General features: G+C 40.0%; 1 protein-coding gene across 1 annotated transcript; it reads right to left on the bottom strand.

Annotated features, from left to right (window-relative positions):
• Positions 1-95961: 95961 nt before the first annotated feature.
• Positions 95962-277502, bottom strand: DDX10 (DEAD-box helicase 10). The gene is made up of 18 exons (XM_054385008.1): positions 277317-277502; positions 269340-269400; positions 268998-269128; positions 267205-267363; positions 266649-266769; positions 265380-265569; positions 263197-263323; positions 261253-261415; positions 259598-259682; positions 242677-242778; positions 238499-238586; positions 237803-237891; positions 228477-228933; positions 174241-174354; positions 171961-172122; positions 157985-158041; positions 114208-114341; positions 95962-96230 (listed from the first exon to the last, which is right to left on the bottom strand). Exons 1-18 carry the CDS (start codon positions 277500-277502, stop codon positions 96041-96043), a joined length of 2616 nt encoding a protein of 871 aa, XP_054240983.1. The 3' UTR covers positions 95962-96040.
• Positions 277503-288358: the final 10856 nt, after the last annotated feature.

Genomic DNA, 288358 nt, shown 5'->3' with positions numbered 1-288358 from the left:
GACAGCCAGTGGGATTCTGCTTCCCACTGAAGACAGAGAAGCTGAGCCATAACCCAGGCTAGTGAGGTCTAAGGTACACCTTTTGATAGAGGGTAAAACCAATTTAAATCAACAAACATCTGAGGATGCTTTGACATATGATCCCTAGCAGAGATTTTTGTGGACCAAGGGCATGCCAGGCAGCCAAAATTACTTCCATAATTGCTTTGAAGTTAATTTCCAGCATTTGCAGCTATTTATGGCAATTGTTTGCTGCTGGCTTCACAGGTTTTTTAATTTTTTTTTTATCCTGTTCATTTTTTTCCCCAGAAAAATTCTAATGGCAGAATTTGTCCTCTCCAGGTTCTGCCTTCACTCCCATTTTGTTTGTTATTATTTCACGCTGTCACAAATCCTGTTTTTGCATCCTGCAGGCAATGAGATTGTTATGAGTAGCCAGCTTCTCTGCTCTGCAGACAGAGCTTCATTTGACTGCTCTTTTCTCTTTCTCTTTTGCCATGTGGATGATGCGTCTTTTAAGTTTCTCTTCCTAGTTTTCATGACTGTGAATAAGAAAACTCTTGTTTGAGCTTAGAGTTACCATGGTGACAAGTTTATCATCTACCCATTTGGATGCAGGTTATCCTTCGGGCAATGTTTTGGCATGTATTAGTCATTCTGTGCTGATGTTAATCGCTGTTTTGTTGGGATACATTTGAGAGCATAGAGTCCATGGGGCAATGGGGAAAATAATGTCATGTAGTAGCAAAAAAAGGCAGACTGGGATCGAGCTTTGAAGAAATGGATTACAAGGTGGGCAAATCATGGAAGTGGAAGTTCTGAGTTCTATGGACAAGATTTTTCTCTGCCTACACCTTAAATATTCCATGTCAAATAGAGCTGGTGTTGGCAGGGTTGTGATCCGGGTTGTTATTACTATCATGCAGGAAACACTGCCATTATCATACTTCATATCAACTGATATTTTCTTTGTTGGACCTTCTTTATAGTCCTACAGCAACAGACCAAAAGTTTTTAACACCCTCCTACTCAGTCAGTTGGGTTCATATTACAAGAAGTTCATATTGCAAGAGAATAAGATCCATATTGGGGAGGGACTTTTTAGGATATCGGGTAGTGATAGGACTAGGGGGAATGGAATGAAGCTGGAAGTGGGGAGATTCAGGCTGGATGTGAGGAAGAAGTTCTTCAGCATCAGAGTGGTGAGAGCCTGGAATGGGTTGTCCAGGGAGGTGGTTGAGGCCCCATTCCTGGAGGTGTTTAAGGCCAGGCTGGATGAGGCTCTGGCCAGCCTGATGTAGTGTGAGGTGTCCCTGGCCATGGCAGGGGGGTTGGAACTAGATGATCCTTGTGGTCCCTTCCAACCCTGACTGATTTTATGATTCTATGATTCTATATTGCAAGAGGATTTACACATGAATTGTAAAATGGGTTCATGTTACTAAAAGAGCCCATTCCAAGAGGACGGGCTGACATGCTATGACTGACTTAAACCCAGCTTCACACTAGGGATATGCAGAAGCTCTGAGCCACACAATGTCAAGTCTGAGGCTGCAGATAAGTTTTCCGCTCTTATTTGAAGCTCTCCTGCTGTCTTACCCCTTGTCACATCTTCCATACCACTCCTGTTCCCTGGCAGGTCTCCCCACCCCTGGGGAGTTTCTGAGGTGACTTGATGACCTAGAAGTTATGCTGGCTTGTAAATATACACATGACAAGTCTTGATCACAAAGCAAATACAAAGAACACACAATCTTTGGTCCAAGGTCCTCTGTCACGCACAAGAGGTGTCAGCTGATTGGGATGTTACTATATCAAGTAAAATTCTGAGCATCACCTCTCAGATTTTTATTCATAGAATCATAGAATCAACCAGGTTGGAAGAGACCTCCAGGATCATCCAGTCCAACCTATCACCCAGCCCTAACCAATCAACTAGACCATGGCACTAAGTGCCTCATCCAATCTTCTCTTGAACGTCTTCAGTGATGGCGACTCCACCACCTCCCTGGGCAGCCCATTTCAATGAGCAATCACCCTCTCTGTGAAGAACTTCCTCCTAATATCCAGCCTATACCTCCCCTGGCACAACTTGAGACTGTGTCCTCTTGTTCTGCTGCTGGTTGCCTGAGAGAAGAGCCCCTACCTGGCTACAACCTCCCTTCAGATAGCTGTTGTCAATATTTGTCTTGGTCAGGCCATTAAATCCAGAAGTTTGTGCTCAAATTGGTCTGGAGAGGAAAGCAATGGTTCAGGGAATGAGAGAACTGCATTGTACTCATACCACATCATGGACTATATCACATGATCCCCATGGAGATGACTTATGTTTGCAAGTCCTCACATTGTCTGAAACTGGTCTTAGGCATTTCCCTCTGGCTTGTGCACCTCCTCCTCTATCCACTACTGATAAAGTCAGCAAGTTGTTCCTCCCTATGACATGCCAGCTGCAGTAATGGTCTGCAAGTCTGCACTTACTCCAGAACAAAAAGACACCAGGGAATGTTTTGATTCAGACAAAAATATGCCTTTCCCTGAATGTTATGAATCAGCCTGAAGATATTTATCTTTGCCCATTGCCTTTGTATATTTTAACCTTTGTCTTAGAATGTCAGAAAGCAAAAATCTCTGGGGTGAAAAGAAAATAAATTGAAATAATTTAGAGATTTTTTTTCTAACAAAATCTTAACAAGATCTTGCTTTTGAAATTTTCTAAATAGTCTTTCCATTATTTGGTAATTGTAATTAGAGTATGGGAATTGATTAGTTGTAGAAAAATAATTATACATCAAATTAAAGCAAATTGAAACAGACCTAAAATATTGGCACCCATTCCTGCTGTCCCAAATAGAAAGAATTAATTTGACCAGAATGGTTATATAGGCAAAATATTTGACTTCAGATAAAGGACTATGTTTAATTTTTTGGTATTGCAACAATGAATTTTAATGAAACACTTGGTTGTGGGGCAGTGCTGACTGGAAAAAAAGGCAATGTGGGATTCAATTGCAAAAATCAATAGTTAACTATCAAACAGGCATTACTAAATGCTGGGAAAGATTATTTGGCCCTGATTCCATTTGCATGGCTCAAACAGGATTTACTGTTGCTTAAATCTAGCAGGGAAAACTGGACCTCAGGATGAGGCAGACTTCTCTTCAGATCTCCTGAACAGGAAAGCTTTTTATTAAAAACCAGAGCAGTGGTTTTATGCAAGTGTGGCTCAGGGCTGGCACAAGAGATATTCAATGCATTATAATTTGAACAGGAAAACGGGAGTGTGATGATAGTAAAGTGTGCAGGAATTAAATAAAAGGAGACCAAAGAAATGTCAGTCAGACCACATACTAACCAACCGCAGATGCAGACGTATCCGGACTGGAGTGTAGTGTCTTAGAAGTAGCCCTTCTGACCTTGTGAAGGACCTACTGTCAGTTATGTGCCAGATCAAACACCGGGGAAAGCACAAAGGAAAAATCCTCAACTCCCTTCTGATACTTGCCTTCAGCCATTTTAGCATTGATGAGATTCAATCTCATCAGTTCTCCTTATTACAGGACCTGCTAGCTCTGGGACACAGAGCATCCTGGAGATAGCTTACCCCGCCTGTTGACGTACAACAGCAATGCAGCAATGAGAGTTTTCATAACTACATGAGTTAAGTGACAACTATCCATTTTAGAGCTGGTATCTTTCAAAAGAAATCACTACAGGCTCCATACTGCAGTGCAACCCACCCACTACACTCACAAAAGCAACTTGCAATCTGACTGCTAGGCAGAAACCACTTAAAAGAAAGCAGTTAAGTAATATCCAGTGTCTGCCTGATGCAGTCACTTGCAATGGGGATCACATGAAGAACCTAAATATGTTCTCTCCTGCACAGAAGCGTGGGAACAGCAGAAGTAGCAACAGCATTTTCTCCTTCCAGCTTGCAGTCTAGCACACAAAAGGTAGATGATACCAAGCACCTCTATTTGCACATGATTTTATCTGAATAAAGCAATAAAAAATAAGGCCCCAGCTGCAGCTTTCCTTTCACAACTCTGACCCTCCTCCTGACTGAAAATACACAATTTTGCATCAAGTTCCCCTTTCTGTTAAGCACCTTGGCAGATCTTACCATACAATCACAGGTATATCTCTGTGTCTTACATTCTTCTTTCTTCCATTATCAGCTACAGAATCACATAACAGTTTTGTACCCCTCAGACTTCTTCAGTCTAGTAAATTTTAAATGACTGGGTGAATTGGTCCCAGTGAATTAGCTAAACTACAGATGTATAAATAACAACAGCGACCACTGGTCAAAACACCAACAAAACAGTTGTATAATCACTGCTCTCTGCACTAAAACCAAATGTTGTTTCAGCTAGGGTTTATCATCCATTAAAATAAGTGATTAGAGAAATCAAAGAAGTATGCAAAACTCCAATGTGTTTGGAACCTTTGATCTGTTAATTTTATTAGTTCATCACAAACACAGCAGATACCAACTGCAAACTGCAGCTACTTTGGATTGCTAGACACCAGCACAAAAAAATCTGCACAGGTATATTAACTTATTAAGGTATGCTATTAAATGTCAAGGAGAATATCATAAAAAGCTTTAACTCATTGAATAACTGTATTTGCTGAAGGGCATCAACGTGTTAACATTAGGGTTTTATATAAAATTCATTCTGCAATATAGTAGCTTTACCTCTAAAGCCCATTATAACTCTATCCCCTCAGGCAGAGGCTGGAGAACTGCCATTTAATTGTCAGTGCTATAAATTAGAGTCAGATGTCATCCAGAGCTTGCAGACCCAGCAGAGTGGCTAAGAAATGCTGACAAGAGCCTGGTGAGAACCTTACCAATGGCTCTCCCAGAACTCCAAACCCAATTAATTCTGCTGACATTTTATTTGCATCTGCATTTGCATTGTATTTAAATTAAATACAGCTATGTGCACTGAGCTTGGGGAAGCCTGGATAGATAGGAAACAAGAAGCATGAAGGAACAACAGTGATTCTGTCTTTTTGCCTGTTGTTTAGTACAGGGGGAAATGTAAGTCTAATGGCTTAAAGAGTGCTACAATTCCCCCAAGTGTTAAGAATTATGTTACAACTCAAAGCAGCGAATCATTTCTAGGAAATGCATGAAGACACGATTGCCCAGTACAAGAAAGTCAAAATCCTAATTGGCAGAAGAAGCAGAATAAATCAAATTTCCTACCAACAGCAGAAATCATTCTGGAATGTCAGCATTGTGCCTGCTGTCTGTAAAGCACAGGTGACAGTGGCAACCTAAAGGTATTGAGTAGAGCCCATCAATTCACTCACAGAAGCCAGTACACTCATATTCATCTGTCTGCTCCTATGATTTGAGCTGTTTGCTTGGCATTTTCACCAACATATTCTATCAGAAAGTGAAAAAGGAAAAAAGAAAAAGCACAGTCTAGTCACTACAGCCCAAATTTTCTACTTACAGATTGCAGTCAGAATGGCAGAATTAATAAACACTGCATTCACTCTGCAGATGACAGGTCACCTTTCCCTTCTCACTTAAAAACTTGTCATGAACATCTTCCTCTCTATGTCCTAAAAAAAAAAAAAAAAAAAAAAAAAAAAAAAAAAAAAAGTTATGGTTTTAATCCAACAGGATACTCAGACTGCAAGCCTATGGATGGAAATCAAGGTTTGTTAACGGTGAGTGTTGATTCTTGATTCAGGCATCTGATTTCAAGGCCATTTACCTCATGACTAAGTTACTTTGTATGACAGCAACTGAGTGGACAGCCAACAGTCGTCTAACAGTTCTGCTACTTTGTTAGTTATGTGTTTCCGGTGCTGATGGCCCAGTTCACCAGGGGAGCTGTGTTCCAGCAAGGCTGAAGGTTCTTTCAGAGGGGGTTAATTTATGCTGAGAGCATGTCATCAGCGAGAGTAATTTAAGCAATTTGCCATTTCTTTCCCATTTTTATGATTACAACTTCCAAGAGTCAAACACAAGATTTAAGAGCTGCCCTTCCATTCGAGTTCACCTAGACCACTTGCAGAAAACAGCCATAAATCAACATTTTCAAAATTCTGAATTGTTCTGATGAACAGTGATAAATTACATGAAAACAAGTTAAATTCAATGCAGCTGAGAGGATGTGCCTACACATCCTACTGGGTCTGTGGGAAGTGGATGCAAAATAGAAGCTGAAAATGTACAGATTAACATGGACACAGGCAAAAAAAAAGCTATAATACATTTTAATTAAGCTGCACTTTGAAAGAAAAAAAAGAAAAATAAAAAGAAAATAATAATAAGAAAGAAAAAACAAACCTAATTAATTAACTAAACTGACATAAGTGCTAAGGGCTATATCTGCTTTGGCACTGGACTTCAGACACATTCACCTTTGCCGCACCTAAATACAGTGCGTATGCAGTCAGGAGCAGCAAGCACATCCTCGAGCTCCCCAGCACCAAGGCAGCAAGTAGAGACTCCAAGAGACTCTATGAGCCAGGACCTGACATGCAAGGTGGCTAAATCCACCAAAGGAGAATATTGCAGAGGACCAGGTCAGGTATGTCCCTTCTCCCTAAAGACTCCGTTCTTGCAACCTGACTGAGGTATATGTAGGAGATCAGATATCACAACCTAACTAGATCAAGGGAGTCATAATATTGCCTACAGGAAAACAGCTCAGCAATTGGGGTGGTGGAGACCAGAGACCATGTCCTTTTTTGTCTGAGGGATTCAAGCCCTCAGTTCCTCTCCCAGCTCCAGTTGTGATAGCCTAGATGGAGCACACTGACACGGAAGTTGCATAGAGTGCCCAAGACCTGTTGTTCCATGCCTGTCACATCTCTGGTTGCTCTGGAAAGTACACAGGTTTGCAATAATAAAAATCAAGGAGTTTTTACTCAGCCAAGATTAAATATTAGGACTAGCCTTGCTGATGCCTGCACATTTTGATGGGCAAGGTAGGCTAGTACACGGCCCACTCTAGAATAACTCCTAAAATAAAAGAAGGCTAAAACATCTCCCAGTATTCTCATAGTTTTGTAAAGTTTGCCAAGGGAAGATTTGATTTTCTGTGGCAGAACATCTTAAGTGACCTTCGGTCACTGATGGCAGGGTATGTTTTGCTCTGATTGCTTGTTCAAAGAGTGCAATACTGGTATAACCAGTTCAAAATGTTTCTGAGAAACTTGGGTTCTTTCCAAATGTATCAAACTAAGTAACTCAATAATTAAAAATAAGATGTAAAGAAATTGAATAACAGACAAAAGGTAAAGGCTGTGGTTTAATCCAACAATTCAGAAGCTGAAATTATATTTCTTTCAGCAAGGAAGTTGACCCAGAGAAATTAGGAAAATATGAGGAAACCTTGTCCTCCTCCATGAAAGTGTGGAAAAACTTGCAGTATCTCAAAATATGCAAAGGTGTTGAAAGCCTCATTTTTCCCAATAAAAACTAGAGGATATGAATCGTGGGAAATCAGTGGTGCAGACAGTAAGAAAATTGAAGTTTTTGCACTGTGGCAATGAAAAAGATTCCTACATCTCCTACATAGAAAGGATGATGATTGCTTGTAATAGAAATATTATTAATAATATTAATACCAGAGGAGAAATGCAGCACTGTTAAAAATCAGTATAAAAGAATCCATGCTTTTTGGGTTTATCAATCAAAGGCAAAGTATAAACACTAGAAAACTAGAGAATGCTAAGAAAGGAGAGGTGCCAAAAGGACATGATAGATACTGTATAGACCAGCATCCAGTATTCAGAGTTAGAAATGGGACAAGGAACTTTTAAAAGGTTAGCTGAAATGTCAGTGGTGCTTAGTTGTAGGCAAATGGATTTTGACTAGCAACTGCTAATCTGAGTTTTGCTGACTGCCTTCTTGCAGCAGCTAGCAAGGATTACTCAAGCAAGTGCTGAGCTTATGCATTGCCAAGATATACTGCAGGATTCACCCCTTACAGTTCCCCAGACACCAAAAGCAAGCTTCAGCAGTCAAGTCACCAGCATTTCCCATCACTTCAGGGTGTCAGCTGCTGATGATGAAGGCTGTGGCCCTGCCCTAGGCTTCACATCATGTAGAAGTTTTGCACACATAGGGGAACATTACTCCGAATGTCTGGGAATCACTCCTTAAACGAACATGAACAATTTTTGTGGGCTTTGAAGTAGCCTTGGTACCCCATTTGCCCATGGTAGAAAAAGGGCTAAAATGCAGTAAAGCTTGTCATCTGTTTCTTAGCTTCATCAGCCCCTCAGAGGCCGAGAGGGAGTAGGAGGAAATCTGAAGAGGAGAGAGAAGTCCTGCTCACTGCTACTGTCTCAAAACTAAAGGCATGAATGTATACATCTGTCTGCAAATGGACACACAAGGGGGGGTTGCTTATAGGATAAAAGCTGTTGTGTTTTCCTTCATGGAGAATCATTCTCCTGCACACAAGACTATTATTCTTCATTTGTTATTCACCATTTACCTGTTTAAAAACTTTCAATTCTCTAGACAGAGAATAGAAGCACTGTGGCTTAACAGCTCAGCTACAACATCTGAATAATGAATTGCTCTGGTTTACCAGCCATCAGCATGTTCCTCCAAACTATCTAGCAACCACTTATAAATACCAGCCACATTTGCAGAAATCCCTGCTGATTCAAAACCGTTTTCAAGTAGAAGCTGGCACATTCATCAGATTATGTATTCCCAGTAAGTAATTTAGTCAGTGCCAGCACCTGGCAAACAACAGAAGATAGTACTCTGGAGTCATCAGAAAGAAAAGCACTCTAAAAAACTCCATTTTTTTGAAAAATCACTGGAAAAAATGCGAAGCGACAAAAAATATATTGGCTAGCCAAAAGATATTGTTACTTGTTGAAAAGTATTTCATTAACCAGCAACAATGATTTGCAGTTCTATAGTACTTCTTGTAAAATAACCACCCTGAAGAATTTCAATTAGCTGCTTCTCTGGGCTGACCAGCAAAGAGAAATGATGAGCAGCTCCACGCTCTTGTTTCAATGAAAAGGAAGGGACCCAGCTGGCAGAACTAAATTTAATTTCTGATTATTGGAACCTGTATTCACAGTTTTACTGTTTAGCTAGACAAGGTAACTTAGAGACTGCACAACTAAATAAACTGTAGCCCGTCCTCTACCTTTGCTCCCTTTCTTCCTACTCCGTAAAGTACAAACCTGAAAGAGGAAGTAAAAGTTACTAACTTTTGCAGAAAAGGCATCCCAAATGAATCCCCACCAAGGAAGGGGTTTTCACTGCTGTTCTCGTTAGACAGTGGCCAGCATTTTCAGAAATTTCCAAAGAAAATCAGGCTGGAAGAGGTTTAGAGGTCATCTCATTCATCAGAATGCACAAGGCAGGGTCAGCTCTATCCTTGCCAGCCTGGTATATGCTTGTCTGCTCTTAAAGGTCTTCAGTGATGAAGAAAACCCAGGCTCCCCAGCAAACTACTCCAGAGCTCAGCTAGCCACACTGGTAACAAATGTGGCCTGATGTGTAAGCTAAATCTCCCTGTTGGAATTTAAGCCAATTACTTCATCTTTGTAATGGAAATAGAGAACATTTGACTGACTTTTGTGCAGTTCTGGTGTACATATTTGATTGTTGTGTCTCACTTCAGCAACTTCTCTAATTCCTACTGTCCAGTATTCTTCTTTCAGCCTTCCATCTCAGTTCATGGGTTTAGGTTTCAGGCATTTTCATTCTTCTCCCTTGACTTTTTTTCCTATTGGCCTGCCTTCAACTTGTAGAATGGTACCTGTGATGGCTCTCACACTGTTACAGCACCTGAAAGAGGACACAGTGCTGCAACACACATCTCAATGAAGCTTCATGTCCTCTATGGCATTCTGTTCATATGTCATCATTTGGTATGGGCTACTTTGTTGTATTTTCAGGAGCTACCAAAAAACTGGTCACCAGAAGAACTGGAAGTCTGCTTAAAGAATGGAAGGTTTTAAACTGGAATGCAAGTGACACCACAATACATTAGTGAGTAAAAAATGGAACAAAAATATAATGAAAAAAATGATGGTGGAATCATGTAACTGATGGAACAGCAGGAACACATGATTCATTTCAGTTCAGCTCAGAAATAGCAGAAACTGGAGAGTTCACTAAAATTATTTGAAAATAAGCAGTATCACAGTATCATAGTATAGCAGAGGCTAGAAGGGACCTCAAGAGATCATCAGGTCCAACCCCGCTGCCAGAGCAGGATCACTTAGGGTAGTCTGCACAGGAATGCATCCAGGTGGGTTTTGAAAGTCTCCAGAGAAGGAGACTCCACAAGCCCCCTGGACAGCCTGTTCCAGTGCTCTGTCACCCTCACTGTAAAGAAGTTTCTCCTCATGTTGAAGTAAAATCTATGCTCAAGTTTGAACCCATTGCTCCTTGTCCTATCACTGTGAACCACCAAAAAGAGCTTGGCCCCATCCACTTGACAACCACCCCTCAAATATTTATAGACATTGATCAGATCCCCTCTCAGTCTTCTCTTCTCAAGACTAAACAGCCCCAAGGATCTCAGTCTCTCTTCACAGGGGAGATGCTCAAGTTCCCTAATCATCCTCATGGCTCTCCATTGGATTCTCTCCAGCAGGTCTCTGTCTCTCTTGAACTGGGGAGCCCAAAAGTGGACACAGTATTCCAGATGTGGTCTCACCAGGGCAGAGTAGAGAGGTAGAAGAACTTCCCTCGACCTGCTGGACACACCTTTCTTGATACATCCCAGGATCCCATTGGCTCTCTTGGCCACAAGGGCACATTGTTGTTCCATGGAGAACTTGCTGTCCACCAGCACTCCAAGGTCTTTCTCTGTGGAGCTGCTTTCCAGGAAGCAGCCCCTAACCTGTACTGGTGCCTGTTGTTATTTTTCCCCAGATGCAGGACCCTGCACTTGTCCTTACTAAACTTGATGAAGTTTGCCTGCCCCCAGCTCTCCAGCCTGTCCAGGTCACATTGGATGGCTGCACAGCCTGTCAGGTGTCAGCCAACCCCCCCAGTTTTGTATCATCAGCAAACTTGCTGAGGGTACTCTCAATCCCCTCATCCAGGTCGTTGATAAAGATATTGAACAAAACTGGACCCAGTACCGATCCCTGGGGGACACCACTTGCCACAGGCCTCCAAGTTGACTCTGTGCCACTGATGACCACCCTCTGAACTCTGTTGTGGAGCCAGTTTGCAATCCACCTCACTGACCAACTATCAATGCCACATCTCCTGAGCTTTCCTATGAGGATGTTATGGGAGACAGTATCAAAAGCTTTACTGAAGTCAAGATAGATCTATATTAATCTGTATCTATATTAAGTTAAAAAGTATACATATTCATTTCCCGAAATGTTGCTTTTTCAGACAAAGTAAAACACAAAGTGAATTCACAAAGGATTTTCCAGGGTGGTGAAGTTTTAGCTCAGTCAGTTTAGTATAAAGAAGAATGTGTTTAACAATGCTCCCACACTTCCAGTTCTGTTCTGCAGTAAATGCCTTCCTAGAGAAGTGTGTTAGCAAACTCTCTCACGTAGTCCTAGCAAACAATTCTGATTTGAATTTTTTTGCAGAGGTGCCATTACAATCCTGGAAGTGAGCTGCTGATGCCCTCAAGTGCTGTTTGCTGTGGTAGTGCCAGGGCACTGCAGGAACGATTTGTGTCTCATTGTTCAGAGTGTAGTGAGTGATGCAGAGTAATGAGACATGACACTGAATAAATTGATGGAATGAGATACAACAGAAAGCATGGGACTGAGTCCTCCAAAGGAGACCTTTGTGTTGGTTAATCTGAACCTTTAATTTAATTAGATTTACATGCAATGACAGCAGGGCATGAAGGCATGAGGGCTCTGAGCTGCTTTCTGGGAGACACATTTCTCCCAAGATGAAATAAAATACTGTTAAAAAGTCTTTTATGTAGGGCATGCTGCAACTTCTCATACTAGGCTTTTTATTACCATTATATATACTGTTCCTAATGAGTGCAGGGCTTCACTCTGGGAAGCAGCAAAGCACAAGCCCCAGCCTAAGGAAAAGTAAGAACATTGCCTTGATTTGTCAGAGGCACAGAAATACAGTGTTGCATTTGATCCAATCATTAGAGAATCTAAAACAGACACTAGCATCTGGGTTCAAAAGAGTGGCAAGCAATTGCACTTGTGCATCAGCCAGCATGGCCAGGCCCTGACTCTACCTTGGGACAAGCAAGGACAGTCACTGTCCGTGCTCAAACCACTGGCTGCCAGCAGCTACCAAAGGCAGCCCTGCCTCTGAGTCAGGCTGAAGCATTTGTCTCTGATTTTGGACTTGAAGCCCATAGCAGACACCAAGGGTCGCACAGTACCTGCCACCCCTGGGTAAAGGGTCAGGAACCGAAAAAAAAAACCGTACTCCTCCTCTCCTTCCTTTTTTCTCCCTGACCACCCAAAGGTATGATGGCTAACCACTGCTTCTGAATCGTGTTGTAACTATCTTTTTACTCTATTTAAAGATTAACGTGAATCCAAATACCTTACATTTTTGTGCACAGCAGACAACTCTACTTCATTGGTGGGAACTTGGAACAGCTCTGATATTGTCCCCAGTTGCAGTAGCCTGGTACCTCCTAGAGCTGAACTGCAGCATCTGAAGACCGGGTAGATGTGCTACCACATCTGCAGAGTGTTGGTTGAAAGGAGATGCAGACTAACAATACCAGTTTAACACTATATCTTGACTGCAGCAGTGACAAAAACATTCTACTTCTTTGATTTTGAAAGCAGTCAAAAAACACACAATGCTGATAGGGGGTAGAAAAAGAGCTTGCTTCTGTTTCTCTCCCCTGGTGGTTCTCATTTGTGGTCCATGTCAGGGTGAAACCTAGTACGCTGCAGTATCACACCAGCAATGCATTCTACCAAATTCTCTGAAGAGCAGGTTTGTCTTGCTGGACTGACCTTGGTCAGCTGGAGAGCTGGAAGAGAACTGGACTCATGAAGACAGTGCAGAAAAAAACGAATAAGCCCCAACACTATGCAGCTGGAGAGATCCTGGGACTACAAGGCACTGGGAAAATTCAAGAAGAGACCTTCACCACCACTTGGGAGGTGTTCACATTCATTGTGTAGTTTCTTTCTTTGCAATGAAAATGGGCACAAAGTCTGTACATGAATCCAAACATTGTGGAGCATTTGGATCTGGGGTTATAGTTTAGATCTCTTACTTATTTGCTCCTTACACTGCTCTCAAAAAAACTGAGCTGCTTCTGACAGGCTGGCATGTGGTCTTGCTGGTATTACATTTGATCCTTTCAGCTCATGCTTTTCAAACCTTCAAAGACTAATGCCTGCTCTCCCTATCAAGACACCTCATATGCAAGGCATGTACAAAAGTGCAATTCCTCTGGAGCATTTGACCAGAAGCAGTTAGCAGAAATGTGTCAGCATACAAGATGCACAGCTCTCACATTATCCTGGTAAAGCTCCTTTCTGAACTCTGACACAGATTGCACATACATAAGAATATAACAGCCTCAACCCCAGCTTTTCCCATCACAATTCAGGGCAGGAGGATTGCCCTTTTTAGTATTTCTTTGGCACCCATCTCTACAGTGAGAAAGCAATTTTTCACCTTTTTGTAATTCCCTTCAATTTATAGAGTTTCTGTCCTCGCAGATGCCTGGTCTGTGTATCTCTTAATTTTTGTTTTATTTTGTTATTTTCTGCTCAATTTTTCACCAATCTAGATCCTTTTTTAGTATTTCTTATCTGCCTTTATTCTCTTGTCTCAGTTACACTGACAATTTCATTATAGTGCAGCTCCCTGCCTCTTCAAGATCATTAAGAAAACTAGTTGATGAAGTTGGATCAAATAAAATCCTCTACAAGCTTCTCAATCACTTAATCCATTCTAATTCATTAGGCCACACGTTTTTATTTTCATACTATGCCATATCTTTATAATACAGATAACTGCTTTTTAACTGCAAAAAAATCCAGAAAATACTTCATTAAAGTATTTAAATCCAAATATATTTCTTTTGTTGCTCCTTTATGCACTAATTTTACAACTGCTTAAAAAATAAACAAGTTTGTAAGACTTGTGCATTGCAAATCCAGGTTACCGAGGTCTATTATTGCATAAATGTTTCACGAACGTTAATTGAGTTCCCATTTTCTGCTAGGTCTGGTTTTATCACCAAACAGAGAGATCTAATTAGCATGGAGTAAGATGGATTCAGTAACTTAGGAAGAATGTCATAACAAATCTAGATCATCCAGGTTGCTCTAGCACACTCCTCACTACCGTCTCTGGGTACATCAGTAAAAGTTTAAATAAAAAAATGCAAATCTGTCAGGATACTCCTTGATGTTAATGTGAGCTTGCAGCTCTGTAAAGAAGAATCACAGAATAAGCAATTACAGAAAGTGTCTCTGCACTAGCCAGGAGACTCAAGCACATGTTCAATAGGGTCATAACAAAATAAGTACCTGCTGCAAATCACAAAACAAAAAAGCGGAAAAAAAAACAACTGGAAATCTAACGACCAGCAGACTTAATCAAGAGCCAGTGTAGCATTATGGGACATATGGGAGAATGCTTTGGTTTCAGGCAAAACTGGAAGCATTCAGGCACCTTCATGTACTCTGTAAGTGTACGTCACTTGGAGATGTCCTCTATTGCACTTCAGCAGGGTCAGCTAAAGATCTTCTCAGTTCAACTCATCTCAGCACCAAAGGCACCCCATTTGCTTAGCTGTATGTGGCACCTCTCAGCTGCCCCACCAAGAGAGCAGATTAATTATGCATTCCAGCAGCATCTCCTCAGCTGATAGGGCAGAAGAAGTGGAGGTGACAGCAAGGGCAGCTCATGCTCAGGGACTGAAATTCTGGCCAGGGATAAAGAAGGGAGGGAGTGCATTGGGTTTGGAGAGGGAGTGAATCCTGTAGACCTGCTCTTTAGTAACACAGAAACAAGGTTTTATCTTGTAAATAAGATATTCTGTTAGTAAATGAATATATTGTGTTAATATCCTGGAATAGGTGTGTCATGCACTGATAAGCACATGTGGTATGATGTCATGTATTCTCCTCTTGCCAGGCACATACTACTGTTGCAGGCCAGAGGTTCACTCACGTTCCCAATACATTGAATCAAAAGGACTTTGTGATGGCCTAAAGCACCTGTGGTCTCTTACCTTAGCATTAACTTCAGTAGCCCAGCTGTACAGAAAAGATAGAGATGGCTCCGTATCAGTAGAAGCTCTTACATAGCATTTTCACTACTGCCTGCACTGTTCAGAGACCATGACATCATAAAGCACCACAACCCAGAAAAAAACCCATGAATCACCCACTGGATCACTGCTGTTATAAGGTCCAATATTGCAGAGAACAAAATTAGCTAAACACTATCATCAGTAAATAAACAGTGAAAATACCAGTGCAAGAGCCTCAGCTCACTACACCTATAAATTGCTGCTCCAGAGAAATACCACAGAGTAAGCATAAAAATAACTGAGCAGTGTTCTGCTGAGTTCACTCACTCATATTGCCCCAGCACAGCAGAAAAGAAACAGTCTGTTTGCAAATCCTTCAATGCACTGCACAGAAGCAGGTTTACAGTAAGTGATTTGCTTACAACTAGAACCTAGCACAGAAATTCCAGCTTCCTAGCTGGATTTAGGTAGGAAATATGAGCACAATAAGTGTATAATGCGACTGCAGGAAGAAGGTTAAACCTTTGGTTTTCTTATTTAAAGACCAGGTGCTAGTTTCTGCACTGTCTCAACAAAAAGATGTGAAATGGAGAAAAGGTTTGCCAACTGGCTTTTCAGCATCACCTGAGTCTAGCTGAGACAGAAATAACATGACTGTGTGTTTTCCTTCTCTGTTTTAGCATATCAAATTCTGTTTATGCCTAGATGCAAAACCAAAAACCACTGAAGAAGATACACTGCCATGCATTTTTCTCATCTGTTCCTAGGCCCAGCCTAATTTCACAATTCTAGGGTAGTGGAATCTATTTTGTTTAAAACTACCTGAATCTCTATAACACCTCTAGTTATTTTTGCAGGAAGATTCAGACACCTATTGCTATTTTCCTCTCTTACATGAAAACAAGAGATCTCTTAATGATGGCAAGGTGCCTTTTCAGATCTGGTGTAATCAGATCCTGAAACTCTTTCAGGAAAGGAGACACTTTTCCCTTTTCATCTTTATTGAGTACTAGGTGCTTCTGACTGACTCTCTTTTCACTTCTTTCTCTAAATTCTGGGCAAGTGTCTCTCCATAGCCCAGTGGGCATGTTATGTCAATACAGTGATATTTGCAGTCTCCTCCATGTGCGTGTGATTTACTGAAGAATTTGATGACAGCTGCACAAGTTAGGTCTCTTTGCCTTATAAATGTTTTATTCTCTGTCTCCCACCAAGCGACATATAACCTTTTGACTACAGAATTAACACATACAGTGATATTTTTGTTGCACATTTTGCATTTCATTTCTAGTTGAATAAAGAGAATTGGTGCACAGAAAAAAGCATTAAGGAAAGTGACCTGTTGGAGACATGAGTTCAACTCCTGGTTCTGCCAAACCATTCTGTGGCTTTATCTGCCCTGTCCAACAGCATGCAATGCAAAAGTCCCTGATTTACTGGTTCTGATCAATCTAATTACTAAATCAAACCTTAAAAGCTGACCCAGAACAATGATGGTGATCTACTTGTGCTGTGCATTGTGCTGTGCTGAGCAGCTGGAAATACCAGCTGAAGTGTCCTGTGTGACCTGTCACACTTTCTCTGAGTCAGTACCAGATTCACACAGGTCATAGAATCATAGAATCATAGAATGTTTTGGATTGGAAGGGACCTTAAATATCTAGTTCAAATCCTCCTGCAACGAGCAGGGACACCTACTACTAGATCAGGTTACTCAAGGGCCCATCCAATCTCACTTTGAACATTTCCAGGATTGGAACCTCCATAATTTGCCTGAGCAACCTGTTCCAGTGCTTCATCACCCTCCTGGTAAAGAAATCCTTTCTGACGCATAATCTAAAACTATCTTCTTCCAGTTTTAAGTCATTACCCTTCATCCTATCACTACATAACTCTATAAAAAGTCCTTCTCCAGCTATTCCACAGGCTCAATTCAAATTTTGGAAGGCTGCTCTAAGGTCTACTTTGAGCGTTTTCTTCTCCAAGCTGAACAACCCTAACACTCAGGCTGTCTTCATAGGAGAGATGCTGCAGATCATCGCCTGCCCCTCCTCTGGACCCTCTCCAGCAGTCCCATGTCCTTCCTGTGGTTGTTACAAATAAAGGGTAATAAGACAAGAAATTAATAAAAATATAAATTATTTATTAATTTGGCTCCATCTCCTATGTAACTATATACCAAAGTTATAGAAGTTTGGTACCTGATTGAGAAATTATCTTCACAATAGGAATGGTTACAAACAGTTTGAGAACGTTATTTGGAAGAAGATCAATCCCAAAGCAGTCTGTTACCCCACTAACAAAAGGACAGAAGTTCCCAGAGACCTTAGGAATATATCAAACACTCACAATGATATTTGCCCATTATGGGAATTTCTCTTCTGTCTCTTTTTATCAGAAAATCCTCGTGAACTGCTGCTGTTGCTTATAATCCATGTGTGTGTAGGGCAAAAACCCAAGAAGAAGAGCCTCATGATCTCTGCAGTTCACTTGTTTTAACCCAGCCAGCTAATTTTTGTCACACATTACCAGACAAAGGCTAGAACAAATAACCATCAGTTTTCTGCTTAAACATGCCAAAACATGCCCATGCACTGGGTCTGTGCCTGGCAGGACACATGGCTTGGGGGGAAGGGCCACAGGCCTGGGAGGGAGGGGTGTCTCTTCTGGCTCCCTTCATCCCAGCCTCTCTCTTTTCCCCCATCCTGTTTTGGTTTTGTTTTATTTTACTTTTTGGGGGAGGTTGGGGGAGTGGAGGTGGGGGAAGGGGTTTTGAGTGTACTGCCACAGTGGTGGAGGCTGGAGAGCCCAACACAGCACTCCAGGTGGATCTCATGAGAGCAGAATAGAGGGGAAGAATTGCCTTGCTTGACCTGCTGGCTACACTTTTGTTGAAGTCCAGGATATGTTTGGCTTTCTGGTCTGCAGGTGCACACTGAATGCTGAGCTCATTTTGAGCTTGTCATCAACAAACACTTCCAAGTCCTTCTTTTCAGGACTGACCTCTATATATTCCTTGCCCAGACTGTATTTGTGCTTGGGATCATACCAACCCAGGTGCAGGACTTTGTGTTTGGCTTTGTTGAACTTCATGAGGTTCCATTGGCAAACCTCTCAAACCTGTCAAGGTGCCTTTGGATGGCATCCCTTCCCACAAAAACATGAGCTGCACTACATAGTTTGGTATCATCAGCAAACTTGCTGAAGGTGCACTCCATGCCACTGTCCATGTCACTGATAAAGATGTTAAACAGCACCAATCCCAGTACCAACCTCTGAAGACCACCACTGAGCACTTGTCTCCACTTAGATATCAAGGTATTGATTGTTACTCTTTGAGTGAGATTGTCAAGCCAAATCTTTGTCCACCAAGTGGTCCACCCTTCAAATTTATGACCTTCCAATCTAGAGAACACAATGTTGAGGAGGTCAGTCTCAACCACTTTACACCAGTCCAGGTAGACAACATCAGTTGCTCTTGTTTGTCATCAACACTGTTAGCCCATCATAGATGGGGTAATACCCCACCAAATTAATTGTCAGGCATCATTTCCCCTTGGTGAAGTCATATTAGCTGCCACCAATCATCTCCTCATTTTTCATGTGCCTGAGCAGAGTTTCCAAGGAGAATCTGATCCATGATCTTGCTGTGCACAGTGAGGAAAATAATTCACAAGTAAAGAAACACATTTTTACTGTGAGGGTGATCAAGCAGAAACACAGTCAGCCAGGGAGTCTGGAGAGTCTCCATCCTTGAAGATATTCAAAAGCCATCTGACATTGTGCTAGGCGCCTGACTTGAGGTGGCCCTGAGAAGTAGGGAGCTTGAACCAGATGACTTTTGGAAGTCCCTTCAACCTTAAACAATCTGTATTTCAGTAAGGAGACACAAGGTATGTACTTCAGAGTGAAGATAACCCCTCTTCAAGCTCTATGGACTAGATCTCCATCAACTGTAACAGGATCTTAGGTATCCTGCACACATGCCAACACCTGAATGCATGTGTTTGAATCTGAAGACGAAAGTCACCTCATGTGTCTCACTTGGCTCCATGTCAGTAAGCTAATGATAATACATTGTACTTCTCTGACACAAGTGTTGTTAGAAAAAAATGTTTAGTAGTGGAAGAGTTGTTTAGATACTACTGCTAAAGGAGTTCATGGCATTTACCTTAAAATGTCAAATACCTGATGCAGCCCCACTATTTCCAATTAATTCTAAACTATTTAGGACAACAGCTTGTCAAATATGCATATGGAAAGCCAACATATACATGTATGTGATGTGGAACCAGCTGTAATCCAACCTCCACAAACTCATTTAGGAGGGGTCAAGATAAATTGAATCTTATGTTAAACCAGACAGGGTGTGGACAAGTCACACCTGGGCCCTTAGCAAACACAGAATGAAGTCAATGAGAGGCTTCAAAATGCAGCTCTTTCTTTATGGACTAATTTTTATGATAAAACAACAAGACCAGTGAGCAACCTGGGCAATCCTTGTGCCAGCAGTTTTCTCTCTTTTTATTTTTTCTCATTTGACAAAAGATAACACTTCTGCAAAGTTTAATAATGCTCTGTTCATTAACTAATATATGAGCAGATGTTAACTGCTTCAGAAGTGCCCAACGTTTCTGTTATGATTCACTGTAGTTGGATGTTTCTAGGGGATTTTTTTCAGAGCAACGAGCAGAGTTTGAAAGATTGGGGCACAACTGCCGATGGCTTGAACTGCAGCCGTGTGCTTGAATCTCCATATTAAGCTTCAAAAATTGCTCTCAAGGCAGGGCTGTGTTCTGCCACTGTGTGTATGAGGAAAGGAGAACTCACAGAGTGCTGCCGAGTGTGGACCATAGCTAATCAACTCTGCCTCATCTGGGTGAGAAGAAGGACTGGTTCCTGTCAAATTTTCAAGTGATATAGGGTTATAGAACTGTTTAGGTTGGAAAAGATCCTCAAGATCAAGTCCAACCATTAACCTAGCACTGCCAAGTCCTCCACTAAACTGTGTCCCTAAACACCACACCTACATGTTTATATACCTTTTAAATACCTCCAGGGTTGGTGACTCAACTACTTCCCTGGGCAGACTGTTTCAATGTTTCATAAACCTCTTGGTGAAGAATTTTCCCTAATATCCAACCTTATCCTTCCCTGGCACAGCCTCAGTCCATTTCCTCTTGTCCTATCATCTGTTATGTAGGAAAAGAGACTGACCCTTCCTTGCAACAACCTCCTCTCAGGTAGCTGTAGAGATTGATAAGGACCCCTTCAGTCTCTTCTCCAGACTGAACAACCCCAGATCACTCAGCCCCTCCTCATCAGATTTGTTCTCCAGACCCTTCACCAGCTCTGGACATGCTCCAACACTTCAGTCTCCTTCTTGTAATGAGAGGCCCAAAACTGAACACACTTTGAGGTGCAGTCTCACCAGTGCTGAGTACAGGGGCAGGATCACTTTTCTAGTCCTGCTGGAAACACTGTTCCTCATCCATACAAGGTCATTGACTTTTGCTGAAGACGTAATACACAATGTTTGAAAGGCTGTGTCCAATGTAATCCAAAGCTCCAGAACCAAATTGATAATGCATATTGGAAGACTTACATCACCTAAATTTTGCTACCTCAGTCAAGAGCCAAACTGTCCTGAAATTTCCTATATTGGACAAGGAAAAAGACCTATAATAAAGTATTCTTAAGCAGCCCAACTCCATAAGAGCCCAACTCTGTACTTACTAAAATGAAGCCAAAATTCTGACAATAAGTACATCTGGTTCAACAAGACCAAGTGCAGGGACCTGAATCTGGGTCGAGGCAATCCCAAGCACAAATACAGGCTGGGCAGTGACTGGCTAGAAAGTAGCCCTGAGGAGAGGGACTTGGGGGTGCTGGTGGACAAGAAGCTCAACATGAGCCAGCAGTGTGCACTTGCATCCCAGAAAGCCAACCAGATCCTGGGCTGCATCAAGAGAAGTGTGGCCAGCAGGTCAAGGGAGGTGATTCTCCCCCTCTACTCAGCTCTGGTGAGACCCCACCTGGAGTACTGAGTCCAGTTCTGGAGCCCCTATTCCAAGAGGGATATGAACATGCTGGAACATGTCCAGAGAAGGGCCACCAGGATGATCAGAGGGCTGGAGCACCTCTCCTATGAGGACAGGCTGAGAGAGTTGGGGCTGTTCAGTGTGGAGAAGAGAAGGCCTACAAGAAAGCTGGGGAGGGACTTTTTAGGCTATCAGGTAGTGATAGGACTAGGGGGAATGGAACAAAGCTGGAAGTGGGGAGATTCAGGCTGGACATGAGGAAGAAGTTCTTCCCCATGAGAGTGGTGAGAGCCTGGAATGGGTTGTCCAGGGAGGTGGTTGAGGCCCCATCCCTGGAGGTGTTTGCAGCCAGGCTGGATGAGGCTCTGGCCAGCCTGATGTAGTGTGAGGTGTCCCTGCCCATGGCAGGGGGGTTGGAACTAGATGATCCTTGTGGTCCCTTCAAACCCTGACTGATTCTATTCTATGATTCTATGATTCAAATGGCAGTTATAGAAAAGACAGAAATCTGAAGTTTGCTGAACAGATGAAAGGAAGAAAACTTTGCAAGCATCATAACTAACAAGGCTGCATTTTGTAAATTGCTGTCAGATTGGTCTGAAAGGATTAGGGCTGAGTCCTCACTTCAAGGGATGACTACCACAGAGCTCCATTTTGCTGATCTCTGAAAATTTTTTTTCCCTCTAATCAAGCACTCCTGTAAACAGCAGTCTCTGACCTACTGCTTCTACAGTTTGAATACAAATCTCCACATGCAGATCTGAAGTGCCATGTGACACTTATCTAATTTCTCTTTCCTTTGTAAAATCTTCTGCAGCACAAAAGCATACAAAGGACCAAACAGGCAAGAACCTAGCACAAAGCGACCTATTAGAACACCCTCGCCCCTTTCTATTTGTGATGCTGAGAGAAGAAAGCTTAAACAGAGATTTTGATAGGCAACTGCCTGAAGTGTCTTACAGGGGTTTTAACTCTAGTATAGAGAAGCTTTGAAACCAGTGGCAGCCCTACTGCTCTACTCCCACAGGATGTATTCTTGCTGCATGTGATAAGCTAAGCAGCACTGTGTGTGTTCAGTTTGAGACCTGTAATTAAAACCCAGTTTCTTTAAAAATTACAGCAATATTCACTATAAGATGAGCTGTGTCTGCTTCCAAAAAGAGAGATAGAACCGAGGTTTTAACAAAACTCCTCATGAAAGATGCTGTATCACTCCATGGTTGTTGCAGTGCTCAGACTCCAAAAGGAATATGTGAATTCTGCCTAATAAACTTTTCTCTTTGGAGTTTTGTAAACTGTGCTGTGCGGTTTTGTACAATCCCAGTTCCTACCTCAACAGCTATGTGTCACTGCTGTCTCTGTGTCTTTAAAAACCACTTGGGCATCTCCTGGAAAAGAAAAATGTAATATTACGAGCATATATACATCCAACACATGATTTGTAAACCTGTAATGTCAAGCAGTGCAAGATCCATACAGCCTACAATAAATACATATATGAATGAGGAATATTCCAGGCCCAATAACATATTTGAACACACCTGAATATAAGGTATTTTTATTTACTTAGATGACCTTCTCTTGAATTTTTTTACCAAGAGAGCAAAGACTCTCTGACTAAGGAGGTGAAAAAGAAAAGAAAAAAGAAATAATTTCCCAAGCATTTTCAGGGCACTGTGATCAATAAGTCTATAATCCCTACTACCAAACAAAGAAAATAAAATCAGATCACATTCAACCAGATGTCAGTTCCAGAGAGCTAAAAATCTAAGGCTTCATCTGACTCTCCTGGCTCACAAATCAGCTGCCAAATCAAATCCCAGAGTCTGGCCCAGATACAGAATCACAGAATCAATAAGGTTGGAAAAGACCTCAAGGATCATCAAGTCCAACCTGTCACCCAAGACACAACACAACAAAGAACTAATGAGGGTCCCTCATTCAAGATTTTCCCTAACCTGCCATCAATCCCATAACATCATTGTTATTATCTGAAGTGCAACTATGCTCTGGAACTCATAAAGCTTTGTCCAGAGATTCTCAAGTGCTTTTTATTCTGCTACAACATTGAGCTGCTGCAATACACAGAAGATGAACGACCTTTTTTAGCTCTTCCTAATAACGTTTTCCTTATGACCAATAGCAAGCAAAAGTAAGATCATGCTCAGCATAACTTTGTTTTTCCCAATTTATAAATCTATTTTGGTTCTTAGAAATGTAACCCGAGTACGTGTTTGAAATGCATGGTGCAGCAGTGTTCAGAAAAGCTCAGTATGACCATGTTCAAGATCCCAAGAGCATCTCAGAATTTTTTAGGATGCAAACCTCAATGAGATTTTGAGAGACATCCTGGCTTTCCTAAATCATAGAATATCCCCCAGTCTACCACATGACTAGGGAAGAGAAAGGCATTTGGTAATCATTGTGTTTTGTAACATCTAGATTAATAAAAGTCATGATTTAATCTAAATTTCTGGAATCTATGTTATGGTAGAACCAAAATGTATTAACTACTAATGCACCACACAAGACAAGTCACTTCTTGACCTTAAGCCACAAGTAAAGTTTCCTTTTTAAAGAAACTTTAGAGCTATTACCATGTAACAACTTGCTGCATATGAAGCTACTGGGAATCTGTTGCTGGAGGCAGAGATCATTGCCAGGGACAGGAGGCGTTGAATTGTGTTGGTTGCTTATATATTTCTGAGTAGAATTTAATATTTTAGTCTGTTTTTTGCTAAACACCTGCACATCCAAAAACCACTTTTCTCTCATTTTCTCCTATTCTCTCATCAGCCACAGCTCCCTCAGCCTTGCCCTTCTAAATCTGAATGAAACTGAAAATATTCCCTGACTGGGACAGAAAACCCCAGGTTAACTTTAGCAAAGAATAACATTATCAACAACAAAAATTCCTGATGGATGCTTGAAATAAACTGAAAAGTCTGTCTTGCCTTCTAGTTTACTAATATGCCACGTTGTTCATGAACTTTCAGTCCTAGAGAGGTAAATCCAGTCCTGATCAGACAGCCTAGGTATTACATTCACTGACTCAAGCTCTCTGAAACAGTGATAGCCAGATGTCACAGGCACACAGTCTGCTTCCACCTCACTGACTTTTCAGATGTAGCTCCTTCTGATCACCTGGACTATTCTTCACAGAGTCAGCTGGTTCCTTCTTACTTCAGGGGCTCCCAAGCTCTTCTAGCTAGTCATTGAGCAGCAGTGCTCCATCTTTCTTCATCATACCCCACGCAGTGCAACCAACGTGGTTAACCAGTGGATCATCACAGACCTATCAGCGTTCAGAAATAATCTTCTCCTATCTCTTCTGTCATCATTCAGAGGAAATGCCCAAAACTTACTGTTCTAGCTTTGGGGAATCGTACTGCTGTTACTCAAAGCTATCTCTTTGTGCAAAAGATCTCTCCAGATGGCTCCAGGTGAATAGTTAGAAATACTAGCATTGTCTCGCAACCTCCAGCAAACACTCACCAAGAACTGGCCTATGTAAAACTCTGAGATGGGTCATTGCTATGTTAAAATCTGGGATCCTGTATACACTGAAAGAGGCTTGTACAAAGAAGAACTGAGATAACCCACAGGGAGCACTAAGGATAGCTGAGATCATCCAAACATTGCTGCACAAACTGTTCCAGAAAGACAGCAACCCCTTCTCTCCTTGACCGTTTGAGAGGCATCCAGGTCCTTTGCTAAGCAATACCAAAAATAGTTAATAGGTGCAGCCAAGGAGAAATTTAGACATAGTCATCCTTTTATTTGAGCAATTTGAACGTTCTTACTCACAAGATTAAATCTGCTCTGTGTTGAGAGACAACACACTGCTAACACTGCTTCGAACTCAATCCACTTTCTTGCTCCAGAGTAACTAAATAAGGCTGTGGCAGCATACACAACTTGATTTTGCCAAGTGAGATCAAAGAGCTAGAAGGTGCTTCACAAATTGAATGCCCTTTGATTCCACTCCACTGACTCTTAATTCTCTACAATGCAGTTTGCTCAACAGCCTGCTCTGTTGACTTGCTTGTATTTGCCCCAGAGGACACTGCAGACTTCGGAAACCTTCTGCACTCAGTTTATGTCAGCAATAGGAAAGGAGGTAAGTGGGCACTGCGGCTGCCAGAGAACACAGAAGTCTCACTCTTATGGTAAAAGATACCATTCATGTTGATTATGACAGGACAAAAATGTGAGAAATTAAGAAGTATGTCTTGTCCAAGAAATAAGCTTGATACAGAGCAGAGTCCACTGAAAATTTAAAGACGACTACTTGTCTATTTATAGAACATCATAATTTATTACACCTAATTTTGCTAATTACAGCATGGTATGTAAAGAAAAAGCCTGAAAGAATAGATCAGGATTACCACAGCTACAATGAGCAATGATTTTTTTTTTTTTTTTATGGAATGGGCCCAGTTACTTTCCTTGCTTTCAAAACAATTTGAGCAATGTTATCTAATAAAAAAAACCCAAAATAAGCATAAGCAAACCTTTTTGAGGATAAAAGAGTGGTGATTTCTTCTCTTGCAGTTGGCAATAGAATTCATAGAATCATAGAACGTTAGAGGTTGGAAGGGACCTCCAGAGATCAAGTCCAACTCCCCTGCCAAAGCAGGATTACCTGGGGCAGGTTGCACAGGAATTCATCCAGGTGGGTTTTGAAAGTCTCCAGAGGAGACTCCACAACTTCTCTGGGCAGCAGTGTCTGTTAAACACTTCAGGCCCTGGTTTGGTGTGCTGAAATTACATGCACTTAATCTCCCGTGATGCACAAGCTATTTCATTGACTTTTCACTAAGAAAGTATTCCAAATTAATTTTGGTAGAGATATTAAAAGAGAACAGACCACATCTACATTCTACCCAGACAATCAGCTGTGTTCACCTAATCTCCTACCTCCAGACCATTCTCTAATGCCCTTTTACCCCCAAGGTGTATAATAAAATATTACTTAGAATAAAATGCATTACTGAGAAAAATAGCTTCTAGTTAACTAAGCCTGCTTAACCTGCCTGAGAAGTGTGGGAGGCACCTAAATCCAGTAGCCAGTGCAGTCAATTTACAACCTTTCATTGACTTCAGTCAGGCCTCAGGCATAAGATAATGTTCTTGCCTTGCTCAAAAAAATATGGATTCACTGGGAAGAAGAAATGCTACCAAAAAAGCCTTGAAAAGAGACCTGAAAGAGAACTGTGCAGGACTCTATGACATTTGAGTTTTGGAGTGTTTTCTCTTACATCTAAATATATTTTCAAGTGAATTTATCAGAATGAAAAAGCAGATCTGAAGATTTTTGGCACCTTCAAGTCCACGCTGCTCACAAACAAAAACAAAACAAACAGAAAAAGAAAAAAAAAGGGGGGGGGGTGGGGTGGAAAGAGAGGAAAATAAATAATATGAACAGTCTTCATTGTTCCAACATTACCCTGACAGAAGGAGAAAGTTCCTTTTCACCCACGATCCCATCAGCATAAATAAGGTACCACAGTTAAAACAACACTGGGAGTGCCTTGCTAACTTAATAACCAGAGCAGGAATTCTGAAAAGAGTCTCAAAAAGAAGCTAAATATGGCAGACAGGCCTCCTCTATAGTTTGAGAAAATAAGAAATAATAGGGGATAAAATAATGTTAGAGGTGGTGAAAACAGGAAAGGTCACCTTCATTAGAGCTGACCATCATCCATAGTCCAGCCAAATTTCCTTGCAACAAAGATGTGAAAGAAAATTATCTTTATTTAGGTAACTGGGTCCTTAATCGAAGGGAAACAGGGACAGCTGGAGAGTAATAGTAACCCTCTAAGAGGCAAGAGATAAGGAACATCTGCTAGCAGGGACCTGAGTGAAAAAAAAGACCTGTCTGAGAATGGACATACAATATTAATATTCCCATATCTAAGTTCCTCTGGACAATAGGAGAAACAAAGAGAAAACCTTGAACAAACAATACTTTTGCAGCACATCTCCATTCTGTGAAATTTAAAGCCATAGTTCACAGTATGACATGATTCACAGCATGCCACTTCACTAATGCATTTCCCAAGAGGATTCACGGCACATAACCCTGGAGATTGCAGCAGCACCAGCCCTTGAGCAAAAATGACTATATTTTAATGTACTTGTTTTCTGTTAGTTGTGTGCTGGTTTGCCTTTGTTTCTCTCTATAATTTTAATCTTGCTTGTAATGTGTACCACTCTTCAATCAGTCAATTCTCCAAAAGTTTCCTCTGAAAACGAAGCCCAGCCCTCAGCTCACAAAACAGCTTGCTCAGGTGGCTCCGCTGTCCTGCAGTGCTACCTGTTGAAAGGACCCAGTCAGGACACAGCAAAACCATTCCTGTAGGAGGAATTAATGCAACCTGTGGCTTAATGCTATATATGAAGCCCTTCTTCTTGAAAATGGGAAACACTCATTTAAATCACCCTATTCTCAATCTCTTCTACTAGGTCTTCAGTATTCCAATATTTCTCAAAAACAAAACCAAAAGAGGGGTAGTTAAGTTTTATCATTGAGACACTTAATAGGATGATCAGAGATTCACAGATTGCATCAGGTTGGAAGGGCCCCTTAAAGGGGCCCCCTTCAGTCAGCAGGGACACCTCCAACTAGATCAGACTGCACAGGGCCACATCAAGTCTGACCTTGAATGTCTCCAGGGACAGCCACATCCCTGTGCAATCTGTTCCAGTATTTTACCACTCTCGTAAAGAACTTCTTCCTTATGTCCAACCTAAATTTGCCTTGCTCCAGTTTAAAACCATTGCCCCTCATTCTGTATCTACAAGTCCTTCTAAACAGCCCTTCTCCAGCCTTCTTGTAGCTTCACATATTGAAATGTAGCTATAAGGTCTCCCCAGAGTCTTCTCTTCTCCAGGCTGAAAAGCCCCAATTCTTTCTTCCTGTCTTCATCAGAGAGGTGTTTCAGTCCTCTGATTATCTTTGTGGTCCTCCTCTAGACCCACTCCAGCAGGTCTATGTCTCTCTTGTGCCAGGGGACCCAGAGCTGGACACAGTACTCCAGGTGAGGTCTCACCAAAGCAGAGAACCGTGGTAGAATCACCTCTCTTGATCTGCTGGCCATGCTTCTTTTGATGCAGACCAGGATGCGATTTGTCTTCTGGGCTGCAAGCACCCACTGTCTGCTCATGCCTAGCTTCTCATCCACCAGTACCCCCAGGTCCTTATCTGCAGGGATGCTCTCAGTTTCATCATGAAGATATTCAAGATACTAGATGGATCCAAGAAGAGAGGCTGAGACCCTTCCCCTGCCTCAGTGTGGACATGGGGCCAGATCAGCTTGTAGACTGATTAGGGAACCAGTAGATATTCAGCACACCTCAGGTAGTTTACAAAAACTGCATACATTTCAGTGTGATCATTGCTACACATGACAAAATTATTATTTCTCTATTTTAAATCAGAGCTGTCAGTCACAGAGCCCAGGCAAAGGCAATGAACCATGGTTCAAACATCTCCAGCTTAATGATTGTTCATCCACACTTGTTCTGCCTTCCCTTTGTCATCACAAGACAGAGGGTATTTTGCCCATGACAGTTATTTCATGCAAACTTTTGAGTACTGAAAAGGTCTCTAGTAAGTCAAATATAACTTTAATTCTTCTCCTTGTATTGCTTTATAACTATAATAAGTTTCAGGCAAAGATAGTTGTTTGATTTGGTTTCCCGTCCATTTAAGTGCAAGTTTCAGGCAATGTCTGCATTATCAGAATAGAGACAGAGCAGACCATGACCACATGCAGACCACACAGTGCTGGGGATCGTCTTTGTCTTGCAGTGAGGAGGACAGGGACCACCATCTCACAGCAGGGGACAAAGATGAGGTATAAGAGCCACAGGCTGTACTCCAGGCTGTGTGAACTCTGAAATGTTTGTGAACCAGCCCCTCATGGTCCGTCACCCGTTCAGGAGCAGGATGGCACCACCAAGGGACTTGTTTAGGAGGAGGGCAGTGATGAGAAGCAGCTTGGCTGCAGGGAGCACAGCTCAGGGGCTGTAATATGAGGAACTGTGCAGGCAGCAGGGAGTGGGAAGAATCACTGCCAGCTTGTGCCTCACCCTGGGAGGATGAGGAGGTTGTTGGGTTTTGATGAGGATATGAGATATTGAGCACCAGGAAGGCCACCAAAGCTATCCTGGACTTTTTAAAATAGCAGAAGCTCTGATTCATTTCTCAGTGGTCCTATCCCTTAGGAGGACGTTTCATCATCCTGAATGTCTAAACAGATGTTCTAGAAGGCTTATTACCTAAAATTGATGGCAAATGTATTGACACTGAATATTAGGCTTATGTATCTGCCTGCAGTGAAATCCACATTGCCAATTTTCTTCTGAGTCTCATCCATTCACCCTTAGGTTCGATTTGCACTCAGACCTGCTGACATTTCGTATATCATCTCCCACAACAATTGGGAGCAAAAATGAGCAATTTTGGAGATACTAAATTTGCAGCCACACAGGTGAAGATTTACAGTAATGCATGATAGGTAAGATGGTAGATTTGCAATATAATGCTTCTGACAGTAGAGGAAAAAGGCTATGATAAAGCACCAATGTCTGGGCAGTATGTGGGTCTGCAAATATAACCTGGAGACATCAGCCTGCTGATGTGAGTCACTGCACATCCACAACTACTCCTCAGCATCTACCTACTAGCTGGCCAAAGGTTTTTAACACTATGCACATGTCCCTCCTTTTTGGAGTCTGACAGAGAACTTAGTGCAACTTGCTGCCAGAAGTTTGAACCATCAAAACAATGGGGAAGACTGAAGCTCTGCTGCAGTGTGAGTTGAGCATTAGCTGGGTAAGGAGCACCACCATCCCAACAGCTCCAACAGGATGAATGAGATGAAAAGAAGATAAGGCTCAGTGTCAGACATCCTGCCAAACTCACTGTGCTGCCTGCAAAAATTTTTTTATAATTGCTGCAGAGAACAAATGGAAATATTGTAGATGTGCAAGGCCTTTCCTAGAATATTTTAGAGGAGGTGAAACCACTATTGCCATTCCTGATCTTGGCTGAGGGATGACTCTAAATACATCAAAAGGGCAGGAATAAAGGCCTGGCGTGGCCCAAGCATACTCATCTGAGGGATCTGGCATCAATAGCCAGGCTGGAAAACGTCTGGGACTGAGCCATGCCTTTGTGAGGGTGAGTGAGGAGCACAGCAATCAGCAGGAGCACTGAGCCTATCTCAGCAGCCTTCTGGCAGCTCTGCTGGCACTGCAGCAGTGCCAAGCCAGTCTCAGGTAACAAGTACCCAAAAGTCTGTACAGTAGACAGCACTGACACATTAAGATATTTTCTTGACATAAGTGCACAAGTGACAATACAGGAGTGTCCTGAAGGGTCAAACCCCCAGACATGCCCTAGGCCAGACAATGTGCTAATCTGGACAGTCCCTGGGGCCCACATGCCCAAGGCAAATGTATGTGTGAATAACATTGTAAGCACCTGTGAGTGTGCAAACCTGGACACTTTCTGGGGTCCAGATAAACATGTACCACGTGTAATTAACTTGGTGACACAGCTGGGAACTGTGTGTTCCTGGCCATGTTTGGATATGCCCCATCCTATAGGTCCAGTTATCAGGGTCCTGTGTTACCAAAGGGCATTCATTGTCTTGGGACAGTATTTAAACCAGCCAAGAAGTCAGGCAGCTTGCCATGTCCTCACCCCGACAGCAACAAGAGCCAAATGCTGCTCAGGTAGCAGCTGAAGAACCTGTCCTAACAGGCAACAACTACACCTGGGCCTTGCACCTGGACCAAGGCAGAAAGGGGAAAAGCTCCAAGGGAATTCGATCCCAGAAGAGGCTACAGCCTGCAATGGAGACCACAAGAATGGGCAACAGGATCCCATTTGTGGCAAAGCCACAGCTCACAGCACCTGTATGTCCAATTTGAATTGCTGTATTGGAAATGTTAGATTTGTGCTTGAATCCTTTAACTGTTTTTATATGTGGAATGTAATAGCCACAACCAAATACAGCCTGTAAATACACCTTGTAAATAAGTTATGGCAGTGTTTGAAGGTACCACCACCCAAGATATTAAGTAGTAAAATATATAAAATATACATTTTATTACAAGGAGTCAAACCCATGTGATCAAATCAACCAGAGCAATCACACTCATCAAATTTGTTGCTGCAAACTGTAATCAACACCTCCACTATCCAGAAGCCACAGAATTGTTCTGGTTGGAAAATACCTCTAAGATCATCAAGTCCAACCATCAACCTAACACCACCATGGCCATTAAACTATGTCCTGAAGTGCCATGTCTACATGTTTCTTGGACACCTTCAGGGACAGTGACTCCACCAGCTCCCTGGGCAGCCTGTTCCAATGCCTGACCGCTCTTTCAGCAGAGAAATTTTTTTTGTAATATCCAATACAAACCTCTCCTGGTGCAATTTCAAGCCATTTCCTCTCAATCTATCAGTTGATACTAGGGAGAAGAGACCAACACCCACCTCATTACAACCTCCTTTCAGGTTGTTGTAGAGAGCAATAAGGTCTCCCCCTCAGCCTCCTTTTTTTAGATTAAACAACCTGTTTCCTCAAGCAGCCCTCATTAGATTATTCTCTAAACCCTTCACCAACTTTGTTCTTTTCTGGACACACTCCAGCCACTAAACATCCTTCTTTTAGTGAGTGGCCCAAAACTGAACACAACATTTGAGGTGTGGCCTCACCAGTGCCAAGCACAGGGGCACAATCGCTTCCCTACTCCAGCTGGCCACACTGTTCCTGATTTAGGACAGGATGCTGTTTGCTGCCTTGGCCACCTGAGCACACTGCTGGCTCATGTTCAGCCAGCAACCCCAGGTCCTTTTCTGCTGGGCAGCTTTCCAGCCATTCTGACCCAAGCCTTTACCATGGGGGTTTTTGCGACCTAAATACAGGACCTGGCCCTTGGCCTTGTTAAACCTCATGCAACTGACCTTGTCCCATTGATCTGACCTGTCCACATCTCTTTGCAGAGCATTCCTAGTCTCAAGCAGATCAACACTCACACCCAATTTGGTGTCATCTGCAAACATACTGAGGGTGCACTTGATTCCCTCATCCAGATCATTGCTAAAGATATTAAAGAGAACTGGCTGAAGATATTAAATAGAACTAGGGGACATCACTAGTGACCAGCTGCCAACTGGATTTAATTCCATTCATCACCACTCCTTGAGCCTGGCCATCTAGACAGTTCTTAACCCAGTGAAGCATCCTCTCATCCAAGCCATATGCAGCCAGTTTTTCCAGGAGGATGTTGTGGGAGACAGCATTAAAGGCTTTATTTAAGTCCAGATAAACAACCTTCACAGCCTTTCCCTCATTCACTAGGTCCTCAACGCTGCAGAGTCCCTCAGGCATCTGGTACCAGAGCTATTCATCTACTTATTTATTTTACAGCTCTACAAAATTGCTCTATGCTGTTTCACTTTGCCTTCTATTTTCCCACAGATGTTTCAATACAAATTATAGTAATTATCCATCATGAAGAAATTGTTATTAACAATTGTGTGAAATATAATTGTTATCAATTTCATGGGATTTCTGTCAGCCCACACAGCTTGAACAATCTCCACATTGTGTAGATGTATAGACTGTCCTCAGAGGATAAGTTATCCAGATGCAGTTTTGTCCATTAGACTTAGAACTTTGGGATAGAAGTGACCTTTCTGGAGGAATCTGGAAAAAAGTGGTCCTAGAAAATGGTTTCCAGAGCCCAGCAACAGTACAGAGGAAAAAAACCCTGGAGCTTATCCTCATAACATGCTTCTCACATAGCAGATATTCAACAGAACCTAAAAATGCCATGGCCCATTTCCATCTTTAACAGAAGTGAAAGATAAGAAGAATTTTAGCTGGAATTTTCATCCTAAGGAGTGAAAGAGAAATTTCCAACACTCCATTCTGGGGCAGAAGATAGACTTTCAACAAGGCATTTGAAGAAAGGACCCAAGCATTATCTCCTGTTCTGATCTGTTAAATGGGACTTAGAATAAAGATAAGAAAGGGTCAGTTTAAAGCAAAATTAATCATACTTTTTGGTATTTTCAAAGCAACACCACCAGGCCTCTTGGGGCTCTGTTGAGTCCTGTCTTGACAGCAATTTCCATGACTGGGTTTACTGAAGTCTCTATTATGGCTCCAAATTGCAGCCAATTTAATTACAGATGATGTTCTTCTATGTTTGGATTCCTCATTCTCTGTAAGTCTTAATACAGAATTGCTATGGTTGGAAAAGACCTTTAAGATCATCAAGTCCAACCATTGTCTAACTCTACCAGGGCCACTACTACACCATATCCTTGAGCACCATATCTAGACAGCTTTTAAATCCATCCAAGGATGCTGATTCAACCACTTCCCTGGGCAATCTCTTGCAATCTTTGGTAACTCTTCTGGTATAGAAGTTTTTCCTAATGTCTAACCTTGATGACATTTTCCTCTTGATCATCATCGTGACTTGTGAGAAGAGACCAACACTCACCTCTCTACAACTTGTTTTCTGGTAGTTGTAGAGAGCAGTAAGGTCTCCCCTCAGCCTGCTTTTCTTCAGACTAAACAACCCCAGCTCCCTCAGCCACTCTTCATTCTCGAGACCTTCCACCAGATTTGTTGCCTGTCTCTGGACCCCCTACAGCACCTCGATGTCTCTCTTATGCTTTTTCAGTTGTAGAGATGAACAACTTCTTAGCATTCACTTGTTCCATGAGGAGACAGAAACTGGAGTAACCCAAATGGGACCTATGTAACTGAATATTCCCAACTGAAGTAGCTCCACCTCATGAAAACCTTGTATCATAGCATTTGTTCTGTAACAATTTCCAGTAGCTGGTTTTTAAAAGTTAGATCTTTCTACCTATTTTTTGTTTCATTGGTTTGGTACTTTGGCTGGTTGTGGATTTTTTGTTTGTTTGTTCCTGTCTTCTGGAAAGTTGTTATGATTATTCTGATGGCTAATAACCCCTTTTGGCTTCAACTTTCTAGTTATTTATGGTAAGTATAAACTCAGTTGTTATTATGTGACCATGGCCTTTTGCAATAAATAGTTCCTCTCTCCCTGCAGAGCATATGGGTTTTAGATAGAAGTTTCAGCCCTCCAAGCAGGATTGGCACTCTAGGTCTCTTCTCCCAGTGACATCTCTCTGCACTCTTTACAGCCTCAATCCATCTTCCATGAATCACACAAGCACAGGCCAGTTAAAGTGAGAAAGCCCTTCTGGAGACCATCTACTTGAATCCCCTGCTCAAAACAGAGTCACCTAGAGTAAGATGCTCAAAGCTGTGCCCGGGGTGAGTCTGAAATATCTTCGAGGATGTAGACTTCACAACCTTTCTGGGCAACCTGTTTTGGTGCTTAGCCGCCATTACAGTAAAAAAAAGTTGTCCCCACCATTCCTCTGTTTTGGTTTATGCCCATTGTCTCTTTTCCCATCACTAGACACCACTGAGAAAAGCCTAGGTCCACCTTCCTTATTCCTGTCAGGTATTATATACATTGACGTGACCTCCCCAGCCTTCTCATCTTCAGACTGAACAGTCCCAGCTTACTCAGCCTCTCCTCCTATGTCAGACACTCTAAGCCCTTAACCATCTTTGTATCCCTTCAGTGGCCTCACTCTTGTGTGCCTATGTCTCTCTTGTACTGTGGAGGCAAAACTGGACACAGCACTCCAGATGTGTCTCCACAGAGCTGAGCAGGGGTGAAGGATCACTTCCATTAACATTCTGGCAACACTGCCAAAAGCAGCCTGGGATGCTAGTATTGGGATCTTCTAGCATTCCTCATATAATGACACTGATATTCTTCTACCACCACTATAAGTAGCTAGCCTAGTTGAATAGTCTTTTCCCAAACACATCATTTTCCAAAACTCATCATTTTAATCTACCAGTGCCTCCAGAAGCTTTTCTTCCTGTCATTTACAGCTGATAAGATCCCAGTGCATACTAAAAGTTTTGCTATTCGTTAGTGGGTATCTAACCTTTCATTTGGTACTGTTAAATTTCAGTCCATTTCGATTACTGCAGTCCTCAAGGTCACCCAGTTCTTTCCAAAGATGGTATGAATATTTTACATTTGTCCAATACATAACCTTTCTCTTTGGAAGTTCTCATTATCTTTTTAAAGTCTCTCTAGATGGAAAGCTTCTGAAGTATTACATTCCTTATTCATTTTGCTGCCCTTTTCTCAACTTCTATTATTTCTACTTTGTCCTTCATTTTATCTGCAGTTATGCACCATGGCAAAGCCCTCCATCTTCCTTTGATATCAAGAGGAATATCTTGGCACTACCGATGAATTTTCTATTAGCTGAGCACAAGCTGTATGTATGCTGCAGCAGGAATAACCCAGGTAAGTAGCACAGGCACTTCCAAACTACCAACCTAGATCAAACCAAACTCCTTTCAATCTGGGCTGTTAAACCCACTTAAGAATCAGTCTTGTGCTTGTGCTGTACTTGTGGAGTTCAAAACTAGGGCAAGTATCTGCTCCTTATATCTGAAATGCTAGCTTGGTTATGTCAATGCAAGATGCAGTATTTAAGCCAAGTGTTGCATTCACCAGAGATCTTCACTGAGCTACAAATGATAGAATCATAGTCCTGTCACTACCTGATAGCCTAAAAAGTTCCTTCCCAGCTTTCCTGTAGGCCCCCTTCAGACAATGGAAGGCCACAATAAAGTCACCTCAGAGCCTTCTTTTCTCCAGACTGAACAGCCCCAACTCTTTCAGTCTGTCCTCACAGGAGAGGTGCTCCAGCCCTCTGATCATCCTCGTGGCCCTATGATAACTGAGATTCTTCCTAAGGTCTAAGAAATAAATCAGAGCTTAGAATCTCTATATATAGAATGGAAAATGTCTGCAATTGATATGTTCTTGCTCATGGAATTGCAGCTACTACTCTTTCACTTCCTTTGGGAATCTTTTCAATAGATTTAGACATCAATATGTAGGATACGTAAAGGTTGAGAACAAAAAAAAAAATAGAGCATTCTTAACAAATCTCTGCAGCTAGATTATTTACCAAATTTCAAGCCAATTGAAAACCTTTAAAAACCTTAATTATCTGTCATTGAGATCTTAACCTTGGGCAATAACATGACTAGACTTCAGATAATATGATAAACACTATATTTGCTCTTTGGGAGTGCGGCTGAATACAGGCAGAGTTGTTAATAGGCATTTTTAGAAACTGAGAGGGATATGCTTTTTTTCTCCAATTTTCCTTTGGTGTTTTTTAAGCTTTTTTTGAAAAATTGAAAAGTCTTTAACTCAAAACTCAAAAAACCCCCATCAGAGTATCAACAACCAAAAACCTGTTTGGATTCCAAACTTTTACCAAAACCCAAGATGTAAATCAAGACTTAGGAAATTAAGATAGAAAAACATTAGTCTTGGCAGTCATTTTTAAGAAAATAAAAATATATGAAGAAAACATTTACTTAGTTCTATGAAACCTGAAGACAGACATAGTTTTAGAACAGCTGGGAACCTCATAGTCTGTCCATGCTGAAACAACAGCTCTGTTCCCCTTGCATGAAAACTCTTCATACCTTGCCTTTTAGGAGACATTGCTGATTTTCTGAGTACTACAAGAAAGCTGGGGAGGGACTTTTTAGGATATCAGGTAGAGACAGGACTAGGGGGAATGGAATTAAGCTGGAAGTGGGGATATTCAGACTGGACGTGAGGAAGAAATTCTTCAGCATGAGAGTGGTGAGAGCCTGGAATGGGTTGTCCAGGGAGGTGGTTGAGGCCCCATGCCTGGAGGTGTTTAAGGCCAGGCTGGATGAGGCTCTGGCCAGCCTGATCTAGTGTGAGGTGTCCCTGGCCATGGCAGGGGGGTTGGAACTAGATGATCCTTGTGGTCCTTTCCAACCCTGACTGATTCTATGATTCTATGATTAAACACTATCAGCAGCTACTGGGTTTGTGAGTGGCAGATGTGAAGGGCTGTCTGATGGTTGGCTCTACTCTCACAGAATACACAGAGACTGGCCACCAGAGAGACCCTCCATTAACTTCAGGAGCAATTAAACATGCAAGAGTGGGAAAACAAGGAGCAGCTAAAGTTGCTCTTGTGCCAGCATGTTCAGCACAGCCACGCAGCAGCATGCAGTCTTCTCAGGGCAGGGGAAGCAAAGAAGATGCCCTACCTGCCAACACAGCCCAAGGCAAAGGAAGGGGGATGCCATAGGAAATGAAACTAGAGGTGAAGAGAGCAGAGCAAACCTGCTGCACTGAAGGAAGGAAGGGAGAGAAGGGGCTCAGAGACTCTCCTGAACCATGGGAAGACCTCCTTAGGAAGCCTCTGAAAAGGCCACATTTGGAAAACAGAACAAAGTAAAATAACCTGCAATTATCTGGTCACCTCTATCAACACTCACAACTGCACTGCCCCTGCACTGGAAGCATTATAGATAGTCCCATCCTTACCACTGCAGGCTTATATTGTGTTTATTTATTGGAAGGAGCAGAGAGCAGACACTCAGAAGCCTCATGAAGAGCTAGCTGCGAGCTATCTGCTGGTGCTGGGAGGTAAAAGTGGGAGCACTAGCACAAGGTCACTTCAAGCTGAACTGTGAACAGACATAACATAGCAGACACCTCTCAGAATTTGCCCACGTGGCACATTTTAAAGTATAGCTAAAAGAATTAAGTTACCACACATCATCTGATCTGGAGGAGGTATTTTTATGTCCATTCTTCCTCCTCAGCAAATGGGAGGTATCAGAGGCTCATTGCTATCACTGAAAGAGGAAAAAGGGGTCTGACAATTTACCCTGACATGTCATAACATGAGAATATGCTTATGGACTGCTACCATCCAAAGTCTGACACATATAAATACAGGTTCACAAATTATTTGTGGCAATCCCCTTTTTTAGATTCCTTTTCTTAACATACATGCTACTGCCTAAAAGACTGCTTTGTAGACAAGTGTCTTCCTGGCCATACAGCTTCCCTACAGCAGCTGAACAAACTGCTTACAGGGGAAAGCAACAGCAGGAATAAAATTTCAGATGTCCTCTTTAAATTACAGCTACTTGCCTGAGCCAAAGAGGAGGCAGCTGTTTCCAAACAAGCTGTCTGCTCTCTGCAGAGCAGCATGAGGGATTTCACAACATAGTTTGGGAACCTTTGAATTAACATCTTTAGCCAGCGGGTCAGGGATGTGGAGAGCTGCAAAAAGAAAGAACAGAAGAACCCCCAGCATTCATTTTCAGATTACAAGTTTTCACATATGTAAAATAATACTTTCATGAGTACATTTGCTCTTTCCTCTAGCAAGGACTGGTTTTACAGTAAACATAAATCTGTGCTCTAGAGAAAAAAAAAACTTTTCTGAAGACCAAAATTCTTCAGAAATGTGAAAAGTGTGTTCTATTTGGGAATACTAAATTCTTTGCACAGCTACAAGCAGCAACAGAGGTAAGGGTCCAGTGCTACCCACCTAATACTCATGACAGTAAGTGTCTTCAGGCTACAGCTTATTACTATCACTGAGTTTTTATGGCTGGGCCTCGAAATTTCCCAACATGTATACTAGTACACATCTTCCTTATACTGATACTGAAGAAACACAAACTCCAGGAACTATTCTCATGTGACTAGCCTACTAGTCCAACCTATAGGGCTACTGAACCCCTAAAGGTTTCATGTCTCAAAATGTTGCAGCTTAGAGCAATGATTACAAATGATCGTGTGGTTTCCAAGAGACATGATAGCCTAATGACAGTTTATTTCAAATAAATGCACTTATTACATTAATTATGCCTTCTTATGAGTGTGGTGGTAAGGCCATGACACATGGCCCAGTACAAATCCAGACAGGCCTTAAGATGTCTAGACAGGTCTTTTCTCTCCTCTCCTTCCCACCGCAATAACAGGGCAACGCGGGAAAGGAACTAAGGGGACAGGACCTTGCCTGTCTGGTAAACAAGATGCCTACCTGGGGTCAGAGCACATAAGCTCCCCCAGATACGAGGTCCTAGCCTCTGCCTTTTATGGTCATAGCCTGGCAGAACGCTTTCCATTGGGTGGCTACACGTTAACTTCAGTGCCCCATTGGACCAACTGACCTCTGGCATTTTGTATGTATACAAGTGGCTAGGTAGCTTAGGCGCCTTGCTCGGATCCACCTTACTCAAGCCTTGCTCAAATCTGCTGAAGCCTCGCCTCACTTCAAGCCTTGTCGTCTCAAGTGCCCTGCCTTGCTTTGATTGTCTGGTCCAGAGCCCTGGGATAAAGCCACGAGCCATACGTGGAAGCTGTGAGCCTGCCTGCCTGGGACTTGTCTGCTGTTTCACTTCTCCCTGGAACCGATTGTGTAAAGCCTGAGCCTCGAATTGGATGACAAATCGAGGGTTTCTGGAGCCTGTCAGCAGAGAGAGTGAGCTAGGGACCGTCTCCAAATTAATCCTCTGATTTTCGTGAGTAAACCCTGCCTGCTCATATCTCCCTAAGGGTTATTGGTTAGCCTTTGGTTTATAAGTGGGTGAAGCTGTTTGTGTCATAGTTTCTTCCAGTCTCTGAACTCTCTAAATTGTGTCCAAATTGCCATAAGCATCCTGGAAGGATTCATGACCAAATAGAACCTGTAAATAATTTTATCAGTTTTGTACATAGTTTTGGGGTGTTAATTTAACCCAGGCTAATACAATGAGAGAGGTTTTTTTTCCTGTATCCAGCTATGTATGCAGAGTATCATTTCAGATTATTAGAGGTAGCACACATAACTTTGACTCTGCAGAAGCCAGAAACCTGCAGCCTAAGTTTTCTGCCCTGGAAAAGCTTCCCAGAGAAGTGTTCCTCCATGGCAGAGGCTTACACGCAGCACCCTTACATCTTTGCTAGGCTGCTTGATTGGTGTTTCCGGTCCTGGGAGGCAGGAAGGTCCTTGGAGACCTAGGGGCAGGGACCCAAATGGAACATTAGCTCCAGCACTAGCTACAAGAACAGGATGCCATGTCAGCTACCCTCCTGCTGCCCTGGCGCACTGAGGCTGCTAAGTCAATGCAGCACCAGCTGCCTACAATGACCTGTGCTGTGGTCAAGGGGAGGCTTATTTATTGATTACCCTCACAACTATAATTAGTAAACGATATGGCAAATGGGTATTAATAAAAATAGTAGCCCTTTATTAATGAAATATGCCAAAACTCATTGAAAGGATCGTTGTACAGTCGGAAGATATATTTACAATAGATCGTGCAGTCTCCGGGCAAATACAAACTATTCTATGCAAATTAGGAGGCAACAACTTGGAAAGAGAAGGTCCCCGAGAGCAGGTAGCGCTCAGTTACAGTGGGGATGAGGCTCAATAAGAACCTTTAAACCCAAAGGGCAGTGAATGAGTTACTCACAGCTAGTTTCACCCATATAAGGGATGCTGCTGCTGCTGCTGCATTAGCTTTGGGGCGCTCTCATAGGTGCAGCACGGCAGATTGCCAGCAGGAAAGGTTTACTACATGATCCCAGGCTGGTCTGGCTTCAGTGGACGGTGGGCAGTTAATGATGCTCTTGGTGACGGGCGCTGGCGTGGCTCCTGGGTAAACTGAGGCATGGCATGATTCTGGTGGCAAGGGGAAGCAGGCTAGGCAACTTCAGCTTCTAGGCTTGTGGCTTCTCCGGCTTGCACGTGTATGGCTCGTGGCTTTATCCCAGGCTCTGGACCAGACACTCGAGGCAGGGAAGGGCAACTCGAGACGGCAAGGCTTGAAGCAAGGCTTCAGCAAGACAAGGCTTCAACAAGCTTGAGCAAGGCAAGGCAAAGGTACCTAGCCACTTGTATATACACAAAATGCCAGAGGTCACTTGGTCCAATGAGGCACTGAAGCTAACGTGTAGCTGCCCAATAGAAAAGCTTTCTGCCAGGCTGTAACCATAAAAGGCAGAAGCAAGGACCTTGTATCTGGGGGAGCAGTGGTCAGCTTATGTGCTGTCACCCCAGATAAACAGCTTGTTTACCAGACAGGCAGGAGTCCTGTCCCCTTTGTTCTTTTTCCTGCGTTGCCCTGTTTTTCTGCAGAAAGGAGGGGAGAGAAATGGACCCTGTCTAGACATCTTAAGGCCTGTCTGGATTTGTACTGGGCCATGTCACAGCCCTACCATCACAACCTGCAATACACAGAGGAATTCCTAGCAGTTAAAGAAATTACAGATGTAAAGAAAGTGCAGTGTATCTTTGTAAACCCATACCCTTCATTTTTTGATAGACAGCTTCCCTGTGGGTGGCAATGCAGTATAGTTAGGGATAAGGTAAAAGCTAACTATTTAGGGAACATTATTTTAAGGAGAGTTGAATGCAGCCAATGAATCCTGAGTATTGCACTATCACTTTTCTCCCTGTTTTGAAGCATGAACACGACATAAAAATTAGATTGCTCTCACATATTCGCTAAACCAGGGTAAGTTAACAGTTAAAATTAAGAAGCCTAGCAGAATGAAAGACTTATCAGAGGGCTGGATACCCCTCCTATGAAGAAAGCCTGAGAGAATAGGGGTTGTTCAGCCTGAAGAACAGAAGTCTCCAAGAAGACCTTAGTGCAGTCTTTCAGTGCTTTATGGGGCCTTTAAGAAAGATAAGAACAAACTTTTTTATTAGGACCTGTTTCAATAGGACAAGGGGCAAGGTCTTTAAATTGGAAGATGGTAGGTTTAAGCTAGAAAAAAATAAGAAATTTTTACACTAAGTGTGGTTAAACCCTGGAACAGGTTGCTCAGAGTGGTGGTAAATGTCCCATCCCTGGAAACATTCAAGGTCAGCTTGGATGGAGTTCTGAGTAACCTCATCTATTGAAAGATGTCTCTCTGCTTGCTGCAGAAGAGTTGGACCATATGACATTTAAAGGTCCCTTCCAATCCAAGCCATTCTATGTCAGAGTGGCTGAGCTCTGGAGACCATCTCGTCCAACACCCCCTGTAGGTCAACATTTATTCCTACTGAATTTTTTTTTCACAATTAAGGAAACTAACTGGTCTGAAGATCAGACTACTTACCTCTTAATGGTCAAGAGGGTAAGAATATTTACAGAGCAAGGTCTCTAGTGAAAAACTCACTAGGAAATGTAAGGGAAATGCAGAAAAGCCATGGTTTTCCTCAAAACCTGCCATAGTATAAAGAAACCCTTTTGGATACAGACCAGCGGTACATGATGAGTAGGTAGCCCAGCTATCACTGATAGCAAAAGATGCTATTTCACAAGAGATAACCACTTGGCAAAGAACAGACAGCAAACTCAGAGGAATATAAGCAAAAATATTGAGAAAATATAAGAAAATCCTTGAGAAATGTCAAAGGGTGACATCCAAAATGCAGGGGATGGAACTCTTTTACATTCATCACAACACATCTGATAGAATCTATAAAAAAGACAGCTGGGCAATAGCCACCTGACTGAGAAGCAGGCAGTGCAGGAACACAAAACATTCACAGCAGGTACAGCATGTGCCATGTAAAGTGTCATTGTGACCAGCAGTAGAGGATAAAGTCCTGAAGGACCTGAAAGTCCAGTACATACAGTACATGCAATTAAAGGACATCTCTTAGGAGAGTGAGTCTCCTGGCTACCCTAGAGAAAAGGGAAAAGATGGTCATGAGCTATATGCAACTATGCAGAAATACCCTTGAAAGATCAGAACTGACAGGCTGAACAGAAAGCTCATCATGTTAGCCACTTCCAGCTGTTGGGAAGATGAAGTTAATGGTGAATGCCCTTTGGTGTATTCTCCGCACACAATTTATTCCATGAGGCCATGCTACAAGAAGTCCTGAAATTCTGACAAGCTTGACAAGAGGTAAGGTCACCTGGTGATGTTCTAGCAGCTGGCAGAATCAGAAAGCAGCCATGTAAAACCTGGAAACACACCTCTCAAATTAAGAGACAGAGTGAGCTAGAGGCAGACTACAGCCTCTAGTTAATCACAGTTCAATATGTAGCAAAGCAATTTTTGTCACCTTCTAGGAAATGAAGCAATCAGGCTAGATCCAATTCAAATGAAAATCACAATAGTTTAAAATGCCAACTCCCCAACAGCATTAAAAAAGGACACTACTGGAATAACAGTGTCAAACACAAAAGAGGCAGTCTCCATTATAGCAAATCTACTTTACCACAAAAACAGCATTTCAGTGACCTGCAGTGCTCCTGCACATCATATGCACAGCATATCATACTCAGATCAGAGAGGAATTCTTTTCCTTTCACCTGGAAGCCAGAAGTTTGATTAACACATGCACAACAACACAGTATCGATGTTTGCAATAGGTACAGAATGGGTTGGGCTGGAAGGGACTTTTAAAGGTCATCTAGTCCAATCTCCCTTTATTGAGTAGGGGACATCTTCCACTAGACCAAGTCACACAGAGCTCCATCCAACTTTACCTGGAATGTTCCCAAAGATCAGGTAACTACCACTGCTCTGAGCAACCTGTTCCATTGTTTCACTAAGCTCATTGTAAAAAAAAAAAAAAAAAATCTTATATCTAGTCTAAATCAACCCTCTTTTAGTTTAAAACCATTACCCTTGTCCTATCTCAACAAGTTGTGCTAAATAGACTATCTTCCTCTTCCCTATAGTCCCCCTTTAAGTAAATTGAAAGGCCACAACAAGGTCTCCTCATAGCCTTGGGAGAAGTCTGGCTCCTCTACCAGCAAAACTCCAGTACGCGATCTTATAGTTACAAAACACCGGTAAAAAGGAAATGGGTGGGGGGTAGGGAAGTGTCATGTAACAGATTCTCTTGTGATGTTAAAGAGGAGACTTGAGAACAGGGACACATGGTATTGCAACAGTTCCCTAGTGTCTGCAAGTAAGATAGCCAGCAAAAATTATGAGAGAAAGAGGAAAATATGATACAAGTGAAACTTCTGGGACAATAGGTGTTATTAGGCCAGCCTGCACAAGAGCAACAAGCTCCCTGAAATGTTTATGAGTTTTGAGATGGAAAAACAGTTCCCTCTGGATAATGAGCATGGTTAAAGTCGATTAACTGACTGCAGTTGAGAAAATTTTAATTCCAAAGAAAACAATAGACAGGAAAGATTCATAAAGAGATTTATATGGAAAAAAACCCAACAGCAACAAGCCAAATGAAACAAAAAAAAGCCAAACAAACAAACAAATCAACCCCCAAAACTGAGAAGACATATACTTGTCTGGCTCTACATGAATTCAGAAAACAGAATATGTGTTAGAAATTGTTATGTTGGTTCAAAATGCCAGAGACAGAACTGCAAGGAGTTACTGATAATTTGTGACACTCATCACAGAGTCTGGCAGAAATTGGCAACTGATTTATTTGAACACAGGAAAGCTCTCTGTGATGATAGTTGATTATTACTGTCATTTTTTCCAAGTAATTCAGCTAAGCTTCACATTAGCCAGCACAGAAGTGAATGACATAATGCCATATTTGCCAAACCTATGACAAGCTTGTCTCAAACACAGCACAATGTACAAGACACATCCAAGACTGCAAAGATTATGCTTCATACAGAAATTGTCATCATGGATCTGCCAAAACTTGACGTAAAAAGCCCAGAACAGAGGTTCCAAAAGCACTAACCACAGGCTTCAAAGTCTCCGTAAGTGGTCTGTTGAACTGGCTTTTTGACATGGCTTTTGAACTGTGGTCATCTCAATGGAGCCAGCTGAGCTTGAGGCCATTGTGGCTACAGTCACAGAATCAGAGAATCACAGAATCCATAAGGTTAGAAAGGATCATCAAAGTCCAAGTCCAATGTCACCCAAGACCTCATGACTACTAAACCATGTCACCAAGTGCCACGTCCAATCCCCTCTTGATCACCCCCAGGGATGGTGACTCCACCACCTCCCTGGGCAGCACATTCCAATGTCTAACAACTCTCTCCATGAAGAAATTTCTCCTCACCTCGAGCTTAAACCTCCCCTGACACAGCTTGAGACTGTGTCCTCTTGTTCTGGTGCTGGGTGCCTGGGAGAAAAGACCAAACCCCTCCTGGCTACAACCTCCCTTCAGGTAGCTGTAGACAGCAATGAGGTCACCCCTGAGCCTCCTCTTCTCCAGGCTAAACAGTCCCAGCTCCCTCAGCCTCTCCTCATAGGGCTTGTGTTCCAGGCCTCTCCCCAGCCTCGTTGCCCTTCTTTGGACACGTTCAAGTATCTCAATGTCCTTCTTAAATTGAGGGGCCCAGAACTGGACACAGTACTCGAGGTGTGGCCTAACCAGTGCTGTGTACAGGGGTACAATGACCTCCCTGCTCCTGCTGGCCACACTATTTCTGATGCAGGCCAGGATGCCATTGGCTCTCTTGGCCACCTGGGCACACTGCTGGCTCATGTTCAGCTGTCAACCAGTACCCCCAGGTCCCTTTCTGCCTGGCTGCTCTCCAGCCACTCTGACCCCAGCCTGTAGCTCTGCATGGGGTTGTTGTGGCCAAAGTGCAGCACCCAGCACTTGGACTTGTTAAATGCCATCCAGTTGGACTCTGCCCATCTGTCCAGCCTGTCAAGGTCCCTCTGCAGAGCCCTTCTACCTTCTAACAGATCAACACCTGCTCCTAACTTGGTGTCATCTGCAAATTTACTGATGACTGACTCAATCCCCTTGTCCAGATCATCGATAAAGATATTGAACAGGATGGGGCCCAGCACTGATCCCTGGGGGACACCACTAGTGACAGGCTGCCAGCTGGATGTGGCACCATTCACCACCACTCTCTGGGCTCGGCCCTCCAGCCAGTTCCTAACCCAGCACCAAGGGGGGCTGTTAGCATGGCCAGGAGGACCATGGGCTGTTAGCTTGGCCAGTCCAAGGACTAGGACTGTCCATTCAGAAACAGTTACTAACCACAGCTTCAAATGCCACCTCTACAGATCTACTGGCCAATGTGATCTTGGAGATCACTTGGGTACACTCATGTGCTGAAAAACCTCATGCACCCACACCTCCCCACTGACCAGATATGTGAGTCACAGAAAATACCTTCTGTCATCTCTCACTAAATGAGCAGATGGATGAAAAACACTGCAATGTTAATTGCCCAGGGTGCAAATGATTCTGCAAAGTTAAAGCCACCCTGCAGAATATTTTATTGCTACAGTATATGGTCTCACAGACTCTGAAGTATCTGCAAAGCTAATTGTAGATGAAGTTGATTTGGACTGGAATATCAGGAGTGTTTTCTCTCAAAATCTGGATACATAATGCAAACATGAAGGTATAAGTGTGAGAAGGTATAACAGGCAGTACAGGCGAAAGACTCCACTTATGAGATGAGCATCTGTGTGAGGACTGATCACCTCTTGATCAGGATTTTCCCACAGCTCAGCATATGAGCAACATTAGTGCACAAGTAAGCATTACTAAGAATTTCCTAGCACAAAGGAAGTGCTGGGAATTGCTGGTGGTTTGGGGGTTTGTTTTATTTTCCTTTATATAAGAAGCACCAGAAACTAGTGGTTTTCTACCTTCCTTGCTCTGCACAAAGTGAGGTTTGCAAGCACATGAAGCAGCTGTTTTCTTTTAACAAAGTGTCAGTTCTTTCAGCAACATTAGAAGCCACTTCAGGATCTTTTTTTCCAGAGTAACATACTGCAAAACTGATAGAGAGTTTCAGCTGCGAATGAAAGAGAAGTAATCCTAAGCAGGGTTGGAAACTAGAAGCACTGCTTGCATGGACTTCATTAACAAGAGGCTTCAAACTGCAACACCTAGAAGGAACATCATGATATTGCCAGAGATACAAACCACAACTACAGGTCTCTTATCATTATGTTTAAAAAACATTGGAATATCATAATCTTTTGGAGATGATAACCAACCCAGTGGCACAACAAAAGGCCAGTGTCACACAGCCAGAGGATGGACAGTTACATGGGACACACCCCGGGGAACAAGGGCTGCTGCAGCTGCTGACAGGGACAAAAGTGCCAATCATGATGCTGAAACAGGCATAAGAGTATGCAGTGCCAGCAGAATTTTAAATGGCAGAGCAAGGAGCACTGAAAGCACAGTCATTAGAAAGACAATGATCTATTTCAGGAGCTGGTGCAGAAACAGTAATAGCTTCACCACCCAACCTCCCTTTATTTACAAGGAAGAGGAATTGTATCCATGGGTAAATGTAAAAGATTGGTGGCTTCTCCCTTTAAAGCTGGCACAGAAAGGGACTGATAGTACTGTTATGTATCCCTGTTTCTCTTATATACTTGTCTGGGCTACAAGGAGGAAAGAGTGACTTTCTGAGTCCTCGTTAATTAATTGGACTGGAAGGTTACAGTAGGTCTCTTCCAACCAGACTTATTCTATTCTACTCTATTCCATTCCATCCAAACACCAGCATAGTTTTTACCACTCTGCTCCAGATAAGCCATGATGGTTCCACCATAAATTTAAAATGTTGGTGGAAAACAAATAGAAAATGTAAATTATAATCCCAGCAGGAAAGGGGCATGAAGAGGGATGCATATCCCAGATGGACACCTCCCAGATCGCAGAAGACATGTTGCAAAATTGCTGTTGTGCTACATAAAGAAGAAAACAAGGTAAGGGCAGTCTTCCTCCACCCTGCAATGGAGAAAACCAGCCTTGTGCCCCAGCAGCACCTGAATGAAGGAGTAGCTTGCCTAAAAGGGTCAGAGAACCTCAAAACATGTTTCAAGAGCATTTGTCTTTCCTTCTTATGACATTCCTATAGGAAAGGGGTATTTTTGCTCTGGTAACCAGTCACTGGATTTTTATACAGCCAACCTGCACAAAATGGCTAGTTGAAGCAACTCCCTAATTACCAGGTTAGCCTTATCTGTGCTGTAGTAGGTGTAGGAGATAAGGTGCAGGCACCAAACAGTAACACACAGGGCCCTGGTCACTCCACCAGAGACACAGACAATACAGAGGATGGAGGAGGCAAAGTGCACCAGCAGGCTCAGAACTGATGTTACTGTAAAAGTGTGCTCAAAGAGCAGAAAAGGCAAATAAAAATGAACTATACAAAAAGGCCATCTCTCAAAGCACCCCAAAGGGTTCTCTGTCCCCAAGTACATTTTGACTACAAGCCCCAGCTCATTTGCAGTGAGTTTGTACCCCATGGGCACATCACTATAGAACTATAGAATGGTTTGGGTTAGAAGGGGCCTTTAAATATCATCTGGTCCAACCCCCTGCAATGAGCAGAGACATCTTTAACTAGACCAGGTTGCTCAGAGCCCCATCCAATTTGATCTTGAATGTCACCAAGGATAGAACATCTATCACCTCTCTGGACAACCTACTCCAGTGTTTGACCACCCTCACTGTAAAGAATTTCTTCCTTATATCTAGCCTAAACCTACTGTCTTTTAATTTAAAACCATTACCCCTTGTCCTGTTGCAAATAAAGAGTTTGTCTTTATCTTTCTTAAGGCCCCCTTAAAGTGGAGGCTGCAATAAGATTTCCTTGGAGCCTTTTCTTCTCCAGGCTGAACAACCTCAGCTATCTCAGCCTCACAGGAGAGGTACTCCAGCCCTCTGACCATTTGTGTGGCCATTCTCTGGGCCCACTTCAAGAGGTCCATGTCTTTCCCGTGCTGCAGCACTCCAGGTTGGTTCTCACCAGCGTGGACTGGAGGGGCAGAATCACCTCACTCATCCTGCTGTCACAATTGTTTTGGTGCAGCCCAAGATGTGATTGGCTTTCTGGGCTGTAAGTGCACATTGCCAGAGCATGTCCAGCTTTGTCATATCATTACTGAAGTATGCACTATCAGAGCCAAATCAGCTATCTACGAGGACTATGACCATGTTTATTGAAAGGAAGAAAAAAGAATAAGAAGAAAAAAGAAACAAAATTTTTATAAATATCTGCATGTCACCCCAAAGCAGAGCAAAACTGTCACACAAGCCTTTGAAAGCAGCCTCATGAAGTGTACAGTTTCAAAACATACTCCTACTTTTTAGCCTATAGGCACAACAGCATTAGGAGTAGAGGAAGAAGAATTGCACCAAAAGCAAGAGATATCCAACGGCCCAAACACGCTTAAGCCTTGCTGAGCTGCCAGAAGGGAGACTGTCTCAGAGACAACCTCCTTCCTGAAGAGGAGCTGTTATAAGTACTTGTAGAGTTTATTCTCATTCAAATAACTGAATAGTGGGTGGGCCTGTATTTCATTAAACCAGCAAACGGAGTCGCCTACCATAAAACCAAAAATACAAACATGAATATGAAAGGCCCTGAATTATGCACTCTGCTATCTTTGATCAGCAGGCAGCAAACAGAGCTTGAAAAATGACCTACAGCAATCAGCTCAAGTTATCAGAACACCTCAACATCACAAGCATCAAGTAGGAGCTGATCTCACAGCTGATCAAAAGCTCATTTGTTGCCTGCCTTCACAATAAAGACTTGCATTTGCACCGTGTCAAACTGCCTGTAAGATGCACACAGCTCATGTCCCAGTATTCAAGTACAAAGATCAGCTTTTCCATGCCTGTAGACAAAAACCTCTAAACTCCCAAGTTTTTGGTTTAACAAAACAAAAATGTTTTTGCATTTACTGATAGAGCAATAAAGAGACAGAAAGACTATTACATGCTGGTAATAATCTCAGTGCAGGAATCCCTCTACCATACCTGAACACCCACACAAAGCCATGCAGATTCTTCCTTGAGTCCTCTTCTGCAAAGCAATGAGCCAGGTTCTGGTCTCTTGTGCCAGGCATTGCTCTAGCATTGCTATATCATAGTTTTTGTACATTCAGCTCGGTTAGCACCAGGAGGCTTCTTCATTTTCCAGTGGAAACATGTCCTTCCATAGAGTTAGCTGGTTGTAAATGTGGAGGGAGGAGAAAAGGTCACATACCATATGGCCTCTCACTTTGGATTTGCACCTGAACACACAATTCCCTTTGTTACTCACCTAGGGCATTCCTCACATGCAGCCACATGGTCTCAAGAGGGATGCACTGTGTTGACACTGGTAACACAACCCCTGCCCACCTCCCTCCTTGCTCACCACCATAAACTATGATGAGGGAGGAAGCCTGTCAGCTTCCAAGAACTAAAGCACCCTGCAAAATCTGCTGACTTAAAGGACAGCCACAGGCATTTATTCAATATCTCACTAAACGCTTGAGGTGGGCAGCAGGGTCATACAGCAGTACTGCTGGTGGCCTCCAATGTACTGCCAACCTCCTGCATTCATTCTTTACTTGTACCTGCAGGCTCTTGTGGGGTTGCTCTCAGCTATATACATTGGGGAGCCATTAGTCACTTGAAAAGCAGAGAGGCTCTGATACTAACATAGAGCAGGGCAGTTTTGGTAAGATAACAACACATACCCAGACTATTTAGAGTTGAGAAGGACCTGCTGGTCTCACTGCTGGGCAGCAGCAGCCACTGCCATCTCCTCACCCACCTCATAAAAGAAAGGAGAGACTGCACCTCTACTACACTAACAGACATATGAAGTGATTCAAACTCACAGTTCTTTTTTATGCTGTGTATAATGACCCAAAGTTATCTGATTGACTGGTTGATTGATTGGTTGATATTCAAATATGGGAAATATCTTTTATTTTATGACTGAGTTTTTAGTGCTTTTATTCCCTACATCAAGAATCGATGAGAGCTGAGGACAATCAGAAGCTTGCAAGCAATGTGCTGCCCTGTGCAACACTGCACCCTGTGGGAGGGAAGGGCAGCAGACATCGCTGCCTGGCTGGGACACAGGATGGACAAAGTGGTGGAAGAGGCACAAAGAGTGAAGTGCAGGTGGAACAGGCAGCTAGTGCAATTACATTGCTCCTCTCCATGCTCTCTGCTGCTGCCAGACATCACATCTCTGCAGCTCACCAGCTCCTGCCAGTGATAGAGAAGAAAACAAGTTTCCAAAGGACATTGCCAGGTCTTTTCGCAAGCAATGCTCCACACTCTTTCCCTTCCAGACTCTAGAAATTCTAGAGTAGATGCAGAAAGCCCTGAGCACTGTAGTGGGTTTCAGGTAGCAGGGAAAATGATGTGGGGCTGTGGAAAGTGTCCTTTCAGGGATGTGACTAAAGATGGTAGAAAAGAAGGACTCACAGGTAGTTCTACTCATGATGGGAGGATGGAGTTGGAGGAAGGTGGGTGGGATGAGGGTGTTTATGAGCTCAGTGCTTGCAGAGCTTGGGAGACAGCAGCCTACCAGAAATACAATCCTTGTACATGGAAGCTGTATATCTGGAAGACAGACCATGACAGCTATATCTGATGCTATTTGTTAGAACAGCAGAGAAGAAGAAAAAGGACAAATAGTGTCTTCTTCCATAGTTCCACTGTCTGTGCATAAAACACTCCCATTTGTCACCCCCAGGACTCTGTACACCCCTCTGCAAAGCTCTGCTGGAAGGCAAGAACAAGAACACAATTAACTAAAAAGATAAATAAAATCCTTCTGCCCTCGACTGGCAAAACAGAGCTGTATATACGCTCCTAGGTAACTACTTAGGTATTGCCTTTGTTGTTTATCAGTTCCACAGGAAACTGTAACTCTGTTAACAGCTGAAAAATATTATTACAACTGTTAATTCTTCTATCTCCCTGCCTGTGTTTTCACCTGCACATTGGACTGAAAGGCTCTACATTTGTGGCACAAGCCTGATGACAGAAGACTGTCATTAAATGAGGCAGTCCTCCATAGAATATAAGCTTCCTTAAACAATTATTCCAATCTCACCAAGCAAATTGGTTTCTTAGGGAAGAAAGTGCTTTTGCTGCAAAGCATCCCTGCAAGGATCTATGCCCGAAGCCCTGGAGCTGTTCCAGGGGCATGTGGCCAGATGTTGGCATACTAGGCAGATGGTGTTGCTTACCATACCTCTCCCATTAGCCATGGCATGCACACAGTGTTCTCACTGCAACAGTGCCTTGGTGTACCTGGAATTTCCTCTGAGCTTTTTAAAAAACAATCATGTGATGCTGAGACATCAGTGAAGGAATAAGCTGTTTGTCACTGCAAATTCAACTTCCTTTAATTCAGTTCCATGGAAAAATTCAGCAAGGAATTCAGTAGTCATTGCAGGCTGAAACAGCACATCTCAAGGTTCCTAAATAATGTATTAAAAGCAGTTAGGCAGTTAGCAGTTAGTTTCTATGGCTTTTTTGTCAGCATTTAACATTACTGATCACAGGCTTTCTCTTTTCATCTGTGGGATGGGTATTGTAGGATTCTCACCAAGTCTGACTGTGTCAGACTTGTTCCACGACAGCCTTGGTGGTCTGCAAGATGCTGCAGTGAGACCCTAGAGCAGCAACACTCAGGTCTCTGGTGTGATGCTAGTTATCCCCTCTGGGACATGAGGAGCTGTTGGAATAACTGGACTGTGTCCCACACGTCACCTTTGTGCTCAGGACATGTTCCTGACAAAGACATGGGACTGGCCATTCAAAACAAATCAAGTAGCATTACATGATTTGATGCACCAGTCCTGTACCTAGATGTGGGTTACAAGTAGGAATATCTTTTTTCTCCCTGGCCACAATCATTCTTATAACATCAAAGCAAAGGTCACTTATCTTAATTCTAGTACCAGCCACAGCAGCCTTATCTTTTTCTGGCTTTCCTTCTCATTGCCAGCCTAATATTTTACTTATGAAGTCACCACTGTTCTTCATCAGCATCATAAACAAAGATGTTTCCCCCTGATGATGTCCTCTACAACTTTGACAGTGGAAAAAAAGCCCACCAAGGTCTCTGCATTTTTTGTGATGAATGTAAACTCATAAAATTAAAAAAGCTAAAATTTATTCCTTTGTACGGACAAGCTTCTCTCCACTGAAACCTACACTAACTACAGCAGGTGGTTGTGTTGGTGGTACTGGAGGTATCCCAGTGAGGGTTTGCCTATCTTTCCTTCACAGGAACGTGCCACTTGACAGATGCTGAGTGTGAACCCATGAATGAGAGCATAAGTCTTGGGAAAGGACTTGGGATTATGCTTGTCTGTGCGGTGGTAACACACACCTTGCTTTCTAGTGCCACTGCCTCCCCTCTTATCCTTTGCTCTGTGTCATTAACATGAAGACTTCCCAGAGTAGAGAATCCTTATGTGTCACAGACAATAAAAACAGTGGTAATGAGCAGGACACTCAGTAACCTGCCTATTCAGTCCTCATGCTGTTTCTGCCTGTGCAAGCCGTGTTGCCTTCACTCCTCAGGTCACTCTAATCTTAGCCTCTACTGCTACCCACACATCCTGAGGCTTTTACATCTGCATCTCTCTGTCCCTTCAAGTCCTTTCTAAAGCTGCCTTTTGGATCATTTACAAATCTAATTTGTCCTTTCCAGAATGGTGTGGACTTGAAACCAGAGAGGGACAGAGAGAGAAAGAGTAAGAACAAAAAAAAGAAAAAAACACCATAGTGGTTTTCTGCATCTGAGGTTTTTTTGCCTCTGTTTTCACAACTGATGTTTTCATCTTTGTGCATAAAGTGCTGTGCAGTATTATGGCATCGTGGAAATTATAATGAATAATGCAATCTTTCACCTTCCCACTGGAATAAAATCATCATTTGATTTGTGAATAAATTTCTTAAACTCCCACTAGAAGACTTCTGTCAGAGATGAAACATTTTTAAAAACAAAAATATTAATGGTGCTTCCCATTAAAATAAATCAAACAATAAGTTCAGTTTCTACGTGATCTGGTGTGGTGGTATTCAGAGACAACTGCAGAGCAAATTATTTGATGAGGCTGGTAATCATTAAAAAAAAATCAGATTTTCTTTTTCTGAAGTATAAACATTTCCTGGAGAACACACCAGAAACATCTTAATCAAGAGCTTCACGATCACAATAGAGCTGGGATTTCTTCTCTATTTCTTTTCTGTCTCTCTGTCTGGTGTTTCCTGTATGGACAAGGGTTACATGCCAAAGGATTCCTGTTCAGTCCATGCTATGGAGAATGGGAATTTCCCTTCCATCTCAACCACTATTGAATGAGACACAAGGTCCTCCTATAGGTCACTATGGGACTCTTCCATTCCTTCCCTCTTCTTCCAGGCAAACTGACAGGGCTCTGCTGATGTGATATATGATTTCTTTTATCTTTTTCTTTTCTCAATAAAATAAATTTCCATTGTCAGTCTTAGATGGTAAAATATAGTAAGCCAAGGGCAATTTGGTCAGGTGACTTCCAGCTGAATTGTGTTTCATAAAGCTGGAAACCATAAAGAAATGATGATAGAAAGCTGAAAGTAACCAGAGATGTTTAGCAGAATAGTGTGGCAATATGTTACAGTTCTGATAAATTGAGGAATTAGCCTGAAATTAATAACAGAATTTTAATTAGGACAAATATAAACTTACTTCAGAAAACATTTCCCCAGATGCAGAAAGACTAATACTATTAAGAAATATGAAATTCACTGGCAAGCCCTGCTGGTAATGCTCCCATGAGGATGATGTTGAGATAGCAAGGAACAACTGCATAATCTGATCAGGGCTTCCATAAATTATCCTTACCTTAGTCTTCTCTGAAGAGCAGAGGAAGGGCCATTTGCCTCACTGGTTTTCATTTTCCTTTATCTTGTCCCAGAGTGCTATAATATCCACAGTAATTATATTTAAGTACCTATAATCAAGAATCTTGAAGGAGGATATTTGAGAGAGCATGAGCACTCTGGTGCCACCAACTGAGATAGTTATAGGCAGAAAGAAGCCAGGGAAGGGATTATAAAGCTGCCAACAGGAGAAGAAATAACCATTGCTTCTCCTCTGCACCTTTGCAAAGTGACCCTCAGTGCTCTGGTGGTCTCCAAAGGACTGACACCAAGAGGGTAGCTTGCCAGCATAAAACTTGACTTGGATAGATGGCTTCTGAAAAAGGATGAAACTGCAGTTCCAGAGTGTGGTTCTCCAAAAACTTAATATTATCTCCACAGGATCAGAGAGTCACAGAAAACATCTGGTCAGAAGAAACCTTGAAGATCATCCAGTCCAACCTTCAACCCAGCACTTAAGGGTCAACAATAAATCATGTCCCTAAGCACCATGACCTCATCAGTGCTGAGTACAGAAGGATGATCACCTCCATGTTTTTGCAGGCCACTGTATTTCTAATACAAGTCAGGATGATATTGGCTCTCTTGGTCATCTAGGCACACTGCAGACTCATGTTCAGTTGACTATCAAACAATACTTCCAAATCACTTGGACAACTTCCAAAGAAACACATGTAACAAAACATGTCTACTCTAGACCTAATCCCCATCCCCAGTTCATGCAGACTTTATTGCTGTGTTCCTCTTGCACAGAGCCCATGTTCCACTTGTTGCCCCACAAGATGATGATGGTTGCCCCTGGCCCACATCTCACCTGGTTTGCCCTGGGTCAGGACTCTCCATATCTCTGCAGACCTCCTCAGAGGCCCATGAGCTGCCTCTCTCTCTCCTAAGTTCACCTAGGAGCAACCAAGAGGTTCATGACTTATCACAGATACGGGAAGAGGTAACCAAAGAGATGGGTAGGGTAGCTGCAGAAAATTTGCCCACCTAGCAAACAGGAAAGTCTTATTTGGGAGAAGTTAAACCTTTCCTAAAGTACCCAAGAAACATAAAATATTACTGTCAAATCTTTATTAATCACATGCTCTTCAAATATTTCCCAAAAATATACAAAAGTACTTTTTCTTAGTGGTGACTATTTATCTGCCAAGTCATAACTGAACTTCATCAGCCATTCCAACAGTCTGAAGGATTTATATTTTAGTGTAAATGGTAAAGTCTTTCCCATGCTCATCATTACAATAGCAACAGTACAGGTACGTTCACAGAGTCTCAGCTTGAACAAACAAAGGAACAGCTAATAATGTGTACTCAGGACCAAGTAAAACCAGAATATAATAGCAATCCAGGAGGCAACCTTACTGCATTAATCAAATTTTAGTACTAGTGACCCTCTTTTCCCTGAGGGGCTTGACGCTTCAGATTTGAAAAAGTTGCTGAAAAGACCAGAGGGATAAATTTGGAAATTTATTTAAACTGTGAGAGAACATTAATTTAAATTATGATAATATGACCTATTAAAGAAAGAAATTAAAATCTCCCAACTGATTATGTCAGAAGATATTCAATTCTAAAAAGGGCTGAAACACCAGTTATGGCTCAGTTTTGAAGAGGTGGAGAGAATACAAATGTTTAATATTCTGACTATTTACAGAAGCAATTTAGTGGCCTTCAATTTAGTGGCCTTCAGCCTCATCCAATTTTCAGATCCCTAAAATCTACAGCAGAGGATTCCACTAAACAAAGCACAAGCCTACTAACCAGGTAACTTACTTGGTTACTTTTACTAATCTGTCACAAATACTCTGTGGAAATTAAGAGTCCAAAGGGCAGCAGTCACACCTCGCTGAGGACAGATACTGCTTTCCTGGTTAATTGATAGGAAGGCAGCTTGCTGCCCGTTTTTGGCATGCCCAAGTGTGACTTGCAAGGCACATGCAGGTGCAGGTCCTGGTGAGCCTGGGGGGTGGAATGAAAAACTCATCTATGCTCACCAGCAGATGTCATTAAAAGAAGACTTCACCTGTACAAATTGCTTAATAGCAGGATGAGGACACGTGAACTGCAAGAAGACTTCTGCTGCTTAGAAAAAGGACAAATGCAGTAAAAGGTAATGGTGAGACCTGACTGTGCTACAAGCAGGACTGAACTGTGGGAATATACTGAGACATTTCCTCTATACCCTCATTCATGTATATTTTAAAGAGCAAGTCTTCATAAATCAGCATTTTTTTGGAGAGCGAAGTGCAGCTTCCCTGTACTCCTTGGTCTGCTGCTGACAGCTTGGCCCAATGTCAGCACCTGCTCTTTCCCTGTCTCCTTCTGATGATGGATGGAGCAAGGAGAGCAGAGCCATTAGGCCCAGACAGTCTCTTAATCTCACCTGAGCGATTAGTTCTACTTTATACATGCAGTGAAATATTTCTTTCTCTCCCTGGCACAAGGCAGAAGAGGCAAAGGAGAGGTAAGGACCTGTCACTAGAGAATTTGGGGATTCTTTAATCTACCAAATCCACTCTAAGACACATGGTCAGTTTGGCCCTTCTCCTTCCAAACTTTTGCCTTTCTCCTTTTACACAATATCTAAGTTTTGTTTAGTTGTGGAATTCTACAATCATCACTCTCACAAATCAGAAATTTCATGTCCTGGCCAGAGAAGGTCATCCAAATCTTCTGCTGCAGGGATCAGGACAAGCAAAGTGACTTCATCACCATTGTTCTTATCCCTGATACTCACATTCCCTTTTTAGGATCACAGAATTACAGAATTATTGCGACTGGAAAAGACCTCTATGATCATCAAGTCCAGCCTATGACCTAACACCACCACATCAGCTAAACCATGCCACCAAGTGCTACATCCTTTTTTTTCTAAAGACCTCCAGTGATGGAGACTCCACCACCTCCCTGGGCAGTCCATTCCAGTGCCTAATCAGCCTTTCTCTGAGGAAGTGCTTCCTAATATCTAACCTAAACCTCCCCTGGCACAGCTTCATACCACGCCCTCTTGTCCTGTCACTAGCTGCCTGGGAGAAGAGCCCAGCTCCCACCTGACGACAACTTCCTTTTAGGTAGTTGTAGAGCACTCTCTACAAGGTCCCCTCTAAGTCTCCTCTTCTCCAGGCTAAACACCCCCAGTTCTCTCAGCCTCTCCTCATAAGACTTGCCCTCCAGCCCCCTCACCAGTCTCGTTGCTCTTCTCTGGAACCCCTCCAGTACCTCAATATCCTTTCTGAAGTCAGGGACCCAGAACTGCACACAGTACTGGAGGTGAGGCCTCAGCAGTGCTGAGTGCAGGGGCAGAATTACATCCCTAGTCCTGCTGGCCACACTATTCCTGATACAAGCCAAGATGCCATTGGCCTTCCATGCCACCTGGGCACACTGCTGGCTCACGTTCAGCTGCTGTCAGCCGGAACTCCCAGGTCCCTCCAGCCACTCATCCCCCAGCCTGTAGCTCTGCATGGGGTTATTGTGACCAAAGTGTAGGACCCTGCACTTGGCTTTGTCGAATCTCATACCATTGGCCTCAGCCCATTGACCCAGGCTGTCCAGGTCCCTCTGCAGCATCCTCCTACCCTCCAGGAGATCCACACTCCCTCCCAACTTATGCACCTTATGCATTTACAGCAGCACAGCACGGCTGAGAACAGGGCATGTGGCATCCATCACTGAGGCAGAACACCATGCCAATTATTTTTCTTCTGTCTTTTACAAAATATAGGTAGAAAACAGTAAGAGTTACAATTCTCCTATCTCCTCCTTCACAGCTTCCTGAAGTTATTTATTGTTGTATTTTCTAAGGTTATATGATCCTCTAAGAACTAGAAGGACAGAACTAGAAAAGTTACATAGACATTATATAAACAACAAATAAAGTATCAAGTAATAATTCAAACTAGTGAGAGCTGCCCCAAACTTGACCTTTAATTGGATAAACAAGTGTACAAGGCATGGGCCTGCTGCATTGTTTATTTCCATTGCACTGATCTTGGCTGTGTCCTGTGTCCCCCAAAATGAAAGGAACACATCCACTGGTACATGACAAGAAATTACAAGACTAGGCCTGCGCAACAGAAAGGAAAAAGGTTATGTAAAGAATTAGATCAGTATGACTCATCCAGAATGTTAAGTTTGAAGAATGGTAATAACACCATTGTGGTATCAAGCTGACTGTTACAGTTAAGATTGCACTTGGAATTTCCATTATAAATCCTATTTTCAAGGGTTTATAACTCGGCTGTAGTATAAATTCAATCACAGCTGAAACTTAACATACAGAGTTTCACCATGGGAAGCAAAAGGTTTCCAAAGAAAAATCCTTTTGCTTGTTTGGAGTTGAAGGAATGAAAAGAACAGTGGAATCATTAAGGTAGAATTGACACTTTTCTGCTCTCCTGTAAATTACAAATGACCTGTGTATTTAAACTCAGGATTTCAAAGATCATTAATTCAGAATGGAGAATGCTATCTCTAGGTGTACGGAACAAAACTCATTAAAAACTCTTGATCTGTTGCTCTGAAACAGCAACTTTTCTGAAGTTTCAGTGTAAGTCTTAATATTCAGAGGACAAAATTACATCATAGGAATAAAATGAAGATTTTCCATCAAGTTCTGTTGCGGTCAAGGGGAGGCTTATTTATTAATTGCCCTCACAACAACAATTAATAAACGATATGGCAAACAGGTATTAATAAGAATAGTAACCCTTTATTAATGAAATATGCCAAAACTTGTTAAAGGATCGTTGTACAGTCGGAAGATATATTTACAAAGGATTATGCAGTCTCTGGGCAAATATAAACTATTCTATGCAAATTAGGAGGCAACAACTTGGAAAGAGAAGGTTCCCAAGAGGAGGTAGCGCTCAGTCACAGGGGCAGGAGTCTCGATAAGAACTGTTAAACCCTAAGGGCAGTGAATGAGTTACTCACAGCTAGTTTCACCCATTTAAGGGATGCTGCTGCTGCTGCATTAGCTTTGGGGCACTCTCGTAGGCACAGCACAGCAGATTGCCGTCAGGAAAGGTTTACTCTGTGGTCCCAGGCTGGTCTGGCTTCAGCGGACGGTGGGCAGTTAACGAAGCTCTTGGCAACGGGCGCTGGCGTGGCTCCTGGGTAAACTGAGGCATGGCATGATTCTGGTGGCAAGGGGAAGCAGGCTTGGTGACTCTGGCTTTCCAGGCTCTTGACTTCTCTGGCTTGCATGTGTACAGCTCGTGGCTTTATCCCAGGCTCTGGACCAGACACTCGAGGCGGGCAACTCGAGGCGGCGAGCCTTGAAGCAAGGCTTGGAGCAAGGCTTCAGCAGATTTGAGCAAGGCAAGGCAAGGGTACCTAGCCACTTGTATATATACAAAATGCCAGAGGTCAGTTGGTCCAATGGGGCACTGAAGCTAACGTGTAGCTGCCCAATGGAAAGGGTTCTGCCAGGCTATGATGATAAAAGGCAGAAGCAAGGACCTTGTATCTGGGGGAACAGTGGTCAGCTTATGTGCTGTCACCCCAGATAAACAGCTTGTTTACCAGACAGGCAGGGGTCCTGTCCCCTTTGTTCTTTTCCCTGCTTTGCCCTGTTTTCTTGCAGGAAGGAGGGGAGAGAAATGGACCCTGTCTAGACATCTTAAGGCCTGTCTGGATTTGTACTGGGCCATGTGTCATGGCCCTACCATCACAATTTCTTAGCAACCTATGACACCACATTTCGAGCATGGAGTTATTTTCAAGCACATTCTGCAAAGGCATCTTATTGGCACTGCGACTGGATCTTGCAGGGGCAGCTGAGCAATCCAAGTTTCAAAAAGTCAGCTCAGGTACATTAGTAACACATCCAAATGAGGTATCATGTTCAGTCCACCACTTAGCTGGACTCTTGCCCACAACCCTTTTCCCCCATATTCATAGAGCTGGTTAACAACAAGCATTTAAGCAATTTGTTAATACTGCAGTTTCAGTTCCCTAAGCACACACTTTCTCTAACTTAGTTGATAAAACACCTCCACTTCCACCTCCTTTCTGAAGCTACACCTTTCAGCTAGTCTTCAGGCTGAAGTCTTTGTTTCTATACACCTTATATGCAAGGAAAAGAGCAGGAATACATTAAGTAATAATGATTTTGAGTATTCCAAATATGCAATATGCTGCATGTTTATCAGTTGAAGCACAGAACAACAGTCAGGGAAACCTCTGCCCACAGGATTGATATAAAATCAGAGAAGTTACTTTTGTAATTTTTAAAAGAGGGTTTATAGAAAGGATCAGAGGCCTCCAGTCTTTCTAAAAAGATGGGAGGCTTGGTAAGGATGGTGCTGGTGAGGTAGGAAGGGAAGAGCTGTGCTGCAGGATGAAGCACTGTGCAGAGAATCCCACACTAGCCCTGCTAGAGGCTTCCCCCCAGCCTGCAGCTAGTGGGCCCCAAAAGGAAGAGCTGTCCCATCTTGCAGGTGAGCTTATCCCAGGGTTGTCCTGCTAACAGGACAAAGCACTGCAACATGCCACTGTGTAAATTATCTACATTAGAAAGAAAAGAAAAAATGAAAAGTGCTCACATCAGCATCTGCCAAAAAGATTTGTCTTAGGTAAGTGGCTTTCATTTCAGATTAAGCTCCTTACATTCCTAGTCAGATCTTTAATGTCAATAGCAGTGGTTTGGAAGGCTAATAGCGATTTAATGATAAGTTTGCAACCTAATTGGAAGCTTCTAATAGAGTGTTTCTAAATGGAAGGAATTAATTGCATCTATGAAAATTTGATAGGGTTCTTGTCAGGTGTCCATCTAGATTGGAAGTATTTCCCCAAAGCTGCTGAGTTAATAAGCATATTAATTTCATTGAAGGAGAGTTTGTTTCATTAGCTTTCCTCACCCATGTCTGTCTAGACTTGTCAAGAGAATTTCGCATGAATATCAGACCACATTGATGCATCTCAAACATATAACTGCTACGAGAGCCCATCCCAGGGGCCTTTGGAATAAACTGTACAAAACTCTTAAATAATGGCTTTGATCTGCAAATTCACAAGGTTCTTTCTTCCCTTTTTTTATCCTTTCAAATGAAATATACATTTGGCTAATGAGCAATGCCTGCCAGCATCTACAGGAACCACAGAGTCCAAGTAGTGGAAGCAGTGCTTGGCCTCTCACAGGGATCCCCAGAAGCTGAGACACTCAGCACCCGATAGGCTTCATCACAGCTCTGAATTCATCTTTCTCACTGAACTAAAATCAAACCACTGAAAACATTTGTTAGCTTCCCCCCCTGCATTAAAACAGTATTAAGGAGTGTTCATATGACAGGATGCAGAGTCCCTCTTTCACCTCACCTACTGTTTGGCAAGCAGTAATTCTTCCCATATGTTATGAAGTAATTCCATAAGGCAGAAGGGTCTCAACCTGCGACATCATGAGAATCTGTCTGAGGGGAAGTTAATGATCCTTTTAAAAAACTGATGAGGAGGAAAGTATGTGAGGGGTACTTTATGGGAAAAATTGAGGAGCTTACTACAGAAATTTGTATTGATGGCAATATAGTGAAAGACTACAGCTCTCTCTCCTTGCATATGACATAATAAATACAGACAAGCAGAAAACATTTTTCATCATTGTCTGCACCCATAAAAGATACACTTTTAGGCATTTGCTGTAGCCTCAAAACTCAGGAGCTGTGACAGTTGCAGTTCTTCTTAACTTCAACAGAAACACAGTGCATCAAAGCAAACCTTCTTGTGCAACACCATCAACTTCAGAGAAAGGCAAAGAGGCAAGGCGAAAGCTCTGCTTGCTGTGGACAGCCAAGAGCTTAAGAGCAGCAAGGGCCGGGTTCAGTAAATGTCTTAAAGACCCAAATATGTCAGTTGGACCAAATCTTTATTTTAACATTCAAGAGACAACTCTAAGAGCTGCAGTGGGGCTGGAGATGTGGAAGAGTCTCCAGAATTAAAGGAGAATGGGTGGGAAAAATGGGTTTAGCCTAACATCCAAACACTCTGCAATGGGAAATGTGCAGTGGTTAGGAAAGCAAACCCTATACCCCCACTCCTGGCCAAGAACCATAACCAGCAGTAGAAATAGCACTGTCAGATGGAAAAAGAAAAGCTTCCAATTAGACTCCCATCTCTCTAAAGCCACCTTCCTACAGCCAAAGGAACAGAAGAAAGAAGAGAGCAGGTGTCTTTTTACTCTGAAAGGAAATAAGGGCAATAGTAGCTGGTGAATAGCATGTCAAAGTGAGACACTACAAAGTGACAGCAAAATTAAGCCACCAGTCATTAGTAAACAAAGTAGATTCAGAATCAAAACTGTGGGGTGAAATATTTCTGCTTATTTAGGTTCACAATGCATCATTTCCATAAGGTAAAATTGAGCCTGGGCAAGTGCCTCATACAGAACCTTTTTGCCCATGTAATAGCCCTCAGATAACAGCCCCAGATGTTACAATCAGAGGAGATAACAGTTTGCTGAACAAGCATGTCCCCATGTCACAGAATTTCAAGTGGCAGAGCAGAGAAAGCCTTCACAGTCAAATGCACAGAAGTGTGTTTATGGATGTTTAGGAACAAAACTGCCTCATTTGCTTCAGACTAAAACTGGCATAAGTCTACTGGTGGGAGGCAAGATGAGAGCTCTTCTGGACTTCTTCCGTCTTAAAATAGAAGGGGAAATCTCTAGGAAGCAAACCTACGCACTGAGCCATGAAGAGAGCTGAGTCTTGGGAATCTCCTGGGGATTTTTTCAGACCAGGACAGCTGCAGCTTTGGCAAAAGTTAATCTTCAAAATTATCCCCAAGAGCCAAGAGGTAGCATTACCTGCAGGGCTGCCCAGCTGGCAAAGCTGGGAAATGGTGGCCACATGAAATGGTCAATGCAGGACACACTGGTTTGGAATCTGCTGTACCAGGAACTTCCATGGAGCTGCTGCAATGGTAGATGAGAGATGAGACTTTGCTTAGAAAGAGGGCTGCTTCTACATCAAAACACTAAAAAGGAAGGGCTGGCATATCACCTTCAGAGCATTTGGCATGGTACCAGGATTGGTCAGTTCCTCACTGCTGCTTCTCTGGAGCACATTCCCAATCCTCAGTGAGGTGAAGGAGTGTCATCTTCTGAACTGAACCACACACATGGTCTTCAAATTAATTTTGGTGGCAGATGTATTGAGCAGAGTACAGTGCAAATCAACATAAGCAAGGCTGTCAAAATAAAAGATATGATAGACTTGAGTTCTCAACTTTAAAATAAGTAATGACATTACTTCTCTGAAGACTCAAACACTTTGTGTTTGATGCATTGTAAAATTCATCTTGCCATCAGAAATACTTATTTTTTAAAAAATAACTGAAGAGAAGTTTTCAAAGTATTTAACAGATATTTTGTTATTTTCTCAGGGTACTCAAACAAAAAGAAAAATTGTGTAATTGTCATACCCCAAAGCAGGCAAATTCAGCTATCTATATGGGTGGTTGGAGAACAACATCAATCAAAATTGTACCTTCCATTACAGATAACACAGAAGTGGTGAATCTATCAATGATAGAATTTCAATGAAAAAAAATGTGTTGCACCTGAAAAATTAAATGGCAAAAAATCTATGCCAGCTGCATGCTCAATGGCTGCTGTAGCACATACACTCCGGGCTGTCCCCTAAATACAATCCTTGCTGTCCCACATCAATACATGTGCTTTAACAACACATGAGGCACTTTGCCTGTAATTCTTAATCGCAGAGGGATTTTTTTAAATACAAAACATCACTATTCTTTTTCTGTCTGTGAAACTATTCCAAATAAGGGGAAGTAAAATTTAATTAAACCTAATTCAAATCTGTGCCATATCTCACAGTGGGAAAGCCTTACCTAAAAGGGCCCAGCTTCCAGACTTACTGAAAGGGGCATGTTCAGGGTGGTTTATGTCGAACAGTCCTTGTGTGAACTGTTCATACAGCTGAGACTAGAACCCAGGTCTTTCAAGTGAGAACAGGAATGCCATGGGCATTCACTTGTATGCTCTCTTATCCCATTTTTTTTTCATGTACAGGGCAAAAATCCCTTATTTGATGATGAAGACAAGTGGGCTGAATTTCCTCAAAGACAAGTTTGGCTTTGGTCTTCTGCATGACAAAAAAAGCATTTGTCTAACTACTGGATTATAAAACAAAGGCTTGATCCCTGCTCCTTTCTTTTTTTTTTTTTTTTTTTTGGCAGTACTAGCCTTCAGGTAAAGCTTCTGACTGTAAATCCAGGCTGAAGAAGATGCTTCCCTTGCTTCTGAGAAAAGATCTGAATCCTGGAGAAAGAAATAATTTAAAACATATCCCCACCTGAGATGACCTTTCTTAACTGGCATAGCTACTGCCTGTTCAGCATGCTGCTGCCTTCCATCCATACTTAAATCTTCCCCTATGCCTTGCAGAGAGACAGGCCTCCTGCTTGGGGCTCTGGATTTTGCTGCTAACACATAGCCACTATACCCACTCCACTTCATGGTCCACAAGTCCTTTTTTGGAGAGCCATTCCTTTTCCTCACAGATCAGACACACCACACATCAGAGCACTTGTCCCATGGGCCTCCTGTAGACAAGACCAACACCAAGGAGCTGAGGAACAGGACATGAGTGATCTGTCTACACACAGGTCTGTGAATGGCAGCTTGGCTTCTATGCTTTGCAGTTCCTGCCCTTGGGCTTCAGTTTCTACACAAGGTTGCACACTATGGATGCTGCTGTCCTCTCTGCCTTCCTGCCCAGTTATCTTAATATCTTCCCCCATGTTAGTTGGCATAGCTGCAAATGCCTTCCCTAGTCACATAGCCCAAGGCAAACCAGTAGTTCCTACCATGGTTTTCAACAGCTTCTGTCTCCCATAAGAATTTTTGAAAAATGAAATGTTACATTTGTTATCCACAGGATAATACAGGATTAGTTGGGTCCATGCTGGCTGGACAGAGGCAGACAGGTCTCACCTGCCCAGAAGGTGCCCCCAGGCAAGCTGCAGCCACAGACAGGTCTACTGCATTGAGGCTTTGAGACTGGAAGAACCACCAGACAAAGAAGAAATGCCCAGTATAAGACTTTCTGGCTAACACTGGTAAATCAGAAGGCTGATTCTTCTGCCCAAGTATCTTCTACAAAGGCATCTGCATACCAGTCATGATACAAGAAGTTAAATTGGAAGAATCAAAAGAGGAAAACTCTTAACAATCTCCCCCAGCTAGATGTCTTCTCAAAACTGACTGCACCACTCCATGAACTCAAGCCTATTTAAAAAATGATGTATATAAGAGACTGCTGAGCCATACATCCTTCTCATTTTAAGACTTGCTTTCTTTCAATGCTGCATCACGCTCTCACACTCTCATCCATCTTCACATGTCTAGATTAGAGTATATGCTTTCTAGGACAGGGAATAGATTAATCTATTTTTATTTATCTATGTATTTATTTGCAGTATGAGGGAACCAGCACATTTTTGTTTCTTTATAAATACGTAACAGGCAATGAGCACAACCTCACATATCTCAACTTTGATAACATTCAAGATAACTTTAACAAAGACAGTCTGTAGAGTAAACACTACAGCATCTGGATCAAAATAGGTAGTGAAAATACTGGTTTGCTTAACGATGACACAGTAAGCTGGAATTTAACCTGAACTTGTGGAGGTATTCATACAATTCTATTCATTCCTTTTATTTCATGCAATATAGAAAATATATGGTAACAAATCCCTTTTTTTTTTTTTTTTTTTTTTGGGTAGATTAACACATTTTTCCTTTCCAGATGTGGACACTGCAATAACTAAATGCTTGCAGTGAAAACATGCCAATTTAAAAGGCAGTGCAAAGAGAATTGCTCTCACTGAAAAGCGAGGGTAGTTGCTATAACATACAGTGAAATTGTGACTTTTGGATATATAGAAACAAACTGATGACCAATATTCAATATGAAAACTGTAAATACATTTTTGTACCTCATGGGGATTCCCAAAGGGAAAAATTCCAAAGCAGCAGATAACCTCCTATGGGAGCCTTGTGGTTTAAAGAGAGAACTTCACTGGCCACAGAACTCATTAGACATATTTGGAATTCAGTTCAGGTAACATAGTTTCAACATTTGAGACAACTGAGACAAAAAACAGTCTTACATTGCCTTTGAATCTCCAATTTCTTTATTTTTCTGCCCAGCCACGGAGGACCTCTGTCTCTGAGAGATTTCACACTCTCTTCATTTGCTTACACTCAGGAGTAATCTCTGGTTTTTCCTTCATCCTTCCTGATAGAGTCTGTTCAATTCAGCTGCAGCCAAGTGTCTACAGCTGAGGATACTGCAGGCCACTCTTGAGAGGTGCAGATGTTCTATAGATCTTCTTGAAAGATGCTGTCTGCACTGCTGAAAAATTACAAAAATCAGGACTCAAGCTGGACAAAAGATTTATTCCTGCCCAGGCACAATGACCTCCACCTGTACAATGCTCTGCTGTGGAGAAGCATTGACTCAGCCCTGCCCAAGGAGCACAATAAACTCACACAATAACATAAGCCAGCGCAGTAATATGTTTCAGCCAAGTACAAACAATGTAATGGAGCTGGTTGAAAAATCTGGTTAGGATTTTACAGCATTTTTTACCCACTTTATTCATTCAGCCTGCCAGAAACTATAGGAAGCCTAAAGCAATTAGAACAAGATGTTCAGGATGCAATGTAAGGTAGGAGAACAAAAGCAATTTATTTCATATCTAAAACAGGACAAATAACTCAGTGCAACACAGAGGAATAGAGAGATTTTTTAAGGCACGCTGAGGACCTCCTTTGCAAAGGACAAGCACTTTCAAGCACTTTCTGCATTTACTTTGTTACCATCATGACATCCTTCCTGAGAGGGCAGCCAGGTTTGTATTGCCAGTTGAAGTGGCACTGAATGTGCTCAGCATATTTAACATAGTCACTAAGGGAGCTGGGGATGATCTCCCTTTGTATTCAGTGTACCAGGCACAGGAGGCAGAGAGGACTTTTGAGCAAAGTGTGTGTCCCTGCAGCCAGTGTAGGAAACGAGACCAGAGTCTGTGTAGAGGCAGAGGAACACATGGTTGTGCTCTCTCCTGTGCCCACTGAGGGCTCTGATAGAGGCAAATACAACAGCATATCAGATTTCACTGAAAAGGTAGAGTACAAGAAACCGGAGGAGAGTTTATCTTCTTTGGCACTTCTAGATAAGACCCAGCACTTCACTCTTCTGGATAAGCAGTACTCCTGACTTACTCAGAGGATTTGCCAACCCACAAAACACATTGCACCAGACAGGAAAAGCCCAATGGGAGTTGGAAAGCAGGAAGATGAGGTATAAAAAACAATTGCTCGAGGGACTAGTCTGTCACTCCTAATCCGTTTTAAAGTCTCAGTACAACACTGGAACACACTCAAGACTCCACAGGTTACAACTGCCTTCATCCCCTCTGACAGTATATCATTTAAATGGAGATGTATTGAAGTAAAAGGGTGTATGGCATGGTCTTCAAAGGGCCCCTAATCTCACAGGAGTTATTGAAATGGAAAAGCTATTTTGAGTCATCTCTTCTTATTTAACAGACTAATCAGACAGATATTTTCATTGTCTGATTCGTGCCAACATTGAGACTAGCATTAAGATTCACATCTCATAGCTCCTAATTTTATCGTATTAGGGCTTGAATGAGATACAGCATCCCAGGCTCTTTTCAAATGGGAGCCTGCAGGACTCCTTTGTGAAGTGGGTTAAAAAAGACCTTTGGTACTTTCCTAATAGATAGTCTTCATCATTTACAGATTTTTAAATGACAGAAAAGATCCACTGCAGAGCTAAAGCAAGCTAACAGGCTATATTGAAGTTGTATCTAATAGATAAGGAGACACTGCAGTACAATAGATTTTAAATATTTCTGCAGCTCTCCTTTTCAACTTGTTTTATAATACATGGAGAACTTGCCTCCCTCCTCTCCTGGCGTTTTGATCATAAGGAGGATATCTTCTGGGACAATTCCTTTCCCAGAGACCATGTTCTTCATTTAGACTATGTGAAATGTGATTTGGCTTAGTGTTGAGGTGGTTTAAAATAATTGAGAAGGGAGAAAAAAGGGCATTTTGTGAGAATTTCTATTCTCCTCATAGCTAAAAAGACCAGAACAAAGGGACTTTGCAAGATTATTTTTACTGAAACCTAGAGTATGAAATGTCCAGTCATAATTCAGTGCTCTATTGATAGGATGCAATATGCAATGGACTACAAGAAAGTATTGGACCACAGATTAGAGGACAACATTTTTCCTACTTTTTTTCAACAGGAATAAAATAAGCAAGGAAGACACTGGCTGATTCTGTGCTACAAAGGGTTATCCATTTATCTGGCTACTAGCTACAATTAATGGTGTAATTAAAAAATGTGTTGGTTTATGCTCCCTGGCAGCCCAATGCCATTTTGTCTGAAGCAGAGCATGCAGTGTGGGGGATTTAATTGCTGGTCCTTTTGTGAAATAACTGTCATCTCTTCCACGTGCACAGTCATTTGGATCTGTCATGGGTTTAGCCAGGTGGATCTGCTGATGACCCTGCTGACGTCATGTCAGCTTTAAAACAAAAGTGCTGACTGGAGCAAAGTATCATGGGGCTTGAAATTCAGATTGTAACATGAGAACCTTCTCGTTTCCATTTGCTGCTTCCAGTTTTCTGTTTTGAGATGTTGGTGGCTTCTGCTGGGCTGGCTGCATGCTTGGGGGGTCTGGGGGTGTCACTTTATGGCTTTCTGCTGCTTCTGCTTTCATGGAAAATAGCTACAGTAATTGTACATTGTGTCATTTATATTAAACTCTCCTTATCTCACCTCAGGGGTTTTTGTATTACTTTCCCTCCTGGGGTGGGTGTGGGCCTTGTTTGTTAGAGCAGACTGTGTTAAATCAGTACAGGATGTTGTAAATCCAGTTAAATGAACAGGTAACAGGTTTCCTCTCCATGTAAGCCAGAGAATAAGAGTAACCACTACCTCCTGTTTTGGTGCTTATATAGAAAAATTAGTGTGTGCATGCTGGTAACTGAAAGATATAGAGGGAGCCTTGCTACTGTAGTACCTGGAAACCTCAGCCAAAGTGCGTGCCTCACTGAGTGAGGTCTTTATCAAACACGAGTAAAACCTAACCTCAGTCCTTTAAGCATTCACAGATTAGACACAGCCTGGACAGGGATCAGAAGGCAAACTGAGATCAGAAAGGGAATGGTGCTGCCCAGTGGGATGGTGAAGTAGAAGATTATAGAAAGGTCTGGGTTAGAAGGGACCTCCGAAGGTCATCTACTCCAACCTCCTCTGCAGTAATCAGGGGCATTCTCAACTAGATTGGGTTGCAAGATGATCCTTTCAACTCTGCATTTGGATTATGTTTCCTTCCAACAGTACAAGTGGTCTTGTTACATTGATTTCTTCTTCATTAAATATGGCAGACAACATTTGCAAACGTGTCTGTGATAGTTCAGGCCCAGCTGGCAGCTCAGCTCCATGCAGCCACTCACACAACTGCACCAGTACCATCCTCCAGTGGAATGGGAAAGCAGAATCAGGATAAAAAACCGAAACAAAGCCCTATGGGTTTAGGTAAAGACAGAGTTTAATAGAACAGCACAAAAAGATATAGTGACTCACCTGTCCTTCACTTCCAGTGGAAAAAAAGAGAGAGAAAGAGAGAAGAGGAATTAAAAAAAAAAAAACTTGTCATGTCACAATCACAAGTCCCAGAGCACCCCCTTTGCCTTACACAGCAGCCATGGCATCAGTGTGGTATTGAATGCCCGTTGGCTGGTTCATCTGGCTGCCTCAGCTCTGTCCCATCCCAGCTTCTCATGAAGGAAACCAAAAACTTAACCCTATCCTAGCTTAATCCAAGACAATGTCCCTTGAGCTAAGGCTCCTGAGTTCCATTTACAAAGATGATTTTCAAGATACCTGTGGCAGACAGCTATTTGCCCAAGTCACTGAGACACTTCAGACATTTTTACTCAGATGCTTAATTAACTCAACAAGGGATGCAACACTAGCATTGCAGACATCCTCTATTTCACCCTAGCCCTGGCCCTCAGGCTTTGCTCTGCAGCAGACCACGCTGAAGAGTCCCATGGACATTTGGCAGACCTCCCATGTGTAGAGTTCAGGGAAAGCTGCCTTTGAAACTTATCCAGGCCACTGAGGTAATGGTGAGATGACATCACCCAGGCCCCAAGTCTGTGTCACGAGTCCATGATATTGGTGGAGCCTCAGAAACCATCTGTTGTGTGTGATAGTAAATATAGTCATATGTGTGTAGAAACTTAAACAAAAGAGCAGACAGATAGTAAAGACCAAATCCTGTTTACATTATTTATAGAAACACACATGCCCAGCTACCTACAAAGATTAGAGCACAGCTGATTGGTGAATAATACCTAGTTTTCAAACAAGAGCAGGTCTGAAATTTCCCCTAGGCTCAGGGGCACAAGTACCACCAGAAAAGCCCATGCTGAAGTCCTAGTAACCACAGAGGAGGATATTGAAACCTGGCTTGGGGCCACAAGGGTTGGCAATAACCTGGAGTGCAGAGCTCTGAAGAAAACCCATTAGCGATGCTCAGGCAGCTCAAGTACTTGCTGATCTCTTGGCTCACTGGTGCAGGGCCCAGGCTTCTACTACCTGGGGAGAATACTCTCTGACAATATTTCTCCTGAAATACTCCTTGACACCATTTTCCCTAAATGCCTGCTTATTTCTGTTTAATCACTCCCACAGTAAAGACCTGTATTACGTCCCAGGTGCACTCTTCCCATCAGCTAACGTATTTTTAATGCAATATGCTTATGACCTTGCACCACTCTACTCTTTTAACATCCAAAGAATATCAGGGCAGAGCACCAATACAAACCAAAAAGATCCTAAGAGGGCAAGTAGAAGCTTGCAAGACACGAGCCAAACATCTGTGGAGTCTTTTTCCCTGCTTCTGTATGAGAAACTTTCAGGTAAACTCTAATTCATCAATCCCCTTGGTGCCATTATCCACGCAGCCTGGCACACTAAGTCACATTTCCACCACTGCAATAACTTTCTAAAAACTTGGACATCTGAGGTTAAACTACAACACTGTCACTGTGTCCAAAATATAAGGAAAGAAATCAGTCAGGTCCTTAGGCATAAAGTCAGATATAGGATGAGATGGTTAAGAGAATGACATCTGTCCTTTGTAGGATAACCAAGACAAAGCTCAGCAAGAGCATATATAGGACTCAGTGCCATCTCAGTGTCAGTTAAAACAGTGTCCTCAGTGCATAGATTTAAACTAACCAAAGGTGCTAGTGAACAGTGGAGATCTACTAAGAAGAGGGTTGAGGAGGTGAACGGTGGTGGTTCTGAGCACAGAAGGAAGAGCATTTCCCATAGCTAGAATGGGTGTCTTTTTTCAGCAGCTTTGCTCTAAATATGCAGGGCAGTTAATGTTGCAAGCAGGTGCAGTGGGAATGTACAGACAAAAGTACCTGTAATTTTCAGTTCTCATTGCTCCCCGCATCTCAGTCATCCTCAGAGAGCTGCCCTCCACTGTGCTTTGAAGGATTCAAATAAACCATCTAATTCCTAACTTCTGTGCCACAGTTCGGCTTTTGTGTATGGTGTTATCTGTTTTCCTGTAAAAGGACAGAGATAACATCCTCCTCCAGCTCATTAGCATGTGTGTTCTCAAATAAATTAACTACAGCAGCTGCTTTTGGCTTTCTCAAACAAATTAAGATTTTGTTCTTAAATTAGGCTACAGAGAAAACATGTACAGAAGAGGGACAAAGAGATTATGGGCTTCATTCTCAGATTGCTTATTGCTGCTCTGATCTAATGTCATTTTGGAGGACTTCTTTCAATTTCCAACAACAGGACAGTGAGCAGAATCTTGATGTGCCCCAGTTTCCCCCCAGAGAAGGTCAATGAGTTTCTGTCCTATCCTCTACTATGTAAGAAGGAAGATGATGCTTCACTCCTGTGATGGTAAATTGCTCCTACAGACTCATTCAGGGTTGGATCCTCAGAGTCAGAGCTGGCATTGATTTAATCAGGTACAGAGCATGACCCTCACCCTCAGTCTTGCAAACATGAGACCTCTATTTAACGAGAGATTGTAAGACGATTAAATATTTGAAGTTCACTTGTAAATAAGGCTGCCTAGAGCTTAGAAACTGTCATGCCTGCCTGTTAGTTCAACAGCATATAGAAATGCTCCTGCATTAAAAGGAGTGTTTTGTGTTACTAGGAACAAGACATGCTAAATATTTCTGATGATTGTTGTTCAGTAACTAAGCTGGAGACTTGAGGTCACTGCTCACTGCACTGCTGGTCCTGCCCTCTTGTTTCAAGGTCTTTCCAACTTCCATGTACATATGCTTTTGCCTCCTCTCATTCATGGAACAGGTTGCCGAGTGAGGATGTGAAACCACCATCCTTGGAGATGTTTGAAATTCAACTGGACTGAGCAGTCTGACCTAACAGGAAGTGCTTCAAAACAGAGGTGGGGCTGGATGACCTGCAGAGGCCCCTTCTAGCCAAAATTATTCTGTGATTTGTTCAGGAGCATCTGGAGTAAGAGTTACCAGTTCTTTGACTTGTCATCACCTAGCTAATTGGTCATTTACTGACCACAAAGTCAGGTAGTTCCTTTTCCATGGCTTAATGTCACAGGTTTAAGAGGAGCAAAAGGTGAATAAAAGAGCTCTTTCAGGAAAGAATTACTGCATAGTAGTTGAAGCAAACAACAAATTTTAGTATTATTGGTTTAAAATTACAAAGAGTAAGTCTCTGGGAAGAAAGAAAATTATGAAGGACTGTGAAAATGGAGTCCATCTGCCAAAACCAATAATTTTGCTAGACACATTACCTACCTCAGAAGACATTGTTTCCAGCTTTGCCAGCAGGCAAAACTTCACCTGAGCCAGAACACTGGGTCAGTACTGTAGAAAGTACTATGGGCCAGTCAGTAAATGTCACTCTTCCTCCAGGTGAATGCTGAACTACAAATAATCTAATGCTAAAAGCCCTTGTGTCCTTGGTACTCACTTAGCCTGATTCAGCTCAGCTAACTTCAGATATCTAAATTTAGTTACTTGCTTGTCCAGGCTCTATCTGTCGCAAATGGAGAGCAAATTATCTACAGATTTATCCCTCTTACTATAGTCATATATCTCAGATTGGCTTAAGTTTCCCATTGGGGGTGCTTATCTCTCACGTTTCATCCCTCTTGTCTTTACACTGGGTAAAAAACATCTGCTCACTTTGCCCATTGAGATTGCAGTCCTGTGTACTGGTTTCTTTTGTCCAGTTACTGTCTGGCACACAAAAGAGTACTTGTCCTTGGCTGGGGCATCAAGATAGTGTCACTAGACAAAGCAGGCAGAGAGCACAGGCATGGGAAGGAGCAACAAACCCACATCATTATCAGTCAACAACTCATACCCACAAGAGAGGCACCAAAAAGACACAGTGTGGGGAGGAGACACACATCCAGCATCCCACAGCCTTATGCAATAAAAGTGGAAAGCTAGCCAAAGTTTTGCTGGTAAAAGGACTGCTCTAATTCTATTTTATGTTCAATTACTTTGCTTAAAAAAAAAAAAAAAAAAAAGAAAAAGACAAAAAAAGAGTAGAAGACATTTTGGTGTTCAACATGGAATGGTGCTTTATCATAAATTCCCTGCACAGCACCAGAAATGTACAATCTGCACTTTGAATAAATATTTAACACCTGAAATGGAGACTCCAACTTTGATCAGGGAGCACACTTGGGAATAAATTGTCATTGGTTTTTAAATTGCTGCAGTTAAGCTATAGCAGGTTATATACAGCGGTTATATAAAGCTATATACAAAGAACAGTTTCAATGCCACCATACCAGGAGCAGAGCATGAGTTATGCAACACTTAGACTGAGACACTCTGTCCAAGGGAACCATATTCCTCACTCTGAGATTTCATATTGGACATTTATACCCTGGACAAGAAAATGGATTTTCATAGGAGTACATATTTATTGCTCTTATTCAAACACAGCATTAAAAATGTGCAAAGTATTTTAAAATCCAAATTAGAATTGAATTGCCTTAACTGTTCTTTGCCAGGCCTTCTCATTGTCTGAACAAAACCAAATCCAAGATATTATGGGGTTTTTAATGTTCTAATTAATCCACCCCTGTTCATTGAGAATATGACAAAGTAGCCATAGTGTCTGCTGTTTCAAGAGCACTAAAAGCTGGTAGTCAGTATAGTAGACATCATGGTCACAGACTCTGGGTCCTTTCACAACAGTAAACCCCCTGAAAAAGTTGCTTTTGAACTTTGTTACATATATGTGAAAATAATCAACAGGAGAAAGAAAACAAAACAACTCTGATGATTCCAAGACTGTTTTATACAGCATTACAGAGACATGCAACAATTTCCAAACACCCAGAAAAACCTTGTCAGGAGCATCAGTTCTTTCATCTTTTAGACAAAATAATAATGTCTTTCCCTGTCCAGAACCTTGAGTCATCCCAAGGTGATGTAAAATAAACATGACCAAAAAAAAAATCTATCTTGTCTGTGGCAGAATTATTTTCAGTTTGCACTGGACACCCAGCACAGACAGCTGCTGTGTCCCCAGAACAGTGGGGAGACTCTCCATGAGTGGAATAATGTTTCAATGACACATACTAAATCAGTGAGTTAAGGTTCTTCAGCAAGCAGATGCTCAGCAGCTGAAACACTTCCGTTCACCCTGGCTAAGGAGATAGGCCAAGATTCAGAAAGGCTTCTGGCTCCTACCTCTCACCAAAAGCAACAATCTGTAGGTACCTGCATGGTCCCAGGACTTTAGCAAGGCTCATGCTCTCAAAAACAGTGTAGATGTGGCACTTCAGAACGATTTCATGGCCATGGTGGTGTTAGGTTGACAGTTGGATCTGACGATCTTAGAGGTCTTTTTCCATCCAAACCAGTTCTATGATTCAATAATTCTATGCCATGGCCCTTTCACCATTAAACTGTAGCCCAGGTGAGATAGAGACTGGCACTTCAATGGTCCATCAGTACAGATTAAGTTCTGTCAAGCACAGTTAGTGTATAATGTATTTTACCTGTTACGAGGTCAAGGCCTTAAGTCTGGCTCTTCTTTGAGGTTTCTAACAGCCATTTCTGTTCAGTGATATCCCATTATGTAATCCCAAAGCTGCTCCCTGGCCAGCAATTTCTGCAGGCTTTCAGTTGCACCAGCAAACCTGCAAGCATCAAAAGCTTGCCTACGCCATCATGTGTTTTAAATAAACTTTCTCAAATGCATTTTCTCTGCAGCAGTCTCCATGTGTGTAGCTCATCTGTAGCCATGGGCAGCCAATCCATTAAGCTTTAGATTCAGTGATCAGATTTTCAGACTCGAGAGCAAGGTGGTGTTTGATGCCAAGGACTCTGGAGTGACAGAAATCCCTCAAGCCACACGCAGCAAGGGAGATACAGGCATGACTCAGTCATGCCTGTTTCTCCAGAGACAGTCACACAACAAGTGCAGTCACCTTGCTAGTCCTGGCTAGGGGACTCTGTTCACCTCCAGGTTCTCCTCCAGAAAAGTCTTCCTGCAAGTACAATCAGCCAAGCAGGGTGGAGGCCTTTGGGGAAACCACTGGTAATGTACGTCAGCTCAGGAACTACTGGTCTTAAAGGAACCCCAGGTCTCAGAGAACTTTTGAAAAAGATCCTGGGAGCTGTCATTCCTGTGCTGAGGCCAAGATGCCAGCTGAGGAGAAAGCCTGTAAATTACTCAAACCAAGAACGAGTTAACAATGGAGGTCAGCTGCAGCAAGACTGTGCTCATGATAAAATGGGAAGCCACTAGGAAAGGCATGACAATGTTGGCTTCATGAAAGTCAACCAAAAGAGAGAACTGTCTCATAAATTCCATTCTTAGACTAACAGAAACAAAATCTTTTCTTGATGATTTTTTTGTGGTTGAGCAGAAACAGAAAACCTTTCTGTAAATGTTGAGGAGATCCTCTTTCCTCTTTCAGCTGCCCCAAGCCTCAAGGGAGATGAGATTACATCTGAGAGCGAGGGGAGGCCAAGTATTAGCATAAAGTAAGAAGCACTGATTTGGGAGGATGCTGCAGTTACCTGCCAGAGCAGGAGACCAATGCCAGCGGTCAGTGGTGCCCTCTGCAGGACCACACTACTCTTTCAGACTCCCTCTCTGACATGGGTTCCTGGAGGTACAGCTCCATTTTGACAAAATCATGAGGGCTACAGCAGAAGCAACACAGAAATTAAGCAAAGTTCTGCTCATAGGAAGGTAATCAAGCTTGCAGAAAATAGTTAGCACTTTCTTTGGTGCCTGCTTTGGTGCCTGCTGTGTTTAAAGGTCATTTGGATGTGGTGCTTGGAGATACAGTTTAGGGGTGAACCTTGTAGAGCAGGTGATCCCAAGGATCTATTCCAACCTGAACACTTCTGTCATTCTGCCCAGCTCCTTAACCTGGATGAGTGACCTTACAATAGCAGTAAGAGATGCAGAAAGCCCTTCTGGGGATTTGGAGTTACCTGCTGCAGGCAAACAGATTGGAAACCCATGCTGTGTCAGAGACACTCACAAACATTTTAGCCACTGTTTGTACACTCCTGAAGACAAAGGACCGCAGGAGCAGGGCACAGTGCTACAGAAACAAATGAAAGAATCCCACCAAGCAGCAGTGCAGCTCACAGCACCAGTAGGTCCCACAGGAGGAGAGGCAGCTCAGGCAGTGTCCAGGATGCCGCAGGCAGGCACTGGCAGTTGGGCAGAGCTGCAAAGGCAGAGCTCCAATGGCTGCAGACGTTGACAAAGCTCTGCAGAGAGCAAAGCTGGTTTGAAGGCAGGAGGAGAGGAATGAGAACAGGAATCAATTACAGAAAAACAGATAGAGCTCGTACCTGCCACAAATGAAAGAAAATTGAAAAACAGTCACAGCCTTCAGCAGTAATAAAAAGAAAATTTTTTGGTCTGTGGATGAGAGGCTGAGAGCAGACCCTGCAGAAGCACACAAGGAGAAGGCAGAGCTGCTTGACTTTGCTCTTTGCAGGAGAAGGGACGTGCTGTGGGTAAAGATCACCTGCAATTTTCAATGAAACCTTTTAACCTTGTCATCATGAACGCTTTCCCTCTTGAGAAATAAAACAAAAAAATCAAACACAGTAAACTGAAACCACAGAGATTTCTTTACCAGAGTCATCCAAAGCACTGGGGGAAATTTCATGGCAAATCAGGAGGCAGATACATCAATGATCAGACAACATGATGAGTGGTGAGATCCATCTGATGAGATGCAGATGGCTACATCTGAGCTAACTTTCTTAGGCACCCTGTGTACTTAACCAGAGGGGTTTTATGGGGATAGGGTCCCCATGTCATTCCCTCTTTTGCTTGCCTTGTAAGCAGTGGGATGAATATGCATGGGATACAGGATACACAAGTTATAGGGAAAAATGGTTATATTTTATAATGTGAAAAACATCATCAGAGAAACCGCACTGTAAGATAGCATGGGTAGAAGAATGGAGGTTTTTTTATTCACCCATACTTATCTGTGTGACCTTAACAACCTCTTCTACGAAGAGTTTCTAAGACAAGGTGCACCTGGCACACGCACACACACGTCTGTGCTGCTTAGAGGGTGACTGACAGCAGATAATTAAAGTGCTGCAACCGTTCTCCAGATAGTTCACTGACTGATAGAGAGACGGAGGTGTGTGTGTGCGTGTGTGACAGAGCACAAAGGAATGATACACATCTAGGTCTCCACTCTTCCTAGTCTCAGCTGCTTGGCAGTTTCCTCAAGTTGTCCACGTCTGTAGCCAGGTTTTAATCACTGTTAAATCACACCACCAAAGTGCTTTGGAGCACTTTGTCAGCATCAAAAATAAGTCTTATTCCCATAAGGAATCCAGCTGGCCTCTAATTAGCTTTCAGAATACATCAATTAAGGTGTTAATGTACTGTCTGATGATGAAAGCCACCACCGCATCACCTTCCAGAAGATCAATACAGCTGTATGATAGGAAATACACACCAATTTATTTTCCTGGCAGATGAATCAATATGGCAATTTTAATGGGACCAGTCATTAAATAAATGTTGTCAGTCCTGAAGAAAACCCCAAACCAAACAAAACCAGTTGTATACATTCAAGCACGTTTTTCAACTGTTGCAAACTTCTTTCTAGTACTTCATATTGCAGAGAAATTACACTTGTGTAACAGCAGCAGTACTACTAACCTAGCTAATCACTGTCCTGAGCTTCAAGCTATGCATTACATGGCAAAGGCATCTTTATTTTCCTGAGAAGCTATCTCCTAGTGTTATCCTAGTGCCAAGAAAACCTGCATGCAGTACCAGGTGAAAAAAAAAATGAAAATAACAAAAATTTGCATTTGCCCCATCCCCTCTGCTCTATCATACTTCTGATAAGTGTCTATTAATGTTCACTTCTTCCGAAGTTCCATGTATTTCACAGTGTCACAGTATATCAGAGGCTTGAGGGGACCTCAAGAGATCATCAAGTCCAACCCCCTTGCCATAGCAGGATCACTTAGGATAGTCCACACAGGAATGCATCCAGGTGGGTTTTGAAAGTCTCCAGAGAAGGAGACTCCACAACCTCCCTGGGCAGCCTGTTCCAGTGGCTCCATCACCCTCACTGTAAAGAAGTTTCTTCTCATGTTGAGGTGAAATCTTTTATGTTCAAGTTTGAACCCATTGTTCCTTGTCTTACTAAGGCGAAAAGAGCTTGGCCCCATCCACTTGACACCCATCCCTCAGATATTTATACACATTGATGAGATCTCCTTTCAGTCTTCTCTTCATGGACATCTCAGGAGCATCTGAAATTCCTTCAAGCCAGGCTTGCTGCATTTATGCCTCATTTTGAGACTCACCCGGGTCTATTCCATAACCAGGAACACCTCATTTTGCCACATAGTGCTTAGGGACACCTGTGCTTCAGGAAGCAGGACTGAGATCCAGAAGAGCAGACCCTTGCTCTCAGGACAACACCACCCAGGACACACAATTAGGGATCAAACAAAAGGTTGTTGCCCCATGAAAATGTCTCACAGAAATGCTTCTACATACTCAAGGAAAATCCTGGCAAAATCTCTCATCAGCCCTAAAAATGGATCATAACTGAGGTACAAAATGCTACAAGAGTGCCTCAGCTGTGTTAGGGCCTGTTGTCACCTGCTGTAAAGCACTTGTCAAACCAGAGGAAAAGCTGAGACAATAGCAGATTTCTTATATCACTGGGGAGAACACATTCGCATTACTGGTCACAATAAATGATCATTAGTATGAAGGGTTTGAATATATGCTGAGAAGCAGCAGCAAGCTCACAGGCAGGGCAATAACACCGCAGATCAGCATGAACCAGTGGGCTTCAAAGTACTCAAAGACCAGCATCCACTACAGAGCAGCCCTTTCCCCACCCCTCCCTGCTCTCAGGCATTGCCTATCTGTTTTTATTTCCAGTCCCTTCATCCCTTGCACTGAAGACACAGGGGTTTCCTCATATTTCATACTAATGTACTGAGCAGACAAACCCATAGCTGGTCTAAAGTGACACAGCTCCATTGAGGTGATGCTGGTAGCCACCAGATACCTTTCTGGACAGAGAAGGGACAAGACAGAAACAGGTTAGCAGGTTTTGTCCACTCATAGATCTTTCCAGATGGAACTTCCTCACAGACTATACCTCAGAGGCTGGAAATCTCTGCCTGGGGAAACAGTCATTGCTGCCACCTGCCCTGCATATTTCTTCTGGGTGAAGGATGGGCCCAAAAACAGCTTGCCTCGATCCATGTCTTCTGTTTGGCAGAGCCTCTCCTATGTTTAATAAATAATAATTAAGACCAGCACCAGAGCAGGAATTAGGATGGGGTTTTCACATCTGATCTCAGGTTTTGCAGATGCAAAATCAATCCTTTGTCTCATTCCAGGATTTTTTTCATCCTTGCCAGCCATCAACTTCAATGACAAACCCATTTTTTGCTTCAGGAGAGAAAGCAAAATGAACCTGGAGTGGGCTCAGAAGTTACATTAGATGCTAATGCATGCTGCTATCGCCTATAGTAGCTCCAGAACAAGGTCTTGCCTTGAATCTTTTCAGACCATGATTAAATCTGCTTCATAGACAAAGGAACTTTCTGGTTTCACTCCTGAATATAGGGCATCTTTGAACAGCTTCTCATTTTTAATGTTACAGTGAATTATAACCCCTTCACAGCTCTATGTAATTACTTCTACAGCTGAATTGCCTGTGTGTCAGGCCCAAATTCCTGAAATAATAAGATACAGAAACTGCTCCTAAAACAAAAGGTACAGGCAGGTAAAATTAACCAGTCACCTCTGCAGTCTCATTTCTCCATGTACAGTTGTGGTCAAAGTGTGCCAGAAAACAGCCAAGTACTCTTCCCTCCTTTAAAAATAATTTCTCCCACAAATTTGGAAAATGCCTTTGCAAGGCCACCAATCAAGCAACAAGAAAGCAACTATGGTGCCCCTGCTAATTCACAGATTTATATTTGTCAGGGGCTGACAATTGCTGAATTCTCTCAAAGCTGTAGGAAACTTCCAAGTGCCTCAGCACACAGCCTGGCCTGAGCACACTTACCTCCTCATGCAGCAATTTGCACAGCACACGGCTTTCTTTCCAACAGCTCTTGTACAGCACATCACCACCTGCCTGTGGCTGCTGCTCAGGTCAACATAATCAACAAAGAGCTGTTCTTGAAGCAGAATTTGGGTATGAAACAGACTGTTATTTGTAAGTCATAGAGGAAAAATTTCACAGTGATCTAACGTGGATGAAAATGCTTTTCCCCATACACCAATCACATTTTCTGGGACAGCACAAGCACCCTCCCAGAGGACAGTAAAGGGCTGCAGTCCAATCTTGCCCAGCACCTCATTCATGCACACTTTTTCTCACTGAAGTAGTCATGGGTCCCCTTCAGACTGGGCTCCACTATGCTGAAAGCAGCCTGGCAAACCCCACCCCTACACAGGTGGTGCTCCTGAAGGTCGAAAAGGCACAGGATTTGTTGTACAAGCAAATTGTCCCAAAGTGTACCATCTGGCCACATAATCATCAACCCTGCTTCCACATCCAGTGTTTTGGAGATTATCTATCTATCTATCTATCTATCTATCTATCTATCTATCTATCTATCTACCTACCTACCTATCTATCTATCCATCTATCCATCTATCCATCTCATGGCTCCTCAGCTCTGAGGTTACTGCCCATAGATGAGCAAGCTGTACTGGAAGGGGACAGATGAGCACTATGGCTATAACAGCCTTAAAGGCCCATGATCCTGCCATGCTTAAGTGCTGGTGTTTTTGCAGTCATGTTCTCCAACAAGATCAGCTGCCTGAAGGAATGAAGGGACCAATGAGACAACTCCACAACTCTTTATCCAAGTACAAGGGGGACTTGGTGGCATAATTATGCTTCATCACTGTTATTGCTGCAAAACTCTGGCAGCTTCCTCCTTTCAAGATGGGAAAGGGCTCAGCAGAAAGGGGAAATGAGAATCCTTTGGCAAACCAGGAAATTTGAGAGAAATCAGGATTTTGAAGCACCAAGGCCAACGTGCATTACTGCACTAGACTGGAGTATACCTCATCCATCACCTCAGCTTACCATGAAAGCAGGACATGCTCAGGACTCTTCCTTCACCAGGCCACCAATGGAATGTGTGTCTCTTCTCTCCCTCCCTCTCTGTTGTGAATATTTTTACAATATTCATGGAGGAATATGTGATTTGTGTCAAGTAAAGAGTTAAGTTCAGTGAATTTCATTTGGAAGATCATTTTCAAGGGGCTCAATTTGACCTCTTATTAGACAAATCATAGATAAAGGTGGCCCTGTCTGGCTCTGCCTTGGAATGTGTGTGTCAGATGTGGGAGTTCTGCGGCATTCTGTGAGAAAGATGCTTTTACTCTCTGATGCTTTTTTTTCTCTCCTGAGCACTTCAGAACATTCTGGGTGCTCATTATCATGTCCTGCCTTCTACTTAATATAAGTCTGTTTATGTAAATGAGATAGCTATATAAGAAGGAGAGAAAAACTATTGCTTTGCTGTATTTTCGTCCCTTTTTCTCAGCCCAGCGCACTGTTTTCTTTGCTTGTCCTTATTCTTAATAAAACTTTAAAAGACACTTTTGGTTAGTTCATTTACTACACTCCCAGACCAGGGAATCCAGCCCTTCCCACTCCCCTTTCTAGCCCCATACACAACCTCTGCTGGGTCACAGCCAGATCCTTTTTCTTGCCTGAGTTAACTCTCCCGATCATATCTTTGTAAGAAACCCAAAACACGAAAAAGGCTCTCCCAAATTCTTGTTACCAACCCACCTTCCCTTATGCCTCCATGCAGGGATTACCAGTGTGGAAACCTGCACCAATACTTAAGCTGACATCAGTAGCTGAACTCCTGCTCTTCCCTCCATCCAGTCCCTCCTCGTTGCTGATACAACTGAACCACTGCCCAGAAAACAAAATCAGTTCCCCAAAGCTGCCTTTGAGAACTCAGTGGCTGTTTTTTCACAGCACTTTGGCTAAATATAGGTCCTTGGTTATAGTTCCAACCAGTAAGTGCTGCTTTTTGTGACCCAGGTGACAGTTCATAAGCTGGAGGATCGTTTCCCTGGAGCAGGGGTCAAAAGTGAGGGTTTTTTTTAGAAACATCAGCCCTGGTGCCATCTCTGCTCTTTACAAATCAGCAGAACTGTTATTGCTGACCCTGAGGCACAGAAAGTGCCAAACATTTCAAAGAGCCAACCCAGTGACTTTCAGATGCTTCACTACTGTAAATAGGTTGACAGGTGCCTTGTTCATCCTGCTGTTTTCAAACTAGGGGGTAGGCTGATGGCAGCAGTTTTTCAGAATTGCACAAGAAGGGACCAGCAGCAGACTGCCCCAAGGCACACAACAAACTCGTTGTCTTCTTTTGGAACAAAAGCCAGAAGCACTTGCAGGTTTTATACCTAAAAGACCATTGCACCAAGACCTGGGTTTTCTTCCCAGCTCTGGCGCTGGCTCAGTAGTCACCTGGGGTCAACAACCCTGCTCATAAAAGGAGAGTAACATGCTGCAAAACAGGATTCTTAAAACCCTCAGCAGAGACTGTGCACTTTCATTAGCCACAGCTGAATCCCAGGCTGGCAAATGGCAGCTGAAACACACATTTTTAATTGAAATGAGCCATGCTAGACAGATTTTCATTAGTGCTTATACATAATACTAAAGTTGCTCTTCATAAGTTAATCATCCATTAGTCTGATCATGAACATGGTTTTCTTAATGATGTGGCAACTCAATGCACCACTTTCAGGAAAGTGAAAAATTTCTCCTCTTTCTCCAAGCTGATCATTCATTTCTGTTCACTGTGATCTTTCTACACTCTGGATGCCCAGGGAGATTGTGGATGCCTGAGCCCTGGGGGTGTTCAAGGCCAGGTTGGATGAGACCTTGAGCAGATGAGTCTAGTTGAGAGACATCCCTGCCCATGGCAGGGAGGTTGGAGTAGATAAGTCCTGTCCAACCTAAGCCATTCTATGATTCATTTTCTCAGTATTTAACCAGAAGGCTCAGTGTCTGGGTAAAGCATCACTTGTCCACACCTGTTGCACTGGGAGTGCACTCTGAAGTTGCAAAATAAAATCAGGATTTCCTCTTGAAAGTGCTCACAGCAGATCAGAGACCACCTGAGGACAGTGGTGCTGCTCAAGGGGATACTGAGGGTTATGGAGTACATCTCCTTCACACATTAGCCCTTGCTTCGCTGAACCTTATGCACTTTTCAGATGACATTTAATGGGCAACAGTGAAAGCTGGCAGTGCAGAGATGACACATTCCTCACTTCAAGCACAGATGAACCATGATAAATCTGTGAAGTTTTATGTAGTTGTAAAACAAACACACAGATAAGCAAAGACACTCTCCACAGACAGCTAATTAACACTTTGCAGATCATCCACCAGAGCTACCTGGACTGACTTTGAAGTTTGCAAGGACTAATGTGGGGGAAGCTTTGCCCCTGGTTAAAAGAAAGTACACAACCCTGACCTGGGAGTCAGCAACCCCACATTTCAGATAAGTTTATCCTCAAGTGGGCACATATATATGGGAGCACTGCCAGAGGTTTGCAGCATCATCATCACAGGGACTTTTCAGCCCACCTTCAAGGCCTGTGTGTGGCAAGGAACACGACAGTGGCTCAGAGAAAACCAGATGGCCAAGAGGAGCCAGGGCAGTGGTGAAAGATGCTGGAGACAGTGGGTAATCTGCCCATTGGACATGACTGCCCAGCTAGTCTGTGGAGCTTTTGTTGCAGGATATGAGACGTCGTGCAGGAATGAAACAGGCATTACAGAGACCACTACAACATGCAGACAGAGCCACCACAGCCAGGGTGGACAGCCCAACACAAAGGCCCTGCCAGCCCTCAGACCATTGCTGGCCCCTCACCAGGGAGGACCAAGGTTGCTTCAGAGCAGATATTGCCTGTAAAATGGGTAATACACAATAACACAAAGCAGAGTAGGAAAACAAGGAGGTAGGGGATAGAGAGCAAGTGGGGGAAGGGGGTGTGGGAAGGTATTTTAGGTGGTTTACCACAGAGGATCAAACACTGAGCTCTGTCTTCCCCTAATAAAACACTCAGCACATGATTTCCTGGTGTTAATTGTTCCTGCAGAAGCTGCAGCTGCTGCAACCACATGCATTAACCAAACACGGAGTGGGTGCTAACATCACTGCAGAGCTCAGAGACAAGCTCATATTTTCACTTAGCTGAGAAAAACTGCCCCTCTTAATGCTTTATGGGTTGACTGACAGGAAGAAAATTTCACTGTCTGTGCAGGCAGTCAGGAGTAGATGGCAAAAATGATGAATATTTACAGTACAGAGGAGAATATTTAGGTGAGATATTGAATATTACCCACTAGAAATGTGAATTGATGCTAAATTTCTAAGACCTTGTATTATCACAGAGAGAGGCATATTTTGAACATTCAAAGTAATTCTGAGTGGCTAATGCAATAAAAGAGCTTATATTAAGTACACAGTATTGGAAAATGCTGGATGGCCTACCACACTTGTCAAATAGAGAGGATTCAAGCAAATTTCAGATGTGACCAAAATGAATTCACTGGCAGTGGTTGCTATGGCAGTCCTGGGGGACAGCTGTCCTCCGTGTCTGTACCCACAGCACAGGAACAAAGTAGGTAACTACTGATGGCCAGGAGAGGTCGTCTCCCCAATGATGGCCAAACCTACCTGAGCCATCTCTGAGTGGCCCAGCCAGACTCTTGCCCAGCAGGCAAGAGAAGACACTGGCTACCTCCCACCCCAATGTCTCAAGCCTTCTGGTTTCACTCTCCTTGACTTGTCCTGCCAAGGGTGTCCCAGTGCTTGTTTGTTGATTTTTTCTGTGCTGTTTGCATCCATGCAGACCTCATACTCCTGCAGATACCACTGTTAGGGGCTTAGGCATCTTCCCAGTGTCCTCCCTTAGCAGAGAAATGCTACTATCCATGTCCCACCAAGGTGGGGTTGCAGCAGCTGCTGAAACTCAGGCAAGAGGGGGTTTGCGGCAGGGTGAAGATGGCTAAGTCATGCACTCCCCACCCTTGCTTCCACCACATGAAACAGAGGATAGAAATGAGAACTCCAGCAAGATAAATTCAGCAGGCATTGAACAAACAAAAAATAATTTAAAAAAAAAAGAAAAAAAAAAAAGAAAAGCTTAATGCAGAATTTTTCCCTCCCCTGATTTTATTTAGCAAATTTCTGGAGGAGAGATGCTCTTTTAGACAGGCAATTCTGCATCACTAACAGCTTGGCATTGTTTCTGTTGAAATTAGGTGCTGAAGAAGCAAATCAGTTTGCAAAAAAATGTATCTGCATCTACAAGAAGAGGCAGAAAGAATAAATGAGCTTGATTAGTCACTAGACAAGGAACTCGATTAGTGCATTTTGACACGTATTTACGAAATGCAAACTCTTCATCCTACCCAGTGCACTTGATTCCTTACCCTAAAGAACACATCTTTATAAAGATGACTCTTTGAACAGCTGTGTGGGTCAAGGACCATCTATCCCAGCAGCCACAGAGCAGATGCTGGACAAGAGCACAACCTGAGGAAAGGCAGCAGTGAAAACTTTCCCCTGTACACTGAGCTTCCCCTGTGTGCTTGTTTCATGCAAGCCTCTCTACTGGCTTTCTGCTAGATGTAAGTTTAGGAAAAGAAATGTATGGGGTTTAATGAAAAAACAAAAGGAGCTGTCAGTGAGGATGTAGGCCTGAAAGAAAGCTCCTGGCCCAGTCCCTGACAGCTGACACCACCTCACGTCATCTCATCACTGCCTACAGTATCTAGATACATTTGACATCAGCCAGAGCCCTGCGCTTCTGCTAGAGACTGTTTCACCCCTGTGATAGCGGAGGGGTTTGGCAAGAGGGTGCCAAAGACAAGCTTGATAGCTCCCTACAAGACTATCAGAGGTTCTTATTTTCTTGATGAAGGACAGAGAGATTTACAGAGGAAAACACTAAAAATAGTCAGATAAACACAAATGCAATTCTTTATCTCTTGGATGAAGAGTAGTCATGCACTGCTCCATGCATCTCAGACAGTTCTAGAGTGAAACAGGGTGTTTGCTGCTCACCATAACCTTGCTGGTTATTCACCATGTCCCAGGTCTCCATCACACAACAATCCCCACCGGCTGGGACCACCAAGAGCAGCATCTCTGTAGGAACTGTACCATTTACCATGACCTGGGAATTATGAGCAGGACATCTAGGAGGATCCATATGGAAGCTGACTTGCAGCCATTTGAGTGTGTGGGATGTTGTGAAATAATTTACTGGATTCCCAGCATTTCTCCCCATTCATTAATGATCATTTCAGCCCAAACCAATCAGGTTAGGGTTGCAGAGACCTCCGTATTTGTTAAAAGGAAAAAACCCTTATATTATTGCAAAGTTGGCACAGGGTAACACTCACAAAGGGAATCAGATTTCCCATCTGGATGATCGTCTCCATTCTGGTAGCAACAAGAGTCTCTTTTGCTACAGTCCCTGTGGCAGCATCTTCAGATGGATTAGGAGAGACTCCTCAAAGCACTGTTTTGCTTAGTTCATGACATCCGATTGGTCTTGGTCCTGTGACCATCCTTCCACATGCATAATTCTCTGTTACTGATATATCTCAACTACGTACAAAACACTCAACATCTTAACTTTGTACTACAAAAGACCGTCCTGTTCAACCATTTTTTTCAGGAACAGTTTCTATTGACTATTTACAAATGTCTTAACCACACACAGCAGCCTAGGCATCATTTACCAGGACCTGAGCAAAGCCTTAGACACTGTCCCCATGACATCCTGGTCTCCAAGCTGGTAAAGTCTGGGTTTGATGGATGGACCATTCAGTGGATGAAGAACTGGCTTGACAGCCGCACCCAAAGAGTGGCTGTCAACGGGCCCATGTCTCAGTGGAGGCCAGTGACAAGTGGAGTCCCCCAGGGATCAGTCCTGGGACCACTCTTGTTCAACATCTTCACTGGCAATGTGGACAGTGGCATTGAGTGGATCCTCAGCAAGTTTGCTGATGATGCCAAGCTGTGTGGTGCAGCAGACAGGCTGGAGGGAAGGGATGCCATCCAGAGGGACTTTGACAGGCTGGAGAGGTGGGCACAAGCCAACCTCATGAGGTTCAACAAGACCAAGTGCAAGGTCCTGCATCTGGGTCGCAGCAATTCCAGGCACTGATATAGGCTGGGCACTGACTGGCTTGAGAGCAGCCCTGAAGAAAAGGACTTGGGGGTACTGCTGGATGAGAAGCTCAACATGAGCCACCAGTGTGCACTTGCAGCCCGGAAAGCCAATCACATCCTGGGCTGCATCAAAGAGAAGTGTGGCCAGCAAGTCGAGGGAGGTGATTTTCCTCCTCTATCCCACTCTGATGATACCCCCTCCTTGAGTACTGAATCCAGTTCTGAAACCCCTATTACAAGAAAGATATGGATGTACTGAGTGTGTCCAGAGAAGGGCCACGAGGATGATCAGAGGGCTGGAGCATCTCTCCTGTGAGGACAGACTGAGAGTTGGGATTACTCAGTCTGGAGAGGAGAAGGCTCTGAGGAGCCTTCCAGTGGCCTTCCAGTATCTTAAGGGGGCATACAAGAAAGCTGGTGAGGGACGTTTTAGGATGCTGGGTAGTAATAGGACTAGGGAGAATGGAGCAGAACTGGAAATAGGTAGATTCAGATTGGATGTTAGGAAGAAGTTCTTCACCATGAGGGTGGTGAGACACCAAAAGAGGTTGCCCAGGGAGGTGGTAGAAGCCCCATCCCTGGAAGTTTTTAAGGCCAGGCTGGATGGGGCTCTGGGCAACCAGATCTAGTGTGAGGCATCCCAGCCCATGGCAGGGGGGGTTGGAACTGGATGATCTCTGAGGTCCCTTCCAGCCCTGACAGTTCTGTGATTCATATCAGCATGTTTTGGGGTACTATCAAGAGTGTACTGGAATAGATTCACCTCATTGCTAGGGGAAATGATTCACATTAGTATCTGCTTTAAGAAGGGAACACAGAGTTCTCTGAATACCAAACCCAAATCCCAGCATTTTCCACAAAGGTTTGCTAACATCTCCAAATAAATAAAAACTGCACACAGGGTAGTGGCATAAAAAAACCCTGCAACCTGCTGAGATGCAATTTGTAAGACATTTGTGGTGACTAGGTTGCTTAAATTAGTTCCTAAGCCAGATTCATTATCTTTTACTGATCTCATGGAATAAAAACAAATTGCATTTCAGTATTATCAAATGCAGTTGATGGGAAGGATTGTGTGAGCATGGATCATATTAAACACACTAGAGGAATCATTTTACTTCCTTATGAAGTACAACACAATGCATACATGATGGGCTTGCAAGAAAAATGAGCCAAATTCCATTTCACCTGAAGTGTGATAAGCTCGAGCACATCAACACCAGTAACAGCAAGTTCAATTCACAGCCTGTACTTACACATGGCTTTTTCATAACAGCTTAGGTTTAACTTCAGAGGGAGAAGCTGTGCCTGACTGAGAGGACTTCTGCAGCCCCAGAGAGGCCATAGCCAGGAACATTATCTTCTTCCAGGATCCCTTATGTGATTAGAAGAACAATGTTCATTAGTTTCCTCTTAATTCAGCTGAAATCTCAGCACAGCTACTCCTCAACTCAAAAGGATTTCACAATCAGTTTGACAGAACTAATTTAGTTTAATTAAACTTATCTATATTTTATAGCCAAAACACATCTCTGATGTTGTGCAAAATTTATAGATAGCATCTACCCCAGAGATTCCACTCCTGGGTAAATTCACTAGCTGATAGCCCAGTGTAATTTAAGTAATCATTTTTACATGACTGAATCTGATGAATAGTTTTCTTTGTGAGAAATGGTTTCTTGCCAGACATGGACAAAGCCAGGCAATGCACAGGGCATTCTTGGAACAGATCTATGTCTACTGATTTAACTGTAGCAATACCTCCTTCACAGGCCTGAAAAGAATTTTCCTCTGCATTAGGTTTTCTAATTTGTGGATCTTCTTGACTGACCTTTGAATGGTATAGATGAAAGCCTTGATAGCAATTTTTAAGACTTATATTTAAGGTCCCTTACAATTCAAAGCATTTTATGATTCTAAGATTCACAAAGATGACAGCAATGCAGTTTTCTGGCATCTAGTTCTACCATTTAAAGATAAAGCTTGCAGATTCCTCTGAGAATGAAACATTAATCTGGAAGGATGGGACTAAATCCAGAGGAGCTGCAAACACCAGAGAAAAGAGCAATCAAAGAATCTAACAAAACGTGGCCCAAAAGTGAAGGCAATAGTCTTTTCTGCTATTGATTGAAAACTGTAATTCTCTTGGAGTGAAGACGTGTTCTGGATCTTCTAGCATGAAGCACACTGGATGCCAAGGTATGGCTTTGCTCTGCTCAAGGCCCCTATCAAATTAACAGCAAAAGCAGCTGCTGTGCAAGAGTTAGTGCCCCTCAGCTGCCCGATTAGCAAAATGGACAGTGTAAGGATTCATCTGTTTCAGGACAGAAACAACCAGCTTCATTTAAAACTCAGGTTACTAGTCAGGGGAAGGTTAGAGCTTGGGCAGTGATCTCCACCACAGAAGCACTAACATCCTGAACCACAGTGGTCATTTGTGCAACAACAGCAGCCTACCACAGCTTAGCATCCCCGCTGCAAGGCATATGCAGTCTCTCACAAGAAATAAGCATCAACCAGGTCAGACTAGAGAGCAGCATGATAAAAAACCCCACACCTATCTGCAACCCTTACTAAGAGACATTTTCTGCTTGTTTGGTATCAGTTTTATCTTATGTACCCAGGATTACAGGAACTCATAGGGTCATTTCAGTATTTTCAGATCTTGTACTATTTTCTTATTGCCTGAGTGTTCCCTACCACAGATCTCTGATTTTAAATGTTTTGCCTCAGGCATTTTTCATTCTTTATGAATCTGGCCAGAGAGCAGGATACACCAGTCGGTGCTCTAGCTAGACTCAGTCAGTTGCAAGAGGAATAGAAAAATGTTTTATATTTCTTTTCATATAATATTTAAAAACAAATACCCATTTAAAATGTTAAATATTAATTTGTAGCCACTTACATTAGAGGCTGAATTTCTTACAATTTATACAATTTACTGTGCTGCATCAATAAAATCTTTACAGACTCACCACCTACAGAATTTCTGTGATGCTGAGGCAGAACAGTCTCTTTGCAATGACATATTTTATGTATCTCATAAAAATATTGCTAGCTGGACAGTTTCAGTAGCTAGCACATTTCATGTCAGTCTACTTAACTAATCTCAACCCCCCAAATTCTGCATGACTTTTACCTGACTTCCAGTTTTCATCCAAAGAGGCTTCAAACAAATTGTAATAAATTACCCAGTTATAAAAATGTTTCTGTAAATTTGTATGCAACAAAGAGAAAATTTGACTCTGAATAGAAGCCCGCTAAGCTATACCATTATGTAAATGCCTAATATATACCTTCAGAATTAGCTAAATGTACTAGATCCTAATGCTATAGCCAGCTATAAATCAACACACTGGAACCATTCTAGCAGCAGAAGGAAATCAATCACTATTAATATAAAGTACAAATACAGACGAATATGAAAATTCATTATTTAAAACAAGAGTTCTTGCTTGACAGTTTCAGGATGTCTCCTGCCCAATGGACTTGGAAAATATTCACCACTATACTCAGATCTTGCTCCTAAAGGAGTCCCCACAGGGGACTTTCCCTCCCCTCATTATGCAAGGCTGCAGCCTGCAGGGGTGAGAAGCCTGAAAATTCATTCCCCAGGGTGCCCACAGTACCAGGTATCATGACACTTCCACACAGAAGACAGTTCAGATACCAAGTTGGGTGGCTGCTCTTACTAAATCAAAAATTATTTGGGAGTTGTAAATTCAACTACATGAAGTTTTTGATTACAGACAAGCCAGATGACTTCCACACTTCCATTTCTCCTCTGTAAAACTGGGATTTATAATGCATGGGAAGCACAAACTTACAAATCTTAAGATTTACTTTGATCTACAGCAGCACAGGGACAAGGAGAAAGGGAGACAATGGGTGACATCTCCAGATGGTTCCCACTCCACCTGCCCCTTAGCCTGGACACACAGCCAGTTCTTTTGGTTGAGAGGTCTGCAAGTGTTAAATGCAAACAAGATCCCTCAAAACACCCCTCAGTCAAGTCAGTCCTTGCATTTCTGAGTATTTATTTTGTGTGCATTGTACTTTTTCCTTCTCCAGAAGCACAGCTAAAAGCAGGGATGGTAAGAAGCCTCTTAAATCAGATGTATAGCTGATGGGCATGATAATTCAGAACCACAGCCATTGATTCAAAATGCTGAATGTTGACTTTTTTTTTTTCCTCGTTCCTTCTAGCACACACAGCAGTTCCAAGCTGACAAATACGCTCATCACACGGCACATCTGCGTTAAGCCCCTTCCCTCTACTTTTTCACAAGGCTCCATTCTTGTGGGAGTCACACTCCAGATGCAAGCTATCCCCTCCAGGATAGTCACATTTGACAGGCAAACTTTGTAAGGATTTGAGAAACAATGGCTCTGTATCAAATGGCACAAATACTTTAGAAATTTCATTATCCCAAAACACAAAAGAGCACTTGAAAAATTATTTTTCATGGGCAATGAAAACATCACAAGAATAGAAGACACCCTCTTTCCAATCGACCTAATTTCTACTCTTACTGCTTACTGGATAAGGCTATTTCTCACACTATAGCATACAAATGAGAATACTCTAGCAAGAAATGGTAAATCTTTTTGTTTTTTACTTACGTGCCCCAACAAACTATGCTCAGCCTTCTCAGAGAAAACATTTGAGTTGAGACATGAGGTGATAGAATCATAGAATCAGTCAGGGTTGGAATGGACCACAAGGATCATCTAGTTCCAACCCCCCTGCCATGGGCAGGGACACCTCACACTAGATCAGGCTGGCCAGAGCCTCATCCAGCCTGGCCTTAAACACCTCCAGGGATGGTGATCTACAAGACAACTAAATGATCACCACAAACTATGCTATGAATACCTCTGCATAAGCTATATACATCACCATATGTATTATCATCTACATCTAGCTCATCTTTTAATAGCTTTCTGCTGTTGGTGATTCTTGCACTAGTTGACCACTTTCCTCCACCCTTGAAGATTCTTGTTATCACAATGCAGCGCATTTGCTGATACCACTCATCGCATTCATTGCAGCTGCTCACATGATGGAGCCTAAGCACAGTCACAACAGCATCACAGCAGATCCTTCTTCACTGACAGATTCATCAGTGATTCTACTCCCAGATCACAGTGTTTTCCAGGTCCACTGTGGCTCTGTAGAATAAACACTGCACATGAGCTGCGAAGCAGGTGCCATCTTTCTTGTTTAGCTGCTTGTGAAACTTGGTCGTTTCTTCTCGTTCCACATTGTCAGGAAAGAGCAGATGGCAGATGTGCTCTGTCTATAATATTGGTTTTATGATACTCTGCCTGCTGGCAGAACAGCAGAAGCAACATTTGGAGACAAGAATTTGCAGTGTATTTTCAGTTTGGGGTAACAGAACTAAGAGGCAGCGTGGTGTACAGAGTGAGGAAGAAGGGCTTGTACTGAACTGCTGCTGACAGGCTTCTGTAACAACACAAATGAAAAAAGTTATATTGAAAGGATAAAAATAAAAAGAGAAATATATACTTTAGTATGTTTTTCGTGACCAAACAGAATCACAGAATGTATTTGGTTAGAAGAGATCTCAAAGATCATCCATTCTAACCTTTGACCCAGTACTGAAGGGTGTAATGGCTTAAATCAGAACACAATAGGTCGTAACAAACCAGTGGGTTAACCTGTCTATTTCTATTTTCCCAACACAGAGTGAGGGAAAAGTAACACACAAAAACTTGGGACTGAGACACACACACACACACAAAAAAAAAGAGAAGACTAGTTTACTGAACAAAATCAGAAAAATGTGATACAAAATATGCCTAATTACCTTAGTCTGTCTGCAGAAAAAGCATGGCACAAAGCAGCAGCAAGCACAAGCAAGCGAGCCAAAAGCCGAAGCCAGAAAACTACACCCTCTTCCCTCATTGTCCTGCCACCATCCCAGAGGAAAAGAACAACACCCAAAAACCTGGAACCCAGAAGCAGCAACCGGAACAGGAAGCCTCCCATTTTGCAATCTGAACTTCAAACCCTGTATTTTGCTCCAGTTAGCACTTTCATTTTTTAAGCTGGCATGACTGCAGCATGGTATGAATAACAGCAGCAGGTTCAACCAAATCCATGACAAAAGGGTCAACACCCAACCATGTCCCTAAGCACCAGGTCCACACACCGGCTGAACACCCCCAGGGATGGTGACTCCACCACTACGCTGGGTAGACTATTCCAATGTTTGATAATCCTTTCAGTGAAGAAGTATTTCCTAATATCCATCTTGTAACCTTTTCCTCAAAAAACAATACACCTTTTTGAGATGTACTTCCAGACTTTACAGGCCTGTTTGCTGGCAAGAACATTCTGTCAACTAACAAAACACTGGATTTCCCTGCTCTACTTCATTTTGTCACACAGCAGCTTCCCTTTGCCTAGGTCACTTTGGAGACATACAAAACTCACAGCGCTTTTCATCACTCTCCACGTTGCCTGCAAGTGATTGCCATGCTTTTTTCTGGATGATGTGCCAATATTCTTGAGATCATCATCAAGAATGCTAGCAAGACAACAGCAAATTTGGCACACAGCTTTAAATTTGAAAATACGCTCAACAATAAATTATTTTTCTTCACTGTAGTTGTTCACAACAGAGAAAGTAGCACACAAGTTGTAATACTGCCACAAGATTTACCTTGTAGCAAATTTTCTAAGGTAGTGTTAGGCTCTGCCCTTTTGTGGCGTCACCATTCATATGGGATTCAAAAGCAAGATTCAGTTTTATCCTCTGAAGGCGGTTTCCTGAATTGCCTAACACCAGTGACAAAATCATAACAGAAATGCTAACTGGAGGAAAAATAAATACTTTCAGAGCAAAGCTAAAAGAGACACCAGAAGTTTACACCAACACTTCATATATTTTTTATTAAAATGTTCTTAAAATATATGCATGATACACAGAAGAAAAAAATCCATTTTAAGTAGTCATATCTGAGCTGCCAACAGTATTTCTTTAATAATTTTAGTACATACGTATTTTCTAAAATAACAAACTGACACAATCAAGAAAGGAGCATCCTGTTTCTATTCAAAGCAATTAAAAAAAACTGATGATTGATTCAGAACATGGAGATTTTAAATTACGAACATTTACTGCAAAATGACATCTGGGGATTCGGCTTGGAAAGTTTGTTTAGAAAGCCTTATAAATCAAACTAAATACTGTCTATAATCTGTGAGCCAATTTAAGGCAATCCCATTGCCCATGGAACTCATCTATCTACGTTCACTGGTACGCAGCTGCCCAGATGCCAAATTCATTTTGTGTAAACTATTGACAAAATTGTGGAGATGTCCCAGAAAAGAGAATGGGCAGAAAAATAATCAGCTGCGACTGCTGAGCAGATGTAGTACGAGTTCTTCATCCTCTGCTAGAGAAAGCCCAGTATCTAATGGCAAATAAGGGTCCTCCTCTTGGATGAATTTCGCCTTCTTTCTTTTTGGTGGTATTTCTTCCACTTCAGCACTGTTTCTATAGCTTCTTTTCTTTCTTCCACTCTTCTCCTCAAGTTCACTGCAGAAACAAATCAATTAGTCTTTTTAATGACTGTGGAAATCAATATCATCATGTAATCAAACAATTCATTTTAAACGAGGCAAATCTATGTCAAGATAAGAGCAAACAAAATTACAATTCAGAAGAGTGAAGCAATAGAAGCTGATGAACTCGGAATGTCTAGATTAGAACTGCTTTCAGGCTGAGGTGGTGCTGCATGTTCTGCTCTCTTAATTGATTACAGTATGTCAAGATATTGCTATCAGATTTCTCTACGATTTTCTGCCTTATAGAGTGACAGACAACATGACAAAGCTGATTTAGTGATAGGTCAGCAGACTGACATGAATTCAAGATCTTGTCTGAAATAAATACACAAGAAGAATGAAAACACGAGAACTGCAATTTCGCTAGTAAATGCTATACTTTTTTTAGCTTTTAGTTGTTTGGGGGGGGTTTGTTGTTTGGTTGGGTTTTTTTTTTTTAGGTTTTTTTTTTTGTTTTTTTTTTTTTTTTTTTTTTTAGTTTTTACACTTTTTTTTAGTTTTGATTTGGGTCCATCTCATCCAAGTGACTCTTTCCACTTCTCTCAGAAGCTTTCCTTGGGAGATACTAACCACCTCTTTGCCATGCAAGGAAGAGGAAAAAGTTAAACCTAGTTATTTTCCCTGGTGAATACCCCCTTTTTCTGCTGCTTTTAAGACTTATATGAATTGCCTTTTACAGCCTTCAATCTAGCTGGTTTAATACTTGGACTGCTGCCTCCTGGCCACATGACAGCAACAGGAGGAAAGCCCAAGCTTTTATATATCTTCACATAGTTTTTGTTCATAACATGGAAAATTTGCTGTAAATCATCTTATTAAGATTAAAATCATCAACCAAAATGCATTGCAAGATGTAATATCTGTGCATGAGGTTACAGAAAGCTGATTGTCCTATGCTGTAGGGTAGAATTAATGAGGAAAAAAAGGCAGAATGCAACCCCTCACACCCTAAATTATTCTCTCCATACAAGTTAACTAAACCAAAACGGCATTCTCATCTTTTTCATGCTTGTATTTTAACGAAAACAAAAATGGAACTTCAAAGACTGAGTTTAGGCTTTTCTAATATGTATGGTTACACTCAGGTTTTTAAAATTTCGCAAATTTCTACACAGAAAATTCAATTAACTAAAACGCAAATGTTTCAACAAGAATTTTTGTAATTGCCTTAATGTTTATAATGAAGTACAAATGTAATGTTTGTGAAAAATGTTTTCCTCAGAAATATTGTTTGGAGAAAAAAACAATTAGAAACAGCAGCCATGATAAATAGCTCCAACTGGGGAATACTGTCCATAAATGAACACAGGAACCCAAGGCCCAATTCGAACTACCTTCAGCTGTTTTTCTACTAGCTACCGGTTTGTGAAATGCTGGTTTCACCACTGACTGGAAACCAGCCTAACTCAAACATTAACCCCAAAACATGACAGTTTTCAGGAAGTTCCCCAATGCACTCTGAGAGGGATCAGCACCACACCACCTCCCTCCTGCTTCCTGGCTGCCTTTCCATCAAGACAAAGGAGCAACATGACATCTGACAGCCTTGCACTGGATTGTCACCTGCCTCCCTCACCTGTCCATCCCACCTTTCATAGGAGAACAGTGCCAGCTCTTGACTAGTCATTACAGCAGTGAAAGAGCAAGGAAATCACATGAGAAACAAAACTGCATCCCACAACTGAAACAAACCAACTGTCCTACGTTTATACTGTCCTTCCCTGCCTATCCAACAGAAATAGCGTTAACAGTGTTAAGTAGCCTGATCTGTTTAGAGATGTCCCTGCCCATGCCAGGAGAGTTGGACGAGATGACCTTAAAGGTCCCCCTTATGACACAAACTATTCTATGAATAGCTGATGACTGTGCACCAAATACTTCTCCCCAAATCACTACTTTTAAAAGGATATAGCAACTTTGTTGGCTTTGAGCAGTTGTTCACATGGGAGTGGCTTTTTAGGGCTTGTTACCAATGTTTATCCTGTTCCTTTAAGGGCAAGTAGACTGTTTCTCTCTGTAGGGCTTAAGATGTTCCATAAATGCTAAAGCTATACTGAAAGTATATGAAAATACTCTAAAGAAGAAAGATTCTTCCAAGCGGCCAGTGTATATTTGGGCTGGAGATTCATAGTGTTCACTTTGATCAGGACAGAGTACAGGGGTTCACTTAAAAAGTGTTAAGGATGAAACCTCATTTAGTAAAAGCATTTTAGCTTGTTTGCAAAAGAACAAATTATTTATTCACATTTGAATGGACTCTGAAGCCCAGTTTGCATTCATAATTGCCTAATGCTTCATCTAAGACATTAGTTCAAAACATCTTGGCAAATAAAACAATGTGGAAAATCTCACAAGTTATGAAACAGCACACTTGAAACACAAAAAACAATATTAATTTTGGTAGTTTCAGAGGTTCATAGGCCTAGATATTTTTAGGGTTTAAACAGAAATTAAATTAAATATAAAACACATTCAGAAGGAATGATGAGATTTCTAATTTTTTCCACAAACAAGAAGCACATCAACACAATTATGATTAATTTTCAGCAAAAGCTTTCTGGCAACATTATGCTGAGTCAAGCTGCTTTTTTTTATTACTGAGGGATCATGGGGCTCCATCAGTAGCGCATGCTAAAGATGTATGCACACATTAGCAGATGCATTTTCACACTAATCTGACCCCTACTGGGCTGTAAGATGGAGAGGTAAAAAGAGGAACACGTAACACAGGAAGCAGCAGCAGCAAAGCCACCAAGTGATGAAGGGAGCTAAAGGCTTGTGTTTTCATGGCACGCAAAAAGTAGAGGCAAAACAGTATTTGGTAAAGACAACTTAGGAAGGAAAGCAGACAGTCATGTGGAATGTGCAAATAAGAAGTTCATAGTATTGAGACAAATAAGACAAACATTGCCTGTCCATAGAATGGTTTGGGTTGGAATAAGCCTTTAAAGATCACCCAGTCCAGCCCCCAACCCTGTTCCTTCAGGCTTCTACCAGGCTTGGGTGGAGCGGAGAGGGGCTGTATAATTCTGGAGCAGTCAGAGACACAGCTTTTACAAGGAGTCAAGGTGGCAGTTTCAAAAGGAAGGTGAAAAATCATCAGGAGATATGTTTGGCATCATGATCCCAAGGGATATCTTGTACTCCACCTGGATGGATCTCTTTAGTTGTTTGGGCAGGAAGCTCTTTGGAGCAGAAGTAGTAGTTGTAATTCCCACTTGTGCATGTAAAAGGGCTCAGCGTGTGAGGGCTGCTATACAGGGATGACTTCTGCACTTACTGCCAAATTCATTCTTCTTTGCTCTCTGCTGACTGAAGGACGGTCAGCCCACTCTGCAGACATAATCTTTTTATTGTTGGTCACTTCCCAGGGACAAAAGTGGCCCCTTATTCCTCACAAATGCACAAACTGATGTACTACCAGCTGTATCCATGAACACCCAAAACAAAATGAAATTATTCTAAGGTGAATTACTTTCTAATAGAGCAACACATTCAGAAAGCAACCCCCAATCCAGTTCCAAACTAAAGCCAGTGGAACTTTTTATCTTCTAACACTTTGAAAGTGGCATGTGCAGCTGGATCACAATTCCTTCCTTTTACCATCTCGTGCAATTTAGCTTTTCAGCTACCTGAACGACCTGCAAGGTCTGAGGCTGCCTGATGGGAGGATTTACTGGGATGGGCTGTGTTTACTGGGATGGGCTGTATTTACAGAGGCAAGGAGGTACTAGCAGCTGACTTCTCAACAGGCACAATAATTTCTGTGGTGCCAACTGCAGCAAGAAAGGAAGATCTATCATTTGATAGGTAATGTTTATTACTCAAACATTAAAGCACCATTTATGAATCCTGCCCCTTAAATAAATGCCAGCATACATGAATGGCATCTGGGAAACATGGGATCTAACTGTAACCCTAAGAGCTATACAATGAAACCCCCCTTTAATTACTGAAAAATAATCTCACAAGTGTGTTCTGAGGTGATACTAGAAAAAATAGAAAGTTTTTAATTGTTAGTATTTAATTTGCTTCTGGGTTTCAAGGTACGTCTTGACAGGCTGTCTAAACAAGCTGTCAAGATTCTAAATGCTTGAGAGTCAGACATTTGAAATGCGTGGCCTCACAGTTAAGTTGCCATTATTTAAACAGCCTGGTACTGTGAAATCTCTAACCCTTCAGTTAACATAAATCAGAGCTTGTTTTGGAGCCTGGGTTCACCAGCACTGCTCTGGAAACAACCCACCCTTGCCACTCAATTGCAGGCCACACATGAGCTCTTTCCCAGAGAAATATACAGGAATAATGAATACATCTGCTAATAAAATACAGTTCAGAAAAGTTAGGAATAATTCATCCCATAAATGATGGCATTTTGTTAATCAAACATGCTGTGCCACAAACCTTTTTTCCATATAATAAATTTTAATTCGCAAGGCCATGGCAGCAATCCTAATGAAGATTAATTACTGCAGTGCCTTCCATAAAGCCCACTGCAACTTCTTTCTTACTTGCTGTCAGAATGGTACAGTACATAGAAATGGTAATGAAAATATATCATGTTGTGTTCCTTCTTAGATCAGGACAGGCTGGGTCAGCGGGCCAAGGCCAACAGTATGAGGTCCAACATGGTCAAGTACTGGGTCCTGAACTTGGGTCACAACTATCCCATGCAGTACTACAGGCATGGGAAAACATGGCTGGAAAGCTGCCCAGCCTAAAAGGACCTGGGGGTGTTGGTCAACAGCTGCTTGAATATGAGCTAGCAGTGTGCTCAGGTTGTCAAGAACACCAAGCATTCTGACTTGTTATCAGAAAAAGGTGGCCAGCAGGACTAGGGAAGTGATTATTCCTCTGTGCTCAGCACTAGCGAGGCTGAACCTTGAATACTGTGTTTAGTTTTAGGCTCCTCACTACAAGACACTGAGTTTCTGGAGCACGCCCAGAGAAGGGCAATGAAGGGTCTAGAGAAGAAGTCTTATAAGGATTGGCTGTGGGAACTAAATTTGTTCAGCTTTGAGAAGGCTGAGGGGAGATCTTATCACTCTCTACAACTTTCTGAAGTGAGGTGGGTGTTGGTCTCTTCCAGGTAACAAGAGGACAGCCTCAAGTTGTACTACAGGAGGTTTAGTTTGGATATTAGAAAAAAATTCTTCATTGAAAGGGTTATCAAGCATTGAAACAGACTGCCCAGAGAAGCGGTTGAGTCAACATCCCTGGAGATATTTAAACAATGTGTTTATGTGGCACTTAGGGACATGGTTTAGTGGTGGACTAGGTTAATGGTTAGACTCTGTAAACTTAAAGGTCTTTTACAACCTAAATGAGTCTATGATTCCCTTACTTGTCATTCCAGTGATACAAATTAAACCCACTCTAAAACCAGATTTATAAAAGAACAGTTGCAGGGAAAGCAATGAATAGAGCCACGAGGATGATTAGGGGACTTGAGCATCTCCCCTATGAAGAGAGACTGAGAGCCCTGGGGCTGTTTAGTCTGGAGAAGAGAAGCGTGAGAGGGGATCTGATCAATGTCTATAAATATCTGAGGGGTGGGTGTCAAGTAGAGGGGGGCAGGCTCTTTTTGGTGGTTCACAGTGATAAGACAAGGAACAATGGGTTTAAACTAGAACCTGAGGAGAAACTTCTTTACAGTAAGGGTGACAGAGCACTGGAACAGGCTCCCCAGGGGGGCTGTGGAGTCTCCTTCCCTGGAGACTTTCAAAACCCACCTGAATGCTTTCCTGTGCGGACTATCCTAAGTGATCCTGCTCCGGCAGGGGGTTGGGCCTGATGATCTCTTGAGATCCCTTCCAACCTCTGATATACTGTGATACTGTGAATAATTTACTTGTAATGAAATAACAGTATAATAGTGCTAAAAGCAAAAGACAAGTTTGTCTTGGAGCTGAAGTATCATAATATTTAAATGGAAACCAAACCAGTAAGAGCATGCACATAATACTTCTCACTATTGCATGGAAGACTTGATGAGAAAAAGCACTCAGACCAGCCGTCAGCATCTTACTTCTGTTCTGAGATCTCCTTTACTTTCTAAAGTTACTAGTGGAGAAGTGGCAGTGGATTCAAATCACAGGTCTGAAGCTGTAATAGTACTTTTCTTCCTTGATTACCATTGCTGGCATTGCTGACCATAAGGCAGCAGTACCTGGCCCAGCCTGGTGCCACTGGTGTAATTGGGCTAAGCAGTTTTAGCTTGTCTTTATATACCAGTCCAAAAACTGACATCAGTCAGGGGTTGATCCTTATAAGGATCACATATCCAGCTTCAGTGAAACCATTTTGATTTGGTCTGTGTCCCTCTGTCAGAGGCTTAACCTTTGTCCGAAATGTGCTGCTGCCTTTGGAGATGCTGCTAACCACCTACCTAACCCTTGTACTCATTCACTCCTGCTCAGCTTCATCTGACACTAACATTCTTCAGATTTGTTCCTATTCTTTTCTTATGTGTGACCACAAACAACCTCCAATTGTTAATAATTTCTGAACTGCAGAGCTTCAATAAATACTCAAATACTAATCCCATTTCTCCTTCATTGATGCAGACACTTGCTAATGACATACTACATCTATTTTATGCCTTTTTTTTAAAAAAGGTCGTTTCTGTAGCTGACAAGCTTACAGGAATCACAGTAAAGATCTAGTCTGACCTGCAAGACATAAGTGACCAAATTTCACTAGGAAATTCGACCATAAGTCCCATTTCGCATGGTGCGCTGGAGGGTAACATTTTATAGCAGTATATTGAGTCTGAAGTAATATGAAGACTTTCATGGCGCAAGACTATCATATCCAAATTTGCAATTAAACAGCATGACCAAGCTTTTAGACAGAGATCTTTTACCATGACTGTTTTACGGTGCTTTTTTGCTTTTTTTCGGCCATCACAACATTAAGTTCTGGCCTTCATAAAGTCATTGATATCACCATGATTTGCAGATGAATAATCTCCAAAGACAACATAACACTAACCACATCAAGACTCACATAAAACTTAGTGGATCAACATATATATATATATATATATATAAAGAAGAAAGTGTAAGAAATTGCAATTTGCATATATTTATGACGTTTGCAGTTTTCATAAAGGAAGGTACACAACCAAGCAGCACTGACTGCTGACTTGCACACCTGTCAGATGGTGACCAGCCGTAAAAACACACATAAAACAGTAACAGAACTAAGACATTTCTGCTTTTCTCTCATGTCTAAGACCTTTTCCATGCTGATCTAACAGTAAATGAGATCAGTCACACCTACTAAAAGATTTAAAGAAGGTAACAACGAGGTTAATCGCAACTTTGTTCTTCCTCAACATTTTTATTTGAAGAGGTTGAAGAATTAGAAATATCAGAATCTTGATTTGACTGCAAAATGATTATTTATGAAATCCATCTGCTTTTCTTCCACTTTTTCTATCCACATGCAATACACTTAATTTTTTTACCTCATTAACAATTTACATTGATAGCCTTAAAACAAATATGGTGAAAGTTGCTAGATATACAAAAAATTAATCTCACATTACATGCTTGGAGTCATTAATTACTCTGCTTGTAGAGGTATGGCTAGAAGGAAATTTTATTTGAAAGCAAATTTAACTCATGATTTGTACAGCTCTCTCAATTTAAACAAAAATGTTGGGAGAAAAGATTAACAATGTTTTGACTTTTTAAATCATGGATAGATAGTCTATTTTTAAAAATTGTTGAAGGAAGTTACTTGAGGCCTCACTACTTGCCTTTGAGATATTCCTTTTAGAAGCAATTTTTTCCCCTTAAAACCAGTAGCGGCTAGTGTAGCCCAAGACTTTGTGTCCAACACTTTGTACTCTGTGTACTCCAACACTTTGAGTAAAATGCCTGAATTCTGAAAATACAAAACAGAATAGAATAGTGTTTTCTAATCTCAAAGCCTAATTTCACTCTTGGCTGACTTATTTTTGGAAAAAATTCCCCAGCCGAAGAGTAACCTATCATACAATTCAGTGACAGCTCTAAGAGAGGTGCATGAGGCATGAATGTTGATTTCATAGAAACTTCTGTTTCCCACTGGCAGCAAGATTTCTTGCTTGTTCTCATGTTTTTTCTTCTTGATCCACCAAATCCCCATCATCCTCCCTTCTCCTTTTGTACATACATCCCCCCCCCCACCTCTTCCTCCCTCATGAAAAATCAGTTCCACTTCTCCATGGCCTCATGCCCACCACCTGCCTCCTCAGCTACCACTATCTTTAACCCAAAAGCTAATCTGTCATTCAAATTCTCTTGCTTTTCTCAATTTCCTCTTTTCCAGCCTTTAATTACTTTTCTTTCATTGCATCTTACTCTTTTCAGTTGCGCCTCTGCTTTCATGAAAGCCTCCTAAGCAATGCTTAGAGCATCTCACAAGTTTTCAGACATAGTTACACTGAGCTTCAAAAGCCGACCTCAGAGCTAGAGAACAGATCACTATGTTTTTCACCCACACACCCATAAAAGAAATGTCTCTTCATTAACACCGCCTACTGGGAACAGTCCTTGGCCTGTCTTACCACACCAAAATGAGTTGGGATATTGCCCAGCAGAGCTCTCTAGTTGGCACTAGCCAAAGTCACAGCAGTGGTGGACAACACAGTCAACCGTGTGCCAGTACTTACACCCGCACGCTGGCCAAATCCATTTAGCCTGTAAAGACATGACTGATGTTTCCTACACAGGCCAAGCCAGCATGGGATTAACTACCACATGCTTGTGCTGCACACTGGAGCCATCTGTGGCTCTTAATTCTGACACTCTCCCTTTCAGGCCTTAACAGAAATGTAGTTTTGTCCTGGATCCTGTCGTCTTCCAAATGTATTATCAGTATGTTGTCACTCGCTGCTTTTGCCCTTCTGTCCCACTGTTTTTCACTCTCCTCTCCCTCTTGCATACCTGCCCTGGCTGTTCTTGCCTGTCACTCCTAGTTAATTACTACCATTAGCAATGACTGACAAGTCCACTCGCAGTGCTTGTATTATAAACTCAGAATTGTGGTCTTTGATATCTCATGTTTACTTGTAGTACTTTTCATTCATATCTGATGCAGTGCCTAAACTGATGTGACCTCTTCTAAAATCTCTGAATGTCAGGCCTGGCTAAGGTGTCTGAAGTTGCTCTTTGTTAACTTTTTTGTTAACTCCCGCTCAGCTTAAATGCTGCAGAAGCAATTTGACTCGCTTTTCAAATTTCAGTCTTCTTGCCTTCTTAACTATGGCTCTAAACATCGACTATTGCCCTAGGTTTCCAGCAAACACAGACAAGACCGAAAACCAGGAAAGTATTTGTTCCAATTGTGTAAAGATGGAAAAATGAACAAAACCTTTTAAAAAGTCCTTGAAGGAAGGTAAGGGACTTTCCTATTATTAAAATTCAGGAACAACAGAGACCAATACTGTCCCCTGAGCTTGACAGAGGTTGCTTATTAAGCTTCAAGCTATGGCAGTTCTTGAGACATGTTTGTTAAGAAAGTCTTTCTCCTAGCCAGGCAAATCTTAAACCCCAGATTGATACCAAAAAAAATGGCCCAATCATATTATAACTCCTGGAGCGCTAAAGGGACATAACACATTTACACAAACATTTTACTTAACAGAGTAAAACCAAATTGCAACCTTGTAGTCATAAAATGAATGTAAAAAAAAATTTAAATGTGTAAGTCAGCAGGGTCTGCATGGCAACAATGTGCCAACGTTGCATGTGAAAATCATAACAAAAGTTGTAAGGGTTTGTTTGCAAAATCCCTTTTAAAGAACTGAATGTTGAGATTTTAAATGGCCATAAACTATATTATCAAATATATAGCAGATTTAAATGTATATATCATCTTACAGAAATTAGATTATAAAATGTATTTTATTTGATGGACTTTGGTATCTCCTACTGAAAATCTGAAATACGCTTCTTAGATAAATTAGCTTCCACACATGACTGAGTTCAAAAGACCAATTAAATTCCAACCTTCCCAATAAATGATACTTTGTCAGGCTTATGGTAAAATTTGTAATTAAAAAAAAATTAATTTGTTAAAACCCTTCTAGATTTTAAGTTGTATTTCAAATACATGAATATAATGTAGATAGCAGTGTACCACGGAAGAAGTCCTACCTGTGTTTACATTTTTTTAAAGTCACCTCCAAACGTAGTCCAAAACCCATTCTTCAAGTACATGTAGTAAACTAAAGCCTCAAAAGCCTTAATATATGGCAAAAAAATTCTCTATCTCAACTATAGCTGAAGCACACACACATATATATATATACACACAAGATATAGATATATACACTATACATACACATAATATACTATATACGTGCAGTATTTTTTGTGCTTGTCCTGAAGGGTCAAACCCCCAGACAATGGGCTAAGCACCTGCAAATATGCTTACTCAGACAGTTCTTGGGGTCCAGGTGGTCCAGGCAAACGTATAGCATGTGGGATTAACCTTGTAAGCACCTGTGAATGTGCAAACCTGGACACTTCCTGGGGGCCAGATAAACATGTACCACGGGTAATTAACTTTGTGACACAGCTGGGAACTGTGTGTTCCTGGCCATGTTTGGGTAAGCCCCATCCTATAGGTCCAGTTATCAGGGTCCTGTGTTACCAAAGGGCATTCGTTGTCTTGGGACAGTATTTAAACCAGCCAAGAAGTCAGGCAACTTGCCATGTCCTCACCCAGACAGCAACAAGAGCCAAATGCTGCTCGAGTAGCAGCTGAGGAACCTGTCCTAACAGGCAACAACTACACCTGGGCCTTGCACCTGGACCAAGGCAGAAAAGGCAAAAGCTCCAAGGGAATTGAATCCCAGATGAGGCTACAGCCTAGCAATGGAGAACACAAGAGAGTGGGCCACAGGATCCCATTTGTGGCAAAGCCACAGCTCACAGCACCTATATGTCCAATTTGAATTGCTGTATTGGAAATGTGGGAACTGTGTGTGCCCCTGGTCATGTTTGAATAAGCCCCATCCCATAGGTCCAGTTATCAGGATTCTGTGTTTCCAAAGGGTGTTGTCTTGGGACAGTATTTAAACCAGCCAAGTGGTTGTGCAGCTTGCCTTGTTCTCACCCAGACAGCAACAAGAGTCAAATGCTGCCTGAGTAGCAGCTGAAGAATCTGCTCTAGCAGACCAACAACTTCAGCCAGGCCTTGCATCTGGAACAAGGCATAAAGGTAAAAGCTCCATGGGAACTGAATCCCAGAAGAGGCTGCAGCCCACTGAGGGAGCACACAAGAGAGAGGTCCCCTAGTGCTCTCTGAGCCAAGGGCAAGCTCCAGACCATGAACTGGGCACGACAAGAGAGAGGCCCCTTGGCCCTCTTCGAGCCAAAGACTGCTCGAATTGTAAGCCACAGCATCTGGGAAGATACCAGACAGAGGAGCTGTGAGTTGTGAGTACCTGACTAATCTGCTATGGAATCCCGTTTGTGGGAAAACCACAGATCACAGCACCTGCATTTCCAATTTGAATTCTTGCATTGGAAATGTTAGATCTGTGCTTAAATCATTTAACTCTCTTTATACGTGGAGTGTAAATAACTGAATAACTGAGTAACTGTGAATTGGATAACTGAACCTGTGAATACATTTTGTAAATAAGTTACGGCAGTGTTTAAAGATACCACTGACAGGAAATATTAATTATAAAATATATAAAAATATACATTTTTATTACAGTGCTCAAAGTTACTCTCTTCAGCCCAAATGACATTCAAGACTGATTTCCTTGGGATAACTGAAATACTGTAGACATCAAAGTTCCAATACTCCCTGAAAAAGTTAACTCAAGTAAGGACAAGTCCAAGAAAAAGGAAAACCAAGAAGCACTCAACTGTGCCTATGTGGTATTAAATTTACTTCACACAATGAAATCAGGAAAAATTATTAAAAAAAAAACAAACAGAGTTACCAACTGTGATTAGTTGCAGTTTCAAAGGGGATGCTATCTGTCTAGGGGATGGAGCACTCAGTGAGCCCTCTGGGGTCCCTGACCCATGTCACTGCCATGATTCTAGTACAAGTTACTACGTGACTCAAAATTTCTGCCTACAAAACTCATACTGACCTACTTTGTAAAGAGCTTTGAGATTTCCTGAGGAAAATACTCTGCCAGAAATAATTACTACATTCCCATTTTCCTTTTTATGTAGGTTCTTTCTTTTTCCAACCTACTTTGCAGGAACAGGAAATAATCAAGGCCCTAGACCTTCTTTTAGTCTTTAACTCTCCTTGAGCACGAACACTGAACTCCAGGGGACAAGGCTAACTACTGATTCCAAAAAAAGTGCACTGATTATCACTGCCAAAAATAAGCCTGTCAATTTTTATTCTTAAATCTTAGCTAATCCTGAGTCTAGCTGACATCTCTGGGGAATGGATCAATACAAAAGTGATGTATGAATACTCAAAAAAAAAAAAAAAAGATAGACAGGTTCTCCCCTGAATAAATGGTTACTTAGTGATACTGAAAGCAAACTAGACAAAATTCCTAGCTTTAAATGGACTGATCCAACCTATTCAAAACACATATTAAGCAGTTACACAGCAAAATGTTGTATTGTCAAGATAGCTAAGCCTCGCTAAGGCTACAAGTTGAAATAATGCAAAAATCTTGTCTAAGAAATGTGGCACTAAAACACTACTACCCTTTTCCTTCAGGAAGTATGCAATAATTTAGCAGTAATTAGGAAATACCTGAGGCAATTAAATATTTAACAGGTAGTGTTGTGACACATTTATGGAACAGGTCATTTTGAGTGCAATCACACAGAACCTACAGGATGGTCAAGGGATTAGGCCCAGCCAGCATGAACTCAGGAGGGGCAGGTGCTGCCTGACCAACCTGATCTGTTTTCATGATCAGGTTACCGCCTGGTGAACGCAGGGCAGGCTGAGGATGTAGTCTACCTGGACTTCAGCAAAGCCTTTGACACTGTCTGCCACAAGAAGCTCCTGGCAAAGCTGGCAGCTTGTGGTTTGGATTCACTCAGATTCACTCTGAAATGGGCCAAGAACTGGCTGGAGGGCCGGGCCCAGAGAGTGGTGGTGAATGGTGCCACATCCAGTTGGCAGCCAATCACTAGTGGTGTCCCCCAGGGATCAGTGCTGGGTCCCATCCTATTCCATATCTTTATTGATGATCTGGATGAGGGAATTGAGTCCATCATCAGTAGTTTGCAGATGACACCAAGTTAGGAGCAGGTGTTGATCTGTTGGAAGGTAGGAGGGCTCTGCAGAGGGACCTGGACAGGCTGGATGGGTGGGCAGAGGCCAATGGGATGAGATTTAACAAGGCTAAGTGCAGGGTTCTACACTTTGGCCACAACAACCTCAAGCAGCACTACAGGCTGGGGACAGGACCTGGGGGTGCTGGTCGATAGTAGGCTGAACATGAGCCAGCAATGTGCCCAGACGGCCAGGAGAGCCAATGGCATCCTGGCCTGTATCAGGAATAGTGTAGCCAGCAGGACAAGGGAGGTTATTCTTCTCCTGTACTCAGCACTGGTCACGCCACACCTTGAGTATTGTGTCCAGTTCTGGGCTCCTCAATTCAAGAGAGATGTTGAGGTACTGGAACGTGTCCAGAGAAGGGCAACGAAGCTGGTGAGGGGCCTGGAACACAAACCCTCTGAGGAGAGGCTGAGGGAGCTGGGGTTCTTTAGCCTGATGAAGAGGAGGCTCAGGGGTGACCTCATTGCTGTCTACAGCTACCTGAAGGGAGGTTGTAGCCAGGTGGGGGTTGGTCTCTTCTCCCAGGCAACCAACAGCAGAACAAGAGGACATAGTCTCAAGTTGTGCCAGGGGAGGTATAGGCTGGATATTAGGAGGAAGTTCTTCACAGAGAGAGTGATTGCCCATTGGAATGGGCTGCCCAGGGAGGTGGTGGAGTCACCATCACTGGAGACGTTCAAGAGGAGACTGGATGAGCACTTAGTGCCATGGTCTAGTTGATTGCTTAGAGCTAGGTGATCAGTTGGACTGGATGATCTTGGAGGTATCTTCCAGGATGGTTGATTCTATGATTTTCCTATATTTGGTTGCTGGTAACTGATTCCTGCTAGCTCAGTTGTCCATCAGCTTAATGGATTCCAGGAATCTGTCTTTCAGCAGCAACACACACACCAATAAACATGGCAAGTTTTGCTAAGTGTTCAACTACCTATCAAAGCTTCAGACTTTCTCAAACTCTTGGGTTTACTCCTTCAAAGAAACAAACATAACTATCAATATTTTCTCTCTACTTTGTTACCTGCAACAATGCAGAAGTCAGCTCAGTATTTACTCTCAGAGGCAAAATGACAGAACCAGCAGTGCTATGGTCCTAGATGGAGAAGTGTTAGCATCTTGAAGTGCTGTTGTGGGTTAAGGGAAGTTCACAGGTTAACTGGGACAACCATAGAGTAGATCTCCCGAGGGGATGGGAAAGTCTGTCCCAAGAGGGAGGCACAGGATGTTGTAATATTGTTACTCCATGCCCTTTCCTGCATCTCCCTGTACAAGGAGCAGGCTTTCCAGTCAGCCCTCTCTCTCTCCGGGCGTGTGCCTTTTGCTTTTCCTTGCAGCGTGGGGCAGGTTTGGCTGGCTGGAGGCTATTTCTGCTGCATAACTGAGGCCTAGTTTGGGGCCTGGTCAGGGGATTAGGTCAGGGCCGATTCAGATTGTATATATATCTCCTTTTACCTTGGTGCCTTTTGTACATTGTTTACTTTTTGTAAATATTGTTTCTCTTTAACTTCCAATTGCATGTGATTGTTTTTATTTTACTCCTTTGGGGTAGAATACATTCTGTCTGGAGCTGTTCAAGCTCAAACCAAGACAAATGCCTTTTCTGGTATTTCCACTAACATTCTACATAAATGCAGAACTGCCAAATACCCTTGTCTTCTGGTCTTTTTCTCATAATTAATATTATACCAAACAAAGATGGTTTCCTCCAACAAAATGAGGTTTTACAGCACCCTCTAGTTCTGATCACTGTCTTATATCCAGGTTCTACTCATCAGAATCTCATCTATTAAGAAGACAGTATTAACTACATTACTGATTTTACCTGGGGAAAGCAGAGAAAAAAGTTTCATCATATTAACCTGGTTCTACTACAAGCAATATACAAATACCACTAGAGGATGCATTTATCAAATATGGACAGATATATTTCACTTCTAGTAACATGTGAGAAGCAACCCACAAATCTTCTTAAGACAGCCCTCCCCAATAGATATCAACTCATAAACTTCATTAAAATGAGATATTGTTTAACAACCTATGCTGCTTCCCCCACCAAAAGCTGATGGGCAGAGAGCCAAGCAGTCATAAATATAGAAGGAACTGGAAGAACCATGTTTAAGAATGATGGGTCTCATTTTCAGGTGATTTTTTTGGGTTTTTTTGGTTGGTTTTTGGTTTGGGGGTGGGGTGTTTTTTTATTATTTTATTTTTGGGGGTTTGGGGTTGTTTGGTTGGGTTTTTTTACAGGAAGCTGGTGGGTTTTTATAGAAAACTGGTGTTTCACAGAATGTTGAAATTCATTTTACATGGAGTGGAGATACTGAACCGCATTAGGGAAGTGAAAACCAGAAGGAACTATAACTGACTTACAGTTACCTTCTTTCTTCCCTTTGCACAGAGAAGAAGCAATTTGCTGCTGCTGCTCAGAAAAAGCAACACATTTTCCTCATCCTTGTTAGTTCTAACCACCAACACACAGGTAAAAAGGCTACAGGAGACATTACCACCAGCCTGTTAACTTAGGGCTATCCAGTCTAGGGATATTGTCCAGACTAGGGACAATCTAGCTGCCAGGATTTAGCTGATTCAGACATGAAAAGCAAAAGATTTATGGAACTAGACATTTAGAGAGAGCAAACTAGAACACAGGAGGTGTAACTGAAACACACCTGAGCATGACAGAGCCTGGAACAGACTGCCCAGAGAGGTTGTGGAGTCTCCTTCTCAAAAGGCTCTCAAAACCTGCCCAGACATGTTCCTGTGCAACCTGATTTAAGTGTACTTGCTTTAGCAAGGGGGTTGGACTAGATGATGCCCAGGAGTCCCTTCCAAGCCCTATCATTGTGTGATTCTGTTTAAGTGTCAATAGGCTGTTTGTCAGAAGCACAGACAGACTTCTTGTTGCAGAGTCACCAATGACAAAAACTACATAGGATTTCATGCAGCATCCCTCCATATTCCTGCAGCATGTGCTGAAGACCTGCACTATGTTGCCACCACCTATAGATCCTCGTCCACACCCTGTGCTTTTCTGTAAAACTACAAGAAACAAGATCTTCTGGTTTATATAATTTAAAACAGTTTTACATTGAAAAAAGTTTAATATTGTTAATTTTATTATATATTTACTTCTAAACTCAGATTCCATTTCATTTGTAGTGTTGAAGTGTCTGAGCAATGCTGAAATATAAAGCTTATCAAGTTTCACCCTGCACAAATTTATTTAATACAGGACAGACACAGAGAGCTCATCTAAATCCTCAAATGACTTCAGTGTTTTTCCTTTCAAACAGAACCTGCAATATGACAGTAGAGAAATGTACTTCTGAAACAGTATTGGGTTTGTGTGGCAACTTTTTGGTATTGGGAGGGGCTACAGGGGTGGCTTCTGTAAGAAGCTGCTAGAAGCTTCCTCTGTGTCTTACAGAGCCAATGCTGTCTGGCTCCAAGACAGATCCGCTGCTGGCCCAGGCATCAGTGACAGCGGTGGCACATCTGGGATAACAACACACTTAAGGAGAAAAAGCTGCTACACAACAGCAATTGCAGCTGAACAGAGGAGTGATAGAAACAACTCTGCAGACACCAAGGTTGATGCAAAAGAGAGGGAAGAGGTGCTCCAGTGTTAGATTTCCCTAGGCCTTGAGGTGAAGACCACAATGAGTTAAGCTGTTCCTCTGAAGCCCATGGAATTTAACAGTAGAGCAGATAGCCACCTGCAGACTGTTGAGGACCCCATGTCAGAGCAGGTGGATACCAGAAAGAAGCTAGGCCCCCACAGGAAGCCCACAATGGAGCAGCTTCCTGACAGGACCTGTAGACCCATTGCAGAGAGAAGCCTATGCTAGGGTGGGTTTGCTGGTGGGACTTGTGACCCCAGAGGGGACCCACATTGGAGTGGTCCGTTCCTGAAGAACTACACCCCATCAAAGGGATCTATGCTGGAGCAGTTACTGAAGAACTAAAACCAATGGGAAGGACCCATACTGAAGAAGTTTGTAGAGGACTGTCAACCATGGAAAAGACTCCACAATGGAGCTGGGGACAGGTGTGTAGAGTCCTCCCTGCAAAGAGAAAGGAGCAGCAGAGGCAATGTATGATGAACTGACTGCAACTTCCCCTTCCTCATCCCACTATGTGGCTTCAGGGAGTAGGTAGAGAAACTGGGAGTGAAGTTTTTATTTTGTCATTACATTGCTCTGTATTGATTAGTTTCATGTTGAATAAATTAATCTTTCCCCGAGTCGAGTTTGTTTTGCTTGTTGCTGAATAATCTCCCTGCCTTCACCTTGGCATACAAGCCTTTCATTGTATTTTCTCTTCCCTGTCCAGCTGAGGAGGGGAGTGATAGAGCAGCTTAGATAGGTACCTGGTGTCTAGACAGAGTCAGCCTGCCACAAACATATGAAACCTCCAAGGAGTTAGTCAAGATTTTTGCACATGGAACAGTGTCACCAAGAGATCCCTTCAACACCTACTCAAAAATCTTTCCCTTAGAGCTTCACGAAGTAAATAGCCCTTAGCACATATTTCTATTCAGCACCTATCCCACAAAGAAACTTAAATAGTAATCCCTGGAGCAAAAGGATGACTGTAAAATGAGTTCCTAACAACTAAACAAACCAGTTTCTAAAAATGTAAACATTTCAAAGTGAATGGAGAAGATGCATACATACCTAGAGCTGTCTTCACTTTCTGAATCCTGCTCTTCATCAGAATCTTTGTGTTTATCAGGATCTGGAAGAGTACTTGGATCAAACTCTTCTTCACTTCCACTGTGAGCAAGAAAGGCCACTGTTTCTTCTTCATCCTGTCAGATGAAAAATGGAGGATTAGACTACAAGTTATGATACTTGCCACAAACCCATTGATAGGGATGCTCTAGCAAAAAACAGGAAAACAAAGTAATTTCAGTCACCAGTGCTGTCCTCCAAGCCTGTTTATTAAAGGTTGAAGAAATATTATTGAAAAAAAAGAAGCACAAGAATTTATGTTTAAATTCTAGCTTGCTAACCATGTCATCTTAAATCTATCAAATCTAAAAGATTATTGCTGCCCAAATCTCAACAGTCATCTGTGATCAAGTGTTTGAGTAACAGGAAGATTTACTGTCTCTCTGAAACACTACCGTACGTTGTATTTCATTAAAGATTCTGATTTAAAACTCATTCAGTTGCCCTTGCAATTAAAAACCAAAACATTGCTTAAGCTGAACTAACTGCTCTATCTGACTTTCAGCCATTTGCAACAAGCGCTGCATGTTCTTCAGCCTTCCTCCCAGACTCCCTCACTCCTCCTCTCCAGGGCACAACTTCCCTCCATCCTTGCAGCATGTCCTGGGCCAGGCTGCTGGCATTGCCAAGTTTCCCCAGGGTGCAGAAATGCCTCACTAATTCCTTAAAAATGAAGAAACAGAAGATGCTGTTCCATAAAAGTCTTGAATAATAAAATTCAGGATAATAAACTTCAGCTGACTGCTTTTGCAGATATAGGTTCTGCTCCATACAGTCCTGAACTGATAGCATCTCTTTTGAAAATTTTGGCTAGCAGACAGGAAGAAAGCAGACAGACTGGAGGGCAAATGCTATTGTATATGCACATAAAAATGCAAACAAATAACAAGCTTTCAGGCATTTCTAAGAAACCTGAACCCTAGACTCATGCATATTTATGCCGAAAAGCAAAACTGAATGCCAAGAAAATGTAATTAAAGACATTGGTACCTTTTGTTTACATACCTAATCAACATGCACACAGCTGAGTTTCCAAAAGAGTTCTCATTTAAATAATCCTTCATTCTACAAATAATTTCATATCACTAAATATTTAAAGTAAATGTTCTGATTTTTTTTTCTGGCCTCGCCTGTATCAGAAACAGTTTGTCCAGCACGATTAGACAAGTGATCGTGCCCCCTGTCCTTGGCCCTGTTGAGGCTATAGCTTGAGTACTCAGTTGGACACCACAGTATAAGAAAGACACTGAGGTCCTGGAGCAAGTCTAGAGAAGAGCAACCAGGCTGGTGAGGGGTATGGAGGGCATGTTGTCTGAGGAACAGCTGAAGGAAATAGGCTTGTTTAATCTGGAGAAGAGAAGGCTAAGGGGAGATCTAAATGCTATCTACAACTACCTGAAACAACGTTGTAGTGAGGCCAGTGTTGTTCACTTCTCCCATGTAAGTAGCAATAGGATGAGAGGAAATGGGCTTAAGTTGTGGCAGAGGAAGATTAGATTGGATATTAGGAAAAAATTTGTTACTGAAAGAGTGGTGAGGCATTGAAACAGGCTGCCCAGGGAGGCTGTGGAGTTGCCATTCCTGGAGCTGTTCAAGAATCACGCAGATGTGGTACTTCAAGATATAGTTTAGTGGTCATGGTAGCTGGGTTGCAGTCGGACTCTACGATCTTAAAGGTCTTTTCCAACCTTAATGATGCTATGATTCTATGATTCCATCACTGGATTTTGAAAGAACACTGTCCTCACTGTACACACATCTCACTATGATATGAAAAAAATTTAAAAAATTAAAATCCCAAACCAAACAAAAAACATATCTTAGGTCCCTTTTATATTTGCATATAGAGTGAATGAAAGAAAAGGGTAAGCCATCACTGCAAGAGCCCCTCATTGTTTGTCCAGTGGCACATTTCCAATGCACTGAAAACAAGAAGAAAGGGATAAAAGCCAGATTTGCAATCATAATACAGAAGAAAACCACACTAAACACATATTTTGTTCTTGACTATTTTGAGGTACCAGTAAAGGTAATTGTACAGCTGGGCATATAAAATCACTAGAAGCATGGCCAGATTCAGCAGCACTGCAAACTGCCTACAGGAACATACCCACTGACTTAAAAGCATGTTGATTACCAAGAACTTCAGGTGGTACTTCGTAACAAAGTTAGTTTTGGTTTTGCAAGGTTTTTTTAAGGTGTTTCTTTGCTTTAAAAAATTTTAAAAAAATATTTTTTTTGCTTAAAAAAATTATTCTCTAGCTCAGTTTTAGCACAATATTAGAGTACTACTAACAACATAAAACTAATTTAATGGCCACCTTTTTGTTAACTAATTTCCACATTCGAAGGGTAGGTTTAGACTAGACATTAGGAAAAGTTTTTTCATGTAAAGAGTGGTCAGGCGTTGGAATGGACTGCCCAGGGAGGTGGTTGAGTCACCAACCCTGGATGTGGTGCTTGGGGATATGGTTTAGGGGTGAACCTTGTAGAGCAGGGTTATCAGTTGGACTTGATGATCCCAAGGGTCTTTTCCAACCTGAATATTTCTGTGATTCTGTCAGGAAAATGTTGAGATTGCCTTATCTCCTACATTTTGCCATTTATATATGCAAATATACGACAATTACACATACACAGATCAAACCTTTGCTTTCATTACACATCCGTATTCATTTTTTCCAGCAGAAAATTTGCCGAGATGTGTTCAAGGTAATGCTTACTATAACAAAAGACATAATTGGCAAAGATGCTTCTTTAATTCATCAGGGAGCATGAGGTCGTATTTTTTCGTAAGTATCACCAGTTATGTAGTCATTAAAATATTTGTAAGACACTGAAATTATTAGGAACATGAAAAGTTATCATCCACTGTTGAACAATTTTCCCCCTCTTGCTTCAAATTTGTATCAGCCAGTCAGGAAGAAGAATCTTGCAACTTAATTTCACATTACTTCCCCACATAAGCTGAAAACAAAAGCAAAATCATAGTCCAGGATAACACTTGTTAAAACTCTTTAGATACAAATAGGATGCAATTTACAGACTCAGGATTAGATCCTTCCTAAGGCAATCACTATCAAAGAGGAGATTAACTGAAGGGCAGATTTTGACCTCCTGTACTTTATGTCTAAGGCTAGCATAAAATGTGCTTTGGAGCATGAATTGACCACAAAGTGCAGCTGTGGAAGGAAACCCACTCAGACATCAAATCAAGGTAGCCAGGAGAACAGGATTCAGTGGCAATCACTTTGCTATTTCCATTCTGCTCAGGGTGACAAGCTTGCTCTTTTTTTACACCAGACCAACCAAGCTAATTTGCAACCTAGCTCCACAGAAACTTTGCACAAAGTCTTCCATTTTGAACATGGCATTGAAATGAAAGCATTTCTGCACTTGAATGGTCTCTCTCTGAGGTATAAGGAAATTCTTTTTATGCAAACTCAACATTTTAGAAAAAATCAGCAAAATTTTTGTTCTGCTTTGGAAATCTCGTTGTTTTCAACCTTCCACACTGTACCAAGTCAGTAAAGATATTACTGTAGTCATTTCGGAAACACACACCAGATGAGGCAAACAGGACAAGTTCTCAACAGAATACCTCCAATTCAACTTTCAGTTGCCTTTGTTACAAGATGTAATGACAACTTCGTCTCTTCCCAAAGAAGGTTGAATGGCTGGTGGAGCTCAGGTAAATGTGTTAGGCAGGTTAAGAGAAACTTAAAATGAAGAAATGCATGTACCTTTTTAAGAAAACTGACCCTCAAGGGTCTGTTAAATTCCTTTAAGGAACATATCAGTTCCTAGCAACCAGGTTGAAGGGGAAAGAAATAATAATTTTAGCACTGTCAGTCCTGCCCAAAGTACTTCATAAAGCACAGTAGAAGAACACTGCTGATCAGCTGAAACCAGTAGCTTTAATGTTTGTTTAGAACTTGATCAGACTTGACTTGACTCTATCAACAGTCACACTCATGTAATATTCAGTTCCTGTTGAGCTATGCCCCTCCCAGTTAGTGGTGGCTGTGATTTTAATGCTAAGAAAAAGTAAGCTTTAAATACTGCTAGGAGGTTACCCTACGTAAGTACACAACTTAAAAATATTTAGCATATTATGGCTCACATAAAAGCATATTTAAAAATATAATCCCTGTCATGATCTGACAGCATTCCAAATTTTATTAATTTTCTTCTTTTTGGCAATAATTTTTCAGATAAAAACGAGACTTGTTTCTGTATCATGTTTATGATGAAACACAGTCATGAACAGAGAGGTTTGTAGCATTTCCTTTAAAACACCTTACAGTGGATTCACCTGTTCGCCTTGTCTTTTGGGATTTTTTCCACAGCCTGTATCCCCAACACGCAATACTGCCCCCTCAGCTGATGCTTGGTTGCTGTGATATATCATCATCTACATTGCCCCAAAGGCATACAGATATTCTGGCAATTCACAAATAGAAATACAGCCTTTGATGCAGCTGGAGTGTTTGCTCCAGTTGCTTTCATGACCAAAGTCTTAGACAATAGTGAAAACTGACTGGTAGCCAGTGGATCAAACCAAGTGCTGAACTACCATACAAAGAGCTGCCTAAACCAGACCAAAATTGGACAACTACAATCCATATCATCCAACGCTCATCAATAGCCTTCAGATCCAAACACAGAAAGCAGCCCTCTCCACTGAGGGAATGATCTTGCAAGTTAAGCTAAGAGGGGAAAGGCCACCTTTCAACCACATTTCTAAGATGTGTGTAGTGGTGTTTAAAGACAACCTTCATGAACTGTGACCAAGCCATGCAAGCTTTCTTCCTGCTACCTACGCTTTGTCATCTGCTTCAACACCAAACATGAGTTCTAAGAGTTGACTGTTGTATTGGTTTTAGCTGGCTGGCCACACTAGAAGGGACAAGGGTGAAAGGGGGCTACTCCCCCTCCCTGCAGTAGTGCAGTGGAAGCCAGGAGAGCAGATGGTTATTCAATACCATGCTGACATCATGCACACTGCAAAAGAAAAAGGCTGGCTGGAGCTGAAAGGGGTTATGGGATTTGGAGTGTAATCTATAGCTTATAAAGTTTCCTGCTCCAGGTTTGTTTGGCTTTTTCCCTGTTTCTGGGCTGGGGTGCAGCCCTTTGGTGCACTGATTCATAGGTGCAGTCTGCCCACATTTTGCCTGTTCCCCCACTGCTACATATGCTGTATTTTTTGTGTGTGGGTTATCTGATATCCCTACAGTAGTAAATCTCCCTTATTTCTACTTCTCCAGTCCTTTTCTTCCTTGCTAATCTGGAGGAGAGGGGTGGAGGGAACGCATCTATTGTGAGCAGACTGACAGGGCTCAGCTGCTGTCTGAGTTAAAACCAGGACAACAAATATGTCCATTCCACAGCTGGGTTTGCCACTCCTAGTCTTGTTTCCTTTTATGTATTAGTAGGAAGCGATATACAAAAGAGTGGGAAGAGCAGAGACCAGGATGTTGGAGGATTTTCTGTTCTCTTTGTCTGAAGTAGAGAGATGCACTCAAGGCACACCACAGATGAGGACACAAATGGGGTCAACTGTTTCAGAAGGACTGGCCCAGTACCATGGGTCTGGCCAGAAAGGCTGGTAACCAAAAATTGGAGAAAGCGAAGTTGTAGGTTATTCAGACAGACACAGCTTTTGCACTAAGGTAATCTAACTGATCTTCAGGCTCTGGAAGGAGTTAGCCACAGCTTCTTGTTTTCACACCTCTTTAGAGAGCATCGTTCTTGGGTTTCAGCAGAAGGGACAGAATAACTCTCAGCTTCATCTTCAGATCATTCATCTTCCCAATCACTAGCAGTGACACAAAGGTTCCATTTCATCCAGTCATTCTTTATTTCTTTATAAGCATTCTGATATCTTAAATAAAACAATTAGCCTAGTTTAGCCAGCAGAATCTTGCTTTTAGCAGTGGTAATGTACATGAAAATATTTTATTTTATTTCTTGGCATTCCTAAAAGCCCCACATTTTATGGTCAGTGGATGGGTAAGTCTGCCTTCCAAACTAGCACACACTGACACATATACACTGACATTCAAATCTTTGCTGCATGACTACAGCAAATCAGTTTCTGCTGGAAATGGCTCCTGCCACAAGCACAGTTCAGGACCACTGAAACCACAAAAAATAGAGAAATTTCCACACATTCACTTCTAGCTTTTTTGTATTAGTAAAGCTTCTGTCATTCTCGTTATAATATGCATATGTTTCACCTGTAGACTTCATCTCTACAAAGTACTTACAAGAAAAGTCCACACCAGAACTAACAGCAACACAGAATGTATGTAGAGAAAGAGAACATAATTTGGTACATTTACAATTACAAACTCATCTACCTGAAAATGAAATGCTGAGAACTTCTTAATATATATAAAAAATGTACTTGCTCTCATCAGCATTTGAATTGTAATGAGTACATCTCACAATCGACCTTATGCTTTTAATTTTTTTAATTTGCTCTTATAAGAACCCTGTGGGATGTTTATTGAAGACAAGATTCTTAAAGTTGTTGATAACCGTAATTATCAATGTGATTTTAACAAAAGAGCAGACTAATGTAATTCTGACAAGAAAGGTCAGAATAAAACAACTATACTGTTAACTGAAAATAGAACGTAAAAGAAACTCAGTAACTAGGTGGGTGGCATCAGAAGCAAAATACATACTGGAATATATGAAATTTAGACATGGAAAAGAGTTTAACCTATTGCATATACTCTTGACCTTAGAGATTTCACAGGATTGCAAGCTAGTTCTGGTGCAATGAAATATGTCCACAGCACAGAGCTGGTTTATTTGCCAAATTTAGGATCCCTAGTACCATTAAGAGAGCAGTAATTTCATCTCTGACATAGTATAAAGGCTCCCACGCCTGTCATGCTAGCAGCTAGATAGAGATTAAATCTCCATCTGAAACAAAACTGATTTAAAGCATTTAATAATGCAAAGGCTTCAAACTAGAGAAGTCTATACAGTTTTTATTTTGAAATCTTTCTAATGCTAGATTGTCAGGTATCATTTTGCTTGTAAGCGAGTAAGTGGTACAGGAAAAAATAATTTTTGTTTCATTCACTGTGCCTTATAAAAAGAAATGAGTAAAAAAGTGTGGGAAAATTAAACAATGGCAACAGATATATCTCAATTACAGAAAGTAATTCTCCAAGTAGTCTCTGCATTCAAACATTTCAACACATCAGCCTTCTCCAGGGAACCTCAGCGTATGTCCACAGAGACAGTGCCTACACAAGAGAATTTTCTCTGTATTGCTTTCTGGCACTTTTGAACAAGCCTGAAAGAACTGCATCCTCTGCTGGGATACAGCAGAGGTGTCCCACCACCACCACTGCTCAAAGTGGAGACTCTGGGAGCAGAGACCACTCTTTGCTTAGTGGCCTCTATTCTTCAAGAATGAAGAGATCAACAGCAACACTGATGTGAAATAATCAGAAGGGAAAACTTCTAAGTCACACAATTCTGTAAGCTGGTTACTTCTGCTCTTTTTCTTCAAACAGGTGATTTGTATTCAGCACACAAGAAACAGCAGCACTGGCACTAAACATTTGTCCTACAACAAGACTTTCATGTTTTCACTGCTCTGCCTAACTCGCATGCTCTAAATGCTTGTACAAAATATGTATGTAAAATTGTACATTTACAGGAAGAAATATGATCAAATTAATTCCTCACAGTGAAAATTTATTTTAACTGCTATTGGTGCTTCTACAGACAGAAGTAGCAATGCCAGTCACAGCACGGACTCAGCCGCTTGCTGTGAAAACAAGACATTGCCTGCCTTTGCTCAGGGTCTATTAGCAGCAGCAATAGATACACATTAGTTCAAATATGCAAACAAGTAACCAGCAAATCAAAAAGCACCTGGCTGTTGCTGCATGCTTGCAGGATCATTTATTATTATTATTGTTGCTGTTGAATCCATCTTTGTAAGCCATGAATTCTTTTCTACAAAATTTAGCAGAAAGTCAACTCCTGGCCCAAAGAGCATAAGCATTAAGTAAAAGACACAAGAGGACAAATGAATAAAGCCTGATGAAGGACAAGGAAGCAAGCAATACCTGCTCATATCAACAACAGCAAACAGAACTAGAGAATGAGTGACTAAACATCCAAAGGCACCTCTTCACATGACAAGTAGTAAAGCCATGAATGTTCTTCCAAAGAATACAGAAGGTGTTAGAAGTTTATGTGGGCTCAAAAAGTAGGTAGGTAATTAATAAAACTTTATCAAGAAATAGTAAATACAGCAGTGCTGTACTTTTGCCCCTGAAAGTCTCTAAGCTGCAGATCTCTTCAGCCAGGGAGCATAAGATGATCACAGTTTGAAAACTACTCTGCAGGCACAACAGCAGATTTTCCTGTAAACAAACTAGAAAGCACTGCCAGATACAACAGTGAGAAGGGGAGAAGTTTGTCCTCATTTCAATACATAGGTATTTATGAATTCAATTATTTTCCACCACTGCTATACTGCTTTCTATTAGTCTTTAGTGCTTCTCATACAAGTATCAGAGTTTGTTAACTCGGTCTAGTAAAGAAGACTATCATCTCATTCTCAGCCCAAGAACAAAATGTTTGAAACAATATACGGAGGGGGAAATTGAGACAACCTTCCATGAAAAGCCTAAGCCTGTGCCTAATAATATCTATGAAATGTATCAATGGCTCACACTGTACTAGTTCAGTACCGCTGCTAAAATGTTTTATTTATCCTATTTCCAGTGACCTGAGTTACAACTTTTGGGTTCAGTAATCAAAATAAAAGTGTGTGGTGGGTTGGAAATTCCACCCCCACCTCCCCCCAACATTAACTTTACCAGACTAGCTCAGTTTGCAAGCAAATGGAGCTATATTTACAAGCAAAACTACAGTCTACAATGGAATGCAATGAATATATACAAATATACAGTATTTACAATATTTACAGGTGTTTACAATTAACAAAACAGCACAAACCACCCCCGGCCAAAAGACCAGGGAAAGCTGGTCCCCTGCCTCCCCCTCTCTGCATCCTCCTGAGCCCCCTGGCAAATGGAAAGAGAGAGAGAGAAACAGAGAAGGTTAATACCAGACCAAGCAGTCAAGGTCAGCAGAGGCGTGTAGAAATCCTCCCAGCGAAAGAAGCAAGAAGAGAGCAGACACTCTGCACCACACTGCCAAAAAGAACTGAACATTGTTTTGAGACCTAAATCTTAAGGGAGCTATCCCTCCAATTTAATTGTTTAGAATAATCATTATTTTCCTTTTTTACACTCAATAGTGATTTATTTACATTTTTACTACTTTCTGCTCAAGATCTGTGAAGATTTTTAAAGGCATAGCCTAAAACCAGCACAAAGTGGTATATGAACAGTAAGAGTAGAAGATCTGGCACTCACCTGTAGATGTAATTAGCATATTATAGATTTCTAAAAGACTTCTCACTACTCCTTGAAAGTCCATACTTAGAGCAAATCAATCTCAAATGCTTTGTAATCACTGAAAGCATCATTACAAATTTTAACCTAGGAAATTGCAATTTTCAGTTATGGACATTTTACACCTTATAGTTGTTAATTTGCTTGCCTGTTCATTTCAACATCATCTGAAAAATCTTTATAGTGCATAAATAATGTATTATATCCATAACAACAGGATACAGTACACTGTATGATTCATTACCTTGGCATTTAGCTCTTGTGGGAATAGATTTTGTGAAACACAGCTCTATCGGACTCCCTGAAAATTACATTTTGGTAACACTACCTGAACAAACAGACTTAGGTATGGCTCGACACAGACTAACATTGCAAAGGCAGGTACAAACTTGAATTTTTCTTTCTGTACCAAAACAATGCTATTTTACATTTGTTTCTCAAGGAATCAGAGATATAAAAGTCAAGATGGGTTAATTTAAATCAGTGATTTGAATCACTAATTATAATCCTGATTAGAATCAGCAAACTTAATTCACACAGTGCTTTACACTGGTTTTATTTCAGTAATCTGAGGCACAGTTGTTTTATACTGAACTCTGCACAAAATTTGGTACTATTTTATGACAACTATTTAAAGCCCAAATTTTTCCTTTTCCTTTTTTTTTTTCATAACAGTGTTAGCAAATTATAAAAGAATCATCACTTCTTTGCCAAGCAATTGCTACTTATTCTTCAATCATGGTTAGCATCAAGTTAATTCCTATTCCATCTGAAACTGAAACAGACTTTGACTGGAATTTTAATTATTTCCTAAAATATATGTCTTATGTATATTATTTGACAGTCACTATTTAACAGATTGAGTAGAACCCTCTTAAGTACAGCAGATCCATGGAAGAAAAGTTAAGTTCATCCTAGTATGTTTTTCAACTTTTAACTGCATATTGAAATATTATTTCAGAACCAGGAAATGATGCAATTTCTTATGAAAACCCAGTTAACTTTGTCAGTTAATGACTGTTCTCTAAATCACACCACTATCTGAAACTTTATCAGCAACTTTTTGTTTTAATTATTTTAGATAATAATAAATTTTTTCACAGATCATTCCTTAATACCTTCATTTTACCTACCACTTTTAAATTATTATTGAAAAATAATATAACTAACCAATTAAAATATGTATTAAAATCACTGTTTTGGTCTTTTTATAGAGATGTTCAATTTTCATCTATCATGTTTTTAATAATTACAAGGCTATTTCCTTCCCATCTTCCCTCAAATACTTGCAACATACATACAAAATGTCAAGGAAAGGGTGAATGAGAAGGATAAATGTTGATCTCAAAGATTAAAAAGTACATAATAGTATGCTTAGAAAGCTGTCAGGAAAAGCAATTTTAGCCTAACCTTAACATTCATTATGAACTCCAATGCAAGCATCTCATTTGCTCCACTGACTTTTTGGCTTGACACAATCTACTTGCAATTATGATTTGCCATACATTAGTAAATACTGGAAACTGAAACAGCAACCTGAAAACAGTGTCTACTGGCTTGAGTGTAGACATATTGCTAATTCCTATTAATTCATTGGTCACAACCGATATAAAGGCATAAACTGTTATTACCCTATATAGACCTCCACTAGCAGCAGAATTTAATACAGCTCCTTGACATGCTTTCTGTATAGGTCACATTGATGAAAAACACTATCTTGACTGGAAATAAAATTATGGCAAATAAAACACAATCATGACACTAAGTAATTTTCATGAGTGTTACTCCACAAAGTTTAGGCTCTAGCTCTGAAATATATCAATATTTTCTAGACCTTTGCTTGATATAAATTAATAAAAAGAATTCATTCCAGACCTCTTATTTGCTGTAAAAAGCTCAAAGACATGAACTAGGTGAACTGCTGTAACAGTAACTTCTTGAGACTGGCAGCAACTGGATGACTGGTCAATCTCACTACCCTGATAATGTCAATACCCACAGACAAACACCCTGTTACAAAACCATTATTTGTTGTGCCAGTCCAAGAACAGATTGCTCATTTACTTTTTAAGTATTTGGCCTATTTCCTCAACTTCTCGAGATCATGCCAATTATCACACAGCTCACAAGCCTGGATACAGGTTTGAAGAATGCTTTCTTGGCCTGATGAAATCTGAGATGCAGAGGTACTGCTTGCTCTGATTAATACAAAAGATTATCTAAGTCTGTTTTCTGAATGGATCACCAGTTAAAAAAAACCAAAACACATGTGCCAGCTGATCTGGCATCCAACCAGCAAACAGACTAACAAGAAACACTCGTGTTCTCATGTATGAGGAGAACTGTAGTAACTGGAGAAGGAGACACAGCCGATGTGCATGAGAAGAGGGTAGGAGAGAAGAACTTCCACCAAGCACTTCCACCAAGGAAGTGGTTCACATCAGCCACTCATTTCAGCTGGGGTCCCCTGCTTGCGGCAACGCTGTCCACCTCCTCCAGTCTTTGTGAAGCACTGAAAAGTTTGATATAGCATAAAATACATAAACATCAAATATATAATGCAGGAAGCTCCACATTATGTGATTTCATAGTGAATAGATTCAAATCTTACCATTATATCTTTAACAAAACCTTCACAGCAGGTTTGGGGGTTTGTGCCACATGCTTGAATCTGGAAACAGCAAGCAGATCTAGGATGCAGGCTACCCTGAGTTCCAGTGGTCCTGGCTATATCCCACCCCTGGAACACCAAACTCAGAGGCACATGCCTGCATGTGCTCAAGTATGAACCTCTGGCAAACTACCAAAGTGCACACACAATTCACTGCGTTTCTGAGGCCCCTGTGGGATGCATCAGACCACAGGATGACACTTCAACTTGTAACTTTTGGGTTTGGAGGCAAATTTCTACTTCTTAAGACAAAAATAAACAAATCCAACTGAACTCAAACTGTGGCCATATTAGTACCTGCTAGAGATCCATCCATAAGATTTGATTGAATCTGAGAACCTACACAGCCACATAAAAGATAAATTAGCAGTCAGTGTGGTTACTATTTCAATCTTGACAGAAATTCAAAGGCAGTAACCATAGCATACCTGATACAGAAAAAAATATGTTCAATTGCAGTTTTCTCCACTATCTATCATACAATGATTAGGATTTACAAAGCCCTTCAATTATTGACCAATCTAAAACATAAAATGGTAACTAGAAAACGACTATTTTTTTCCCTTATAAATTACGTTAAACAAAGAAACAGAAGACCTTTGAAACAACGTAAACATTACTGTAATTTTAGAGATAACACTATTTCTCCATCTGAGAAATGGTGAGCCCTGTTATCCTGGTCCTCTCTACATAGCTCACCTAACTTTGCAAGAGGAACACTAAAGTTATTTCTGCATCAGTAGAGTCATCTGATTATAAAACCCAGTTGTGACTTGATTACATCCTATCTCCTCACACATGTAGCTTTCTTGGGTTGCACTTCCTTTTTAAATTCTTGCAGTTTCACAAAATTTTGAGCATAACATTTAATGACCTATTGAAAATAAGTAAATCATTTGTTATATCACATTCTACTTGGCATACAATATTAGCAGAGAGAACATTTGCTAGAGGTACTGTTCAGTGAAAATCCTTGTTACATTATGCATGACTTCCCAAAGCACTGTGTACATAATATCCATCATGAAATTCAGAATGTATAACTAAATTTGGAAGGAAATGCATTCAGGCCTGTGATCAGCATTCTGACGTCTCCAGTTATGAGTTTTAATTAAACTTGCTTTTTGTATTAAGTCTATTTTTATTATGTAGGCACAGAACCATGTTTTACACATTATGAATAACTAAAAAGAGATTTTAAAAAATTATTTGCAAATGCCTTTTCTTAAAGGGACTTCATAATTCAAGTCTCTGTTCCGTAACTCTCTTCACAGCTGTGATGAAGAGGCACCACTGCTGAACATGATCAACCTCTTTAAGGGCTTCAGCCACCTTGCTGGCAATCAGTTTCAGCACCCAAAATATTTTCTGTGACAACAGACTGATAAATGAGGTCGTTGGGTGCTACAGAGCATAGATTACTTTTGTCAGGAAATAAATTATCAAAAAATACAACCACAAAGGTTCTTGAATATTTCAGACGCATCATAGTGCACAGTTCCTGTCTGCTGAGGATCTCTCACCACTAAGCAGATGAGGTCTCACTCTGCATTTTTCCATGTGATACATCATTGCATTTAATGAACTTTCTTAACTCCCTTCTATCACAAAGATGAAATCTAGCTAAAGCTCAGAAGGCTTAAGTCCTAACTGCATTACATACCTTCTTTCTTTCAGAAGCTCTCTTCCCCAGAAGAGAGGCAGCAAACCTACCTGGCAGCAGCCCTGTAAGCTATCCCTTTACCGTCCTGCGTATGAAAGCCATGCGACCTTGATTCTGGATTGTATCATGAGGTGAGGTGTAATTCACAGCTGGCTGGGGTTAATCTCAGCCATCTCCACTCATAGGCAGAAGCTGCCACGAGAAAGGTGCTTCCTACCCATGTCCCCAAGTCTTTCCAACTGCATTTTCTCTGACAAGCAATTCATCTTGAAGATACCGAGTCCTACCAGTTAATCCATGAGCACCACATGCATAAATACCATGTGGTTCTGACCAAACATTACATACTGTGTTGGCTTGCACATAGTCACAAGTTAAAAGTTCTTGCATTTTTGATGAACAAGAGAAGCTGGCAATGCCTGTTAAATTCAGAACCTCAGCCTTGTGAGTCCTTTTTAAACATTCCATTTGCACAATGAACAGTTTCAAATGAGTCTCAAGCGAAAAATTAAACTAGGGTAACTAACACACCAAATTACCAATACCAAATAGTACTTCTCAAACAAATCCTCAAACTGATTCTTTTAAAGGAATCGGTATTTTGAGCTTTAGGAAACCTATGAGAATGATATGCTGACACTGACTGCAAAGAGAGGTGGTTTTGTGGTTGGTTTGGGTGTGGGGTTTTTTACCATTAAAATGCTTTTCTTCAAAGGACTCTTTTTCTACATTTGCCAATAAATAATTTTTGTTGGTAGTCCAGTACTACAGCATTCACCTTTTGACCTAGATAAATATCTTTTCAGAACAGTCCAAATCCAAATTCCTTGGAATCAGCACATTTCTGTTTACAAATTCTAAATCACCTCTGCTTGGATAGCAATCAAATGCACAAACAGATTTACTGGCTAACCAGTATTAAGTAGAAGCTGAAAGTAACTTTCTCTTGGAAAATGGCTTTATTGAAAGACCAGAAAGCTATTTTTCCAACTGGAGGGAATCCTAATTAATATCCCAGAGAAGAAACGAACAATTTCTGATTTATCTGAATGACTTCTTATTGACTGAGCAACATCAGTCCATTTCCTAAAGAGATAGACTATAGCACCTGTGCGATTTTCAGCACTAATTCAGCACAACTTCTGTTTAAAACTGCCTTTTTAAAATCTTGGTAGTATTCTGCACTGCCAGAAAATTCTGATTTTACAGGTGCATTTCTTCTTGCTTTTCAGACCTGTGGGTACCCAAAGGCTATGTACTGGTACAAATAATTTCCAACACTTTTAGTGTGTATTGAGTTGTACAAACAAGCATCCTAGAGAGATGACAGTCATGGACAAACAAAACATGCAGAACATACTAAAATTTCTGAGAAGTCAAGATTTTGTGCAGAAAACAACTTTTAAAACATCCCTCCTACAACAAATGGATTGTGTGTACATGCTGATGAAATGCTGAATATGCATGAATAGCAGAAATAATAGGAGGTAAAATGCTGTAAAGATGTACTGATAAACTGAGAACTACCATCAAATAATTACCATAAGAAGACACTCAAATATTGGAAAGCTCTTTGGGTTCTAGCTTTGCTGTTTGTGCTTCATTGCTAAAATGTTAAATTAATTTTATCACAGAAATGCAGTGTACTGCATTTTCAAGATCAATTAATTTCATTTTGAAAACATTAAATACTTAGAATTTTAATCCAGAATTTTTCTGGAGAGAACTCTGGACAAGCAGTTTGTCATCTTGGTTCATATTTTCTTATTCTTCCTCACCTTTCCAATCTATTGTTCAATCTACAACTCTCTACAACTACCTGAAAGGAGGCTGTAACCAGGTGGGTGCTGTTTTTTTCTTCCTAGTAACAAGTGATAGAATGAGAGGAAATGGTTTCCAACTTGCACCAGAGGAGGCTTAGATTGGATATTAGAAGGAAGTTTACACTGAAAGGGGTTATCCAACACTGGAATAGGCTCCCCAAGAAGGTGGTTGAATCTCCATCCCTGGAGGCATTTAAAAGACAGATGTGGTGCTGAGGGACACAGTAGAGTTAGCCAATGATTGGACTTGACAATCTTAAAGTTCTTTTCCAGCCAAAGTGATTCTATGATTCTGTTTAGTGCTTTTGATATGGTTTGCATCATGCATGCTGTAGTCACTTTCATTTTGTTAAAGCACACTTACTTGGAAATGAATATGCACCAAATTATATTCCATAGTATTTGGAAAGAATGAGAAGTGAACAAAAATAAACCTCCTGCATGCTAAATAGAACCACTGACTGCAAGACATACAAGGACTACTGCACCAAAACATTCTTGCTGCTGCTTCACTGACATCTCTGAATTTGAACAAATGTGGTTCATTAAGCTGAGGCAGAATAAAGACAAAATTGAAATGGAGATTTTCCAAACTGCTCCACTTGCAGATACCTTATTTATGGATTTTATTTCCTTTCCAATATAGGTAGAATGGCATGACCAAAGTACTGCATACGCTGTAATAAATCAGCTCATCAGTCTTAAATGCCTGGTTTCTTCAAAGAGTTTAAAAGAATTAAGTGAATGGCCTAAATAGAATAATTCTACAGATGGAAAAACCCAGAATTTTAGATTAAAAAAAAATAAGAGTTGTCATGGCACATTGGTACAAAACGTAGTTGACACCAGTTAATTCTAGAACCTTTCCAACACAGAGGATGCTCTTGTTGGCTTTTTTAAACTGGAGATTTGAGTGCAGCAAGTGTTGTAGTACTATGCTGTGCGAATGTTTAATTCCCTGCAACATACTGATATTGTGATTTAAATATAAATGCATGTATTAAACAGGAATTGTTCAATGCAAGTATGCACACAGGCTGGGATTGCTAAGAATAACATCAAATACTGGAGAGAGAGAGAGTTAAGTGAAGTTCACACTGTTTCAAACCACCAATGAACAGCATACCAGTCTGTCACAAACATCACACAGAAACCTGAAGGTTCCTCCTCCTCTGCGTACTGACCAGAAGAATTTTACAGATGTTAAAGAAAAATAATATGCTAACAAGAAGTGATCTGCACATATATTGAGACCTTCCATGCTTTTGTAGTTTAACAAACATTTTGCTAACCTCTCTAAAGCCATCATTACTAATTTGTTTGTCCATTTAACAAAAAAAATGCATGCTGCCATATGACATTTTCATTTATTTCTTTACTGCTTTAAATTACCTATTCTATTGTTCTTTTCACTGCAACTAATTTCTATTCATCTGTTAATAAGAGCAGTGATTTACCCTGTCAGGTATTTAGAGAACACTTGCATAGCTACACCAATTAGATGATTTCCTATAGACAAGAATTTCATAGAATCATAGCATTTGTAATATTTAATGCAAGTATACAAAAGAAAAAACAGTAGGTTATGCTGGAAGGGCTGACAGTGTCAATGAATTCACACATAAGAAACAAGTTTAAGTTTATCATCCACTCTAATTTAAATCAGGCATGCTTATTTCTCCAGAACTACTTCCAACCTGAGGTAAACATAATTTTCATCAAACAAATCATCTTTTCATTGATTGCTTTGCCCTATTTGAAGCTGCCCAGAACCACAATAAGCTGGGATTCCCTTTGCTCCAATGCAAAAGAATATTAAACAACTTACATTTACCTTCAGTCCATAGCTGAACTTTCCTCACACTACTGCACAAACTAGCATTCCCATGGAGGTGATCAGCAGTAATTTTATGTAAAAAGATTAGTTCAAGATCTACCAACTCGTTCTTAATTAAATGAACTGACACCTCTCCACTAGCAATCAACATTCTGAAGATCAGGTATGAGCAGAAAGCAGCATATTTTCAGTTAAGATTGGGTCAAGGGAAACAGCCATGCTTCTTGTAGTCTGCTCTAAGCGAAAGCCCAAAATGCATTCGTGTCCCAAAATAAGACAGTCATGTGCCCAGATACTCCTAAAGGAAGCTAATCCTGTTTGCATACATCCAAACACTATTAGCTTGCTACAATAGTAGGTTTTTGCAGCATTTTAGGACCTCAAAGATATTTTTGAAGTGCTAAAATGGGCATATGGATAATCAGATATTACACAAAGCTGATCTAATTTCCAGTCTAGAATCATAGAATGGTCTGGGTTGGAAAGGACCTCCAAAGGTCATCTAGTTCAACTCCCTCTGCACTCAGCAGGGGCACCCTCAACTAGATCAGGTTGTTTCAGAGCCCATTTCTAAAATCGAGCCAATTCAAAGCATTTTTGTTTTAACATCTATCACAATTACCAGGTTACATCTCACAGAAAAGCCTAGAATTTAACTCTGCTCTGTGCCAATTGATGTAGTGTTGTTTTACATGTAAAGTTTTTAAAACCTTTATCTATAGTGCTCTACCTTTAATCCTATTTCAGATGATGCTCAAAAAAAGGCTAGGCACAATTGTTCTTAGCTACTTACCTGAATAAGTATAGGCTCTTAAAATAAATCCTAATTATAAACATTAATTACTAGAGGATGGAGTTATTCATGGTTATATAAAAATACTAGCAGATATTTTTAGGATCAAAGAAATTTCTCACAGCTTTGTCATAAGCTGTTTAAGTTTAGCACATTTTTCTAAACACATAGGCCAGTTCCATAGAACAAAGGTGCCACTTTCATGCCAACGTACTTACACTGACTTAAAGAAAACTATTAGCCATATTCCTAGAAGTCAATGTAAACTCCAACAAATTATGGGCTACTTGAAAATGCATTGAAATCACAAACAAAAAAATCACAAACAAAAAAATCACAATGTCAATTTCTTCATTTACGTTTCCTTACTGAGAGAAGAAAACTGTAATTTTGAATTATTAAACTCATCTCAAATTCTGAGATTTGTTTCAATGTTTGTGGTTGCACTCTAAGTCATCTCTATTAAAAAGCATGTGGTACAAAGCTCAGGAAATAAAAACTTGAAATAGAAAGGTATTTCACTTCATCTTAAGAAATCTTAATTCTAGTGATCACGTGACCTAGTCAGTTCAGTGCTGAGATCCTGTTAGGTACAAGTTTCCCTGCTAGAAAGTCCACTGTGTCTCATGAAAAGATAGCTACAAGAATCAGTTCATACATTACTGAATTTAAAATGTTGCAATACTCTATGAAATATACTATAAAGCGGGGCTTTTATGAACTCTCCATTTAAGAAAAATAAATTTAAAACTGTCGTCAGAATGTAGTTCTCTTACTGCACTCAAGATTAATGTAGCTGCCATAAGGACATATGCAATAATTCAAATTTATTAAAAAAAATATTCAGGACAACATTTAGAAGACTGGAGGCTACAGCAGCACTTCCAACTAAATACATCACCATCAAGTCACTTGCCTTACAATTATGTTTTGTCTTTATTTTCACAAAGTGCTACTCTGTAGACCTGATGGTTTTACATTCTTCTCAACTGGAGCTGAATTTAAAACAGGCAAAGTCGTAACAATTGAGGAAACAAATCTTTTTCCAGTGCTCAGGTTTTCAATAATAAGAAAAAATCATCTCAATATGCAAAAATAATCCACCTAGAGACTAACAATTTCAACTTTCTTCACATCTGACAGAGATGAGATTTAAAACACTTGCTCTAAGTATGGTTTCAAGTAACTGAGATTACAGAGTACAGAAAATCTGAGGCAACTGGCTCTAATTTAAACTCTGTTACAACCCAAACAGCAAGCATTATATCCAGAGCAAGAACATTTATGGGCAGTGCTATGCCAAAAGTGCCACTACTTTTTTTTTTTAATTATTACTTACCTTTTATTATTTAGAAAAAAATCAATTGTTTGAAAATAAAACCTAATACAGAACCAAGAATTCAAGTAACAGAGGAATGGAAGGGACAGGCAACTACACCAAAACAACCTTGCTGGCATATACTATAACACTTCCCTGAAGTTTACAAGAGATCCAGTCAGTATGAGCAACAAAATCCACAACTCTGAAATGCCTTGGGAAGAAAACCTTTTCTGAGTTCCTATAAAACCTATACATTTGTAGAGGGGCGTTTACAGAGGATGTTGTACCTCTAATTACAGAGCAAAACAAAAAGAAACCTTCAACTCTAATGATCCAGAGGGAAAAAAAAAACAATTAAATAAAAAAATCCAGTGACCAGTTAGAATTCTGAACCCAAGAGTAAAATGCACCAATGAGGTGCAGACTCTACACCAGTCTCAGTGATACATTCTAGAGAAAGCAGAAAGAAGTCACTTAACAAAATTGACATTAAAATGTATTAATGCTATATTGAAATACATTAGTGTACCACATATACAAAGAACTTGCTTTTAATTTTAGCCCTAACTTAATGACTTGATCACAGAAGCCAAGTCAATGTATCTCACCCTGATTCCTTTAAGTGCAGTTTATTGATACAGTTGTTGATAGCCTCTCTAATCCCTTGACCATGAAAACAGATGTCAATGGCGTAAATTATTTTAATGACTTTTAAAAAAAAAGTTGAATTAATAAAACAACTTTTTTGTTCAGTGACAGCTGTATTATTAGTTTTAAGCGATCCTAAAACCAGAGCAATGTGTAATACTAGAAGACTTTTTATTTGGGAAAAATCCAGTCCAAATTAATACTTATTATTGATTTCAGCAAAATTAAAGTCTATCTTCAGATATATAAAAAAAGGAAAACTATATTCAGGTCTTTTTTAAAATGCACTTAAGGAGCTTCCATTAAGTTAGAGCTTTTGCTCCAATGGCAGGTTAGGACAGGAATTTGCATTTAAATAACTTTAAAAGCTACAAGAAGGCATGTAACAAACAGACAAATAAACTTAAAAAAACTCAATATATGGTAGCCAAAATAAATTTTAAAAAATAATAATAAATCCAGTTGTTCCTCAAACTACTGGATATTGTGTGACCCTGATGAAGGATATTCCTATGTAATCTGTCCTACTGCCTTTTAAAAAGCATTCCTAGAGAAGATGACTTATGAGGATGCTTCACAATGAGAAAGTTATTCAAATGGAATAACTTCTCTGAAGAACTTCAAAGAATTGCCTTCCAAAGGAAGGGATTGGAACATTTCAGGCAAAACAGTCAAGGACAAGTTATAGTCCACCATCCTGTATTTTCTCCTTCATACATACCGTGGAAGCTGCCCCTCTGTATCCAGAACCCTCAGACTATTTACCTCAAGCCTGGGAGCACATTTTCCACATCTTTGCAGTTTCACTCTCAAATGAGACTCTTGTTATGCAAGCCAAGTATGATGCATTTTCTTTTTATTTTTCTGGTCTGACACCATGATGTTCAAATTTTACTGCTGTAACTGAGGGAACAGTGCCATAAAAGTGTTTGCAATCAATTCATCAAAAGTTAAGAAGGCTATACAGTATTACACCCAGAAAGGATCTAATAATTATACAAAAACATTTGCTGTTTTCAGAAGCTACCAAATTCATATCTGCATTTTTAATTGTAATCTACACATATCTGAAAGTAAGGTTTGTTGCCAAATAAATGACAAAGCTGTTGAAATTCTGATACTCATGCAACAACATCACCCAAAAGACAGCTGTTGAAATGCCTCTCAGAAGGAAAGTGATGTTATCAACAACTGACCCAAAAGTAGTGGAAACTTGTCCTCACTTACAGTTATTCATCAGCTGGAAGAAATGCTTGTTGCATCATCACATCATGTATGCACTATAATGTTTCCAATTCCATCTTTACATTTTCTTTCTTTTGAAAAGCCTCTCAGATAAGAGAGAGGAAGGATTATCAAGCAAGCGAACAACTAGCCTGACGTTTGAGAAAATCATCTCAATTCTCTGTTCCAGCCCAACGTCAGAAACACAATCTAAGGGATTCAGTCAGTATCTCCCACTACTCTTTGCTTGTACATGTGAAGAGAAATAAATCCTGATTGTAGAGACTGCTGCGAGGAAAGACACAAGGCACTCAAGGTCTGCAAAATTTAGATAGGCTAAATACTGTATAACAATTTATTATTCTAGTTAGGTAGCATGCAGAGGAACAGCAGTTCAGAATTCAGAGCTAAATAACAGTTTAAAAATTGTCTGTGAAGAATTACATTCATGCTTATATTCATCAGCAATGAGTGTTCTAGAAATACCTGAAATTAGACTAAAGGCAGACTCACTTCGTTTAGCAGCTTCTTACAGTGGGAAAGCTGTGCTAAACATGACTGGAATTACAGAGGACATCTCCTTATCCTTCAGTAAGTTGGATGGTTGTTGGTATTGCAGTACAAGACCGTAGTTTATCAACAGCCTTTGTCACATTATTTCAGTAAGGCAATTCACTATCTTTGCTTACAAGTATCATACTTAAAATGCATGTATTATAACAGAAAAATTGTAGCTGTAATGGTTGATGGGAAAGAGATTTTTGTGCTGACAGCTTCAGCATTATACAGCTGTCTAGAACCAGTGAGATGAAAAAACTGACTGAAAATATTTCCATTAAATGGTGAGGGTTACAGATGAATAACTCAAGTAGCTATAGATCTGTTTGATGTTTCAAGCTGCCAATAATTAAAAGGTAGAGAGTAACGTATTCTGAAAAGATGCTGTATGATTATGTTTGATAATGAAACACAAATCAGGGAAGTAGTGATTTTTTAATAGCATTTATAACATTATTTCACTCTAGTATAGACCTTGCAATTGAAATATCTGAAAAGCACTTGAGCTAAAGGTGCCTTTCTAAAGATGGTACTATATAAAGACAACTTCAAAGGTGCTAGGAGTCTTACTACCAAAAGTAATTATAGAGATCAGTATGCAGAGGGACGAGCTAGATGTCCTACTGAAAATCACCACAAAGACAGCAGATCAAACAAACAAACAAACAAAAAAATCAAAGCCAAACTTGAAAATTTCAATTTCTTGCTGTGTGCTTGAAATCATTCTCTTGTGCATATTCAGGATATATTATCAAACAGCTTCCACGCTGAAAGGATCTGCAGACGGCTTTGAGGTCTAGCTGATAAACATCAAAAAGGAATTGATAAAACTGCAGGGTAGTTCAATTTACAACATAAAACTTTCACCAAATCATGTTTCTTCAACACGCATAATTACAAAATACTCTCCCTCCTTTGGAATGCTGCCACACTTCAGCAAGTAGGAAAATCCTTGCTGCCACTACCTGTTTAGGGCACAGCATCTTCTTCCTCCCTGCTCAGATTGTAGCCAGAAGACACAGAATAGATGAAGTCAAAAGACTAGAACAGCATTGCTCACATGCAATACAATGTTTATGAGAATTGGGCATTTATTATGATTAAAATTTGTAACTTCAGGCTTAAAATGGGATAGCAAACAATAGTGTGACCTGCAGGAGCCACTGTACAGGATTAGAGAAGGAACCTCTCTAGAAGTTACTGCAAGAATAGCAAGGAGGACTAAGCAAACCACTGTTCCAGTCTCTACCTGATAATTAAAAGTACTCCCACAGGCCCTCGGACAACTCCATTTCAGACCAATGCGGTTTCTGTTCTATACAAGCCAGGAGTTCTCCCTGCTTCCCTGCAAAGTCACTTTGTTCTACCTCATTTCTACAGAGAGGGTACAGACATGCTCCAAAACCAGCATACCATTCCAATTTGGAAAAAAACTTCACTGGGCATTATCCATAAGTGAATACCAGGCTATTGAGTCAGCCATTACCTTTATTCTATCAGTAAACAGATCTCAATGAATTTTTTTTCAATTCTTATTGCTGACATCAAAAGTTAGAAATAAGAAGCAGAAACCACACCCTTTAACAGAGAAATCCGTCCTTACACTCACAGATTTTAGCATAAGGAAAGCCTCTCTAGAACAGTATAGTCTCAGTCAAAAACTGATCCTTGCATTAAGTCAATATCTGCATTATTAAGACAGATCAGAGCCTTGGATTATGCAGTAAGTTACACATAAACAGTATTTTCTAAACCATCTTCTAAGAGGTGCAGTGATATTTCGATACAGATCTTCTAGGCAGTCATACTAAGAAATCACCTTCAAGATTGAAATATTTTGATGTCACTGTGAATGCTCTCAGTGATGTAGGGGAAAAAAAACAACCAAACCCAAACACTTTTACATATGCAGGCTGTATTAATCTTTCTAATACTCTTTTATGTTCCTACCGAGAATCCTTCTAGGAGTTTAATTCATTCAGTGTCTGACAGTCACATGCAATTAGCACAATCTGTAGAAATATTAATCTGTAAAACTCTGAAAACAATTTAAGCCAAAGACTGGTTTTGAAAGGCCTTGTCTAATTAATTATACAGGCCATTGTCTTTCAAATGCCTATCAGAAAAAAACATGCAGCAGATTTTCTTTAGCACCTGGAAACATATTCTCATGGATTTCTAATAAGGAATTGTTAGTATGACAATTCTTTTTCAAGCTCTGCTAATTAACAGATTTGGTGCTTTTTTTGGTGGATCAAAAGTCACTAATGTTATCTGCACAGATCTCGGAGTCCTTGTCTACATTTAGGTGTTTTCTGAATGTTTTCAGTATCACTGGCATTACCAATTAGGAAGATGGCAACATTAGAACAATTCCTCACTGACCACCCGTAAAGTGCTTTCATCATCCACTTGCAGAAGAGCAATGGGTTCCTGGCCTTTTTAAGAACAAAGACATCTGCATGGGGAAGACAGCATGCTGTGAAATATGACTCCAAGCTTACTCCTGACCCCTGTCCCATATGGCAACTGTGTAAAAGACAAATTAATCACAGGGACCCATTTTTTTCTGCCGTGGTACAGATAAACTCTGCATTCACCAGTAACAGCATGCAATGGATGGAATTCCCCAATAAAAAGATTCACTAGAAAATTCCTTTTTGTGATGCAACACTGTGACACCAAAAGTCCTTCCACCAAAAATTCAGCGCATCATACAGTTGCACATTTCTGCTAAGCTTCTAAGTAAGTTATCTTCGCAGCTCATAAATAATGTCCTGAGGCTCAAACAGTGGACCTGCCTTCTGCCAAAGGCCAATCCAAACACCCTGGCCATATCAACCATTTTAAATATATGTTGACTTTTGATACAGTCCAATAAAATTTGAGACGTATGTTTTTCAGCATGCCATCTTTTTCTTTTTTCTGTCTGAGCTACAGTCTGACCTAATAAACAAAGCTAACCTAACTGGCAGAATTCAGCATAAATTTGTTGCTAATAAGATCGTTCAGACAGTTTTCCAACGTCTCTTTTTGCCTCTTCTAATTTTAGCTGTTTCTTTGCTTTACATCTGTCAACTGGGACCTTTATGTAAGTTTTGTGTAATTTCACTGGGAAAAATGCAACTATTTAAAGAAAGAAAATATATGTAGCAGTGCAGTGCTAAGACATGAGTTCTGAAGGAACAAGCAGGTGGCACAGTAATTTTTTTTCAGTGCCAGATTTAGCTGCTGCCTTCTATCTGCTCACCTCCTACTGACTGAAAATTCCAGGGTATAACTCTAGAAGTAAAATGATTGGAGGAACAAACCAAAATTCAATATGCTATTTAGGGAAGAGATGGAAAAGTAGGTGAAAAGAGATACTTGGAGATCCCTAGGCCTATTTCCCAAAGTGGCACCCTCACCAACACTCAATCAAGTCAGCTGAGGATTTGTCCATCTAAGTCTCAAAACCCTCCAAGCAGGGAGGTTCAAGTTCTCTGGGTAATCTATTTCATAACGCTACTGCCCTCCCTGTAAACAAGTTTTACCCCGGTGTTCACTCCTTCACTTTGAAACTTTTCAGTCACAGGTTTTGCCAAATTTACATCATTTGCCCGCAGCAAAAAAACCTTGGCTCCACCATCTCTGCAACTGCCATTCAAATGTGCTATTAAGATTGTCTCTTTGCCTCTTCTTAACCATGTTAACAAGTCCAGCTCCTTTATCCTTTCTTTATAGATCATGTGCTCTACACTCCACATTGCATTGGTAGACTTCACTGGACCCTAACCACTTTCTCCACATCCTTCCTGAAATGGAGAATCCAGAACTGGACACCGTATTCTGGATATAACCCCAGAGGCTGAGAAGTGAGATACTAACTTCCCTCATTCTGCTAACCTTGCGTCCTCCTGTGTAAGCCCTTTTGCCGTATTCACACTTCACTCATACTCAGTATTCACTGCAACCCTTGGCACCTTTTTCAGTGTGACTGCCAGGCATGAGCACTTCTGACAGACTTATGAACTTCAACAAACAGACTGTTCTTTCAGTCCATACCTCCACAGCTTCCAAATGAGAAATCTGCAAGAGGCAAGGCCAAAAGCCTTATTAAAGCCAAGGTAAATGGCATGCACTACTATCCACACAGACCACTTTGCAGTCACTTCATTACAGAAGGCAACAACAGATTCCCAAGCATGTCTTGCCTCCTGGAAATTCATACCGACTACTCTTCATTACCTTCTTGCCCTTTACGTGTTTGGAAATGAACAAGATTCATGATTTTCCAAGGGACTGGATGAATACTGTCAGCCAATAGATGCCCAAATGCTTTGCTTGCCTTTCTTAGGGAAGAGTAGAACATTAGCCTTTTTCCAATCATCAGTGACCCCTCATAAATATGTTACTCTTCTCTGAGTATTCTCCATCCTGTTGTTCTCACATCACTGACTCTCTTGTTCTTCCTCCCAAATCATACCTGCACACAGGGAGACCTGGACACTTTGTTTCAGCACAGAAAAAGGAGTTTTGTACTCCACCTTTTCCACGTTGCCTGTCCATCACTAGGGCAGTCTGCCATATTCTCCTTGAACTTCCTTTTGCTACTAGCATACCTGCAGCCTTTTATGTCCCACTCTAGTTTTAGCTGCAGATGGCCTCCTTCACTCCTACATCTCCAAGAACTGAAGCAATATCCATGCCCCCTTCTACTTCCCATATATACTTCCTTGTTAGTTTTAGACACTGAGATGCTCCTTGCTTGTTATGATGTTTGTGTTTGTCATGATGTTTGTGAGCACTGTGCCATCAAGAAGCTTCTAAGCATAGAGTGGTACTCATCATCTTCCTCCTGACTACCCTCCATGAACCCAGGAGTCATGCTCACTGTTTGCCCCGGGCTCCATGACTCCACTCACACCACAAGCCTGTGGCTGCTAAGATCTGCAGTTTTTCTCATTCCCTAAACTGTGAGCTAATATTAATGTACAGAGTGCAGTTTCTCCAACAGGCTGCAGTAGAGCACTTGTTCCTGTGGGATTAAATGTCTGCACTCCAAGATAAACATGGAATCTTTTATGTAAATCATTTATTACATTTACACATCACCTTCTGCATCTGTCCTATTCATTCCATATCCACAGAGGAGCTGCCCAGAAATGCAGTGTAGCAGACACCATCTTCTGTTTTGCTCTGTATCTCTTTTCTTATCACTCATTTATTGACCTCAGCTGAGCACTGAGTTGACAGTCTTTAAGAAAATGCCTAACTGCTTAAATTCCAGAATCTGGGGTGTAGTATAACTTCAGGTCACAACCTGGTTAAAGAGAGTAGCTCTTTTTCCTTCACAATTAAGACACGGAAGCAACATTTCAAAGTATATCAAGCAATTTTGTTTAAAACTGAGAAGTCAGAAGAGACAAAAAGCACAACTTTCATCCACTTCCTGGCAAATTACTAGAGAATCATTCATATTTGAATAATCAACCAACAGGAGAAAACCGAAAGAGGATTCCGTAACACAATGTGTCTCCATACAGAGACCAAGAAGTGTGAAACAGAAATTAAATAGAAGTATTTTATTTTAGCTCTACAAGAAACATTTCAAACACAAAAGAAGAAACAAGAGGTATGTGAAATCATACAATCTGCTGACGTATGCTGTTGATGTACCATCGGTCCAAAACTTCTTGAAAGCACAGTTTCATTGTTCCTCAGCAAGACACAAAATGTCTGTCCCCTTACAGTAAATTCCCTTCCTGCAGTAGCCTTCCCATCTCAGAAATATGAGCAAGTACATTTAAAAATTAGCAATGAAGAGGGAGCATGGGTATTCCTTTTCTTCCTGTTCCAGCTACTGGGAGGGGGGGGTGGCGAGGGGGGGGGGGGAAATCAACCTCCACATGCTGTTTCTCTTCTTTCTGAAAGAAAAGTTTCTTTCTTCTGCTCCTGTGTATCATTCTCAAAAGGCAGAATTGGATAGTGATGCTCCACAGAAGTCAACAAAAAGTATACCAGGTAAACTTTCAACATACATCTCAACTTGTTCTACTCACACTCAAGAGAGGTAGTCTCAAACTGTAACATTTTAATTTTTCCATGTGAAGCCTCTGAATTTCAGTTAAACTTGCTCATACTTCTGCTCTTGTGCTTTTCTAATTCCTTTATAGATAGTTCCACTGAGATAAGCATAACATTTATTTAGAGTCTCTCCAAGGTCTACAACACTGGTAATGGCTTAAAGGGAGAGAGACGGAAAAGGAAGACAAAATGACTTTATGCTGGTGCCTTGCAATATGTCTATAATATATTACTTTAGTTATACATACAACTTTATTAGTTATACATGCAACTTTAATATTGGTTGACTTCTATGATTCTTCTTATGACATCAAGCTTCTCTTATGAACACATGACTGCTCAAATGTTCAACAGGAAGGAATACTGCAAATAGGTGCTAAAGCAAAATATCTGCATAATTCTGACTTGCAAGCTCCTAGTGGAGCTCCCAGTTTTTGAGGGTTCAGGATATGGCTACAAGCCTCACAAAGTTTATATTTGCCAACCATTCAGTTACATGGTCAGAAGTAACAATAAAAGTATTTAATGCTACTGCAAACCTAGTATGTATATAGGAGCGTTCCTTAAAACAAAATTATACAAAATAGCTTTTTTCAGGTAGCATGCTGAGAAACATTTTCAGATACTGCAAATCAATAGGTATAAGGCTCATATTTTATTATAAATAAAGAGGAAGAGTAGATTTGAGCTGAGAACCTATTATTGTGTATTTGTCCAAAACAGACATGCTGAATACACAATTGACAGCCTAACTGCAACTCCAATACAAAGTGATTTAATAAAATGCTCATACTTCAGAAGGGACAGAATTAATTTGAAAATCATCCAAATTGTCGATATTTATACCTAAAAGGAAATTATCTTTAGTCCAAAAAGAATAGAGCTAAATCAGTCATTTAGGTAGCACTAAGCACCTACACCAATATTTCTTTGAAAGCAGTGAAAACCATTAATCTGTGGTGACAGGGACATGGACTCCGCAACACAGTTCCAAGTGAAGACCTTTATTATGCTACATAGTTAACTTATATGTTTCTAATGCAGTGTTATCACACCCTAATTACATACCTTTCTACTGACATGTGCTCAAGCAAGGCATGCAATTGGTTAATGCTAACAAACTAGGCATCCAAACATTTCTCAACATGCCCAGCCAAATCCTGTCTGGTCTCTCTCAGTTCCAATCACAAAATACAGCCACCTCAAAGCTATTCAAAAACAAACCTTCCCCTACATTAATCCTTAGAGTACCCTCACTTTTAAACACACTATCTTTGTTGTAGCTGTAACTGAGCACAAGAAAAGCTATTCCAAGCAACTGAGCAGTTTTCTAGTGCTGTACAGAAGCAGATAATGGCCTTCAAGGTACCATTGGGACTAGCAAGAGCCTAGAGATCTGTGCTATTCATTAAATCATTCAATCCATCTATTAGTTTTCCTTGCTCTTGCACAGAAACTAGAAGCTAAGCTCTAGAGTATCATCTGACAGATAACACTGAAGGAAAGATGCATTCACCTACAGCCTTTGCTTTGAGAAAAACTCACTTCCCAGCACCCACATCTACCATATGCTCAGACCATAATATTAGCCTGCCTCCTATCTCACTGGCCAGATCAGCTCAGGGGTAATTATTCCATTTGCACTTCTCATTGAGGTAAACTAGGCCTCATTCCAGCTAAACCTTCTAGAGGTAACATCGTCACAGTTGGCATGTTTTAACCAGGTGTGAGGAAAATAATACTAGTGAACCTGAGAGTTCTAAATATGATCATAATAGCACATTAATTTATTTTCACTGTTAAATCAGAATAACATAACATCAACCAAAGAAGTGGGTCACCTTCTGTATTATTCATAGAACTTTGCCACACAAGTACCTGGGAGGGATGAATTTCATAAACTCTATGCCTTTTCTAAGTTAGTGTAAATACCTTGAACAGTGATAATTACCCTAAGCACTACTTTTGTAGGTATGTGATCTCCTAGAATATTATGTAATGGAAATATTAAACAAACAAAAAAGCTAGTAACTTTTGACATTTTTAACAGCAAATGAATTATCAAAGAAAATGGACTGTTTGAGGCTGTCATTTAAAATGAAGTCTAATGATCTTTATGAGCTTTTGGCTCAAATAGCCACTCACATAAATGTAAGTTGACTGTGACAGTAATTAACCAATCAACTAATCCTGTCCACCCACAATTTCTCTTGCGGAAAATTTCAAAGCTCTGGCAGACTGTCCAATAAGAATGAACAGAGGAAAGCAATATATTTGTACAAACCAAGTCTAATCCTATTACATGCTGCTGACCAAATTTTTAAACCAATTAATCCATTTGAAAAACAGGGTGTTTTTAATATAATATGCTGAAATACTGAACCACAGAAATAGTAGCCTAAAGATCATACATTAATAGAGTACTTCATAAAACTGCTAGGTTGCTATCCATATAACTACACATAGAAAAATCAAGTAACGAGTATGAAAAGAAATGCTCTTCCAGTTTTTCAGAGGTTTTTCTCGTTAGTGACAAATACTTAATCTACCTTTCTATCAGTAGTAACTGTCTGCTTTGCATAACTGCTTACAAGGCATTTCTATGTATTTCTAAGTATTTCCCACAGAGCAAGAGGAAGATCAGTATCGGTGTGCCATGAAAGTGTAGTAACTCATTTTTGAAAACACGGGACTGTTTTTATTCCCATGTCACAAACAGAAGGGCACTTGGTCACCTCTCATTAGTCTCAAGTGTCAGTTGACTATATTTGATAAATGCCATCACATGGGCAATGGCTGGAAAGTTCCACACAAGAGAAGCCTAGAACAAGTACATAACCATGTAACTAAAAGATTCCCTTCTCAGCTGTTGCTTTAAATGTAAAACAACGTAAGAACAAAAATCTCTTGGATTATTATAAATACAGTTCAGTTCTGTAGAACTAATTTTGAAAACCTCATGTGGGAAGACACTAATTTCTCCATTCCTCACTAAAATGGAAGCCTAATGACCATGGAAAAGTCAAGTACCAAACAAAAAGGAAGAAACTGCACAAGCACAAAAGAGGAAATGAGACTATAGACAAATACTGTGCAAACAGCAAGGCAAGCTGTGATTATCTATGAAACAAATTTCCACTAACATCTGGGCATCTAAGGAAAACTATTTCCAGATCTCAGGGGATTTCAGGCACTATGAAAAAGAATCCTATTTGTAGAGATTGGCATGTTCACAGTCACCCCAACTAGATGTCAACTCGTCCACAAGTTGTAGTTCTCATCTGTTACAATACAGCAAACTGCACTTTCTAATGATAACAAGAACAGAAATGATAGTAAGGAAATTAAAGTATCAAGTTAAGAAGCCCGATCTCTAATGTTTGGCAAGTAAAGCATTTACAAACCAACCCTTCATGGCCTTCAATTAGCAGCTCTTCAATGTAAGCATAAGCTTTGAGAACAGAATCTTTCTGCTCCACGTTCTGCATGTCCAGCTTCCTGCACACATTTTGCACAGGGTCCAGATGGGGAGGGAGAGGAAAATGAATTCCTTTCATTGGGCCAAATCCACACTGTGTCATGCAGTGCAGCATAAGCCTGATTTCAGAAGGAATTGTATTTAGGGACTCTTCCCAGTGAAGAACAAAGAGGTGTACTTTATTACTTCAGTTAGTTAGGAAATGTCTTGGTATCTCCCCTCATCTTCTTTCTCTGTTAACATCAGGATTTTTTTAATTTTTCTCATGTTTTCTGGACCCTTTCTAATACATTGTTTCTAAGCTAAGTGGGAGCAGAACAGCACATAGTTCCACAACTACACTGACGCTCCCTGGATTTACACTTCCCAGACAAAAACATAAAAAAGAAACCAAAAAATTCCCAACAAACAAACAAGGCATCATGTGAGTCCATGTTAGTGCTAGCACAGTTTAAATGACCACTGTATATAAAAAATTCTAATCCAGAAAACGTTTCCTGGATCCATCTTCTCTTTGCAAAATAAATACTAGCAAAGAATGTAACATGAGTATTCTGAGAAATACAGTTAAAGAAACACAAAAGTTTTTTGGGAAAAAATATTTTACAAATCAGTAAATGCTAGAAATAAGGATGTTAGCAACAATACAGCTCAAAGTTTGTCTGTGTTTGTTGTTTGTCAAAGGATTTTTGATCCATTTGTCTAACAGATGACATTTAGACCATAGGCAAACAAAAACACTGAATAGCTGGAAAATGTTACACTTTCTTGCACTCCCTACTACACATCAAGCAAACTGAGGATCTGGCTCAAGGGGAAGTGCAGGCAAGTAGACAGGAAGAAATAGATTAATCTCTCCTGATCTGCATCACTAATTTTATACAGCAAAGGACAAGCACTGACAACTTCAATTCTGGCTTCTCCTAGCTTATGAGTAATTAGGTTTGAAACTTTACTGATGCTCTTTTACTAGAAGATTTCTTATGTGTAAAGAGCAATAGAAACTCAATCACTTCCAGTTCTCCTACAGTAAAGGGATGGACTGGAAAAAAAATCATCATTTATCCAGCAGCACTGGAACTACCCAGCCCAGCAAAATATAACCAGCATGCATTTATTTGAAGGAATGTCAGGAAAATATGAGGCATTACAGAAAGAAGAAAACCAACCAAACAAAAACACACACAAAACATACTAAGCACATTTCCTACAGCTTTGCTCCCAAGTGATGCTGTTACCTATCTTCCCCGCTGCTCCCCAGTGCTTCTGAGTCTCCACAAGGCAGAAAGTAACCAAATAGAAACAGTAGCAACTTGAATTATCTCCTTCAGAGATAACAGAAACAGAGACAAGTAAACACCAGGAAATAAGAAACCTGAAAATCCACCCCCCCCAAAAAAAAATGACAGACCAGAGGAAAACCAAACCAATCAAAGAAATAAACCCCAATCAAGAAAGCATATAAACCAACCAGACAACAGTAACAACAAAGCCAACATGAAAACCACAAAGCAAAAAACCAAAAGGGAAAGGAAACATTAAATGGGGCTGGAGGGAGAATATTGTGCATTGCCTTAAGGAAAAGAAACCTTGAGGGAGACCTGGAGTCAACAAAGGAAGATGCAGGTCCTAAGGGACACCTCCAAATAGATGGTAGAGCTCCATTTTGGGGAAGTAAGGGGCTTGGCAGACTTCCCATACAGTCTGCTAAATAATCATACATGTCAGTACCAGTTTGCCATTTCCTAAACTGGCTTATAAATGCAGATGACAGTGCTAAAGAACAGAAAACTAACACTGCATGCTCTGGTAAAACATGGGGTGATGCAATATTCCTGACTATCTGGCAAAGAAGGATTCTGACAAAATCTTCTAAAACTCTTTGTAAAAAAAAAAATAGAAACACACATTGAGATGAGTCATTAAAAGCATTTTCATTTTCTTTTAATGCTCACATGGAATACATCATAAAGCAGCTGGAATCCTGGTGACTACGTGACCCCAGAGTATTCTGAAAAAACAGCCATCAGAAGAATTTTTAAATGTTGGCAAGAGCAGCATTATCAATCGGAATGCAGATAATGGTTTTCTGATTGCACAAATCAATTTTCATCACCAGTAGCAATTACAGCTGCTGACAGTAGCTACAGCAGACTACATACCATACTGCAAGCAATGCGTTCCAAGAATATAAACAGGGAGGATACAGAGAAAACAGAGCTGCTTAATTTAAAACTAATGATGATTCCTTACTGCTTGTGGATGCCAATATCATCAAAACACATCTGAAAGATTACCCCTGCTCATCAGTCAATTAACTCATTCCTAAGAAGTTCATACGTGAGATATGCAGCCAAGTAGAGTTGCTGAGTCTGAAGGCTATCATCTAAGAAAGTTTCAAACACATGTGGAAAGCAGGAAAGTGGGTCAGAGTAATACCAGAACAAATCAAGATGAAAATAAACAAGTTTGAATAGTCTGATACAGGTTACTTGTGAAATGCAATCACCTGTATAGTATTTTTCACAGTATCACAGTATGTCAGAGGTTGGAAGGGACCTCAAGAGATCAGTCAGGTCCAACCCCCCTACCAGAGAAGGATCACTTAGGGTAGTCCACACAGGAATGCATTCAGGTCTCCAGAGAAGGAGACTCCACAACCGCCCTGGGCAGCCTGTTCCAGTGCTCTGTCACCCTCACTGTAAAGAAGTTTCTCCTCATGTTGAGGTGAAATCTATGTTCTAGTTTGAACCTATTGTTCCTTGTCTTATTACTGTGAACCACCAAAAAGAGCCTGGCCCTCTCCACTTGACACCAACCCTGCAGATATTGATAGACATTGATCAGATCCCCTCTCAGTCTTCTCAATGCTAAACAGCCCCAGGGATCTCAGTCTCTCATCATAGGGGAGACGCTCAAGTCTCCTAATCATCCTTGTGGCTCTCCATTGGATTCTCTCCAGCAGGTCTCTGTCTCTCTTGAACTGGGAAGCCCAAAACTGGACACAGTATTCCAGGTGTGGTCTCACCAGGGCAGATTAGAGAGGTAGAAGAACTTCCCTATTGTACAAACAAAAATGCTTTTCACAACATAACAGAAAAAGACCTAGCAATCCAAAAAGAACTTCCATTTCCTAAAGAAAAGGTTTGTGTGAAAGCTGCTGCACACCTCAGATCATTACTTCTAGATTGTTTGCAGTTTCCCACACCTTCAAGACTGAGAGTTAAGATCTCCAAAAGTTCAGTTCCAGGCAAATCTGCTGTACTGTGATGGTTAAGACATCAAAGGACTGTGGTGAGGCAAAGAGAACAAGAACATCACACTAATAAACAGTAACTTGCTACTCAAAACATATATGGAATATAGCAAACGAGCTTCACAAAACAGCTTTAAATTTCGTGCTTTAGAGGGAGAGATTTCAAAAACTGGTTATTAGACACTATAGTACTGTCTAATAATAGATCAATAAATGAAGCATCATTATAATTAACTTCCTGTTTACAAAGTGGTCTGTTTACAAAGGTGAAAATGTGTAAACGATGGTTAATAACGTTAAAACAGCTCCCCCTGCTCCGCCCCACCAGAATTTTGTGGTTCCTTTGTTTTGTTTTTTTGGGGAGGTTTTGAGTTGTTTTGTTTGTTTGTTTTCTCTTCTTTTCGTGCTAGTGGATGTGCTTCTCCAGCACTGTCCACTCCATTTATTCCTTAGCCAGGAGCAAAGTGACCACTTCTTCTCTGCTCAAACTAGGACTGCTGAAAAGGGCATCAAATCAGTGAAGAAACTCAAAAAGACATTTTGCAAGCCAAGAAGAAAAGGTGTTTCTAATTTAAAAATTGCCACTCTGAAACAATTAATTATGCTTAAGTTGTACAATTGCCACCTTTAGAAGAAAGCACACTCAAAAGAGAAATGCTTACATTCTGATGGACAGGGATCACAAAACAGAATTCCAATGTTCTATTCTACTCTTACTTACATTTGCAGAACATGCTGCTACACAGCTAGCATGAAAACATTCAGGCAATGCTGAAATGGAAGTCTGAAGCTCAGGTAGGAAGGTCTTTGCCCTTGAATATATGTTTGCACTTTGCAACGCACAAAGCTTTCTTGTCTGATTTCTTGCATACCTACTGTTTTTCTGGATACATGTATTGAACTGGAATATGTTGCTGAATTGATGAAGTGTGTATTAAGATGGAAAAATGTATATAACCTTAGCTACTAGCCTACTAGCCTCAGAAAGGCATCTGTGAGAGAACAACAAAGAGCCCTAATATTGTTTTCCCTGTGCTATACCACACTGCTACATGCAGGGAGGTACCTGATGGTGGAACCCTGCTCCTAATATCCACAGAGACAGGCAAAAAGGAAAAATTAAGTAGAATAATATAAACCTCCCTTGTTCAAAGGGAAGACAGAACTCAAGGAGTGATTCAAGTGCCACTCAGTTATTTCCTGATCCTGATCCTCATTCAAGAGTCTGGGTGGAATGCTGCCAAATTACTTCTTAATTTTACAACTACCAAGAGTTATTTGTAACTATACAATTCAAATATATAGCAACAAAATCCACATAATTCAAGAGGAAAAGATAAATTCATATATGGAGGCACATACTTCAATTCATAATCTTGCAATTTTGATAGGCTAAACTTTTAATAATAGTAAAAAAATAATCTGAGTTTTCTTTCCCTCAATGCCAAAATATTATTGATTCTGAAAAAAAAAATATTATTATAGTCTGTAACACCTTGAAGGCTCTGAAGCTCAGCAGCATAAGTCTAAGTTGGCTTCAAAACTCCTATTTCAATGCTATTAAAGCTACACAGAGACTCTAGAAGAAACAAAAAGATTCCTAAAGAACAATGAATTAAGCAGTAATCTTCTTGGAGTTTAACCTAGCTACTGGAGAAATTTCTTCAGTATTGCTCTAGAAATTTAAGAAAATCATTTGCAATCAAGAAAGACAATAACCTTTGTGCTCCCTAACACACTACAAATCCTGTTCCTCTGCTCTTACAAATCTATGCTACATCTTCATGAAAAACTCCCCTAAATCTGCCACCCCAAAAAACTAAGAAAAATAAGAAAAGTTTAAAGAAAAGAGAAGTTTCCCCTTGTTACCATAAATTTGAAAGCAAAACCAAAATAAAGCACAGGATATAGGGACCGTAATGAAGATGCATTCAGTGTGCACCCACCTGACTTTAAGGAGGTAAGAGGGCATGTACCAGGTCCACAGTTCCCTTAAATCCTTGCTTCTGCCAGGACTACGAAGAAATCACCTCAGCAAATAGTAAATCATTGGCTTACTACATGTAGAGTAGCAGGCTGGATCATACACTACATCTGATTAAAAGTAACAGTTATGAGTATTATACTGATAAAAGTCAACTGTTACGGCAGTTTAAATGGTCAGTCTGATAAATCTATTAAATTTCTCAGTGTGCTGCTGGCAGCAATGAAAAGGTTCAATGGAAGCATGCAGACCTGGCAAATCAACCCATCAGAATCCTTCCCTGTTACTTGTTCAGGGTTACAACACAGGAATTCTTAAATGCAGAAAAGGCAGTATTTACTACAGCTTTACTTAAAGCAGTTGAAGTGTTACATTAACTGGAATCATCAATGTGATTTTTCAAAGAGCAAAATACAGGTAACATTTCCATTCAGGCATGTAGCACTCATTTTAACTTATCAACAATATTTATATTGTAGAATATATTAATTTAAAAATATTTCAGAATGTAAGTTGTTTAGAGTCAGCAAATTCTTTGTTTTCAATGTAACAACTTGAACCTGAAATCATGATTCTGCCTTAAGAAGCCTGTTTGAAACTACTGTATTGGTAGGTTAAAGTGTTGATATTCCAAATTACTGTTTATCCACAAAGCTTCTCAAGGAAATTCAAAACAATACAAACAACAAACTTGTAATGAATAAATAAAGACACTTAAAAGCTTTTTGAGTCTGTGTACAGAAGACAAAAGCTAACAGACCAGAACTACTTTTAACCCAAGGTTAATTAAATTGTTTTAAGTAAGAAATTTGACTTTATTAATAAAGGAGATTGAATTCACATGTAGTTTCAGTTGTAAACTCCACACACAAGAGAGAGCAGAAGACTTTGTAGCTGAACAGAAGCATCATTGCTTCGTTTTTTACTGTTCTTCATGGTTTGCACAATCAAGAATAAATATTGATGAAGAAAACTTCAAGTCTTTTGCAACTATCAAACAGCAGTGACAAGATGTAGCCTGTCCTGAGTCTGTCATCAGGACAATGTAATGCTCTCATGAGGTCATCCATGAACAAAATAAACTCTGTGATCTCCACATCTAGACAACCAAAGGGATCTAGCCCTGCAACCCTGTTCCACTCCAGAAATGACAGGGACATAAAGCAATGGCTCATCAACACCATTCACAATAGGATCGTAAGAGGTGATCCAGAACCCAAGTACCTCTGTGGTTAACCATCAATATACAGTGAATCCCATGAGATTTTCCTAAGAACATTTAGTGATAAACTGATCAAAGCAATCTGGCAACCTGTCTTCACTCTTGTAAACCATTTTCCACACTGAAATTACTGTCCACATGCATACAGCATCTAGAGCCTCCAGCCTAAACACCAGGTCATGGGTTAGATCTCAAGGAAATTCAAGGCAGAAGCAGAGCTGTCAGGTGGTAACAGCAGTCAGTTCCAGCAGTCACAGTAATAATACACAGCAGATATAGAATTTTCATCATATCTTAAAGATGGTATTTCTCCCAGAGGATTGGATTATTAGCAATAGCTACCCAAGAGACCTGACTCTGTCCCTTTCTTCTTTGAATTTTGTCACAAGATGCAAAGATTTTTTGAGCTCTATTCAGCAAGCACATCTCAAATCCCATGGAGGGCACTGGAGATTGAAAGACCACGGCGTTTTAAAATATTTTTTGTGGTTAAAATCTCAGCAGAACATAGCCTATGTTTTCTGCACTTTGCACTATGTTGAGGATTATCCCTTGCAGTGATGCAATACAGGCAGCTATCAATGCTTATCTTAAGTCCATGCATCCTGCTTACCCCAGTGTATTTTTGTAGATATGCTCACATAAATCCCTTCAGAACAGAGTAGAAAGATTCCTAACTTCATTGTAACTCTGAAAACCTTATAAAGTATATCAAGTATACGTTTTGTAAAAGATGTAAAATTTCATACATAAGTACTAATTCCTTTGAGAATAAATATATGTTGGAGAGAGCAGAGAAAAATTAAAGTATACTTGCTCTCCTCCTGTTGGTGTTGATCTTTAATGCTCTACAATTATTCAACAAGAAATCATTGCTAGGAAAAAGTGCTCCTGACAATTGACTGCTTGGATATCTCTCAGGTCAGTTTTCCAGCCTGATAATAATCACTATCCTCAACTTTATTCCAATGATTTGCCCATGTCATTTTTTTCTAAACCAGAAAAATCCTCTCAAGGGTTGAAGCTGGCTTGTCCTGACTCCAGCTCCGCTCCCTGACCTTGATCCAGAGACCTTTTCAGCTGCTCCTGGAAAATGCTTTTCCTGTAATTTTTTTTTTTTTTTGTAAAGAAACCAAAACCTTCCTCACCTCATAATGCTTACTACATTGATATTGCTGTAAGGTATCAAGACAGCAAAACAATGAATTATTAATCAAGAAATATGGTCCCGTTTAGCTTCACTGATGCTAACAGTTGCATGCAGAGCACAGACCTTTAAGTGATGGTTGAAATCTAATATAAAAGCCCTTTATGTTTACTAAGAAATTAGTATGTAATAGACTACTAGAAGCAAAAGAGCAAAGTCAAGAGCAGAGCACTGCACACCGTAGGGATGTCCTGCTTGAGACCAGGGCCTGGATTCACCAAGTAACACCCAACTACTCTCTGAGCCCATATTGCTGCTGCTTCTGCTCAATGCTTTATTTCTTGGTCAAAAGACAGTGCAGTTGTCTGACTTCCTCTAGACTATCTTCAATGAAAGAGTATCAAAACTTGTTTGAGAGGATGACTGCAATTTTATCAGTACTGAGGATAAAGTATTTGCTTTTTTCATCTTAAAACACTGCATTTGTAAATATCTCAAATTCTCCTAAAGTGGGAGACAAATATCTGATGAGGAATAAAATCCCCCCAAAACTAAATATCCAGCTTTTTCTTCAAAAGGAATATAAGAGAGAACCTCCTTCATGTGATTTTACAGCCTTTTGTACTTAAATTTAATTAATGGTCATAAATGGCCAGAAATACTTTCTCCAAAGCATCCCTTAGGAGCCCTCACTTCTTACTCAGTTTATTTACTGGATGGGGATTTATCCAAGGTGGAGTCAAAAACACTGCAGCTACCTACTCATCTAATCCCCTGCTCAAGCACATCCAGTAGAGCATGCCAGAATTCTGTTGTTCAATTCCAGGTGTAGGGAGGCTGCCCTATCTCAGTGCAGCGAAGGCTGCGTAAAATCTTTCCTGCAGTTGCTCCAGACTGCAGTGACACCAGAAGAAAAAGCAAGGGAATCACTTCTCCTGTGATCTTTCCGTTTTGTTGACTTATACAAACAACTCCACTAATTCAAGGCATCTAAACTTTTAAATGGAAGATAAAACCAAAACAGACAAACCCCCCCAACCAACTTAAAATACTGATACACCTCCTGAAAACCATACAGAAATGTAAAACAGATGGAAAGCTGTTACTAAAAAGGGAAGGGCATGAGTTAAAAAATGATAGGTAGAATAAATAGAAAAAAAAATATAGATATCAAGAAGTCAAGATTCCTGGCATAGGAAATGGATGAACATGTACAGGACAGATAAATCCTAAAACTAAGAATATCACCAACCAAGAATCTAAAATCAAATTAAGACTAAGGTTAAATCCCACAAATGTATGGTTTAAAGGGTGAAAGTAAGTAAACTACAAGATTAATTCCAAATAAATTCCCCTTTCATTTTGAAAAAAACAGCATACATTAAGAATAACAAGGCAGGCCCTGTCCAGTCAAGCAACCAGGCATAACCAAAAAAGGAAAAGAATTATATTAAAGTAGAGATGCATAAATTGTAACTGATGGAAAGCAGCTCTGTGGAAAAAAACATCTGAGTCCTAGTGGACAACAGGACGACCACAAGCCAGCAAAGAGTGCTTGTGGCCAATAAGTGCTTCCTGGGATGCATCAAGAAGAGTGTGGTCAGCAGGTTGAGGAAGGTTCTCCTCCCCCTCTATTCCGCCTTGGTGAGGCCTCATCTGGAGTAGTGTGTCCAGTTTTGGGCTCCCCAGTTAAAGAAGGACTGGGAAGTGCTTAAGAGTGTACAGCAAAGAGCTACAAAGATGGTTAGGGGACTAGAACATCCCTCTTATGAAGAAAGGCTGAAGGACTTGGGGCTATTTAGCCTAGCAAAGTCTTAGGGGGGATCTTATCAATGCTTATAAATGCTTTAACAGTGAGCGTCAGGAGGATGCGGCCAGTTCTTTTTCATTGTTGCCCAGTGACAGGACAATGGGTAACAGGCACAAACTTGCAAACAGGAAGTTCCATCTAAACACGAGGAGAAACTCTTTTCCATTGAGGGTGATGGATCACTGGAACTGGCTGCCCAGAGTGGTAGTGGAGTCTCCAACTCTGAAGTCATTCCGTAGCCTCCTGGATGCCATTCTGTGCAACCCGCTCTAGGTGAACCTGCTCTGGAGGGGGCGCTGAACTAGATGATCTCTAGAGGTGCCTTCCAACCCCTATCATTCTGTGATTCTGCAATGAATTATTACTCAGTACTTAGAATGGGAAAGTAAATTTCCGTTTTGGCATACTAGTGAAAAATAAGAAACACTGCGTAACCCAAGGAGTTTAGAATGTAAGAGAGATGCAGTTAATAAAACAAATAAGGCGATTAATGCAAATAGACATGGAACAACAAATTATGACCACAGCTGCTTTGAAGTCACTGACTGCTTATAATTGTTGATCTGGTCCTTTTTTTCCAGCTGTGAAACTATATTAATAGAGTTAAAAACAACTTTTCTACTTTTTTGGTTCTCCTTATTACTTTCTCTTTTAAGAAAATGCTATTAATTGCAAACTGAGTTTTGTATGGCAGAGTAAATGGGTCACAAGCCATATTCTGAAAGCACGAGTGAAAATGTAAAGATTTTTGAACTCCTGATATAGGCAATGTGTATTTTCTAGATTAGTTTCTGTTTCAATAGCTTCTGTGTTTGCTGTTTTCATCTTTTTTTGTTTCTTTTTTTTTTTTTTTTTTACCCTGAGTATCTCCTAGGAGCTGCTTGAGTCATATCCCACATGGCCTATGGAGAACTTCGGCTGTTGTGGCGTCATCTCTACAATTCTGTGAGGCAGGGAATGTTCTAATTCTTCTGACTCCCAGCAGACAGAAACTGCCACCTTTGTCTACCTTCTGCTGCTCCCCTTCCACTTCCAGGCATGAATGGCCTGGCTCCAAGCTGGCAGCTTCTCTTAGCAGAAGCATTTTTCCTTAAATGAACCCCACTGAAAATGACAGGACTCAGCTGCACACAGTACTGGCAAAACCAGCCTCTAAACAAGAGAAAAAGCCCAACATTTTTCACTAAGGATATATGTCAGCTTCTGAGACTTGCACCTTCTTGCAGAGAGCGAGCTAAGCACTTCAGGAATAAAATTAATAAAATAGCAGGTTTGCACAGCTGGTACCCTCACAGAAATCATATGCCAATCTCACACTAGACCAGGGCTAGCAAGCCAGCTTTCCAAGTACAAGTGTTGCACAGGAGAGAGGCAGAGGTGCATCAAATTGTGGGTTATCTTAGTTTTGAGGGTGAGGCTCAGCATTTAAACGATACTGCCCCCACGGATACAAAGAACCCTCACACAAATCATTTTCAGTAGAGATCAACTTCACTAATTTTCCAACAGATTCATTTGTTTGACAAAGAACAGCATAGGAGAAGTACACCAGCAAGCAGATCCTTTTGAAAGAAATGGGTTTACTTCTCCAGCTTCTGAATAACATGACTTTGGGATGAGGTTTTTTTATTCCATAAAAAAAGGCAAAATTAACAAGCAGCATTTAGGAAATGTGATATAGCTTGATTTGATCAATGTTTTCTCCCTTTATTAAGATGCCCATTAATCATTCATTCCATAATTATTTTTCTAAAATGCTTGCTCAATACATGAAAAACTATGCATTCAATTACATTCACAAAATTTCTGTTGCTTGATGGGGAGTCACGATGCCAACAGCTCTCATGGCTTGCCATCTCTGAAGACAGAATCATACCTAATACTTAGTATAACTAAGATTTTCATCTTAAAACTGTAATTATTTTCTACTTCAGAACTAGAGAACGAAGCATCTTCCTATACTTAAGCCTCTCAGCACATGGCCAGCTTGCAAAAATCAGACAAGGAACAAAAATCAGACAAATCAGTTTTCTCAAGGGAGAAAGATATTTGCTAATTGCCAAGAACAAGCCATAACTATTCATGTGAACCATAAGGAGATACAGCGTTAGAAATGACACACATTACCCTGTCCATATCCTGGAAAAATGTTTCTGCTGAATGAAATCTCAGTTTACTACAAACCAAGCAATATGAAAAACTAGACAGCCTCTAGGGAACTGGCAATGTGCTTATAAAGAAAAGGGTATCAAAGGTTTTATTTGTGAAACCTAACAAGAGGAAGGAATAAACTTCAATGCAAATACTTGCTGTTCAAAAAAATGTTCATAAGGAACAAGTTTAAATGAGACTTGAACAGAAAAACCTGGTCAACTGCCTGCGAGTTATAAACATGACCATGTATTCAGAGAAAAAAAAAATGGCATCAGCACTGCAGCTGAAATTGCAACCCACTTGATATACAGAATAAATAGGCTGCAATTCCAAAAGGCTTCCAAAAATTTTATATATTCATAGACACACATACAGGCACACACATACTCATGCTTTCTCAGTATCCTTCCACAGTAAGTCATTATAAACACATCAGAGAAAAGAACTAGCAAAAGGCAAGCAAACAGAAAATTCCTTTAGCGAGTCATTAGTCACATTACTGCTTATAAGAAATTAAATAACTTTAAAGAACAGTTTCAAACCCACAACCATCAGCTTGAGTAAGACCTACAACCATCAGCTTGAGTAAGACCACAAAAATCCTTACCTGTGCATTCTTATTCCTGGCTTCTCTCCTTGCTGCTTTTTCTTTTAGTCTTTTCTCCTAAAACAAAAAAGAGGCACATTTTTAAAGCAAACTCCTGGGTTGTTGTTTTTGGTTTGTTCATTTTAATATTTTAAGTTGAGCTAGAGTTGATCCACCTAGATATTTTTAATGAACATGTTATATGTTACTGATGAAAGAGGATAAATAAAGTATCTGAGATGTTACTCATTCTTCTCACTCTTGAAGGAAATAAATGTCATTGTAACAGTGATTCAAATTCACATTTTATCTTCACCAAGACTTTTTATTCTTAAAGGAACGATGCAGGGGTTTTGACAACATTGGTACTTGTTTCTAAAACAACATAGTTAAAATTATGCCAGGAGATCCAATTTTATTATTTCTCAGTGGCTTAATATGAAATCAAATTCTTTTAACAAACTAAGAAGGTAATTTTCCTAACTAAATTGCTGCTACACCAACTGGGGAGTGAAAGCTAAAACATGTTTTCCCTAGCCTTCACATCTCTGTTATTAAGAAACACTCTCCACCAACATTTGCTTAGTAATTGCACCAATGCCGAAATCTTGAAGTTTCCTCTTTGTATTTTGCCTTATTGATACTGATGACATTGTTGTTCCCACAGTACAACTCTCTCAGCTTCTTTGAGCAATGTAAGTCGTAACTCCTGTCAGAATATTTAGAATCAAGACCACTTAAAAGGGGATATTAATATCAGTCTGAGCACACAGAAGACTGAAAACCAGTCATATTTCAGCTCACTCATGGGAATAACAAGAAACGTATAGCTCCCAGAGTCCTGGTGGCATATCATGATAATGAAGTCATCAAATTATATTGGTAGGTACCACACAAAGCTGTTTGGGAAAGCAGCATATTTGAGTGCAGACCTGGGAGAAGGAGAGCACAACCACCAAGAATTTCAGAATTGGTGTCTAAATTCAGTTTCTTTTGAGCCATTTGTCTAGTATGTACCGTTTTCTGTGCTCCCAACTATCTAACCCCCAGAAGTGTTAGCTTACTTTAAGACTCTGAGTTAAGTCAACCTCTTCTCTCCAAATCAAAACTAAATAGAGTTCATTCTCCCACCAAAAAGACAGGGACAAAACTGCGTGAGGTTTCTGTCTCTCTGCTTTATACAGTTCTCTAACACTGTGTGCAAAGCTGGCTGGTACAAGCTCAATATATTCAGAGCTATATGTAAGGGCCTTCACTGCATGACATGAAACAAAACACCACCACCACTGTAGACAGAAACAACACAGCCGTCTTATTATTTCAGGTTCCTTAATGTAACAAAAAGCAATAAACATTAATAATTATGCTGAATCTCTTGTTCTAACTTATGGCCATCATCTTTCCCTTTTGCTCTGCAGTGCTGTGAAGATGCTGATTCCATCTCTGTCTCCTCTGTGATGTCTCTGGAGGCACTGGGGGCTGCTGTCAAGTCCCCTCAAAGCTGCCTCTGCTCCAGACTGGACAAGTCCATCTTCTCCATTCTCTCCTCAAAGGAGAGTCACCTCAGCTTAAGACACTTTAGTTTGTCAATACCGTCCCTTATTGGGAGCTGTGGTCGTGTGTAGGATCTTGCTGTTACCAAGATGAGAAATTACTTCCCTCAAAGTGATTGAGTTCAAAGCACCAGATGAGAGCTGATACAGTGTAACCCCACACCACCCCATAGCATGCAACCTGGTTCTCAGCACCAACTACTTCATTCTGCAATCTTGCTCTCACTGATCTATTTTGCTTCCAAATGCAGGAACAACCATCAAGCTCTAACTTAGGCTTTCAATCCAGAAAACAATCCTATTACAGCACAGTTTACACTTATACACAGATTCAAGCACATGTGTAAAGCACCTACAGTGTGCTGAGCAAATGCCTAAATACTTTTCCTTAGTCAGGACCTTATTAGATCAATTGTATGTTCTGCTGTGCCAAGGTAATATTTCCACATAATAAAGATACCCTTTCGTATGACTATGTAAAACCCAGAAATTAACTACCTTGCCTTAGCTTACAAAGAAATGGTACAGCCAGAAACAGATCTCCAAAGATTCAGATGAGTATTTTCATTATGTCATTCATTCCCACACTCTTTCTTCTAGGAACAAGTATGGGCACATGGATGATATATTATAAGACAGCTGTAAAATGTATTCCAGTGAGGCAAAGTTGAACCAGTCAAACAGCTCAGTATTGATTAATTTCATGCAAATAGATTCTGTCTATGGATAAGTCTGCAACTAGGTATAAAAAATTAAGCTGTCCAATATTAGTTTTCACACATGGGAAAAAATAACAGAAAAGTCTGAGTTTTTTGGAATATCTAAAGTGTAATACAATAAGAATGCCAGATTTTCAAGCTATAAATCATTACTTGTCAGAGGAACACGTAAATCAGAGATTAAATGTAATTTTTCATTTCTTTCAATTTACTAGAGCAGAAAAACACAAAAATCATGTTTCAAAGTATGACTATTTAATTATATGTGTTAGTGGCTGACATTTATAGCATATAACTTGATAACATGGCACCATGAGGCTATCAGGTACCTGATCACAATCTGATTAAATACTCTTCTATCTACAACAGTGAAGTCAAGCACTCATTTTCTTTTGCATTTATACTGAATAACTCTCCTTCATACCCACATAGCACCTTCTTCACAGCTGGTAGTTCTAGTCATGTCCTTTCCAGGCTATCAAAGTTTAACCAAAAATCAATGCAATACTTTGAAAGCACTTTCTTGGGAGTTAAAGTGCAACAGCCCCTATAGACCAAAGCCCAACAACCTCCTTAGAGGCAGTAGACAGAACATTCATATGCAACAAGGTGTATGGAGGTTTTGAACAGTGGATAAATGCAGATTATCTAGATGTCATTTAAGGAGCAGTTTGGATAGATTGAGAACTACAGGGCTCATGGATTTAGGAAACGGGAAAGGTGACAGGATCAATGTGCCTGACTAATATGACACAGGCTGTAGAAGTTAATCCCTGATTCTACTGTAGTGGTCATATCCTGGTTTAGAAGGCTGTTTAATCTAGATTTTAAAATATCTCACTGAAAGACAGTACACCACTATCTTTCAAAACTATCTTGTGTTAGTAGTTACTGCTGTTATTAGTCTAAGACTACTAACCTTTTGATTTTTACACCATGTTTAAACAGTCTCACTTTAAATTCAAACCGTTTGAAGGAACCTCTGTTAAAATTTAGGTCCTTATGTAGTTTCATGCTTATCATGCTCCCTCTTAACCTTCTCTTTTGTAAGGTGAAGAAAATACACTCCACATGTTTCTCACTATATAGGTTTTTTTAATATTTCAGGAACAGACTTCTCTGAGATCTCTCACCATTTCCCCAACTTTATCTGCCACGTCTGTTTGTATATTCAATAATTTTATCAACCCTTTTGATCCTGTCAGAAAAATCCACCGCAATAGTTCATGTTGTCTCCACTGACCACCACATCAAACAGGTCTTCATCAAGGTCTATATCTCTATGGGAAGAGGTCTCATTCTATTCTAATATTCTTCTTCCTAGAAATTTGTATTACTGCCTATCTTAAAACAGCTTTCTTTGTCTGAGGCCAACAGAGCAAGGAAGCTTACTTCCATGTCACTATAATAACATGACGCACTTCTCAAGGAATAAATCCCATGGGCCCACTAGAAACATAAACTTAATCAGAAGCTACTGGCTTGGAATGTTCCAGTTACTGAGGTTTAGGTCCATTTAATTTGTGCCATGTTTATTAATTGAAGAACCTAAAAGCAGACTTTTTAGTGTATTCCATAGACATATTTACAAATCAGATTCTGCTCTGATAAAAATACATGCAAGCACAGAGTTCACTACACCTACTCCTGCTCTGGCAGGGGGTTGGACCTGATAATCTCTTGAGGTCCTTTCCAACCTCTGATAACTGTGATACTTTCCACCAAACCACACTGGTTAGCATTCTATTCCTTTCATTTAGTTCTCTATTAATGGTATTACACAGCTCACTGACCTTCTTGATCTGCTTTTAGAAATTTCTTCCAAATGATCTTTACTTTTTTCTCCCCAGTTACACACCTAGTTAACAAGGATGGTTAATAAACCTCAGTAATCACAGGGATGAAATCTTTTATCCATCACCATGTAATGTGGCTGAATCATTTGGCTTTCAACTAAACACAGAAGCGTTACAGTTATTGAAACTTTCTACCTTTCCTGCACTAGAAAAAGGCAACGGAAGCAGCTCAGCCTAACAAGGGGCCACAGCCATGGACAAAGCAGCTTCTAACATACAGAAAAGCTACTCACTGTTCTTAACTCTGGTTAAGAAGTCAGACACTAGCCTCTTTTTACACCCATATTTCCTCTTTCTTTTAACTGTTGGGTTTTAAATCATAAACTCGTACCCCTTTCATTTCTCACCAAGACTCCAATGCACTTACGCAAAAAGAAATATTCTAACATTTACATCCCATGTTTTCAAGTCCAGGAAAAACAGTAATAAAATAGTAGTATGGCTCTCTAGTTGCTGAGGTTAGAAACACGTGAATGATTCATATCTAGAGATTTTAGGAGCCAAGGTTTTAGTTACCATAAAAAAATAAAAACTAATAAATTTTTTTTAAAAAAGGGAAGAAGAAAAGAAAGTAAAATTCAGTAATTCTGAAAACTAAACTTTCCTGCCCCCACCTTCACCCCAGGAAATCCCCTTTTCCTTTGACTCTCTTGCTACAGATAAGAGTTCTTTTTACTTCGTCCAGAGGCTTTGCTGAAATACTAAAAATATATATACATGGTTTGTTGTCATGTTTCATATATTAATTTTGCTTTCAGCTTTTCCTTTTTTAAAAAGTGTGTAAGATAAAAGTCTCCTTCCTTTCTATTAAATAATTTGTACAGATGTCATAACTGCTCACTTACATTAAATATATTTATTTAGTTGGTAATACACTGAAGTTTTACCAGCCTAAAATTTCACTGACCTCTTCTATTTGCTTACCTAAAGGCAAGAAATAGTTTCACTCAACACAGCTAAGGCAAATCTTTTTCCTGTGAAAATGTCCCGTTCATCTAAGTCACCTGAAGTCTTTATTATTTAAAGGCTGAAGAACTCTCACAGGTTTTGTTCAAAGATTTTAACACTGCACTGTTAATAATTGATCCTTTACGTACTGATGTTGCAACTTGGAGCTACCAAGCTGTTCTATTTAAATGCTGAGGCAATGGTCTGTCACACAACAGATCTTAAGGGTGGCCAACATTTGGCACAAATCACTCTGTGGCCTGGAAAAATCTGGCTGTCATTTGTTAATACATCTTAGCTGATAACAGAACTTGATATCATTTCTTGGTATTTTACTGTGTCTTGTTATTTTAGTGGAACATAGTCAAACACAGTGAGCTGTGCTGTAGAAACTACACAAAGAGCTGTTCAAAATTTCACATCATTTCTTGCATGTTGGCATCGTCTCATTCAAGTGCTGGTTTCCACCCACATTTTAGAACAAAAATTGCATTCTTAAATATGGCTTAATAAAGGGCACCGTTGCATCCCACATTTGTCTTTTTTCAGATTTCACACCAAGTTTGTGCTGCTTGCATGCAAAATATGTTTTTATTATTGTTATTTTTAACTGCTCAGCTTGCAAGCAAGTTGGTATCTGAGAGTCCACCTCTAATAAAAATGGCACCAGCCTACAGAGCAAGATTACAAACTTATAACTACACAATCAGCACATACACATGAGAGGAATATACAATCAAACTGTGCCTGCTTCCATGGCATTTCTGCTATGCTCAGGTGGGTAGAAGAAAACCTCCAACCACCAACACAGACCAGCATTCCCAACTGAAAGATAAAACTGAATCAATTCTTTAACACTTATTTCAATATCTATTTTTTTAAACCTGAAAATTACATAGAAAAATGGTTACTATAAAACCAACAAATCTTAGTATCTTTAGAGCAAAAAGAGAAAGCTTTTAGATTATTCTGTGTATCATTTGTTTTGTTTGTTTGATGGGGCTTTTTTTACTCTCTTAACATTTGGTTTTAGAAATTTCTACAAGCAACAAACTATATAAACACAACAATATAAATCTTATCAGTAAAACTGATGTTTTCGTTACAGGTAGGGAAACTGAAACATATAGGTTTAATATTACTTATTTAAGACAACACAGGAAAAGTGCGAACAGCATCTGAGGCAGATTCTGAACCTACAGGCATCAGATTTTTTCAAATGAATTCACAGACCCTTCCATTCCAACCCTTCATACACACACACAAATACAGGGAGAGGTAAAGGTAATCCTAATTTAACTCAAATGCAGTTTCAACAAAACTACAACACAAATTAAGTTAGTTAACACTGCTTAAAAGTAACATTTAAAGCTGTGAACTAAAATCTTAATGTCTATGTCAATGGGAGTTGCATTGCAAAATCCACTAGTGTTGTCTAGAGAAAAGTAGAGGGAAAAGGATGATGAATATACTCTTCATCTAATTCTGTGGCTGCTTTTGGTTTTGAAGAGATGATACCACTTAAGAATGAGAATTCATAATCTAGACAAATTATGGACTCTTGAGATGTCTTAATGCAGCCACTCTTAAGGAAATACTTATGTCTCATACACCAGATCTGAGAGAAGGCAGAAAAATCCCACAACTATCTGTGCCTGATCATGTAGACACAGGTACCCACCAGTACCTGAGTCTTCAGCAAGCAAAGGGTACAGCTCCCATCAAATGCTGCTAGATTGTCTCAAAGAGCCATGACAGGTAGAGGTCAGGATTTGGGGAAGTTGTATTATTAAACCCTCCAGTAGGATAAGCAGCCTGGCATGGAAGCTCCCTTTACAGCACTAATGCTGCAGCTCTGCCCTAACTGAAGTTAAACGTGCACTTCAGCCTCAACCCACAGCTCCATTTTCTGATTAGGATGTACACAACCAATCTACTCACAGTTATTTCACTTTCTTATTCTTCACATCAAGAAGTTGAGGCCTAGAACTCTGACTTTGCTGGAAAATTTTTAGAATACATTCAAGGGCATCTGAAGCTTTAAGTGTAGCCCATCCAGCTGTTGAAGTGCAAGAAAAATAAACAGCAAGCAAGCCCTTGCCTCTGCCAGCAGCACAGCAAGGCTGGACAGATGCTGCTGCTAAGACTTAAAAGGGATGCCTGTCAATCCCCTATCAGTGTCCATTCCCCTTATCTTAATAGTTCTGCACTTGGCACATAACAGCAGCATTGCATGCACACAGCAGCTTGAAAGGGCCCAGGCTTCCTAACAAAGTAATACTCTCTTGATTTATTTTACAGCTCTCTCCATCTCTAGTATTTCCTTCTTTGCCATTCATCTGAACACTCCTCTCAGCAGCAACCTCTTCCCTTTTTATTTTGTTCCTATGCTAGAACACTCTTTACATGAGAGAATTTTATCATCCTCACCCAGCACTGCATTAAACCAACTGTACAATTACACTGAAATCTGACAAATTTCACCTCAAAGTGAAGAACTATTCAAGTTCTTTACTTAATAAAGAGCATAATACTTCATCAGGATTTTTTTCCCCTTCAGATTATCTCCTTTGAAATATACAAACTCTCTTCAGAGTTAACGTATTGATTGATTTCAAACTACAAATATTATTTTTCATGGGTGCCTTTGTCTTCCAGCACACCGAATGGTTTGTGCGATTGTTGTGGTTTAACCCAGCAGGCAACTAAATGCTCATCAGGTAGCTAAACACCCAACAGCTGCTCATTCACTCCTCCTCAGTGTGATGGGGAAAGAATTGGGATTGAAAAAAAGGTAGAACTCATGGGCTGAGGTAAGAACAGCTTAATAAGACATAAAAGGAAGGGGAAATAATTATAGTGATAAAAGACCAGAAAGCAATTGCTCACCACCAATCAATGCCCAGTTAGTCCCTTAGCAGTGGGCTGCCACCTGCAAGCCAACTCCCCCCAGTTTTATCGTTTAGCATGACATCATATGGCATGGAGTATCTCTTCATCTTGTTTTGGTCAGCTGTCCTGCTCATGTCTGCTCCCAGCTTCTTCTGCACCCCCAGCCTCTGCTGACTGGATAGCAGAAGCTGAAAACAGCTTGACTTAGTGTAAGCACTGCTCAGCAACAACTAGAATGTCAGCATGTTAGTAACGTTATTGTCATTCTAAAGCCACAACACAGCACTATACAAGCCAAAACCAGAACAGCTGTATAGCATCTGTTTTTATTAACAGCACATAATTTTTTTTTTAATCGTGAGTAAAAACTTGATAACATAAAATCTCTAGGACATCTTTTCTGTTTCTTGAATGTTTATACACAGTATTCAGTGATCTACTACCCCTATACTACAAGTGCTTTTAGCATTGTTTTATAAAACTATAAACCAAACCTGTTTAAATAGTAGCTACTCTGTCATCAACAGAAATTATTTGCAAAAGCATAACTGGGAGCCTAGAGCCCCATTGGAGGGGAGCTGCCAGAAGGAAGCGGCAATGTACAGGGCATTCTCCCTCAAAGAGCTTTCCCATCTGACCCAGGACTGATACCTTAACTGATTCAGTCACACCATTATTCTCTCACTAGTTAAAATTACCTGCATTACTGCTTTTAAAAATAAACCCTGAGTTTGATTCTAACCTTCAGATAACTGCAGGTTATAAAGGAAATTAACTCTTCCTTCCTACGTGACCCTACACCTTTTTTTCCAAGTTCCTGTCACGGTAGGGCCATAACATGGCCCAGTACAAACCCAGACAGGCCTTAAGATGTCTAGACAGGTCCCTTTCTCTCCCCTCCTTCCTGCAGGAAAACAGGGCAACATGGGAAAAAGAACAAAGGGGACAGGACCCCTGCCTGTCTGGTAAACAAGCTGTTTATCTGGAGTGAGAGCACATAAGCTGACCACTGTTCCACTAGAAACAAGGTCTTTGCTTCTGCCTTGTATGGTTATAGCCTGGCAGAAAGCTTTACCATTAGGCAGCTAGCATAAGCTTCAGTGCCCCATTGGACCAATCAATCTCTGGCAAGATGTATATATACAAGTGACTTGGTAGTCACCTTTGTCTTGCCTTGCCTTGCTCAAACCTTGCTTTAAGCCTTGCTTCAAGCCTTGCTTCAAGCCTTGCTTCAAGCCTACTTGGACCTGTCTCGTAGAAGCTGCCTCGAGTGCCTGGTCCAGAGCCTGGGGTAAAGCCACGAGCCATACACAGCAAGCTGGAGAAGCCACGAGCCTAGAAGCCAGATCCGCCTATCCTGCTTCCCCTTACCACTAGAATCATGCCGTGCCTCAGTTTACCCAGGAACCAAGCAACCGCCCATCACATCGTTAACTGCCTGCTGTCCACTGAAGCCAGGCCAGCCTGGGACCACACAGTAAACTCTCACACAGCAGCAGCAGCAGCCCCTTGTGGGTAAAACTAGCTGTGAGTAATTAATTCATTGCCCTTTGGGTTTAAAGGTTCTTATTGAGCCTCCCCCCGACTGTAATCGAGCGCTATCTGCTCTCGGGAACTTTCTCTTTCCAAGTTGTTGCCTCCCAATTCACATACAATTGTTTATACTTGGTCTAAGACTGCATATTCCCATTGTAAATATATATTCCAACCGTACAATGATCCTATTCAACAAGTTTTGGCATATTTCATTAATAAAGGGTTACTCTTTTTGTTAATGCCAGTTTGCCATATCATTTATTATTGTTGTGAGGCTAATCAATTAATAATTCCCCCCTCAACCACAACAGTTTCTACATCAGGTGTATCTTTCATCAAATAAATTACATTCATACAGATTTTAAGTTGTGAAAACGTGACCATACTTCTCCAAGTACTCCCTCCAACAATGCTAGATGTTATATATAGCTGTTTAGTACCTTTTCTTCCCCTAAATGCCCTACGTTTTTAAAGCAACAGCTCTAAACTCTGTAGAGATGCTGTTATATCATCCCCTGTATTATAACTCCATTTTTCTCCCTCAGAGGATGCATCCTTTCCAAATTCAAAGAACTGTATGTCTCTCCCCTATATACTCATGCAAAAATTAGAAAATAATCCTTTTGAATTCCATGTTTAAATCTATGTGGTCACTCTAGCGATACACTGAATATAATAATGTGGTTTGTAAGGATATCCTGTTCACAGTGAGATAAAGACAAAAGGGAGAAAGTGATAAACTGAACAACAAAAACACTAAATCAAATGAGCAGTAAGGCAGACAGCAACAAGAGACCTGAACTCCTAAGTCACAGATAGACGAACACTAAAGGAACCACACCAGTACAACCTTGACAAAGTTTACACTGAACTTCATAACTGATAAGAGCAAAAGAAACAAGGTTATCTATGCTTATCAGTCTCATGGGAAAGAGCAAACTTATTACAGAATGTTTGAAAGGCACTGTGAGACTGAGTGCAAAGACTACCATCTGGAAAAAAACAAGGTAAAGGCCGGTGACTGTGTAAGGCCCTATGGTGTGAATCTGAATACTGGACATATCTAGGATCCATGCTCTTATTTAAGGGACAGGTGAATGTGAATGCACTTGTGAATTAAAGGAGTAAGGATGTTCATAGCTCTGCTAGCAAACATCAAACCCGATCAGCCAACAAGAAGGAATAAGCTTGCTCTGCCTCTGCTGTTCACATTTCTGGGAGTGCTCCCTCTCATTCCTGTGCCTCCCACGTGTCCTACGCATGTGCATCTGTAGCCTTGCTAGGACTGGGTCTGTAACCTGGAACAGCAGAAGCCTCCATCTAACAGACATGCAGAGAAACTTACTGAGTTGAAATTTAAGGAATTTGGTTTCCATTACCAGTTCACAACCTTCTATTTTCAAGAATGAATCTTAATCATAAAGTTATTGAATAAGTGCACCAGGATAAGTATACTCTTCCTGAAACTACAAGCTATTTATTTCATTACTTTCCATAAAGTCTGTAATGAAGAATTTCCTCTTTTAGCCTTGGAAATAGTTAATTAAGTAATAACAATTGGAAGAGCAAATATACAAAGGGTGAAATATCACAACATATCCTCCTCATTAAAACTATCTGCTCTCCAATTAACAAAGGTATTTAGGGAACAGGAAACAAACCAAACAGAAGTATCCTGTTTCAATACACTTTCAGAAACAGTTCTGTATATTTTACTGGAATAAGAACAGCATGAGCAAAACTAAGAGACCACAGAACTCTGAACCTCAGGTGATACAACTCGGTACCATTTCAGCATCCCAAGGGATGCAAAATATCTCCAGTTTCCTCCTGGTAACAGCAGTATTACTAGAAGATTCTGCAAGGAGTCTCAAAAACACAGGAGATATATTACATTTAAAACACAGACTTGTGGTACAATGCTTACACTGCAGCATCTTCTGAAGGATTCCCCCCTGTGACCTGAAGCCTAGCTGGTACAATACTTACAGTGCAGCAACTTCTGAATAATGTCTCCTGCGACATGAAATCTAACTGCTGTCATACTTCTACAACCAAAGTTGTTTAATGTCTTCCAGGGAGGTATGGAATTACTGCATCTTGCAGTATCAGGCCCCTGAAGACAGCCTCAGCTTGTTTGTTACTAACACCACCCAAATACAACTAAAAAAAAAAATCCTTCCAGCCATCTTCTCACTTTGATCATCCCAAGTTCACAGCGTATCTTACTGGAAAGAGTTAAGAAATAAGGCTTCTCTTCATTTCTCCTTCATCACCAATGGGCATTTTCTGAGCTTGGGTTATTATACAGAAAGAGAGGTTATTAAGAAGCAAGATGAATCCCTTTCTGCCACTATTTTGCTCCTAACAAAAGTGTATTTTCAGTTGAAAACTTGAAAAATGGAGTGTGAAACATGTTCTGAATACTTTATTCACTTCTTCCCTGATTGTTTTTAATAACATTTTACACATTTCAAAAGAGCTCAAATATATAGCTCTTGCTGAGTTGTCATTAAATATCCATTATTACAGAATTCTTTTCACATCATCTATTGCTGCCCTTTCCCTGTGCTCAACTGGTAAAATTTATTTTGCTTCCAACACTTCAATAACCATTAATTACATTACAATTATACCTCAGATTTTTATTTATTTTAATCCATCTGATTTTCAGTTTTTCTCCACTTGCAGAAGAAGGAGAGGATAACAAAATGTGAGACTCATGAAGGAAACCTAATTCTAGCATAGATTCCTTGCAAGTTCCCACAAGCCTTAAAGGCACTGCAAGACACATCTCATCTAATCCAAGCATCTCATGAATGCATAAAAACATTTTTCTGATCACACTGAAAACTGTGCTCATTTAAATGGCATTCACAAATGGATTTAAAAAGCAGTGGCCTGTGGATACTTTCTGAATAGTTTTGCTCTTCACCAGAAACAGTTTTGCAATGAAAGTTCATAATAAGGTTAGAGGTTATACTAACCTAAAAAAAAAAACAAAACCCCACAAACAAAACTCCCCACTATTTCATGAAAGTTTTGATTTTAGAAGGTTCCTTTTTTATTCCCATATATATATATGGGAATAAATATATCTTGAAGAATAAACTGAAGCAATTATAAGACAGGGATTCATAAATGATGATCCATAAATTTACAATCCTTATAAAAACACTGCTTTTTCAATAGTCACTCACAATCCAAATCAAATTCTGAACCCATGTGCAAAATATAAAAATCTGGATGAAACAACATATGCTCTGCTCTCATAGCCTTCCATAAATTATTTTGTTATTCTAAGTAGCCATTTTCAAACCAAAGTAGAGACTTCAAGTCTCTACTTCAGATGACTTTTCCATTACTGATCGACCTAACCATGTAGCAGACTTCTACATTTGGTTTACACAGAATGGAAACACATTTGTGTCTAGTAGTCTTCTAATCTGCTCACATAATGAATTCAATAGATCTAGCATGATTCAAAAATTTAGGGAAAAAAATAAGAACTGCAAAACATACAAAAGAGGAAACAACACTAAGCATCAGCTGCAGTAGGAAGAAAAAATTAAGATGAGGGAAAAGGAATCAAGATACAATTGAAAACTACTGAAAGTGAAGCAACAAAGAAAGTTATATTGATGAAAAGGTTAAGCATAGACTTTCAGCAAATCTGAAGCAAAAGCAGAGAGGAGACATTCAACTACAGCTTTCTCAAAAACCTAGGAAGGAGAGGATTGTAGGAGAGTTCAGTAACCAAGGCAAAAAAAAAATCTGGTATCAGAGATTTGTCACATATGCTGTCAAATGGACAAAGATCTACAGCAGTCTGTTTGCAGGAAGGAAATCAAAACAGAAATTAAATAATTAGCGTTATTGCAGAAAGGAAAGAAAAACACTAAGTAGTATCTGCCCCACATAGTAACAGTTTATCTTCTTCATGGGTCACTGGAAGAGTGGATCTTCTGATTACAGACCAGCTTAACATGACCCAAGAGAAAGGAGATAGTGCTTGCCTCTGCTTGGATGAGCCCAAAGAGCAGGACTTAATTTATTTTCCTAACTGTTACTATTACAGCTCACACTTTTGCCTACCTCAAAATGCAACATTGAATGTTGAGAAAGTGGTAATCTGAATACATCTTCTACTTCCCCTTTCCCCCAAACATCTTCAGCATTTGTTAGAGAATGTATACCAAACAACACTTTCTTTTTGTGAAACAAACCCTTTCATTGAACTCTGCTTTCAAAAATGATACCACCACTAAAATCCTAGCAGATTTTAAAGTTGTAAATAAAAATTCACCCTTATCAGCAACTGGTACTGCATCAGGCTTTGGTTTATCTAGCTACTTAACATCACAAGTCTTCCTGTATGCAATGTAGTTCTGAAAAGGGAGATGAATTTCATTAACTTTTTTCACAATATATTTAAGCATTTTTCCTCACTGAGCAATCCACATCAGAGTATCTATAGAAAGAAATCAACTTACCCTATGTTTTTCCTTTACTTTCTTTCTGTATTCTTCTTTGTCAAATTTGTCTTCTTCCTGCAGTATCTCTCTTGCTTTATCTAAGTTGATACCAGTGCCATCATCTTCTTCATCTGCTTTCACCAAACTGGATTTCTGCACAGGTGGCCACTGCTGCACTAACTGAATTACACGCAAGGGAGAAAAATAATGGTTAGAATAATTCTTCCCACACCAATGTTTTGATGCCCCAAATATTCCAGTACACTATTTTTCTAGAATAAATTTCCAAAGGAAACAAACTTTTGCACAATACAAACTCTGATACCTTATTTAACATCACTTTCAGTCAAAAGTAAGTATTTGGAAATAATGTCTCCATATGACACCATTTTACTGTGTAATGGATTCACATGAACTTCTTGCCCTGTTTTTCTCTTTGCCTGATGGAAACAATTATTTATAATCCTGCTAGTCACTTTGGGAGAAAAATCATATTTGCTTTCAATAAATGACTATCCAAAATATATGCAACTGAACAAAACTCCAGTAAATCTAAAGGCCGTGTTTTTATGTAAACAATCAATATTTCAATATATTAAGTGAGAGAAAAATGAGATAAGCCTTCAACACACCACGCCTCAAAAATTGTGACTGTAAGCTCATTTTTTGGAGACATAAGGAGAACAGACATGGAGGGATTTATGGGCTATGGCACAAAAACCACTTCAGAAACATCTGTTGCCTCAAGTTTGGCTTGAGGGTGAGGTGCTAAACACATCCATATAACCTGAGGCATCTGAAACTCTAAAATGAAGCCAAGGACTACATACACACACAAAAAAATATATTCCCATCCTTTTTATGATCTAATAATTTCCCTCATGGTATGAGCAGACATCATCACCTGAAGGTAGTCTCTGCAAAATCATTCTTGCTTAATTCTTAAAAAGAAACTATATGGCAGAAAATACAGAAGGTCTTTCAGATACAAATGGAGAACCAAACATGCTCAGGACTCATTAAGGCACACAGGGTATTAATCACCTGGATACTAATAAACCCAGCCTACTGTTTCCACTTCATTTTGTAAAAGGGAGTTTGTGTACTTATTAGTTTCTAGAAAGAAAAAATTCTTTAAAAAGCTTTAATTTATCAAAGAGAAGTATGTGCATCAGAATGATAAAACTTTAAAGCACAGTTTTACAGAGCTCAGAATTAAATAACTCCTTTATTGTGCTACCTTTCCAACTACAATCTTTGTGCGATTCTTTTTCTTCATCCTCGATCCTTTTGAATAGATAAAGCATTTGCATATGTATTTGAAGATGAGACAACAGCTTTTAAATATCTAAAAATATCTGAAGACATAATTTCCAGTCAATTGGGCAACCTCTAAAACCTTTTAAATTTTCTCTAATGTCAGTAATTACATGGTGCTACTCCATTTGCAATGTAAAATGCTTTATTTGGTCACAAAAGCAAATTATACATTTGTAAAGGTGAACTCTCTTTCAGTTTATGCCTTATTGAAATTAATCTAGAGTTAAAAAAACCCTACTTTTTTCTTAATGCTGGAAATGGCAAAACAACATGCACAGCATCTGAAGGTGTGGAATCAAGTGCTGGAAAAGTTCATGGAGCATGGAGACTTGCTAGTGAGGTTATTGCTACAATGAAACGCTAGAGTGACTAGCGTCCACAACAGTTGCTTTAGCTATATAAAATCATTACCTTTTTTCAGGGGCTATTAAAAAATTCAATTATGTTAGTGGCAAATTTTACTATACTGCTACATCAGCACCAGCAGGTGAAAATTTGGTACTTCCTTGGCTTTCCTAACGAAGCTCTTAATCTAGAAATGGCAAATGCTGGAAAGAAAACCAGAGACTTTTTTTCATTTCAGTACATGAACTCAAGATGTGAGGGAGCTTTGGCAAATACCTACAGGAAAACTGTTTTACATTTCAGTACAGGAAAAAACAGGCCCTTGGTTTCACCTGAAATTGAAGGTAATAGGCAGAAAAGAGGTATAGTGCTGCACATCTACCAACAGCTCTCCTGGAAGTATCTTACACATACAAAGGTGAAAAAGAGGCCAGTGCTCAGCATTTCTCTTTTACCCAGTGGAACTGACCTCTAAATGCAAAACTTAAACCAATTACAAAACTTAAACCAATTACAAAAACCATGCACTTTTTTTAACCTCTATCAACTTATACAGATAAAAAGAATTTTTGTTTTTACAGAAACCACAAATTTAGTTCTCATAAAAATACTGTTATTTTGAAAGGATCTTACCTCTCCATCTTCAGTAAAGACTATTTTTGTGTTGACTTTAAACTTCTTCTTCAAGATTTTTTTGGCTTCTTGGGTTTTAGTAGGTTTTTTCTTCGTCTTTGATTTTGATGCATTCTGTATAAAATAAAGTGAAATTTCTTACAGTTTTTTCCCCTAGTTGGAGTATATGCTTCAAAGTTTCTTAAAAGCAATTAATGTAATTCCTATAACATATAAGCAAGAGTAATTTCCAATAAAAGGACATTTTGCACTAAAGAGTTTAAGGCAGCTCATATCATGAGGAACTCTTCTGATAACAATTCAGCATAACTTCAATATTGTCAGCAGAGGGACACCTGTTTCATTCAAATCTCACTAACCTTTTTGGGACAAGGCTACTAGATTCGCCAGCTTACACTGTTAGCAAGCCTCATCTGACAAGAAATCCAGAGTAACTGACTGAAACTATTAGCTACGACTGATCAGATACCACTTTCATCTCACTTGTCATCACATTGTCCTGAAGCACTGCACAATACTAGTTTGAGTTGTGTCAGTAAAGGACACACATGGCCATGCAAGAGCTTTCCTATTTCATAAATCTCATCCCTTGCAGCCCCATCATAGTGCAGAACATCAGTGCTGGGAGATGTTTAGAAATTTTACTCTTAAATAACATGTAGAATCACAAAAGTTAGAAGCATCATAGAAGAAAAGCTGCAGTGAAACAAAGTCAGGAAGGCACCAGGGAAACCAGTGTATGAGTCAGCAGAGATGGTGAAATCCAGACATTAACAGTTTCCAACAGGTTGAGATTGCACTTTCCTCGCTACTTCTGAGAAACCAGCACTGATTAGAAAAAGCAAATGTTATCAGAAAAGTAATATGCCTGTATAAAACACACTAATATTGAAATTACATTTCTTTTTCTGGTTGCACTCTAGCTGTTAGAAAGAAGAGGTGAACATGTCACTTCTATTTTTGATAGAGATTGAGGAATTATCTAGAGTATTTTCACATTTTGGAGATAGCATGCAACTATAAGAGGACCGTTTTAATTACTTCCATAAAACACAGTGGAAAGCAAAATGTCACATTCACAGATGGCCTGCATAGATTTCACACAGCCACCCATCTGGTGGCAACATCATAGAAGCAAAGAACATGAAGATTCCCAACCTCAAGTGCTTCTGAGAGCTCTCCTTCCAGGAATGAAGGCTCTATGTGTCCAGACACAATACACAGAGGACATTTTAAGCAATAATTGCCATTGCAGAAAGTATTTGATAGCAAAAGATACCCCAAGAGGAATACACGGACACTCAATAGAAGACGACCCACAACTCCTGCATCATATTGTAAAGACTGCAAAGCTCTATTACTCAGGAAAATAGTACCTGGAAAACAGTCACTAAACTGTTTAAGCTTCCAATAAATAATAGAAAGTGGTCAAAGCAACTGGAGGCAAAAAGGGAGAGCTGAATTTCTTTTTCTCATTTTTCTATTTCGGTCATTTTAATCATTTTCATGTTCTATACCAAATCCACTATAAAAGGAAGCAAAAAAACAATTAACTCAGAAAGTCACTGTCATTATGGTTAGCACATTAATGCCTTGAAAAATGAACTATCAAAGTGAAAAACTACAGTCTTCCTAACAGGAAAAACAGTTTGTGACAGCTACTGCACTCTGTTACCAAGTAATGACCATATTTATTATAGAAAAATGTGACTGTAACAGCACTTATATTCTCAGTATTGTCACACCATTGTTGTTGCATTGTGCAGGAACTACTGCTTAGGTACACCTTTAACATCTCAGAAGGCTGCGCTTTACCTTCACTCCTGCTGCTCATCCTACAAACAGAAATTGTTTGAAATTCTGTATAAAACTCTTACCCTGAAATATGGACTACTTAGTAAAACAACCCCAACCACTAGTGTGGAACAGACTAACTATCAAGCATTTCCCCTAAGCCCCCAGAACTTCCCAAATTCAGATTACAAGGCTTTGATTACCCACAGTGGAGGTAAGGTTAAAGAAAAAATTTGTTCACTCCTCCTGACAAGTATCTAACTACAGAGGCATCAGTGAGATGCAAACTTTACACCTCACACATAATTATAAAACATAAGAAAGAAAACATCAAAAGAAGCAAAATAACCAGACTTTGAAGTCCAGTTTGTATTAATTCAAGCACCTAAAACACTCTGAACGTCAGAAAGCTTCCTTGACTCAACAAGCCATCTGTTTCCACTGAGTATAAAGGAGCAGAGAAGCAGAACCACATGGACATGTGTGGATGCTCCTTTCATGTGTGATCTGTGGTAGGTAGGTGATCTCTAATTTCCAGCCCACTTCTCTGCAATGACAGCTTTTTCAGCCCTTCCTGACTTCTTCTGTCATGGACACTAGAATAAGCCAAAGCCACTGAGATGCAGCAGAACAAAGTTCTTCAAAGCATCTCTCCACTTCCACAACACAACTCCTCCAACCCTTTCTAGGAAACCCTTTCTAGGGTGTTTTTTTTTATGTAAATCAAGTGAGCCAAATTATGCTTTGGTGAAATACTCTTAAGTTTTTTCTTTACTTAAATGTTAAAAATCAGGAAGCTTAAATTCACAGATATTTTCCAACCAACTTGAATAGCATCTATATATGCTACTGCTTTTACCATGACAGTTGTGAAGATACTGATACAGGCAGGCTGGTACTCAAAAGATAAAACAAGCACTCTTTACAATTGTTCACAGAACCACAGAATGATTGAGGCTGGAAAAGACCTCTGAGTTCATCAAGTCCAGTCTATGACCTAACAACACAACATCAGCTAAACCATGGCACCACGTACCACATCCAATCTTTTCTTAAAGACCTCCAGTGATGGCGACTCCACCACCTCCCTGGGCAATCCATTCTAGTGCCTAATCACCCTTTCTGTTTGCTTCTCTATGAACTTTTTGAAGTACATCAGTGAAGTACCAAAATCAACATGATCTTGAATGTTTCAAGTGATGGCTTAAATTATGAAAGGGTAGACTGATGAAGTTCTTGGTGTTTTGAAGTGTTTCTTCTTCCGTATGTGGGTGTTTCTGTTATTTTGTGGGGGCTTTTTAACTATCACCATGAAAGACTTCCAAGCAAAATACTGGAAAAAAATCCCCACAAAGTCAAAATTATTGGTTGGTAATTCACTACACAATATTACAGTTTGAACAGGGAAATTTTGGACAGCTAAATTACTTGCTATATCTACGCATTATTCACTTCCTAAACTTATTTAAAGCATGTTGATGTTGAAAGAGACCATTTTCCAGAATAGAACAACCTACACAGAGAACTGAAAATGGCTTTTGCAGTAACAGTTGTGAAGATAAGAATACATCTAGGTTGGTATTATAAAGAAAAACAGTACTCTTAGCAGACAGAATAGTACAGGGACAAATGCTTTCAAAATCACAGCAACAAGGAAAAAAAAAAGGGAGGGAATAAGAAAAGCTTCTAACAACTAGTATTCATTGCTGTTAACCACATTATGCACAAACACCACAAGACCAGTAGTTCCCCACACTACCCTTCCCGTTTAAATTGCCCTTCAGATCAAAGAAACAGCAAGTGATAAAAGAAACCATTACAAAGGCAGAACTGCATCACAGCAACCACATGCTTAAGCGATGTTAACCCTTGGTTTTAATTACTGTTTGGACGGAAGTTTACATCTGAATTTCATTACAGCTTTGTGTTTGGGTACAACAGTTAGGTTAGGATGTCTTAGTAAACCACAAACTATTATCTTCTATAAAACAAATTAAGCCATGAAAATTGAAAAGAACTAAACTTAAAATTTAAAATCTCAGTATTTAGCACAAAATAGAAGAGCAAGAATTAAAAAATTTGCAAACCTACAACTTGCTAAAACAAGTGGAATTTTCTGCAATAGAATTTATATGATGAGCTCGATTCTACGCTTGCACAAGTACTTGCTACAATTCCTTGTACTTTATGTCAAGACATTTATTTAGCATATCGTTTTTACACAGACTAGACAGTAAACAGCTCCATGCCCAGTAATCCTCTCCAGCCACAAACCAGAACAAGGCTTTAGAACAGAAACCTTCATTAAATGGCTCTTTGATTATAACTCTTACTCTCATTTCTAACTGACCCAACATACTATCTCTGTAGAGTACTCCTAAGCCACTGAAAACAACTGAAATAACTTTCTACTGGATTATTACACTTTTTGTATGAATGAATGCATATTCCACATAATACCTGACTGCTCATTTCAGCAGCTGCTGTCAAGACTTAAAATAGGGAGTTTTGGCAAAGGTTAAGCAGAGATAGAGGTTGATAATCCTAGCTAGTAGAGTTAAAAAAAGAAAAAAAGGCAAAGATAAGGAAAAATATGTTGATATAGAAAAATGTACATTAAATTATTGCATTTATTCTGTGAATTTAAACTTACAGATCATAACTATCTAAACAGTGGCAAAGTCACCAGCAACTTCAAAACAAAGTATCTTTGCAGAACACTGGTAGTTTCCACCAGTAGCTCTGCACTCAAACTATGAATTTAGGTAAGAGGACATACCCTTACCACCCGTTTAGCTTAAGAGGTTTACTTCTGCTTTAACTATTTCTTCTGGTTTCTTTACAGGCAATTTAGAAATGTCTGGGTACAATTCCTACTCCTGAAATATCTTCTGAAATACAATTCCTATATGCTTACACCAGCATTTATTTACAAATCCAGTCCTGAATGTTAAAAAAAAAAAGGTGCACCCTTAGCCAATCATCCCTGAGAACATTTTCCTTGCTTTAATTTTCTATATTGAAGGAGGAAAGGGGAAAGGAAGAGTTAGTATTTTACCCTGATTTTATCCCTCAATACCAGAGGGAACCATGAATGAACAGCTTCACACAAACATTTTTTCATGCTTTTTTCCTCCCTTTCTCTCTCCCTCTGTTTTTTTTTTTTTTATTCTTATGTATGTCTTACTCTGCCACAAACCAGGAAGATTTTAAATAATGTTTTAGTGAAGAGCCAATCTCCCTCAGCCCACAAAACAAACATTTGTTTTGAGTACCATAAATTCTGTAACTGTACACACAGCTCCAGTATCTGAATACACCAACAAACAGGTTTTCTCATGCATCTGCAGAATCATTGCATCTGAATCTTTAAGTATAAGAATATTATATACTAAATAAGGCAAAATCTAATAACTAAGCAATAACTATAATTGTAAGATCTAACATGGACAAAACTACTATTTAAGATATTTGTATGCTACAGTAATTAGATTATATCTTGCTATGAAAGATTCATCTATTTAATGCACTGGACCACAGAACATTTCAGTACAGCAACTGCGTTAGCCTGAAAATCTCCATGACTTGCAAGCAAAAGCAGCAATGACCTCCTTTTCTAAAGCATTAGACCTTTGGCAACACAAGGTCGTGATTTCTCATGCAGTTTATTTAAAAGCAAAGTGTAACAGAGAATAGTGAACTATTTCACATATTTTACACAAAAAGTAACTTAAGTTGTAATTTAGTATGCCTGACTAAAGGAAGATAAAGACATTTCAGAAGATTGTAATTCAAAACCAAACATATTAACCCAGCTTTCATTTATTCTTGGGATTATTAAGGATGGCAGAAAAAAATATTTTAAAGAAACACATACAAGCTAAGATATCATAATAACAACTCACAGACTGCCTCAATCTGAAAAAATAGGTGTATACAATAATGGTTAATACCACTGGTAACTGCAGTGCCCGAACAAGACATAAAATGTTTTGACTGCAAGGTGATGCATCAAACAGCACAATCTTCCTCTGGCAAAATCCAGCACTTCCAGTGTCAAGAGAACCAAATGAAGTGTTACAGTTATCCTAAAACAAGGCTTACATCTTAGCAAAAGAACAAGTATTCCTCATACAATATCAACCAACAAACAAAACCCATGGTTTTGTCGACTGCCCTTTATTTTCTTTGTTCCAGAGCTTACGTTTTTGTATGCAAGGAAAGGCCATGGTGAAAACACTATTTCCAGCAAACAAGAGCATGAACATGTCTTTGATATTGAACTGAATTACAGAATATGTCAAGCTTAGCCATCTTTTGTCTGCCCCTTTCTAAAAACTAAAACAAGCAAAACAAACCAAAACAATCAACCAATCCAAGGAACCCAAACCCCATAACACATTTATCTAGCGCTGAGCACACCTGTTTCACACCTTTTGTTCTACTGCAGATCAGCAACAACGACAATGTGGAGACCTTTTCTCACTTTCCAGGGCTAATCCCCCACTAATATTTGACATGAAATGAAGCCCACACTCAAAAAGGAGGTGAAGGGAGACAAGCAGGAAGAGAAGGGGAGAGTTGCCTTGCTTCAGAAGAAAAGAATCCTTAAGCCCTTCAGATGTGCTACATTTTGGAATGTGTAATTTTTCAGTCTCCAGAAGTATTAGAATTGCTCTTTCTCTCCCAGGCTGCACTTAATTAAATGAAATACTCATAGAAATGTAATCACTAAATGATACAGCAAGAAGGCAATGCTGAGCTGACATGTAATGAATTGAAAATTTGGAGCTTTTCTAGTTAACAAAGACTTTGGGTTTTTTTTTAAATGTGACTATTTTCTAGACACGGTTATTAAAATGTTTCTGCACAATCATTAAGGCAGACAAGGCTTAAATAAATGTCATAGCATCATTAAAATTATAGCTTAAGAATAGTCTTCAGAGGACTGTTAGGTCAAAAGGTGAGATGAGAAGACCACATTCTCGTGGGGTTTTTTGTCAAGGTTGAATACATTTTACCATTGGTGAGCACTGTGACATTCCTTTCTCCCTCAAAAGTCACCACCCACAACCCCAGGAACAACAGCAGCCAAGGCTGAAGCTTCTTGGAACATTTTGTTTGCTACATTCTCCTGATCTGCCATCAGAAAATAACAAAAAAGTTACTTTGCAAAGACAAATAGATATATTTATCTTGGCACTCTTTCTTCCTTGTTTTGTACATGCAAAAACCACAAACTGTTCCCATTTAATTACCCCACCACAATGATATCCTTCACAGGTTATGACCACAAGTAGCAAAGACTGCATCAATTTTTGAATACTCAAAATTTATTTTTGTTCACTTGAGCAGTCTAACTTTCTCAGCAGTAGATTAGTGTGATAACCATCATTATTTTTAATGATTTTTATTTCATCATTAGATTGACATAAATGACATACTCCTTCCTCTTTAGAGGCCTCTAAACACATTTCTCTCAAAGCAGAAGAGCCCACACAAGTTAAGAGAACTTAATCTGGCCTCTACCTGCATGGCTGAACATGGTGATTTAGAGGGCAGGGGACAACGGTGACAAGCTCCTGCCCAACATGGCAGATGTGTCTCTCCAGTAACACCCCCACCTTACCAGATGCCATTGCAAAACAGGTATGGGGTCCTACAGGAGGCACCAACTAATAATCAGCAAGATGATTCACCCAGGCCAAAAGTGCCACCAAGGCTAAGTGATCCTAGACTATGCATCAAAACTGATTCCATAAAGAAAAACAGACAGGTCATTGGCATGGGTGATTCCCTCCTGAAGGATGTGGAGGGCCCAGTATGCAGACCAGACCAAATTCATAGGCAAGTCAGCTACCTCCCTGGAGCCCAGTTAAAGGACATGACAAGAAAACTTCCCACCCTCGTGAGCCCTTTGGATTGTTACCTGGTTTTGGTTTCTCAAGCAGGGAGTGATGATGTGGCCACAAGAAGTCCAAGAAACAATTAAAGGAGAATTCAGGGCCTTGGGGCAACTGGTTAAGGGATCAGGAGCACAATTCCTGTTCTCCATCTTTCCTGCTGCAGGGATTCATGAGCAAATTAACAGAAGGAGTCAGCAGATCAGTTCCTGGCTCTAAGCCTGGTGTGACCATCAGGGCTTCGGGTTTTTCAGTCACAATTTGGTATACACAACACCAGGCCTGCTGGCAACAAATGGGATGCCCCAAGATCCTCTTAGCCCTCTCAGACAGGTATATGAATTAGCAGGGCTAATGACTCAGAACCTGGGAGAAGTCAAACAAGGCCACTATCATGGTAGGAGTCTGTTATAGACCACCCATCAGGACAGAGTGGCAGATGAAACGTTCTATAAGCAGATGGAAGTCCCGCAATTGCTTGCCTGTGTTCTTGAGGGGGACTTCAACTTCCCAGATGTCTGCTGGAAATACAACTCAGCAGAGAGAAAACAGTCCCAGAGGTTCCTAGCGCATTGAAGATAACCTCCTTATGCAGCTGTGTGTGTTGTCTGTCTGGACTTTAGTAAAGCCTTTGACACTGTTTCCCACAGCATTCTCCTGGAGAAACTGGCAGCTCATGGCCCTGATGGGCATACACTTCATTTGGTAAAAGCCTGGCTGGATGATTGGGCTGAAAGACTTGGAGTTAAATCCAGTCAGCAGCTGCTCACGAGTGGTGTTGCCCAGGGCTCAGTACTGGGGCCAGCCCTGTTTAACATCTTCGTCAATGATTTGGATAAACCCATGTCCCAGGTTACACCCAGCCCCCAGGTGGACAAAAGAAAGCTGATCCAAGTGGGCAGAGAGAGAGATTTGGTTTTTTCCCCTCCCAGGAGAAGAGGTCCCCCTGGGTCAAAGGTATATTCCACTCCCCCTTCCTGTCCAGCAAGCCTGTTTATGGAGAGACACCTCTTAGCTCTCTTTTCCCTGCCTCACCTGCTCAAGAGAGATCATCTGCTGCACTCACCACGTGGCAGGCCTACCTCCATACTGCAACCCACTTTTTAAAAAACTGAATCCATTTGCATCAAGGGAATCCAGTGCCAGCTGGGCCTGGTTTTGTATATTTTTCTATTTACCTCTCTAACCCTCCCTGTTACTGCTATATATTTTGTTAAAAAAAAAAAAATTACCTTTTTTGCTTCCAAACCAATTCAAGACCGTTTTCTTTCATGATTTTCCCCTCTCCTTTCTCCTGCTTAATTTCCCTTACTGGGAAAAAGCGAGAGGGGGAAGAAATCTGAATCTGTTCTTTGGGGACTTCTGGACTCTGGGTAAAGCACAGGCAATCAAGTGCACCCTCAGTGAGTTTCCAGACAACAGCAAGCTGGGTGAAAGTACTGATCTACTTGAGGGTAAGGAGGCGCTGCAGAGGAATCTAGACAGACTAGATCAATGGTCCAAGACCAGTTGTATGAGTTTCAATAAGCCACATGCTGAGTTCTGCACTTTGGCCACAAGAACGCCCAGCAACACCACAGGCTTGGGAGGGAGCAGCTAGAAAACAGTCCAGCAGAGAGGGACCTGGAGGTGCTGGCTGACATCTGGCTGAACATGAGCCAGCCATGTGTCCAGATGGCCAAGAGGGCAAATGACATTCTGGCTTGTAACAGGCTTGTATTAGGCAAAGAAGGACTAGTAAAGTAAGTTTACCCCTGTACTCAGCACTGGTAAGGTGACACCTCAAGTAGTGTTCACTTTTGTGCCCCTCGCTACAAGAAGGGCATTGAGTTAGTAGTATGTGTCCAAAAAAGGGCAACAAAGCTGGTGAAGGGACTAGAGAAAAATTCTTATCAGGAGTGCCTGAGAGAACTGGGGTTGTTTGGTCTGGAGAAGAGAAGGCTCAGGGTAGGCCTTATTTGTTCTCTACAGCTATCTGAAAGGAGGTTGCAGAGAGGTTCAGGTCAGTTTGTTCAACCAAGTAAGGAGTTGTGCCTCAAGTTGTGCCAAGGGAAGTTCAGACTGGGTATTAGGAAGAATGTCTTTATTGAAAGGGTTATCACGCATTGGAACAGCTTGCCCAGGGAAGTGGTGGAGGCTCCATCCCTGGAAGTATTGAAGCATCATGTGGAGGTAGTGCTTAGGAATATGGTTTAGTCAAGGACTTCTCAGTGTTAGGCTAATGACTGGACTCGATCTTGAGGGTCCTTTCCAACCTAGCCAATTCTGTGAGTCTGTCTGCACATGGCGTTACTGAGACCACTTAAAAGAGAAAGAAGAGGTAATACCAGCTGGCATTTTGTGAGGGTTCATCTTCAATATGAGGATTACTTGAATTTAGCTTCCAAATAGATAGTGAAACAGCCTATCTCAGAACTGCATCAGGGCCTCCTCCACCATCCCATGCACCAAAGAAACAGCACAGCATGGGAGACCCGGACGGGGTGACAGTGGCAGCACAGCAAGCAGGAGAAAAACATGCCACAGGAAAAAAAAAAAAAGGGGGGGGGGAGGGGGGGGAGAGAGGAGGCATGGAGAGTTGCTCAAATGACCAAATGTCAATCAAGGCTAATATGTAAAGGCAAATTCTTTCTTGTTAATTCTTCACAGTTAAAGACTGACAGAGAAGCCACAACAATAACACTCATCAAAAAATACATCATGCCTATTATTTTAGTTCTTAAAAAAAAAGGTTGAGTCCATGAATTCAATGCAAACTAAACTAAATTCTGCAAGAAGTGGTTTTGTAGTTCCTGTGTGTCACTTCTTCAAAAACTCTCATTGCTGCCCTTCACTACTGTGCTGATTTGAGGCCAGATAGATCCTCTCTTGCCCCGAGAGGGACAAAAGAATGACACTCACACAAACGGATTGAAGAGTGATGGAAAGTTTAAATGGAAAAGCAATTGGTGAAACTACAAAAAACTACAAGCATAGTGGCAAAGATATCCCAAAGCATACAGAGTCCCTTACATAACACCCAAAGGACCTCCCAACACCTCCCTTCTCCCCACCTGAGGGTATACCCAAATCCCCAGGGCTCGCTCTTTCCCCCTCCCTCCCACTGCTAGGCTAGTCTCAGGCTGGCCAGGTCTGAGACTGCCCCCCCACTTCTTCTCCTCCTGGCATTACGCCTAGCCAGGCCTAAGAGGCCTTGAGATACTCCCCCCCACCGTTACCTGATCGGGAAGCATCTCCCACAGGAGCAGAGAGGGAGGAAAGAGGAAGAGAATGACTTTGCAGATGGATTTATAGGGTGCAGGACTGATGGGTAGAAATACGCTGTTTCCTGTGTCCTCCTTATTGGGTTGGACACTCAGGACACCAGAGGTGTAATTTATGTGGCAGGAACAGGAGGCACCCAGCCTAAACTGCCACAACTACCATAGGTCTTTCTCCAAGCCTGAGAAACACTGCCTCAAGGATTTAATATTGGCTGCAAATTGGATTCTGCTACTTTTCACTCCCCAGGTCACACAAGCACTCCGGCAGCCTCAAGGAAGGGAGCAGAGCTGGCAAAGCAGAGACACGCAGCCTTTTCAGTAACAGCCTGCTATCATCTCAGTACACAAAGCACATAAAGCAATTGCATTCTTCGAATCCAGCAAATCATGATAAGAAAAATACTGAAGGGTCCAACATCCATTTGAACCAGCACAGGCAATGGGACTGAATCTGTCTGTTAGGGTGCTGCTTTTTTTTCCTCTAAAGAAATGCCCTTGGCAAAATGGCAAAACTGCTCCCAAAAAGGATGCATACTAGAATTTTGATAATTGTAAGCAAAGCCACCTACCTTAATAGGTACTAAACCTCAGGGCGTTAGTAACTACTTATCTTAGGGCTCCAAAAGTGTCTGCAGTTTAAATCTGCCTTCCCAAATACTTTGAAACCTTTGAGTTGAAAGCCTTCACATCTCATGTCTTTGCAGAAGCCAACTTCTAGCAAGTGGTCAAATTTATAGGAAAGTAACAAGAATTTTCAGTCTGCTTTTTAAAATCATACACATCTCTGTCTCCAGTAGAAGCAATTAAAAGTTTTCAATTGTTTTAGCAGCATATATTCAGATAGTCCAAACTCTGCTTAATTCCTAGTGCTTAATTGTGAGAGTTAAGAAGCTGGTAAGAACAAACTGGAAGTCTTGGAGCAAATTTACAAATACACTGTATGGCCAAAGTCAGCCAGTCCCAAATACCTCTCCTCAGAGCTTATGCTTTCAACAGTTTTCATACAACTCAGTCTAGAATGCCCCACACATAAAGGGATGCACTCATGAAGGTGATGACATTTAAAAAATACATGTTACTATTGTTTCATTCCCTCTCACTCCTCTAGAACTCTGTGGTGGTTTGTCAGAAGTTTTCAGTTTAGTGATTTTTCAACTGATGAAAACGATAGACTGATGAAAAAAAGCAAAACACTTACTTAAAAATACTTTCAGTTGCCAGGATACAATGATTGAAGTGTAGTAGGCTGATATGCTGAGGTACACTAAGATTTTCTCTGTTGCTTCTGAAGCAGCAGCGAAGGTGGACAAATCATTATCATGTCACACGATTAGGAAAATGTGTAGGTTTCAAGAAGCTTCCTCAATTTATTGTTCTTTCCCACTAAAAACATGGCAATTACATGTAAAAATTCCATTAATTCAGCACAGAGGTCCTCATGGTAAAACATTAAGGCAGGAATTAGACCTATATATAAGGAGAAGAGGATTAGAATCACAGAATATATCTAGTTGGAAGAAGTCTTCAAGATCATCCAGTCCAGTCTTTGACCCAGCACTGAAGGGTCAACACTAAACCATCTCCCTAAGCACCAGGACCACATTAATGTATTTCCATTCAATTCTTCTTGATGAATATTGTTTCAGGCTACAGTTTCCCACATAAAACATGTGCACAACATTCAAACTTAGAGAACCACAGAAAACGTCTGATTGGAAGAGATCTCAAAGATCATCCAGTCCAACTGTCAACCCAGCACTGAAGGCTTAACATTAAACCAGCTCCCTAAGCACCAGATCCACATGCTACTCAAAGACCTCCATGGATGGTGACTCCATCACTGCCCTTGGAAGACCATTCCAGCATTTGAGAACCCTCTCTATGAAGAAATATTTCCTAATATCCAGCCTAAACCGCCCCTGGTGCAGCTTGTAACCATTTCCTCTGGTCCTGTCACTTGCCATCAAGGAGAAGAGGCTGGTTCCCTCCTCGCTCCAACCTCTCTTCAGGTAGTTGTAAAGAGCAATGAGTTCTGCCTCAGCCTCGTCTTCTCCAGACTGAACAACCCCAGCTCCCTCAGACAAGCCTCGTAGGCCATGTGCTCCAGGCCCTTCAAAAGCCTCCTTGCTCTTCTCTGGACACACTCCAGCACCTCAATGTCCTCCATATAGTGAGGGGCCCTGAACTGAACACAATTCTTGAGGTGTGGCCTCATCAGTGCTGAGTACTCAGAGTACTGAGTGCTGAGATTTAGACCTTTAGACCACCTCCCTGTTCCTGCTGGCCACAGTGAAATTCTGATGTAGGTCATAATAATCACCTCAATATGGAGAGCAGGAGTAGAGAAAAGAAGGAACTCCTATCACCAGCTTCAAAATCACATATTGTCAAGAAGGATGCAGTAAAGAATCCCTCAGCAACAAATGACAGTTTTATATAAGCCACATTAAGAACATAAGTGGAGAAAGTGTTACAAGTATCTGAGCTTTCACTTTGAACACAATAAAAACTAAATGAAATGCAGAAATTAAAAACTGGCAAAGTATATTCCACAAATTTTATGTATACCACTTTGAAGTCTGAATTCTCAGAGATTGCCTTCATAAAAGACATCTGCTATCACGAATTCTGTGCCTGGCCAAACTACCCAGAAAGAAGGGCAAAAGCAAATCTGATGGATAATATCATTAAAAAAAAAACAGAATTCTGAAAAGGGCTATTTCATCTCTGTGCTGTCAGGCATCATATGTAGAACCAATGCATCTATAGAATTTATAAACCTTAGGACCAAACATGTCTAATTCAAAGATCAATGAATTCAGAAATTAATTACTTAACCAAACTACTGCTTTCAGAAACATTAAGGCTTAATATTTCTGAAAAGCAATGAAAAGAACAATCCAAATTAGATGCAACATTGGTTTACAGTACAGAACAAAAAAGGACCACTTCCCTCCCCTCTTTAAAACACTTCCACTTTTATATTAAAAATTATTCTCTGTCCTCCATGTCACAAAGATCTCACAAAAGCAAGATGATGACTTCTACTGACCTTTAAAACACAGACCATTTCTTTTCCTTAAGTCTATATTAATGTTTGTTCCACATATTTTAGCAAATTGTTCCAGTGACCAAGCTATGAAATTATGCACACACATAAGATCTTGCAGCAAGCAAGTTCTGAATCAACTATCTTTTGATTCAACTATCAACTTCTTGTACTTTACTACGCCACAAAGTAGAGGTAATATTTTCCCACCTTATCTCTATGCAATTTGAGGTGGGAAACAAAACCACAGATTATAATCTGGCTCCATGTCTTCAGGTAGTTTATGTTCCAAAAACATACAAAATGACACCAAAATGTTAAAAAACCTAATATAAATTCCACCTATTACAATGACCTTCCATAAAGGAGTTTAGTTTGATGAAAACTCAAGTACAGCATGCAACACACCTCTCATACTACTAAACACTTTTTACATATTTATTTAAAATATCAGCAACTACAAATGTAGAAACTTTTATCACAGCAGATTTAGTTTTTTATAAACGGATTTATGCCTCATTATGTTTAATACTAAGAGTATATCTAGGACAACAGCTTTCTTCCAAGATCATATGAACTTCTATATTAATTTATGTCAATTGTTTTGAAAGGGGAATAAGCATCTGTCATTCACAATACCGACTATCTTAAAATTTATAGCAGGTGATTAATTGCATTCTATCACTCACAATCTCCCCTCCTGAGTTACATTTAGGGCTCTGCTACTTATGCTTTGGTTATCCTGTCTAAGCCATAGTACTTATATTTTAACAATCCTTGGAAGAAAGTCAAGCTGAAATCAAGCTAGTAATTATTTCTAAACAAATGCACTGGACTCTACAGACATTAAGGAATGAACATAATCTACTTGTTAGAGTTATTTCTTTTTATATAAATTATACACTTTACCCTTTGAATTTAATTGAACTACTTTTGAACAAATGTGTATTTTGCATTCTGCTTAGACAAAAAACAACTCTACCGAGACAGCATCTGAGTGAACATGTTAGCTCCTCACCAAAATACACAGTTCAGACCAAAATACACAGTTCAGAACAGGCAAGTTCTTGTGCCTACCAAAAATCCTTAAAACTTAACAATGAATTTTCACAAACCAGAGCTGAGGGAAACGCATCACTGATTTAGCAAAGAATGCTCTGAACCCACCAAAGGGAAAACTTACAGCACTGATCAATCACCCCCATCTCTTCCCTACTGTCATGCCAATACTGCAATCAGATCACACAAAGGCACAAGAAATGCCATAGGAACAGCATTACCATCTGGACTCTTAAGTGCCAGACTACTTTCAAGAACAGGTTCGGCATCTGGTGATGAAAGATTTTTCTTCCATCCAAAGACATCTCTCCAGTCTTCGTATTGGGAGTGCAGTGAATTGTTGGGAAGTCTGTTTCAGGACACATCAGATACATTGGTCCACAGCTAGACTATACCAGTTTAAGCAACACAACTAAAATTCCCATTCCTGAAGCATTTTTATGAGTACTGCCAAAAAAGCTGGAGGTTGTCAGGCTTAATTCCCTTTCTTGTAATTCACAGAATGTAGTCTTCTGAGAAAGTTCCCTAAATTAATAACTCCTCTCTCGACAGATATCTCTTGGCTGGACTTTACTGCACTTCTCTACCACCAAAGAATTGTCCCATTTGAGCCTTAGCTAAGCTCCTGGGCACACAAACTTAAATGAAGAAGTAAACTGGAGCCACTGGGCATGCAAAAAAAAAAAAAAAAACCCAAACCCCAGCCTGGAGCTGATAACAGTGGGGACACAGCAGCTTATGTCAGCACAGCTGGGCCACTGCAATCTAATCATGCCCTCCAGCTTTGCCCCATGTCTATTCTCACGCTAGTGAGATGGAAAAGCCCACCTAACTCAGCTGGAGCAACTTTACATGCTCTATTTCAAGCAAACTGGTGTAGAGAAAAGTCTGGAGCTTGGAAAAGTAACTTGAAACAGATGAGTGAAACGTGTAAAAAAGAAAAAGTATGTTAAGTAGGTTTAGAGCTAGGAACCTACCACTTTTTCGTAAAAGAAAAAACACAAACAAGCCACCACCACCACCCAAAAAAAATAAAAAACAAAACCAAACACACAAACAAAAAACCACCACCAACAAAAACACATCCAAAAAAAGGAGTTACTGGAAGTTCTGTGGGCTAACCTGTTGATTCCATTGCCACTTCACTAGAGGTTCCCACCACAAAAAGTCTGGGTAGGTAGTACAAGAGAAGAGGGGAAATACTCATCTTTTAGAGGGAGAAGAAAAAAAAAATAGTTTCTGAAACACTTTCAAGAGAATGCATGGGAGATGATTTGTTCAGTTAAGAATAATCTGTATGAAAGTCAAGGTTTCTCAGAAGGTGAGAAATGTTTCCCATTTTGGTTGCAAGTGTTTTCACCTTGTGCCAGGAGCCACTCATTGATCATGGCTGGAAAAATCCCAAATACCATTTACCCAGAAAGTTCAGGATTCCAGAATATAAAGGCAGCTGGGGAGTCTTAACTGCAGAGAAAAAGTTAGGGAATGTAAGGAAATCAATAGAAATGGGAGATAACTGCCAATGTGGAAAATAGATTCTAAACATATGCATCCACCTTGACATAACTTACTCTAGATTAAACACAAACATCCTCTTAGAACTTTTCACAGAAAAAATCCTTTCTAAAAGATCCTACATAAGAAACACTGCTGAGCAGAAAAACATCCACGTTCTTTGCACTGCAAGTAACCTCTTAGTATTCAAAACACTAATCCTAGATGGAACCTCTTGAAACAAAGAGTAATTTAAATCCCTCTTCTCCAAAATAAGTATCTTCTCGAGTTCTGTAATGTGATAATGCAGTCAGATATGGCTCTTGCAAAGAGGCAGTTTCTAAGAACAGCCTATTTGACCCTTCTGCCCAAGCCACTCAAGTTAAAACCACAGATACATCACTTCGAGATAACGTTCACAGCATTTCATATATACATTTTTTTCCAAGATCATCAAAGATCATATATAAAGGAAGAAAACTCAAGGAAGTAATTTTTTCTACTCCAGCTATAGGAACTGAGATTATCCCTCTATTGCTGCATAGAGACTGTTTTGATTCGTCTCAAAAAAAGAGAAGATACCATGCTTACCCCTACTCTTGTGGGGAAAAAAAAAATCTGAAATGCTTTTACAAGCACTTTTTACAGCATTCCCATGCAGGTTTTTATGGTGCAGTAACTTTTTATCACACATTCAATAAATTTTATTCCTGTAGCCATTTACAGAAATGTGGGTAAAATTCTTTTTAGCTATTATTTTCAGCTACTCTAAGGAGAAACATAAAAAAACATATCCAAGTTTAGGTTAACACAGACAAGCAGAGCCTGAGAGATCGTCATGGATAAAAGATAATGTTTCATTTCAATCCAGTGTGCAACTAGTATGCTTTGTCTAATATGAAACTTGCCTTATAAAGTCAGGAAATTTGATTGATTTTTTTTTTAAATGGAAAAAGCAGCTCAGGGTATTCAGTGGTCAATAATCAGGACATGACAAGAAGCACGATAAAAAGTTCACACTATGTTGCACAAGGCAGCTTCTTTCAAGGACACAACCATCATACATTTTCTGTCTGTTTAGCAGTAGCCAGAAGATAACTGCCATAATTTATTATCTTATTTATCTACTTGCTGTTGAGAACATCAGTAGCTTGCAGTATTTAGGAGAGCTATGGGAAAAATGAGTCAGCTACAGGTCATCAGTGCAAAGACATCAATATCTTCGATAGAATAAAACTGGAATGTTCAGTAATCAAAGCTACATATTGCTCAGTACCAGTCCACCACTAAATGTATCTCAATATATTTTACATCAATCATTAATACAAGTTTATGTAAAACAGCTTGTGAACTTTAGAATCTATTTGCTAACTTACACTGTTTTAATAAAATCTTTTGACAAGTCTCATTCACACTGCTTAAAATAAAATGTATGTGAAAAAAACTTCATACTTTAAAAAATAATCACCCTGTAAAGTGAAAACAAACACAACAACAACAAAAAACCAACAGGGAGGGAATATTTGCTCAATCAGCTTTTACTTCTTCATAGTTTTATGGATTGCTCATTTGCAAGGACTGTGGTTCAGGTAGACTCGATTTCTTTTTTTGAGATTTGGGGCTAAATCACTTACAAAATTTTAACACCTAGATTTTCAAATGAATCTCCCATGAGTTTCTTTTCTAGTAGGGTTTTTTCAAAATCATAAGGATTTGAGAATGCTGGACACTTAGCATGCTTCACAGCTGTTTGGGTGGTTTAAGAAATTAAATTAATTTTAAAGGGATTCAGGCTTGAGACTCCTTTCAAACTTCCTGAAAAATCTTATCTGGAAAATTACTAGACTTCTGGAAAAATTAAAAAAAAAAAAAAAAAAAAGGAGATAAGATGAATTTAAAAATGATAGTTTGAAAGGTGAAGTGGAAGGAAAAAAATCAAAATTTTAAGTACCCAGCACAAAACTATTTTCATCATTACTACTTTATTCAGAGCACAGCGCACCTCTAGCTGTTAAGTGGTTCTTATTGATATAAGCCCAATACAAAACCATAACGGGGAGCAGTTTACTGACCAGCAGGTACCTACACGATACTTACGAGTTCTGCCACCTGGTTTATTACAAGTACATTTTATTCCACAGTATTACCATGAGATTTCAGATAAGTTCCTCACAAAAAAAATGCAATTACGTCATTTCCACATCTAAAGGGACAATAATTCACCAACCATTTTGGCTAAACATTTTCTGTAGCAGACTTAACTATGCAGCAAACTGCTTCCTTAGTGCCTTAGCCCATTCAGCCTAAATAACCCAGCAGACAGCCACTGTTTGATATGCTTCTTTTCAGCTGTAAAGGAACCATTTTTACTCAGAAGATACAGGCATGATTCATTATGTAGTACAAATATCAACAGTGTACAGGGTAAATATATAGAATTCTTTTCCTTACAAATATTCTGTGGAGCAGGCATTGTGCAGAGAACAGGACTGTATTTTACTAACTTAGTGCTTTTTTACCCACCCTGCATCCCCACCACAAAAAGTTATATTTCAAAGTATATTTCAGTTATATTTGAAATGGCACAACTTACCAGAATCAGTCTTTACACACAAATATCTTGATTCCTTACTATTTCTGCTTTTTCTAGAGCTCTTTCAGACTCTCCCCACACTGTATTAAGCTTGCCCCAATAAGCCGTAATACCTCATTAATGTATTTCCATTCAGTTCTTGATAAACCTTGTTTTAGGCTCAAGTTCCCCACATAAAACATTTATACAAGACTCTGACTTACAGAATCACAGAAAACATTCAGTTGGAAGAGACCTCCAAGATCATCCAGTCCAACCGAGCCAGCACTGAATGGTCAACATTAAACCATCTTCCTAAAGTGCCACATTCACATGCTGCCTAAACACCTCCAGGGATGGTGACTCCACCACTGCCCTGGTAAGACCATTCCAATGTTTGGTAACACTCTCTGTGAAAGAGTATTTCCTAATATCATAGAATCGTAGAATTGTTAGGGTTGGAAGGGACCTCAAGGATCATCTAGTTCCAACCCCCCTGCCATGGGCAGGGACACTTCACACTAGATCAGGTTGCCCAGAGCCACATCCAGCCTGGCCTTAAAAACCTCCAGGGATGGGGCTTCTACCACCTCCCTGGACAACCTGTTCCAGTGTCTCACCACCCTCATGGTGTAAAACTTCTTCCTAACATCCAATCTGAATCTACCCATTTATCTTTTTCTTCCATTCCCCCTAGTCCTATCATTACCTGATACCTTAAAAAGTCCCTCACCAACTTTCTTGTAGGCCCAGCCTAAACCTCCCCTGGTGCAGCTTGTAATCATTTCCTCTAGTCCTGCCACTTGCCATCAAGGAGAAGAGGCTGGCCCCTTCCCAGCTTCAACCTCCCTTCAAGAAGTTGTAGAGAGCAACAAGATCTCTCCTCAGCCTCCTCTTCATCAGACTAAACAACCCCAGCTCCTTCTCAGATGCTCCTCATAGGCCATGTGCTGCAGGCCCTTCACGAGCCTGACTGCCTTTCTCTGGACACACTCCAGCACCTCAATGTCGTTCCTACAGCGAAGGGCTCCAGTTCAGGCAAAACTGGACAGCACCACATATAAGACAGAAGCACTTTCACTTCCATCCCTAGTGCTTCTGCACTGTATTAAAGATGATTACTCTCAGCTGGGCTATTAGGGTAAAAATCTCTAAAACCTCTGTCAAATGTAGGCAAAACAATAATGTAGCAATAGAGCAGAATACTTCATTGTAAGACTAGAAAACATAATATTGAATTATTAATAAAGATCAACAGTCACTGGTATCCTCTTATCCAAGAAGCAGGTGCCAGGCACCCACAAATCTGGGTGCTGAACGCAGCTGAAAGCTAAAGAACTCTCTGCCACCATAATAAAAACTGTCAACCAACACTGCTCAGGCATATAATTATATACACGCAGGCACTGATACATCCTTGAGGCAGAATAAGTAGTGCACTGTATTAAAAAAAAATATTATAAAACTTCTTTCTATATCTGGGCAGATGTTACTTTGCAACTACAGTGTATTACAACACTCATAACTGTCTCCATTACCTTGTGTTTCCCCATCTGTCTTTTGTGTCCACCTGTTTTCATGCCTTAAACTGGAAGCCACCACAGTATATATGCAATATGTTAAGTGCCTAGTGCAATGAAGCCCCATTGTACTATGCCAAACAAATCACAATCAAATCACAAACAAATCTATGCCAAACAAAACACAAACTGCATCTAGTCAGGATTGTGCATAGATTATTTAAAATGTAAATTACTGAAATACACAAATCCCATGGGGTTAGAGTTTTTTTGGTTAGTAAAGGTAATAGATGTTTAGTGCTCTCTTGCCTTCAAATGCAAGATGTTTACATTACTTTAACCTACAGAATTGATGTAGTCTCTCCTTTTCATAATCTTGCCTCTCTGCTTCCTCCAACAGTACTTAGTGTTCAGCTTGCCTCATTCTATAAACCTCAAGGATTAGTGTTGGTCCACAAACCACTGAAGAATGAGCAACTCAGATGCATTTTGGAGTTGAAATGCTTCACTAGATTCTACTGGACTCAGCCCAAAGTATCTACAGACAAAATATTCCTGTTGCTTATAAGACATAAAAACCTCCATTGCTACAGTAATGGAAGGCACAGTGAAATACATGGTGTTTATTTTTATCCTCCTGCTTCTCCGTTGTCAGTGCTTTGATTACAGAAAGTGTTCTTCGTCCACAGTTTCTCCAGTATTATTTGTCAGTAGTTGTATTCTGCAAATGAAAATCTTGTTTACTCTGTCACTGGGTGAATGCCACGTCTCCTCTGTGTCCCAATGTTCTCCTTCACAAGCCCTCATTAGTTGTGTCCTGGATGCTGTTACTATTTGGGAAAACACAACATCAAATGCAGAACCTTTATGCCCAGATTAGATGCCATCTTATCGCTGAGCAATTACTAAATCACTCTGCTAAATATTACTTCTACATAAGTGAAATGCATGTCTACAATAAGATGAAAGCAAACAATAAATCTGATAGTATTTGATCAATTGTTTTAATAAGCAATTTAAAAGGAAACTGCATGTGTTAAGCCTTTATATCAGTCTTTTTTTCAAGTGCAAACCGTTAACCTCCAACTGAAGCAAGCTCAAACACTGTAGGATATTGTTTCTTCTGGAGCCTCCAGAGATGTATTTCCTAAATAAACAGAAATTTCAATGAAGCTTTATATCAACCCAAAATGTTTCTGAAAAGTAATGTATTCACGAAGGCAGAAACGCAAATTTCAGAAAACTGAGGTTACATAATGCAGTAAATAAAAAGCACAGAAGACAAATAGTAATCTCTAAAAATAAAATCCATCTAAAAATCCCAAACAAACACAAGTATTAATCATGCATTTGCTTCTTTACTACCCTTACATATACTACTTAAACTGCTGTTGTTTCTTTTCATGCATGACCTTTTTTCAGAGGGGGTTGGGGGTGAGATGAACAACAAAAAAGAAAATAAAAAAGATTTCAACAATAAGGTCCAATCAGAAATGGAACAGAAGATGCAGTACCACAGAGTAGTAGAGCTGTGTTCTGCATCACAACACTAGCTCATTAGAGATTAAATCATCTTCCATAGGCAGCAAACATGGCAAGAAGAAAAAAGGGAAAAACCCAAACCTTTTAAAAAAGCAACACAGTAGTGCAAAGCTAAACTATAAAGCAATTCTTCCTGAAAGCCTTTCTGCTTTTTATATGGGAAAGTTCTAAAAGAAATTCTAGGCTAAAGATAAACTAATGACCTTTTCAGAGACACACAAAGGTTAGAGGCACATTAGTTGGGATAGGAATATACCAAGTAGAAGGTGACACACCAGTGGAGATCAATGGAAAGTTTGAAATGTCTGTATTAATTGGTAACACAAAGATACACACTCTGTTAAGAAACAGATCTGCATATTTGTCTCTGTGCACAGCCAATGAAAAAAATGCTTGCTTGTTCATAGCATCACTTTCCTGTAGGAAAAAAATTTCACCATGAGGATGGTGAGACACTGGAACAAGTTGCCCATAGAGGTGATAGAATCCCCATCCCTGGAGGTTTTTGAGGCCAGGCTGGATGTGGCTCTGGGCAACCTGATCTAGTGTGAAGTGTCCCTGCCCATGGCATAGGGGTTGGAACAGGATGATTGTTGAGGTCCCTTCCAACTCTAACAATTCTATGATTCTATTTATTTTTCTTTGGACAGTCTGAGAAAACCTTCCAATCTTAAACCATTTTGATATAACTATTGCAGCCACTCAGAATAAAAGAGCAAAAGAAGGAACAGTAAGGGGGGAAATAAAGGGAATTATTTAGCATATTTTTAAATAAAATAGCTTGCCATTATTAAACTACCAAAAAGTCAGGTCAGTAAAGTAAAATTTAAGGACAGAAATCACAGATATGACATTGAATAAACTTTTCAATAAATATGTAATAAACAAAAACATGCCATGAGTCCTACACATGTTGAGATGATGATATTTGGTGGCTATGTGAAATGATGATTTATTTATTTATTGTGAGAACTAATGGATTCTAACTGTCCTACTGGATGCACTTTTCTCAGGTTTTGGGTGTTTTATTGCCATTCTTGCCCATTAATGGTCAATAATGTACGACATGAAATGGAAATCTCATTTCCTTTCCCCAAGGCACTACAGAAAACTCACAGGAAAAGCAGGGCATATTCATGCTAAAGAAATCCATGCTCAAGTAACAACAGAATTAAATCAGTTTGCACACTTTAGGAAAGCAGTTTATTTAGAACTGCAAACACACTCTAAGGGTAAAATTTGGCCTGAGTTCCCTAAAGATGGCATCTCATTCTCCCCAAGGAATTGGTCCCTCTGGACCTGTGCTTCCCAGATACAGAGAGTATCAGTGTCATGAGCTCCAGCACACATTGCCTTGGATAATCCGAGCATGAAAAATTGAAGCCCCAAAAGGACAGGCTGAGAAGGTAAACAACTGCAGACTAGGTGGAGGTCTGATCAGCTTCCTCAGGAAAGAGGGTTTGCCAAAAAAGTGTGACATTCTCAAGAATATGTATCTTAACAAAACCAAACCTGCAGGATCACAGAGGTTCCTGAATAAATAGCCATTACAAGATAACTTATTAGGAATGCCACAAGGAACCAAAATAAGGATCAATGTAAGAAAAAGAAATTATAGACATCAGCTAATAGGACTGAAGTCAAACAGATTCCTAGGACTGCAGATAAAGACAGAGGAAGAAAAATACTAGTGGAGTTGTTATGAAGGAAGAACAAAGGATTACAGATTGTCTGAACATACTTTCAGAATGAAACAGCATAGTAACAAATAAAGCCTACGGAAAACAGAGCAACTATCACTAGGTGATGCAGTGGGATGAAAGGATCTGGAACAACATTTGGTGGAAACAGTAACAGAAGACATAAAAATATAAAACAGGTCAAGATTCAGCAGGAGTTGGCAAAAGATGCCAGGCTAAACCAGTATTTTTCAGTTATCAAAGAAATTGTTTTAAGAATAGAAATGCAGAAAAACCTGTTCTTCAATAAAGCTTTTGATACAGTGCCCCGTGGAAAATTACTATTTAAGTCAAAAAAGAGACACTGGTGTAATTTAACTACGAGCATCTAGCTACACTAAAGATAGCACAAAGGTGTTACTGCAAGTTTTAGAGCAGGACTGCAGAGGAGGTTCCAAGTGCCTTAAGCACAACCTAAAAGGCCTGTAGGTGCCACAAGCAACTGATAACATAAGTAGCCTACGAATGAACCTCCCAAAATAACACCAGCAGATGCCACCGTGTGACTTTCAAAACCCACCTGGACCCACATTCCTGTGTGACCTGCCCTAAGTGGTCCTGCTTTGCAGGTGGGTTGGACTCAATGATCTCTGGAGGACCCTTCTAACGCTTAGCATTCTGTGATTCTGTGTTGTTGAGAAGGATTACAGAATCACACAGAATCACAGAGTGCATTGGATTGGAAGGCACCCTCAAAGGGTACCTTGTCCAGTCCCACTGCAGTGAACGGGAATATCTCCAATTAGATCAGGTTGCTCACGGCCCCATCGAGTTTGACCTTGAATGCCTCCAGGGATGGGGCCTCAACCACATCTCTGGGCAACCTGTTCCAGCATTTCACTAACCCCATTGTGAAGAACTTCCTCCTTATGTCTAAGCTAAATCTACTCTCCTCCAGTTCAAAACCATTGCCCCATGTCCTATCACTGCAAGTCCTTCTAAACAGCTCTTCCCCAGGCATTCCAGATTCACAGTGATACTGAGCAAATTGATAATAAATTGCTGTACTGAATTACAGAAAACAACATTAAACAGAAAAATGCCTATATAGTATGATCCACATATTTATGAGTTCTGCATAAGCTGTATCACCCACTTTAAAGGTCTCAAAAACACTGTGCTTAATTTTTCTAACATGAGCTAACCACTTAAGCACAATCAGAAAGGCAAATAAATCAAGAACAAAACAGAAATCTAAACACTCTGTATTCGTGATACAATCTGAATTCTAATAGCTACATCTGCTCTGATCATCTCGCAACAGTAAGACAGGTAATTAGATACTGAGCAGCTTCAGTACAGAGCAGCCATGAGCAAATCCTACATGCTAAAAAGACCATGGGGATGAGGGTGTGCAATGAACTCTCTAGAAAAACTCTCCTTCGCACAAAACAGAATCAAACAATATGGTGCTAAAATACTGAGAGTAAATATTAAGTTATTTAGATTTTTTTTTTTAAATTCCAAGGTGATAAAACTCTTTGAGATTTCAACAGTTCACAAAGAAAATGCTGTGAATCTATGAACTTTAACCACATACAAGAAAGGAGTTAAAAGAAAAATTGAGATGAAAAAGAAAATTTTGAAAGACTAGTGACAAATATCCTAGTGGCATACAAGATTCTGTATGACCTTGCAGGGTAGAAATAATAGCTACATTCAGGAAGAGAGGCAAGGATACAAAGCCTTGACAAACCAAATATTGTTTCAACATAGATCTGACACTACAATTTTTTTGCTATCCAGCTGTATTCTAGAAATATACTTTTTTGTACAGTAAATTTCATCTGTAGAACTATTAAACTCAATCTATGCTATTTCATAAAGCGCATCAGGTAGCTAACAACATTTTAAAAGTTGTGTTGCTGTTCAGAACCACAGATTTAATTTCTTCCTTTCCTCCAGTGACCTACTTGAGAGAACTGAGATTGTTCAAGTCTGGATAAAAAGAGGCTGAGGGGAGACCTGCTCGCTCTCTAAAGCTACCTGAAAGGAAGTTATAGAGAGGTGGGTATTGGTCTGTTATCCCTAGTATCATGTGACAGGATGAGATGGAACAGCTTCAAGTTGCAGCAGAAGAGGTTTATGTTGGACACCGGGAAAAACTCATTCACTGAAAGGGCTGTCAAGCACTGAAGTGGGTTACCCAGGGAAGTGGTAGAGTCATCATCCCTGGAGGTATTTATAAGAGGTGTGTATGTGGTGCTTAGGGACATGGTTTATTAGTGGACTTGGTCCTGTTAGGTTAATAGTTGGACTCAATTATTTTAAATGGTCTTTTCCAGCCTAAAGAATTCTATGATTCTATGACACAGATAATTCTGTATTTCCACTCTATTGAGAACAGAAGCCAACAGATTTAACATACACCCCACTTCTTTCTTCACAGTGCCAGCTTGGTATACAGTCTTTTACAGAACACAGCCTACCCATGTGCTGTCACATATGGGAGAAAGTGTTAACATGATCTGTATTTTAGTGAAAACAATCATTTAAGGGCTAGAGACCACTGACAGCAACAGTGTTTGCTAGCTAAATTCATATGCACACCAAAAAAAAAGCCTTGAAACCTGCTGACAAAGATACTTCTTCCAACTGCAGTATTAATTCCCATGAAATTAATCCAAAAATCACTTGGCTTGTCACAAAATTCACCCTGGCCTGCTGAACTCACTAATAGTGGACACTAAAATAAATACAATCAGAGGATTTTGCAGGAACAAAACAATACTCTAGGGATTGAATTTATTCATATATGAATGAGACATCTGTGTTACCAGCATGCCCTGGCAGAAAGATTGATAACGATATATTTACAATTAAGCCAACTATGTTAGGACACGACCTTATTAGCTGTCAATTACACAGATTCCTGACATGGCAAATAATATCCAAGAAAATAAAGCACTCCTTGAACAGGTAAAGAACAAGCATAAATGCTCAAAAATGTTATAGGGGTTGGATGCTTAAAGGTGTAATTTTTCCTAACACAAAGAGAGAAGAACATTTCAGGTTATTAGAACTCCTGATGGGATTTCTATGGGCACAGTGTGCCTGTGAGATGCCTAGTCTTCCATTTATAATTTCTCTCTCTATAAACTTCCCTACAGTCAGTCAGAAAAAATAACTCAAATCAAATATTTTAATGCCTAATCTGATTACACATTAGAATTCTGGCTATGGGGAACAGCCAGTAGATCTAGAATCTACTTGTACAATCAGTGACTCACTATCCTATACATCAAACATATTTCTGTAGAAGTTTATGAAACGCATGACAGAATTTTATAACCTTGCAAAGATCGAAATACGTGTCCTTATCACTGAAAATGCCTCACAGTAAAACAGAAAGCATTAACTAGTTCAGACTTCTCAGCAGACTTCTCTTGCCAGTAAATGAGGCCAACAAAATATGCAACAACTGATGCTCCTTGCACAACAAATAGAATCACGTTCAGAATCATTATGGTGATCATTAAATCCAACCACTAACTCCGCCAGGGCTATTACTACACCATATCATTGAGCACTGTATCTAGACAGCTTTCAAATACAGCCAGGAATGGTGATTCAACCACTTCCCTGAGCAGCCTGTTCCAGTCTTTGATAAGCCTTCTAGTACAGAAGTTTTTCCTAATGTCTAACTTAAACCTCCCCTCCACCTCCCCTGGTGTAACTTGGTGACATTTCCTCTTGTTCTAGCAGTTGTGACTTGTGAGATGAGACCAAAACACACCTCTCCACAAACCCCTTCCAGGCAGTTTTTGAGAGAGATAATCATAGAATCAACCAGGTTGGAAGAGACCTCCAAGATCATCTAGTCCAACCGATCACCCAGCCCTAAGCAATCAACTAGACCATGGCACTAAGTGCCTCATCCAGTCTTCTCTTGAACATTTCCAGTGATGGCGACTCCACCACCTCCCTGGGCAGCCCATTCCAATGGGCAATCACCCTCTCTGTGAAGAACTTCCTCCTAATATCCAGCCTATACCTCCCCTGGCACAACTTGAGATAAGGTGTCCCCTCAGCCTCCTCCACTTCAGGTTGAACAACCTCAGTTCACTCAGTCACTCCTGGTAAGACTTGTTCTCAAGACCCTTCACCAGCTCAGTTGCCCTTCTCTGAACTCACTTCAGCACCTCCGTATCTCTCTTACACTGTAGACACGAGGCCTCATTATGTATTTAAATATATTTCAAATTTTATTTCATATACATACAAATATATTTACCTTAATCTTATATATAATCTTAACATTTCTATATTGGATATAAATGTTAATATTTATGGCTATATGATAGTTACGTATTTTATATCTATTAAATAGTCAGCACTTGATGAGGGCTAAGATGGCTTTCCACCATATCCCACTGCGCTGTGCCATCACACCACACTCTCTCTTTCCCACATTCCCTACCCTCCCAAGGGACTTGGCTCACACGTAGCAATGGAGTGACCTACAAAGTGCACAGCACATCACTGCAGAAGGCATGCAAAGTTCAGTTGCAGAGAAATACAAAGTGAAAAATTGGCCAGGTAAGTCTCATTCCACATACAAGATGTGGGCAATTGTGACACTTCAACACTGAAGTCAATGCTCACACACCTTTTTAAGTTGAGAGAGTGAGTGCTGAATGACCAGTGTAAGGACTTAGAAAAAGAATGTTTTTTTCTGCCCTTGTTTCTAAGAAAGCAAAACACAAAGTATGCAGCTGATCTGCAGAACAATTAAAACACTTGAGCTATGCATTAGGTCTTGACCAAGAAGAAGATCCTTTAGCTTTTAGAAAGTATATGTCTATAGCAATACAATCTCCTCTTGACAAAAAAAAAGGACAAAAAACAAAAACAAAGAAAAAAAACACCCAGCAAACAACAGAATCTATTTTTCTTCTAAAGACATTCGAAGCTCCAGGCTGAATCACAGAATGGTTTGGGTTGGAAGGGACCTCCAAAGGTCACCTAGTCCAATTGCCCTGCAGTGAGTTAAGAATTTATACTAGAAGGTCCAGTTTTTCTTCAAGTATAAAAATCTTCTTACATATCAGTAACTCCCAATCAAACCCATTTTCATTAAATTATCACATTTTCATCAAAATTACAAAGCATTATAATCAGTTTTTGGTTCAGTTTTGTACAGTTAAGTGTTCAACCATTTCATTTAATATCAGTTAAAATATTAATATTTATGGATGGAAAAGGCCTCAAATTAAATATGTATTATACTACTCAGGCAGCAGCTGGCTTACAATGACACTGGCACAGGGGATACAAACTACTGTTTGCTTTAATTTACACAAAAGGTTATTCCATCTCTTCTTAAATTTATACAGCTAAAAGCAATTTAAATAAGCTGTCTCATCCATATCTCAAGGTTCATTACTGGGAAGGGGAGAAGGTTTAAAAACCAGAACAGCATTTTAACACAGCAGTTTTTCATTTATAGTGAACTTGTGGGTTGGAGGATTTCTCTTAGGACCCACTCTGGCTCATAGCATTTAAATGCTATGAAAATGAAGGCATTATTTAAAGGACTAGACATTGCACTATGTACTCTGAAAACAAACCTGTGATTCTCTGTAGTAGCTTTAAGCATCCCTCAAAAACACTGAAGCACCACTTAAAAAACCCTCAGAACAAGTACAGCAGCACTTGTAAAGCAAGATTTGCCTTTGAAGTTAAGTACAGCTCTTGACTTGGTTCTTAGGTTTGCTGACTCAGTACTGGGTCATGCAAGTAAATGGCAAGTTGAAGACTGATAAATTAGCACACCATTGACCTGGAAATCAGCACTGATCTGCACAAGTACTTTGTTCCAGTTCTCATACAGAAAAAGGAAAGTGAGGCAGAGGAAATTATGCTGTTGAAGACCAAAAAAGGGAAGATTCATCAGGAGCAGAATGAAAAATATCTTCAGTCCTATATTTTAATGATGACCTATTCCTTTGAGTCAATGATGAAAACCCATTCTCCTTTATAAATTCATTTGTCCCCATATAATTCAAAGCATTACATTCAAGAAGAATGATGTACTTACAGGGATGAAAACTCTTTTTTAAAGTGGTAACAGTTACCTTAAATATCCTTTTATTTAAACAGCTTGAAAACAATTTTGAAACTTAACTATTCCTATCACTCCTTAACATCTTTGAAAGAACAGAAATAAGTTCTGCTGATATTTTCATTATGAAAAGCACTAAAAGAATACATTTTCTACTGTTTTAGCAGCAGTTCAGTAATTCCTAATTTTTCTGCAAGTGGTATTTTACAACACAAAACAAAAAACCCAGCTTTTTTTTCCCCAACAAATCTCCTGAAGGCAGCACAGTATCAAGCCACGTGGGGAAAATGACAACCTGAAGAAGGAAAATACTGGTCCCTAACTTTAAATCTAGTCTTACAGCTCCAGTATAGGCACCTGCTTCTAAACCACTCTGAACAGCTCTCTGCACCAATTTCAATGTCTGCCTGAAGATGGGCACAAAGTCAAGAAAAAGCATACAAGGCTGTGATGGCAGGGCCATGACACATGGACCAGTACAAGTCCAGACAGGCCTTAACATGTCTAGACAGGTCCCTTTCTCTCCTGTCCTTCCTGCAGGAAAACAGGGCAGCGTGGGAAAAGGAACAAAGGAGACAGGACCCCTGCCTGTCTGGTAAACAAGCTGTTTATCCGGAGTAAGAGCAGGTAGGCTGACCACTGCTCCCCCAGGTACAAGGTTGCTTCTTGCTTTTATGGTTATGCTTCTGCCTTTTACAGTCATAGCCTGGCAGAATACTTTCTATTGGGCAGCTACACGTTAGCTTCAGTGCCCATTGGACCAACTGACCTCTGGCATTTTATATATATACAAGTAGCTACGTAGTCAGCCTTGCCTTGCTCAAGCTTGCTGAAGCATTGCCTTGCTTCAAGCCTCACCGCCTCCAGTTGCTCTGCCCTGCCTTGAGTGTCTGGTCCAGAGCCTGGGACAAAGCCACGAGCCATCCACGTGCAAGCCGGAAAAGTCATGAGCCTAGAAAGCCAGAGTCACCGAGCCTGCTTCCCCTTGCCACCAGAATCATGCCATGCCTCAGTTTACCCAGGAGCCACGCCAGCGCCCGTCGCCAAGAGCGTCGTTAACTGCCCGCCGTCCGCTGAAGCCAGACCAGCCTGGGACCATGCGGTAAACCTTTCCTGCTGGCAATCTGCCGTGCTGCACCTATGAGAGCGCCCCAAAGCTAATGCAGCAGCAGCATCCCTTAAATGGGTGAAACTAGCTGTGAGTAACGCATTCACTGCCCTTAGGGTTTAACGGTTCTTATCGAGACTCCTGCCCCTGTGACTGAGCGCTACCTGCTCTTGGGGACCTTCTCTTTAGAATCATACAATCAGTCAGGGTTGGAAGGGACCACAAGGATCATCCAGTTCCAACCCCCTGCCATGGGCAGGGACACCTCACACTACATCAGGATGCCCAGAGCCTCATTCAGCCTGGCCTTAAACACCTCCAGGGATGGGGCCACAACCCATTCCAGGCTCTCACCACTCTCATGCTGAAGAACTTCTTCCTCACGTCCAGCCTGAATCTCCCCCTTCCAGCTTTATTCCATTCCCCCTAGTCCTATTACTACCTGATATCCTAAAAAGTCCCTCCCCAGCTTTCTTGTAGGCCCCCTTCGGATACTGGAAGGCCACAATAAGGTCACCTCGGAGCCTTCTCTTCTCCAGACTGAACAGCCCCAACTCTTTCAGTCTGTCCTCATAGGAGAGGTGCTCCAGCCCTCAAGTTGTTTCCAAGTTGTTGCCTCCTAATTTGCATAGAATAGTTTGTATTTGCCCTGAGACTGCATAATCCTTTGTAAATACATCTTCTAATTGTACAATGATCCTTTTAACAAGTTTTGGCATATTTCATTAATAAAGGGTTACTGTTTTTATTAATACCTGTTTGCAACAAACACAGTAACCCTAAAATCATCCCAGAACTCTTCTGAAATCAGCCTTTTGCCTGCCTCGCTGCTATAGAGGAAATGAAGCATTAAGTAATAGTAGAGGAGGTCTGAGTGTCAGGCTTGCTCATGTCTTCTTATCAGATCCCTAATGACTGGGGACAGTGGTGGCTCAACTTAGAACAATTGAAGGTTGACTGTGCTGCCTGTCATGTTCATGCCAACATTAAGGTATAAAAGCTGTTCAGCCATAAGGGTTTTGGCTTATCAAAGCTTACTACTTCACCCTGAAGTGCCATACCAGAAAAGCTATGTTCAGGAGCTGATTGCAAATTGAGTCAGGTATCCAGCAATGCTGGTTGTGCTGCAAGTTAAGGTCATTGCACTGATGCTTGGGAGCCTTCAATGTACTTTGACACACTCCTGATACTCCTCAGTTTGGACACCTGTACACCAGGTATATTACTGATCTGTCACATAATCACATTAAAGGATCACAGAATCACAGAAAGACCTCAAGAGACCATCTAGCCAAACCCTTCATGAGCCTAAGGGAGCCTAAAGGAGATTATCTAGCACTCTGTCCAGTCACAATTTGAAATCTTCCAGTGGTGGGACTCTACTACATGCCTGGGGAGGTTGTTTCAGTGATTGATTATTCTCAAAATACTTAACATGTTAAAACATTTTATCTTGATACTGTGCAGCTCAGAGAATTCCAGTACAGATCAAGCAAGTGCTTAAAAGAACGACAGCCTGTATCCTAAAGGTTCTGCCACTAAAGACACAGAACAATAGGCAAACCTTAGCAATGCAGGCAAACCAGCAGTCTGAAGCTCCTCCAGTTGCAAATATTCCTGCATTGGAGCCAACGCAGCCTCACCTGACAAACTACAATCCTGTTGACCTTATTGCAAGAGTTAATCAAAGCTGCCTATTTTACCAGCACAGAACTGAAAACTGCTGCAACAATAATCTGACATGTTAATTCTGGGCACAAAGGCACCATGCTTTCAAATCAGAAAGCATTCAACAAACAGAAATTGTATTTGTTAAAACACTTCTGTGACATCTATGCAAGTATTTCACAATGTGTGAAGAGACCAGAGATAATTATAGTTTGAACCATCATCCCAAAGTCAATACCTACTACTAACTATTCTCTAGCATCTTTTGAAAAGCCTTTTATTAATTTAAGTTTAAACAAATGGCCAAATGTCTAAGCAGTTATGCACACCTGCAGGCTGAATAAGCACACAAAATCTATCACAGAATTTATCAATAAAAGTATTCCCAAATGCTGACTCCTAAGTTTCCATTTGTCATTTCATTACACAGTATTAATAAAATTGTAATTTCAAACACAAACCAATATTGACTTTGAATTACACTTTAGGTATTCTGCAAATTAAAATCTGCTTTTTAAACTATGACAAATATTTTTTTAGAATAATGAAGCAGTTTAAACCACTTTTAAATCTCCTTTTGCTTCCAGAGCTAAGTCTTTTACACCAATCACCATTTTCAAAACCTACTAGTACCAAAAACCCTTTTATATACTTGTGTTAAAAGATAACAAAAATCAAACATTTGCTTCTGAGACAAACATTAAAGCTCTATTTTGAGCGTGTACTGGCATCTCAGCAATTCAGGCTAGACTAATTTCTCATCTCTGAATAAAAAGGGAGGATTTTGTATACTTACTCCATAACTGTGCTTATCAACAAGTAATACCATTGTGTCACCTTCTTGAATAGTAAGGAAACACAATGGGAAGCCTTCCACAGGGGACACCTAAATGAGACACTAGAAATAATAACATAAAGACTTAATGGAAAGTTTACTTTGCCTTCTCATAGATTTTTACCAAGTCAGGTTAGCCTGTGTCTAAAGAGACAGCATACAGAAGCTCTCTATTTAAGAAATGTGATGTATTGAGCTTTTTCAGTTTTCTACTCCAAGAAACATACAAAGCACAGAAGTTTTATTCTCCACACAAATTTGACTGGTTCAAACAAATGTCTGCTATGAAACAGATTTAAACAAGCCAGTCAGTGCAAATAAATTGTGTCCAATTTAATAGTGATTAATTTTGGCTTATTTTATGCAGAAAAACAAACACCTGTACATTATTAGGTTAAAACAGATATCCACACGTTACTTATACTGTGCTCTCAAATCTCTTTGCACCTGTACTTAAATCTTTGAATCACCTTACTCTTCAAACAACAGTACTGCTATAGCTTGTTTTCTGTTCACTCCAGACTATTTACGAGGACACTCAATGCTCACAGGAGGATTAGCACTTTCTCCATTTCCCTGACACTATTGTGTAACATCTACAAGCCAATCTACCTTATCCTTTCTCTGGAACCCCTTTCAGTATCTAATTTGTAAATGGATCAGCTGTCAGCACTGGAAACAGCATTGAAAATTATTGATATTCCCCTTGAGAACATCACTTAATAGGCTTATGCAAATTATGCACCTTTTATTTACTGCCCTAACCAAATCTAAAGGGAACATGTTGTCAGTAACAGCTCCTTTCCCCAGTCATAGGCTCAGCCCACTCATTAGGGCGGCTGAGCGCAGCACTTAAATTGTCATTCAAGAAATAATAAAAGCATCTCTTGGGACATATCGCTGAGACAAGTACACTCAGGGACACTTAGTAAACTATAAAACAACTAATTCAACTATTTGATAAAAACCTGCACAAGCAAAGTGCTTTTAAAACTTTTGGGTTATTTGAAGCACATCTTCACACTCTAAGGAAATGCACCAATAGCTACTGCAAGCTGTCTGCTGCCATAGTCATTGAGAAGCATTTCTGACATAAGAATTATCACACACTTGGTTACAAAAATGCATTTTATACATGGCCTTTAACTTTCTTGTTTCAGATATAAGTTCCAAATCTATTTTAAAAGCATGGGACCATGGATCAAATGAGCTGAACAAGGTTAAGACACAAGTTCATACAACACAAACAAATGCTTTCTGAGAAAGTCTAGAGACCTGAGTGGGATTCTGACACCTTTTGGAGAGGAGCCTTCAAGTTTTCAACAACCTACACATAAGCTTACCTTGCTTGAGTATTAGAAATCCTAGCAAAAGTGAGTGCTTGTGCAGCAGACTGTCAGCCTCAGCATTTAAATATACACATATACATACAATCAGATTCGTCTCCTAACTTATTAATATTCCAGGGGCCAAAGCCAATGTCTTACCTTCATTTGCCAAACAAATTGCAGTAATACAGCCTGTGTCGTGAAGCTGATTTATGTTTAGCAAGAAAAGCCAACATTTTCATAAAATTTTCAATTAAAAAGCTATTCCTGTGAAGTCAGCAGATTTCCCTTTTATGTAAGGAAAGGAAGGATTCCAAAGATTTGCATACATATAGCTCTGTCAAAGTAAATCATCCACTTATATTTTAAACTCCAGCTCCTCACTTTGTGTATCAGGTAACTTTTCTCACAGCTGCAGAAGTTATTCAGGGTTTCACATCGAAAATCATATTCAGTAATGATTTTGCCAGGAAAGGTTACAAGCAGTAATGTTCCATGTCATTTTACCATGCACTGCAACTCCTTTAAGAACAAGTTTGAATATTCATCCATTAACTACTGAATTACACAGGCTTTTTGGCACTGAATTTGTTTGCTTTGAGAAAGGGTGACAGAAACACAAAAAGACTGTTTTACAGCAGCATCTCAAGAGGATACCTTAATGGTATTCAGTAGAATTGCACACAGCAAGACTAAACTCTAGTAACTCCATTTTCCAGTTCCCCACTTGCTCCCTCACAGCGCAAAGACACTGAAGCTCCAGCTATGTCTCCGTTCTTTATCATTTTAATCTACAGCTGCAAAATGAGACTTCTATGAAAGAGGTAAAGCAGGAGATCAGCTTCCCTTCCACATTCCTGATATCTCTAGGAGGCAGATGTCTTTTGATTTTCGTTCAGTTGGCTCATTTTTTAAAAAATACTGCTTCCACTCAGTATAACAAAAATGTGTTTGAGTGTCATACCTACTCTATCTCGTCTGCCAAGTTATTACGCAAAATTAACCTCCCACAGGAATACAACTGAACAAGAATGCAATGCATAAGCAGATAGCACATAATAACAACAAGGAATTGCAGGCTAACAAAAGATGCTGATTACAAGTTCAGACAATTGCCATAGGAGACAATTTTTCTTCCCCCAAAAGGAGAAAGCTGCTGAAAATAAAGTAGGGAATAAATGCTGAAGATTCAAGGTTGGAGGAAAGTGATAGCTCTATCTAGCACATAACTACAGAGCAAGTAGGAAAGATGCTTCTGTTCTCCATCAAAAACAAACAAAAATAACTTCTTTGTTTTCTTTTACTTGGGAACGACTGCTATTAAAAAAAAAATGTAGTGTAAATATATTGTCATTTGAACTGCCACTGAAGCAATGGAACTTTAATATTTGTACTTTTACCCTAATAAAAATTCAGTCTTGCTTTTGGCTTTTTAATTCAAGTAAATCACATTCAAACTCTGCTACTTTTCCCCTTAAATTAAGATGTGAAGTTAAAAATCATACTTTAAGGTTATTTTAGGAAAGCTAAACAATTACTAAAAAATGAATTGTTAACTGAAATTAATAATCTTACAAGAAAGGCTTGTGTGTGTCTTTTTTTTCCCCCAAGGGCAAATTCAGCTTTCAGGAAATAACACACAAGTTTCTTCACTAAAACGGTCCAGATTTTAAGCATTGACCTTTTCTCCCAGGGATATTCTGTAAATTTTGATGTCTTGATTTGTTTTGTCTCTATTTAGAAACAATTACAATAAGTTCACAGATGAAACTAAAAGGATGAAGAACATTTATACTGATTTTGATATATAAAGAAAAACATTAGAATATTTACCCATAGAACAAAAAAGGATTAAAAAATCTAAGAATGCATAAATGCAAAGATGCAGAGGACATTATATGAAATTTAGATATCACAACTGAACGTGAAGGCAGGAAATTCTTTTTTATATAATACATAATTATTAAGATTGCAAAACATGCATAGGCAGTAATGGATATCAAGAATTTGGTTTGATTAAAAATGCATTACACTTTACAGAATTAAAGAGTATTTGGATATAATATCTCCTAACAGAAAAAAAAAAAACCTGAAAATAGAATTTATCTTTTTTGATACTTATTTCTAACTAATACAGATGAAAATGAATGCCCTGGAATTGTAGAACCAAGCAGGTAATTTTTTAAGCAAAACATTTCAATCAAAATTTGTGAGACTTCCTTCATATTACAGAAGTGTGGAGGAAAGATGTTTCCAATTTCAGAATATGATCAGGTGCTGGGTTTTGGTGTGGGGTTTTTTGGTTCAACGGAATAAAATATACGTATGCTGAAATCTTCCTCACAACTACAAGTATTAGTTTCTACTCTGTCCATTGAAGACATCCAGCTCTGAAGCATGTGGGAGTTGCCAGCACTGGTGACAAAATGCAATGCAGCCAGCACAGAGGTCCTACCTGGTAAAACTCAGGATGTTTATGCCGTAACTTATGAGGCTTCCATCATGGCAATCATCTGAGCACTCCAAAGCCAGCTATAATTTGTCCTCTAAAAAATATACTGTCTTTTCACAGGCGAGTAAAAATAATTAATTTAGACAGTATACCTGTAAATCTCTGAATGCACTTACAGGAATAACCATTTCAGCTCAAAAACTTTGCAAAAGATCCAGAAAGACTGAGTGACCTGCCCCAGGCCATTCAGAAATGTTTGTAACGCTTCCTAAAGCAAACTTTCTCTCCTGAAATACGCAGTTACCTCTTCTCAACCTTTTGAGTCTACCCAGAAATTTTTATCCATCTTAACCCATGCATGTCAGTGCCTTTACAACAGTGAAAAATACTGTGTTTCACAGTTTCAAGAACAGAATAGTTCATCTGCCAAAACCCCACATTTCCTGCTGCAGCTCTCTGCTGCACTCAGTTTGGCAATGCCTGCATGGAGAGTAAGGGATGCTGCTGCCTCACTGGTTGCTCATTCTGTGCTAAGCAACCATTAATTAAAAAAAAAAAAATCTATTTCATATGCTCTTTTCCTCCTCGCCCCCAAAGAGCACAAAAAATTATCTCCCCTATTGTCTGTCACTTGTCACTCAGCCTACAGTAGTCAGCTGTCAAATCTAGGTCTAGGACAGCTGGCACATCACTCTGACTTTGTAGCTGGGATTAGCAACACTTCTCAATTTGAATCTCAAGAGGGAATTCTTGGACCGTTTCATTGATTAGGGATTCTCTTTTTGTTGTTTGTTTGAGGATTCTTCCAACCAAAGTTTTAAGTGCTTTCATCAACAACCCATATATTAGAATAGCCTGATTAGTCTAGGCTCAGTATTTAGAAGCATTGCCTCAGCCAGCCACCAAAGCTTTCCAATAGACACCCAACCTGTTCAGAATTTAGAATTCATTTATTCATTAAAAATTTGGGGGGTTGCCAACCCAATATTAAAAGTGACACACATTCACAAAACAATGTCTGAGAACTGCAGAAGCTTTCTGATAAACCAAAGTAGGTTTCACTTTGCCTAAATGGCCAATGCAACATAAATAATACAATAAAAACATGAAGTATTAGCAATTCATGTATGTCAAATTAAGTCATGTCCCAGAAGAACTAAAAAAAATCTAAATGTCACTGGTAAACTCCTGTTTCTGTTTGGATATCAATGGGTTTCTGCAGTCTCTCTTAAAATCTACTATTCCTCATATACCTTCACTGATATTATTATTGTATATGCCTTTTGGTTGAGCATTACCTTCTCTGAAATTTGCCTAGAGCAAAAGAAAAAACAGAAACAAACAAAAACACAAAACAAAATATCAGACTAAAAATCCCTTCCCTCCCTGTAAGTAATTAGAGGTAATGCTATGCAACAGTTTGGTAACTTCTGCTGCTCCTGGGACATAGGAGGCATCTGCCAAAGTTGAAGGAAACCATATAGCTTGAATAACCTAAAAAAAGGGATGACTTAAGTTTCCTCAAGTCTAGCTACTCATTACCATATACAGTCATAACACAAACGCTATCCTCCAACATCTCAATCTACCCACATCTGAAGGCAAACAGGATTGCTTACATTAAAATTATTCCTGAAAAGTGGATCAGGAACTCCTATTACTCTTCCCTGGGATGAATAGGACATCTTCACATACAGCCTTGATTACATACAAAACCAAGCTCAAGATGCTATCAATTCATTCTCTTTCCTGAAAATCTGATGAACAGCGTTTCAGACTACATACAAGGCTGAGGAAGTCAGCAGATTTATCTTTCTGCACAAAGAAAACTGATTGGTGAGGAATTATCTCTCCTGAGTCAGCTTTGTGATAGAGTCAGCAGTAATGAAAGAAAAATAACATAGAGGAAATAAGAGAGAAGGGAACACGAAGCGAGGCACAGAAATAAGTTTATCTCATAACCATTGTATGAAATATTTTCAATACCAAAATAGCCTGAGAGAGGTGTATAACCTGATTCTCTGCATGCTTAGCTAATTACCTGCTCATACACACAGATACGTAGTTCATCTATGTGAACATAATATTTTATATGATAAATCCTTATACATTATATATAGACTCGTAGAACGGTTGGGGTTGGAAGAGACTATTATAAAGTCATCTACTTCAACCCACCTGCCATGGGCAGGAACACCTCCTTCTAGACCAGGTTGCTCAAGGCCCCACACAACCAGGCTTTGAACAGTTTCCAGGCTTGGTGCCTCCAGAACTTCTTTAAGTAACATCTTCCAGTGCCTCACCACCCTCATGGTGAAGAATTTCCTCCTAATGTCTAATCTAGCTTCTTCAAGTTTGAAGCCACCATCCCTTGTTCTATTGCTACCTCCCCAACTATCCCACAGGCCACCTTCAAGTACTTTGTATACATGAAACATATAGGGGTCGAATATTTTATGTAAGTTATATATCTTTTTTAAAAAAGTTTAAGACAACCCCAACTTGTCACACAACTTAGTCATGCACTGACTCCTGAGCAGCTAGTAGTCTAGTAAGTCAGTAAATTAACTCAAGTGAAAAGAAAACAGGGTTAATACTAATTCATGTCTGATCTACTTGCTGACCTTATCCTTATGACAACTATAAATTTAAACTATATTATCCTTGCAATCCTATTAAAGTAGGAGATGAATGCAATTTCATCAGATAGAGTCTGACATTCAGATGCCCCAGGTCTCACAGCACGAGCACTGAATTCCTATTTTGTACCAAGTCCTTTTAGGCTGTGAAAACGGCAAGCATAGTAGCTATACACTCCAGTCGTGTATAGCATAATGTCAGGAAGGACAGTTTGAAAAGGCAGATGACAGATAGCCCTAAACAACTCTCATAGATAGATTTCAGTCCCTCAGCTGAAGGTAAGAGAATGGTGAAAGTCTCAAGACAGTGAAACTCAGTTAAAATTTATCAATCTAGGAAGGATAGGAAGTCCCACTTTCAGAGCAGGATAAAATCCAGAGCTTTTCCTTGTTAGGACACACAAAAGGAACAAATGAAAAAGGAAAGAACACATTTTAAAAGCCTGAATGCACTGTTCATACTTACGTTATAGGTTATCACAAGACAATAAACTTTGACCTTCAACAGATTTCCATCATTTTGCAAATGCCAAGTAACAAAAGCTACAGACACTCAGCTGATAAACACTGGACATTAATGTACACAGAACAGAACTGCCCAATCATTTTTAAGCAACCTATGTGTTACAAAAAGAGAAAGAGTATTTTTACATAACATGGAAATTGAGCTTACAGCATTTGCTCAGAGTAAGCAAACCAGACATAGGAAAACAAAGCAGTTATAGATTCACAGTTAAAAATAATAACCTGGGTTTCTCTTACCACCTTAAATTTTCTTAATTGATATATAGCCTCTAATGATTGAAGAATCTGGGTCATCCTACATTAATGCCATGATGCTCAAACACACAGCCCTACTTGTGAAACACCTTTGTGTCACAATAGGTTTGTTATTATGCCGAGCCACCTCATTAAACATTCCCAAGGTAAACCCTCATTACTGGTGTCTGTAAAGATACTTTGGAGCTTTGAGTCCTTCTGCATGACTTTGCAAATACATTCATGGCTTTCAGCAACACATGCCCCATTTTTGCAAATCTCAAATGCCTACCACATTCCAAGGAGAATGAAATTCTAAGGGAGATGATCAAAAGTGATAGAAATAAGAACATGAAAGTTTGGGTTTACTCTTGAAACGAATTTAGTAGACATGGCATTTGGTTGATTTTGTAGGTCAGAATTTTCCTTCCCCCTTACCACCCCAAACTGGAACATTACTCTCCTCCCCATTCTTCAGGCACACATACACTCCATTTCTTGAAAGCCAACCTGACGCATACTTTTTTTCATGCACACTGTTTACCATGGTCCTTCTGTCCAGGTACTAAGCTCTAGGTTACATCCCAATGCAACCTAAGTCCTCTGAAGCCCTAGACAAGTATCACTGAAGACTATTACAAATACATACAAGGGAAACAACACTTCGATCACTAATCCACATTTAAAGTTCGAATATTTAATATAGACATTGACCTGTAGAATAGGTTCCTCTATAGAACTTTTCTCTGAATTTGTATTTGATATATTTTTAATAAAAATACTTTAATGTAGATTTGAGCCTCCCTGCTGCAAAAAAACGAGAATTAAATTAGTTAGGAATATGTCTTTTAAAAGCACTGAATTTCTCAGATGAATAACTGAGAAAAAGAGATAATAATTCTTGAGCTTTAAAAGCTTTATTTAGACACAGTTATACATGGATAAAAATTGCTTTTTCTAATTTCTGTGGATTTGACCAAGCTTCCTTGGCTTCAGAGCAAGAAGGAACAATGTATCTACCTATTCCTCCCCCTTAAATGCTAAACTCCCTGCCATTAATTCCCTTTTATCTAACTGGGTGAGTATCTTCAGTTACCACATAACTTACCAAGTACCATGCACCAAATTCAGTACTTCAAGACAGGGCAAATGCTGCAGCAATCTGTTCCTCAAAAACTAAAGCAGCTAAGGTAAGACACAAGGAAGCGCAGATGTCTATTGTCAAAGTAGCTCAACCCCTTCACTGGCAGAGGCCAAGTGCCAGTTTCAGAACTTCCACCTTGAGCCCTGTGGGAGCAGCTGTGACCTGCTGGAGGAAGCCCAAGCCCTGCCCACAGAAGCCTCTCACAGCACCAGCAGCCTGTAGCTGTAATAGCACAGTTCCCTACAGCCCATCCCACTTCTGTCCTTCCATAGGAACACAGTCACTGGAAAAAAATCATTGCCAGTTTGTCTCCTACATCACACCAGCAAAACTCAAGCATCTTGAAAAAGCCTCTTCTCTAAGCCCCTTCTTCACCATAAAAGTATCTTCTTGGAGATTATTCTTATCTAACTGAAATATCAATTGCTCTATCAACTTTGTAGCCAAGATCTTGCATCAGCAGAGAACATGCCCTTTTCTAGATAGGCACAAAATCAATAATGTCAAATAAAATCTGCTCCAACTTAATTACATTTTTTTTCATTAAAATATCTGAGGAATTGCCTGGCTCTATAGATCTTATGGTGAAGAAGTTCTAATAAAAAAAAAATGCTGCTAGGTGAAGGCAATCAGGCATGCTTGTACAGCCATGCAGGCAAGAAAATAATCTAGACTCATAGAAAAAGGACAAGTGAGATTGGTTTTCAACTACATCAGTTACCACCTAACTTCAAACTAGCACAGCGTGGATGCCAGACCAGCTCTAGAACACTCGCGCTACATTAAGGTGAGTACACAACAGCAGCATCATTTGAAATTCCTTTTAACTATTACTCCAGTAACTAAGGAAAAAAAAATGAAAACAACATGCCAACACATGTGTTCCAATGAGATGCTCACTCTTGATAGAAAGGCTCAACCTAAAACTGCATTTCAATTCTCCAGTGTTTTTCCACTAGAGGAATTTAACATCTCTCATATCGCTTGTTAGTCTCTTCTCGATTTACCCAGTAAAAATTCCATTATAAAGCTATTGTCTTAGCTTTAATCATTAGCAACTGTTCTACATAACACCATGAAATGTTTTGTAAGATTATTATTGTTTTAAAAGTATCCAATTGTAAAATAAAATATGAAGATGCTATTTTTCCAGGCATACAAGATTAGCAGTAACAGAGTAATGTCAAGATTGATTAGCTTCAATGACCCACTGAAAAATTCAGCTGTACTAAAAAGAATAAAATGGTTCCTGAAAATGGAGAGAAGTCAAAGTAATTTATGCTTCAAATTTTCCACATTAAAAAAGGATTGTGAAAGTAGAGCCTCAAGAACAAAACTAATAAAACCATAACATTTCCTTGGCTTAAAGTAAACACTGATCTTGAAATCAAAGAGAGAAAAATTACCTGCAGATGTGGAACATAAAGCTTTTCTATTTAAGGCTCACCTTGCTAAGCTAATTATAATACTTGAATGAGCAAGGAGCAGAAATTTGACTCAAGTTCAGTCAGTTAAAATATTCAATCTTCAACTCCCGCACCATCTTTTCCATACCTAAGGAATATAGGATGCTTCCCAAATTACTTGCAACATTTGATAACATTCAATAATAAAGTGTCCCTAAGATAAATGTTGCTTAAATTTGCATTTGCACATTGCAGTTTCGGTTTATATCATATCATTCACCTCCTCCATAACAGCACCACATTTTCTTCTCACATTCTTCTGTGTGCTAAAATAAAGGCTCTTTTTCAGGCCAAATGATTGTTTGCTGGAATATCTTTAATCTCAGCTGCTGTTCTCTTATTGTGTCCTCTGCTGTCTTTGTTCTTCAATCCAATAGCCATCTTTTGAATGCAACAGGATAAAATTAGTTAAACCACTGGAAAATGTTACTAGTAATGATGGATTTCAAATTTCTTCATGTTTCCATATGCAGACAGGATGCATTTTGAAATACACATTTCAGCAGAATTCAATTTTTGCATTCAATACAGGAGTGACAGAGTAAAATAGCAAGGTTATAATATCCAGAGATATCAGACCAGATGACGACTTCCCTCTGCATCTATAAAGTGCAACTACTGTAAGATTAGAGCTAAAGGGGAAACAAATAAATCACATACTAGTTGAGAAGCTGATATTCAAAACTACGGTAATGAGCAACACACTAGCACATACTCAAAAGTCAGTACAAACAGAGGTGGGACATGTTTTCATGAAACATCAATGACAGGAATCTGCTGTGAGTATCCTACACACTCCCCAGGAATCACGTTGGAAAGATGCCTACTGTATTTATCATCCCCATATCAAACTATTGCATTTCAGCTCTGATCTGTCACCTTATCTTCCCTTCTCCCTTCAATCCCTTCTTTAGCTTTTAAGTAGTTGCCACTCTATTTTCTTTACAGTGCACCTCCTTCTTCCAACATGTTTCTAAACTGGTCTAAGAGGTGTACATACTAAAAACTCCCATTCAAAATTTGTATTCTAACACTGGAAATCAGGTGAGTATTTCTTTTCTGTCCACTAATTAAAATACACTTTGCATCAACACTCGCTGACCCACCACAGTCTCTCACTGACAGCATCTCAGTAATTTTCTTGTTACCACATCATTCTCACATATAATGTGTATTTAAATATATTCCAAACAGTACACTTGTGTTTAAAAACTTTCAGCTTTTTATAGCCATAAAAATGAAGAGATAAACAAGAACTTTTTTTTTTTTTTCCAGGCTACACTGTAGGTGAAGCTACTGTCACAAATCACTATATGGATAAAGTAACAAATCGTTATAACCCACAGCTGTTAAATAAATTACAAACCACATACACAGTATTTTATCTGAGAGACAAACACTGCTCTGCAAATGCCAATGAATAGAGGAACATACAGACAGCTCAGGCAAAGGAGAGGAACAACCCTGCACTGAAATAAGGAGAGAATTACTACCGGAACAGCATGGTATAGGTAATGAAGGATGGGAAGATCTCTAAGACTTCTTCACCAGGCTGGCCCAAAGAGGTTTGTACTTCAGTTACCTTTGCCTGAAATAAAGCTAGTGGTTGTCGCCTTAATTGTTTTTATTTTCTTTCCTTCAAAGCAAAGCTCTCCTAAGAGATTTTTATTCCCAGAGGCAGCAACTGTTTCGTTATCCAAGACAGAGAGCAGAGAGCCCAGCCTGCAGAAGGTAAGACACTCCTCCTCAACTGCTCCTGCCAACACTACTACTCTTCACAGCTGGGACAAATCAAAGTCTCACTAAAACAAGCAGCATCAGCAACACATGACCAAGCAGATTTTCTGCGACCACAGACCTAGTTCCTGGTAACTTAGCAGGTCACTATTTGGAAACAGGGTGCTACACGCAATTTTCCTTTTCAAAATAGTCATTACATTACAATCTGCATGATAGTGATACTGTAATAAACTACCCAAGGACTCATTTTTGGCTAACACCTGGTGAATCATCACCAAACCACACATTATTTTTACATAATTATTGAATTATTCTAGCTAAAAATTATACAGCCCAGACAGCAATTCAGAAAGCTGCCCAAAATGTTGTTTAAAATGTGCATGGGTAGTGTGTTAAGCAATGCTTACAGTAGCAGATGTCTGTATCAGAAAAGACATTAACATATAGAGCAAAGAGTAATTCTCATAATTCTAACTACACATTATGCTGACAATGGTTGGGAGACTGGATATGTATTAATTAGTTGGTCTGCTTTATTACTATTTCAGGAAGCATTATTTCCTTTAAAAAATAGTGCTGTATAATTTCTAGTAGCATTTCACAATTCTAGCACTCAAGTTCTAAAAAAATCACTTATTCAAACACTATGTCATAAATACTTCCAGTACCATCATTCAGCACTAATGATTTTAAAGGAAATTGGCATTTTAGAATTTACAAATCCTATGGTTTCAGAGAATATTGATTACAACTAGGCAGTTTTAATGCACAGTAGCTGTCTCACTCACCACCATCTATGAAACTGCTGCAATATATCAAATAAAAGATATTAATTTTTTTTAATCTAAATAATTTAATTTCAATATTTAAATCAGTTATCAAGGACAACTAAAACTAATAGTACCCTACTGCAGGCTTCAGTAGCCTACTGCAAGTACTTAATAAATGATATTTTAATGAATCATTTAATATCATACATTAATAGTTCTTGAGGCATCAGACCACGCCACTCTCCATCTTGGTCTATATCAGGAATAGTGTGGCCAACAGGAGCAGGGAAGTCATTCTGACACCTGTACTCAGCACTGGTTAGGCCACACCTTGAGTACTGTGTCCAGTTCTGGGCCCCTCAATTCAAGAAAGATGTTGAGTTGCTTGAACGTGTCCAGAGAAAGGCAACAAAACTGGTGAGGGGTCTGGAGCACAAGCCCTATGCTGAGGGAGCTGGGGTTGGTTAGCCTGGAGAAGAGGAGGCTCAGGGGAGACCTCATTGCTATCTACAACTACCTGAAGGGAGGCTGTAGCCAGGTGGGGGTTGGTCTATTTCCCAGGCAACCAGCAACACAACAAGAGAACACAGTCTTAAGCTGTGCAAGTGGAAGTTTAGGCTTGACCTTATAAAGAAGTTCTTCACAGAAAGAATGATTGCCCATTGGAATGGGCTGCCTCGGGGAGGTAGTGGGGTCAATGTCCCTGGAGGTGTTTAAGAAAAGACTGGATGAGGCACTTAGTGCCATGGTCTAGTTGATTAGTTAGGGTTGGGTGATCAGTTGGACTTGATGATCTTGGAGGTCTCTTCCAACCTGGTTGATTCTGTGATTCTATGATTCATAGGGGAGTTCAGTCTTAGGAGCAGACTGAAGCATGGAATGTGGGCATTAAAAATACCACATTTCCCAGGAGTATAAAAACACCTTGAAATATAAAATCTTCCACAGAAGCAAAGCCCAGCACATCAGAATTACATACTCCATATCTTATGATACAGAAAGCTAAGATCTGTGGTAAGGACAGATATTCAAATAAAATTTAAAAATAATACCTTCTCTTCAGATTTTAAACAAGATTTAAAATATTTAGAATGAAAATTTTATGCTGCACATATACTTTAAGAGGCAGGTAGAAGCCAGTCATTCAAAGTTTATAGCTTACCAGTAAACTCAGAAAGATTTCTAATCCTATTTTTTAATTTGTCATAAACATCACAGGGCTTGGGACAAACATCTGGAATGCTGCCTTAAAGGCATAAGAAACCTACATATTTACAGTGAATTTCTCATAAACTATGGAAGTTCTTATTAAGTTGCTAAAAAATTAATCTAAATAGAAATCATTAGACAGAATTCTGAAGTCAGAAGGGTGCTACAGCAGCTAACCTGAAAGAGCAATGACGAAAGATTAAAACAGTAAGCAATCTACAGAACTGGAGTTTAATGTGGATTGTGCATTTTTTAAACGGACTGTCTGAAAATCTCTGTTATATAGTTTATTCTAGCAAGCAAGTCATGAATGTTCTACTTACAAATAATAAAGTCAGGGGAACGGATATCCTTGAAAATCTGAAGAATAGAAGTTGTCCAAGAACACAAATAAATGTTTTTCTCTGTCATTTGTGTAGCTTAAAAACCACTCCTGAATGACAGGTCTTTTTAAAATTACATAGAATAAATAATTGGATATCATAGGCATTCTTATAAAACAAGTTTTGATTGTAATTAACTTAGTGAAATTACATGGAAAGAAAACGTGATTCCTTTAAAATTTTCTGTCCACTTTGTGGAATGCATTGTCTTGTGTCAGCTGCCCTGCATCAGAAAGTTTCAAGGTACCACCAACAGGTTTCACTTCCGTTCACAGCCAATGAAGGGTACTTTTTCCACAACACTGGATTCTTGAAGCACTTTGGGTAATATTCAAATGTAGGCCTACTCCACTTGCATGCAAATATTTTGTACTTTGTATAAATCATTACTTGCTGTAATTCAACTAGAAATGCATAAGCACACTGTTACTAAGCTGAGAACCTAGGGCACTTCCATAGTGTAAAAAGGAAAATTCATGATAGATAACGCATCCTTGTACTGACTTTTATTTAACTTAAAAATAAATAACTCCTATATATTCATGGCCAGAATGCAAGCTTTGTAAAATGACCCTGTGGAATAATGCTCTTTTTATAGCTAGCAGGCTGCCCAGTGCACCTTTCTTCTCTTGGACACAACACACTGCTATAGCAGAAGCAAAGCAAGCTATCTCTAAGGGAAACAATGCTGCTACCAGAGTCAGGCAGCTTGCTCCCTTGCTTGTTCTCTCCTTTGAGTATTTTCTATCTTGCTATCCTTTGAAAAGCATCAAGGAGACAAAGGCATCTGTTTACAATGAATGGATATGAAAGAATAAGAGCTACAAAGAGCTGGTAAGAAGAATGAAAAGATGCTTTACAGAAAAAGCTGACTATAAACATAAGATTGGTGAAAATCTCTCCCATAATATGGAATAGAAGGAGAGGAATCCCATTCAGAAGGAAAAGCCAATATAAGAGAAGCATTCAAGAAGAATCACATCTCTGAAAATTATTTTTTGTTTTTGTGGAGGATAAAAGGATTTCTTCCTAACATCACAGAAGAAAATTACAGAGAACTATATCCTCACTTTGGTGTATATTAAACGTTTCCTTCATGCGTTTTCTCTCCAAAGACCACATTACAACTAGCTGTCACTCTCTGCTTCTTTTCAACCCTAGTTAGGGAGATTTACCCTTGACTGTTCCTTCCTACTTTTATAAATGTGCATATATTAAGGTCATAACATGTCAGTTGCAGTGTTTATGTGTCTGAGAAGTAAGAAAACTTCACAGTATCACAGTATATCAGAGGCTGGAAGGGACCTCAAGAGATCATCGGGTCAAACCCCCTTGCCAAAGCAGGATAACTTAGGGTAGACTGCATAGGAATGCATCCAGGTGGCTTTTGAAAGCCTCCAGAGAAGGAGACTCCACAACCTCTCTGGGCAGCCTGTTCCGGTGCTCTATCACCCTCACTCTAAAGAAGTTTCTCCTCGTGTTGAGGTGAAATCTTCTACGTTCTAGTTTGAACCCTTTGTTCCTTGTCTTATCACTGTGAACCTCCAAAAAGAGCCTGGCCCCCTCCACTTGACACCCACCCCTCAGATATTTATACACATTGATGAGATCCCTCTCAGTCTTCTCAAGACTAAACAGCCCCAGGGACCTCAGTCTCTCTTCACAGGGAGATGCTCAAGCCCCCTAAATTCATTGTATGCAGTACTGGATTACAAGGCAAGCTAGCTAATCAAGACAGAATCATGACATCCTCTATCACCACAATACTCAAACAGCAGGCACTTCCAGACTAACTCCAAGGAATCTGCAAGCACTATTTAAGGCAGCCCTCTGTATGTTTATGTTTACTACACTGTTTCAGTTATCCAGTAAATATCCCACTTGAAATGTATTAAGTGCATAAAGCAAGAGATGGGGGAACATGGAGAGAGTCACTACAATCTTAAGAGCTCAGTAGTTTTGTATTCTCTTCCCTAAACCAGAAAATTGGATAGCAGAAGTCTGACAGTATGCAGTATGTCTGACAAGATGACTAAATTTAAAAGCATAAACAAAACCAAGAAAAAAATTACTGAACTCTTAATCTTAGTTCTCAAAATAAATAATGCTTTAAATTTAAGAAGTATAGCCTTTGCATTTCCAAATGCAATAACCAATTGCATAAAATTAACATTAAAAACATAGTTTGTAACCAGGGAGCATTTAAAGTCTTTGCAGCATCAGTACTGCTAACACTGTTAAATGCACTTTAAACAAATAATTTCCATAATGTTAACACAACAGCTAAATATTGCATATCAGTTAATGTCTCTAAGCATATAGCTGACCTTCTTTTTATGCATAATAACACTGTGCTTCTAAATAAGTCCCATGAGTCCCGCCACTAGCTAAAAATCCTGACAGATTTTTAAGTAAAATTCAAATAGGGCGGCTAGCGAGCACATCTTAAAAAACGACCTCAGAAGCTCATAACAAAATTGTAGTATCAGCCAAGGTCTTTCACCCTATCCAGGGTTTGTTCTTTAAAACAGTAATGCAGAGAACAGGTATTTCTTTTTATCTGTTGCCACAAAACAACATAGACAGCATACACACCTGTCCAGGGGAAAGTGGAACTGAGTCACAAGTCATTCTATTAGGTGAACTAACACCACAGATGTCTTATCTAACACCACGACCTACCTTTCGCTGTTAAGTTGGGTAGGATGGACGTTCTTCTAAGAAAAACCACACAAATCCTCTTCATCAGTTTAAATAACCCCTACTCTTTTTGCCTGGCTCCCTTCCCTTGTTACAAAGATGGACCCACCTGCAATCAACGATCAAGGCACTACACTACCACATGAAATACTCAGAGCCAGCCTATCATGTCCTCTTCCTCCTCCTTCCACTGGAGATTCCATTGAAGACACAAGAATGAGGAACCAATGGTATCTCTAACAACAGCTATTCAAAAATTGAAACTCAATGTTATGTTTCCATTTACAGAAACATTCTAAAGCTCCACTAATCACTAAATCCACTAAAGTCCCACTAATCACAGTGGGACCGCTTTGCTGTCAACAAGAAGCACAATGTAAGAGAAACTGCAAAATCTATCAGTCACACAAGTTAAGAGCATAAACGCAAACTGAATTCAACCTTTGTGGGCATACTCACAATCTCCCAATTAGATGATCGCACACTTGCTCCAAGGACACAGAGCTGCTGGCTGAAACACCTCTGCTGTAAGGATAGGCTGAGGGAGCTAGGGTTGTTCAGTCTAGAGAAGATAAGACTCTGGGGGGGACCTTATAGCTGCCTTGCAACACCTGAAGTGATCCTACAGGAAGGCTGCAGGGGGACTTCTCATAAGGGTGTCCAGTGATAGGACAAAGGGGAATGGTTTGAAGCTGAGGGAGAGTAGGTTTAGACTGGATCTTAGGAAGAAGCTCTTCAGTACAAAGATGGTGGGACTCTGGAATAGGCTGCCCAGGGAGTCTGACGCTTCTTTCCTGGGGGGGTTGAAGGCCAAGTTGGATGAGGCGTTGAGAAGCCAAGTCTAGTTGAGAGGCATCCCTGCCCATGCTGGGGAAGTTGGAGTAGATCCCTTACATTCCTTCCAACCTAAGCCATTTTATGATTCTATGTTTCCACAGGACTCCTATCTTAAGAATTAAGCACACAGAATATTAAAAAAAAACAAAAAACAAAAAACACAAAAACTCCTAACTGATCTAGCCAAGTATACATTCTATGTCCAAAGTCCTAGACTCTCTGTAGCATTTGATACTATCCATGCACTGTCTCATTGTAGAAATGCAGCAATGATGCAGCACACTGTAGTAAAACCGGTACCTGAGTCCTCCCTAGGACACTCCAACACACAGGAACAGGAAAACTGCCCTCACAATGCTTAGTGCTTCTCACAATTCAGAGGAATTGGTTCTAATTCTTTAGATATGAACTGATCTACCTTAATGCAACAATAATCTCTTTAAAACTGTTATCTAGAAAATAAACAAATGAAGAAAAAAAATAAAGGGCTGCAAGTTACAAATGTTAATTTTAACATCCATAAAATGCGGTGCTGAGGTATACATACAAGGTAAAAGATGCACAATGCCTGAATCTTTCCGTCATTCCTATTATGTGCATTTGTATACCAAAACATTAGAAGACAGTATGTGATTAGTACGAAAACCTTCACTCTCTTATTCCTACTAAAAACAGAAACCTTACATTTAAAACATTCCACAATTTAGCAACAATTTTCACAGTACCGTAAGGTAATAAACACCACATTACCACATGAATCAATCAACACTAGTTCCCCCAGTGAGACATAGAATGCCTTGCACTTCTACTTTCTAAGTTACATATTGCACTACCACAAGCATTTCTTTGGAGAGTATTTAAACTAATTTCAAGTTATTAATGATACAGATCTTGCAACTTTTGATTTTTTGTGCATATTTGCTTAGAAAAATAACTATTTCATTATTATGCCCCCACACACAAGAGGTTTCATATGATAAACATCTTCCACCTTCGAACACTAAGTACAAATCACTAACCTTTACTGAAGTTTATCAACACTGGCTCAGAGAAAATAATGCCTGACTTGCCTGAGCATAAACTTTAATACTGAAAATATTGTTTAATACTGTTTAATACTGAAAAACTGCTTAAAAGTAGCCAGTGAGTTTCTGAATTACTTTTAAATTACTGGTACTTTTCATAACATTTCTTTTCTTCACTCTTCTACATCAAAGTTTCTCCTTTCACCACCTCCTGAACAAAATTTGCCAAATCATTCTGCAACACATAAAAGCAATATGAAATTCTGTGTATTTCAGCATGGAAAATTGTGGGAGCAATAGAAAAGCTGTGAGAAAACCATTCTTCAACCAAGGCATAAATTCTTTACTTCACTTTGTTATTAAAACAGCAATTTCTTTTCTACATGAAAATAAAACTTAACAATAAATGCTACTGCCTGGCAGTGGCTCTGCTGAGGCAGGACAGCTCAGGCTTAGAACAACAGGAACAGAAAGGTAATTTCAGAAGCATCCTCTTCCCATTGTTCTTGGACAAGATGGCAATCTGTGGCAACCTCCTCACAGCAGAGAAGAATGTGCAGATAGTGATTAGGTTACTGTGCAACTGCTCATCTTTGACAAGGCTGATAAAACTAGATTATACACTTCACTAAATACTAAAGAAAAGATGCCGCTTATAAATGCAGCTAGTGGGTTGACTAGAATAAGTTCATGACGAGTGGCCGGTGCTATTAAAAAACAGCACATAAAAGATTTAAATTACCCATTGGAAAAATAAATACTTCACTCACAACAGGAGGCTCCCCTTGCATGTATACCAGTTCAGAAAACCATCTTGCTAAACCAGATGACTCCTTCACTGGGATCTCTTTACTAAAGAGGTACAGTTTCTAGATGGTTAAGGATATACAAATGTTATGGCTTGAAGGTGGAACTTTGGCCTAGTTCCTAACAAGAAAAACAAGAATAGGAACTTTCTGAACATTTTTGAGTAAAAGGGCAAATAAATTATCATTGGACACAGAACAATAACACAGATAAGTATATATCATTCTATTTGCTTGCTAATGTGGATAAAAAGCAGTTGCATAAACTATTCTGTCTCTCTTTGCTGCTTCTCTCTGCTTATGCATTGCTCCCTTATCTCTTTCCTGACCTTGAATACGAGCTGAACTGCTGTCTGTTTAGACTGCATAAGGTACGGGGCAGGGGGTGTGGAGGAGAAGGGGAATGGCAGAGGGGAGGTTGTGAGCAGACCCTGGCTTTGTCCAGAGGGCTTGTTTATAAATTGTAAATATATGTCAATATATATATAGTACATATTCATTGCATTTCACATTTCTAGATTTCAGTTGCTTGTAAACATAGCTTTATTTGCTTCCAAAACATTCTGAGCTAGTCTGGTGATTTATTTTGGGGGTAATTCTCCAAATTCATGTTGGGGTGTAATTCCTAAAACCCACCACAACAAAAAAATCCACAATATGCTTTATAATTTCCAAAATACCCAAAACTACACTTACCGTAACACTGTATTTAAAGTAACATTTCTCAGAACACCAAGCCCAGAGAAATCCTGAACTATAAAGCTACCTGACAAGGAAATGAAAGATCTACATGAATACTTTTAATAAGCCTTTATAAGCACGCTTTACTATAAATGTGTGCACTCTCTCTCACTTTCTCTGATACTGGCTTAATTCCTAATAGCAAAGGTCCTGTTAAAGTAAAAATAATGGTTTGAAGGTTACACTATTGCAAAGATCATTTGTTACGGGAAATGGCTCATCATGTGTTTCAATTTGGTTCCCAGTGCTATGGCACTGCAGTACAGCATCAAAATTATGACTGGAAGTGGCAGCTATTTAGAGAGGTATGAGAATCAGTAAATCATAAGAATTAAAACTGTCAGGATTTCCTAGGTGTTCAAATCAGGTTATTCATAAATTGAAGTAACTACAAGGATATTCACTTTGCAAATAAAACTTTATGCTAATAACATAAAGTGATAAAAGCATAAAATCACACTTCTTTAGGAGCAATTCTGACCTCTGTTACCTATGAACAACACATCTGACTTCAGGCAAGTATTCTTCTAAGGGTAGAATCTTCTGCTTTCTCTTCCTCCTTACTTGGAGTATATCCAATATAAAATCATTAAGATTCATGAACCTTACTGCAAGAAGTACACTTACCAGTGCTGGGTTATCTTCCACACCAAAAACATTCCGTCGTTTCACTGTCAGCAAATCAAGATCTTTAGCATCATCATCGTCATCATCATCTTCAAAGAACTGCGTGGTGTCTGGGTTTAGTCCCCTACTTGGTACAGGAACTTCTTTGTCCTCCTCCTCAGATAACTCTTTAGATTCATCCTCAGACTCACCACTCTCCTCAGCTTCACTGGAAGCAGAACATTCCTCAGTTCCTTTCCTTCTCTCCTTTTCCATTGTTTTGTTAACAACAGTCACTTTTCCACTCAAATTAGTCCTGTGCTTCTCCACTCCTCCCTCGTTTATTGAGGAGAGGGTATCTGTATTTTGCTCCTTCTCCTTCAGGTCATCTGTCCCATCAGCTGCCTCATTCACAGATAGCTGTTTTTGAACTTTTTGAAGAAATCTCACACGAGGTGCCATTGCAAGGCCAAGTGATCTAAAGCATGGAATTAAACAAATCAGTTAATATGAAAGATAGATACACAAAATTTTACTAAATTAGAAGCTTTCACTGATGGCTCAAGTGATTCATAGTGATACATTTACCAACTTATTTACAAAACAGTATTTGGCCTACAACAGGTTAGTCTACCTTAAAAAAATGCAGCGTTGGGAGAGGAAGGAAGATGAAATAACTGAGAATTCTCAAGAAAGATTTTCAACTACAAATCCTCCCAGAAAAAAAAAGCAAACAAAGAACCTGAAAAACCATAGACAAGAGCAAATTATCTATGATTCACAGTAAAATATGGTAGAATAAACACCAATATAAATTTGGTATTGAAGAAATGTCAAGGAGTGGAACAGCACCAATCTCTGTCAGCGTCCTTCACTGCTACATGGGCACTCAAAATCTGATCCTCACCATCTCGCAGTGATGGAGAGATTAGATGAACAAACACAGTATGGATAAAGGACTAATTGCAGAAAAAGCTAAAGGAGAAATATTTCTCCTCTAAAGGAAATATCACCTGTCTGCATCCCTTTATAGCAAGGCTTTTCCTTCACAGAATATGTAACTAACAGTGCCAACAATACCACTATTTTACCCAGTTATTCACAACAATTCAGAGTTCTACTACTACTCTATGCAGGAAGGGACAATAATCAGCCACAAAGCAAAAATACTGTACAGCAAGAATAACAGAGAGCATTGCATGGGAACACAGATCTTTTGCCTTCAGTAAACTTTGTAATTGCCCACTACTACTACACCTGAGTCCATCAAACCCAAATTCAAAAAAAAGCAATATTTAAGTCTCTTTCATAATGACTCTTCTCATTAGGCAAATAAAAGATGTGGGGAGACACTGGTACTGTGCAAGGACACACAGAGAACACAGCTACATTTAAAATCACAATACAGAACTGATAGTACTTGTAATACTCACAGTTTACCCAGACACTTAGCAAGAGAGTATTTAAACAAATAAAATGCTTACACATATACATGTGCACACAGACATAGAAAAGACCATGCTTTTTCAATTCAGATTCTGCACAGTTATAGACCACCTCTCTTCTCAATGCTGCTCATTTCAGGTAGACAGCTTTATGCCTTCTCTCCACCAGTCAGCTCTGAATAATGAAGCCTTGGTTATGTCACAGGAGAAAAATCAAATCTATATTCTCTAGCAGAAATGTAATTACCAACAGTCTATGAAGCATCCAAATGACACTGCAGAGCAGCAAGTGTAAACTCCAGGCCCTGGAGATCCTTGAAGTGTTAAAGGCAGTCAATGAGACAGGGTACTCAGCAGAAAAGGCACCTGGCTTAAATAACAAATAAAAACCCAAACCCAGATGCAACCGCATCTGTGGTTAAACAGGGAAGTTTTGGCACTGGCCAGAGGCCGAAACGCAGAAAAGCAGACACGGACGCAAAAAGCAGCCCACACTGCTAGGACGAGAAATAGGTTTTTCAATATACGAAGTCTTCATTTTAATGCAAAGTTAATTTTGTTTAAGTATTTCTGATAACCCACTGCTGTTATTCTACAAATGATTACAGCAATAATAAAACAAATAGAGGTTTATGAACAAAAATATAAAAGGAAGTTTTTATCCAGTGTATTTTGCACTTTTACTGACAGTGCACTGCTGTGAAGGGAACACAACACACTTGGGAACTGAAATTGGAGCAACTAGCAATCTGAAACTTGTTTCTGTGTTTGACAGCTAACAGTAATTACCTCTGCAATGAAACCATGTGTTAAAGTTTGGCCTATTGACTGAAACAAAAATAATCAAAGAAAGCAGATGTAATGCTTCACTGCAGCAGCTGGAGGAGATTCAAACCTGGAATTGGGCCTTAACACCAAGCACAGTAAAACACGAATAAAGAGACTCCTGAGATGTCAGTGAATGTGCAAACTCTTCGACAGGGGGATCAAAGTAGCAAAACAAATCCTTTGCAGAAGAAACACTTTTTTGCTTTTCCAGATTTCACAACATTATTCCACACCAAGTATTTCTGTCAGACATTGACAAATTACTGCAAGTAGGTTGTCGTGCAGACACACCATGCAGGGTTGCAAACTCCAGTTTGAGCACAGCTTCCCTTCTATGTCTCGAGTGTTACTATCAAAGATCAGGATCATGGCTGCAGACTGAAGTCTGACAAGATGAAGAAACTACTCTCTCCACAATAAAAGTTAAAAAACAGTCAAAAAGAGTAGCCCATGATGTGGAAGAGACTTCAGCACAGGTTTTGTCATTCCACAACCTGCCAGATTGTTCCACACTGATGTCTCACTTTAACAACTGCATAAAATTAATTATCAGCTAGTGTAGGTCAATTTTTCTACAGTGCTTAGCAGCCCTACCAAAAAAGATCCATGCTATCACAATTCAAACTACATCTGAACCACAGGCCTCAGATCTAGGGGAGAGGGAAGGTGTTATTGTCAAATTTGGTAAGAAAGTAATAGCAGAGAAGCTTAAATGAAGTTACGTACAAACAATTACCAACCTTGTTCAGTGACATTCTCAATCAATGCCAGTGGTTTGAGTCCTTATGGCCTCTTTTCCATACTATATTTCAAATGAAGAATAATTCTTTTCCACACTATATTCCAAATGGAGAACAATTTGAGACAAATGGATTCTAGTATTGCTAAAAGCTTCTTCATATTGCAACATTCGTCTTCCTTTAGAATGTGTGTCTTAATCATTTGCTAAGCCTAGAGTCTAGTCATATTAAAAAAGCCTGAATACATGAAACACCTTTTCTTTCTAGCAATTGGAAAGGGCAATATCAGTTTTCTTTAATTCATTAGATGCTGCTTAGACCACAATCCTACGCCAACTGAAGCTATAGCTCTTCTTTGATTTTAGAGTTAGCATTTCACACACTATTCTAGAATAAGAAATGTGTAAAGTTTTTTTATGACGACAGACAAAAAACACTAAAAATATGCTAACATGGCAGTGTAGTCCTCCAACTAAGGTAGCCTTTAAATGACAGCATAAATTAAGCTGAATAACCAAATTTCGTATTTTGGTGTGAAATGCAACAACTTCTTGGGAGCAAGCTCTTCTAGAGACACATCTTAAATCAGCTTCTAAAAGCAACATTGAAAAGAGATTATTTTGCTAACATAAATTGAGGGACAGCTGACAGTTCTATTCATCAACAGACAACAAGGTGTCCATGCATCATCATTCTCTAACATTGATCAGGGAATAAAAAGAAGTAACTGAAGAAGACACCTACAATGCTCAGGTACCTCTTTCAATTCAAAGCAAGTTGACGAAAATTCTCAAGAGGTAAGTTAGAAGTGTGAAACTCTAAAGAACATTAGATGGCTTTAGGAATACCACTTTTGTTTGCTATTGAATAATGAAAATCAAACATTAGCAAACATTTCTTAAAATTAATTCAAATGAATGGTGTATCAGACTTAAAATACTTCTGCCATTTGTTAATTAATGCTTGTACAAAGATCTTGAGTAGGTTTACATTAACACTGTAACTTTACAGATTCATAGATTGCACTGGGTTGGAAGGGACCCTCAAAGGTCATCTTGTCCAACTCCTCTGCAGTCAGAAGGGACACCTCCAACTAGATCAGGCTGCACAGAGCCACACCAAGTCCAATCTTGAACGTCTCACGGGATGGGGCCTCAACCACATCTCTGGGCAACATGTTTCAGTATTTTACCACTCTTACTGTAAAGAGCTTCCTCTTTATGTTCAACCTACATCTACCCTGCTCCAGTTTAAAACCACAGCCTCTCATCCTATAGCTACAAGCCCTTCTACACAGTCCTTTCCCAGCCTTCATCATGCCAGTACTTGGATTGAGTCAAAAACTGGGCATCTATCTTAACTCTTTAAAAAGATGGATTATTAGACACTCACAGCAAGATCTGCCTTTGCACAAAAATTAAACAGGAAATTTAAGACCAGTGAAATCTTACAATTTCTAAGTTTCACAGGAGCTGCAAATCTGAACCTAGAAGACTTCCAGCCCTTTATGAAATATGAGCCAATGGTAAACAATCTGAGGTCAGTTCTGCAGAACTGCTGCATAACAATTTTCCACAAGTCAGTGCTTCATGCTAGTATCATTATTACATTCTTACTAAATGTAAGATATATTCCATGAGTTAACCTCTTCAAAATGATTTGAACACAGAAAAATACAGCACAGGGATTTCTTTCACTGCAGAAGAGGTTCAGACAGATTAAAAAGAGCCTGAAAAAGGTTAAATATTCCCAGAAGCTATTTCAATGAAAGAAACATGTTTTACTTGCTTTGCACTATGTGCTGCATCTACATTTAACATTTAAAATATTTTCAGAAGACAGGATGAACCACCATTTGAAAACAGGAGAAGTCAAATCAACTGAAATGACACAAATGTGCAATAATCGACTTTCCAGATAGTCCAAATAATAACCAAAATAAACACTTTTGCTGTGTTATTTATTTTACTAGCCAGCTTTAGCCCTCTGCATTAAGGAGCTCAAATGCATGGCACTCTACTAATTATGAGAATCAAGCTAACCAAGAGTTTATGAGTCAGGATCAAAGAGAAGACCAACAAAGAGGGTGTCATGGCTGGAACCCAATCCCTTAGAAGAGTGATAAAATCACAGAATATATTTGGTTGGAAGAGACCTTCAAGATCATCCAGTCCAACCTTCAACCCAGCACTGAAGGGTCAACACTAAACAACATCCCTAAGCACCAGGTCCACACGCTGCTTAAACACCTCCAGGGACAGTGCCTCCACCACTGCCCTGGGAAGACCATTCCACTGTTTGATAACCCTTTAATAATATCCAGCCTAAACCTACAGCTTGTAATCATTTCCTCTGGTCCTGTCATTTGCCATCAAGGAGAAGAGGCTGGTACCCTCCTCACTCCAACCTCCTTTTGAGGTAGTTTTAGAGAGATGACATCTCCCCTCAGCTTCCTCTTCTCCATACTGAACAACCCCAGCTCCCTCAGATGCTCCTTGTAGGATCTGTGCTCTATGTCCTTAATAAGCGTGTATTGCCCTTCCCTGGATGTGCTCCAGCACCTCAATCCCTTCTTACAGTGAACTGAACACAATACTCAAGGTGTGGCCTCACCAGTGCTGAGTACAGGGGGAGGATCACCTCCCTCTTTCTACTGGCCACAGTGTTTCTAATACAAGCCAGGATACCATTTGCCTTCTTGGCCACCTGGGTACACCACTGACTTATATTCAGTCAACTATCAAACAATCCCCCCCAGCTCCCTCTCCAGGTTGCAGTTTTCCAACCACACATCCCAAAGTCTGTAGCTTACCATGGGGTTGTTATAACCCAAGCGCAGAACCTGGCGGTTGGCCTTATCATCTGTCTAACCTGTGTAGGTCCCATAGCCTTCTTTACAAAAACAAAAGGAACATCCACATTGTGTTTGCAGACCCTGGCACTCTTGGTACATGACACTCTCTTAAAGGGCAACACAGCAGAGCACAAACCACAGAGATTTCTAGAGTGCATTAAAGACCATTTCTCCCAAGTTAGCTGGATTAGCCAACTCTGAGAGGCACTCTGCTGGAATTGCTACTCATGCATATGAAAGTACATTTACTTCCAAGGCAAGTGAAGGTCAGCAGCATGCTTGGTTGCAAAATGAGAAAAGGTAGTTCAAGATCCTATAAGAAGCAAGGACGATGAGTACAAGACTAATGACCCTGGACTTTGAAAGAGGAGACTGCAGCTTTTTCAGAGATCTGTACTGCAGGATCAGAAAAGCTCAGAAGCTTACAGAAGTAGTTACAAAAAGCTCAGAAAGCTGGATCTGCAAGTGATTAAGGGGAAGTTGTGTGCAAAATGCTCAAGCTCGACAGATTGTTGGAAGGAATACTGAGGTCTGTGTATGAGTAATACTGCATAAGGCTGAGATTAACTATGTAACAGCATGAAAAATACTAAGTCTGGTTACAGGTGTATGAAGACTAGAAACAACTAAGAAAAAGTAAATAGGAGCAAGCTTTTTAGCTGTAAGGAGACTGGAGTGTAGGAAAGTAAGTACAAGGGCAATGAAAAGGAGAGCCAAGAACCAAGAGAAGGATGATGAGATGTGCAAAGCCTCTGATGAGCACTGCCTGGGGGCCACAATGGGCAGGCCTGCATTTGCTCCTGGCAGCTGGAGTAAGACAATGAATGAAACCTTCTGCCCAAGCCTACGTTCGCAGTGAGGGGAACTGGACTGAGAGTGCAATGGGTGCTTTCCCTGGTCACTAAGAGAACAGATGTGGACAGATGGATCAGGTATCCTGATATTATCCATTTCAGACTCGACAGCATCTGCAGCTACCTACTGTTTTGTAACGCTGATCTGTAAACAACACTTGCAAAATTAACTGGTGTTGCATGTATCAAACATTTCCCAAATAACTTGGCTTCAACCTGCTTTATTTATTCTGTACCACCAATACAGGGATAAACAAGAAAAATATGCTGCTTTCTTCCTAGGAGATATGAGGAAATTCATAAAGGAATTTACCTTCCTTGGCAACGTCTTAAAAGTTGTGACTCACCTGTCTATCCAGCACACTCAACTGTTATGATCTGCCCATGGAGACTGATGTATGTATGTTCACATTTAACAAAATTAAGTGCCCAAATCCCTGTCTCCCATCCAGGAAGCCAGATTAACTAATTATTCCTTTCCGCTCTGTTGTTTACATTTGCTTGTTTTCAAAGCTGTCCTTTCCAATGAAAAGAAAAATTCCTCTTTTATGCAAGCATCAAGGTTATCCTTTAACCTTAAAGGCTGCCTCTGTTAACAAGGCCTGGGCAGGTCTTGCTCCAGCATATTATTATTCTTGATTGCAATTTGTAATGAGAAGATATTGGAGAGAATACTAAAGTACCACAGCTTAGAAGTGATCAGTCTCTAGAATATGTGTATGTATAGACATGCACATACACACTTTTTTAATATAAATATATTTATTGTGTTCTAGGTATACAACAGTTTTACATAATATGTAAAAAAGACTGCTGCCTTTTTGCAAACTCAGAGGTTAAGAGAAACTCAGTATCCACACATGCCAGGCAAGTGGGCAACAGATAAAGTGGGCAACAGCCTGACCGATTGAAATGAAAACGTGACAAAGGCATTAAACAGCCTATTTCCTTTGTAAGATTTTTAGTGGAGTAACATCTATCAAGCTAGCACTGAATCTTCACAGAAAGACTGAGAATACACATTTTCAGAGAATACACACTGAAAGTAAAAGGAAGAAAGGATTCTCATCCCAGGTTTTGCCATGAGTTTGTATGCAGAACATAAGGCAAGGTTGCTCCTGTATGCAGAATTCAAGTACACCAGACTTTGAGGGCCTTCCAGATAAATTAAGTCGACTGATCCACTGTATCAGTGGAAATGCAATGAATTGAAAGCCAGCAGACTGTGGGGTGTGCTTAGGTAGATTAGGAGTCTGGAAAGCAGGGAAGAGTAGTGCCAAGAGACTGTTCATTTAGAGCAAAATCCCCAAATTATCTCCCAGACATATTATCTGATTATGCTTCCACATATTTCACAGTTGTCACTAAACCTCTCCTACTTTCTCCAAACAACTGTCTGGTTTCTTCTATGACTTGACAGTAACCTTGCAAAGCTGGGATTAGAATTAACTTTGATGAAGGCCCAAATCCTGGAACAGAGGCCAGAAAAGACAAGACCTCTCTGTCCGTACAGAGGGACTGGAATTCCAAAACTTCAGCATTACCACCATGTGCCAACTGCCTTCTTAACACACTGGTTACATTTGTGTGGTCATTCCACTTAGGCCTAATCTTCTGCCACTACCTCTTACATTTAGCGTAGAAAAACAAATAATAAAGTTTTGAAGATGCTGACAGATCACAGGTGAAGGGGTAGTGAAATTTTTCAAGTTTCTCCTAGTTCTCCTTTGTAAAATTTTCTCAATCAGTAAGGTTAGAAAGCATCTTTTACAATAGGCTTATGTACCTTAAAAAACATTATCATGTTAATTGCAGCACAGCACGACCAGGTGTTCTACTGTCTAGTAATTTGTCACATTTTAGTTCATTATGCCACATGCTGACATGTTTGAATACTTAAGCGTTCTGTGTATGAAATTCCAGAGATTTACCATGCATCTGAGCATCTTCCTGTCCCTTTCTGACTACCCTATATCCCAAGAGATTATTGGAAAACTTTGTGTCTTAAAACAACCTCAGATGTCTATCATCTGTAAAGTCAATCTGTCAAAATTAATTCCCCTCCCATACAAAATGTGGAATGGTTCATATAGGGACAAAAACAGACCTAGCAAAGTAGATACTGTTCAGCCCAGTGCAGGTGTTTTGCCTTTATCAAGTGCAGTGAATTATGTTCAAGGGGCATTGTCCCAATCACACTCAGAATGAGACTGCAAGATATCATTAGAGACTCTCATCTATTTTTAAATTATTAACTTTAAAGGCTGGCATTTAGCTACAAGGCTGAAGTGTGAGTCTTAAAAAGCAAAAACAAAACAACCACCAAAACTTATTGTTTTCTATCCTTTTACTTCAAGAGTTTTGTCTTCAATTGTCTATAGTGGATGTTCTGCTGTAAGTTATTTCTCCCTCTAGAGATACATTGTTTTTACACATTAATTTCTATTTAGAATGTCTTCAAAAATAGGCCAAATCACAACATAAATATGAAACTGTAAAACCATTATAAGACTGACTGATTCTCTGCGTTAACATATTAGCTTTAAATAGCTATTTTGACATGCTATCTCCAGGCTGCAAAACTTCTCATTATACAGTTTTCACTTTCTGAGTTGATCATACTTACAGGGCATATTCTGCTAGAGGTAATTTGAAAACATCAAATACTTCCTTATTCTTCATTAAGTAAACTGACCGCAGGTAGGATACAAAACACTGAAACAAGAAACAAAAGAATTTAACAAAAAAGAGGATGGTTTGCCTTCTTTATTGCAAAGGCTCAATGTTGCCTCATGTTCAGCCTGTTGTCCACTAGGACAACCTGCTGCCCAGGTTCTTTTCTGCAGAGTTGCTTTCTAGACATTTGGTCCTAGCCTGTACTAGTACATGGATTTTTTTTTTCCTCCCCAGGTTCGGATCAAAAAGATCTGGGAAAGACTCAAACAGAACAGTAAAAACTTTCGAACGGCTGATAAGAATTAGTAAATAAAAAATTACTTTCCTACTCAAGACTCTAAAATAAATATGTCCTTACCCATGTCTTAACTTTGGCAGAATAGCAGTAAGTCAGGTGACATTACCATCACAAGCCCATTTGTGAGCCCAGGTCAGCTGACACTGGCTACAACACAGACATAATTACCACAAACTGCTAATACATTATTATTGTTTCTACTCATACCATGGTTTAGAGCTTAAACATTAGAACAATTTAGCAGTTCCAAACACTGCTGCTAGGGCATTTATTAGCAGGTCAATTTTTTCATCAGCAGTTCTAATCAACCAGCATGCCTCAGGAAATATATCGAGGCAGGTAACTTACCCTTTGAGCTTTCTCTTTTAACTCCTGATCTTGAGCCAAGAAAGCTTGCATCCTCTTTTGGATGTCTGCAAGTTTTTCCGGATTAATTCTAATTTAAAAAAAAAAATTAAAAAAAGACAGTTACCTTTAACTCTTAGAATATGCAAAAGTAAGCAGCTATTAAGTAAAAATACTCAGGAGTATCTTCACATCTTTTGCATTGTTTTAATAAGCATAAAACTATCACCACTCTGAAACAGCTTAGAATGGAACCATATTAAGGATGAAGCATACACTCCTCAAACAAGTAACACAGAAACAAAACAAAGACAAGACAAATGGGAGTTCAGACGTATTATCCAGACATGGCTTTCAGTGAAGGTGGTAAAACTTCCTCCAAAGCAAAGCCAAAACAGCAGCGAAGAACTTACTGAATTTATAATATGTTGACAAGAAATACAGAATAAGCATAATAAATTACAGTAATACTTTATACTGAGAGAGCAGACAGTATTTCTGAGAGCTTAAATAAGATCCATTGCCCTGGGTATCTGAAATTTAAGTACTTTTCTCTTACGGCCAGATGAGCAAAAATAAAAGACATTGGGATTAAACAGATTTAAAAGCTCCTCAAGCTCCTCACCGATCAGGTGAATACAGAACAGTGACTATTCTAGAAAATGCCTTGAAATCTAGTAATGTTATGTAGTTATGTAAGTCTTCTCCCAGACTCCAAGTTTCACACTTACTCCAGTGATCCCTATAATATTCTAGGTTTATTTGCCCAGATTTTGTCTTATCTACTTCTGGTTTTGATCAAATAGTGCCAGCCAAGTGTATCAGACAACCTATCACACATGGTAGGAGGCTACCCCTCAGAGGTCAAAATAGATGCACAACTACCAGATTTCTTATTCTGGTTCTTGCTGCTGTGTGCCATGTTTAGTGGATAGATTAATACCAAATCATATTAGAAAGTAGTAAGTTCAGTGGAAAGACAGGAGGAAGGATAAAAAGGCTGGCTAGAAGAAATCAATATATTTACAATGACCTAAAACTTCAGAAGAAATCTTAAAGTAGAATTGAAGACAAGTATAAAACCAAAACAAATACACTGGGATAAAATAAGAATGACAAGTACAAAATAAGGTACCAAAAGTAAAGAAAGGATAGCATGAATAACAAAACAAACAAAAAGTTCACACCCCTACTTGAACAACAGTCCAAAGAAGTGTAGGATTGATGTTTATTATGGAAAAGATGGCCTCAAGGCATTTAAATTAGCCAGTGTGCTTTTCCCTTGTCTTCATTCAATGGCAGCTGCAATCAGACAGCTAACAACAGCTACAGCACAGCTCAAGCTCACACCAGAACCACAACTCCCAGGATAACAGGCACTTACAGCTGTGTCAAGAGAAATTTGCTCCATAGCAACTAGAGGGAAAGTCCAAGCACGGTGTTGAGTCATAGTTTTATTTGTTCTATGAGGCAACACAGGTAAACATACTGCTCATCTTCAAAGAAAGGGGGGGGGGGAAGAGAGATAAGTTACTAATTTAATTTTCTATTAATACCAAAAAATACCAATTTGTATGCACCTAAAGAAAATAAGCAAACATACAATGGCTTAGTCAGAACCAAAACATGACTAATCACTTTGATTATCCTCCATAGCTGCTTTAGCAGGCTTTAAGAACAGCACAGAAACAGCAGATGTTGTATTTGATGTCAGCAAAGTATCTGGCAGTTGTACATTCTCATAAGCTAGGGAAAAATAGTTTGCATTAAATCTTCAAGTAAATGCAGAACTGGCCTTAGAGCTGGGAGTGTCAACTACTCACCGTTGTCACTGTTAAACTCAAAATTCATACTGAGTTACCCATTATTTTCTATGACTCGATTATTGAAGGAATACAATTCATTCTTTATAGGAGATGATACATGACTAGGGCATAATGGACAATAATCTTAGACAAGATGCAATGATGTTTTGTTGTCTGCACATAAATTTTAGTTTGAGTAATTTGTTTGAAACTTGCAAGAAAAGGATTTGAAAAAGACAGAAAACATAAGATACTTTATGGCTAAAAGCATGGCAAGATAAAATGGAGTTATATCTAAGCAATGTCAGCCAAGAATATGGTACTGAGGTACATTTTGAGGTTATGCATTTGTTAACAAGTAGGTAAATTTTCAACACTGAATATTAAAAGAGTCATAATACAGGATTCTGTACTCTCCAGTGCTGTATCATGACAGACACCCACTGTGGTCTGTCTCATGCTGGTATTTAAAAAAAAAAAAAAAAAAAAAGAAAGCTGGTCATTATTTAACTGGATTTTGTTTTTAAGGAGTTTGAATGTTATTTCGTTCTGAACAAATAAAACTCTTTGCAGTATTTATATACATGTGACTACTTGGAAAGATAAACCTAAAAGCTTTAATGAATTACTTAAATTCACAAGGTTGCCTAAACAGCTAAGAACTAGTAGGCTACAACCAAACATGCAAAGACTAGAAGGGCATTTTGTGACACTGTCTGTCAGGTTAACAAGAACAGCAAAACAAACAGTGAAATTTGAGATAAAAGAAGCTTCAGGAATAAATTTCTGAAGTTTGGAAAATTAAACTCCATTTGCAGCAAGCAATGCTCATTACCTTCTAACTCACAAGTTAGAAAGTGAAGACTCAATTCCTGAGATTCTGTAATTAAGGTAATATGTATAAACACCACCAGAAGACTGCAACAGACAACCAGGAACATGATCCATGGGTTGATGCAACTTCTTCAACAATTTATGAATTGACAAAACACATCAGGGTTGTATTTATGGGGAAACTGGGTAGAAGTAAACAACCTAAGAAAATCTGTAGTTAAAAAGGATGAAATTGGTTTGCAATTCACAAGTAATTACAAGAAAATGTTTTTAAGGGCTTCAGTTAGCCTCTTACAAGTACAATGCTAAACAATTTAAGTCTTAACCACACTAGGTAGATAAAACTAAGTGAAAGCATTTCCTTTATTATATTGTTACAAATACTAATGTGGCATGTTTTGCAGATTGAAAAGCTGGATCTTGAGGCAAGCTGTTAAAATATATAATCAATCAAAAGCTCTGATTTTGCTTACAGTGATTCCAGTCAGCATGTTCCTTAGATGTATTCATTATACACATGCCTAGTGGCTTGGTAAAAGAATGAATATTTGGAGGGGTATTTAACAGGGAGAAAGAAAAAAAAAAAAAGAGATGCATTCATGGATGTCCCTCAGAGACACATTTAAGTTGGATTATAAACAGAAGATGCATTTATTAGGGGGGGATGAGATACTGTCCTTATTAAAACTGAATTACTATCCAATCTGGATTTACATGGATAGAGTTAGGATTTTTGCCTTTCCTATGTGTCCATTACTCTGCACTTAAAATAAACTGAAATGTAAGTGCTTTTTTATTTTGACATACTATCATTACATGCTTCTGCAATCCTTTCAAAGTCTTTCTCCTCTGTACAGATGGCAGAGATCTCTAAAGGTAAAATCATTCAAGTATGTAAAGTGACCGTTTAGCCACACCTTTTGTTCCTTGTTCTTCAGCTAACTGATTTGGTAAGATCGGGACAAACTGAGAAACAATCTAGAAATAAAGCAAAGACAAGTAAGAGAAACAAGAATGGTACAGACACTAAAAAAACATACACGGAGAGATTAAAGAAATTGTAATTGTTTAATCTGCAAAAAAAACCAAGAAAGAGATAGCATGATAATGTTCAATTACATAAAAAATAGTTGTAAAGAGTATGAGAATGCATCATTTCTCATATATTCTTGGCATAGGACAAAGGAAATTCCACTTAAATTACTTACATGCTTATCAGACACTTGAATCAAAAAACATTAATAGTACGGACTGTTGAGTATAAACAAGCTCACTTTGGGAAATTGTGATGATATTATTTGGCAAGTTAGACAAGCATATGATAAGAATGATTTGTGCAGCTGATCCTGCCTTTGGGAAAGGGGATGGAATAACCTCTCAAGGTCTTTTTCTTCTACAACACTATCAAGACAAAATGATCCCGCTTGTTTGTCCAGCTCCAGGCAATTCAAGCACTTGGCAGTTCAATCAGGATTGGCATAGAGGCATCACACATTCCTGCAGACAGGAGGCTGAGTAACAGACAGGCCTTTAATCACTTACTTGATTTCAGTGACAGGTACTTTCCTCTGTGCCAGCTGTTCCACCATGCCTTTTTCTTCTGAGGGAAGCAATACTAACAAAGCTTCACCACCTTCTTTGTATCTGATCAGAGCAATGGAGAGAAAAAAAAAAAAAAGGGGGGGGGGGGAATAAAAATGTATGAATGTATGAGACCCCTCAAGCAAAAATGAAAAAATACCATTTTTTCCAATGGGAATTTCTATTTGCTTTCTTAAGAGAAGCTCAAAAAGCAGACAAAAATCCTCACTTTACAAAGGGAAAAGAAGAGGCAAACCCATTACATGACTTGTTAGCATCTCCATTTGAGCTGATTTCAAAACTCCACTCAGAGCCCTAAATACCTGGGGTTAAGACATGCATTCAGATCTGCAGGTATTTTCTTCCCTGGATAAGAAATGTTAATGGTAATCAAACAGCACTTGATCAAAGCTTATAATACTAAAAGATCTAGCTACTTGCATGCATCCTTTAACAATAAGCAAGTTTTAACACTCGGTACCAGCTCATTCTCTTTTGCATATCCTGCAAATGAAAGGAGGTAAAGGCTAAGAAATGCTAAGCACCTTGATCCCAAACAACAACTCCTACTTCAATGTTCAATGAAGACTACTCTTCTAAAAGGTTATAGCAGCAGGCATAACTGAAAGAAACGCATCAAAGTAGGAGTTCTTTCATTTGTAGAAGCCATTTTTAGGTGCAAAAGAAAAGATTCAATCAGACTGATCCTGTAAGAACATATCTGGTATTCACTCTTCAGTGCACTTAACAGCTGTATCAAATGTAGCTGTGTGGATAGATGCTCAAGATACAGGGTTGACAAAGGCACACACCAAAAAACAAAACAAAAAAAATCTGTCAAGCTCTTAATGCATCTTCTTGTTCACTTTCTATTTGTAAAAGAAAATGACAGTTCCTGCTTTTTGGCTCATTTTGTGACTTGAGGTTTTTCATAAAAATAAAAAAATACCCAACAGCATTAACAAAAAAGCAGAAAACGGGTTTATGTCCTCCTAAAGAAGCATTAATAATGAGTTAGCTTGCATGCATTAGAATCATAGAATGGTCCAGGCTGGAAAAGACCTCCAAAGTTCATCCAGTCTGACCTCCCCTCAGTCAGCAGGGACATCCCCAACTAGAGCAGACTGCCCAGGACCTCGTCAAGACTCACTTTGAATATTTCCAGGGAAGGGACCTCAACCACCCCCCTAGGCAACCTGTTCCAGTGTTCCACTACCCTCATAGTAAAGAACTTGTTCAAAACATCCAATCTAAATCTGCTCTTCTCCAGCTTAAAGCCATTGCCTCTCGTCCTGTCACTGCAGGCCTTTGTAAACAGACTCTCCCCATCCTTCTTGTAGGCCCCCTTCAGGTACTGGAAGGCTGCTATCAGGTCTCCCCAGAGCCGCCTCTTCTCCAGACTGAACAACCCCAGTTCTCTCAGCCTGTCATCGTAGCAGAGGTGCTCCAACCCCTTGATCATTCTCATGGTCCTCCTCTCAACCAGCTCCATCAGGTCCATGTCCTTCCTCTATTGAGGGCTCCAGACCTGCACACAGTACTCCAGGTGAGGTCTCACAAGAGCAGAGTAAAGTGGCAGAATCTCCTCTCTGCATCTGCTGGCAACACATCTTTTGATGCAGCCCAGGATGTAATTCGCCTTATCTAAGTCTGAATCTATTACAATACATACATGGTTTCTTCATTTACATTTACAAATAGTTCTAGAGTACAGATTGAGAGGAAAATATTATATTAAAAAAAAAATCAATTCAACTAAATTCCAGAAATATGCCAAAATTGGACAAAATCACAACCAACTGATGAAAGCAATGTGTGGAACAAAGCAAAATAAGAATGTTAACTTACTGAGCAGAGCAGCTCTAAACTGAAAAGAGCTACTCAAAGGGAAGTCCTAAGGCAGCGACAGATTGTAATCCTATATATAAACCACCATGACTGTAACTATTCTATTTCTTTGAAGCAGAAAATTCCCATTGTATTATTTTCAAGTGTCATTTTATATCAAATTATTTACTACCTTAATAGGCCTTTGGTTTGGTTTCTATTCCAGTCATATTTTTCTTTTTTTTTTTCATATGCTGGAAAACTTTTCATCCATCTTAAGCATATCTGGTTTGTCCTTTCTGTTTTCTATAGTAAAAGTTGACTGATTCCTCCCTTTTTATTCCACTCAGTCTGTTGTCATTTCATACATCTTCACCTTCTGTTACTCCATCACACACTCTCATGTTGGGTTTTTACTCCAGTTTCATTCACACTTCTCCATCAAGGGAACCATCAAGGAAAGATTACACAAAAGGTATAAACTGTCAGCAGAAGTCTGGGAGATGTCATGAGTTTTTCTTTGGGTCACAGAACACAGAGAACAAGGTTATGCCAGGGCAGGTCACATTTCTTTCCAATAAAAGCTCAGCAATGACAGAAAAAAACACTGCGCCTGTCCACTGAAAAGTGGACATAAGTGCTATTTAGGGCAGTATTAGAGTCAAGATTCCTTGTCTTAAGAGAGCTTTTAAATTGGAGACCAGGGAGTGCCTGCAGGCACACGAAACAAGAATCACAGCATTTCAGATGGAATATAGGGAGCCCACTTTTCTCCAAGTATAAACAGTTATCACTGGGCAAAAACAGCACCACACAACTGTTTGAAAACTATAAACACTATCTGTCATCACAGCACCACAAGCAATGCAAGCAGCAATGAAATCTGCAGTTAGAACAGGCTGACAGCTTTTGTCATAGCTCTCTGATTTCATATGATGAATTTGAAAAATCACAACAAAAATGCTCTCAGATGCCTTCCCCCCAGCCCTTCCCTCCATACATGCTGCATTTGGGATCTGACTTGTAAAGATCACAGAATCACAGACTTTTAGGGGCTGGAAGGGACCCTGAAAGATCATAGAATCATAGACTCAATCAGGGTTGGAAGGGACCACAACGATCATCTAGTGCCAACCCCTCTGCCATGGGCAGGGACACCTCACACTAGATCATCTAGTCCCACCCCCTGTCAGAGCACAGGAACACATCCAGGTGGATTTTGAATATCACCAGAGAGGGAGATAATTTTAAAACATTTAATAAATGTTTTCATCATGAGATTTTAAGCTGATGTTTAATATTTTGAAATTTTGTATGAGAATCAAATTGATAAAAGAGCAGAATCTCTGCCATAATGTTATGCATGTTTACTGCTTATATGTGGTTTCGTAAGAATGCCAAAAGAAATGGTAGAACATTAGTCCCAAAAAATATTTCTTTAGGGTTGTGGGTAAGGGAGAGATACTGTACAAAAGACTACAGTCACTTGATTTTAATACATTTAACTAGTGGATCTAAGACATGCAGAAATAACAGCCTGTATAAATCTTTAAAAAAAAAAAAAGAATTCATATGCTTGGTTTAAGGCCATTTTTTATCTTTACCAAGGCAATTCACTGTTGGCCAAACACCCAATGAATGCCTGTGCCCTTAATATAATAATAAAAGTTGGGAATGACTTGTACACATAGAACAAGTGCAGCTTCTAAGCAAACTCTATATACTGGAACCCAGCCAAATTCCAGATGATGTTTCCACAAAGTGGGTATGTGTCAGACATCATCGCTGCTTGAACAAGCAATGAAATCCTGGAAAGCCACTGAACCTTCGAGAACTTAGCATTTTATAGCAAAAATTGATGATCATAGTTCCAAGGCAGCTAATTATTCATCAAAAGAACCTGAACTCTCAGAGCACTGTTGGAAAGAAGTATGAAAATATTCTCTTTTATCTGCCCAAGACTTGTATCAGACAGGAACACAGAGATAATACTTCTGCCAACACCAGTCTCACCAATTTAAAGTACAGAATAGCACACAGCTCTGCTTGTCTCCTCAAAACAGATGATGCCAAAGAAAAGGATTCTGAGTAGATCTATGTGAATGACCAGAAAGTACGTCTGTGTAGTCTCTTTACAAGAATCTTCCCCATTTGTCAAGAGAAGAGGACGAAAAAGACCTTGCTCACACTATATAAACACCTACAGAGGATTATTTTTGTGAACTCCTTGAATTTAATCAAAAGCATGGAGTGATTAACGCAGTTTTGTTGTTTCTGGAATGCCTTATATTGAAGTGCCTAACCTGGCATTCTTAAATTTTTGGTTTATTTATATTTATTTTATTCAGTGTGCAACACAAGATGAACGGCCAGTGCCATACAAATCATGGAAGGAATATCCATTACAGGTCAGAGACAGAAGATACCCTCTCTGCAAGCCACAAACCCAAACTCTGGAATGGTACAGTACAGGAAACACTACTCTACATTGGCATTTTTTAACAGGCTTTCCACAAGACCCACAAGGTGCCCATCAAAACAGGACACAGGATGAGATGAACCTGCAATCAGAAATGTATTCCTGTGTTAGTGCTTAACACACTATATGCTGAATCAGTTATCTTTTCAGAAAATACAAATTCAGGAGATACAACTCTAAAGGCACATTCCGCAGAAAATTGACACAAAAAAAACCCCAAGAATTAAAATGTCATACCTAAGGGCAACACCTAATTCAGTATTTACATTAAGTCTTGCAAAGCCTTTATACAGAGAAAATAGTATTATAACTAAGTAAAGACAAAATCACACAAAAACAAAGAAGAGAGAGTTTTCCAAACACCTGTACTTTTTCATCTTTTGGCTATTACTAAGAAAAAATTAAAAATCAACCATATTTCTGAGCAAAATATTTCTTAAAGCTGATGCCTGCAGCAGTACAAAGACACTGAAAGACACCTGGCAACAATGCAACGGAATTTTTCTTCCTTACCTTCTTTGGAAACATTCACTCTTTGAAATGCCAATATTTTAAATGTACTTGAAGTTAAGGAGGAACTGTATTTGTCCATTTTTATATTCTGAGCGTGATTTAATTAATTAAAGTAAATAGTTTAATAAGGATGATGTTCTTCAAAGCTAAACAGGAAAATCAATTCATTGCAGAACTGACAAAGCTGAAAACAGAAGTCTTAAATATCATCTAGGAAGGTTTGTATCTCTTCAGTGTCCTCAATGGGTGTTTAGTTAAAGCAAAATGCAAGCCTAAAAAAGGATTTTTACTTGGGTAGACTATTAACTCATTTCTCAGAAAATAATAATAGTAATGTGCTAATAAGAAAATTATGATCTTAAAGATAACCTCAAAAAGTCAAGTTGCAATAGAAAATTTAAGTTTTCAAAAGTTTTCTCTGTGTCTTTCATACTAAAAGCTTCTAGACTGGCAAACTTAAGAAAGCACAAGCTACTGGCACAAATAATAAAGAACACTTAGATCTTCTGCTAAAACACAGGAGAAAAGAACAGGGAATAAAGTTCTCCACTGCATCAAACAAACTGGCATTTCTGCAATTATTTTTAATGGACAGAACCTTTAAACATTTATAGATGACAAAGCAGCAAAAGAGTTAACTTTACCCACCAAATTTCTTCAACAGGAGGACTACTTCTGCAGATGAGAAGACATTAGAAGTTCCCTCTATTCTTGCTGACTGTTGTCAGCAAGTTGTCCATCATCGCCAAAACCAAACATCTGTACTAAAAGGCTAATTTGCTCTGGTGATTTATTATTCACCAAGCATGCATTTCAACTGTGCTGAAGAAAAATAAATTAAAAACCTCAAAGTAATCAAACTTTCCTGGACTGTGTAGTAATGGATATTATTATATATCTTGTCATCTCCTCAAGGTGATCAAAAAGACAGAGCAGGGAGTCATCTTTGCATTGCAACTTTAACAGTCTCTTTTCCAATTCGTTTCAATTCTATGCAAAATTGCATCTTACTTGAACAAAGTCTCAGAGGATCAAAAAAAAAAATACTTCTAGTTCATATCTTCCTTATTTTCTAGCATCTACAGGCTTCAATGTTTATCAAAAGGCAGACTATTACTTCTCAGAAAAGAACACCTTAATACTGTGTTAAGGTCTTGAAGATAAGCTCAATTCAAAACAACTTCAATTCAATCTTGGCTCCCAAATAAGGAAGCTATGGCAAATCATCATTAGTGATACAAAGCAAAGGGTAATAATGATGTATTTACACTGACTGCAAATGAGAAAAAGGATGTCTACAATAAAGGGCAAGCAACAAAGGATGGACAAGAAGGAAGTGGGATACATTAGGACAATGTGGTACTGGCTAATTATAAGTAGAGAAAAATGTTGTAAAGGTCAAGAACATCAGTTTCCTAGCAAGAAAGACTGTTGCCAAGTAGTTTTGTTTCATACAGAAAAAAAAAAAAAAAAAAAAAAAAAAAAAAAAAAAAAAAAAAAAAAAAAAACAAACCCACAGTAAAATCAAGAGGATAGTTTATTCACCAACACAGAATTAATCACAGAATCACAGGATGTTAGGGGTTGGAAGGGACCTCCAGAGACTGAGTCCAACACCCCTGTCAGAGCAGGATGACAGAATCTAGCACAGGTCACACAGGAATCCATGCAGATGGGTCTTGAAAGTCTCCAGAGAAGGAGATTCCACAGCCTCTGTGAGGAGCCTGTTCCACTGCTCTGTAACCCTCACAGAGAACAACTTCTCCCTCATGTTGAGGTGGAACCTCCTGTAGTTTATATCCACTACCCCTAGTCCTACCACAGGGTGCAACTGAGAAAAGCCTGTCACCTTCTTCTTGACACCCAGCCCTTAGAATATTTATAAACATTTATCAAATCCCCCTTCAGTCTTCTCTTCTCCAGACTAACCAGCCCCAAGGTCTCTCAGCCCCTCCTCATAGGGCACGTGCTCCAATCCCTTATTCATCCTGGTAGCTCTCCGTTGGACTTCCTCCAGCAGATCCCTGTCCCTCTTGAACTCGGGAGCTCAAAACTGGATGCCATATTCCAGGTGAGGTCTCACCAGGGCAGAGTAGAGGGGGAACAGAACCTCCCTCAACCTGCTGGACACACTGCTCTTAATGCACCCCAGGATCCCATTGGCCTTCTTGGCCACAAGAGCACGGTGCTGGCTCATGGAGAACTTGTTATCCACCACGACTCCCAGGTCCTTCTCCACAGGCTTGCTCCACAGCAGACCACCTCCTAACCTGTACTGCTGCAGTTTATTATTCCTTCCCAGATGCAAGACTCTGCACTTGTCCTCATTGAACCTCATTAGGTTCCTCTCTGCCCAGCTCTCCAGTCTGTCCAGGTCTCGCTGAATGGCCACACAGTCTTCAGGCATATCAGCCAAGCCTCCCAGTTTGGTGTTATCAGCAAACTCACTGAGCAGACACCCTGTCCCCTCATCAATGTCATTGATGAAGATGTTGAACAGGACCAGACCCAGCACTGGTGTGTCCAGCTGGCCAAGAAGGCCAATGGCATCCTGGCCTGCATCAAGAATAGTGTGGCCAGCAGGAGCAGGGAAGTCATTCTGCCCCTGTACTCAGCACTGGCTAGGTCACACCTCGAGTACTGTGTCCAGTTCTGGGCCCCTCAATTTAAGAAGGACATTGAGATACTTGAACGTGTCCAGAGAAGGGTAACGAGGCTGGGGAGAGGCCTGGAACACAAACCCTACAAGGAGAGGCTGAAGGAGCTGGGATTGTTTAGCCTGGAGAAGAGGAGGCTCAGGGGAGACCTCATTGCTGTCTACAATTGCCTGAAGGGAGGCTGTAGCCAGGAGGAGGTTGGTCTCTTCTCCCAAGCAACTAGCACCAGAACAAGAGGACACAGTCTCAAGCTGCAGCAGGGGAGGTTTAGGCTCGAGGTGAGGAGAAAGTTCTTCATGGAGAGAGTTGTTAGACGTTGGAATGTGCTGCCCAGGGAGGTGGTGGAATCACCATCCCTGGAGGTGTTCAAGAGGGGATTGGACGTGGCACTTGGTGACATGGTTTAGTGGTCATGAGGTCTTGGGTGACAGGTTGGACTTTGATGATTCTTGAGGTCTTTTCCAACCTTCTTGATTCTGTGATCCCTGGGGGACTCCACTAGTTACAACTGCACTTGGCACCATTGACCACCACTAAAGCTTTGGACTCTATTGTGTAACCACTTCCTAATCCTTCTCACTGTCTATTCTTGTGTCCCACACTTCCTGAGCTTACTCACAAGGATGTTGTGTGAGACAGTGTGAAAAGCCTTACTAAGGTCATGGTAAACTAGAACCACTGGTCTCCCTGCATCTACCCATTCAGTTATGACATCATAGAAGGCTATCAGATTAGTCAAGCATGATTTCCCCTTGGTAAATCCATGCTGACTGCTCCTGATGATAAATTTATGCTAAAAAGCCTCTGCTGACAGCTGGTATCAAGCATGAAGGGACTAATATCATGAAGACAACTCAGTGAGGACAGGATGAGAAAAAATGGGGTTTTGTGCAGACCTAGTAGACAACTCAATTTTTGCTAATTTTAACCTATCTTAACCTACTCTTTTGATTGCATCCAGAGGTTGCATATACCCATTGCCAATGCTATTAAAGCAAACAATACTACCATTAGCACAAAAGCAATAGATGAAATGTACTGTTGTTGTTAATTAATTCCACCTTGTCATGCATCTAGAGTTGAGCTTGTTCTAACCATACTAATTTTCCATCTTTGCCATAACCATCACAACATATAGTTCAGTCAAATGTACCGTATTTTAACTGCCAGTGACACACGAGTCACAGTGATACCAGAATAAAATAGGAATGGGAATCAGTGCTCTCCTTCAGGGTAGACATCTCCAGGAGGCAGAGGAAAGAGGAGGCGGGGAAGAAGGGGGAAAAAAAAAAAAAACAAAAAAAAAACCACCAACCTCACCACCAAGCAATGGAAAGAGAACTGTAAGAGCACCCTGCATAGATATGTAGACCTCACAAGAAATCTTCTACAGGTTGTCTTGAACAGATGTATTGCAACATGTTTCCCTAACATTTGTATTTCAGAAGATATAAGTTGATGCCAAATTTCAAGAGAGTGAAAGGTGGTATTTCTGCTTTGTTTGGCAATGGGAAAAAAGTGCCTATTTTAGAAACTGGCATAATTACAAAATTTAGGGAAGGAGGGATGTGGATATAAAGATACTTGCATTACAGTTCCCCGAACTGGAACATTTCCAATTACAGAAAACTCAATATAAATGAGGTGATAATGTTTTTGAAGATATTTACCACACACAAACATACAAGGAATGATAAGTACATAATTGTTATGCTTTGGAGGTCACACATCTCCCATCATAATAAAAAAGTAATTAAAAAAAAAAAACGTGGTTTGTGTGTTTTTTCATCTGTAATTTAAATGGGGCTTTACCAAGATTTCATTAGAGACCTAATTTTAGCCTAACTGGGTCAGGATGGAAGCATCAACATACGCTGTCATCTCATCTGTCAGAAGATACAGAAGGAAGTAAGATTATCACTGAAAAACTTGTGGGCTTAAATCAAAGCCCATTCCTAAAAAAGTTCTGCATTCCAAGCCAATGAGCCACCTTCAGATACATTAGGAATGCAGAAACTCAGCACAGTAGATCCCTCAGAGAAAGACATCAAGGAAACCAAATCAACTTCTCAGCTGTCTCTTTCTCACCCAGATCAAATTTGCTAGAGACTTATCACAAGTTAGCTAAAGGCTGCTTTCCTTAAAACATTAAGGTCAGTAAGTTTAGCATTTGGAACAGCATCAAAACCAAGCCCACGAAATTTGCCTGGGTTTGCATGCACATTATGATACACTCTACATATCCTCACTCTTCTGCTGGACCCTCTGCTCATCATATAGGGTTGTCAAACTATTAATACCAGCTAAAAGGAAACTTAATCATGCTTAATGTAATATGGACTAGAAAAAAGTTACAGTGAGTCAAATTCTATTATTTCTAGCATGGAATCCATATTTTATTATTATTTTCAATTTCTTGATAAAATAGTAACAGTAGTGAAGACAGACGTTTGTCTATATTGCACTCTTTATATATAAAGGAACAATACAAGACATCTATAAAAAAATATCCAAAACATATCAAAATGGACAGTTTTATTCTGAGAAGACCTATTTTAATCGGATATGTATACGAATAAATTTGTTCACCTACACATTATCCCTCAACAAAGAGAAACTAATACCTACACCTACCCCCAGGGCCTTCCACAGAAATAGAAGCACTCGTAGTTTTGTTTTAGAATTCAACTATTACATCTGATCACGTAAGCTACCATTTTTACACACAGCTCTTAAAGAGCTTTAGGTCCCTCATAGTAGCATCAGTTCAGGCAAAACTTTGATTCCAACTATATTATCTTCCAAGCCTTCTGACATAATGAGGACTGGTGAAATCTAAGCTTCAAACCAAGAAAACATTATTTCTGGAAACCCAGGAGCATGAAGAGTTTTATCTACTGTTTATCATACATTCTACGCTGCTGGGTTTCTTCCCTAACATGGTAATTCTGTATTCTATTTTACTGACAAATAAGCACAAAAACCAAATGTATGGCTACTGGAATTTCTATCCCATCTATGTGATCAATGTTCTCTTTCTGTAATAAATATTTTTCTTCAACAAATCTTTAACAATAGATCTGTGTGCACTACTAATGGAAACTGCTGTATCATCAACAGCAAGACCTACTGAAGCAACCCAGCAGAAATGATGATAGACCCAAAAGTGTGCTTGCCATTCACAGCTGAGCAAATGCTGCAGACAGCTCTTGTTTGCTGTTGGTTCCTCTATTCAGCCACAGAGAAGATCTCTTTCCCATAGGCTGTAAACAGGCCAACATCCCATGAAGCATTTAAATAAACAGCAAAAGTGAACTGGCTTATTTTTTTTATCCCTATCTCACTTCTAATGCTTTGATCACTCCTGTTTCTTCATTGCACATACCTTTAGTTCAGTATATTAAAAAAATTATCAGTAGATCTTGCTATGAAGTCAAGAGATTGCTTCAGAGGTTTGTTTATTTTGAGGCTGTTCTGTGGTTCTTTTTTTCCCTCTGGTCACTTCATAACCTTTTCCTTCTCTGGACGGTAGCATGTTTACATCTATTGCCAAGTTCTCAGAACAATGCAACTGGGTTTTATTCATACCACCACCCATAACCTCCTTCATTCTGTCATACTAGATGTCCTTGTTGGCCAGACAGACTTAGTCACAGGAAATAACGAACAAGAATAGACAGTGGCTTGACAACCTTATCATGCTAGTCTCAGAACAAATTGAATTCCAAAGGCCTTGGGAGGTTGTTGGGTCCTCTAGCCCAGACTGTAAGCAATCCATTTTCCACAGCAGCTGTGTCCACTCTACTGAATTAAAAATGCATGTGCCTATTTATTTTGTATTACAGTTTACAGGATAGCTTCATGTCAGCAGGTAATAACCTTTGCCACTTAATATTTCAGTGTATTGGAACATTCATACCATGCCATTATGAAGAGAACTCTAATGGATAAGACAGGGCCAGTCAGTACTACGAAAACATCACAGGCCACTGTCAGGAATGTAGCTAGGGTACAATGTTTAATTTTAGAGAATTTAATAGTGTGAATTTCAAGTTAAATATGCGGCGTCAACAACTTCTTGTGACCTCCAATAGCAGCTACTTTTACTTAAGTTGAGTCAGGATGATGACTTGGCTGCAACATAACATGAGATGGTCTGTATACTGCATTATTTTTAAAGAAACATCAGTAAATGTACTTCGATGGGTCTTAAATATTTAAAAAAAAAAAATCAAACAAGAATCTTCCATCTTGACTGTACTGTTTAATCAGGACCCATGACATACAGGATGTATTTTGCAATTTAATAAATAAATTCATTAAAATTAAAAAAAAAATATCAAGCTTCCCCCATTGGAAAAAGGTTCCATAAGTTACTTGCATTTTTAAATGCTTTACTGCCACTTGAAAGGATTACTCTAAAGGCTTAAAGGCTCATTAGTCTCATTTTCACACATATAATGTCCAATTACTTGAGAGCCTCAATGAGCATGCTTCAAAGCATTTTACTTCATGACAGAATAAGATCATTGCATGACCTACCTCTTTCACCTTTCTAAAATTTGACATGTGTATATTCTTCAGTATTCACAATGCATTAAAAATCCCTTCAGCTATAGGTCTTTTTAAGTCTTTATTCATACTTCTTGACTCTAATCATCATACCAGCAGGTACAAAGATGGTAGGCAATAGCATATCCTGCTTTGGGAGCACAAGCTTTTATCATTCCATTTGTTTTCAGAATATAATTTACCAAAAGGAAAAAAGCATACATACGTCTGTATGTACACTACATTTAATGATGACAACAACAAAATTACAGTGACTTTCCTACATCAGTTTAAGCACCTGAGAAACCCAACCAACTAGCCTTGATTAAATACTGTCAGAAGTCTGAGCTCCAGTCAGATCTCAAGCTTATATAAAATTCCAGACATACCACAAATAAAAACTGTAGAGCAAAAAGATTTATTATGTTTAACATTCCACTGTCAATGTCTTTTAAAAACACTGACTCCTGAAAGAAAATAACTAAACTTCACTAAACTGCAGTTGTTTAATAGTCTCCTCTGAAGTAGAGGGAAGAAAAGAAAAGGAAAAAAAAAAAAAAGAAAAAGAAAAAAGTGTAGAGCAGAGGGAGGAATGTCATAATAGGAAAGAAATTAATTGCTGAGATGTGCCAAAATATAGGCACATCCAAAATGCAAGATATTTAAGTATGAATAGAAAGATAAAATAGACTTTTCAGTGGCTTTTCTACTCGTCAATGAAGTTATGACTGAAAGAAAAACAACCCAATACTTTTTTTCATGCCATACAACTTAAAAGTTATGTTTGGAAGAACAGCTGGAAAAAGAAGTAGCAGCGTGCTTCACAAATTATAATCTTCTGCTGTCCCCTAGTGGCACCGTAACTTGTTTCAGAAAATTGATCAAAGAATATTTTGAACGGCAGGCTGCATAGGCTACAGAACAGAAAGCGTTAATATAAATTAAAAGCCAGAATAAATCAGTTCTGCAGACAACTGCTACAAGTAGCTCTTATTTACATAGATTTTTCGAAACTAAAGCCCAAAGGAAAACACTTGTGATCTAGTATTTTAAATTACAGACTTTTCTAAGAGACTGTGACAAAAAGACAGCAAAAAAAACCCTCAAGATGTGCCAATTCTGCACTATAAACTAAAAGCGTTACTGGACAACACCCAGATTTTCTTCATATTACTTATCAAAAATGCAGGAGTTGCAATTTATGTTCTTCAGCAGGATAAAATGCAAATAAAATGCTACTTAGGGAACATGGTGGCCTTAACCACTTAAAATAAAAGATAATTAAAAAAAAATAATTCTATTTCATCTTAGATACAGCTTTGCAAAACTGCAATACAGATGTGAGAACACATTCTCAATTACTAGCCTTAGGTTTTTTAGCTCCATCTCCAAAATAATTTCACTCTTGATTTTCATATTTACTTTTGTATCACAGAATAATTTGATTTCAAAAGTAAACAGTATTTGGCATCCCAGTTTTAATTACAGTTTAACAGTCTCTTAATTAGCTGAGATATTTAATTTAGCTTTCATTCTGTGCAATTACACACTCTCATAACCCATGAAAATTTGTAATTAGCTCTAACCTCATTAATGAGGACTACTAAACTGCAGTCAGTTCATTTTTATCAAGTTTCTAAAAGAAAATACAAGCTTCCCATACCAATTGTGGCTACTGAAAACAAGTGAAGTTTCCTACTCAACATTTTCACAGGTAAGTACACTCTCAAGTATCCACATCCAAAATTGCACTTGGCATATTTACTTAGTGCATGCTATTCACTTACAACTCTAGACATCTCCACTGTTGTATTGTCAAAGACTTATTTCATGCCCTTAAGTTCAGTAAACAACTCCCTTTCCAGGACTGCTTTACTTTAAGGACAGAGAGCCCCTATGTTTCTCCAAAATGAAAGACCAGTGTAGGTAGAACATTCCTGGATCTTTGCATCAGATTAAGAAACAGAAAGTACCAATAAAGCTTTTCCCACAGAAGGAAATTGCTTTCAACATCATTCACTCCCACGTACTCCCAATTTCAGTAAAGTTTGGCAATTAAAAAGTTAACATGAAAGGAAATGTAAACAGCAGCCTAGGAAGCAAGGGGCAGGCATTCAGCACAGCACATGGCCTCCAGACAGACCTTCTGCCTCAATCTGCTGTAGTGATTAAGCAATCACAGAAAGTTGTATTTAAGAAGTTCCTGAAGACTGACACTTAAGGTTGCAAGGCTAACATCCTTGTCAGGGTGATGTGTTACTAGAAACACTATGGAAAAGGGGAGTTACTTACTCTAAACCTACTTAAAACTGCTCTTCTCAGTCTCTAATGAGAAACAGAAAAAGGCCTGAGGATTATAACTCAAGGAAGAGGATGTCCCTGTTCACTGCAGGGCGGTTGGACTAGATGACTTTTGGAGGTCCCTTCCAACCCAAACCAATCTATGATGCTATGAAGGTGCTTTAACTCAGTGATGAGGCCTCCTACAAACTGCCAGTTTAAAAAATGTGCCAAATACATTGCTTTCCTTCCCATAATGACAGTATGCCACCAAAAAAAAAAAAAAATTACAAACCTTCTGTAGAAACCATACAGGATTAAATTAAAAACAGAGTGGGGGAAAAAAAACCCAAACAATAATACACATAAACAAACAAACACCCAACAAACAGAAAAACCAAACAAAAACTAAACAAACCAAAACCAAACTCCAGAATTTAACTTAGCCTATGTGGTTTTTTTTTCTCAATTTTCACGCAAGAGATTATACCTAGATTTTAATTTAGACATTCAGCAACATGTTTTAGATGATTTTGTATAACAAACATGACTGATTTGAGATTGGTAAGCATAATGCTCATCTAAAAGAAGGGCTGGAAGGAGGACCTGGGGAACTACAGACCTGTCAGCCTGACCTTGGTGCCAGGGAAGGTCATGGCGCAGATCATCTTGAGTGCCATTATGCAGCATGTGCAGGGCAACCAGGTGATCCGGCCCAGCCAGCATGGGTTCACAAAGGACACATCCTGCTTGACAAACCTGATCTATTTCTATGACAAGGTGACCTGCCTAGTGGATGAGGGGAAAGGCTGTTATTTTCCTGGACTCTTTAGTAAAGCCTTTCACATTGTCTCCCACAGCATTCTCCTGAAAAAAAGTGGCTCCTAATGGCTTGGATGGGTGGACACTTCCCTCATTTAAAAAACTGCCTGGGTGGCTGAGCCCAAAGAGTGGTGGTGAATGGAGTTATGTCCAGTTGGCAGCCAGTTACCAGTGGTGTTGCCCAGGGTTCAGTACTGGGTCCAGTCTTGTTTAGTATCTTTATCAACAATCTGGATGAGGAGATTGAGCGCATTCTCAGTCCGTTTGCAAATGACACCAAATTGGGTGGGAGTGTTGATCTGCTTGAGGCATCTGGACAGGCTGGGTTGATGGGCTGAGGTCAGTTGTATGAGGTTTAACAAGCCAAGTGCTGGGTCCTGCACTTGGGTCATGCCAACACCATGCAACTCTACAGGTTTAGGGAAGAGTGGATGGAAAGCTGTCCAGCAGAAAAGGATGTGGGGGTGCTGGTTGGCAGCTGTATGAACATGAGAAATTGGAGTTCTCAGGCGGTCAAGAAGGCAAACAGCATCCTGGTCTATATCAGGAACAGTGTGGTCAGCAGGAGTAGGGAAGTGATCGTGCCCCTGTACTTGGCATGGTGAAGCTGCACCTTGAGTAGTGTGTTCAGTTTTGGCCCCTCACTACAAGAAGGAGATTGAGTTACTGGAATGTGTCCAGAGAGTGCAATGAAGCTGATGAAGGGTCTGAAGAACAAGACTTATGAGGAGTGTCTGAAGCCACTGGGATTGTTTATCATGAAGAAGAGGAGGCTGAAAGGAGACCTTCTTGCTCTCTACAACTACCTGAAAGGAGGTTGTAGTAAGGTGGGCATTGGTCACTTCACCATAATGTCAAGTGACAGAATGAGAGGAAATGGCCTCCAATTGTGCCAGGGAAAGTTTAGATTGGGTATTAGAAAAAAATTTCTGTACTGAAAGAGTGGTCAAGCACTGGAACAGGCTGCCCAGGGAGGTGGTGGAGTCACGGTCCCTGGAAGCGTTCAGAAAAACATGCAGACATGGCACTTGGGGACACAGTTTAATGACCGTGATGGTGTTAGGTCAATGGTTGAACTCGATGATGTTGGGAGGTCTTTTCCAACCTAAATGATTCTATGATTCGCCAATTCTGTCCACAGATAGTTATTTAAAAAAATAATTAATATTTAAAACATTTTTTTAATTACTACTCTCTTTTATTATAACAAATAGACAGGAAAATGGAGAGCACAGGACAAGATGAGGCAGAAATGTTACCAACTACAACGAAAACCTGGCTAGAATTTACACATGATGAAAGGGGGCTGCAAGTGCACACTCCATCTACAGTCACCATCTGCTCCAGGAAGACTGGTTTCAAACTCCTATAGTTCAGAGTGCTGAAGCCCTATTCTGAGCAACTGACCTGTCATTAGGTTTGACAACTGCCTGTACTGCAAACCGTACTACAAATTAAGTTACATACAAGAGCTAATGCCATGTCTTGCATTTTGGCCTTAAGACAATTGCATAAACATTTTGATCTATACAATAATGGCTCCTCTTGCTCTTAAAAAACTACTTCAGAGATCAAGGACCAGGTTGTATTTGGGTAGTCTTAAATAATCAAAATAGTCTTTTGGTGATAATAACCTTTCTTTCTTTCCAATTTATAACTTGATTTTTTTTTCGAATGAGACCCTAGCCAATTATCTGTCTCTATAGTGATCTAGTTTTCAACATCAATATCTTAATGAAAAGTGAAAACCAACCTGGCTGTTCTTCCCACTCTGTGGATGTATGTATTTGCATCTTCTGGACAATCAAACTGAATGACCCAGTTCACTGCTGGAAAATCTGGGTAAAGAAAAAAAAAAAAAAGATCACCAAAAATTTAAGCTCATTGTACTCAAAAACTTCCTATTCAAGAGCAAACACATTATTTTGGAGCATGAATTCCTGTAAGAACCATCATTTAGACAAATTTACAGACACTGGGTGCAACTTCTGAAATAAAAATAAAATTAACTGCATGTATTCACATATCATAAACAATCATTCTCTTCATCACAGAAAGCTAAAATTAATGGTGCATTCATTTCCTAAATTATGACAGTGCACTGAATGGAATATAATTTCACACTTGACAAGAGCAGACATGCTTTGTGTCACACATGATAAAATACCACTAAGTTTAATAATAACAATATCTGACCCACTTTTCAAATATGGTATCGATATCCTACACCACCATGGTTTAAAGTTAGTTGTGGCAAGGCAGCACTACCTCAGCTGCCCACATTAGAAATAGCATAGTCTCAAAGACAGGAGGGCATGATCAAGCCTGACAAAGAAGTCAACACTGAATGTGAGCATCATTAATAAGCATTTTCCAACTGCTTCTCCTCACCCAGCAGCAATAGGCTTTGCATTGGAGTCGGTTGGTGTTCTCCTGACCAAGTCTGTACATGCACTGTATTCCACAATTATACCTGCACCCAACCAATCATACCCACATTAGATCCTCCCTAGTGAGATTTTAGCACTGTAGAAGGTATGATAAACAGCTTTCATTCCTGCATCCAGCTTGTAAAATACCTTCCTTCCTTTTGCAGAATGCTGTCAAAACCTTACATTTTGGACAATAGGAGTTTGCTTTCTGAAAGAACAAGAGAAATTCTGAAAAGGCTCGCATCATACCTAAATTCCTCCAAGTACTAAAAGAAAAGAGAAGGTAGCCAAAATATAAAGTTGTAAAATCCTAATTCAGCAGGTAATGACCAGAGTAAAGACACTCAAGCCAGAACAGGCTCCATAAATATTCTTGCTTGTTCCCTCATCTACGTTTCTGCCTCCTTAAGAATACAATCCTATAATACCACTTATAGTTCAGACGTTAAAATTTCTTCAGGTTTTCATTTCTACATACTGGTGGGTTAGTAATTTTTCATATCCTTTAGGATAACTCATAGGATACAGGCATACAAGAAATTCTTGAAAAGTGCCAAAATCTCACCTTATAGTGTGTAGTAAGCAAATACATCACTACTTCCATTTTCTCTCAATCCAGATTTTTATTCCAGAATGCGGCTGGAAAAACTAGGTTGTCCACAGATTTTTATAACTAACTAACTTCCAGCTTACACTGACTACCTCACTAACAAATGCCATTACAAAACTAATGACAACACTAAGTCTTTCAGGGACAAAAATATAAAATAAGCAGAAACGAAGTAGGCATCTTCAGTAAAGAAACAGCAGAACCCTAAGAAGTCTGTCTCTGCTGAGATACTCTAATGAGGTCTTAAGCAAACTACAGCTTCATTTCTTAAAAATCAAGCTGGTCTTCAGAACACAAAGGCTGATAAAAACTCAATAGGGTGAGACTATCACTTAGTGAACAACTATTGCTTCTGTGGGTACATACCCAGGCCACGAGCTGCAATATCTGTAGCGAAAAGTACTGCTGCCTTTTTCCGAACAAAACAAGTGTAGACTTCCATTCTCTTCATCTGATGCTGCTTGCCATGGAGGGCCAGTACAGTAAGACCAGGCTGAAGCTTACAGAACACTCTGAATAGATACTGGACCTACTCAACAAATCAGAAAAATAAACAAAATAAAATAAAAACCCCAAACCTTACCAGTCAATGTTAAACTTGTTAAGATCATATCCAGTATATAGAAGCACATCAAGTAAAATACACTTTTCTCCACATCATAGACAAGAGATGATATTTTGAGACTTTGTCACATGCTCAGGTACTAAAAGAGGCGATTAACTTCAGCAAAAGATTGGTGTGCCTTTTGATGCCTTTTCCTAAAAGGAACCAGAGTAGGTAACTGCAAACATGACTTGGGATGTTACTAGTCAGGCTGTACACAAGGGACTGAAAAACCCCAAGTCCATCACAAGCACTGCTTTTAGATAATACTGGAGGAATGTACGGTGCCATGCTTGCCATTCAAAGCAATCTACAGAGTCTTGGTTTGACATTCTAAGCATCAGCAGCACCTCTTGTCAAAGCACTCTTTATTCTTACACACTGTACTGTGTTGCAGCATTTGTTTACATTAAGCAGCTATCATTTTTTTAAGAAAACAGTTACAAAAGCAGTGTATATTGTGGGGACAGCTGCAGCTCAGAATTTCTGTACAACTAAGCCTACTACCTCACTGTACTCCCCAGCTAACCACTAAACAAAAATATTCTAACCTCTTGCACAAGTGGAAGAACTGCAATGAATATTTGCTACACCACTGTATGTTGTACAATACTTGATAGATTCAGTAGGTATAGGAATACCTGTGCCATATACACATACACAAATGTGGTAGTTTAGGACTATGCTTTTAAAATTTTTCACAGATCTTAGCAGGAAGCAGTAAAAATGTAAATAAATCACTATTGGGTGTAAAACGGAAATTAATGATTGTTCTAAACAATTCCATTGGAGGGATATCTCCCATAAGATTTGGTTCCCAAAACAGTTCTGTTCCGTTCTCTTTTTGCTTCTTCGCTGGGGAGACAACAACCGGCTTACTGGCCTTGGCTGCATCGCTTTTATTTTTAGCTAAGTCTAACATACCTCTGCTTCTTTCTCTCTTCCCTTTGTACAGGGGAGTCAGGGAGGGGGAGGCAGGGAGGCAGCTTTCCCTGGTCTTTTGGCCAGGGAAAGGGGTCCTTGTGCTGTTTTATTGACTGTAAATACCTGTAAATATTGTAAATACTGTATATTTGTATATATTCATTGCATTCCATTGTGAATTGTAGTTTTGCTTGTAAATACAGCTCCATTTGCTTCCAAACTGAGCTAGTCTGCTAAAATTAATGTTGGAGGGGGAATTTTCAACCCACCACAACAAATAACATCAATAGTCCCAGCACATTTATACAAGTAGGTATTTGAAGGATTGCCTCCTATATAACCATAAGAAAAACCCTTCCCTGCACTATTTCACAATTACAATTTTTTATACTGGTAATTTCAGAGCGTGTAAAGAAAGTAGGTAGAACTACTAAAATATTTTGTAATCCAACTATGAAATGCATCATAAAACAAAACTTAAAAATAGCTTGCCCTTAGTGACATAGCTTTTAGCATTCATTTTTAACAGCAGAGCACAAAAATGGCTGAGGACACTGAGGTCCTCCAGCACCTTCCTGCATGGAGCCTGGGTCACTGACCTTCCCAGCACTCAGGCCCTGCATGACATGCTTACAGGAGTAGGTGCTATTTGGCTCCTTTCCCAATTTCCTGTTGCAAACTAGTCCAGAATCTCACCTCTGACACCCTGACATCTACATGAATATCTTCATTTTTCAAGTTTTAAAATGCTACACACAGGGGAATGGGTGGAATAGCCATACCTCTTTACAGCTTGCAAAAAACACAATGGTCTTCTTTTTCAAGTGACTTCTCAGGAAAGAATATAACATGTTTACTTTTTGCTGAAGCTCACAAACAACGTAGTTCTGATCCAAAGTTGCCGGTGTGCTGAAAACAAACCCCAAAAGTATGTTTAGATTCCCTTAGTTCCCAAATCATCTACAATATGAAAGAAGGGAAGAGAGAGAATATACAGGCATACACTTGTCTAGAGAGTTGTCTAACCTTTATTTTAAGTCAAGAGTATCTGACAAATACCCGGAAAAAGGAGAAAAGAAGAATCAGGCTGAAAAGTTCTCCCAGTCTGAGGAAAAAGTCTTGGCAGCTCCACAAAAAAAGCTGCTCTTGAAAAATGAATCAATTTCCTCACTCAAAGCCAGTGGGGAGAGGTGGACAACTTTTGACATTACTTCTAAATTAATTTACTGCTCTTTCCATGTCTAAGCAGTGACATTCAAATTGCCTTGACTTAAAATACAGTCTTTTCTACTAATCCTATTAAAGCATCATTTGTGCTTAAGGCAATGTCAAAACACAGTCTAATCATGCACAAAAAAAAGCATTGATGTACTTCTACTGATTAAATCCTGACATGCAAAGTGACTTTGTAAAGCTCCGAACCGTCATCTTAACTCACCTTTCCTTTCTTTACAAAGTAAGATTAAAAAAAAAAAATTCTTTTGCATATTTGCCCTTGAAATCTATCTAAATGCTCATCTCTTGCAGTCCCTCTCTGGTTCACTCTAAGCAGACCAAAGGTATTCAAAATCATTTTACTAAAGGTGACCACTTGGGAGGACAAAATTACAAGACATTCCTCCAATTCTTATTCTGCTATTCAATCTAATTATACCACAGTACCTTTCACTTTCTAAGCCTTTCAGAGGAAAGTGCTTCCCTAAGGTAATAACCTGTTACATACCAAGGCAGTAAATTCTAAAGGAAATTAATACTTTCCTTTTGTTGATTCATTTTATTATCTAATTGCCCTCTCCCAAATATTTTAAAACATTAAATGTACTTTAAAATAGACTTCACAAAAAATGTGAGATCTGTGAGACACATGTATAGTCAGTCCTCAAAATGAAGAGTACATACTACGCTTGTACATCTTCTTCTCCTAAGAGAATATTAAGCACACTATTATTTCCTGGCAGTCATGCCTTTGATAGTGCCACCAATTAAAAAAAAAAGGTATTTGCAGAACAATAAAGAAATAAATCAAACAGTTAAAACTGCCTCAAGATTTAAACTGGTTCTAGTGTTCATTTTGCTGATGATTTCTCATTTGCTCTTGGGAAAGCCATTTTTATCACTGTGCTCCACTTTCCTCTTGCATCTTATGTGTGGAAACACACGCATATTTCATAGAAGAGCTGAAAAATAATCATACATGTTCATAAGTAATTTGACCCTTAGGTGATTGAGCCCACAGAAATGCAAAATAGTAAACAATGTAATAATAATAGCAAATCTCAAGAAAAAAGTGTGCCAAAAAACACTGTACACATTTTTTCATTTAGCGAAGGAATTTTTTTGAGCTTGTCAGAACACATACTTCACTTCTAGCAAGGGCCTTCCATTCCAGCCCAACCTATGTGGCGTGACAAATTTATTTTGTGTGTGCAGGTCTAGAATAATGAACTAACACCACATGCTCTCCTTTCGAGTATCTCAGAGTTGTGCACTTGCCCACTGGGGTACAGCCAACAGAAGAACTGTGTGCAACACATATGATGATTCTGCAGTAAGAATGCATGCTAGAAGGCAAGGAAGCCAAACAACAAAAAAAACAGCAATTCAGAAGTGAGTGCTGTTACACCCAGGACACACCACCACCCAAGCTATAATCCATTCTGATGTTTGCTCCTGAGGAAAAAAAAAAATAGTTGGAAAAGATTTCTGATAAGCCACAAGAAAAGTGCAGCTTCAGCCTCCCAGGAATCAATCAGTCAGAATTAGTGTTCCTTTATCTGGGAATTCGTTGCTTTCAGGAAGGCACACAACAGGATCAGATACTGAGGGAAGGAGGAAGATGTACGAGGCAACTTCTGATTCAAGGAAACAACAGGCAGAGAAGCAGCTAAGTAGGGTCACCATCTGTTTAACATTCATTCAACTCCTCTCTTCCTTCCCCCCAAAAGAAAACATTATCCTAACATACCTGAATTTGGCTTTCTCATGAACCCAGACATATTCTGGATCTTTCAGACTCAGTCTTGCAAGGTCCTTCACGGATTTTGTTTGTGTTGCAGAAAAAAGCAAGGTCTGGCGTTTCTTAGGCAGATTTTCTATGATTGCATTCATTGTATCAGCAAACCCCATGTCTAGAATTCTGTCAGCTTCATCAAGAACTGAATTGAGAGACAGAATTGATAATAATCATACATACAAACAATAATAATCATACATTAAATCCCTATGGTACAAAAATCCATGCCTACTTAGACTGCCAAGGTGAACTTAACTACTGTGAATGACAGAATTTTCTTCAGATATTCAGGTACTCCATGAAAGACATTTTTAGAAAAACAGCAAGTCATAGCATTTCCCAATATCTATGCACTACAGCCCTCAGTTTCACATGCTGAAGCATTTAGCATTTCAAGTAAACAGTTCAAAAACTTGCAAATTAAAAAATCCCTCTCCTGTTACTGAAACAAAAGCATGGAATACAAAACAGTGCTATACAACGCATGACAGAGCAAACCAGACTCCCCTGGACCCAACATGAATTTACCATTGAAACCCAGGGAATAAACAGAGTAGTGAGGAGACAAAGCTTTAAGAAAAGGGCCCACATTCAATACAATTCTTGTCTAACTGCCATGAATTGTATTCAGTGTAACAAGCACAATTTCACACTTTATCAGCTTCATTAGCTTCTTAATTACTTCAAAGTTCCTCAAGCTATGCTAAAGATTATTCACAGTTCTTAGAGGCAGGCAAACCTTTTCATTACACTGGAATATTTATTCAAGTTGGAAGGATGAAAAGAAGCAGTGTTAAGAATGCTAACAAACCAATGACAGGAACAGCAATCTGTCTTAAAATTCAAAGCAATGCATTTTCTAGAACTGGCCCAAAATACACACGTTGTAATGGGTGTTCCATACAGTTAATTATCATGTCAGGGAAAACACGACAGCCATAGCAAGAAAGGAGAGGCCAGTGTTACCCTAGACAGATCTAAAAGATTACATGGGGCATTAAATTTGATTTTGGGTTCCTTACTAGCTCACATACTTCTTCTTATCCTAAGGAAGGCAGGCTCAGCAATTGCTTTGAGAGAAAGCACAACCAAGACACAATTTGTACACATGAACTTACATAATATTACATCTACACACCATTACTAGGATAATTTTTTATCCAAGGAAGTGCTCCATGTAGTTATGAACTGCTACAGAGTATTTCTGAGTAAAATACTTACTCAACATTTGCAGATCAGATGCGTAGAAATACGAAGTTTCATCCATGTGCTGTAGAAGCCGTCCTGGAGTGCAAATTAGTATATTTATGTTGTGGATTCTTTCAGACTCTTCTTTCAGATCCTGAAAAGGAATTAAACTAGCTTAGCTCTAGTTGTGCACACTAGAAGCCCAGTATCAGAGACCAGAGACAGTCTGCCCCCCTTAACCTTTTGACAGCTCTTAGGAAAAACCTGTAAAGGATCAGTCTTTCCTCTTTCTACAGAGACATCACAATTTCTTTAGCATGCTCACATTTGTGGCTTAAGCAGAAAGTTATTTCAGAATAATCTAAATCAACAGGATATTCCTGGAAAGCTTGTCAGGAAGGTCCATCCAGTCATGCAGAAAGACCACGCATATGCAAAAGCTTCCAAGGGAAGAAAATGCGTGGGTCATTTAAAAATTCCCACTAACTACTCTCTTCCCTGACTTTTCATTTCCAGGGTTTCTTTCCTAAAATAGCATCTAATTTAACATTCATTTGTGCTTCTGTACAAACTCCAAGAAAGGACTCACCTTTCCTCCAATGATAAGGCCAGCTGAGAACTCGTGATTCCTTCCAACTTTACGCAGAACCTTAAAGGTTTGATAGGCCAGTTCCCGGGTGGGTGATATTATCAGAACTCCCAGTCCATCTGCTGAAGTCCACTGATGCCGATACAAGAGTTCCAAAGCCTACAGAAAAAAATATTTTTTTTTCAAATCACCATAATCCCATCATAAAAATCTCAGAAAGAAAACAAAGCCATGCTGTAAAATAACGATTTGAAGAAACATCAGTATACACGTCACATCAATTGACTGTGAATCAGTTCTAACTAATGGTAATGACACTTGCTGTAGCAAAGTACCTCAGTACCAATCAGGCAGTAATGAGTGGCAAATCATAAACACTTTACTGCACAACTAATCCTTCTCTGATAAATTCTGGAAATTAAGCCCTAATCATTTGTATGAGAATAGAAATCAGATGCAGAAAAACACAAGAAACTTCCCAGCTAATAAAGTTTTTGTGGGAACCAGAAACAGAACAAGCAACTAAAAGAAAGTTAATTATTGCAGCTTCAATTCTGAGGGTCCTGCTATATACAGAATACTACAGATAAAGCTGCCATACACCTCAGACAGGGATCATTCCTCCTCTCACGCATTCACACTACAGAAACACTGTCTTACTCTGATAATCCTAACACAAAGGTTTCATAGATATGAATACCAGAAGCACTCTGAAATACTGAAGGCTGTAAAATATCCTTGTACAATTATCTTTTTTCACTTTTCATCTCCTCTCTTATCACTTGTCCCCTCTAAAACTGCTTTAAAATACAGTTTGTAAACAAAGTACTTAAACTCTTACATTAACTAGTTGAGCAATTTTGTTTCTCAATCTTACAAGACTATCTTTGAAGCCACCTACGTTTTTTTACTTTACGAACACGTTAAAAAACAAACAAGAAAAAAAAATCCAACAGTACAAAGCATAACTCTTCTCAACTAGAGAAGGTATTTACAACACCTACTATGGTTCCCACAGTTACTGACAGCATATGCTCCAAGGAAATTTATACTTACAGAAATGCAGTCATAATTAAACCAATAAATATCCATTAAAAAACCCAACACTTCCTCTACCCTTTATTTAATTGTAACATGATGGGGTTTGTATCCACTTACAAGTAAATATTTCAATTGTACTTTCAACTTGAAAAAGAAAAAAAAATGCAGAGCATGATGTTTTGAATAAAACAGTCAAAATATTCTCCATAACAGAGGTTTTCATTCTGTTTCCTGCATGCATCTAGAAGTGATTTCTAAGGAGTTCACAAAAGACAACAAAGAAATTAAGTTCACAATGACAAAGATTAACTTTGCTATATAAGGTCCAAATCCTAGACCTTTATAGGAGTCAAAACCACTTACCTAAAAAAAAGTGTAAGGAACTGGAAAATTTTCACCATGCTATTTCATACACTTTGTCTTCAGATTTTAAAAAAACTGGACAACTAAAGTTGCATCAGCAAAACAGTTTCTTGAGAGAGAAAAAAAAAGCCCTGGCTAAGTCACACAGGGTCTATTAACATCAGGATCAAAATGGAATTTATCTGTCTCAGAATATTCGTAGGGCCAAAAATATACCTCTTTCTGAACCTCAAGCAGCTTTATTAAATTAGTATCTTGGCTTTCTTGGAACATCTAGAATAGTTGAATTAAAACTTATCTCTCAGGATCTATTTACCTAAGATGTTTGACATCGAATTCTTCCTGGACAACTTAGTTTAGTTACAAATGGAAGGATGTAAATTACTTACTGGGACAATAAAAGCCAAGGTTTTCCCTGATCCAGTCTTTGCAGCTCCAAGTACATCTTTGCCTTGTAAAGCCAGGCCTATGGTTTGCCTCTGTATCTCCGTTACCATGCGATACTGAGCTTCCTGCAATCCTATTTGCAGTGTGGGAAGAGAGTGCAGGAGGGGAAAGGAAAGAAAAAAACAACCGAACAAAAATAAATTATTTTTGTGTTTCCCAGAGTCATACTCCTCCATTTCAAAAACACTGTGCACAAAAATACTTATTGAAATCTCATTTCAAAACTAAAAAATTGTTCAGATTCATTTTTACATAACTTGCTTTCCAAAGAAGACTTAACTCACCTTTTAGTGTTTTCTTTGACAATGGAAAATCTGAAAATCTTTGAATTTCACTTGGATTTATCTGAAACAAAGGAAGATTAATCAGTGCTTACAATCTAAGCATATCAAAGACACTAAATAGCACTATTAAATTTCTGTTAACATATAGGAGTTTATTATGACTTGGAAGAGGTCATGAGGCCTCTGCTCCAACCTTGTGCTCACTGCAGATCAGCCCTGAGGTCAGATCAGGCTGCTCAGGGCTTCACCCAGTCCAGTCTTGAAACTGTTCAAGGAGAGATGGTCAGCCCCTGCAGGCAACCTGTGCTTCTGCCTAACTGTTCTCCGGGGGAAAAAGTGTTCCAGGCTGAGCCTCTGTGATGGTTTGAAACTGTCTTTTTAATTTTTCTTCACAAGGTTCAAGCAGAGAAAGCTAAAGAACATAAATAAGTCACTATTGAGTGTAAGAAAGCAAAATAACGATTGTTCTAAACATTTCCATTGGATAGATAGAAATGTTTAAGAATCTCTACTCAAAACAAAGTTGGGGCAGTCAAAGTCTGGGTTTGCAACTTGCTGGGCTGTCTGGCTGCTTCTTCTTCTTTTCTGGCTGAAGATAACACACTGACCTTGGTGAGCTAAGTCTAACAGCCTCTCTGCTTCTTAACTCTCTTCCTTCTGCCAGGGGGGGTCTGGGGAGGAGGCCCCTTGGGAAGTCCCCTCTTTGGGGGAAGCAAAGGGAGCTTGGTTGTGCTTTTCTGTTGATTGTATGTATTTGTAAATGCTGTGAATTGTGTATATTTGTACATATTCATTGCATTTCATCATAGATTGTAGATTTGCTTGTAAATACAGCTTTCATTTGCTTCCAGACTGAGTTAGCCTGGTTATTGTTGGGGGGCGGGGGGGCAGATTTCAGCTCTCACGCTGTTACAGCCTCTCTTCTGTCAGCTTACACGTGTTATCTCCTTTATTATTCCACCCTGTACCATCCTCTCAATGATCTCCCAATGGGCACTAACAGCTTCTGCAAAGTCCCGGTCCCAGCCCCAAGGCAGTCTGATAGTCCAGCTCCCCTAGCCTTTGCTCACAGGGCAAGTGCTCCAGCCTCTACCATTTCAGTGGCCCTCCACTGAACTGGATCCATTTATTGATGTTTTTTTCTTATTTGGGTGTGTTTCCAAAATGGGATGTAACATTCTTCAGCAAAAAATTAAGAAAAAAAAAAATCAAAACATTTTAATCACATTAAAAAAAATACTGCAGTGTGCAAGGTCTAAATTATCTACAATGCTGGATGCCACAAACCCCAGGCATAACCTGTAACTAAACCTCATGCTAAACTTTTCACATACATACAGTATCTCCAAAAATCCAACTTTGTAGCCTCCAGACGTGGGCACCCAGAACTGCACCAATCTCACATCTACCCAACTGGGACAAGAAGAGTCCACCTACGTTCTAAAGCTCACCAGATACACCAACCTTTAGCACTAGGGATTCTTAATTTTTTGAGCAGTTCTATGGGGTACAAAACATACTTTAAAAGTTGTTCATTATGCAACATCTAATTTACTTCTCTGTACACATCCACCTCCACAGCATACTTGAAAGATGTTAATTACACAAACACAAAACCCCCAAGAGCAGGTGCTTGAGTCCATGTGTTGGTTCAATGATTTACAAGAACATTGAGACGTCAAGTAGCGATCTTTTGAAAATCTTAAGAAAAATGTAATACTTCCGAGTCTGCTCTAGCAGGTAGGAGATCATCAAAAGATGTGGACAGCTTCTACTGGCGAAGTACGCAACAGCCAGTAGCAACAGGACAGGGGAAAAAAAAAGAAAATCAACAGAATTCAGAAAAAAAAACCCCAAAGAAAAATAATCTATAAAAAAAAAGTATCTACAAAGCTTGAGAAGATGAAGCAAGACTACACAGCTCTGAACTCATACTGACAAGCACCCATAAACCGAGATTTCCAAATGTCAAACTTGGAGTTTACACAACGCATGCATTTCAAATGGGTATCATTTACCTCTAACAAACTGCTGAACAGAAATGTCCCAACATGGGGATCAAGCAAAATGGTCCTCAGACATTCCTGACAGTTCATGATAACAATTCCAAAGACAGCATCAAATGAAGAGCTACTGATCCATCAGATGAGCCTTGTATCTGATTCTGCAAGCTCTGCCTGTTGCAGGAAACTAAGAATTTTTACCTGTTTAAAGCACCTTAATGACAATACTACTCTTTCTTAACTACTTCTCTCTAGTGAAAACAAGGTAAGTAATTTTATGCATTAGTTTGATCTCTAGATAAAAAGCAGTAATGCTATTATATAAACCCATTTTTTACATATTTCAAGACAAAGCTCTTATAAGATAGATTTCAAACTTCACTGTGTCCTAGCAGAGCAATCAAACTTTTGACAAATATTACTTAGAAATCTTGAAGGCGAATTATTTGTATAAAACCTACCTGTGCTGCAAAGTACATACTATAAACTAGCATATTTCTGGGATGGATGAAAAAAAATCTTTCAGAAATCACCATTAAAAAGTCTTTTCTTTTTTTTTTTCCACTTTCCCAAATTGGAATTTCCAACAAATATTTCCAGATTCAGTTGGTAATTCTGAAAATATTATACATCACATGCAATATTGCCTATTGGGCTACTTCCTAGTCATTGTTTTGCATGCTAAAGGATCACAACTGAGTGATGTATACATGGTCATCATAATTTCAACCAAAGGACTGTCTGCATACGAAAACAGCATGCCTATAGGAGAGAAAACTCTCTTACTAATATTAAAAAAAATATTTCAAGCAATCTATTATGTGCAACTAAAGGGACAGATTTTAACTGGTTCGTGATACATGAACCTGTTGCAGCAATGTGAATTAGATTCTAAGTAATTAAGGTTGGTTTAAATATTTCATTGGCCAACATCTTTTTAACTCTAAATGGCTCTGTAAGAACTGATTAAAAAGGAAACAAAATAGTGTTATGCTCTTCTACCTTAAACTCCTTTAAATCAGTTTTAACACAATTACATGCATATGCCTAGATCAATTAAAGATGTCTAAGAAGCAACAAAAGTGAGAGCAGCATTAAGAGTGAGGCACAGTATTGTTAAGAATGAACGTGTCATGAAGTTTCCTGTATTATTCCTCTCTCCTACCAACTCCAGGTGCACAAGAATGATCGGTTGCTATGCCATTAAACTCCAAAGATAATGGTTTATTTTTAAAATAAAGTTTGAATGACAGAGGCAAGAACAACTAATGATAAAGGCTGATCAGATAAACCTATTTTATATCTAAATCAACCAGTGGAAAACACCAACTTCTACTTTGTTTCCCTGACAGAAGTTACTACTTCCTCTACTGCTGGGAATTTGTGCTTGTGAGCTCTCCCCCATCAGCACTAGGTGAAAGCAGCCACCCAATTTCAAATACTTCAAATAGTATTCTGATCTAACTTGATTAATTTGACATAGGTCAGACTAGATAGAGTTAACACAAATAACTCCCCAGCAATCAGTTAGCTGTTAATGCTTTTCACCAGCACAACTGGTTGGAGAAAATAATGTTCATCAACAGCATTACAGTCAGGCAACAAAACCACTGGATCAACAGATAACATTTCACCTATAAACATGAAGTATAGAAAATGCTCCCAAGATTTGGACACATGGAAAATAAATTTCACATTTTTGATTTATGCTGCCAGACATTTTGCCATCACATGTCAACAAATGACCAAACAATAAGCCCACTACCTTGGATCTGTGCAAAGAGTTCACAAACGCTGTACACAGCCTTTGCTAAGTTGCTTTAATTCTATTTCTCTCGTATGTTCACACGCCCTCCAGAGACCAGGCAGAGGCAACCATCAAATTCTAGGTCACAACAAGCAGTCTAACAGTACTGTATTCATGTAGGAATAGACACGTACCTACCAATGCTCATCCCGTTATAATGATAAAATCAAAGAATGGCTTGAGTTGGGGGGGACCTTAAAAATCATTTAATTCCAACACCCCACTTCCATGGGCAGGGACACATCCTGTTGCTCAAAGCCTCATCCTGCTTATTCTTAAACACTTCCAGGGATGAGGCATCCACAACTTCTCTGGGCAACCCATTCCAGCCAGTGCCTCACCACCCTCATATTAAAAACTTCTTCCTAATGTCCAACCTAAATCTACCCTGTTCTACTTTAAAACCATTGCCCCTTGTCCTATCACCTTATGCCCTTATAAAAAGTCCCTCTCCAGCCCCTTTCCTGTAGGCCCTCTTCAGGTACTGGATGACCACTATAAGGCATCCCCAGAGCCTTCTGTTCTCCAGTCTGAACAGACCCAAGTCCCTCAGACTGTCCTCCTGTGAGACGTGTTCCAGCCCTCTGATCATCTTTACAGCCCTCCTCTGGACATGCCCATGTCCTTGAATTGGGAGCTCCACAGCTGGATGCAGTACTCCAGGTCAGGTCTCACAAGAGCAGAGTAGAGAGGTAGAATCACCTTCCTTGACCTGCTGGCCACACATCTTTTGTTGTAGCCCAGGACACAGTTGGCTTTTTGGGCTGCCAGCACACATTGCAAGCTCATGTCAAGCGCATCATTAACCAGCACCCCCAAGTCCTTCTCTGCAGAGCTGCTGTCAATCCACTCATCACCCAGACTGTATTTGTGCTTGGGATTGCCCCAATCCATGTGCAGGACCTTGCTGAACTTGTTGAACTTCATGAGGTTGGCATTGGCCCACCTCTCCAGCCTGCCAAGATCCCCCTGGATGGCAACCCTTCCCTCCAGCATGTTGACCACACTACACAGCTTGGTGTCATCACCAACCAGCACCAGAACAAGAGGACACAGTCTCAAGCTGCAGCAGGGGAGGTTTAGGCTGGAGGTGAGGAGAAAGTTCTTCACAGAGAGAGTGGTTGGCCTTTGGAATGTGCTGCCCAGGGAGGTGGTGGAGTCACCATCCCTGGAGGTGTTCAAGAGGGGATTGGACGTGGCACTTGGTGCCATGGTTTAGATAGGCATGAGGTGTAGGGTGACAGGTTGGACTCGATGATCCTTGAGGTCTCTTCCAACCTTCTTGATTCTTGATCAACAAACCTGAGTGAAGGTACACTCAATCCCACAGTCCATGTTGCCAACAAAGATGTTAAATAGCACTAGCCCAAGTACCAACCCGAGGGACTCTGCTCGTCACTGGTCTCCATTTGGACATTGAGACACTGATTGCAACTTTGAGAGTGGCCATCCAGCCACTCCGGTAAGTGGTCCATACAACAAATCCATGTCCTTCCAATTTAGAGACCAGGCTATCAGTGTCAAATGCTTTGCCCATGTCCAGGAAGATGACACCTTTGCTTATCAGCTGCTCTTCGCTTATCCACCGGCGCTGTGACTCCATCATAAAAAGCCACCAAATTTGCCAGGCAGGTTTGCCCTTGGTGAAGCCATGCTGGTTACCACCACCCCATTGTTTTCCATGTGCCCTAGCAGAGTCTTCAGGAGGATCTGCTTCATACAAAAATACAAGCTTCTAACAATTTGAGTACTCTCCTTTCGGTCAGCATCTAAGTCCTGTATTTCTACAATGAGTAGAAAGACATTGCCAGAGCAAGTTACCTCAAAAGTTATCCATATCAAAATGCATTAATCATTTCTATAGTTACCACCTTTAATTTTTACCATAAAAACAATGTCCAATTAAGTACATTTTTTCCCCTCAAGAAATAATCTGTGATGCAAAACAGTAACTTGACCATCTTTGGAAGCATATCACTTGCTTCCAAATCAGTAAAGCAACGAATGTGTGAAGCTTCAGACTACTAACTTGCTGAATCTTAACCAAAGGAGCTATCGCAACCTCTTCATGGTAACAGATATTTTTCTTCCTACAGCTCTTGTCTTTATTGCCTGATCAGTCAAGTTACAACCACCAAAAAGTCCCTATTATCAGCTACAGTAACCTGTACAACCAAGTACAACTGCCGTGCTCCTTCTCAGCCATCACTCCAAATTCAGCACAAGTTGGCAGGACACAGAACAACGGCACAGGCAGAGCACATCTAAGCCATTATTCACAATTACATTATTTCCACTAATCAATACGGCTCAAAAGCTGGCCATCTCCTACAGAAATTCAAGGGAAACTGGATGACAAAACCAACACCACTGTCCCTGGCTCCAATATTCATATACCTATTTCCAGACCTGAGGTTAAACAACACACTCTTCTAGTGTGGTAGTTGCCCATAGAACTTCTATGGAGACAAATGTGTTCCATCTCCAACCACAATACATCCACACTGCCTGGCAAGAAGGACCAAGTGCCACTGGTTACAACCATTCCCACATTTGCTTCAACATCCTCTTCCTCACTACATTCTCAGCCACTCACTCCACACAGAATCAACCAGGTTGGAAAAGACCTCAGAGATCACGAAGTCCAACCCATTATGTAATACCTAACACCTCCTGACAACTAAACCATGGCTCCAAGTGCAACACCCAATCTTTTCTTGAACACCTCCAGGAATGGTGACTCCACCACCTCCCTGGGCAGCATACTCCACTAGCCAGTCACTCTTTCTGTGAAGAACTTTCTCCTCACCTCGAGCCTAAACTTCCCCTGGCACAGCTTGAGACTGTGTCCTCTTGTTCTGGTGCTGATTGCCTGGGAGAAGAGACCAACCCTGACCTGGCTACAACCTCCTTTCAGGTAGTTGTAGAGAGCAAAAAGGTCTCCCCTGAGCCTCCTCTTCTCCAGCCTAAACAACCTCAGCTCTCTCAACCTTTCCTCATAGGGCCTGTGCTCGAGACTTCTCACCAGCCTTGTTGCCCTTCTCTGGACACGTTCAAGCATCTCAATGTCCTTCTTAAACTGAGGAGCCCATAACTGGACACTGGTATAACCAGTGCTGAGTACAGGGGCAGAATGACTTCCCTGCTCCTGCTGGCCACACTATTTCTGATGCAGGCCAGGATGCCGTTGGCCTTCTTGGCCACCTGGGCACACTGCTGGCTCATGTTCACGCCTCAAATAGGGTGTTCAGTTTAGGACCCCTCACTACAAGAAGGACATTGAGTTGCTGGAGTGTGTCCAGAAAAGGGAAACAAAGCTGGTGAAGGGTCTGGAGAACAAGTCTTATGAGGAGAGCCTGAGGGAACTGGGACTGTTTAGTCTGGAGAAGAGGCAGCTGAAGGGAGACCTCATTGCTCCCTGCAACTACCTGAAACGAGGTTGAAGTGAGGCTGGGGGTGGTTTCTTCTCCCCATTACCAGGTGACAGAACAAGAGAAAATTGCCTGAAATTGTGCCAGGAGAAGCTTAGACTATTATGAAAAACTTCTTTATGGAAAGAGTGATCAGGCATTGGAATAGGTTGCCCAGGGAAGTGGTGGAGTCATCATCCCTGGAGGTGTTCAAGAACCGTGTGGACATGGCACGTTGGGATGTGGTTTGATGGCCATAATGTCTTAAGTTGACAGCTGATGATCTTAAAGGTCTTTTCCAACCAAAACAATTCTAGGATTCTACGATTCTCCCGTCATGAGGTTGTCACTACCCCCGGCTCCCACAGCCACCTCCACCAGAACTACTGGGACTGCCGTTACTTCCCTCCCTTCTGCCCGGTGTGGGGGGAAAGTAGAGGAATAGCAGATTCCCTTCCTCATGGAGGTGAAAGCCCTTCTGCCTGCCACAGAGTAGGGTCACCCAACACACCTGTTACCGACAGCCAGAGGAATAGCTCTGCCAACCAGAGACGCTCCTCACTCCTGCGCAGGAGCCCCCCTCCCCGCCACAAATCCCTCCTCCTCCTCCCCCATACAACACACACGAGGAAAGGGGCCACTTTTTCACCCCCGCAGGCCCACCATGCCCACCCGACGGGTGTCCTCCTGTCCCCACCGCAAAGACCCCGAGTCCCCGTCCCGACTCATGAGAACCAGGCGCCCTCCCCTGCCGTACCTCGGGGTAGCGCTGCACCAGGCGGCCGATGCCCTCCCGCTCCACCTGCCATTCAGGCCGCTTCCTCTCCTTCCGCTGCAGCCGCAGCCTCTTCGTCCGACGGGTGTACTTCTTCTTCCAGCGCTCGAAGCTGCGCACCGGGTCCATTGCCGCCGACCCGCCGCCATCGCTGCCGATCCGACCCATGCTGCGCCCACCGCCCGCATGGGACGCACACGCCAGCCGGGGGCGGAGCCGGGCGCAGAAGGAGCGCGTCACCGGCCGCGACGCTGCGGGAGAGGCGGGGCTGGCTGCGTTGCGTTGCGTTGCGTTGGCCCCGGCGCTGTGGGGCGGGGGCGCTCCTCGCACTAAAGGGTGGTTGAGAGGTTGCAGGAGAGTTGAAGAAAAATCAAGAGTTGGTGTAATCTAACCCAAAAAATGGGCTCCCGGCACGGCATGCAAAATGTGCTGTGTGATAGAGGTTATAAAACGAAGGAAAAAACCTCAGTAAAAAAAGCCTTAATAGAAGAGGAGTATGTGCTTAGTACTGGCATAAATGTCCTGAACAACACGGTGGTGTGGGGAGCAGGAGGAAGACTTCTGTGCCAAGACCGTTAGTGTTTTCTCTGCTATTTGATTATAAGCAAGAACTGACGAATTTGGAAACTAAAAAGCAGTGGGAAGACACGGGGTGGTCCTTGTGTTCAAGACACTGGATTTCAGCTCAGTTTGATGTGTTTTAACCATAATAGAGTTGTAGTCAATGGCCTTGGCTCAGAGCCATGAACTATTAAAGGGTATCACAGAGTATCACAGAGTATACTGCAAGCAGGCAGGGTTATTTTAACACTGGTTTCTATAAGAGACACATATCACCCCGCAAATTTATATTATGGTATCTTGATGTGTATGGATTCTTAACCCCTCCCTACTGGGAAGGTCTGCTTTGCTCTGCAGTTGTTCTACACTCACAAACAATTTGCTGAGTCGGTTTGAGAACATCAACACGCAAGATTAAAAACAAAATAAGGCTGCAGAGTTATTGTGCCACAGCAGGAGGAGAAAATTACAACCATATTTATGCAATGTCATAAGAAGGAAGTAAACAAGTTGATGAGGGGAACAGTGAAAGACTCCCAAAATAATTACTGTCTCTAATCAGGGTTTGGAATTCCAGAAAGCCAAGGGAAAAGGGAGTGTCTCTTAATTAGCTCTACTTTTGCCATACATATGTCAAATGAGGATGTTTTCCCTCCTCCCTGAGATCAGGGAAACCTGTAATCAGAGAAATGCTTGGTTTCCTTCAAAATAGTATTAAGTTCCTAATTTCAGGAAGAGCTGGGACAATCTTCATTGATATGCTTCAATGGGATCTCTCCTCCTAGGTACAGCTTGAATGCAATGGTTTTCTCTAGGGGTTTATTTGCTGTTAAGATGAATAAGGAAGGATTCAGAAGGTTTTATTCTTGAAGCAAAAAATGTTTATTTTGCAGAAGTGCCTTGTGAAAATCTGCCTGCAGAAGGTGCTGTTCCACCCAGAAGGATGTGCTTCTGGAGGTGACACATCTTTCCCATGATTACAGCACATTAGCTAGACATATAAAACAAGGTCTCAGTCTAACATGATCAGACTGACACAAGGCTCAACTGCCACTTTGAGGGTTTCTATCTGTCTGCCTGTAGTAGAAAAACAAACAAATGAAAGCCTTCCTGTGAAGCATTCCTGCTGTTGAAGCACTGGGTAATTTTACCCTTTTTGTAAGTAAATGTACCAGTAAAAGTGTTGTGTCTGAACATGCTGTCTTTGCTCACCTGGCCTATGTTTTGCCTGCAGGCTCATCTCCCTCATAGAAGAAGAGCAGCAGTGTTCTCTGAGTCAGTGTGGATATAAATCCTCAATGGAAAAGTTATATGAAAAATAATACCTTGCCGTCCTATTTCTAAAACAACTTTTTATGCTGCTGTAATGAAAAACACTGTTTATTATGCTTATGTATTTCCGATCCTTTTTAATAACGTTTGCTTATAAGCCAAGAGGTCCTTATGCCAGGAAAGGAAAAACAAAGTCAAAAGCAGCCTGCCCTGTATCCTACAGTAGAAGGTAAAATGCTGGAGAACCTCTAGGCCCTTTGCTGGAGGTCTGAGAACCTGAAAAGGTCTAAGAAGCACCTTTTTAATTTTTTTTTCTGCTGTCCTCTCAACCTGAGGGGCTTGCCTGAGAAAGAGCCAGTGGTTTGTGAAAGTTTCTCTTTTACACAGGAACAAATTCTACCGTGTTTATTTGATCTATTTATAATGTGCAAAACTACTTCAGCTGTCATGGAACAGCACTATTCCTAAAACTGTGGCAAAACCAGAGACCATCCTGAGTAATAAAGAGCAAGAGAGAGAAGAAAGATTTGGTTTTACAAGCCAACAAATACATGATTCAAGCACGGTTGCTTGCTTGTGATTTGGAGAAATGAAGGAAGGGATTTTAGCTATAACAATAAATGTAACAAAGCTCTACATCAGGCCACAGAGAAGATGGCAGCAATTTTTTAGACAAGATCTATTTCAGTAGCAGTTGTTCTCCATGTATGATTTCACTCTCACGTGCTGTCTTTCCTACTCATAATCACAAATGTGTATGTGTGTGGGCAGGGTTATTCATGGTGACAAGGAGGACAAGGGGCACCAAGTATGAAGGTCAGGGCCCTGAGGGCACTCATAGACCTGACTAGCCTCATCTGAGGCTTCCCTTATACCCTGGTCCAGCTCCACCCAGTGGCTTCAGGCCCTGAGTTATGTCATCTGTCATGTTGGTCCCCAGCTGAGTCACACCTATGCCTGGTTTGGCTTCCTCCTCTTCCCCCCTTTCCCCCTGTACATGGGACAAGAGAAAGAGGAGAAAAACAGAGTAGCTTGTTTGTGCTTAGCTACAACAAGAACGCAGCCAAGGCCAGCAAGCCAGCAGAAGCAACCAGCTTCAGTATTTTCCTTCAACATTGGTAAATGGTTTTATACTGTGAAATCAAAGTCAGCTGTTAAAGTAATATTAGAAAATAGCTGCTGCTTTTTCAAGTCTGAGCCTACCAGAGGACAAACAATGTGTTCATGGAGAAAAATCTGGCCCTCTTCAATCTAGTTTTTCACTCACTCTCTTTGGCCATGGATAATTTAGTAGCTACCACTATGGAAACAGCCCTCAGTTCTTGAAATTGTCCTTCAAAAAAGTTTCCAAATTGAGATTCTTTTAGGTTGTAAGCCTGTCATCCTCATAAAACCTGGGGTGAAACAGACTGGGAAAAGTGGGGGAAGAAAGAGTACTTATGCTTTGCAGTTCCAGATTACCAGGATTTTGATTACATGCCAGTTATATTGATCAGAACGACAGCAACCAATTTACTAAATGTTTAAATGAAAATCACCCTCCCAAGTATAGATTTAAGTTTACACAGTAACATTAAACTTTGTGCTATGATGCTTCTTCAAAACTAGAAGCAAAACGAGTTTGTCAAGTCTCTAGAAACACCAAAGAATATTGATACTATTGGTCAGCAAGCATTGGGTGATATTATTTGATACATCAGAATGCTTTAGGGAGAAAAGCCAAAGAGGTCTTTAATAAGAAGGACTTTTGCCTTCTAGAGGACTGCCATTGGCGATTCTAATATTCATGATTTAGCCTGCAGGGGCCTCAAAATGAGCTTTTTGCCAATTAAACCCCACCTGAATGTTGGGGAAGTTGTGATGAAATCCCTAACCAAAGAGAACAGTCATGGAGAAAGCTTTCACTAAGATTTTCAGACAAGGTGACCACCTATAAAATGGAAAGTAATTTTTAAAATGAATGATTTACTGTGTCATACTTTCAGTCTTTAAATAAAACCGTCTCTTCAAAATGTTATGATATGTAGATTCTTGGTTTTTTAAAAGACACAGGATGGAGGTTAAAACAAGTACAAAATTGAAATATTTGTCCTTTAAGCCAACAGAAGTGGAGTTAATTGAAATTATTTCATATTGAAATAAGCATGATAAACCTTACAAGAAATATATGACGAGGTTTGCTGAAACTTGTTTTCTCTCATGTAACTGTCAAACACACCCAGGTTCTGCAGGCCCTGTCTCTTCACTACTCCCTACAGTCTGCCCTGTTTGCACTTCTCGGGCTTTTGGTGCCAGGAACACAACGATGTTTAAGTATGTCTAAGCCACTAGGGGCCGTAACGGATCTGTAGAAATACAAATGAGTAACACACAGATATACGAATGAGTAATATACTGTGATGGTAATAGACAGGACTAAAAAGACCCATTAAATAATCAGGCCTGCTTTTTGTGATGGCTGGGATCTGTCTGTAGTCCCAGGGCACAGGCTGTTATTCCAGTCCAGGGAACTCCATAAATACATGCTTAATTTTGAACATGTTTGACAGTTCTTTCGCAAACTGAGCTGATTTCCTGACTCAGATACAGAGTTGACAAATCAAATTATGAAAGATTAGTTAACCATTCAGACAATCACACATCTTGGAAGAATGCCATTTCTGAAACAGAAAGGTATACAGCATGGTGCTACGGAGGCTTAATATAAAAAGGACACACATAAATGCTGTCTTTCAATTAGAAGAGAACTGGGGGACTTGCATTTAGCACAGTTCTTGAACTCTTTGTATTTCAGAGTCATTTCAGGAGACAATGCATTGTTTTTCCCAGCCCATCAGCATAGTACAATACATTTAGTTTGTCAGATATGTAAAAACTGGCATCACACCTTTAATTGGCAGACACTTATGCTTTATTATGCTTGGTTTGTATGTTTGATGATTCTTGCATTTGTAGAAAGAGTCATAGTTTATGATTTTGTTTCTGTAGTTTATTCAGTAGGTGTATTGCTCAACTCTGAGGTGCACGTTTCTCGGCTATTTATAATGACTTAATAATACCTCTCTGCGTGGCTCTGAAGTGTAATCCACCCAACCTACCCTATCTATATGCATATTTTTAGCTGTAGAAATTAAATTTGGTTTAAATGTTTATATTCATTAGACCCAAATTTAATAGTATGAGACCATTTTAGAGTAGAGACAGGGAGTCAGTCACAGAAAGGCAACATGGGAAGGCAAAAGGAAATTGAAGATAAAGTACCTTGGTAGAACCTATTTATAGTGACAGAGATGAAGGCAAACACTCAACCATTCCTACTGACAATTCTATACTTGTGCACTGGTAGCAACTCAGTGTAGGCCTACATGGATAGCAGCTGCATGTAAAGGTTGTCAAACCAAGTTAGTCTCATCTGTAAATGCAAAGTCTCATAAATTGATCTGAATGCTTTATTGTTTCAGTTGTGCTAGATTTCTTAGGTAGAAGGTGCTGTCAAGACTCAAATGAAAAGGGTAGTGTCACTATAGCATGAGTAGCTGCACGTGACCTCCAAAAACCAGAATGATCACAGTGTTCTAAAAAATGCAGACGGAAAACTGCTGTGCTAAATCACTTCACCTACATGCTTACTAATGCAAGGACAGGGTACAAGATTTTCTTTCAGGGAAGCAGTATGGTAACCAACTGTGCCAATTTGTCTGCAGTTCCCTACCGAAGGTTAGTTCATGATGAATGGAGTATAGCCACATGCTCAAATATTTCTAATCTAACATTTCTGTTCTACTGCTGGTTGTAAGAACACAGGAAAAGGCAAAATCAGAAACACTGTTATGAAAAATGTTGGAGTTTTTTTAATGGGAGATGTGGGGTACTTTTGTTGGACATACATATAGGCATATAAGTAGAGGGACTTAGTTCAGTCGCTCTGTTGCCATCTGAGATGCTGTAAGGCAGCTTTAGCCACAGATCACCTGTATCCCCCATGTTGTGTCCACCAGCCTTGTGCAGATGCTTCTGTGCTCTAGGGCACTAGATGCTAATGTTTAATCCCACTGGAAACTGTAGAGCTATTTGGTTTATTTTGAATGAGACATCTCATTTAGTCATCTGAATCCCATCTAGTGTCCATTAGCTGTATTGACTCAATCGCCAGTCACTGTAATAGAAGTCTGACATGTAGACACAACATTTAAATGCCTACAAGCTGGAACTAACTGTCCCACATCCTTCCCCAAAGCATTTAATGTTCACCCAATGTAAAGACTCAGTAAGAGACATGTAAAAACATGTGCTTCACTGAGCCTCTCAGCAGATTAGTGTTCCAGTTTCATTTCATTTAGCAATCCTTTAAATCATTTTAGCATCAACAATAACACTCAGGAAACAGATTATTTCAGCAGATGTGGTTGATTCACAGGCAAAGTTAAAGCCTAGACAAATCTTTCTGTGGTTAATTTTTGGATCCAGTTCACAAAATGTTCAGTATTCTTTAATGAAAGTAGCATCACTATTTCAGATTTAAATCATACAGGTTTAACAACTCATAAAAACAAGCAAACAAAAATCCTGTAAGAGCTCTACACAGCTCCGCAGAAGATGAATTTGGCCATTCAGCCTAGGCTTACAAGCTCTGTCACTCAGTAGAGTTTGGCAGCATAAATTTCCTACCACAAAGCTCAGGTTTATGGCTTCTTGGGGGGGGATGTGGATAACCATGCAACTGTCAGCACTCATTTATGCAGATGTTACTTGGCAATCTGCTCTTTTGCTCACAAAGGAGCAAATCAAATATGCCTGAACGATAGCTAAGCTGCAAGTGTCTTTTGCATAAATAAACATTTCGAAAGTAAAAGGAAAGTACCACTGGCAATCTGTAGGGTCTTTTCTGGCCCATGATTTTCAACGTATTCAGAAGCAATCTGAAAACAGAGTTAGGAGCAATGAGGCAAAGCCTTAGTACCAGTCTTTGAGCTACACTGCAAGTATACCTGTGCCTGGCCATGCACCTCACTGATCTGGACACAAACCCTGACGTGCTGAGTAGACTCCTTGACTTGACCTGGCAGACTTGTGTATCTGGCATGCGGCTGAGCTAAGTGACTACTATGGGACTTGCTCTGCTTTCCTTGCTCAAGCATTGTGGGACCATGCCTCATTAGTGAGGAGGACACTATCCCTGCCCACCTCACTGTCACTCCACTCCTGGCTCACCTTTTTTTGCAGAGCAGCCTTGCTCTTCTCAAGAGTGTATTATCTAGTTTGACAAAGAATTTCCTGTGAAGACTGTAGAATAATTTGCTTGGCAATAAATTAGCAATTAAAATTAAATGTAAACAAGGATGAAATTATGTACATGAGGAAAAACTGTTCTAACTTTATATGTACCAATGCTGGGCTCTGAGCTGATTTTCACAACCCATAAAACCTGGTATTATGAAGAAACTCTTTGTGTTATAAAGTCTTATTTAGGCAATTGCTGTCTGTCTGTCCTGTGAGGCACAAATAGGAGAGACTGAAAGTAAAAGTAACAAAGGCCCAGTGCTATTGCTATACACCATTATATTGTATAGATGCATGTCGTCCAGCAGGATGGCTACATGTAGAGCTTTACTAGAAACAGCACTCAGCTTTCTACTCCCCAGACTGTAAATGCTTTGTGAAGAAGTTATGCAGCATGTCAGGCAGTGAAGTCCAAAGCAAATATTCTATGCTCTGGCTTTCTCTGTCTGGAACAGGAGAATACTGTATGCATTCATTCACATCAAACGGTATTTGTCACTTTGGGTTTTCCATAATATCTGGTTCCTCAATAACCTTGTGACATCAGGAAAACAGTAGCACCTTCGTTGCACAGAAGGGGTAAATAAAGTAGAGAACATCTGAGTCACTTATCTTCTCTTAGAAGACCCAGAACACTTACTTCTTCTTAAACACAGCAACTCAAAAACTGCTAACATTTGAAATCTGTTCCTTACTGGAGTTTGCTGTAGATGTCCACATCCTTAGGTTTTTGCTCTCACTGCAATACCTCAGATGTGGAAAGAAGGTAGCTCCTTTTAGGGACACATAAGACGCACATCTAATCACAGAGTATTCACAGAAACACACCGTGGCAAGAACGTGTCCCTTCATCTGACATTGCCTCTGTGCTCGGCATAGCTTCAACAAATTCAGAGAAAAACAAAAATCAATTCAAATCTGTAGTGACAAAAAGCTTCTGTTATTCCTATCATTTATTAGTGCTACTGTGTTTTACTGTAAATCTGTGCTGCTCGTTACGCTATAAAAATGTACATAATATGTATCAGTATAATATGGCATATTATGCTACTGAATGAGATACAGAGATAATGAAGAAGACGAGTCTGGCTTGAAAAACACATTAAGAAGAAAGTATAGAACAGAAAAGAAAAACCAGGATAGTGTGAGATTTAAGTTTAAATTTAGGAAAAGGAAGAGACATTTGAGTTGCTATTTATGTTCTCACAGAAGAGAATAATACAATTTGTTTCCTGTGATGTGGAATTGTTTTAAACATGGCAGCACAAGTGAATTTGGAAGACTGAGAATCCAGACCAATAGCTTTAGCTTACTAACAACAATTTTCGTGTTTTGCTTTGTTTATCCTTCAGTCACCTTTCAAAAGCAATAACAACCAAAACCACCCATTCATCACCTTCTCTTTGATCTTCACTCTTGATAGCAGTTATTTTGCACCTTTGTTCTAACCACTCCACCCCATTCCTTGCAGTAATATTAACAAGAAACTTCCTGTTCATGGATACCTTTCTGCAATGAATCCAATTACTGCAGCTTCAGGGAGGGGTTCAATGGGCAACAAATGCAACACGGAAGGCAGATTACTGTCATAAATAGATTTTTAAAAGCTGTTCACATTCCTCAAGGTTGTGAGGTAGGCAAGGCAACTGCTAAAGGTTGGAATACACAAATGCATTATTTTAGGGCCCAAAAAATCCTTGTGCAGGATGAACAGATTCTGTGTCAGCTCTTGGCCAGTATGGACTGGAGAAATGTGCTTTGCCAAATAAAGACCTTGCAGATACACTGTAATTCATGAGGGCTGTGAGCATCAATTCAAATTTTAAAAATGTAGTGAAAAATCAGCTGTTGGAATACATACTCTTTCTAGAAGGACAGGGAAGCCTTTATAAATCCTGTGATAGACACAGCTAATTGTACCTTTTAAAGGAGTTAGAGACTAACCACATAATGAACTATCAAATCCCTCAGAATAGCTGGCACTTGGCAATAGGCAGGGTTTTGTTTTTATTCTCTACATGCTGGTTTGATGTGCAAGGCATTTATCTAAAGAGTTCAGGCAAATAGTTCCTTGTGGTACCTGACCTCAGACCTTGCTTGCCAACACAGTGATTTTGATGCTTAAATTCAATGCATGTCCCTGATTCTTTGACAGCTCGGCACCATGCTGCAGGGGAGCGAGGAGGAGCAGGCATTCACAGTTCTCACAGCTGCCAGGAGGAGCTTATACTGAGAGTACTGGAACTCATGTGAACAGGTAGTTTTCTGATGAGCTGGAGAGCTTTAAAGGTTCATGCTGTAAATTTATCACCATTTCTCTTGTCTTTAGCAGCTTAAATGTGCAAGAAGTACTCACAGTATATTGCTTTTGAAGCATCTCAGTGGTCTCAATTGATAAGGCTGTGTTGGATTTACTTTTTACTGGATAAATGGAAGCTGCCCTGGAAACCTTCAAGCTTTCATAATCTGTGATCTAGGATCAACATTAACAGGTTGTAAATTTTGCTCCAGTAGTGGCTTATATTTGCTCAAAAATAAATGTCTTGGATTACCTTCATTATTTTTTTCAACAGTAGGAGACCATTAATATAAGCTCACAGTTTATTACCCTGATCACTTAATCATATACTTTTATCTCTGCAGATTGTACATACAGAAACAATAAAAGGAGCAATAACAGATTATGACAAGGGAGCAAAAACCCAGAAGTGACTTTCATTTTATTACTGTAATGTAGCCTTTAAAAGAATTTTGGGAAGGTGCTCTACAGGCTGGATAGTCTCAAAATTGCATAAGGCTCCTACCAACAGTTATCAAGATACTAGTGTTAAAGTAGTTTCTTATATAGAATTCAGCATTAACAGTTTTTCAGAGAAGAATGCAGACACAGAAGTTGTGTTTGTTTATATCATACATGTATGTATATATACAGATGAAAACTGGTGACCTCTCCTGAGTTTCAAAACAAAGAAAACCAGCTTTTGCTTTCTTAGAAAATGGTTTCTTCAAAATCAGTGGCATATGCTGATGTTTCTAAATAATTTTATGGATTTATTTAGTAATTTGCTATTTTGTTCTTCCAAGAGCTTCCAATTGAAGCCATAAAGTTGCTATGTAATTTCTAAGATATTACTGCAATTTTTTTTGCTGTGCTGCTGCTTATGACATCCATAGCATAGCTACATACTACGATATGGAGGTTTTTATATAGAAGCTGTATAGCTGTTAAGTTACATCATTCACAAATGTTTAAATAAATACCTGTGCTGATACCATATTTAGTGGGATGAATTGTGTGAAAGCCAATTGCATCCTGGGGTGTATCAAGAGAAGTACAACCAGCAGGTCAAGGGAGGTTATTCTCCCCCTCTGCTCTCGTGAAACCCTACCTGGAGTACTGCATCCAGCTCTAGGGATCCCAGCATACAAAGGACATAGACTTGCAGGTTCACAGGAGGGCCACAAAGATGATCAGAGGGCTGGAGAACCTCCACTTTGAGGACAAGCTGAGTTGGGATTGGTTGTTCAGTCTGAAGAACAGAAGGCTCTGGAGAGGCCTTATAGTTGCTTTCAGTATTCAAAAGGGACCAACAGGAAAGTAGGGAGGGACTGTATCAAGGGGTGTAGTGAAAGGACAAAGAACACTGAGTAAAGTGATTCAAACAAGCTAGAAATCCATCATTACAGTAAAAATCATATGCAGTTGTACTGGAAATATGGGGTTTATCTTTCTAGCAGGAAGACAGCTTAAGAGCAGTAGATGGAAAATATTTAAGGAAATGATGAATAGAAGATAGGAAAAATCCTCAAATGGCTCCTTTGCCTGGTACTTTGAACAAGAGTTTACGTTATCACCACATGAACATAACACACTACTATTGTAATTAACAATGCCTCCAATTTATAGTCAC

Source organism: Indicator indicator, chromosome 1 (assembly GCF_027791375.1).
Source record: "Indicator indicator isolate 239-I01 chromosome 1, UM_Iind_1.1, whole genome shotgun sequence".
Classification (NCBI taxonomy): domain Eukaryota; kingdom Metazoa; phylum Chordata; class Aves; order Piciformes; family Indicatoridae; genus Indicator; species Indicator indicator.
This window is presented reverse-complemented; position numbering and strand designations above follow the sequence as displayed.

Excerpts from the sequence above, each read along its gene's own strand:
- DDX10 (XM_054385008.1), bottom strand. The coding sequence starts at position 277,502 with ATGGGTCGGATCGGCAGCGATGGCGGCGGGTCGGCGGCAATGGACCCG. Across the intron at positions 259,683-261,252 it reads TATTGCAGCTCGTGGCCTGG|ATTTTCCAGCAGTGAACTGG; the intron begins GTATGTACCCAC and ends TTCTTTACCCAG. Across the intron at positions 172,123-174,240 it reads TCTTTACTGAAGATGGAGAG|TTAGTGCAGCAGTGGCCACC; the intron begins GTAAGATCCTTT and ends CGTGTAATTCAG.